The 288,358-nt window shown below is 37.8% G+C and overlaps 10 protein-coding genes and 2 long non-coding RNA genes across 22 annotated transcripts; 5 read left to right on the top strand and 7 right to left on the bottom strand.

Moving 5' to 3' along the window:
- The first annotated feature begins 9,466 nt into the window (after positions 1–9,466).
- Positions 9,467–17,512, top strand: LOC149934836 (uncharacterized). Its single transcript, XM_090153063.1, has 6 exons — positions 9,467–9,554; positions 9,620–9,656; positions 9,741–9,779; positions 9,844–9,882; positions 16,937–17,218; positions 17,330–17,512. Exons 1-6 carry the CDS (start codon positions 9,522–9,524, stop codon positions 17,395–17,397), a joined length of 498 nt encoding a protein of 165 aa, XP_090009189.1. The 5' UTR covers positions 9,467–9,521; the 3' UTR covers positions 17,398–17,512.
- An 11,076-nt stretch (positions 17,513–28,588) lies between these two features.
- LOC149934835 (uncharacterized) lies at positions 28,589–29,089 on the bottom strand. Its single transcript, XR_016482320.1, has 3 exons — positions 29,008–29,089; positions 28,807–28,921; positions 28,589–28,752 (listed from the first exon to the last, which is right to left on the bottom strand). It is a non-coding gene; the product is annotated as an uncharacterized LOC149934835 (long non-coding RNA).
- A 6,702-nt stretch (positions 29,090–35,791) lies between these two features.
- On the top strand, positions 35,792–38,775 carry LOC149934834 (uncharacterized). 2 transcript variants are annotated; one of them, XM_090180958.1, is made up of 5 exons: positions 35,792–35,884; positions 35,948–36,011; positions 36,263–37,249; positions 37,901–38,110; positions 38,680–38,775. In XM_090180958.1, exons 1-4 carry the CDS (start codon positions 35,861–35,863, stop codon positions 38,107–38,109), a joined length of 1,284 nt encoding a protein of 427 aa, XP_090037084.1. In that variant the 5' UTR covers positions 35,792–35,860; the 3' UTR covers position 38,110; positions 38,680–38,775. The 2 variants fall into 2 exon arrangements, with proteins under 2 accessions (XP_090037084.1, XP_090037083.1); XM_090180957.1 differs by having other exon boundaries at positions 38,677–38,775.
- A 5,295-nt stretch (positions 38,776–44,070) lies between these two features.
- Positions 44,071–60,007, top strand: LOC149934833 (uncharacterized). Its single transcript, XM_090181217.1, has 5 exons — positions 44,071–44,187; positions 47,439–47,511; positions 55,636–56,238; positions 58,325–58,500; positions 59,941–60,007. The coding sequence occupies exons 1-4, from the start codon at positions 44,164–44,166 to the stop codon at positions 58,498–58,500; spliced, it is 876 nt and encodes a 291-aa protein (XP_090037343.1). The 5' UTR covers positions 44,071–44,163; the 3' UTR covers positions 59,941–60,007.
- An 18,500-nt stretch (positions 60,008–78,507) lies between these two features.
- On the bottom strand, positions 78,508–79,429 carry LOC149934832 (uncharacterized). The gene is made up of 4 exons (XR_016472337.1): positions 79,294–79,429; positions 78,883–78,987; positions 78,682–78,796; positions 78,508–78,627 (listed from the first exon to the last, which is right to left on the bottom strand). It is a non-coding gene; the product is annotated as an uncharacterized LOC149934832 (long non-coding RNA).
- A 14,651-nt stretch (positions 79,430–94,080) lies between these two features.
- LOC149934831 (uncharacterized) lies at positions 94,081–106,027 on the bottom strand. Of its 2 annotated transcripts, none has more exons than XM_090154758.1 (18): positions 105,928–106,027; positions 104,866–105,350; positions 104,469–104,798; positions 103,994–104,374; positions 103,625–103,919; positions 102,021–103,551; positions 101,575–101,609; positions 101,402–101,510; positions 100,027–101,343; positions 99,720–99,969; positions 99,399–99,462; positions 99,287–99,336; positions 99,130–99,222; positions 98,976–99,079; positions 98,744–98,908; positions 97,063–97,284; positions 96,008–96,147; positions 94,081–94,359 (listed from the first exon to the last, which is right to left on the bottom strand). In XM_090154758.1, exons 2-18 carry the CDS (start codon positions 105,191–105,193, stop codon positions 94,236–94,238), a joined length of 5,538 nt encoding a protein of 1,845 aa, XP_090010884.1. In that variant the 5' UTR covers positions 105,194–105,350; positions 105,928–106,027; the 3' UTR covers positions 94,081–94,235. The 2 variants fall into 2 exon arrangements, with proteins under 2 accessions (XP_090010884.1, XP_090010885.1); XM_090154759.1 differs by lacking the exon at positions 105,928–106,027 and adding an exon at positions 105,566–105,598.
- Positions 106,028–106,291: 264 nt separating this feature from the next.
- On the bottom strand, positions 106,292–244,344 carry LOC149934829 (putative protein kinase C delta type homolog). Of its 7 annotated transcripts, none has more exons than XM_090181146.1 (16): positions 244,156–244,344; positions 181,975–182,162; positions 178,788–178,868; positions 176,907–177,089; positions 176,632–176,826; positions 171,591–171,676; positions 171,383–171,512; positions 112,449–112,550; positions 110,995–111,236; positions 109,779–109,952; positions 109,603–109,694; positions 109,468–109,530; positions 107,837–107,978; positions 107,176–107,364; positions 106,932–107,072; positions 106,292–106,855 (listed from the first exon to the last, which is right to left on the bottom strand). In XM_090181146.1, exons 1-16 carry the CDS (start codon positions 244,200–244,202, stop codon positions 106,709–106,711), a joined length of 2,202 nt encoding a protein of 733 aa, XP_090037272.1. In that variant the 5' UTR covers positions 244,203–244,344; the 3' UTR covers positions 106,292–106,708. The 7 variants fall into 7 exon arrangements, with proteins under 7 accessions (XP_090037272.1, XP_090037276.1, XP_090037274.1 ...); XM_090181150.1 differs by lacking the exon at positions 107,837–107,978 and adding an exon at positions 107,481–107,619; XM_090181148.1 differs by lacking the exon at positions 244,156–244,344 and adding an exon at positions 240,943–241,043.
- On the top strand, positions 204,849–207,198 carry LOC149934830 (uncharacterized). Its single transcript, XM_090180692.1, has 3 exons — positions 204,849–205,393; positions 205,458–206,651; positions 207,113–207,198. The coding sequence occupies exons 1-3, from the start codon at positions 204,997–204,999 to the stop codon at positions 207,196–207,198; spliced, it is 1,677 nt and encodes a 558-aa protein (XP_090036818.1). The 5' UTR covers positions 204,849–204,996.
- LOC149934828 (optic atrophy 3 protein homolog) lies at positions 244,239–245,356 on the top strand. 2 transcript variants are annotated; one of them, XM_090181153.1, is made up of 3 exons: positions 244,239–244,706; positions 244,772–245,137; positions 245,213–245,356. In XM_090181153.1, the coding sequence occupies exons 1-3, from the start codon at positions 244,565–244,567 to the stop codon at positions 245,260–245,262; spliced, it is 558 nt and encodes a 185-aa protein (XP_090037279.1). In that variant the 5' UTR covers positions 244,239–244,564; the 3' UTR covers positions 245,263–245,356. The 2 variants fall into 2 exon arrangements, with proteins under 2 accessions (XP_090037279.1, XP_090037277.1); XM_090181151.1 differs by having other exon boundaries at positions 244,772–245,352.
- Positions 245,357–245,386: 30 nt separating this feature from the next.
- On the bottom strand, positions 245,387–253,947 carry FBXO11 (F-box protein 11). The gene is made up of 14 exons (XM_090181143.1): positions 253,746–253,947; positions 252,855–253,268; positions 252,456–252,739; positions 252,317–252,397; positions 252,120–252,249; positions 251,942–252,048; positions 251,765–251,876; positions 251,224–251,686; positions 251,053–251,138; positions 250,393–250,696; positions 249,882–250,321; positions 249,710–249,818; positions 249,042–249,140; positions 245,387–248,280 (listed from the first exon to the last, which is right to left on the bottom strand). The coding sequence occupies exons 1-14, from the start codon at positions 253,843–253,845 to the stop codon at positions 248,151–248,153; spliced, it is 2,859 nt and encodes a 952-aa protein (XP_090037269.1). The 5' UTR covers positions 253,846–253,947; the 3' UTR covers positions 245,387–248,150.
- Positions 253,948–259,161: 5,214 nt separating this feature from the next.
- Positions 259,162–262,097, bottom strand: LOC149934826 (uncharacterized). 2 transcript variants are annotated; one of them, XM_090152866.1, is made up of 6 exons: positions 262,077–262,097; positions 261,711–261,974; positions 261,489–261,640; positions 261,266–261,424; positions 259,435–261,210; positions 259,162–259,368 (listed from the first exon to the last, which is right to left on the bottom strand). In XM_090152866.1, the coding sequence occupies exons 2-6, from the start codon at positions 261,934–261,936 to the stop codon at positions 259,312–259,314; spliced, it is 2,370 nt and encodes a 789-aa protein (XP_090008992.1). In that variant the 5' UTR covers positions 261,937–261,974; positions 262,077–262,097; the 3' UTR covers positions 259,162–259,311. The 2 variants fall into 2 exon arrangements, with proteins under 2 accessions (XP_090008992.1, XP_090008993.1); XM_090152867.1 differs by lacking the exon at positions 262,077–262,097 and having other exon boundaries at positions 261,711–262,067.
- A 14,586-nt stretch (positions 262,098–276,683) lies between these two features.
- LOC149934825 (uncharacterized) lies at positions 276,684–277,490 on the bottom strand. Its single transcript, XM_090153467.1, has 3 exons — positions 277,286–277,490; positions 277,074–277,221; positions 276,684–277,026 (listed from the first exon to the last, which is right to left on the bottom strand). The coding sequence occupies exons 1-3, from the start codon at positions 277,488–277,490 to the stop codon at positions 276,684–276,686; spliced, it is 696 nt and encodes a 231-aa protein (XP_090009593.1).
- Between the last annotated feature and the right edge of the window lie 10,868 nt (positions 277,491–288,358).

The following is a 288,358-nucleotide window of genomic DNA, read 5'->3' as shown; positions in this document are numbered from 1 at the left end:
AAGAATTTGCCTGTACACCAATTACGTAATCAATAATGATTACAGATGAGTACACATGATTACGATGAGTACAGACCGATTACGATGAGTACAGAATGATTAGGATGAGAACATAATGATTACGATGAGTAAACAGGCAACCCAAATCTTTAAAATTGTTACAGATGAGTAATTAAGTACGGGGTAATTCCAATGAATACGCGTGATTACAGATGAGTACGAAAATTACAAATGATTACGGGATTACAAATGAGTTCAAAAGTGGTTAGCCCCTCGGGTAGTAGTACCCTACTACTGATGGTTGCACCTTTGACGCAAACCACTCAACCCAGCAGAAGGTGCAGCAATGGGTGGACCAATCCTCACTTCGCACACAGCCGTAGGATTAAGAGTGGATGCTATAGCAACTCCAGCCGACACCCTACCTACGTAGGTAAAGAGTCATACCCTTTGGAGAGAGCTCCTAAAGGGGAACGACGGGAACACAGCGGTCCACATAAAACGGGCACAGCTGGCACCGGAGATCCCGGTGCGACTCCAAAAGGCCGAGAAACAGGAACAGAATTATCAAAATTATTTTAAGCACTAGAGGAAGGTTTAGCCTAATAATAAAAATATAATTCAATTATGTAATTGTTAAACGTTGAACGAAAAAGAGGCTTTTACTGTATTCTTCCCCCTTAATCTGTCGTGTGTCCGTGGTTAGCGTTAGTCACTTCTATTTTAAGCGCACGCGCAGAACGCCATTTATTAGTTTCAGTTAAATAGTTTTAGTTAGATAGATATTAATTAGAGACACGTTGAATTGAATTAAGATTATAAAAAAAGGAAATTAAGAGAAGCCGTTGAAGCAGAAAAGAAAGCGACAGCTTAAAAAAAGTTCTTAAGTGTAGGCCTTAAAAAATCCCGCCAAATACTGTTTTAATTAAGTTGTTAAAGCAATAAAGCGTTCATCAGGACTAACAAAGTTTGTTATTCTTTGGTTTAAGAGAATTTGGCTTATATCCTGTCTTTATATGAATATTTTAGAGACGTACCTTTAAGCATATGTAACATAATTGCTCAGTAGTATGCCACTGTACCTTTATTCCATTCAAAAATCTTCACTAACGGTTTGTTTCACCACGAACCAGTAAAAAGGTGGACTACGTTAGATTTTAACCTTTTTATTCATCCTAGTAATTTTGGGAATCACACTATTGGCTACTAACATATTTATTTAAGCCAATGGAAAACCTCTAAATTGAGAAGGAATTTTTTGCGTCGGAATTTTAGTCAGCCCAATGTAGCTTTATTGAAATTTATAAACTCGCTCGGTTTGTGCGGATGAAGTTAAATACTGAGTAGTTTAGAAAAATAAAAGGAAAATGACCAATACGGTTCGGTTCAGAGATCACTTTCCGAAAATGAAATAAGTAGTCGAAGTGGGATATTCCACCAGCGTTATTAAATCCCATACCAAGCCTAGAAGAGTTAGGCCTAGGCTCAAAAGAATCTGCAAAGACTCCAACCTTATAGATGCGCCAGAAAAGATCAACCTGAATTTCAACTATTTTTTCCAATAAACCTGCTTCTTTTATTTGACAATGCAAATTTATTTTAGAACGTGAGTCTCCGAGAACTTAATTAATTGGCAAAATAATTACATTAGCAGAACTTGACACTATATTTTAGCTCCCAAGCCTTGGTTGTTCAAACCGGTTTGTTTACTAAAATAATGGCCGTCGGTTTATCAGACGTAAAGCTATTTGGGCGACGGTATTATCGGCATTTGAGATTCGATGACGTCAAATATGACATAAAATATGATATCAAATATTACGAAGGGTATGTATGACGCAATATCTGTGAAACAAACCGTTAGTGAAGAAATAATGCTAGTGGCATACTTATGAGTAATTATGTTACATATGCTTTTAGGAGTGGTAGCCTGTAGGAGGGACCCTAGGTATTGAAGTACGTTTGGGGTTAAGAATATTTTCATGGTCTAAGTTTCTTTTTAAACCCATGGATTTGAGACTAGTATTTTGCTTATTTACACAAAGTATTGAGAAAGTGATTAAAGGGATTATTTATTGTTATGAAAACGGTAAATTTATAACATGGACATGGTTATGTTTTTTACCGGGGGGGGGGGTAGTTTAATTTAGTCTCAAAATAAAAGGGGCGCCAAAAATCCCCCTTGCCCGGGTGTATAAAATTCTTGAGTCGGCCCTGAAAATATCAAACAATTAAGGGTTAATAAATAAATGAAATAATACATTAACGACTTCGTAGGGATAAATTTATGAGAGCGGGTGGGCGGAAAATGAATTGGAAATCAGATGATACATATATGTTGGGAAAAGATAAACCCCACAATCATCCAATACTGCGTTGCGCTTTTTATAAGGTTAAAAAATTTACTACTAGAACAAATAATTTAAATTAAATTATGAATTTAATTGTGTTTCTGAATTTTAGCCCAATTTAATAATTTAACACTAAATTTAAACGGAATAAAATCTCCAACCCCATCAATTTCCGGGATTCCCGCCACTAATCAACGATTATCAGCCTCGGAAGTGTGAAGAGCCTTCGGAGGCAGTGGACAATATTGTAACCCTTGGAGGGTGACAGAAATACCAGAGGTTATATTTCCTTTAAAATATTGTTTAGTCTTCCATAGATATTGTCCCCTAAACGCCCTATATTGCGGGTTTAAATTTTTCAGATTAGAGTTTTGTTAGACTTTTGTTTTATCTGCAAGTTAGAAATTATTATTCAGTTATAAGTGTACAGCAAATTTTTAAAACCCTACTATAGGTTACGAAACCAGCTAATTTTTTTTGAAACCTTTCCTAGATTCTTTCGCTAAGATCTAAGTAATGAAACTGTCATTGGACTAGTGCCGCGCATCCTTCAAACTCACGCGGCTGTGGGTGTCACGTAATAAAAGGAAAATTATGGCATACTTATTTTGGTCGGAGTATTGGCATGCTCTTGTACTTCAATATGGTTGTACACATCAAATAACTTCTAAGAGCTTGTGAAATTTATCTCATGATCCGAGTTGTCTTATGTTTCTATCTATAAACGAGTCAAGATGAAAAATAAGAATTTTGTACTACTGATTAGACGAAGTAAAGAAACCACCGTTGGACATCATTGAAACCCACGCTGCTGTGGGGGCCGGAGAATGAAAAGGAAATCACGACAAAATTTTCTTGGTTGGAGTAGTGGCGTGCTCCTTAAATCTCAATCAAATAACTTCGAAGAGCTTGCGAAGGTTATTTCACGATCTGAGTTGGGTTATATTTTTATGTTACATAAATAAGTCAAGATGACAAAAGACAAGAAAGAATTTTGTATTGATGACTTTGGATGAAGTAAAGAAACTACATTTTCTTGATTTTAATATTGTTTAGACTTAAAAATGAGTTTTTGTATAAGATCGATAAAGGTGAAACATTTTACAAAGCACTGGTTAACATTACCAAGAACATCTACCAATTAAATATTACATCTTAGGAATGTCAGTATTTGTTTCAGTATTAGACCCCTCCTCGCTCAACTTCTTTTAATTGTTCTAGCAAGAATGTTATTGTAGTAAATTTCTGGTTCAAAAGAATACTCAAACTGTGTAAAATTCAACCAAATGAGAAATTATGTCTGAAATTTAGTGGGCTTGTCACGAGATAAGAGGAAGCATCTACAATTTTATTAAATATGGTAGATTTAGGTTAAAATGTAACAATGGCTAAAAAGCCGGTGTAAATTATCCGTTTATTATCCAACATTAAGTTTAAATATTGAAATGTGTTTATGAACATATTTATAATAAAATAATGTTGTTGTTAAAAATTGTGGAAATTAATCTAAGAATGATCAATTGAAATGTTTTTAACGATAATAACATTTATTTATTGTATTTTGTTTAATCTGTGATTTTTTAAATAATTAAAAATTAAAGTACTTTTATATTTTTAAACCAATGATATTCCGATCATTCATGTATATAAACATGTAGTTGGTATCCATTATAATTTTTGTTCACGGTTTGAAGCGAAATAAGTTATCTCCCCACTGTTTAAAGGGCTTTTCCCGCGAAATCTTCCGTTTCCCTTCTGATAAAGATTAACGGTAACAGTAGGTGTAGGGAGCTGTCGGTTAGCTCGTATGACATGAAAGGCTGACTACCCAACGCCCTATGCTTCGTCACCCGGCCACCGGTAATAATAAGGGCTTATAAGTCGCAAGATGACTTAGGCCTGTGTTGGTGACCTACGTATTAGCTTAGTTGTTGATTATTGTTATGATTAATGAAAAATTATTATTAATAATATGAAATATTATATTTTATACTATAAAATGTTACATTTGTAGTACATTTAAAAATTTAAATTCTTAAAGAATGTACGCTTCTTTTGTTTAGAAGAAGGAACAAATATTATAGGAAAAAGCTCAGCTACGCTGAGTAAAGAAGGTGATATATAGGTATTCCTGTGCCATTCGTTGCGGCCAAGAAGGGACAGGAATTAGAGAAAACGCTCTAACTGGCATCGTACCTAATGATATCTTACTAAGTGGCATAGTACCAAGGGACATCGCCCCAAATAGAATCGTACCTAGTGGAATCGCCCTAAATAGAATCGTACCTAATGGAATCGCCCTAAATAGAATCTACCTAGTGGCATCGCCCTAAATAGAATCGTACCTAGTGGCATCGCCCTAAATAGAATCGTACCTAGTGGCATCGCCCTAAATAGAATCGTACCTAGTGGCATCGCCCTAAATGGCATAGTACCTAGTGACATCGCCCTAAATAGAATCGTACCTAGTGGCATCGCCCTAAATAGAATCGTACCTAGTGACATCGCCCTAAATAGAATCGTACCTAGTGGCATCGCCCTAAATGGCATAGTACCTAGTGACATCGCCCTAAATAGAATCGTACCTAGTGGCATCGCCCTAAATGGCATAGTACCTAGTGACATCGCCCTAAGTGGAATCGTCCCTAATCTGGTACTGAAATCTGGTGTGTATTTGGAGGGGAGTTTTGCTTTTCAGCCTATATATAACGGCCTTTACATACTAAGTAGGCAAACTTTACCCGTATTTAAAAATTTATCTTAAATCATGGGTATAAGACTAAAAAACTAATTTTGAGCCCCTCCCAAATTTACATGTATAAGACCAAATTACTTTTTTAGTCTTATACGCCGTTTGGGTCAGATTTGAAGGTTAATTTAGCGATATTTGGTAAGAGCACGTTGAGACCAATCGAATGATACCAATATCAGGTCATATCAATTTTCAAGGTCACCGGAAGTGACATCACGTGGTTCGTATTTCCGGAAAGCCCCCACTTTGACCCGTAAGACAAAGAGTTCTTTGTTACAAATCACTAACCTAATTTAAAAATATCTTCACCCATCGTGTACCTTATCACATGCTTATTTTGTCATGGGCTCTTGGACTACTAGGTACGATTCTATTTAGGGCGATTCCACTAGGTACGATTCTATTTGGGGTGATGTCCCTTGGTACTATGCCACTTAGTAAGATATCATTAGGTACGATGCCAGTTAGAGCGTTTTCTCTAAATCCGGTCCCTTCTTGGCCGCAACGAATGGCACAGGAATACCTATATATCACCTTCTTTACTCAGCGTAGCTGAGCTTTTTCCTACAATTAACATATAAATACCAAATCTATTCCCTATTTATGATTAGCTATACATTTGCCCTTTACAAATTTCACGATTTTTGCTATCAGACGAATATAAAGTTAGTGAATTATAAAAAATAAAATTTCAGATTAAAAGTTTAAAGGTATTTATTTGCCGCAAGAGAACTTACACTCGATTGGAACAGAGCGGCTCCTAAAATGGAGCTCAGATAATCAGTAATGGCAGCACTTTCAGAAACAAAAACCGAGATTATCTGAACAGGTTAAACAAGAAAAATAAAACTAAGAGGATATAGAATCCATATACAAATGGAATAAATGAAATATAAAATACAAATTATATACAAAAAGTACAAATATAAATGGCACCGAAAATAGGCGAAAGAATTGAGGGGAGCTGAATACTGATATAGGGACCAATTAAGGCAAGTCGCTTCGCCGCCATTCCAGTTTGAGTTTTGGCCAAAGTGTAAGGATGGAGGCGACCAAAATTCCAAGGGGAGCCGGTAAGACCAAGTAGTATTTCTAAAGGGTCGTCACGATGGGCCAAACGCCAGTTGACCTGATTTGTGCCGAGGGAACGCAGAGGGCAGACGAGTAGTACATGGAGAGTGTCCTCCCTAGCTGCTCCACAGAGTTTACACTCGCAATTGTCAGCGTACGCTGGTTAGCAGGGAGCCCGTGCGTGCTGCGAATAGTAACCCACTACTGAAACTGCCGGTATAACAATCCGCCATGGGGAAGTCGTTTGAGGGTATATAAGCCTAAACTACCAGGAATGGCAAAAAAATTGCTTTTTTTAATTTAAAAATCCAGTATTGTTAAAACCAGTTATAACCGGTGGCTTAAACCGGTTAACGCAATTAATAAAAAATGCTCAAATTGCTTATATCTAGCCCTCATTGCTCAAATTGCCCGATTTCAAAATTACGTTTACATTGTGAGGTATAGCAGACTTATTTACCCGCTTTTATACCCTAACATGGCGGCGTATTTTCACGCGCAAAATGAATTTTAAGATCCCCTAATTGCTTCTATCTAGCTTTCATTACTTGCGACAAAAAATTAAGGTTAAGTTTTAGTTTTTTCAATTAATTTCTCAAATATTTTTTAATAAAAAAAGTGGTTTTATTCATGGATTTTATTCGGTGTAAATCCGGATTAAACCAGGGTGGTTTTAGCCAGTCTGGCTGGCTCTTGCCAACCCTGTAAACTACGCTTGTGCCCTACATGACACCGCCAAAACTACATTCAAGGCAACCACAGTGGCGGATTATGTTCCTTTGGGGAATACTTTTGGTTGGGAGAGACTAAATTTACTTAAAGGGAATATAACCTACTAAGCAATCTTTATGGAAGACCCCTTCAATTTTGCAAATTTCCCTGTACAGTGCTGCAAACATTGGTGTTCCACACCAAATACCTGAGATTATATTCCCTTTAAAGGGAATATAACCTGCAAAGCAATCTTTATGGAAGACCCCTTCAATTTTTCAAATTTCGCTGTACAGTGGCGCCAAACATTTTTAAAGCGAAAGGCAAGAGCGGTCAGAGCTGCAAGCGTTGGTGTTCCACACCAAATACCTGAGATTATATTCCCTTTAAGAACCGACTGATAAATTTCCAAGTATTATTTGAAGGTATTAAGTGGAGACGACGAGGTAATTAACATTTAAAACAAAATTTAATACTTTTATTACAGTTATAAATTTAACAACTTGCTCTTATGGAGTGACCGCGATTTGAATTTTGAATGGGATTTCGCTCTTTTTCTGGAGGGGTGACGAAGTTTGGACCTTCTGGGTCCCGCGCCAAAATTGCAATCAGAGATCCTATATAGCGTAGCGAAGTTCAGGTTAATCTTGTATAGTCCCCTCAAGTAGCAATTTAATCCGGCCACCTGAATTAAAGTCATTGAAACTCGCTAGATGATTAGCCATAGGGTGGTGCCTTGTGTATTAGCCTAGCTGAGTATCTCATTGGGAAAACGGGTGAAAATAAGGGCAAAGGGCAATAATCTTTCATCCAATTTCCAATTGGTGGAAATAGCTTAACTCCCCTAGTCCTTACAAGGAGACTAGTCAGACTACCCAAGGTGTAACACACCGATTTTGATCAAACTCGGGGGTTTGGTAGACCTTCATGTAACTTGGAAAACCCTGAAGGGAAATGTCTCCATAGGCAACCGTTTTGCCATGGCAACCAAAAATGTTTTTGACCACACAAAATGGAAATTTTCCCATTGAAAATAACATGGGAATCTGACCAATTTTAAATAAATTTTTTGAAAATGCTAAAAATAAAAATATAAATAAAAAAATAATGAAAAAGTTCGAAATTGATTAAAATTTTTACAGGGGTACCCTTAAAATTGGTCAGCTTCCGATGTTATTTTTAATGGAAATTGTTTTATTTTGTGTGGTCAAAAACATTTTTGGTTGCCATGGCAAAACGGTTGCCTATGGAGACATTTCCCTTCCGGGTTTTTCAAGTTACACGAACTCAGCACGAAGGTCTACCAAACCCCCGGAGTTTGATCAAAATCGGTGTGTTACACCTCGGGTAGTCTCCTTAATAGTGGCGCCATCTTATTGGTGGCTGTTCTTAAGTTTTTAATTTGACAAAAAAAACCCCTCATTTGAGACCATCGAATATTTGTACCAGTCCATGTTCTGTTCTCTTGTGATAGTGGCCTAGGGTAATTCATTCCTTAGTTACGGTACTCATTCAAATGGTTCAGGAGGGCGACATGCCAATAATCCCAGATATTTGCGATATTCTCCGTGATTTTCTGACTTTACTTTTCCCTCCAGTTTTATTTAATTGTTTGGTTTTTTTTTTAGTTTTGTTTTTCGGTGAACTAGCGCTGATTTGTATCCACTTTTGCGTACCCGATTTGTGAGTTTTTGATTTTTCATAAAATAAGCTACGCTTGCTGAACTTGTTCTTATGTAGCTCATTGGTCATGAAATACGTAGAAGCTCAGTTCAGTTTATTCATAAAAACAGGGTGCCTCGTCAAATTTACCCTTATATCCAGGGCTTTTCGTAGAAAAACGTCATCGATACGTCACCCGTGATGCAGTAGTAACATAAAAACGCATATTAGAAGCTTCGATTTCATCGCCAAAAGATTTATTCATTATTTATTTATTTGTAGAGGTTAACGGTAATAGTTAGTGTAGGGAGCTGTTGGCTCGCGTGTTTTGAAGGGCTTGCCACCACCCTCCTACGCATTGTAACCCAGCCACCTGAATTAATGTCTTCAAAAGTCGCTTGATGACTTAGGTCTAAGGTGGTGCCTTGGGTATTAGCAGCTGCATAGCTGATTATTATTCTGTGGCCAATGCGGAAAGAGAGTATGAACTAGATCAAAACATCGTCTGCTAATACGCACTACGACTTGTTTTAAACGTAACTAGCGCCACCATTATAAAGGAAGTTCATACTCGTTTACAAGCCAAAAATATAAAAGTAGATGCTCAAAAACGAACATTGCAAAAACAATAGATTGTTAAATAATTTACGACTGATGGAAATTAGTGAGTGCGCTTAAATTAAAATAAAGAAAAAGATATAAATTAAACAAAATTTCGTCGATTTTCGTTTTAATTAAAACGTGGCTGCCCCGACCATTAAATAGTTCAATCTAAATCTTTAGTTGAAATAATAGAACATTATCTTTTAACTAATAAATTTGTCATTAATTGTATTGTCGTAAACATGAACCGACAGAAGAACAAGACCATAAAAATGAAGTTGAAATGTATTCAAATGAAAAACGAGGCCAATCTCAATTTAATGAGAATTGACGTATGAAATAAAAATCAAACGGTTGGGAAATCCGACACAATGGCCAAACACGAAAACATGTTACTGGTTTTGGTACGTAAAATAACTTTGAACAATGTGACCATATTCACCGTAATTATTTTGTTAATTCTTTTCAGGTATCTTTACTAACATTGGCCGTTTACGAATGCAATGGTAACGAACAAAATACCAATTATTTTTCGTTTTCTCTAAATAAAATTCGAAATATTTGAAAAACAATGTCTAATTTATTTTCAGCGGAATGCAGGGGATTGTCCAAGCAATCTCAACCGCAAAGTAAACGAAATAGATCTTTAATTAGCGTATCCACCGTTTAATTATACTTTTATCTAAATTTAAGATTCGATTTGCAAAATATACAGCTCAAATGCTGAGTTGGGTAAGTAACATAAGTTTATAATACGCTAGTCAATAACATATTATTGATTGAATTTATATTGTGTGAAATTTTTCATAAATAAAGAAAAAGGCTGTTGTGGGCCTCGCCAAAAGACCGCAAACCCTTGAACTAAGTTCATTACTGCCAATCACGCTTGGTAACAAGGGTTACTTGCATGGACCAGTATAATTATTTCCAAAACTTAGCGGGACTGCTACCTGGGAACATTTCCAAAACTGTGGAGAGGGACTGCTCCCTGGGAACATTTCCAAAACTGTGGAGGGGGACGGATCCCTGGGAACATTTCCAAAACTGTGGAGGGGGACGGATCCCTGGGTACATTTCCAAAACTGGTGAGGAGGACTGATCCCTGGGTACATTTCCAAAACTGGTGAGGGGGACTGATCCCTGGGTACATTTCCAAAACTGGTGAGGGGGACTGATCCCTGGGTACATTTCCAAAACTGGTGAGGGGGACTGACCCCTGAGAACATTTCCAAAACTGTGGAGGGGGACGGATCCCTGGGTACATTTCCAAAACTGGTGAGGGGGACTGATCCCTGGGTACATTTCCAAAACTGGTGAGGGGGACTGATCCCTGGGTACATTTCCAAAACTGGTGAGGGGGACTGACCCCTGGGAACATTTCCAAAACTGTGGAGGGGGACGGATCCCTGGGTACATTTCCAAAACTGGTGAGGGGGACTGATCCCTGGGTACATTTCCAAAACTGGTGAGGGGGACTGATCCCTGGGTACATTTCCAAAACTGGTGAGGGGGACTGACCCCTGAGAACATTTCCAAAACTGTGGAGGGGGACGGATCCCTGGGTACATTTCCAAAACTGGTGAGGGGGACTGATCCCTGGGTACATTTCCAAAACTGGTGAGGGGGACTGATCCCTGGGTACATTTCCAAAACTGGTGAGGGGGACTGACCCCTGGGAACATTTCCAAAACTGTGGAGGGGGACTGATCCCTGGGTACATTTCCAAAACTGGTGAGGGGGACTGATCCCTGGGTACATTTCCAAAACTGGTGAGGGGGACTGATCCCTGGGTACATTTCCAAAACTGGTGAGGGGGACTGACCCCTGGGAACATTTCCAAAACTGTGGAGGGGGACGGATCCCTGGGTACATTTCCAAAACTGGTGAGGGGGACTGATCCCTGGGTACATTTCCAAAACTGGTGAGGGGGACTGATCCCTGGGTACATTTCCAAAACTGTGGAGGGGGACTGATCCCTGGGTACATTTCCAAAACTGGTGAGGGGGACTGATCCCTGGGTATATTTCCAAAACTGGTGAGGGGGACTGATCCCTGGGTACATTTCCAAAACTGGTGAGGGGGACTGACCCCTGAGAACATTTCCAAAACTGGTGAGGGGGACTGACCCCTGGGAACATTTCCAAAACTGTGGAGGGGGACTGATCCCTGGGTACATTTCCAAAACTGGTGAGGGGGACTGATCCCTGGGTACATTTCCAAAACTGGTGAGGGGGACTGACCCCTGGGAACATTTCCAAAACTGTGGAGGGGGACGGATCCCTGGGTACATTTCCAAAACTGGTGAGGGGGACTGATCCCTGGGTACATTTCCAAAACTGGTGAGGGGGACTGATCCCTGGGTACATTTCCAAAACTGGTGAGGGGGACTGACCCCTGAGAACATTTCCAAAACTGTGGAGGGGGACGGATCCCTGGGTACATTTCCAAAACTGGTGAGGGGGACTGATCCCTGGGTACATTTCCAAAACTGGTGAGGGGGACTGATCCCTGGGTACATTTCCAAAACTGGTGAGGGGGACTGACCCCTGGGAACATTTCCAAAACTGTGGAGGGGGACGGATCCCTGGGTACATTTCCAAAACTGGTGAGGGGGACTGATCCCTGGGTACATTTCCAAAACTGGTGAGGGGGACTGATCCCTGGGTACATTTCCAAAACTGGTGAGGGGGACTGACCCCTGGGAACATTTCCAAAACTGTGGAGGGGGACGGATCCCTGGGTACATTTCCAAAACTGGTGAGGGGGACTGATCCCTGGGTACATTTCCAAAACTGGTGAGGGGGACTGATCCCTGGGTACATTTCCAAAACTGGTGAGGGGGACTGACCCCTGGGAACATTTCCAAAACTGTGGAGGGGGACTGATCCCTGGGTACATTTCCAAAACTGGTGAGGGGGACTGATCCCTGGGTACATTTCCAAAACTGGTGAGGGGGACTGATCCCTGGGTACATTTCCAAAACTGGTGAGGGGGACTGACCCCTGGGAACATTTCCAAAACTGTGGAGGGGGACTGATCCCTGGGTACATTTCCAAAACTGGTGAGGGGGACTGATCCCTGGGTACATTTCCAAAACTGGTGAGGGGGACTGATCCCTGGGTACATTTCCAAAACTGGTGAGGGGGACTGACCCCTGGGAACATTTCCAAAACTGTGGAGGGGGACGGATCCCTGGGTACATTTCCAAAACTGGTGAGGGGGACTGATCCCTGGGTACATTTCCAAAACTGGTGAGGGGGACTGACCCCTGGGAACATTTCCAAAACTGTGGAGGGGGACTGATCCCTGGGTACATTTCCAAAACTGGTGAGGGGGACTGATCCCTGGGTACATTTCCAAAACTGGTGAGGGGGACTGATCCCTGGGGACATTTCCAAAACTGGTGAGGGGGACTGACCCCTGGGTACATTTCCAAAACTGGGGAGGGGGATTTCTCCCTGGGAACATTTCCAAAACTTATTTTGGTACAATTGTGTGAAAGAAACATCCGAGACAGTCGACATCTTACTTCATGATATTAAAGTAATGGGTTAATTTATTTTGCTTTACCAGGGTGTTGGGGTCCGGCACAATGTTGGATGCGCACTGGGATATGTTACCCTTGACCTTTTGGTCTTATCTCCCCTCCGACGTCTGTCAAATAAAGGCTGATAACTGCGCTTCGGTCCAGGCTAACGGGTGCGGTCCTTTTCACCAGAGAACGCTCCGGGGGTTCTTTGTACGAGGTACTGTTGTCCTTGCCTTCCCACCTTGGGCCAACTTGATGTGTTTCGGCTCCAGCTGTGTGGCCGTTGTACCGCCCTTTGATTCCTTTACTATCTGGCGCTAACTCCCGACCTCTTGTCGACTGGGGGTTTGGTACACGGCTGGTCGCGAAGTGGTTGCTAGTCGTCCTATTGCTGCACCTGTCGGAGGGTTGGATGGCTGGCGCCAATGTTGTGAATGTCAGCAGCGGAGTTCTCCCGCTGCCTACGGCTGTTTGTTACCCGTGGGGGCTATCGCGGGGAATTATGAACCAAAAACTATATATACGCTTCACTTACTAGACAGGCATTTCCAAAAAAAAACCCCCTTTAACACTTTCGTAACACGGGAGAAGCCATTGACCAGCCGTTAGAGGCGCCACTTGTGGCACTACTGAAGGGCGGGAAAATTTTTACCAGCGTCTACTATCGTATGCAAGCTGAGCCGTTGAACACGCCAGCCTAGTTAGCGAAGCGTATATATAGTCTTTGATTATGAACCTACGGGTGATATCAGGTGATTGATATCTCAGGTATACCTGTTTATAAATTCTGACCTAATGTACCACAGTAATAACGTTACTTTTTACGTAATTAGTTTTACCAAAAGCCGTACTCACTTTCATACGCCTGTAATTGGTATACAGATTTATAAGGAATACTTAGCCTTGGCGAACCTTGTTTAGAGCGGGTACAACAACAGTATCTGTTGCAATAGCGATTACTGAAAGGGCTGTCGCAGCGCCATCTTCCAAAAAATAGCTGAACCAATCGGCATAAAAGTGCTTGTAGCTCTTACAGTAGTCACTTCGGAACTAGTTCCATTAGTGATCCCTGGGTACATTTCCAAAACTGGTGAGGGGGACTGATCCCTGGGTACATTTCCAAAACTGGTGAGGGGGACTGATCCCTGGGTACATTTCCAAAACTGGTGAGGGGGACTGACCCCTGAGAACATTTCCAAAACTGTGGAGGGGGACGGATCCCTGGGTACATTTCCAAAACTGGTGAGGGGGACTGATCCCTGGGTACATTTCCAAAACTGGTGAGGGGGACTGATCCCTGGGTACATTTCCAAAACTGGTGAGGGGGACTGACCCCTGGGAACATTTCCAAAACTGTGGAGGGGGACTGATCCCTGGGTACATTTCCAAAACTGGTGAGGGGGACTGATCCCTGGGTACATTTCCAAAACTGGTGAGGGGGACTGATCCCTGGGTACATTTCCAAAACTGGTGAGGGGGACTGACCCCTGGGAACATTTCCAAAACTGTGGAGGGGGACGGATCCCTGGGTACATTTCCAAAACTGGTGAGGGGGACTGATCCCTGGGTACATTTCCAAAACTGGTGAGGGGGACTGATCCCTGGGTACATTTCCAAAACTGGGGAGGGGGACGGATCCCTGGGTACATTTCCAAAACTGGTGAGGGGGACTGATCCCTGGGTACATTTCCAAAACTGGTGAGGGGGACTGATCCCTGGGTACATTTCCAAAACTGGTGAGGGGGACTGACCCCTGAGAACATTTCCAAAACTGTGGAGGGGGACGGATCCCTGGGTACATTTCCAAAACTGGTGAGGGGGACTGATCCCTGGGTACATTTCCAAAACTGGTGAGGGGGACTGATCCCTGGGTACATTTCCAAAACTGGTGAGGGGGACTGACCCCTGGGAACATTTCCAAAACTGTGGAGGGGGACTGATCCCTGGGTACATTTCCAAAACTGGTGAGGGGGACTGATCCCTGGGTACATTTCCAAAACTGGTGAGGGGGACTGATCCCTGGGTACATTTCCAAAACTGGTGAGGGGGACTGACCCCTGGGAACATTTCCAAAACTGTGGAGGGGGACGGATCCCTGGGTACATTTCCAAAACTGGTGAGGGGGACTGATCCCTGGGTACATTTCCAAAACTGGTGAGGGGGACTGATCCCTGGGTATATTTCCAAAACTGGTGAGGTGGACTGACCCCTGGGAACATTTCCAAAACTGTGGAGGGGGACGGATCCCTGGGTACATTTCCAAAACTGGTGAGGGGGACTGATCCCTGGGTACATTTCCAAAACTGGTGAGGGGGACTGATCCCTGGGTACATTTCCAAAACTGGTGAGGGGGACTGACCCCTGGGAACATTTCCAAAACTGTGGAGGGGGACGGATCCCTGGGTACATTTCCAAAACTGGTGAGGGGGACTGATCCCTGGGTACATTTCCAAAACTGGTGAGGGGGACTGATCCCTGGGTACATTTCCAAAACTGGTGAGGGGGACTGACCCCTGGGAACATTTCCAAAACTGTGGAGGGGGACGGATCCCTGGGTACATTTCCAAAACTGGTGAGGGGGACTGATCCCTGGGTACATTTCCAAAACTGGTGAGGGGGACTGATCCCTGGGTACATTTCCAAAACTGGTGAGGGGGACTGACCCCTGGGAACATTTCCAAAACTGTGGAGGGGGACTGATCCCTGGGTACATTTCCAAAACTGGTGAGGGGGACTGACCCCTGGGAACATTTCCAAAACTGGTGAGGGGGACGGATCCCTGGGTACATTTCCAAAACTGGTGAGGGGGACTGATCCCTGGGTACATTTCCAAAACTGGTGAGGGGGACTGATCCCTGGGTACATTTCCAAAACTGGTGAGGGGGACTGACCCCTGGGAACATTTCCAAAACTGTGGAGGGGGACTGATCCCTGGGTACATTTCCAAAACTGGTGAGGGGGACTGATCCCTGGGTACATTTCCAAAACTGGTGAGGGGGACTGATCCCTGGGTACATTTCCAAAACTGGTGAGGGGGACTGACCCCTGGGTACATTTCCAAAACTGGGGAGGGGGATTTCTCCCTGGGAACATTTCCAAAACTTATTTTGGTACAATTGTGTGAAAGAAACATCCGAGACAGTCGACATCTTACTTCATGATATTAAAGTAATGGGTTAATTTATTTTGCTTTACCAGGGTGTTGGGGTCCGGCACAATGTTGGATGCGCACTGGTATATGTTACCCTTGACCTTTTGGTCTTATCTCCCCTCCGACGTCTGTCAAATAAAGGCTGATAACTGCGCTTCGGTCCAGGCTAACGGGTGCGGTCCTTTTCACCAGAGAACGCTCCGGGGGTTCTTTGTACGAGGTACTGTTGTCCTTGCCTTCCCACCTTGGGCCAACTTGATGTGTTTCGGCTCCAGCTGTGTGGCCGTTGTACCGCCCTTTGATTCCTTTACTATCTGGCGCTAACTCCCGACCTCTTGTCGACTGGGGGTTTGGTACACGGCTGGTCGCGAAGTGGTTGCTAGTCGTCCTATTGCTGCACCTGTCGGAGGGTTGGATGGCTGGCGCCAATGTTGTGAATGTCAGCAGCGGAGTTCTCCCGCTGCCTACGGCTGTTTGTTACCCGTGGGGGCTATCGCGGGGAATTATGAACCAAAAACTATATATACGCTTCACTTACTAGACAGGCATTTCCAAAAAAAAACCCCCTTTAACACTTTCGTAACACGGGAGAAGCCATTGACCAGCCGTTAGAGGCGCCACTTGTGGCACTACTGAAGGGCGGGAAAATTTTTACCAGCGTCTACTATCGTATGCAAGCTGAGCCGTTGAACACGCCAGCCTAGTTAGCGAAGCGTATATATAGTCTTTGATTATGAACCTACGGGTGATATCAGGTGATTGATATCTCAGGTATACCTGTTTATAAATTCTGACCTAATGTACCACAGTAATAACGTTACTTTTTACGTAATTAGTTTTACCAAAAGCCGTACTCACTTTCATACGCCTGTAATTGGTATACAGATTTATAAGGAATACTTAGCCTTGGCGAACCTTGTTTAGAGCGGGTACAACAACAGTATCTGTTGCAATAGCGATTACTGAAAGGGCTGTCGCAGCGCCATCTTCCAAAAAATAGCTGAACCAATCGGCATAAAAGTGCTTGTAGCTCTTACAGTAGTCACTTCGGAACTAGTTCCATTAGTGAAACAACGAGTGTTTTTGTGTTGTAAATTCCGGAATAGCTAACCAGGAATTGGGATACAAACCACACTGTGACAAGGATGGTCTCTTTGTACCCAAGCAACAAAGCGTGATCGAAGGAGGCCAGATGATCTACTTTTGCGTCCAGTCCGACTGCGGTGCCAGAGTGTCCAGGGAAACGCCCAACTCGGACATCGATTGCCAGAGACAATACGCCAAAACTCAACCACCTCCGACTGAATCCCCGAACAACGAGATGGTTGGAATGCCCGCGAAACGTTGCAATTTTTTTTGCTACCTTGGAGAAGTTGTCAATTCAGCTGGTTAGTATTTAGAGCGTAATCAAAAGTTCAGTTTGAGGGATCCATATGTGGAATTATGGATTCTTGATGGCGCATATTTATCGCTGAAGCAATTTTTCCGTTTCGTTTCAGTTGAAACAACCAAGCGCGTGGCGGATGCTTGGCAAAAAGGAATAAGTCAGATTTTTACACCTTTCTAGATTATATTGTAACATTTTAAATATATAATGCGCGTTGTCTAGGGGAATTTAGATAATAATATCATAAGCGTATTAAAAAGTGTTACATTGGAATAAAAAATGGTTACATTATAAACGAACGTTTTCTTTAATTAAGATAAAATATGAAGGTAGCAAAATGATATACCATAGACGAAGAACGGGTAAACCCTGGACACGCGACGTACGCCTTCCACAGTAGAGAGAGAGATTTTGAAAATTGTTCGGGCTTACCCGTTCTTCGTGTATGGGCAGAGTAGGCACGTGCCTGGGGCGGCATTTTTCTAGGGGCTTCGTGCGTAGTTTAAATTTTGGTCATAAGTGTCGCCGCCTACCAAGCGAGTTTTAACCTAAATATATGAAAGCTGTCTGCTCAACCGGAAAACCTATAAATTCCAAAGGTGTCTGCTCTTTCTTCACAACAAATATAATATTAATTTTAGTCTCAATTTTATGCAAAATAATCCATATTTTAGTCTCAATTTTATGCAAAATAATCCATATTTTAGTCTCAATTTTATGCAAAATAATCCATATTTTAGTCTCAATTTTATGCAAAATAATCCATATTTTAGTCTCAATTTTATGCAAAATAATCCATATTTTAGTCTCAATTTTATGCAAAATAATCCATATTTTAGTCTCAATTTTTTAGTCTCAACTTAAACTGCAAAACAAATGTATATTGTAGTCTCAACTTAAACTGCAAAACAAATGCATATTGTAGTCTCAACTTAAACTGCAAAAATAATGCATGTTATTCTCAAATTAAACTGTAAAAACAATGCATATTTTAGTCTCAATTAATATTGCAAAAATGAAAGAAAATCAGGCCTTCATTTGAACAGTAATTTAGTTTTAATATCTTTCTAGATATTAGCTTGTCGACAGCTCGAAAGCAATTTTATTTCCTACAAAATTAGATACTCTATTAATATAAATATTATAGTACACTTCAGGCCAACAAGACCCCTTTCTTCAAGCCTTTGATCTTCTTATTTGTCGAGAAAACCAAAGGAAACAATACTAATATTTTGGATTCGAATTCCTAAGTATAAAATAAAAACAATTGGATTTTATATCAAATTGTGTATGGGGCTCCGTTTATATGAATGAACATTCAAATAATATTTTCTTGATATTAATTTGTTTTCTAGGAAGGAGCTAAGTTATTTAGAGCTAACTTATACCAATAAGAAATTAATAAGTCCATTATGAATTTTTTTTTAAAAACCGTTTTGGTCTTACAATTTTTGCATTTAATTAATAAATTATAAATGGTTTCAATTTACCCACAAAATGGTTTACGAAATTGCAATAAACCACTTTCCAAACCGTTATTTTTAACTAAGGATTCGTGGTGGCGTTTGCAAGTGATTTAAAAACAAAATGGGTTATAGTACAGTGCAATTAGGTTTTGATTCGGACAAAATTAGATACAAGCAAGTCTCAACGGAAATGGCATCTACCCATGGTGCTGATCACCGGGAAAAAAAAAGTTGCCTATTGTTGGGGGGGTGGAAGTTCCCCAAAAATGGCCGCCATCTTGGATTTGTGGGTTTTTTGCTGTTTACGGCGAAATGGCTAGGTTTAGAAATAGGAAAGTAATTCGCATTTCGATGCTACTATTCATTGGTCATCTAATAAAAAAGACCGCATCGAAATATTCCAAGCATAACAAAAGTTACAACCCAAAAAGCAAATCGTAATTTTACGTTTTCGACTCCTTTTCGAAAATATTACTTTAAAAAATTATATATGGTTAAGAAATCATGTCAATCTTAAAAACATTTATTTTTCATTGAAGGTTACATTTATTTACACTATTCAATATCTTCGTCATCAGAAATCTTATCTTTTAGGCAAGATATCCCGTTACATTCCGCACACATAGCGGAACATACCATAACAAACTTACGACAAGAACAGGCTTTGGTACAATTGGTAGCTTTGCATTTACAAAATATTAACCTAAGTATACTTTCTGGCGCGGGGGGAATATCGCAATAAATCCAACCCCATTCTTCGGCCTTGAGTGTTTTAAATTTCCATTCTTGGGTCTGAAAGTAAACTCGATAACTGTGTTGTTCTAAAGCAGATTCTGTTGGTGGAAGAGACGCAAGTTCAAAATTTCGGTTTAGTATATGTCTCGAGACCATTATATTGTAAAGCAGGTGCCTTAATCTATTTAGTGTCTCAGTTCTGATATTGGCACCATAAAGTTTAAGGATAATTCGTTCACCAGATTGCAAAAGATTTTTCTAACTTGCATTTTCTTTATTAAAAACCAAAGCGTTGTAAGTTAGGGTTTGTCCGAAAAAGTTTCAAAAATTCCTGTTTTCCTCTATTGTAAACGGCTGAGGTGCTGTCACACCCGGATAGAGCGTGGATGAACGGCAAAATAGTTGCTATGTCACCAAATTTGGTTTTTAATTCAAAGACGTCAGTGACCTTATCCGGATTGCTCGATTTCCCAGGACGTACCATGTACATATTTTTAAAAGTAGTATGGTCAATCAGCAATAACAATACATCGGTGTTCTCGGAAATACCACACAGACTTTTTGGGTTCCCAAAGTGAAAGAGCTGTTGATATAAATACGGCACCCACGTCTGATGGGGCTTGAACAACTTGAATGTGAGACTTCTTGAAATGCTTCGATAAAATTGATATGAACTGTTTCTTGTTTTTCGTGTTTCCAAGAAAATCCGTTTGGCTTTGTGAAACAGCAAGCCTATCCTGTACAATAACATCAACCGCTGATTTGTTTCTTCTAACGTGCTCTTGCGCTTTTGTTGAGGGAACTGATTTGTCGTACCCATCAAATACGACAGTTACCCCGACACCGTAATTAGAGTGTATAAAACTAACAATCTAACATACTGAGTGAAAATATCTCCATAGGTAGATGGACGTTGCCAAACAGCTTTGTGCAGTAAAAACCCTCCGTCGACAACAATAGCCATATTTTCCAATTGCGGTAGAGATTTTCTGGGTTCAACAACTTTATCTAATTCCTTGAGTAGATTTGATTTCGTTGCTTTTCGTAGTTGACCGTCAACGAACAAAGACGGCGGATAAGAAGCGAGTTCGTACTCAAAACAGTGTTCTAGTTCTTCAGCTGTCTTGTTTGTGCAAATTATCCGATTAAAAAGTTGAATAGGATTGATAGGAACGTCTTCGTTGTTTATTCGAATACTTTTCTTGTTGACAAAGGCAAGTGTTTTCACTTTGTCATTACGTTCAAATATTACGTCTTTCATTTTCTTACCAACGGCGTTAATGACTAATGCATTTGGTATTTCTTGAGCTCTCTCACAGTTAATATTTTTATCCTATACTTTTCCATTTACTAGCGAAATAAGATCTCCGATTTCAGTACTAAAGGGAGAATGGTTTTTAAACCAATCACTAAATTTGTCTAAATCTTTCGCATCTCGCGCACGTCTGGAGTCTCGGAGTTCCACGTGCTGTTCACCGCTTACAGTATGAATATTTGTGAAAGTTTCTATTGCGTTAGCAATAGCAGTGCAAATGGCATTGTAGAAACCCACTTTGCCAGAGAACTATCAGTCATCCCCCTTCCGTGTATAAGGCCACCATAGATCTTCATGGCACACATTAGGTCTTGCTCAATTACCATGTCGGCCCAATTACCTGACCAATATTTATCAGTTCGCCGAATCGTAAAGTACCCATTCTGAGTAAAATTGTTAAATTCTTCAGGAGTAATGATTTTCTCAAGTTTTTTCATTTGATTTAAGTATAACAAAGACGATTTTGCGTAATTAAGGTGCCCACTAGCGAAGAAAAATGGTAGCATTTTGTTGTAACAGTGAAGGTGTAGATCCCATAGTCGACATCTTTCGGCGTAAATGAACAACTTGGCTGTTTCAACCATCATCCAGTACATTACCCATAGCTTTTTATTGAGTTGAAAAAAATAATCGTGCAATTTTTCTAGGGGCTTTCTTATCAGATTTGCTTCAGTTGGATCTTTGTAAATCAACTCAATCTCACTAAAATCAACTTGACTCGTATCCATTTCCTTGAAAATTAACGAAGTTAGCGCTTGTTGCGTAAGAAGGTGAGCCCTTAGGGAGCGAGAATAGGCATGGCCATTTATCATATGCGGTACGGAATTCTTAGCGTACACATATGGTCTCCCAAAGTTCTTCGATTCCGCTTCCACTCATAATATAACCGATGGAAGCTAAATAAGACATCAAAGTGTGAAATCCGCCTAATCGGATGGATACTTTGCTAACCGGATCTTTGACACGCAGTGGCGGACTGGGTCTAATAGTTTGGGCTGCCAGAAGACAAAGGGCCCCAGCTTTAACAACTATAACGCTATCATGTTTGATGGGCCCACTTCGTGAAAGGTCCGTGGGGCCCACCTGCCATCGGGCTGGTTCACTCTATGGCCAGTCCGCCACTGTTGACACCAACCGATTCAACCATCTTCAAAAATTAAGGCTGATCAAACGTCACTTCGCAGTGTTGCTGATTATGATTTTCAGAAGTTTTTTTTTGCAAATTGAAGTGCCGTGTAATAATAATAATAATAATAATCAGCTAGGCTAATACCCAAGGCACCACCTTAGGCCTAAGTCATCAAGCGACTTTTGAAGCCATTAATTCAGGTGGCCGGGTTACAATGCGTAGGAGGGTGGTGGCAAGCCCTGCATGCCACGAGATCGAGCCAACAGCTCCCTACACTAACTATTACCGTTAACCTCGACAATTTTTTATGGAAGGGGAAACCGAAGAACTCGGGGGAAAACCCCTTAAACCAGTGGGGAGAGAACTTGCAAACTCAACGCAGAAGGAGTTGTTCCGAGTTTTCACCTAGTACCACAAGCTGGGATCGAACCCGGCTCCTCTTGCTGCGAGGTGAAAGTGCTAACCACTCCGCCACCCCACTATAAATTGTGCTTAGGTTTCCAGGGTCTACGTTTATAAAGGAAACAGCCATAATTTTTCTTTTTACATGATTGTAGTTAGAAACATTAACCGACATATAGCCGTTCCAGGATACGGTCGTAGTATTTGGTGGAAAACGACCGGAAAGCCAAAGGATATTTGAGATACTAATACGTTTTAACAACTCGGAACCCTCTACTCCATAATCAAACGGTTTGAAAATTGATTCCTATCACTTTTTACATGAAAAAAACTAGTTTATACTCTATTGAGAACTTGAATTTACGAAAAATCGATGAAAACGTAAAATTACGATTTGCTTTTTGGGTTGTAACCTTTGTTATGCTTGGTGTATTTCGATGCGGTATTTTTTATTAGATGGCTAATGAATAGTAGCATCGAAATGCTGATTACTCTTTTATTGCTAAAACTAGCCATTTCACCGTAAACAGCCAAAAACCCAAAATTCCAAGATGGCTGCCATTTTTGGGGAACTTCCACCCCCACAACAAGAGGCAACTGTTTTTCCTGTGATCAGCACCATGAGTATATGCCATTTCCGTTGAGACTTGCTTGTCTCTAATTTTGTCCGAAGTTTGCCCTTTTTTATTTTAAATGCACTGTACTATTAGTGATAAAATTACATACTTCAAGAAAGCAATATTTTATATCCATCATCAAATAGCCTAGAACACATTCCGAAAACTTCCTGGAAATTAGTCCCTGGTTGATGATCACGAACCACGTAATAATTATTTTTCAGTTTTTCATATTAATTATATTAATATGAAGTTTAATTAAAACGCTTTTCATAACAAATTATTTAAGATTTATATTTTTGGAACTTACGCGTAACAGTTGCGTAGTCTGAAATCTGCCCAGGAGGGATTCACATTATGGCTACGTTCAGCGGGACTCAGCGGACTCAGCGCTGAGCGTTGATCTTACTGTACGCTTTTTTTAACTTCCGGTTTCTACGTCATGTTGCTCAACGAAGTCAGCGGTCGGAGGAGCAGGTTTTTCCGTTGCTCATCGGTGTCGTGACGTCATTCGACAAAGTTAAAGGAGGGGTAGCAGACGATATTTTGTTCGTTAAGTCAGCGAACTATGAAATCGTACAACAACTTTTAGATTTTTGTGACGTAGCGTTGATTAAAAGAACTCAACGATAACTCAGCGGTTTTTCTCCGTTGATAGTTGTTGAACGCAGCCTAAGTAAAGGTTCAGAGGGGTCGAGAAGGGGGTGAACATGTAAAGTCAAACGAACGCCTAAAGGGGGTTGGAACACGGAAGCCCCCCTTGTCTACGCCACTAGAGCTTAACGGAAATCTTAAGACACAAAATGAAGAACAACTAACAAATTTTGTTGAAAGTGCTAAGAGAAACATTTTGATAAGTTAAATTCATAAATTCAGCGTTAAAGTTAGTTTTATAAACAATGTACTGCCAATCTTATAGAAATCATATTTTTAGGTTTAAATAAGGATATTTTACACTGCATATTGTTATTAAGGCTGTATTTTTAAACCTAATTCAAAACAGTCGTAGTTAATAGCTATTTGAGTCTTATTTGAGTGTTCAATTTATTTTGAAAAATGCTGTCATGTCAATCTTATTTTAAAACTACCTTAAATTTAAAATAAGGATATTTTACACTAAATATTTTAGTTTTCATATAGGGTATTTTGACCTTTTTTAAACCTAATTCAAGACTATTTTTAAGCTTAACTTTTCTGATTTATTTAATACTGAATATACTTTTATGACAATACAGTTTTAAAGGTTATTTAGGACTTGAGTAAAACCTAATGTTTCCTAAAAATCAAGCTTATTTAAGAAAAAAATTGGTCTTATTTGAGCCTCAAATTTTATTATAAATAAGGATAACTTACACTGCACATTTTAGGTTTGATCTAGGGTATTTAGACCTTTTCTTTCAATCGAATTAAGATAGTAGCTGCGCCGTGGGCATATTAGGTAGGCTATAGCTTATTTTCATTTCACAAGGGACCCACAAATCGACTTTAGAAACCCCGAATCCAAAATTTGTAATGATACTTTATTATTATTATTATATGGAATTCAACCTATTTCGGCTGCTCCATCCTCGATCCTAACATTTTCGGTGCTGCTTAGTGGTTGATTGAGGAGTGAATGTCTAAATTCGTTGGGGATTATATTCCCTTTCAAACTTGAAAGGGGCCCTATAACTGCTAAAAATTATTCACCTACTCCTAAAAACATCCTGGCGGCACCACTTATTAAAGTTTTTTTAAACTTAATGTTTCATATATATATTATATTGAATTTACTTTTATAACAAATTTAATTTAAAACTTATTAAGACTATATTTAAACAGAATTTTACTGGAAAAATCAAACAAATATAAGAGTTCAGTGAGTGTTATTTGACCCTCAAATTTAGTGATGACAACTTTGTATAATTGTCAATGCGATTTTCAACCTATTTTATATTTTAAATAATAATATTATACCAAGAATGTATTTATTTATACTCAGGGAGAATGAATATGTCGAGACTATCGATGGACACGTTGAGCCCCTAACCCCGCCACGCTAAGGGGGGGGGGGGAGAGAAAAAGTAGGCGGTCTTATTTTTTGCGTCCTCGCTGCAGCGTTAATTGCGTCGAAAAACGTAATTTTTAAGAACCAATGATATTGCAATATTATTTGATTTTATTAAAGCGGAGGAGCATACCGGGGGGCCCAACGGGTGGAATTAGAGAAACGCTGAAAATAATCTCGACATATTCATTCTCCCTGAGTATAAATAAATACATTCTTGATTATACCAAGAATGTATTTATTTATACTCAGGGATAATGAATATGTCGAGACTATCGACGGACACGTTGAGGCCCTAGCTCCCTCACGCTAGGGGGGGGGAGGGAAAAAGGAGGCGGTCTTATTTTTTGCATCCTCGCAGCAGCGTTAATCGCGTCGAAAAACGTAATTTTTAAGAACCAATGAGATTGCAGTATTATTTGATTTTATTAAAGCGGAGGAGCATACCGGGGGCCCCAACGGGTGGAATTGGAGAAACGCTAAAAATAATCTCGACATATTCATTCTCCCTGAGTATAAATAAATACATTCTTGATTATACCCAGTATTTTTTTTTAGTGGTCAATAAGGCTGCAGTATTAACCTAATTGAAGAGTCTCCATGTTTTTAATTTTAAAGCTGCATTTAACCTTAAAATTACCAAAGAGTATGGAGGAAATAGAGATAAAACAACCGGGAGAGGTCCGCAACGAAACGTTCACCACCGAGGGGGTTGACAATGGGGAAAAACATCTGTAAACCGAGCTTCAAAATAGCGCTGCGGTAGCTATTTATATATATACTAGCTGAGAAGCCCGCCTTACAGGCGGGCCCTCAGCTAGTGGTGTGTTTCGAGGCACCCTTTTCCCCATATTCAAACCACCGCAGTAAGGCCACCTCCCCCTGTTTCCCATGCGAGAATTACCGTGGCACCCTTTACCCCATAGTCGAACCACCGTAGTAAGGCCCCCGACCCTTTTTTCCACGTGATAATTGCCGTGGTATCCTTTACCCCATAGTGCCTCCTCCCCCTTTCCCCTAGGGGATTATTTCCATGGTACTCTTTTCCCCTTAGTAGAACCACCCCAGTAAAGCCCTTCCTCCCCCTTTTCCCATGTGATAATTACCGTAATAACCCCTCCTCCGTTTACCATGTGATGACTACCGTGTGACCCCATGTGATAATTACCTTGGTACTCCCTCCCCCTTTTCCCATGTGATAATAACCGTGGTACCCCCTCCCCCGTTTACCATGTGATGACTACCGTGGGACCCCATTTGATAATTACCTTGGTACTCCCTCCCCCTTTTCCCATGTGATAATAACCGTGGTACCCCCTCCCCCGTTTACCATGTGATGACTACCGTGGGACCCCATGTGATAATTACCTTGGTACCCCCTCCCCCCTTTCCCATGTGATAAAAACCATGGTAACCCCTCCCCCACCTAACCCCTCCCCCGTTTACCATGTGATGACAACCGTGGGACCCCATGTGATAATTACCTTGGTACTCCCTCCCCCTTTTCCCATGTGATAATAACCATGGTACCCTCTCCCCCTTTTCCCATGTGATAACTACCGTGGTATCCCCTACACCCTTTTCCCCATGTTATAAATACCGTGGTACCCCCACCCCCCCTTTCCCATGCGAGAATTACCGTGGCACCCTTTACCCCATAGTCGAACCACCGTAGTAAGGCCCCCGACCCTTTTTTCCACTTGATAATTGCCGTGGTATCCTTTACCCCATAGTGCCTCCTCCCCCTTTCCCCTAGGGGATAATTTCCATGGTACTCTTTTCCCCTTAGTAGAACCACCCCAGTAAAGCCCTTCCTCCCCCTTTTCCCATGTGATAATTACCGTAATAACCCCTCCTCCGTTTACCATGTGATGACTACCGTGTGACCCCATATGATAATTACCTTGGTACTCCCTCTCACTTTTCCCATGTGATAATAACCGTGGTACCCCCTCCTCCGTTTACCATGTGATGACTACCGTGGGACCCCATTTGATAATTACCTTGGTACTCCCTCCCTTTTCCCATGTGATAATAACCGTGGTACCCCCTCCCCCGTTTACCATGTGATGACTACCGTGGGACCCCATGTGATAATTACCTTGGTACCCCCTCCCCCCTTTCCCATGTGATAAAAACCATGGTAACCCCTCCCCCACCTAACCCCTCCCCCGTTTACCATGTGATGACAACCGTGGGACCCCATGTGATAATTACCTTGGTACTCCCTCCCCCTTTTCCCATGTGATAATAACCGTGGTACCCTCTCCCCCTTTTCCCATGTGATAACTACCGTGGTATCCCCTACACCCTTTTCCCCATGTTATAAATACCGTGGTACCCCCACCCCCCCTTTCCCATGCGAGAATTTCCGTGGTACCGTTTTCCCCGCTAAAATAACTCCAAATCTCGCAGGCGTCCCAAATGACTCCTTTAAACCCCCTGTACCGAATGGCTGATTTACTCTCATGACGAACAAATAAAAATACGCTCGTCCTTGAGTCCCGATTTACAGTGCGAAATTTCAGCCAGTGCGAAATCCGATCCGAAAATTCAAAAACAAACTTAATGACCAAAATAGATTTGACCTAGTATTAAGGCGAAGCGCAACGACCGCGGGTGAAACACAGAGAAATTACCTTCGGCGATGTCACGTTAGACCCGATTTCTGAAATATACTCAATGACCTAGTATTAAGGCGAAGCTTTAGGGATACCTTCGGCGTGTACCTTCGGCGTGTACCTCCGGGTACCCGCGGCGATGCCACGTTAGAGTCGCGATTAACAGTCAGAAAGAAACGCGACGAAAGGGGCTTAGAGTTTTATTATATAGATACATAATAATTAGCTAAGCTAATACCACGGCCAACTTTGATTTCGCGCTGCCGCGCTATAGCGGCCATAACAAAATTTTCAAATCCCATGTAAATAAGCGAAAGAAAATTGTCCCGCTAGGGCGCTACGTCTCCTCACAAAATATGTAAATTTTATTACAGGCAAAGGCGGGGGGCTCGAATTAAATCCGGAAAAAACGTTTTCTCTCGTAATAACATAATTTTTTCGGAAAAAACACGTTGGCATAAATGAAATGAAAATAACATGTTTTAGAATTATGTTCGGGTAAAATTGCCAGATAAACTAAACTAATTAAAGGAAATGTGTTTTTTAGTCAAAGAGGGGAGAATTTCATATAGAGACGCGTAATTGATACAAGGCGCCATTTTTGAAAATCGGGCTTAGAAACGTCTCGGTAATTTTTGATTTATTGTTATTAATAATAAAACGTATATAAATATGAAACCATACCGTCTTGTACCTCAAATACAAAAAATATGACAGATTTGTCTTTTCACGAGTTCCCAAGCAATGAAAATCTTCGGTTATTATGGTTAAAAATCATTAAATGAAAAGATTTTCAAATGAGTGAAAATGGTAAAGATGTAGTCTACATTTCAAGGACGACGATTATATTTCAGGTTTGTATCTTTATTTAAAAAAATATTTATCAGTCATGTTGAAAGTGCTAGTGCAAGTTCTTCAGGAAAAAATATTTCTGAGGTGGCTGAAGATGAAATCGAAAAAAAAATTGTAGAAATATAAAAACTCAATAAAAGTCACCATAAATAACTTGCAATCAAAAATTTGGCGTCAACACCTAAAATTACAGGTTAATTAAAGGTTACCAATTTTCAAGGAAAAATGGTTTCCTCAAGCTCCCATCAAAGATGACACTGAAAAATTAATGGTGAAACGGGAGTTACAAAAGCCATCTCCTTGGTGTGATACAAGACCTTCTAAATTGTCCGACAATCAAATTCCTGAAGACTATAAAAATATTTTAGATGCCCTTTTGATCACTCCTGAAACTCAATGTTCTACCTTAAAATTAGCCTGTGAAGCATACTTAGCTGGGTATGTTTTGAGGGAATTACAAAAGAAGGAATTTTGTGGCTGCTGCGTTGTAAACATTTCCCAGCCATGTCACAGCTCTCCACTATTGGATTTGATTAAAAACCAAGATAGAGGAAATCTTAAATATCCAAGTCGTCCATTCATATTAATTGTATCAAGAATAGTCACCTTTGTGCAACATTTGCGGGTCTCAAGGTGTTTACGATGAACTTGAGAAATGCATTTTGCCAAAGCACGAACTCTGTCCACTAATTTATAGTTGTGATCCAGAACCTGCCAAATTAATTGCAGGAATAGTCTGTCAGAAAATAGTCCCTCCGGTTATGGATAACATAACGCGCACAATTTCTGCTAAGCATGAAAAAGTAAAAGAGCTTGTATATAATCCAATATCTAGAAAAGAATACAAACTTCAGTAACATTTACTTTGTTATTCAAAGATTCACTTTACAACTATACTAAAAATATATCTATTTAATATCAAGAATAATTATCAACAACATTATTTTAAAGATGTAGGTAAATAATTACCTAATTTAAAATATTTGAATTATTGGTTTTATAAAAAATACTATTCATAATTACGCATTACCGTGATAAGGTGTTGACCACATCTGGCGGAGCAGAGCCGGAGATACACATTTTTTATTTTTATTGTCGTAGAATATAAATAGAGTATTAAAAATATTTCAAAGCTAAATTATAATTTAAATATAACTAAAATATTAATTTACTCTTTCGTTAATAAAATAAAAATATAAAAACTGGGAAAAAACGACTTTTTCTTTGAAGAATAACAGCTGATTGCACTGGAAGGCGGCAATAAAAAGAGAAAATATGTGAGGAGTTCTAGCGCTACTTCTCCCTGGCGGGAAAAATCTTATTTTGCAAAAACACGGCGATTGTTATGACCGCTATAGCGCGGCAGCGCGAAATCAAAGTTGGCCGTGCTAATACACAAGGCACCCCCTTATTCCCAAGTCATCTAGCGACTTATAATGCCTTTAAGCAGGTGGCCGGCTTACAAGGCGTAGGAGGGTAAGGCAAGCCCTTCATGCCACGCGAGCCAACAGCTCCCTACACTAACTATTACCGTTAGCTTCTACAAGTTTATATGGAAGGGGAAACCGAAGAGCTCGAGGGAAAACCCCTTTAACCAGTGGAGAGATAAACTCTACGCGGAAGGAGCAGTTCCGAGCAAAAGTGACATAATTACCAAAAGTATGACAATCCCTGTACTTTCGTATGCTAAAGGTTTAATGAATGCTCGACTCGAGATCGACCACATAAAAAACTATTTATTGTCGCCTTTCTGGACCTTTTTTTAATCTATGGTATTATATCGTAGGTAGATGGCGATAGTATCTCCACAGAACGAGGAAAAAACAAAAATACACTAACTTTAACCAGTGCTAATTTGTTATTAGTTATTTGTTGGTTTTAACTTCCTTCCCTCCCCAAGGCATACTTCCCTTCTCCCCTCCCAACTTGCATTTCGCTCGTAACATTCATTAAGAAATGGGTCCGATAATCCGATTGACACACTTTTGGTAATTACTTTGGGATTTTGAGTGATTAATATGTATTCGATAGCGCAGATTTTGAAAATGCTAAAATCGTTGATCTACGATTGAGGTGTCTGGGCGGGGTCAAAGGTCAAATTATTTAAAGGCCCAGATTTTAATGAAATTTACGTCACGTAACAACCCTAATATTCATATTAGAGTACGCATTCTCTTCAAAATGAGATATTGTATGTGATTTTACGATAATTACTTAATAAGATATAGGAGAAAACATTTAGGGGGTCAAGGTGTACTTTTGAAAAAACGTGTATGCTGTATCTCGTAAACGGCTCTACCGATCTTTATGAAACTCTCCAAATCGTTTTCTTAGGCCCAAAACACCCTATATGCAAATTTTGGTCGAAATCGAAAGGGGTCAGGTGTTAAAATAAAAAAAAACTAGGCGTTTTGTCATGGAATGACCCCAAGGGAAAAGTTGCAATGGGCTTTAGTTTTCCCATGGCAACCGAAAATGTTTTTGACCTCTCCATTTAAAAATCATGGGAATTTCTCGGTTACCCAAATTTGGTTGAAATTTAACCAAAATAGATCAATTTAGCCAAAATCATTGATCAATTTTACCCAAAATAAGTCAAATTCATCTTTTTGAGTAAGTTTTGAAAATTTACTTTTTTGAAATTTTTTAAGTAAGTATTGGAGATTTTTTCTTTTTTGAGAGGTTAATAACATTTTCGGTTGCCATGGGGAAACTAAAGCCCATTGCAACTTTTCCCTTTGCCAATTTTCATACTACTATAAGGTCTACCTGACCCCCGAGTTTCAACAAAATCGGTGATAACCACCTCGGGTAGTCCCCTTGTGAGTGTGTATTAACCAGATTGTATTTGTTTATACTTGCGGTCCGAATTCGAGAGGGGGGAAGGAAAAACGTCACCAGAGGGTGCTTCAATCGCGTTGGAAGACGTTCAGTTTTAGGGAACTAAACTGATTTCATATGTTTAGGGGGGGGGGCGGAGCTTAGTCTTCCTCCACCAGGGGGATTGGGAGCAACACTAAATCGTCTCAACATTCAGTCATTCTACCCTAAATAGAAATATCTCCAGCTCAAGATTGAAACACCTTGTTTTACGAACTTGAGTTTTTCCAAAATGTTGGCTCGTGTGAACAGGCCTTTCGCTTACAATGAAAGCATGATTCTACACAATTAATTTAGTATGATATCCAGGGAGGTGTAGCGAAATCAATGGCTCGTAAGTTATAACTTTTCAAAATGTAAGTCAATTTTTCGCGCAAGCCCGACTAATAACTTCCTAACATACAATAGTCAATTAAATTTCCAAAGTACGATAAATTTAATGTAAAAAAAGAATGAATAAAGGTTGGCGGGGTGTAGGGGGTGTAGGGGGTGTAGGGGGTGTAGGGGGTGTAGGGGGTGTAGGGGGTGTAGGGGGTGCGGGTGCAGGGAAAAGTCACCCTCCACGTCGCATTTATTGAATGGGTGAAAACTCGGAACAATTACTTCCGTGATGAGTTTGCAAGTTCTCTCTCCACTGGTTTAAGGGGTTTTTCCCCTAGCTCTTCGGTTTCCCCTTCCATAAAAACTTTTTGAGGTTAACGGTAATAGTTAGTGTAGGGAGCTGTTGGCTCGCGTGGCATGAAGGGTTTGCCACCACCCGGCCAGTGTTTGGTGCGCACGCAGTGCCTTTTTATTTCCGCCCCCTCCAAACAACCCCCTTAAAGGGAGAGTGATCTAAAAAAAACAGTTGATCTCATAGAACAATAAAGTAAAAGATTGGAATCGTCTACGCTCGCGTCTACGTGAAAGAGTGAGACCAAAAAATCCAAAGCAGTCGAACTTAGGGCCTGTTGCAAAAGTCTGCTTTGCTAGAATCACACGTGTTAAATTCAATGGGCTAGCACTTTGGCTAGGGCTTTTGCAACAGGCCCTTAAGCTGCAAAGTATGCGACCATGGGGACAGAATCTCCGTCTTGCCATATTCTTAGTACATAAATACATTCTTGCAATAATATGATTTATGCAGTTGTTAATAATCCATATTAAATATCTGCTCTAAGAAAATACCAATTTATTCACCGAGATAATATAAAATTCGAGAATGACATATTATATTAATTTCTGTTCTGTAAAATTACATTCATGGGTATTTTTTTATGAATTTGCCTAAACTACCCAAATGTTTGATTAGTTTGCCTGTCTACTAAGGGTGTATGGGTTTGCCCACCAGAATACGCCGATGTGGAACTAATATTACGGCCTGGGCCGACTTGTTATCTTTTATTTTGTGTTTGGTGTCTAAGGTCTTTGGCCGACAACATGAGTTTGCTCTGATAGTTTTGTTTTATGATTTCAAAGCGCGCACCTAGTGCCTGAAGAAGCGTAACACAGTCTTTCTAAAAATAACTGTTACAAGAATGAAAAATGAATAAAAAAGATGTAGGTCAGGAAGTCTTTGGTAGGGGTAAAGCAAAATATTTGTCCCGTCGCGAGCAGATTGGTACTGTATAGTTATAATATTCTCAATTCAATTGGAATAAACGACCGAATTTGCTTCTCTCCAGATGTCACAAGATTAGCTTTACAGATAATCTAATTGCGGATTTGAGAATGCTCTTAAATTGTCTATCGAAATTGGGTAAAAGAAATGCAAATTTTGGACATTTCTCTATAGCATGGAAGTTTCCACTGCACACTCCAGGCATTGACGATATTGAGATCCCCTTGAAGCAGCTCATAGTGTTCGGAATTGTTTATTCATTATCCACAAATTTTCCGATTTATTTAAAAAACGTTGGTAAAAAGAATATAATTTTAACTTATTTAATTATGTTTTTTACTCAACCAAGCATTTATTTGAATAAAAGTGATATTTATTTAAATAATTGTTTGTTTTATTTAAATAATAGGCTTATTCACTTTCGATTATTTAAACTATAACCAATATATTGGTTATTTAAATAAATGTTATTTAAATATAGCCGAGCTTATTTTATTCATGGATAAAAATTAATTGACTGCCGAACACTAGCAGCTCACAGTCGTGACGCAACAGGATCGCCCGGGAAAAAGCCACGTCGTCGGCAAAGATGTTGAGGGTGGAGACTAAATGGTCGCCAATGTCATTGATGTACATAATGAAGAGGAGTGGCCCAAGAACTGAACCCTAGGGGACCCCAGATGATGCAGGCAGCTAAGTAGAAGTAGGACATCGCAAAATTTCCTGTCTTGAAGGTAAGCCGACAGCCAGTGAAGGGTTTTTCCACGAACCCCGTAGGAGTGAAGCTAATTGGACTTTATAAGTTCGTGTCGAACCGAGTCGAAGGCCTTTCGGAAGTCAAGGAAGATTATGTCCACACGGCGCCCTAACTCCAGCCCTGCAGACCAGTCCTCAATACAGCAGAGGAGTTGAATTTCAGTGCTGAACTCGCTGCGGAAGCCGTGCTGGAACGGCATAAGCACATCATGAGTAGAGAGGTGCGTGGTGATCTGGGAAGCATTGACACGCTCATCTAGCTTGAGGACTTGAAAGAGGAGTGCGATCGGGCGGTACCCAGACGGGTCAGAGGTATCACCTCCCTTCGGAACCGGGGTGACGTTCGCGTTACTCCAGTCAGAGGGGATGGCGCCGGCGTCGTACGATAGTTGGAAGAGGGCAGTCAAGGGAGCAGCAAGAGCATCTGCACACTTCCGAAGGACGGCAGAGTGGATGCCGTCGGGGTCAGAATTGGACGGGGTCCCTAGTTGGGGCCCTCCGGGGCAGGAGAGGAAGCGAGTCGAAGTTATATTCAGGAAACGTTTTTTGGAAGGAACAGCAAGCAGGTTAGCCTTATCGGCGGCAGACGTGTAAAGAATCGAGCCCATCTTTAGATCTGGGACAGAAGACGTCTTGTTTTTCCGAGAGACGAGCTGGAAAAAGCGCTTCCGGTTAGAATCTAGGTCCGAGGCCACCAGATCCAAATGGCGAGTGAGCGCAGCCCGGAGCGCAAACTTTACGATTGCACGGTGCCGCGAGAAGTGCCTCCTGTTAGCGGCACTAGGATGAAGTTTGGTTCGGTTGTAAGATAGTAGTTTCTAGGTAGGAGGAATCCTTCAAAAATCAGCGGTCCAGACGTCCAGAAATTCAGCAAATTAGTCAATCCCCTATTATTCTGAGCCATAGAACGTTACTACACGGAGCGAATAAAGTTAAATAAGCCGCAGTTAGTATCCTTGGGTAAGGCCGAATAAATGACGACACCATACAATAGCATATACCCTAGACTACAGTACTTCGGAACATTAGTTAGTATAGTCCAATCAATATTTCTACTTGATTACGTGCCATATTACTGATTCTGCTACAGCTAAAACTTTCAACTTCAAATGGTGGAAGTGATACTAATATAATAAAGCAAGGTACACGAAAGTAAATAACATAGTTTGGACTGTTTGAGTTAGCTTAATATAATATGTGAATAGGATATATTTAATGATTTTGTTTACTTACTAGGGGCACAATGCTATTTTAAAGGGAGTACAGAGACTTGTTGAGAGGGCCCAGCCCCCTCAGGGCCCCTCGCTGGCTATGTGCCTGGTTATGACGTCATTTTACTCCGATTCTGTGGTGGTGAATAGTTTGAATAGGAGTAAAACGTTAGTGAAAAATGGCTGCCTGTGGCCTTTTTAGCGGATAAATTATGGCTAGCAGCCGACAAAATACGATTTACTCCTTTACACCTCCTTTCCAGAAGGAGTAAAAAGAGTAGCCCTAATACTCCGGAAGAAGCGAATAGTTTATGGGCCGGAGTAATTCTCATCCCCGGAACAGGCAAAAAAACGTTATAGGGTAAAAATAGTACAATTCTAGTCCGAGAACAGGAAAAGAAACCACCCATTAAAAGTAAATAGGGTTTGGAAAAATGGTAAATTGAAACGTAATTCTAAACCTTTGATAGGTTGTGGCACCATCGGTTGATTTCTAAGATCGCTTTCGCGTTCTTTTGGGTTTTTACTTTGTTGGAGTAAAAATGATATAAAATGTAACAACGTATTTGTGAACGAATGAAATAGTGTATCCGCTAGGGTCGTTACTTGGGATCCTATTTTTTAACGTGTACATTTTTGATGTTCCGGCACTTGTACAGCATTCATATATTGAGACGAATCAAGGGCATATACGTGTAGGTGGTTTTGTTCATGTTTTCCGTCGATAGTTTTTATTAAAATTTCGAATAAATTAGGCAATAATGCGACAAGTCAATAAATTTCCGAAGTCGTTGGAAGCTACTTAAATTGAAGGTTTCCACGTATCCCGAATCTATTCAATTTTACGGCTTTGAAAAACAATAGAACGTAAGTAAATAAATATGGCTCACAAAGGACCGCAAGAATATGAGTATAAATAATCGCGTACCACCCGTACATTCAGTGTAGCGAAGAAAAATCCGAGTCTACCATAAATTGTTTTCGAGACTAGAATTGAAAGTGGCTCTACAAAATGGCGCTGCTGGGCTCGCTCGTGGTAAGAGATTTCATTCAAATAAAACAATGACGTGGTTTACAATTGAAAATTATAATTTTTCAGATACCGTTCGTATTTCTGCTCATCATAAGTATTACCGAGACACGAGTAAATGCGCAGTTTGATGGTATACAAATTGAATTTCAAAAAATCCCTTAAAAAATCGGTCAAAATGTATTCGTTTTCCTATAGAAAAAAATATGCACATTTCTAATCTATATACATTTTGTTCATTTTTCTATACACATTGGTAAAGTCACGGAATTTTTAGATATTTTCTGTAAAAATATTTACAAAGCACGCTATACGTTCCTTGACTGAAATTTACTTTATGAAATATATAGCTTTTTGTGGGACAATCTATTTTTATTTTGGTAGATGAACTGATAAAAACGACATCATTGGGACCGTTTTCCAGTGAAGGGAGCCAGGTGATGCGACAACGTTTATTGGAGCTCGTTTTGCTGCTGAAGACGAAAGCGGACGCGAAGCTTAAAATGGATATTACGTTGGAAGTAATTCTCGCAAAGCTCCTCGCGAGGCGACACGAGAACGAAAACGAAAGATTTGAAATGGAAGCAAAAATAAAGCGACAAAGAGAATTAGCGGATAAAACTCGACGTGCCGAAGAGAAAAAGCAACGTGAGGAAAAAGATAAAAATCGACGTGCCAGAGAGAGAAAGCAACGTGAGGATGCACAGAGAAAGCAACGTGATGATGCACGGAAAAAGCAACGTGATGATGCACAGAGAAAGCAACGTGATGATGCACGGAAAAAGCAACGTGATGATGCACGGAAAAAGCAACGTGAGGATGCACAGAGAAAGCAACGTGATGATGCACGGAAAAAGCAACGTGAGGATGCACGGAAAAAGCAACGTGAGGATGCAGAGAGAAAGCAACGTGAGAAGGATGCCAAGAAAAAGCAACGTGAGGATGCCGAGAGAAAGCAACGTGAGGATGCAGAGAGAAAGCAACGTGAGAAGGATGCCGAGAAAAAGCAACGTGAGGATGCCGAGAGAAAGCAACGTGAGGATGCAGAGAGAAAGCAACGTGAGAAGGATGCCGAGAGAAAGCAACGTGAGGATGCCGAGAGAAAGCAACGAGAGGATGCAGAGAGAAAGCAACGTGAGAAGGATGCCGAGAAAAAGCACCGTGAGGATGCCGAGAGAAAGCAACGTGAGGATGCAGAGAGAAAGCAACGTCAGGTGGATGCCGAGAGAAAACAACGTGAGGATGCCGAGAGAAAGCAACGTGAAGATAAAATTGCTGATGAAAAAAGAAAAAAGGAAGAAGAGTTCAAACGGAGGAACCAAATTCCTGTGACGATGCGATGCCATATTAGGAAAGAAGAAAACATTCGTGGTAAGTGTGTACTCTGGTTGACCTATAATTAATTTTCGCTAACCTTTCTTAAACACCGAAACCAACCGAAAGTAAGGCGTAACGTTAGTTACACCAAACACGTGAAAGTTAGTAAACTTGGAGTGTTAAAGAATGACTGTGGTGAACGCGATGATTCCCACAGAAATGGCCGTTTTTCAAAGCTGAGATTTACGCTCTCTGCGTGGTAAGTTAAGTTCGGTAGCCATTCTACTTTAAGCCTTGGCTAGAAAAACCACCAATATTCGTAAATTTATAAAGAACTAGAACAATTTGCAAGTGTTGTATGGATGGTCAGGTACATAAAATAAAAATTAAGCCACTGTTGTACAATAAAAATGGATAGTTCTATTTATTTAGTCCAAGTCAGGTGGATACAAAAGTTACATAGTCCGGATGAAACTTGAATTTTCATAAAAAGGGTAACTTAATATAGAATACAGAACGTGAACATTTTTGGTTCTAACTTCCTGTAACTGTCCCAAAAAAGTTTCTGTATCCGCCTGACTTGGACGCCAGCTTAGGCTGTCGAAATGGCCGTAGCGGTATTAAATAAATGAAATAAACCCGTTTTGTACCAGTATATTATTTACCGTAGTACCCTTTTAGGCTTAATTTGTTTTATCATTTTAGAGTTCGAAGGGAAAGCTAAGGACTTCGGAAATTTTAGGCACGAAGTAAAATGGATTCCCGAGTGTGAAGAAGGCGAAAATAATGTTTACTTCAAACCGAAGCAAATGCAAATTAATGGTGGGAAACAAGAGTTCTGGTGCGTCAGGCCCATCGGTGGCAGCGCTGTCGATCTGAAGACGTACGACAAAGGCAGCGACGCTCCGTGCTAAGGTAACAAGCGGGACCACAAACATGAACATAAATCTCACTTAAATCAGTTCTTTAAATTGAGATTTAATTTAAAATATTGGTTCAAACCACATTTTATACTTCAATCGCATTTTATACTTCAATGTAAATGAACACAAGTACGTTTTGTAGCAATAATAATTCCAAGCAAACGACTTTTTTTAGAGTAGATAGGACAATTTAGTCCACAAACCGCTATGAGATTAATCAGGGGTGAGATACGTGTCCTTGGGGATGGTGATGGGACACCCGTGGCGGAAGTGTGACATCCACCCGTTGGGGAACCGGTGGTCGTCCTCGTAAGGCCGTCCATATTATCTGCCTCCCAAACACTTGGGACTACAGGACTACGCCACTAGCCCCGGCAGCAAACGAAATTACAAGTTGTAATTAAATTTAATTGTGATTAAGTTAAACCTTATTTTACATTACCTCCACACGCAATTTTTTTTATAAAAAAATAGGCATAAAATATTAAAAAATAAATACAAATTATGAAAATGAAAAAATTGAAATCAATTTTTTAATAGTCTTATATCTTTTCTCAGCAGGATCTTCGTGCCGATTAAAACAGGAGCCTTTCAATCCATGAAAAATCTTATTCTGTATCCAAATTTAAATAAAACATTTCAAACCCAGTATGAAAATGGCATTATTGACGATTTGTAGGGACTACAGCGCTTTCCTGAACAGCATTTGTTTAATCAGCATTTTCCAAAACAGCGTTTTTCAAATAAGCGTTTTGTCAAAATAGCGCTTTGTCATAACAGCGTTTCTTTCTACAGCGTTTGACAAAACAACAAATTGTTCAAACGGTGCTTTGTCATAGTGGCGGTTCTCAAAACCTTATTTTGTCGAAACAGCGTTTCCCAAAACGGCGCTGCTATCTATAGCACTAATAATATAGGCCGATTGTAATACATATTTTTCTGGAATTTCGGCAAATTTTATTACCTAATGGTTTCTGCCGATAGTTAGTATTGCAAACTTACCTAACCTAACCTAACCCCTGAATTTCATATGTATGTTATACATTTTCCATCGTCAATTCATATAAATTTTAAGAAACCGCTGTCTTGACCAAAACCGCTGTTTCAAAATCGCTAATTTGAGAAACGCTATATTCAGAAACGCTGTTTATGGAAAAAGCTGTTTTGACAAACCGCTCTACTGAGAAACGCTTAACCAAAAAACGCTGACTAAACAAAACGCTCTTTCGACAAACCGCGGTATTGAGAAACGCTATTTCAACAACCGCTGTTTTAACAAAGCGCCGTTGCAACAAAATGCTGTTTTGAAAACGCTATTTTAACAAATGCTATTTTAGTCAAGCGCTCTATTCCCTACATACCATTTTGGACATAATAAGTAGGCAGTTCTACCTGTAGTACAGTGTTCAAATTTATAATAAACCTACTCGGGGGGGGGGGGGGGTATCTAAATACACATTTTAACATCTTTTTTACGAGCTGTGACCGCAAAACTGACCAAAAATAGTGCGTCGGTTAAGAACAGTTTCCTTTATGTCTTCGACTGCGATTGAAACAATTCCAGCTAGTTGGTAAATCTTGAATTCAGACCGACTAGCAGACGATAGTATTGATATACCCCGTGCACCGCTTAAGCATTACAGGGGTTTAGCATCATTTGTCCCGACCTGCATACGATGTCAGGAATCACTTCCTAAAAAACATACACTATGTAGTATACACTCGTGTACGAACAACACCTACTCACAACTCACTCGTGAGTTCGTCAAAGTTTACAACGACGTCACGCATTACACGTTCCAACTCGTTGATCGTTTCGTTATCCAGATTTAGAAGTCCATCAGCTTGGAGTGGTCTTCTTATCAAGCGGTTCGTTTTGGGATAGTTACGAACATAGTGTCCTGAATCTGCTTCCAGAGCAGCGCATATGCATTTGGCCGATGCTATATGCTCTAAGTTGTACAGGTTAAGTGGGAATTGACAATGTCCACTTAGGATTTGAAAGTAGTTCGTGTTGAAACTACGTTTAACCTTAGGAAAGCACTTCTTAGTAACTTTACCTTTCTCACTTACCTCCCACCTTTGAGTCGTCACCTCATTTAACAACCTTTTAATCACCAACTTAAGACCTTTTCACATGAGCCAACTTTTCAAATCAAAATGCTGAGTCAGCAAAAATGGATCAGTGATCCATTTTTTTTCTCGCGTACTTTTTTGGTGGGTCAACTCATCGAACTTTTATTCAAACGAACCAACTAGTTGACTCATCTAGTTGGTCAAAAAGTTGGCTCGTGTGAAAAGGCATTTAGTTGGCTTCATCTCCTTCTTCTCCGGAAGATGGGTGGCTGACTTTGCGAGAAAGTCAGCCCTTTCATTCCCTACATACTCACTGTGTGACTTTATCCAAGTAAACGTGACTTGTTTCACCATCCGTTTCAAAACCTTACGGATATTATGGCATAAGCCATGATTGTTTTTATGATTGCCTATTGCGTTAATAGGAAAAAGACAATCAGTAAAAACCTTTGCTCCATCACTTTGACGTTGGAACTGCGTCCTTAACCCGCAAATACTCTCATATATTGCTAAAAGCTCTAGAGAAAACGCATCCACCTTTACATTAATGTTATAGACTTCCGCGCTGTTCTTATACACAACGAATGCCACTCCGTCACACCTACTGGACAACGAAACGTCAGTAAACACCTCTACCCCATTACCATTGGGATTTAGTAGTTGCTCCTCGATGTTTATATTGCCCCTGACCGCTGGGTGATCCTCCCATGGGTCACCTGGGCAGAGGTAGTTACCACCTCGTAACTCTACCTCACAGTGCTTGCTGGCCTCTCTGAAACAGAAGGATCTGAACACCGCAGCGTCCTGACTCATCCCCAGGTCTAACGGTTGTATACCAGCAAGGACCCTTCAACTCAACCATTACACTGTTCTGCGTGCTCTTCCACCATGCACCACAAGCGTAAGCAACCACTCTGAAAATGAAACCATTGTAGATAGTCCTTATCGCTTTATGGTAAAGGCCCCACTCAACCTTTGCAAAACAAGCAATGTTTTGCACAAGCTTTGTCACCCGGACACTGACTTCCGCTAGGTGAGGAAGCTTGTTGTCGATGGTGACACCGATTACTTTCAACTTGTCAACGTTAGAAATGTTGACCACTCCCAACTTATAGATTGGGAGTCTTTTCATAACGCTCTTTGCGGTTAAGGTGACTGCGGCCAACTTCTTTATGGAAAATCTCACCTTATAGACTTGGCTACACTCACTCAACTTATCCACGATCACCTTACCCGTGGTTTCTAGAGCACGCCTGGACGTGCCCCAAAAAAAAGCGATTGCAAGTTACCCGCGAAAGCCTGGATTTGATAATCCTCTGGTTAACCAATCTTCAGTGCACTATTCATGACCATATTGAATAGCAGAGTTCCACTGCATGACCCATGATCGCAGCCGCGGGTCAGTACTGTAATTTCCATGGCACCGTCAAACCTGTATATTCCATGGTACCGTCATACCTGTATATTCCATGGTCCTGTCATACCTGCAATTTCCATGTTGCCGTCATACCTGTAATTTATATGTTCCCGTCATACCTGTATATTCCCTGGTCCCGTCATTACTGTATATTCCATGGTCCCGTCATACCTGAAATTTACATGGTCCCGTCATACCTGTAATTTCCATGATCCCGTCAAAACTGTTTATTCCATGGTCCCGTCATACCTGTAATTTATATGTTCTCGTCATATCTGTAATTTATATGTTCTCGTCATATCTGTAATTTATATGTTCACGTCATACTGTATATTCCATGGTCCCGTCATTACTGTATATTCCATGGTCCCATCATACCTGAAATTTCCATGGTCCCATCATACCTGAAATTTCCATGGTCCCGTCATACCTATAATTTTCCTTTAGTTTTACATTAGTTTCAGAACATTTTTTATATTACTTCTAAAGTATTTTTATCCAATTTTTACAATATTAAATGGAGAATAAGAAATAAGCGGAAAATTACACCAATTCGATATTTATTATAAGAAAATTAATGATTATAAAACATTTGAAGTTAAACCGAAAACGTCACGCAGCGTGAATTTTAATTTACCCATCACACCTGAGAAAAGCGACTTATTTTCATCTACACGTGTAAATTGGATGTACTTGAGACCTATTTAAGGTTATGAGTGAAGTCCGTAATAACAATTAGCTAAGCTAAAACCGAACTATTCAATTAGTGACTTGTGATTCGTGAAGCCAATTACCGGTTAAGACGTAGGGGGCTGTTCACGAGATATGGGGAACAAAATTTTCAACCATTGATTCGAGGGTATAGCATTTATATACCGTTGTATCCTTTTAACTAGGGCTTCCTTTAAATAGCCGTAACAGCAACTGCGCAAGTGCGAAGCTACTACCAGGAGCATTCATGTAAAAAATTTTGAAATCTAACTTTTTTTATTAAAAAACTGACGTCGGATTTTTGATTAAAATTATAATAATATTGTAAGGTGTCGTAGTTTTTGAAATTTTTTACACTTCTTGTGGTAGCTTCGCACTGTTATGCCTATTTACAATTACAAGGATGGGAATACGAATAAACGTTTGCTAGGGAAAATGGAGTTGTGTCGAAACTATTTAATTAACTAGCTTCGCGAGACAACATTTTTTAATAGCAGGGAAATTAAGGAAATGTTTCAACACCAACGCTTTGTTTGCAAAGTTTTGAAAAATGGTCGGATCTTGTGACCGAGGCTTAGCTTTAAATATTTAAAACTAATTATTTTGGTACACATCGTTATGATTACACAAAATAAATTATATTATTAATATTAACCACTTTTAGTAATGTAAATTGTCGTATTTTGTTGAAGAAGGGTTAATGTTTTAAAATTTACGAGTCATTTTCTTAATCGGTTAAAACGCGAAATCTACACATATTTTCGTGGAACGAAAATGCGATTGGCCAATTTCAAAATTACTTTTTTGTGCGTTACAGTACCTTTACATTGTGAGGTATAGAGTAGTAGCACTCCGTAGCTTTGGCCATGGCTGCCATTTTGGTCGCAAATTTTTTATCTATAGGAAAGAGCATGGGTGACGTTCTACGACGTCACAGTGCCATTACTCTATAGCAGACTAATACCGTTTTCCATTGGGAACCTCCGAGCACTCCCGGAGTGCTCCAAAATCAAAATCGTTTTCCATTGGGAAAAAAAGGGGCAACTCCGAGAGGGAGGATCGTTTTCCATTAACCAAGGTACGCCCTACCGGAGTGCTCCCGGAGTGCTCCCGGAGTGCTCCCGGAGTGCTCCCAGCTGCCCAAACTCAAGAGTCGGAGTGAAACAAAAGAGTGCTCCGAAAACGTTTCGTATAGAGTAGTGTCAGTGCTACATCACGCCACGTCACCCATGCTTTTTCCTATAGAGAAAAAAACGCGCCTAAAATGGTAGCCAAAGCTACGAGGTGATACTACTCTATTTCATTGGGAGCTACCAGGGTGAATCCTACAGAGAGCAGTGCCGTCATTCAACAAATCCGGATCACACTCGGAGGTTCCCAAAGGAAAACGCTATTAGTTACCTGCTTTTATACCCTAACATGGCGGCGTATTTTCACGCGTAAAATGAATTTTGAGATCCACCAATTGGTTTGGTGAATTCGTGTTGAAATCTGTTTTCACCATCAAAATTGGCCAAAAATGTTGGCTCGTGCGAATAGGCCAGTAAAAAAGGCTCTTAACCACTCGTAAAATTAAAATTAAATATAAAATGACACTGACATAAACTATAGGCTTACAAAGGAATATCGAAGTGAAAAGCGTTAAAATATTGTTCCATTATTTCAACGCAATCATAATTTCTAGAAAAAATGGACCGATAATTCGTATTCAAATAAAGACCTGTTCATTATTTACAATAAAATCAAATTAATTACGTTCCGCGCACTAAGAAAGTAGTAGGGTTTTAATATATTCGCAAAACTCCAGAGAGACCAGACTCGTGGAAGTTTGGCCTTCCAAAATGACTAAACTTTCAATTTTCACAGTAAGTAATACTTTGCAATATTTAACGAAATAGATAATATCAGATATTAAAGCAACTGTGGATCTATCCTTAATGATAAGGCCCTTGAGATGGCAATGAATCCATCCGATTCCTCGAAAAAATTACTTTACTAGAGAGCGTGGTGCCATCTATTAATGTCACAGGAAGCCAAAATGCAAAATAGCGAAACGATAATGTCGTCAGAGCTACATTGTAGAGTAATATAATTAGACAACTTACACTCTATTTAGTGGACTTTAATCTATGTTATATATCCCTTATAAAATATATTGTTAAAAATTACAATAATTTAAGTTATTATCAAACTTACAAACGAGCCAATCAACGCGATAAATACCTTTACGACCCGACTTTTGGGTCAAAATGTAGATTAAGCATCTTGTTTTGATTTCGACGTTAGCGATATCTATTGTAAAAGTGCTAGGACACTTGCTTTGAATTGTATGTATTAAAGCTGTCTGCTCGTTCAAATTCTCTTTGCACAACAGTTTTTTTACAAACCTTGGAGCATAGAAGTTAGAGAGAGGAACGGAAAGTCGGTTGCATTTCCGACTTCAAGTAGATTACGCTTACTCTCTTCCTGTTAACATTTGTGACGTAACACTGTCATTTCTTCTGTTGTCTCCTACAATTTCCCATATATCTAGCTCGGTTAATAAAATTCTAAAGCCCAACAATTTAATTTTAATTGGAAATTATTTATTAATATTTTATTTTAATTTGTCCCAATCGACGATAAATAATTTATCGTTGATTGGGACAAATTAAATGTATAAATAGGATGCTAGAAAAGGTAAATAATTTTTTGCGTCAAACGCTAAGGCCTAAGTTTTAAGATTTGATAAAAGTGTTTTCTGTTTAGATTCCTGGAATGTTTGATTGAGGAGTTATTAATTAACATATTGTAAAAGATATTACCATTAAAGAAACCATTTCTTATAAATAATAATAAATATCTAATAAAATCCAGCGAAATCCTGATTCCCGGTTCAATGATTAGGAAATAAGAATTTTAATCGGCCAATGAGAGTGTAGAAAATGAAATTAATTTCCTTTCTCGATCAGCCAATAGAAAGCCGGAACGCAACCGGAAGTAATGGGTCTACCGCGTAGCTTTGAGACTCGACAAGGCATTAAATAATCGAGGCTACACTTTCCGTTCTTCTCTCTAATTTCTATGCTTGGAGCTAGTACATGTCGACTGTCGAGCCGACACTTGCAAAAAATGGCTCTAGTGTAATATCTGGATGGTACGATAGATGTAGTTTTCGGTAGAGATTTCCAAAGCTTACGAACGGGGAGTCGGGGTAAAAAATTACCAACGTGTTTGAATCAGAGATCCTATATAGCTACGCTAAGGGAGACTACACCGGTATCGTGGCGCTATCTAATGAAATGGAGTAAAACTAACCAGAAGCTTTTGATAATTTTTGGGAAATAAATAATTTTACTCCCTGCCACCTAGGAGCAACAAACACAACACCCCACACAAGGAGAACGCAACCCGTCAAAAGTCGTGGATTTTCTTGTGTACGTTTTTCATTGGCTAGACGCTTTAGCGCCTGCTTCCGTCGGAAGGGGAAAATTCGGAAATTGTCACCCCCCGCCCGTAAAACGTTCATCGTAAAGGCTCTTGACGCTCGTCCAATGAAATTCGTACACAACCTTTCGTTAGCGTGTTTAAAGGCTAGCTGCGTTCTCCTTGTGTTTGTTGCTCCTAGCTGCCACTGAGTCACTGGGCCGCTGGCGTAGCAAAGGGGAAAAAAGGGGGTAGACACTGCACGTGATTTTACCATTGCTCTAGCGTAGTGTTTCATATCTCCCTTGGCGTAGCTATATCATGGACACTGTATCTCTAGACATACAGTGTCCATGGCTATATACACTCTATTTCGCGCATTTCCCCCCTCTCTTATACGCCCCCCGCGCGCTCACCATCACCTACACCCTCGGCGGGGGTCTTTGGATTTTGGTCGGCGGATATAGCGAATGGGGACTAAAGGGGGGAAACTCCAATGGAGGCGCCCACAAAATACCGTAAAAAAGAGTGTATAGGATATCTGGTTTGAAGCGCGAATAACATTAATAGTATAGGCTAGGAAGATGAAGACTACGCATCCTGGAATAGAAAATTGTATTACGGGCTCCCCGATCTCTCTAAGGCGACTCAAAACCTTGGACACACGACTTTTAGCGCCATCCCATGACAGCCAGAGCAATTACTTTTCTTTTGGTTCTAGTTGTTCTAAACTTTGGAATTTTGAATATCTCAGGCAGTAACGGATTTTAGTCGCGAAAAAACTCCGAACGGAAATAAATTCAATATGAGTCTTTAAATAGTTTAAGTAGAATGCGTTTTTATGGGAGTTAAATAATGGAGAAATACTGCTGCTTTGATAATTGCCATAGTGATTATAAGAATATAACTTTTTACCCAGTTCCTAAACCTGGACCCTCGTTGGAATAATAAAAATTCAAGTGTAACCAAAAAATGGCTTGAAATTATTAACCGTGTGACTATTACTGTGCAAATTGCATCATTACGTTTGCAATAGGCGCTTCAATAAAACATCTTCAAGGAAATTGCCAATAAGTAATATATCCGAGAGCCAGGACCTGCAAGTCACTGTTTATATAGTTCTTGTTAAAATAATAGAAACGTTTCACGAGCACAACGCTCAAATTAATAATCCTTTAAAAACAAATAAACATTCCCAGCCCAATTAAAAGAACCGAAGCAAAAAAGTTGTAAAACTTTTACGCTAGATATCAGTTTTTAACTTATGTCCAAGAGCTTAAGGTTGGCATTCATGCTGCACCCCGATTTCCACTCCAGAAGTCCACTTTCATCCTCCTAGGTATAGGGATATGGTTACCTACTACCAAGAATTGATCTATTTATATATAGAGAGAATGTTATATTCCGTCAGTCGCGACGCATCATGAACCAGGGGAATCAATTAAAGGGGGGAGAAAATGGAAAAGGAGCAATTCTTATTTAACTCCTCTCGAAGCGGATATACGTATATTACGTCAATCGCGTCAACAGAACGTAATATTTAGGGAGCCAATAATGCGCCGCCTGGAATTGATGGAATTTTAAGGGGAGGGGCCAGGTTCTTATCCTAGAGCTGCAACGGGAGCGAAGGGAAAATATAAACATTATCTCTATATATAAATAGATCAATTCTTGCTACTACCTAGTAATTATAATATACGTTTGCTTTCAGATTCTGTACGTTTCAATCTGCATCCTAGCCACCCATTTCGAGCTGGGAGCAAAAGCCACCTCACTCAGCGAAGGTAGATCCAATAATTTATAGACCGATGAATAAACGAATTAATTAATTTTATTTATTTATTCAAAAATAAGCTGTACATGAAGCCCTGATTAATTTTAAATCAGGGAGCATGGCTGCATGAAGGAATACATAGTTTGCATCCCTACGTCATCAATGACGCAGTTCCAAGTATAGATATAAGAACCAAGAATAAATATTTAATTTGAGCAAGAATGAACGGTTCTTTGCCGCCCTTTTGAAGGTGTAGATTTCTTAGTAAAACGGGAGGGTTAACAGTTTCAATCGTTTTAATTATTTTCAAATGATTAAGGATTTATTTTCACGTTAAAAATGGTTATATGCCTGGTTAAAAATTGTTCGAGTAGTTATATTACCAAGGGAGAGCGAAAATTGTTTATTTTATTCGATAGTGAAGGTAATTGTAAAAAGGATGACCGCAAAGGCCTAACTTTGATAAGCTTTGTTAACTTCTTTTCGTAGATATTTCTGTCGTAATTTGATATTTTATTTAAATAACCCGGCCTTAGAATCTTATCTGGCTTTGTTTAGGGCCCATTTAAAATTTTAAAGCATAAATCTAATACGTTTTGTAGCTTTGACGAGATTACCAACAAAATGGCTACCTATTTAGTAGCTACGCGCGAAATGGTTTGATCGCCCTCCCAGTTTCCTTGGAGACCATAGGCCCCTCCCTTCGGTGCAAACTATGAATAGTAGAGGAGGGGAAAGAAAAGAAGGCGCTAAATCCGACAGTGCTAGTTCGAGGCGGGAAAAAAAGGGGGAGGGGAAGTCGAGGTAGATTTTTTAAAGAATTCAAACCCTAACCGGTAGATCGCGCCATGATCGCGCTGCCTGTGTTGGAATAGCTAAAAGTCTACCTCGACATACCCCTGTTTCTACATCCCCCTTTACGCGATTTCTGAAGCAGCCTTGGAAATAAGGTATTTTTTTTAACTGGTCCTTATGTCCAGTGAGTCTGTGACCCCTTAGATTATGAATTATTAAACTGGTCATTATGACCAGTGACCCCCTTAAGCTTGTTTTCCACTAGCGCGCGTCATAATGTTATTTTCGTTACGCGCGTAAAAACGTTTGAACGTTTCAAAGCTGAGAAACGCGTCGTTGCGCGCGCCAGTGGAAAACAAGCATAACTTATGAATTATTAAACTGGTCTCATACAAAATGTTCTTATGTCATTTTATAAGCCTAAAAAAACCTATACTACATGTTTAGAAGTTAGATTATGTTGGTAACATTAATTTTAAACGTATTCAAATTAATTAACTTTTATTCATGAGTATCACAAGAATCAGTGGCGTAGCCAGAAATTCGTCAAGGTGGGGGGTCAAAGTATGTGAATGTTAAGAGAGGGTCGAGAAGGAGGTGGAAATTTAGTACGGTCGAAGATTGGCTCAAGGGGGGTCTGGACCCGGAAACCGCCCCCCCCCCCTTGTCTACGCCACTGACAAGAATAGTACAATATAGTACTATCTCATCTAAGACTACTGCCAGAGCCTAGAAGACCCTTGTAATTTACCGTATTCTATCTCTCTACTCTAGGCCCCGGGGCCGTAGCTCCCGAGTCCCCGGTCCGTTACCGCGTAGCCTACCGTATTCGAGGAAAAGCGAGACTAGAGGATTGAGGCTTTGAGGCCAGAGGGGGCTTCGACAGTTCGAGGGATGCGAGCGAGGTACTCTGCATAAAGCCTCGACGTGCGCGGTAATAGATAGTGTAGGGAGCTGTTGGCTCGCGTGGCTTGCAGGGCTTGCCACCACCCTCCTACGCATTGTAACCCGGCCACCTGAATTAAGGGCTTTAAAAGTCGCTCGATGACTTAGGCCTAAGGTGGTGTCTTGGGTATTAGCCTAGCTGATTATTACATAGAAATCCGGTGAATAGGGAAATCAAAATTGATAGAATTAATAAACTGGTCATCTCCTATTATTTGATATTATTTCGAATTATTAAACTGATCACCTTCTGTTTTTTTGTTATTATTTCGAATTAATAAACTGAACACGGTGACCAGTGACCCCCCAAATTTTGAGCAATTAATAAACTGGTCTTTGACCACCTGACCACCGCTATTTCCAAGGCTGTTCTGAAGAGGAACGTCAGTGCTTAGCCCAATCAGAACTATCCATACCACTCCAGGGCTATTCCTCTATGCAGGGAGGAACGGTACTAATTAGAAAAGTTAACGAGTTATAAATTTTTACAAAAAAACATGTTTACATAATTTTATAAAAAAGTATTTACAAAAATTTACAAGAAAGCATTTACAAAAATTTACAAGAAAGCATTTACAAAAATTTACAAGAAAGCATTTACAAAACATTTACAGATAAATTTTCAAAAAAAAAACGAAAACATTTCCAATAATATATTTACAAAACCAATCCTTTTTCACAAAAAGGGACTGCATTAGATTTTTTAATTTTTAAACTTCCCTCTTAGGAGGGACTTTTCTTATACAAATTAAGCAGTACTTGGGTTTTTTCGCGTTTCTACATTCCGTAAAACCAAGTCGCGCTTACCGAGCACTAGTTATTTATAATAGAGACTTAGCACTCCGTAGCCTTGGCCATGGCCGCCATTGTAGTCATATTTTTATCCCCAAGATAAAAACTATTGAAAAAAACTGTGACGTAGCACTGCCAAGTCCCTATTATCAAAAGTAAATAGGGGGAGAAAGTCTATCACTGCCTTCAGATTTTACCTTCCACCATGCTTGACACCCTTTTTGAAGAGCTAGTGATCACGTGATATTTCTAACCAATAAGGATAGCGCATTACGCGCGAAGTAGTGCATTTGTGGTATTCCGGTCCGCGCTCAAGATGAAAATTTTGAATTTTATTCCCTGGCAACCATGTCACCACCTCGCGATTTCAAATAGTCTCTTTGTCAAATGCTGACCATTATTTCCTTCGATAACGAATGATTTTAATTAATAATTACTATATCAATTGTAAAATAAACAAAAAAAGCTCGTTCAGTTAAACTTGCAAATTGTTAGGTCTTAACATCGTAGATTTACCAATTAGTCCCAATCTCTGCTCTTAAATGGCGCCACGCTGTCCACGATTTAAGTAGGGGGAGAAAGTCTGGCACTTGGGTCCAACCGCACGACGTCTTATTTGAGGGGTAAAATTTTTGGGCTTCGGAAATGACTTCCCCATCGCCTCTTTACAGGGACACAAAGGTATCGGTTGTACTCCGCCACGATGAAAAATAGTTCTCTATAAAATACGTGAATATTAAACTTTTGCTTTCGATAATTTGGTTAATTTAGTTCCTAAATAAAGTAAATATATCATAGAAACTAAAATGCGACATTTTAAAAATAATAACATGACTTTTGAAAAGAAATAAACCGTAACTAGAATAACACTCGTTTAAATCGTGGAGAGCGTGGCGCCATCTAAGAGCAGAGATCGGGACTAATTGGTAAATCTACGATGTTAAGGCCTAACAATTGGCAAGTTTAACTGAAATAATAGCTATAGCTAAAACTAAAATGCGACATTTTAAAAATAATAACATGACTTTTGAAAAGAAATAAACCGTAACTAGAATAACACTCGTTTAAATCGTGGAGAGCGTGGCGCCATCTAAGAGCAGAGATCGGGACTAATTGGTAAATCTACGATGTTAAGGCCTAACAATTGGCAAGTTTAACTGAAATAATAGCTATAGCTACGAGCTTTTTTTGTTTATTTTACAATTGATATAGTAATTATTAATTAAAATCAACCGTTTTCGATGGAAATAATGGTCAGCATTTGACAGAGAGACTATTTGAAATCGCGAGGCGGTGACATGGTTGCCAGGGAATAAAATTCAAAATTTTCATCTTGAGCGCTGACCGGAATACCACAAATGCACTACTTCGCGCGTAATGCGCTATCCTTATTGGTTAGAAATATCACGTGATCACTAGCTCTTCAAAAAGGGTGTCAAGCATGGTGGAAGGTAAAATCTGAAGGCAGTGATAGACTTTCTCCCCCTATTTACTTTTGGTCAAACGAAACAGCCGGGCGACCAGGTCTGGTATACTCTTCACTACAACAATCTTCGAAAATTCTAGAAGGTAGTTTACTTTGGACCAATCAGAAAACGATTGAGTGAAATCACTAATCCGAAATAGCCAATTACGTAAATTCCGTATTAACCTAGTAGGCCAGAGCTCTCTTCAAGGGCGACACGGCCAACTGTGATCACGCGCTGTTCGCTCTTTTATTAGCTACGAAGCAAACAGCACGTAATCAAAGTTGGTCGTGTCGGTGAGAAAGAAAGCGTTACGGCAGCGCTCCCCAGTGGCCAAGGGGAACATGATCGTGCAAAAATGGACACATAACCGTCTCTTACAAAGTAAAAGGTCTCAGCTCGGACTCGTAGTAACACACTATATTATATTGGACTCCTTCTGGCTCACAGAAATTTACTAATTTTAATGGTCTCATCTCGAGCTCACACAAATACGCTATATTAAAATGGTCTCATCTCGGGCTCACACAAATACGCTATATTAAAATGGTCTCATCTCGGGCTCACACAAATACGCTATATTAAAATGGTCTCATCTCGGGCTCACACAAATACGCTATATTAAAATGGTCTCATCTTGAGCCCACACAAATACGCTATATTAAAATGATCTCATCTCGGGCTCACACAAATACGCTATATTAAAATGGTCTCATCTCGAGCTCACCCAAATACGCTATATTAAAATGGTCTCATCTCGGGCTCACACAAATACGCTATATTAAAATGGTCTCATCTCGAGCTCACACAAATACGCTATATTAAAATGGTCTCATCTCGAGCTCACACAAATACGCTATATTAAAATGGTCTCATCTCGAGCTCACACAAATACGCTATATTAAAATGGTCTCATCTCGAGCTCACACAAATACGCTATATTAAAATGGTCTCATCTCGAGCTCACACAAATACGCTATATTAAAATGGTCTCATCTCGAGCTCACACAAATACGCTATATTAAAATGGTCTCATCTCGAGCTCACACAAATACGCTATATTAAAATGGTCTCATCTCGAGCTCACACAAATACGCTATATTAAAATGGTCTCATCTCGAGCTCACACAAATACGCTATATTAAAATGGTCTCATCTCGGGCTCACACAAATACGCTATATTAAAATGGTCTCATCTCGGGCTCACACAAATACGCTATATTAAAATGGTCTCATCTCGGGCTCAAATTAAATGACCACAACGTTTTGGTCTCGTATCATTCTCATAATAAAGCCTGGGCTCAGTCTCAAATTGAGCTCGGGCTCTTAGTGTGAGACGAGCCCGTTCAGCTATGGTTGCAATCGCTAGTCTGCTATTATTTGTATCAGGAATTGTACATTTTATTTCGCATAACACATTTAATAAACCTTAGACAATGTTTTCAGCCTATACGTACTAAACTTTAAATACGTATGATTTATGAAGTTATTATTTTTGTAGGCCAAGGCCTATCTATTGAAAACTTGTTTACAGTTTGAACTTATTAATCCAAAGTTTGAAAGCCTATAAACCTTAGGTGATATACATAAATGGCTTACAGTACTTATTTCAAACAATTAACCAGGACGTTCCAGAGCCATTAAGGTACTGACCACGATTAAATATTTCAATTTCAAATGTTATAATAAAACAAACCGTTGCAAAAATATGAAATTCGCCAAAAGCTGACGTGAGATGGCGACGTGTCAAGTAATCTTGTTCCGGATTTGTATCGGTAAAGGGGGTAAATTTGAGGGGACGGCAAAATATCTGGCAGCATCGTTTGAAACAAACCTCTTCAACTCGTAGTATAGTAAAATGTATTAAAGATAACTATCGTTGTAAGTAAATTTAATCCATGGTTCCACGGTACAAACTTTGGGAAACACCTATTCAAATTTACTACCCCAAACTGCTCCCCTCCCCAGGTAGTAAGGCTATGGAGGCCCAACCAATATACGCGCGTCAGATTACTCTTTATATTAAAATTATAGGCAACGAAATATTAAAGTTACCATAAAGTTCGCGAAAACCTGGCTCGAGTTTTTAGTCATTAAACTTTTAAACGCTCACGCGCTTAAACATTTCGTTGTCTTTATTTTTAATATACAGGGTCTTTTTTTTTGCTCGGAAAAGTGTTTTTTTTCAAAAACTATTTATAGTACCGATTTCAAATTTGGAAGGTCAATTCTCTATACCGGGGGACATCGGTTTGAGAAATTTGAGCGTTTTCGGTAATGTTTTTCACCAATTTTGAAAAATTATTTTTCGACCACTAGGTGCGAGATAAAAAATTTCTATTATAAAGTTGTAGGCCGTCATCGAAAACCCTTAAAAATTGTTCACTCGACGAAAAACAACTTATTTATCAGTGAAAATTCGAGCTTGAAAAATTTACAAGTTGGTGAAGCCAAATTACGATTGTTTGAAACGATAATTGAAAAGGGAACAAGTCTAATACAAAAGTAGTAGAGTTTTCACACTTGAAAAAATGTACAAGTTTGGTTTTTAAATGCAGATATTTTATTCACGCTTTCTCTACCATTTCTGGTGTGACGTCTCGGCAAGCACTGATTATTCGTCTAATGAGTTCCTCCCTAGTTTCAATGGGCGTGGCGTATACCTTTGCTTTAACGAATCCCCAGAGAAAATAATCCAGCGGTGTTAGGTCAGGTGACCTTGCTGGCCAATGCACTGGACCATTTCTCCCTATCCACCTTTCAGGAAACTCGTTGTTGAGGTGCTCAGTTACTTGCCGGGAAAAATGCGGAGGGGCGCCATCTTGCTGAAACCACAACTGACGTCTTTCAGCCAATGGAAGGTCGTCGATTGCGTCACTCAGTTCGTTCTGTAGAAAATGTAAATACCTTTGGCCGTTGAGGTTCGTCGGCAGGAAAAAGGGACCAATCAAACGGTTTCCAACAAGTCCAACCCAAACATTGACCCGTTCAAATTGAACCTGGTGATGATATTCAAAACCCCAATGTGGGTTGATGTCAGACCAAAGATGGCTGTTTTGATGATTAAAGGGCCCATCTCTAGAAAATGACGCTTCGTCGGAGAACAAAACATGGCGCAAAAATTGTCTATCTTCTTGGACAGCATTTAGTAACCAGTTGCTAAATTCATAACGTCTTTGATGGTCTCCGTCAATTAGTCCTTGGTGGAGCGTAGCTCTGTATGGGTGATAGCGATTCTTACGAAGAATTTTCCACACACGATTTGCAGAACAACCCAAATCAGCAGCGGCGTTAGCGCAACTGTGACGAGGATATGCCACAAAGTACGCGAGTACATTGTTCTCGAAGTCTAAATCCGGTTGACCCAATCCGCGAAACCTAGGTTGCAAGTTACCAAATTGATTGAAATCGTGAATTGCTCGTCTTACTGTATTTACAGATGGTGCTCCATTTGGATGTCTTTCTGCGAAGATTTCAGTCACTCTTCTAAGGTTTTGCGCTGCTTCTCCATAGTAAATGGCAACTATCTCGGTACGCTCAGCTACTGAATAACGAGGCATTGTTCGAAATATTATCAAACACTGATAATAATCTCCCAAAGTTTTCCTTTAAATACCCAATGCATGTTTAGGATTGACCTATAGCCTCGTGTTTTTTAAATCCGGTCGTTTTTTTAACCAAAGTTTCAACTGGATTAGGTAATTCGATTTCAATTATCGTTTCAAACAATCGTAATTTGGCTTCACCAACTTGTAAATTTTTCAAGCTCGAATTTTCACTGATAAATAAATTGTTTTTCGTCGAGTGAACAATTTTTAAGGGTTTTCGATGACGGCCTACAACTTTATAATAGAAATTTTTTATCTCGCACCTAGTGGTCGAAAAATAATTTTTCAAAATTGGTGAAAAACATTACCGAAAACGCTCAAATTTCTCAAACTGATGTCCCCCGGTATAGAGAATTGACCTTCCAAATTTGAAATCGGTACTATAAATAGTTTTTGAAAAAAAACACTTTTCCGAGCAAAAAAAAAGACCCTGTATAATTCTAATCTTTGTTTCTCCGTAAGCAATTTGCAAATCGTTCTATCTCGATAATTACTTTTATTGTTAATTTATTGTTTTCATTTTTGTAGGCGCTGCCTCTAATCGAGTGAAGAGAGACGTGTATCGTCAGAATCTGGACACGCCGATATTGAAGGAACTAGGCGACTCGTTCGACTTGCTTCGACTAACAAAAGACTACGTCGACACTAGTCTCAAACAAGAAATCGCCATACAGATCGTCCTCAAAATGCTTATTGACTGGCTGGGTCACGACGCGGGAAACGGAACGGGTAGTCAGTCGAGCAAAAATAAAGATCAATTCGAAAGGCTGGTGGCAGAATCTGAGCGTGGACGACAGGGAGAAATTGAACGCAGACGAAAGCCAGAAGATAAGAGCAGACGACAGGGTGAAGATAAGAGCAGACGACAGGGTGAAGATAAGAGCACACGACAGGGAGAATTTGAACGCAGACGACAAGGTGAAGATAACCGCAGACGACAGGGAGAATTTGAACCCAGACGAAAGCCAGAAGCTGAGCGCAGACGACAGGGAGAATTTGAACCCAGACGAAAGCCAGAAGCTGAGCGCAGACGACAGGGAGAAATTGAACCCAGACGAAAGCCAGAAGCTGAGCACAGACGACAGAAAAAACCGGAAGTTAAAAATTGCGAAATTGAAAAGATACGACAAAGTAAAAGTGCTCATCATTCAATTCTATTATTATTTAAATTCCCCGAACTTTGGAACTTCATGAAGCGAGGAATACCTCAGACAACTCAACTCAAACCTCGAGAACAAGGTCGCAAAAGGAGCTTAAATAAATCATCGTCCTAGGAAGTCGCCAAGAAGTAATATTTCCGAGAGCCAGGGCCCGCAAGGTATTGTTTATACAGTGCTTGTGGAAATAATGGAAACTTTTCACCTTTAAAGAGAAAGTCGTGTTTTTTTCAAGCCTTAATATGTCAAAAAAAGGTACATGAGTAAAAGGGAATGCTTGTTGCTGCAGTTAAGGTCTAAAATTTCCATTTTTTTAGCGAGCACTATATAAACAGCTAGGAGCCGCAAACACAGCACCCCACACAAGGAGAACGCAATCCGTCAAAATTCATGGATTTTCTTGCGTACATTTTTCATTGGTTAGACGCTTTAGCGCCTGCTGCCGTCGGAGGGGAAAAATTCGGAAATTGTCTTCCCCTCCGCCTGTAAAACGTTCAGCGTAAAGGTTCGTCCAATGAAATTTGTACACAACACTGAGTTAGCGTGTTTAAAGGCTAGCTGCATTCTCCTTGTGTTTGTTGCTCCTAGATAAACAGTGACTTGCAGTTCCTGGTTCTCGGAAATATTACTTCTTGTCGTTTTCTTGAGAGGACGATTTATTGAAGCGTCTATTGGCCACCCCAGTTTTAACTTATTTTATGAAGATATTTACAAGTCCCGTCGTAGATTGTCAAGAATTCCGTCAAATTAAAGGGAATATAACCTGCAAAGCAATCTTTATGGACGACCCCTTCAATTTTCCAATTTCCTTGTACAGTGGCGCCAAACATTTTTAAAGCCAAAGGCAAGTGCGGTCAGAGCTGCAAACGTTGGTGTTCCACACCAAATACCTGAGGTTATATTCAGTTTAATTTAGTCGAGGGTCCGATCTAATTACAGACTTTGCATAGAAGCCGCGTTCAATAGCTCTTTCTGTAAAATAATATATTCGCATACATGTATAAAAAGTGTTATTTTTTGGAGCGCGCGCTTCCTAATATTTCCGTGTAGAGGGTCTCGTGCGTTTTCGCGCGAGCTCAACAAAAACAAAAATATGCGCGCGCTCTCTAACTTTAACTGCACGATGAATCTAACGTAATCACGTGACCTCTCGTATTTTATATAAAGAGCTATACACTCTTTTATATCCTTATTTGTGAGAGCTGCCATTTTATTACAGGTCTGATATCAAATAGTGCATGCAAGGCCGCTTCACGCGGTCAAATGCACGCGACGTCTCGAGCTGATGAGCACGTGCGGGCGCCCTTGCCTGTACTATTTTAAATTAGGCCTGTAATGAAATGGCCGACTTGGTAAAAGAGTGTATAGTTGAATTTATAAAATAAAAAGCCCAACTTTTTAAAATGTTGCTCTTTCGTCACCATGCAGACACGCTATATTCCTGTGACGACTGCAGACTGTAGCGCGCGCTCGTAAAAGTAAGAGACTGTGACGTAAGAGCCACATTAAAACTTTTAAAAAAGAACTATTTCGAGACTTCAGCTATTGACGGATTTTGAAATGACGTTTTAGCGCGCGACACTACAGGTACATGCCATTGTCTTGGGCACACAGCCTTCTTTGCGTACTTTTTTGACCATAACATGTAGAGGTATTTTCACGCGCAAAATGAATTTTAAAGGCAGTCAATTGGAGATAGCTGTACATTTAAAGGGTGAAGTATATCTCGTTGGTTGCAAATCGGGGCCCCGAGGCTGCACGGCCCCTTGTAATTTGTACCGCATAGTACCGGCTACCCTCCTCTCTTTTCGAGCCTGGTGACACCGGGTGGTAAAAATACAAAATTGGTTGATCCATCATAAATAGGAATCATTAGGAACAATTGTTGTAAACTTGTAGCGCAAATGATACACCCCATTTTATAAAATCCGCACGCATTCAACACATTTAAAACACGCGTCGAGAAAACGGAACGCGTTCCTTGGTCCGTGAAAAGCTTGAAATAATTAATTAAGAGTCCCACTAAATCTATTTTTAAATGCTAATGACGCATTTTTCAGGGAAGAACATGGTTGGAAAGCCATATTGGAATCCGGATTGCGAGGCCGACGGAGTCAGGTTCAAAATTCGCCAACAACAATCGGTGAATGGTCGAGTGGTCTACAAGTGCGTGGATCCCAAAACAGGTTACGACACGGGCGTCGAAAAGGAAGATTCCAACCTTATCTGCGTCTAGGTAACTTCTTGCTACAATCATTGCTTTTTTAGTTGGCCGGAGGGGCTGATCACTACACAGTTTACGTAATCAGGTTGTAGGTGAGAAATAGTTCATGGTTACAGGTAGTACGCCAAAATTAGAAAACGATTAGGTAGAGTACGTCGAGATTGCGCGGTGTACACAAGAAATTACGCGAAGTAGGTAAGATTACGAGATGTACATAGAGATTACGCGAAGTAGGTAAGATTACGAGGTGTACATAGAGATTACGCTAAATACGTAAGATTACAAAGTGTACATAGATTACGCGGACTCGCGGAGTACGTAAGATTACGAGTTGAACATAGAGATTACGCGAAGTAGGTAAGATTACGAGGTGTACATAAAGATTACGCTAAATACGTAATATTACAAAGTGTACATAGATTACGCGGACTCGCGGAGTACGTAAGATTACGAGTTGAACATAGAGAATTACGCGAAGTAGGTAAGATTACGAGGTGTACATAGAGATTACGCTAAATACGTAAGATTACAAAGTGTACATATATTACGCGAAGTAGGTTAGATTACGAGGTGTACGTAGAGATTACGCGAAGTAGGTTAGATTACGAGGTGTACGTAGAGATTATGCGAAGTAGGTAAGATTACGAGGTGTACTTAGAATATTACGTGAAGAGTACGCGAAGTACCGCAGATTAAGAACTTATTCAGGAAGCGTATACCCTGATAACGAATTGTGATCAACCCCTCTCAAAATACATACAATTTAAAGAAATTATCGGCTCGACGTGTATTAGCTCTTTATTCAACAGATGTCGCTAGCGTCGAAACCAAAACAAAATACTTAAGCTACATTTTGACCCAAAAGGCGGGACACAAAAGTACCCCTCGCGCTAATTGGCTAGTTTTTTAATTTGACAACTGAAAATTTAGTGATTTTTAACAATATATTTTAAAGTCCACTAAGTAGAGTATAAGTAGTTTAATTATAATAATTATAAACGGTTCTCGGACCACGTTATTGTTTCGCTATTTTGAATTTTAGGTTTCTTTGTCATTAATAGACGGCACCTAGCTCTCCAGTAAAGTCGTTTTTTCGAAGAATCGGATAGATTCATTGCCATCTCTAATAACAAGGCCTTGTCATTATACAGGTGGCAATGACAGAGCCAACAATTGCTTTAAAACTCGGTCGGTAGGCGGTGATACTTGTGGTGCCTTGCTTAGCTGATTATTGTTATTGTTAGAAAATTTAAACTACGCACGAAGCCTATAACCTACCTTTAAGCTAAGTACTACTACTACTATTGCTGGAAAGGTAATAATAATATTAATATTAAAAATTTAAATGATGGTAGTAGGAGACAATGTTATCATAAATAGTTCTTATTTATTTATCTGCGTATTAGTATTATGTTAATTATGGAGAAACTAATAAACTTATCTATTTCATAGCACGAGTATGCCAGCGTATGAAACCTGATATTGTATTAAGAAAAATAAATAAAACTGTAGAAAATGATTTTTGGAGATTGCCGAATTCGAATTTTAATTTAATTTCTTCTTCTTCTAATAATGAACTCACTAAAGTTCTGCTGAACTAAGAAAACCCTTTATTTTGGGCATGCTTATTGAATTATTACTTTCGACTGCTTGGACCAGTGATGCCAGATCCGAATCTGTCTCTGACGTCATAGATCTCGCCCCGATCAACTAGAGTAAAGCCGCTAATGGAACATTTCATAAACATAATCTCGCGCTTTTCGGTTTTGCTAGTAATTTGAATGTTCGCCATTTTACCAAAAACTTTAAAAGGAACACGGAAAAATTTGCTCTGATATCTCGATCCGTTGATCTGTCGAAATCGACCGATCGGTTTTGGGCTTTATATTCTTTGCTCGGAGCACCCGAGAGCGGGAAATGGAACAGGCAAAACTTGATCGGAGCAGATTAGAGCACGCAAATGGAACATAAAACATTGATCAGAGCGATCTAGAGCGCTCGAGAACAATCAAATGGAAAATGCTATGAGTCGGAGATTCAACAGACTAAAAGCAGCTTGATCTTTGAATTTTACCAGTCATCAGTAACTTCAATACCTTTTTTGCTTATAATTAATTTTATTATTCAGTTCAAGTTTTATCTCTCTTAATTTTTGGCTGATACCAGCAATTTGACAGAGTAAGTTATTAAAATTATATTGTAGCGATTTCTTAAATTTGATATTTCTATATAAAAAGAAAATATTATTGCTTGAGAAAAAAAAAACGTAAACGTTATAATTTCCAAAGTAAAACCAGAGAGTGTAAAGATTATGAGAGGCGTCTCTTCCTATTCCCGTAACGTTAAAATTTCGTACAAGATTTTGAGAGCGCGCGCCCATAGGAGAGGTTACGATACTATCCGACACACGATGTCGCTACTGGATTTTTTTTTAATTTTGTAAACATCCGGAAAGTATTTTTCATGACTGTTAAACATAGTTGAATTATGCTAATTTTAATTTAAAATTAATAAAATTCAATTCCATGAAAAATAAAGAAACGTAAGTACAAGAAAGCGGACTATTTATAATATTTTGATACTAAAAGAATTAATTTGTTTGATTAACCAAGGAAATTCATTGGAAATTTTATGAAATGGCCGAGGCTTAACGAGAACAGAGCAGTATAAAAAATAATACGAGGAAACATTGAAGTTGGTAAAATGAGATTCTGATTAATGTTGTATTTTTAACAGTTTCCTATCTATCTTTTCTGGGTTTTCATGTATTCATGGTTGATATCTTGTTTTTTAAGGGAACTATGTATGCAGAATTCTATGAAAAAAGATATCATGTTTTGGTATGCAGTTGCACATGGAGAATCTTCATTAGCTTTAAAATATTTCTTGTCAATTCTTTGAATGATGAATCTCTCCAAACGTCCTTTAATATTTGTCATGTGCGATAAAAGATTAAAACTGGTGTCAAATACTTCATTTGTCTCCATTACAAATTTGAAGAAACTATCAGTTGGTACGATGAGGCTGCCGAAAGAAGAATTCTTTGCTGTTTTGAAAGCTTTAAAGTAAAAGAGCAGATTTGTTGGGTCAACAATTGGATTGTCTTTTTTGAGTTGACTTATGCAAGAAGAGCATTGAAGGTTTGAGTAGCAGCGGTGAATTAGATATCCTGAAATGTAACTAAGAACATTTTGTTTTAGCAGGTTTGGACTTTCAATAGAATTACAAAATTCTAAGTCTTCATCGGAACATTGCCCCTGGCTTTGCGAGACTACAAGATTTTCAAAATTGGAGAAATCTTCATCCGGTTCTGGAGCTGCAGTTTTAAAAGTGTCAATGTTTAAAATCATCAATGCAATTAGAATCCGGTGGTTTCAAGAGATTATTCACAGAGGTAGCCCGGTATGCAGCTCGAAATTGTTGTGGATTGGGATGATCACGGTTGCCTCCTTTCTGTCTTATAGATCCAAGAAAATTAATTATCTACAAAAGATTGGCTAATCCTGTCCGATAATAAAAACTTAAAACCAAAATTATCCTTTAGATCTTCCTAGAGGAGTAGCAAAGCTTGAATTGAAATTACCATTTTCTGAAATTTCCAATGTTGTAGAGTCTTTAAAACTGAAAATTGTTGGCACAGCGGATGGTGTGAGTCTATTTTTAGTTCTAATATTCATGAAACTGGCATCAATGAAATGATTCGCGCAAATTCTATGGTGAACGTGTTAATATTCCGTAGTTTTATTTGTAAGCCCATCATTATTTACATTTTTCAGCCACAAAATAGAACTAAAATTTATATTAAGTTAATATGCCAATAAGCCTATCTAATGAAAATGCGAATTTACCAGTCTTTTTCCTTTGGAAACTTAAAAAAATATAAACAAGGATTTCTTGTTTTCGATATTTTACAATTTAAAACGGAACAATATGCCCCAGACATACTAAATTATTTAAAAACCTTGTAAAACTAGCATTAAAAATCTGGAAAGTTCTTGCGTCTCTTTTAAACCTAACATCGAAACGCACGCGCTGTGAGAACGGCGCCACTGGTGGCGCCATCGCTCTTACGGTAGTAGTGGACATTATTGAGGAAAAAAAAGTTAGTACGCTTTTTTGAAAGAGAGACGCCTCTCATAATCTTTACACTCTCTGGTAAAACTATTGAATTGGGAAGATGCTTATGAATACTATTTAAATAAAACAAAAAGTGATTTAATTATTTTTTCCTAAAAAAAATTATAACATACAATACATGTATTGTATGTTATGCATTAATACCATAGGGCTGGTGTTAGCGTGTAGAGAGCTGCAACGGAGCGGAAATTATTCCGTTTCCGCGGACTCCGTTCCGTTCCGCGGCGCTGGAACGGAATCGGGGCTAAATTATAAAAAAGTAGAGGAACGGAATGGAATCGGAGCAAATTTCCGAAAAATCGTTGTAACGGAACGGGATCGGAGCAAATTTCCGAAAAAAAACATCGTATATTGAGGCATGGACAGTTTTCATTTATCTCTTGGCTGCTAATTGGGTCTCCCACTTTTCCAGACAGTGAGATCCTAATTCCCCTTTTGTCCATCCCCTTCTTCACCGGGAAACTTAACTGCAACTAAAGCCTTTTTCTCTACGACTACGTTGCGTACATCAATGCGCCGTATCGCAAAAGGTACAAAGGCCGTTTAGCGAAAAGGGGGAATAAATTGGCGGGGTGACCGGCTTGCGGTAAAGTTTTAGTTTTACATTCAATTCAATAGAAATAATAATTGTAAATTTCTGTATTCAGGAAAATAAAATAATTTTTCCTCATTTTTCAAGACTCTTAAACGCGCCTTCCCAATCGACCGCCATTACCTTACAGTCTACGGGGAGGGTGATGAGAAAACCGGTTTTGGGGGGATGAAATTTCTGCGGTTGAGGGCTGGCTCGTTGGTTGTCTGTACGATAATGGCGGCGCCCAGTAAACTTTTCTAAAAAGAGTGTATACTGAGGGAAACCAAAATATAAAACGGGAGCGGAAACTGAGCGTAAATGTTAAGTAATATAGACGCTTAATGAAACTGAGCGGAACACGAACGGAAATAATATCGGAGAAAGAAACGGAGCGGAAACGGACGGAAAATATTGACGATAAATCAAACGGAGCGGAAACGGACCGAAATGATAGGCGACAAACAAAACGGAGCGGAATCGGACGGAAATAATGTGCTAGAAATAAACTGGAGCGGAAACGGAAGGAAATAACGGACGAAAAACAAAGCGGACCGGAAACGGACGAAAATAACAGGCGAGAAACTAAACGGACCGGAAACGGACAGAAACAACGGACGAGAAACAAAGCGGACCGGAAGCGGATATATGTACCATACCGGGAAACAAAACGGAGCGGAAACGGAATGGTATTTTCGCTGCTCTGCAGCTCTCTATTAGCGTGACGGGGTTAGGGCCTCAACGTGTCCGTCGATAGTCTCGACATATTCAATCTCCCTGAGTATAAATAAATACATTCTTGGTTTATACTTCTAATGCAAATTTAAATATAAAAGTTACCTAAAATTGTCAAAGTAAAACTTTCTTGCCTTAAAATATAAGTTAAAATTTTGGTTTGTAAGACTGCATGTATGATTGGGTCATATTTGATAGAAGGGCAAGTAATTTTGAAATATAAAACTAGAACTAGTCATTTTGAAATACAAAACTAGAACTTGTCAAATTGCAAAATGTTTGGCCATAAGTTACAACCAAACTGTTTGGTTTCAAGTTTTATTTTAATAAACTTAGAAGGGCATTTTTAATTATGAAATTTCTCATATTTGATGAATCAATTATCAGACTTAATCACTCTGAAGAGCATATAAACTTTGTGTGTTGACAAATGGATTACCAGGGAAATGGATTTACTCAGTGAGTAAAGGGTTTTATTTCACAAGCAATAATATTTTTATATAGAACTTCCAAATTTAAGAAATCACCACAATATAATTTTAATATCTTACTCTGTCAAATTTCTGACAGATAAAAACACAGCTGCAGACGAAACAGCAGACGACGATAAGTTTGTCTCATAGCATTTTCCATTTGATTGCCCGAGATTCACTCCGAATCTGTCTCTGACGTTATAGATCGACTAGAGTAAAGCCGCAAAGGAACATACTAGCTGGACATGTGTCAGATTTATAGCCCGGTGTACCCGGTAAGATTTAAACCACACCACCGGAGGTCTGTCATCATTATGCCCTACGCCAGCGTCCACAGACCCGGACAGGCGGCAAAACCAGCATGAGTAGCAGTACCCCACTACTGATGGTCGCGCCCTCGACGCAAGCCACTCAACCCAGCAGAAGGTGCAGCAATGGGTCGACCAGCCCCAACTTCGCACACAGCAGTGGGAATAAGAGCGGATGCTCTGGCAACGCCAGCCGACACCCTACCTAGAAAGGTAGAGAGCCAAGCCCGTTGGAAGGAGCGCCTAAAGGGGAACGGCGGGCACACAGCAGCCCGCATAACCCGGCACAGCTGGCACCGGATATCCCGGTGGAACTCCAAAAGGCCAGGAGATGGGTCCGCCGTGCCCTCATACGGAGGCCCGCAGCCCCACAGCAGGCAACTCAATCCGCCGAGACGGCCAGTTTGCCCGGGCCCTCTCCGTTAGCCTGGGCCGAAGCCCAGTTACCAGCCCACACCGGACCGAAGTCGGAGGTGGAGATAGGACCATTTCGACGGAGCTAACATCTCCCAGTGCGCCACCGCCCGTGCTGGGTTACAAGAGAACATACTAGCTAGGAGCAACAAACACAACCCGTCAAAAGTCGTGGATTTTCTTGTGTACCGTTTTCATTGGTTAGACGCTTTAGCGTCTGCTGGCGACACCTATTTCTATTCTAGTATATCGAATACAAACGCTTAGCTGCTCCACCCCTGCATTGTCTCGGGTTTCATCGGCAATTACAGAGTAAAACCCACCGGATTCGATGACCTCTTCGACAATCATTTTCCTTACTAAATTTGCACAAATGTCAATTATTTCATTTTGTACAGTGCTGTGAATATATTTTGCATTATTGGGCATACTCTCGCATTTGGCTTTCAAATCAGGACATTTTCTTTTCAGAAGTTCTAAAATTTCAATAAAATTTCCTGTGTTTCCAATTTTATCGGCAGATGTATTCCCCTGAAGTGCTAAATCTTGTTGAGAACATAAAATTATGACTTCCACGTGTGCAGATAAGATAATACCTCTCTATTTCTAATTACGTCAAGTCTATGGTAGCCATTAACCTGACACGCTATTGATCCACGAGATTTTAATTCAGTGTAGTCTAAATACATTCTATAGGCTAGTTGGTGGGAAGATTTATTCGAAGTGAAATGTTCTTCGAATTTTTTCGCCATATTTTTCCAATCCGAAAATCCGTTCACAAATCCAGTATTTCTACTGCCTAGAAAATGACGGCAACAAAAGCAGTAAACTGCATTTTTTGCAACTGAATACTCAAGCATTCAATATTTATCGTACCAAGAAGAAATGAAACCACGATTTTTACCACCCATTAAAGTTTTAGGAAAAGGATTGAGTTTAGGTTGACCTGGAAGGCAATCTTTATCTAAACTAATATCCAATTCGTGTAAGCGCACTTCTGTTAAATTAGTTAAAACTTGCACATCGGCAGATATAGTAGGGTTTCTAATAATTTCGGCTTCATTACTTAGTGCAATGTCTAAAGCAGAACTGACGTTTGGAAGAACCTCAGAAATATTACCACCTTCGAATTCTAAACCCTCTTTATTTCCCAAGCTTTCCCCGGGAGTATCATTATGACTCTTGCCTGACGATTCCAAAAAACGTTCCATTGCGCCTTTCTGACTACTAACAACACCATCTTTTCTCTTGCGCTTCTGGGCCCCAGATAAAAACTTTCGGGTGCTCATATTTTAAAACTTAATTTAAAACCTATTCTAAACGAAGCTTATAATAGCTTAGTAGTCTCGAAAAGACTGTTTGGATAAAGCAGAGCTATAGTATATGTAAATATAATAGCTAATTAGGTTTCAAAAAGGCAGTGGGAAAATCAGCTATAAATAGCAAATTAGCCTTGAAAAAGGCTGTTTGGAAAATTAAGCTACAATAGCTTATTAGCCTTGAAAAAGGCTGTTTGGAATATTAAGCTACAAATAGCTTATTAGCCTTGAAAAAGGCTGTTTGGAAAATTAAGCTACAAATAGCTTATTAGCCTTGAAAAAGGCTGTTTGGAAAATTAAGCTACAAATAGCTTATTAGCCTTCAAAAAGGCTGTTTGGAAAATTAAGCTACAAATAGCTTATTAGCCTTGAAAAAGGCTGTTTGGAAAATTAAGCTACAATAGCTTATTAGCCTTGAAAAGGGCTGTTTGGGAAATTAAGCTACAATAGCTTATTAGCCTTGAAAAAGGCTGTTTGGAAAATTAAGCTACAAATAGCTTATTAGCCTTCAAAAAGGCTGTTTGGAAAATTAAGCTACAAATAGCTTATTAGCCTTGAAAAAGGCTGTTGAAAAATCAACTATTAAATCTAGTTAAATTCTGGCCAAAAGAGACTCGAAATTGAGAACTATCTTGCTCAGGAGACGAAAACGAAATGACGATTGACGAAACGCGAGGCCCTAATCACTGACGGACCCCGTTCGATGGTCACTGAAATCACGTGACTTCGCAAAAGAGGGAAAAAGGGGAAACCCAAATTCCTCAATATTTGAAAGAATAACCCCTTCCTATCAATAGGCTTGGGCTTTACCTCTGCTGGGACGAGAAAGAGAGAAATCCAGTTTTGGCAATCCCCCCCTCCGGTCCTCTTCACTGACGTCGTCAAATTCCAAGAAACTAAATGTCTTTGTTGTGTGTATTGTAGCTTCTCACTGACACCGAGGCAAAAATACAGGTGTCCCTGCACTTTGCGGCCTAGCATGACGTATTTCCCCCTCCCGGCGTCACCATCTCTTATCAGTCAATTCAAAAGAAAAAGTTTTTTCAAGGGGAAAATCTATAATCACGGACAGCGTTGCCAACCGTACTCTAATTATAGTACATTTCGATAAAATTAACTTTCAAAAATGGAAATATCAAATCTTATTTTACAAACTAGTAACTAAAAATATTGAGGGTTATAATAGGCACCGTTTCAAAAATTTAGAGGCCCCCAACGTAGGCCTACACTTTTTCAACGTAGGCACGTGCCTACTTGTGCCTATTGCTGGCGGGGAGCCTGTCTGCTGCAGTCGGAAGGGGAAAATTCGGAAATTGTCTTCCCCCTTTCCATAAAACGTTCAGCGTAAAGACTCGTCCAATGAAATTTGTACACAACCCTGCCTCTAGGTGTTTAAAGTCTAGCTGCGTTCTCCTTGTGTTTGTTGCTCCTAGATTCCATTATCATATTCCCGCGCTTAGTTGTTTTTCGTCTGCTAGTAATTTGAAGTTTGGCGTCTTGGGGCGCGTCAAAATTCTGAGAAGGAATTCTTATCTTGAGAAGAGTTCTTCGTGAGAATTTTTATCCCCGTGAGAAGTCGCTAAAAAGCGTCAAAAGTAAAATGATTCTTCAAAAGATGGCGGCTTTCGAGAATGCCACGAACGTTGTAAACTAAGCCTTTGACAATAAATAATATTTTTACACGATTTCACGACAATATACGAAGGAAGAAAACATTTTATTTATAATTTTAATGGAAATGTTTCATCGGAAATTAACTAACCGTTCTATATTCCCCTGAAATTCATTTTCGTCCACAAAAATATCATAATGTTTATTTTCTTCAGCATCAAGTAAACTGATTATAATATCCCCCCATAGAGTTAGTAAATAAGTAGAGGCCCAACCAGGGGGATAAAAGAGCTTCTTTCAGTTATGGAAATTTCACCCCCCCCCCCCGTGGCATGCGTTAGGCTTCAAGATAGTTTTTGTAACTTGTAATAGGTTTTATTATCATAAATAACGTGAAATTTTTTTAAGTTTGAAATATTACTTTTTAACATATAATTTTTAATGAATTATAATAATTTAATTTATGTAAATTTAAATAAATCTGAAAATGGTTGAAGCTTGTGTAGTTCTAAATTGTAGATGTTACTACAGAAGTGCTTGAAGATACAATGAATGAAGAGGTTAGCGTTGTTAGTGATAGTTAACTGGAAAAATCCAAAACCAATCACAATCATGTACGTAGTCCAAATTTAAGTACCTAGTGAAGTTCATTTAGTAATGTCACTTTTATAAATTTCAGCCATATTTCATTTACCGGTACAAGTTTGGATATGTATAAGTTAATTTCAAATTTATTTATTATAAATCGTCTCAAACATCAATGCACTGGGCTGCACTCCAAAAGGCTCTCTAAACTGAGATAAACAAAGATTACTATGAAAAGAACTTCGTGTAACCTAGGAGCAACAAACACAAGGAGAACGCAGCTAGCCTTTAAACACGCTAGCGAAGGGTTGTGTACGAATTTCATTGGACGAGCGTCACGATCCTTTACGATGAACGTTTTACGGGCGGGGGGAAGACAATTTCCGAATTTTCCCCTTCCGACGGCAGCAGGTGCTAAAGCGTCTAGCCAATGAAAAACGTACACAAGAAAATCCACGAGTTTTGACTGGTTGCGTTCTCCTTGTGTGGGGTGTTGTGTTTGTTGCTCCTAGGTGTAACTAAGTAAGCGCAGAATGGCAATAAATTAAAGCTTTTATCTCTAAAAAACTCAATTCATGAAATGAGAAAATGAAAGCTTTTATTGGATATAGACGAAAGATTTGGTCCAACTTCAATAGAACTGTTTAAATTTTTACTCCCAACGAAGTTTTTCCATGACGTATATAGTTCATTTTTATTTTCCGAAAGCATACGATTTTGTTTGAAAAAACATTTGTTTACCACATCCCAACCCTCTATGAGAATAGATAAACAAAATCGGTCCTTACTTCCCAGCTGAAAGTTTTAACTACAATAAAAATGAGAGTGACAAATCAGATCATCAACTTTTAAGAAACATACTGAATGGACAGGAAACAAGGGCGGCTCCAGACAAATTTTGGGGGGGGGGGGGGGGGCACCGTCGTAGATTTTTTCAAGACATAGAAAACAGACACTTGTGGATTTGTATACCCATGCACCGTAATACTACTTACAGTATTAGAAAGGTGGTGTAGGGGAAAGAGGAATACTGGGCCTTGATTTAGGTCAAGAGAGTCCACCCATAGCACTGTAGGTATTAGTGCACCATAGGCATTCTATAAAACAATAAAACTCTATAAAGCTTTTTAGACATTTTTAGAATATTTTTATAAGAAAGCACCTGCATTTGATATTCTAAAGTTCCCATAAAACTTATTAATTGTTTGTCCCTTATATATAGGCCTACTAGGTTTAGTTTCGACGAAAATTACGACGCCATCGTTGAACGGTTGCACTACAACTGTAATTTCATAAATAGGTTTACTAAAATAATTTTATCACTAAGATACTTGTGACTTACCATAATCGCATAGCGGCATACGTGCACCAAAAACAAGTTGAAGCAGCGCCAAAAAACGAGGTTTTTGTGTAGTTATAAATTGTAATTATAAATAACAATAAAATTTCCTGAAGTTTAATAAAAAAAAACACAATGTATCGTACATTTTCCATTGGCCTGGCTCGCGCCCTTGCCTCCTCTAGAAGAAGGAATAGAAACGGCCGTCAACGCCTCGCCGTTAAGGCTTTGGGCCCATTCGACCGAAATCCCATTCGTTCGAAAACGATTTAACATTGAGTCCCAATCGATTGAAAATACCCCAATTGTGCGGTTTACAGCCCAATTTTGCACCTTTATATTATTTTTTATAGTACATCGACTAACCTTACCTAACCTAACCTAGCCTATACTCCCTCCAAGTGACATCGTGGAACCCCATGGCAGAAGTAAAAAACAAAATATAAAGTCCCAATGAACCGAATCCGCCTTTTGGGCTATATTTCGGAAACATATTGAATTCGGTCCCCCCCCCCCCCCCCCCACGGAGCCGCCCCTGACAGGAAATGAATTTTCCGGATTCGTTAACTCAAGCCACTGACGAAATTGCAACATCAGCCCTTGTATTTATGGCTGTGGCTATCAACGGCCATTGGAAAGTCCCCATAGATTACTTTTAAATATAAGATTGAGAAAAATCTGCAGATACATGAAGGATAGTGTAAAGAAAGAAGCAGTTCGAAGAAAACTTACCACAATAATCCTTTTCCTATATAGGATAATTTTGGATGCAATGCCAAGTTTTCAAACTTTTTAGAACTTAATATATCAAAATTTAAACTAATTTATTAAAGATAATATTCATAAATATATTCTTACGATTGATAGTTGTATTTAATCTTGAGCATTCTCACTTTTCTCCAGAGAACTCCTGAGAAGAGATGACGTCACTTCCTGTGAGAAGGACCGTCAAACGTTTGAGAAGTGAGAATTCTCACTATTAAGGGAAGAATTCTTAGAAGTTTAACGCGCCCTTGGTCTGCTATTTTGTCAAAAAATCTAAAAGGAACACGCAAACATTTGCTCTGATCTCGATCCGTTGATCGGTCGAAATCGAAAGATTGATTTTGGGCGATCTCGGAGCACCCGAGAGCGGGAAATGGAACACGCGAAACTTGATCGGGGCAGATCCGAGCACGCAAATAGTAAATAAAATATTGATCAGAGTGATCTAGATCGCTCGAGAGTCGAGAGCAGTCAAATGGAAAAAGCTATCACTATTTTGATTTGCCAGCCGTCACATCTTCCGTCTCTTTCTGCCCTCCCGCGGTATCGTTGAGTAAAGTAGGAATACGACAATCTAAGTTGTTTAGATAATACTAAGGCAGAAAAGTTTTAATGAATAGTTTCAGCGGAGATGTAACGATAGACACACTGACGAGCGTGACTCCAAGAGCTGCTTCAGGAAAATCCCCGAGATTGTCTCTCCTCTTCTTTCTGACTTTCTCCATGCTACTAGATAAGTTACAAAAAATTAAGCCCTAGAATTTACAGAAGACAGTCATTGAATTTACCGGAAATACGATGCATGACGCGGGAAATATATTCCAATCTTGTAATTATTTGTAAATTAAAAAATTATTAATAAGAAGTATAGATGGTACTTGTGACCACTTTCCTATTTCATTTTCGTCGCCGTTAAAACAAAACCACGTAACTTGAGTTAAGTGGTTTTGTAAAAATTGACATATTTAGATTCTACACCCCAATTTACGTATATAACATTAAAAACATTAATAGGTTGCAATTGGATTTCTTTTTTTAAATCGAGAAAACATTTAAACGTATCTTTGATATACACAACGCATTTTGCGCAAAAGCACGTATCTTGCTTATTTTCAGCTCCTATTTCACTTCATGACGCGAAACCACGTATCTCTAAAAATTCCCCTTTAGCAAAATATTTTTAAATTAAAATCCTCATAAATTCAATATTGAAACGAAATTAATTAACTATAAAGTTAACTCGCGTGTAAAAACCTAACACGCGATTTCACAAGTCCCTGCAAAATTAAAAATCAATTTTTCTCAAAAAGACCACGTGGTTTTGTTATATTTATTAAAGGGAATATAACCTCAGGTATTTGGTGTGGAACACCAACGTTTGCAGATCTAGCCGCTCTTGCCTTTGGCTTAAAAAATGTTTGGCGCTACTGTACAGCGAAATTTGAAAAATTGAAGGAGTCTTCCTTAAAGATTGCTTTGCAGGTTATATTGCCTTTAAGTAAAAAAGTAGGTTAAATAAATATAAAACTTAATTTACCGATAAGGGAATTAGGGGTCAGGACACTGTTAACTGCCATGGGGGCCCTGGAGACTGTAAGTCCGGCACTGGCTCTACAACTTTCCATTGAAAGATATCGTCAATCACGTAGAGAAAAAATATTAAAAAATTTCTGAAATTTAGAAATTAGGATGTTCCCTACGTCATACGTATACCCAAAAAATTTCAACTTAAAACTATAAAACTAAAAAATATAACACATTAAAATTAAAGTTACATATTATAATTTTTGGACAAAAAATGTATTCAATTATTTATCGGGATAAACAATTTTATACGATCACTTAATTAAGCTTTTAATTGCGTGTTGTAACTTTTAATTTTCGAATCGTATAAAAATACCAGGTTTCCTAGATTTAAAATGTATTCCTTCACACAAAATTTATATTTACGCATACCAGAAGTAAAAATATATCTGAAATGAAATGATTCGCCATTTTGGTAAGCGTTCCAAAACTTTAAGAACAAGTGGATTACCGTAATGTCGCCCGCTGTAGTAACACGGAGAAGTGAAGTTATGTTGAGCGCGAAGTTTTGAGTTTTCTGCAGATGCTCCCTCTGAGGGAGATATTTATAACAAAAACAGATGGCGTGAGTAAGGTTGTCCATTTCGTAACAAATTGGCAGCGATCCGGTATTTGTGTGTCTACAGATTTATGTAGCATTTCGCTGGTTTGCAGGCGGCGACAATGGAGACGAGCTATTTGGGTACTATGAACTCTGGGTAAGGAGAGGTTTGTAATGATGGTTTGGAAAGGATTTTTACGATAGTCCCGCTGTTTTCGTCCTTCCGTTGATGTTGACCAGATTTCTGTATAATGTTTTTTGTATCGTTGCTTACATCTAGGAGCAACAAACACAAGGAGAACGCAGCTAGCCTTTAATCACGCTAACGAAGGGTTGTGTACGAATTTCATTGGACGAGCGTCACGAGCCTTTACGCTGAACGTTTTACGGGCGGGGGGAAGACGATTTCCGAATTTTCCCCTTCCGACGGCAGCAGGCGCTAAAGCGTCCAGCCAATGAAAAACGTACACAAGAAAATCCACGACTTTTGACGGGTTGCGTTCTCCTTGTGTGGGGTGTTGTGTTTGTTGCTCCTAGCTTACATATACGTCTAACCGTCGGAGTCATGTATGGTAACCGGATTGGATGAAAGGCTACGGGAAGCAATTGCATCAACATATTCATTTTCTGGGATCCGGCAATAGGCTGGACACCATACTAAGTGCAAGTCTTTATCAAGGTCATTGGCCTCCATTTTGAATGTGGTCACTAACGGATCAGCAGAGTCGTGTGATTTTAACATGGCGACAGCCAAACTTGAGTCCGTGCAAATTATCACTTTGTCATAGTTGTAGAAATCTAGCTTGGTTACTTCACGAAGAGCAGCGACGATACCAAGGAGTTCTACTCGAGAAATAGCATGATATCAGAAGAAAATAGGGGAAGTACGTATCTGTAGCTTTGAGCCATAGAAGTCGTCGTGTGACCCACGAAAATGCCTTTTTACGCATAATAAACCAAACTGAAAAAGTAGTTCCACTTTTGTTTTGATTCAACTCGGCTATAAACGACGAAAGCAAATACGCCTTAGCTCAATTAGCAGAGAATGAGAAGGACATTATGTTACAATTGTTCTATTTAAGAAAAATTGACTTTTTAAACGATGTATTCATCCGCGATTTCCCGCCAAACCGTTTTGGCGCGAAAATTCGTGAAAAGTGACGCCTTTCCAAAGCTGACTAGAAGCGTACTTCCCTCTATTTTCTTCTGATGATATCGATTAACAACCATAGATTTTTCCCAATGCAGTGCGGGGATGTTCCAGGGCAATTCGCTTTTAGTGAGTCGTCGGTAAAAATTTAAAGCGGTTTTTGGTTGTTTATTAGGTGGTTTTTTTTTCGCCTGTTCTGGGTTTTTTGAGCAGGTTCAAAAGAGTAGCCCTATGACGTCATTTTACTCCAATTCTATCAGGACGAAAAAAACGAGTTGGAGTAAGAAGGGAGTAGTTAGAGGTTAAAGGTTATATATTTGTTTTGTTTTTAAGATGGCGACCGGTGGTGATATCATCAATATAAGACTAATTTTTCTTATTTATTTTATAATAATAATAATCAGCTAGGCTAATACCCAAGACACCACCTTAGGTCTAAGTCATTAAATAGCATTTAACAATTCGATATTAAAAGCTTGCCACATGTGAAGATGTTCAAAACCCGTTATGTTTTCGTGAAACGAAATGTAAGCAGACGAATTTTCTATATAAGCTAGATTACTCCATCTACACCTCCTTTCGAGGAGAAGTAAAAAGTGTAACGTTTGAGCTCTGGAACAAGCGAACAAAATTCGGGACAGGGTAAATCTTACCCCGAGAACAGGCGAATAAAACGTTTTAGGGTAAAAAGTTTACACTTTTTGTCCTGGGACAGGCGAAAAAAAACCACCTAATATTTCATTAAGTTCTGTATAAAACAGTTGTTGAAGCTCGATAGTCATGTAATCAGCTTTCGCTCGTGTAAACCAAGCGTCATGAACTTGAAACGAGGTGGCACGCCACAGTGGAATTACATTGAGGTTCCGTTGACAAAGTGACATCTTTTAGGCGCAATTGTATTGGTGTCTAAATTGTTCTAAGCGAAAGGCTAATGGTTGACGACTTAATGTTTTTAGTTGACGCATGCGGTAGGTTCGAAAAAGACTGCTATCAAATAGAATAGCGGTACATAAGGGAGACACTAGGAGTTCTTGAAATCGATCTGTGATAGGGAGAAGTGCGGCTTCGGCGTGCATAGCGTCAATGTTAGTTGATTTCGGGAGTCCAAGAATTATACGTAAGGCAATATTCTGGATTTTTTGAGGTGGTTTGATGTTGGTAGCACTTGCAGTAGAGTATAATATAGCTCCGTAATCCATTTTGCTTCTACCCACATGTTTGTCCCATGATGACTTTTAAAGGATTGAGTCATTTTCGACATATCGTGGTCAATTGGTCGATATGGTATTTCCAACTGAGTCTGTTATCGAACCACAATCCTAGGTATTTGCACAGCTGTACTACAGTGAGTGGTGTACCGTCAATATAAGAGTTATATCTTATTGGGTTCGCCGCTTGGAGGTGAATATAAGATAGTTACATTTGTCATTCTGTTGGTGTAATTTGTGACTTTCGACGTAGAAAGAAGTAAGGTTGAGTCCGATTTGTAACATTTCCTCCGTTTCTCTGATTGTATTTTGAGTTGTCCAAAGGGCGACATCGTCGGCGAGTTTACCTTTTTGTAGTGATGCCAGAAAATCGTAACCAAGGTCATCAATGGTGGAAAAAAAGAGTCGGATTCCTTGTTGAGTGTGAATGAATCGGACCAAACGTCATTTAAGAGAATACGAACTTTACGGGGAGAGAGGAAGTTATGTATCCAGGAGAGCATGCGACCATGGAATCCTTTACTTAGGAGTTTTTCCAGTAAAATATTTGGCATGATGCTTCCAACGATCACCAAGTAGTATAATATTTGGTAGGGTAATTGTGCTTATCTTACCATGTGGGTCGAAAAAATTAAGTAACGAAAGCTTTTCCCTTACGAAAATGACTTGATCCAATTTTGGACATTGGATCCAATTTGTATCAAGCTATATCCTGAAGGGATCAAATAAGGATCAACTATTTCTTGATCAAATAATCTTTATCAAATTTCGATCAAAAAATATCTTTTAACTAAGAACTGGATCCAAGTTTGAACAAAATTGGTTTGATCCAATAGCATTGGATCCAAATTAATTTGATCAAATAAAATTGTATCAAATTTAGATCCAAAAATCTTTTAAATAAAAATTGAATCCAAGTTTGATACAAATTAATTTTATCAAATAAAACTGAATCAAATTTGGATCCAAAAAATCTTTTAACTAAGAATTGGATCAAAGTTTGATCTAAATTGTTTTGATCAAATAGCATTGGATAAAATTGGGATCCAAATTAATTTGATCAAATAGCATTGGATAAAATTGGGATCCAAATTAATTTGATCAAATTCATTTGTTCAAATAAAATTGTATCAATTTTATATCCAAAAAAATCTTAACTAAGAATTGGATCCAAATAGGATCCAAATTAATTTGTTCAAATAAAATTGTATCAATTTTATATCCAAAAAAATCTTAACTAAGAATTGGATCCAAATAGGATCCAAATTAATTTGATCAAATAAAATTGTATCAAATTTGGATCCAAAAAATCTTTTAACTTAGAATTAGGTCCAAGTTTGATCTAAATTGTTTTGATCAAATAGCATTGGATAAAATTTGGATCAAAATTAATTTGATCAAATTAATTGGTTCAAATAAAATTTTACCAATTGTAGATCCTAAAAATCTTAACTAAGAATTGGATCCAAGTAGGATCCAAAATAATTTGATCAAATAAAATTGTATCAAATTTGGATCCAAAAAATCTTTTAACTAAGAATTGAATCAAAGTTTGATCCAAATTAATTTGATCAAATAAAATTGTATCAAATTTGGATCCAAAAAAATCTTTTAACTAAGAATTGGATCCAAGTTTCATCCAAATTAATTTGATCAAATAAAATTGTATCAAATTTGGATCCAAAAAAATCTTTTAACTAAGAATTGGATCCAAGTTTCATCCAAATTAATTTGATCAAATAAAATTGTATCAAATTTGGAACAATTGATATTTTGCCCAAGGTTAGTAAAAAATGCTATTAAAGGTAGCCTCGTTTGGGTGGTTTTGGTTTACGCGTCATCTTATTTTAAGTCTTTTCCCTGTCTTCTACACTCTAGTCGGTTCTCTAATAGTTATCCCTATCAAAGTTGCAGTGACGTCACTCGGTTCTGGCCAATTACATTTAATCTACCATCTAAGCGGAACCAGGGGTAAAAATAAGGGATTTGGGTGGGGATATAATTCATGGTTTTTGTTAATTTTTATGTTATATTTACCTCAATTATTTTCGTTTACCGCGTTTTGAGCACTTGTAGCACGTGCCGTTTTTTGACCAGTTTCTTTATTTTAGGACAAAGTAGACGACGTTTGGCAGATATCATAGGTTTCCTAGGTTTTTGTCCTAAAAGTTAGCTTTTCATTATAGTACCTTATCGTTTCTTGGCATGATTTGTTATGTATGTAACATATTTTCGCACGGAGTTTGGCGTCGTTCTCATCCTTTTGGCTATAATTAATTGTCATATGTGCTTAACTGTGAGTTATTCTCACGGCTAAGTGACGTGTAGTATCTGCTGTTAATGTTAATTAAATATAATTCATGCCACTAAAATTATCTTTTTCCAAAATATTGATTACCACCTAGATTCTGTACTTACACGGCCAACTTTGATTTCGCGCTGCCGCGCTATAGCGGCCATAACAAAATTTTCAAATCCCATGTAAATAAGCGAAAGAAAATTGTCCCGCTAGGGCGCTACGTCTCCTCACAAAATATGTAAATTTTATTACAGGCAAAGGCGGGGGACTCGAATTAAATCCGGAAAAAACGTTTTCTCTCGTAATAACATAATTTTTTCGGAAAAAAACACGTTGGCATAAATGAAATGAAAATAACATGTTTTAGAATTATGTTCGGGTAAAATTGCCAGATAAACTAAACTAATTAAAGGAAATGTGTTTTTTAGTCAAAGAGGGGAGAATTTCATATAAAGAGACGCGTAATTGATACAAGGCGCCATTTTTGAAAATCGGGCTTAGAAACGTCTCGGTAATTTTTGATTTATTGTTATTAATAATAAAACGTATATAAATATGAAACCATACCATCTTGTACCTCAAATACAAAAAATATGACAGATTTGTCTTTTCACGAGTTCCCAAGCAATGAAAATCTTCGGTTATTATGGTTAAAAATCATTAAATGAAAAGATTTTCAAATGAGTGAAAATGGTAAAGATGTAGTCTACATTTCAAGGACGACGATTATATTTCAGGTTTGTATCTTTATTTAAAAAAATATTTATCAGTCATGTTGAAAGTGCTAGTGCAAGTTCTTCAGGAAAAAATATTTCTGAGGTGGCTGAAGATGAAATCGAAAAAGAAATTGTAGAACTATAAAAACTCAATAAAAGTCACCATAAATAACTGGTAATCAAAAATTTGGCGTCAAAACCTAAAATTACAGGTTAATTAAAGGTTACCAATTTTCAAGGAAAAATGGTTTCCTAAAGCTCCCATCAAAGATGACACTGAAGAGATACGTTGGAAAAATTAATGGTGAAACGGGAGTTACAAAAGCCATCTCCTTGGTGTGATACAAGACCTTCTAAATTGTCCGACAATCAAATTCCTGAAGACTATAAAAATATTTTAGATGCCCTTTTGATCACTCCTGAAACTCAATGTTCTACCTTAAAATTAGCCTGTGAAGCATACTTAGCTGGGTATGTTTTGAGGGAATTACAAAAGAAGGAATTTTGTGGCTGCTGCGTTGTAAACATTTCCCAGCCATGTCACAGCTCTCCACTATTGGATTTGATTAAAAACCAAGATAGAGGAAATCTTAAATATCCAAGTCGTCCATTCATATTAATTGTATCAAGAATAGTCACCTTTGTGCAACATTTGCGGGTCTCAAGGTGTTTACGATGAACTTGAGAAATGCATTTTGCCAAAGCACGAACTCTGTCCACTATTTTATAGTTGTGATCCAGAACCTGCCAAATTAATTGCAGGAAAATAGTCCCTCCGGTTATGGATAACATAACGCGCACAATTTCTGCTAAGCATGAAAAAGTAAAAGAACTTGTATATAAGCCAATATCTAGAAAAGAATACAAACTTCAGTAACATTTACTTTGTTATTCAAAGATTCACTTTACAACTATACTAAAAATATATCTATTTAATATCAAGAATAATTATCAACAACATTATTTTAAAGATGTAGGTAAATAATTACTTAATTTAAAATATTTGAATTATTGGTTTTATAAAAAATACTATTCATAATTACGCATTACCGTGATAAGGTGTTGACCACATCTGGCGGAGCAGAGCCGGAGATACACATTTTTTATTTTTATTGTCGTAGAATATAAATAGAGTATTAAAAATATTTCAAAGCTAAATTATAATTTAAATATAACTAAAATATTAATTTACTCTTTCGTTAATATAAAATATAAAACCTGGGAAAAAACGACTTTTTCTTTGAAGAATAACAGCTGATTGCACTGGAAGGCGGCAATAAAAAGAGAAATTATGTGAGGAGTTCTAGCGCTACTTCTCCCTGGCGGGAAAAATCTTATTTTGCAAAAACACGGCGATTGTTATGGCCGCTATAGCGCGGCAGCGCGAAATCAAAGTTGGCCGTGGTACTTATAATGCTGTTCCTAGTCGGTATCCAAATCTCATTGGATCAAAAGCTGATCCAAATCTCTTTGGATCCCAACTGGATTGAAATCTCATTGGATCCCAACTGGATCCAAATCTCATTGGATTAAGAGCTGGTCCAAATCTAATTGGATCAAGATCGGATCCAAATATAATTGGATCCCGACCGGATAAAAGTCTCTTTGGATCAAAATCTGTTCCAAAACTAATCGGATCCAAATCTCTTTGAATGCCAACTGGATCCAAATCTCATTGGATCAAGACCGGATCCAAATCTTATTGGATCCCAACTGGATCCAATTATCATTGGATTAAGAGCTGATCCAAATCTCATTGGATCCCGACGGGATCCGAATCTCATTGGATCAAGACCCTTGGATCCCAAATAGATAACAGTTGGATCCAAAATTTAATCCAGTGAAGTATGTTATTAAATGCCCGTTTGATCTGTCCAATTTTTGATGAAATTTGGATCAAATTTTGATCCACCATTTTCGTAAGGGTTGTTTGCCCCAAGGAATAGTGATCCTAATGATTTCCACAGCCGTATTACAGAGAGAGATGCTGCAAGCATATAGATTACGAGAGATGTAAAGCGCGACTACACCACCTTTCGGCGAGGTCGTGTTACAAGAAGAACGGTCTCGTCGAAAAGTGTCAAAGTCACGAGGTGGGTAGGAAATTTGATCGGCTGGTTTTAGCCATGTTTCTTGTAAAGCGATGATGGATGATTTGGTTTTCAACATTATGTCGTAAAAGTCAATAGTGTTAGCGCGATAACTTGGAATATTCCATCGCAGAAGTGTGATAGATTTATTCGCCACGGTCCATGTAATCCAAGTATCGGATAGTTGGTGAGGTTCTTAGTCGGAGGTAAGGATTGCTGTATTGTATTGACTTCAATTTCCAGGTAGCTTCACGTTTTGAAATATTCTCACTTTGTTGAATCTTCAATATTTGGTTTTGTTCCTTTCTTATTGGACATCTATGATCTGAGGCCTTGTGGGCTTGTCCGCAATTGATACATTTAAGCTCGCTGGAGCAGGAATCGTCCGTAGGGTGAGTTTGTACGCATCGATCACAAACTTGTGGTTTAATACAGAGATGGACCTCACTCGACGAAATCAAGATCGGGTCCCTGGCTATCTGATCTATAATACATTGCCAAAATGCTTTTAGTGAGTAGTAAGGTCGCCGCTCCGATCCCGGGATCGGGGTCGGGGATCCGGGATTTAAGGGGTGAAATAGGGGTAAAATCGTTGAAAAGTCAATGTATTTATGATATTTCTCGCGACGATATGTTTTTTCTCATATCAACATATGTTTTTCAGGACCGTCTTGTTTTATGTTATCTTTATCTCCGCTTATCTCGAAGAATACACTTATATGGTACTTGAACGTACGGCTTGTTTATCTCGCGTTTTATCGTATGGAATAAGTTGAAATTATGTTATGATACTTGATAACCTGGGTGAGAGATAGCGCACACATCGGATTACCTGGGGCGCGGTTTTAGCGTGCGCGGATTGAGACGCGGTTAATTTGAATTTAAAACATGGATTTGAGTGTTTTGACGTCATGGAATATTCGCTGTTAAAGAAACGTAGAATGAAATTAATTTTAAACTCCATTTAATGTCATTAAGTGTCTATTTTAATCAATAAGATAGAATCGTTAAGTACTTTGCGGGTATAAAAAGAGGGAACTCGTTGAATGTTTAAACCACATTCCAAGAGTTTTTCATTGAAATAGGAGCAACCCCTAGTAAACCTTAAAAAATGTAAGTATAAAATCTGTTCATAATAAAATTATTTGTATCTTAACATATATGTATATTTATTTGATTTTAACTATATACCGGCTATATTATTTAGGAATGGACTAAAATGTTTCCCATATCCCAAGTTAAAGGTATCGCAGTTACACCGGATTGTGAAATCTTTTTTGGAACAATAGATGGGAAAAAGGGGATTAAGCTAACAGAAGAAGATTTACATCAATTATGGATGAAACGGGAAGAGATTTCATCGTTCTTTCAGGCCGAGTCCTCCCAATGCTCTACGTCGTTTTTCGATGGATCAACGACCAGACAAATAGCAGTAGTGGCGCCAGCAATAGGCCGGGGTAGGCCTAGGCCTACTTGAAATTTTGGTAGGGGCCTCCAAAAGTCGTCTTAAGGTCCTTACAACTTTACGAAAATGAATTTACGTAGGTACACTAACAAGTGTAAGTAAAGTAAGTTTAAGAACCATTAATTTGTAAAGATAAAATTAAAGATACAATTTCGATACATGTATAGTAGCGCTCGCGAAAAATTAAAACTAATAAATAAACTACTGTCGCAGAAATGTGACTCGTACCTTTGAAAGGAATAAAAACAGCAGTGTCGTTAAGCAAATAACTCGCATTGAATATGGGAAAATTAATAAATAAATAAATTATTTCGCAAACAAAATACATAATTTTTTTATATTAAATAATTTGGAGGCCCATATATTACATTTTGGAGGAAATTTACCGAAATTTATGATGAACTATTAGTATATTTTAATGAGGTTAAACGAGTTCACAATCTTATTAGTGATAATATCGAAAATCAACTACGTAAATTTATTCGAAACAAGTGTTACGGGTGTGAAATATCGCACGAGTCCCAATTACAACACGACTGTTTAATGATGGAGTGGTATCAAAGAGTTGATTTACACTTTTTAGATGCTGTTAGTAACTTAAACTCTTCAGAAATCAATATGATGTATTCTGGTAAATCATTTGTGGAAAATAATTTCTGCGAACTCATCGTAAGTAAAATTGTTTGTAAGACGAAGAAAATGTTATTATAGACAAATATAATTATTTCAATGTAATTTGTTAAAAATAAATAATTGATATCTAATACCAGCAGAGGAGAGGGAATTTAAGAGAAGGGAGTGTAGGATTGAGTCGAAAGCCTTGGAGAAATCCAGGAAAATTACATCAACAATATAGCCCTCGTCCAACCACTTGGACCATATATTGGTAGCTTGGAGTAAGTTAGTAAGACACGAGCGGTTGGAGCGGAAGCCACGCTGGGAGGGGGGAAAAAATTTAGTGGTGCGCAAAAAATCGGCAATTTGTTTGTTAGCTATGTGCTCACTGAGCTTGGGGACTTGATTTAGGTTACTAATGGGACGATAATTGGCACGGTCGGCCCTGGAGCCCTTTTTGTGGATAGGGGTATTATGGGCTTCTTTCCAGGCAGGTGGGAGTTGAAAAAGGGTAAATGAGCGGGATATGAGCAAGTAAATGGGGAGGGAAAGGAAGATGGCCAGGGAATTAAGAAGGAAGGGATGCAGGCCATCAGGGCCAGGGGATTTAGATACTTTAAGATTCCGTAAAAGGTGCATAATGTCAGGAGGTTCAACAGAGAATTTCGTGAAGAAGGTAGAGCTACCGGAAGAAACAGGGGGAATAGTGGAGGATAATAATGGGTAAGGGGACAAGGAGGGTTAACAGTGGAGGCAAAAAAAAGTATTGAGAACAGAAGCGGCACCAGTCAGACTGGTGGTGATAGTACCATCAGGCTTTTTTAGTTCAGTGATAGGCACTCTGGAGGAACGAAACTTATTGACATGGGCCCAGAAGGATTTAGGATTGTTACTAATTTGAGAGGTAATCCCAGCCTCATATTTGCGGCGGGTATTACGAAGATGGGAAGTAAAAGCATTGCGAGCTGTACGATAATTGTTATGGAGGGAGTCTAAAGTAGGAGAAGGAATGTCACGTCTTTTAGCTTTAACGAGACGTGACCAGGCAGCAGCCTCAAAGTCCCTGCTACGAGTCGTTCGAGGGTCAGGCTTGGGGGCTGAAGGAGGTTTACGTAAGGGAATAAAATTAGCAATACTAGTATTTAATAAAGAGAGAAAAGCCTTCCAGGACTAAGAGAGGTCAGGGGACCCTAGAACGAGTGACCAATCAACAGTGGTGAGGAGGGGGGCAAAGGAATCATAATCTCCTTTGAAAAAATTTGGTCTAGGGGTAAAGAAAGAGTGATTACCAAACAATTGAACTTTAAACAATAGGACACAGTGGTCACTAGTTCCCAGAGCGGCTAACGTCCCAGGGTCGAAGGCAAGGGAATCATCAGTAGAAAAAATTTTAAGCCCCACCTTTTTCTCGACGCGCTTTCGTATCACCGTCCCAATGGAACTTTAGACATTCCAAGTGTATACCTCTATAGTTTCCTGCTACAGTTTGATTTGTGTAACGCCAGACCATTTTGCCTAGGCGGAAGAAACAAATAACACTAACAATACCACACCGAAAGTTTTGCCTAAGCTGTACTTAATAAGACCTAACACTAGTTGTGAAGGCGTTATCTAACTTGATCTGCTCTGAACAGATCAGGTCAGAGGGATAAATTTCAATTGCGATATTTGACTTTGTTCTTTGCTATTAAAGGTAGGGTGCTTTTTAAAAAGCAAATTAAAGCGCTGTATCGACAATTCATTATTTTGTATCCAAATTTAAGATAAGTTTTGCGCATTTTTCTAATTCCAGGTACGCGGATATGCACCTAATGTACGGGCGGGCTCAGGGAAATAGTGTAGAAGCCCAAAGAATGTACCGAGTACAGTTCCCTCGAAGACCGTTGACAGCTGCTTGAGAGAACACGGACCAATTCAACCAGGACAAACTCGTGAAAGAGTGCAAAACGTACCAGAAGACCTAGAGGGACAGGTACTTACACCAATTTGCTTCAACAAGTTTTTGATTAAAACATGTTATTCGATATTATTTGTCTTACGTTTTTGTTAAGTAAACTACTTTATCAAAGTGGATTTAAATAATAATTACTTTAGGTTCTTACCATTGTCGAAAACGATCCTGGAACAAGAACCTGGCAAGTTGAGAGACAATTGGGTGTAAATCATGTTATGGTTTGGCGAATTTTGCATGGTCATCAATTTCACCCTGAACACCTTCAAAAGGTTCAAACTCCGAACAACGCAGACTATCCAAGGCATGTTGACTTTTCTCAGTGGTTTGTTGACAAAGTAGGTCGTGACCATCAGTTCTCGAGTATTCCGTTAACAGACAATGACGCCAATTTTTCCCGTGACGGTATATTCAACTTACACAACACTCACCAGCGGAGTCCGGCTAACCCCACGGGACAAGTGTTAGATCTCATCAAGTGCAGTTTAGCCTAAATATTTGGTGTGGTATTGTTGGTGACCATTTAGTTGGTCCTTTTTTCCTTCAGTCTAAATTAGAAACGAGAAGGTGCATGTGGTTTCTGCACGATGGAGCTCCCCCCATTTTAGCCGCGACGTAAGAGCTCATCATGACGCGACTTTTCCTTTAAGGTGGATAGGTCGTGGTGGACCAGTTGCGTGGCCAGCACGATCTCTCGATTTAAAGCCACTCTGGGTCTATCTTAATAACATAGTTTACAAGACTGAAGTTCGGGACGTTTACGAGCTGCGACAGCGCATAATTGTTGGCTCTAAAACTATTCGCAACACAGTTGGAATCTTTGAAAGAGTTTGAGAACCGTTTGTACGACGAGCTCGTACCTGTATTAGAGACGGAGGTGGCCATTTTGAACAATTTTTGTAAGGTTTTAAATAAAACATAAATTTGCATTTGTAACTTCAATTCTAAGTAATTCACATTTATGTAAATTCTTTAAAAAACTTAAGGACATCAGTTAAGGTCCCATTAGTTTCACCATTAAAAAACAAATGATTACTAAATGGAAGCAATTGTAAACATTCGAAAGTACCATTTCCCGTATTCAACACTAACAAGTACCATTCTTCAACAGGAAAAAACCATTCCGTTTCCTGAACACCGGTATTTCGCTCTTGTGCGCTTTCCAAAATAAGAAGCACTATCCCAGCATCCATCTGGGAAAATACTTTGAATTGGCATTCACCTCGTACAAGTTGCTTATTTGCAAAATTTCTGGCCATCTTGGAAATAATGGAACTTTACATTAATAAAATCATTGTAGGATTTAGCACACTTCTGCTAGTCCAATAATGAACTTTTGGCATTTGCTATTGTGTTTATCGCTTTAACGTTAAACAAGTTGGCAAGCTTGCCAAAATATACCTCTCCTCGGAAGAATTGTTTCTAATGGTATTAATTTCTCGAGATGACACTTAAAGATACAGGGTCTTTTTTTTTGCTCGGAAAAGTGTTTTTTTTTCAAAAACTATTTATAGTACCGATTTCAAATTTGGAAGGTCAATTCTCTATACCGGGGGACATCAGTTTGAGAAATTTGAGCGTTTTCGGTAATGTTTTTCACCAATTTTGAAAAATTATTTTTCGACCACTAGGTGCGAGATAAAAAATTTCTATTATAAAGTTGTAGGCCGTCATCGAAAACCCTTAAAAATTGTTCACTCGACGAAAAACAATTTATTTATCAGTGAAAATTCGAGCTTGAAAAATTTACAAGTTGGTGAAGCCAAATTACGATTGTTTGAAACGATAATTGAAAAGGGAACAAGTCTAATACAAACGTAGTAGAGTTTTCACACTTGAAAAAATGTACACGTTTGGTTTTTAAATGCAGATATTTTATTCACATAAATTCTTACAAAACATTTTCAATAATATCACCATTGGCTGCAACACAGGTTTGTGCGCGGACAATTAAGTTCTCAAACGCTTTCTCTACCATTTCTGGTGTGACGTCTCGGCAAGCACTGATTATTCGTCTAATGAGTTCCTCCCTAGTTTCAATGGGCGTGGCGTATACCTTTGCTTTAACGAATCCCCAGAGAAAATAATCCAGCGGTGTTAGGTCAGGTGACCTTTCTGGCCAATGCACTGGACCATTTCTCCCTATCCACCTTTCAGGAAACTCGTTGTTGAGGTGCTCAGTTACTTGCCGGGGAAAATGCGGAGGGGCGCCATCTTGCTGAAACCACAACTGACGTCTTTCAGCCAATGGAAGGTCGTCGATTGCGTCACTCAGTTCGTTCTGTAGAAAATGTAAATACCTTTGGCCGTTGAGGTTCGTCGGCAGGAAAAAGGGACCAATCAAACGGTTTCCAACAAGTCCAACCCAAACATTGACCCGTGATGATATTCAAAACCCCAATGTGGGTTGATGTCAGACCAAAGATGGCTGTTTTGATGATTAAAGGGCCCATCTCTAGAAAATGACGCTTCGTCGGAGAACAAAACATGGCGCAAAAATTGTCTATCTTCTTGGACAGCATTTAGTAACCAGTTGCTAAATTCATAACGTCTTTGATGGTCTCCGTCAATTAGTCCTTGGTGGAGCGTAGCTCTGTATGGGTGATAGCGATTCTTACGAAGAATTTTCCACACACGATTTGCAGAACAACCCAAATCAGCAGCGGCGTTAGCGCCACTGTGACGAGGATATGCCACAAAGTACGCGAGTACATTGTTCTCGAAGTCTAAATCCGGTTTCAAACAATCGTAATTTGGCTTCACCAACTTGTAAATTTTTCAAGCTCGAATTTTCACTGATAAATAAATTGTTTTTCGTCGAGTGAACAATTTTTAAGGGTTTTCGATGACGGCCTACAACTTTATAATAGAAATTTTTTATCTCGCACCTAGTGGTCGAAAAATAATTTTTCAAAATTGGTGAAAAACATTACCGAAAACGCTAAAATTTCTCAAACTGATGTCCCCCGGTATAGAGAATTGACCTTCCAAATTTGAAATCGGTACTATAAATAGTTTTTGAAAAAAAACACTTTTCCGAGCAAAAAAAAAGACCCTGTATATCTCCGCAATTCAGAGTTATTTACTAAAAACGTAATCCCGGTTCCATCCCGCCCGGTATAAAATTTTAATTAAAATTAAAATAAATGAGACGAAACAACCGATTTTAATTTATTCAAAATATTATAAATTAAGTAGTTACAACAGTGAGTTAGACGTACTAAAACAATGCACAATTGAATTTAACCCTTTTTACAGTACACGTTTATTAGCTGAATATAATACGAAGCAAATTTTAATGAAAGAAATATCTACAGATGGTATTTGTATTTTTCTCGCTTACGAAATACCTGCCGCATCTTTAACGCTCATTTTAGACTTCCAGTTGACGTTGTGACACATACCGCATGAAAAAGACCGATACCGTCCAATTTCCAATATCATATAATGACTCGCACACCCAGGAAATCATTGACTGAGTTAGAAATCGTAGATATCCAAATATCCACACCAAATGTATTTACAAGAAGCAAAAACCTTACCATCAACAAAGCACAGAGAGCCACTTGACTAACCGACAGCTCCTAAAGCAATAAACGTTAAATTATCGCCTTTGCATTAACACAACTATATATAGGTCGATAATAAAACCCGTAAATAAATAACAAAAAACTAACAAAGTGGACCACCCACAGGGTCTACCCTTTAACCCTCTTATCTCGGCTGACTGCGCTAAAACAGATTTGACCTTTAAAATTTCATACGTAAAAAATTTAGACTTTAAAAACCATTAATATACTCTCCCGCTAAGCTGAGTTTATAATTTTCAAAGAAGCGTAACATCTATCGGTGGGTCTGTGGTAGAACATTCGCCTGTCGTGCAGAAGGGCTCGGGTTCGAAACCTGGGCGGCGCTTTCGTTTTTAATCAACAGAGAATACGTTACATTAGAATTACTTCGATGCAATAATTTATATGGAACACGAAATTTCGTTCTATTTAATAAAACCCGAAATTTAATACTCTGTTAATTTGTAATAAACGCTTCCGATAAAGCTGAAGGTTTAATTTTCGATGAAGCGTAATAAGTGTTGGTGGTTCTGTGGTAGAACGTCCGCTTGTCAAACACCACACACCGAACACCCACAACCGCCATATCGGAGAGGTAAAAACAAATGAATATTAAATGGAAACAATTGGGTTGTTTTGGGGCCGTTTTTTTGGGCCTAGAACTATGTAATAAAGCATTTTAGGACCCATGTTCATAGGACATTTTTGACTCGTTAGAACCCAAAGAACACGCCCTAAAATTTATGACATACTTATCTATAACACCCTGTATATCTCTAAATACGGCTGCGACCACTGATCTTTATCAAAGCTTATCTCCCAGATTCCGGACTCCCACAACACGCTCTTGCGGTTTGGTGGCGTAGTGATAATTGTCGACACGAATCTGAAATATTTCCAAAATATTTTCTCACGTGATTTTTCGTACTTAAGGTGAGCTAAAGTATACGACATAAGAGTCATTAATTGGGGGTTGCACAATGGACCTAGGGTCGAAGTGCGTGGCTTCCCACCCCTTTCAATAATAATAATAATAATAATAATAATAATAATACAACATATGTTTTTTTATCTTTAAATAACTTTTGGGGTTAATTGACTTGTTTTCAGCCGTACGATCCAAATTAAAACGCTATACGATAATCCGGTTCTGTGGTCTTCAGATCCATTGGGGGGTAGATGCAATCGGGGGCGGTTTTACAAAAATGTATTTATATAAATGTACCTACCACTTCCTCCACTGTCATACAAAGCATATATAATCGCGCTTGGTCACAATGTACTGCGCTGTAAAATAATGAAGAATTTAGATGTATTGTGCCCAGGTAATATGTTTAACTATAAGCAACATAACAGTACTAAGTATTTCTATTAACAAAACGTATCACCAGAAATACCTGTATTTCTGGTATCACCGAACTGATTTTCAGAGTTATTGCACAATCAAGGTTTAGTTCTCAGCACAGAGCCCCCCTAGTGTCTAAATAAACCTGAAGTAAAAAAAACTACTACGAATGAGTGGCGTAGCCAGAAATCCTTCAAGGGAGGGTTCATTCTATGTATACTTAAGAGGGGTAGAGAAGGGGGTAAAATTTGGGTAATCCAAAGTTACACCGAAACCCTCCCCTAATCTACGCCACTGCTACGAATCACAATAATCTGCTACTCACGATCTTCAGTTTGGTTTCAAGTCCATGTTGGAGCTGGGCGATTGTGTCAGTGTCGAAAAAAGGTTCGGTCAGGAAATTAGCATTAAAACAATAAGAAGTGTCATACTTATGGCTTTTACGTTACTTATGGTTTAATCCATTTCGAAATAAACTTCAAACATTTTGTTTCATAATTTACAACTTTCTTTATTAAAGCTATACTTTTATCAACATTATTTTCGCTACACACGAGTTCTGTGACATTAAAAATAAAGGAATCCCGTTTTTACCAGTTTATCAATTTGGCAATTTTTTGTCATCATTATAATATATTTATGTACAAATCTGCGGGAAGGGTGGCTTGGAAAACTCCTCCTGGGCCAAACCCCTCTGTTATTAATTACAAGGAACGCAAATCTTAAAATCATAATTTTGCCATTATTTTGTCAATAGAAACAAAAAAAAGAAACCATACAAATGTTTGGTTTCTCATAACGCACACATATAGATATATTTATATATATATAGTTATATCTTTTATATTTCTCAGTAATATAGACGATATGTAAAATACAAAAATATTGTCCTCACAAAATAAAATTAACGAACAATTTATAGTTTTGTGAGCAGCGAGGGGCTAAAATCGTGATTTATTTAAAAAATAATAATAAAGTTCAATGAAAGGGTTTTATTTAACTTTTTTCTTCTTATAAGCGCCTCCAAAGTGGGGAGGCTATATACGTTTATAATATACGATTTAGAATTTATAACATCTGCACTTCACCATCAGAAATTATATAACGAAATATAGAATTTACAATTTTTTTCATCAATGTGTTCCGCGTGCCTTTATACCGTAACGTGAATTATCTATGGATGAGCAAAAGTACAGAGCACCGTAACAGGCTTTTTTCTTCTTAAAAATATATACTGGATTATCAGAAACGTTTACCTAACCATTCAGACCACCCGAAGGTACGAGTTATGATGGTTATACAGTGATAATTCGCATTAACTTGACGTAAGAGTTAAAAATATAACTTATACGCCATTTGGTCTGATATAATACTGATTCATTAGTAATTTGGCCCAAAAACCTGAAGATTAACAATTTCATTAGATTTGTTTAAATTCTATTAAGTACCGTACTGCAGACAATACTTTCAATATCCTAAATTCATTTAACGGAAATAATATTATGGATTTAAAACCGATTTTGTGCCTTAACTAACTGATACATTTTTAGGGTTAAAATACCAAAGTGTTAACAATTTGGGAGTATAAATTGTATAGATGTTCAACAGGCATTTATAATTTGAAATATACGACGAAGTAAGGCCTTATGAAAATCACTAATGATTTGAAAATATTTTGAGGGAAAGGGTGGTTTTATTACGTGTCAAAACCAGAGCTGCCATTTTAATTCATTCATAGTGCAATAATGTTCAAAAGATATTATTTGCTCACCGAAAAATGCAGATCTTCAAAATACACATACCGTAATTACTCACTAAATATACTTCGATATTTTGAAAGCCTGCTTAATACCAACTAATTAATCGATATTTTAAAAGTATCTAGTTATAATATCTGTTTTGGGAAATCGTTTTAGTTTTAGATATGTACATCCCTAAATGTTTTGTTCTTGGAAAAAAATCATTATTAATGAATGATGGGTGTTATGCGTGTTGTGTATTGCAAAATCTAAAATCAGTCCACTTTGTTAAAAACACTTAAATGGCGCGTTATATCGGACGGGCAAAAATTTGTGCATTCCATAAAGCAATGGAAAACCAAAATCATTCCACTTATTTTAAAATATAACAATTTAGAATAACGCTTTTTATAATCTACATTTTACTACCTTTAATTGTTATTAATTAACAGGGTTCCAGCTCGGCAAGTTATTTCCAGTTTCTATGTGAGACTATTGTTAATGTTGTAATAGAAATTATTTCCTTTGGGAAAGAAGTTGTGATAACCAGAAAGAAAAAAAATATATATATAATATTGTCACACTTAAGTTCATATTGAATTGCAATTTAAATAACTTGTATAAAATCATAGCCCTAGATGTCTTAAGCATTGATAATTATGATCTATGCCAGTTATTCAAAATATTAAAAATTAAACATTGAATTTTGTTTTCAACTATCACTGAAATAACTTGCGAGACCCTTTGAATATTACGCTTTTAGAACAGATCCAATGAAATTTAATATACAATTGTTTTTATTCTACTTTTTTAAGTTTCTCAGTTTACGTGTAACGGTGTTCGGTATGGCAACAGACAACAATAGCCAATAAAACACCCGTTAATATAACTAGACTCATATCAACAAAGTTACACTTTGACAACTTTCAATATATATATATAAACATGTACAATTTGTTTTGAAATTATTTACATTAGCGCACGATACAATTATCCATGTTTTTTCCTAAAGTTTTGTTTACCCTGAATTGAGCGAAACTATCATTTATGTTTATCTATTTTTCATTATAAAAAATGTGCTTTTTCAAGTTTCAGTTAAAATGCCTACACTTTAACCATTAAAAAATTATAATTCAGAGGTAGTAATAAACTGTTTTCTTCTAAGAGGCTAAAAAACAAACTACAAGAAATAAGCGTGTTTATAATATGGTAATAACTATTACTTTAAATCTGGAGAAAAGGCTTAAAATTAAAAAAAGGCACCAGCTATATTTCACGCTTAAAAACTAAACTAATTACCGAATGATTTTTTTATTATAGGCCTTGTTTGAATTTCCAAAAATTTGTACTTTTTAAAAATTTTCTCAATTAGAACTTTTCCATCTTTCTCAAATTGAACTTTTTTTAGCGTATCACATGTAGAGTTTTACTGTTTATTTCATCACCCCAATCCATCCCTTAGAGCTTGCCTGATTTTTTTAATCATTCTTTGAGATCGTTTTGAGCATTTTTAACTTTTATTTTTTTATAATAAATATTCATTCAGTTTTATCTTTAATGTAAAAGAGAAAACAGAGGGGTAAACTTTCATATCTGTGTGTTCAATAGTATTCACATTTAAGTAAAATTTTGGACTGGAAACTGGTGGATATAAATAATATTCTAATACTGGTATAAAATCAGTCGAAGGGAGTGAGCCCTAAATATTTTTAAATGTTAACATCACCATGATTAACTGGGTTCGAAAATAACTTTATGGAACTATATCAACGTTTTAAACATCTAGGGTTAGGTTTAAAAAAAATGGAGAAACAATATCAAGAACATTATTTATAAAAAAACCTAGTTTCCATCACACTCTAACAACCTATCTAGACAATATCGCAACTCTGACATATTTACATGGATCGTGCAAATACATTTCCTTTGCCATAATAGAGTGATATATAGATATAATATGCATAGCAATATACATACATATCTAAACATCCCAAAACTATAATTTACCCAACCATGATTTTAATTTTCTTTTAAAATAGACTTGTATTTTTTTTTTAAATATATATCTTTATACCATCAAGAAGCTTTACAAACTTCGAGAGAAGAAACTATATATAGTCAGGTGTGAATTTGGAAAAAATTCACGATATAGTTTTATGATGTTAACGTTAACCCCAAGTAACAAATCACTAAATATATGATATATTTTCTCAACATTGAACATTTTAAAGTACTTGCTTTTTTATAATGGTAAATAATGGCACTGTTTTAAACCACAAATGTGAAAACTCTCATCTTGAAGCGGAAAAGTCAAATTGCGCTAATTCTAAATATCTTAAAAGGTCAATATGGGGTGAAGGAGTAGTTTGCAGTCTTACCACGCAGCAAGAGGAAGCAAGTTCAATCCCAGATTGTGGCACTGGGGAAAAAAATGCAAAAGTTTCCAAATTCCCTCCGAAATGGTTAAAGGAGCTTTCGCCTTTCCATAAAATCTTGCTGAGGTTAATGGTAATATCAGGTGGCCTGGTCTGTTGGCTCACATGGCATGAGCCCGGATATTTTGTTATAGCAGCATAGAAGGCCTATGGTGGTGCCTTAGGTATTGGCCCAGCGGATGGAGGTTCACTTTCATATAATGTATTCAAATGAAATTCAAAAATATAAAAAAATCATGATACTGGAAATTTGTCAGTTTCATAGAGAGGTCTAATCTAGCCCTGACTTACAAGAGAGAAAGAGAGAGAGTAGAGAGAAAAAGGAAAAAAATAAAGCTCCGTATTAAGGAGAACAAACTTCACATTCCCAAAATCATGAATTAAATTTTCAAGGACCTCAAAATTCGAGTTTAGGGGCATATTTCTCATTTAAAAGTCATTATTATGATTAGACTTAAGTGGTATTGCTTGTAATAAATTATAGAAACATTTAACTTTTGCCCTACTCTAATGAAATAGGTAAAAAATTAAAAATTTGTAGTGATATTTACACAAAAACCTATATACAGGAGAGGGATTTTCTACCCGCAATATAATTTTTTTCTGGTTTGCAAAAAAACGATATCATAATGCTTTTTCACGAGGGGAAAACAAACAAGCGTCAAATAGGATCGATTTAAAAAATTATAGTTCAACATCAAACTGCTAAAATAGTCTCAATATTTCCCATCAAGACTCTTTCCTAAGAATGACTGTACTACTATGCACTACAAAAGAGATTTGTCATTTTGAAGTCGTATGAGATTGAAATTGGCTGAGTTTGCCACTTGAAAAGCTGATTTTGTCAGCATCAGGTTGACGGTGACTTTTCATGTGAGCACTCCGACTTTTGACTTTCGGGAAAACCCTAACAAAGGAAAACATCCATGACTTATTCATGCTAGATACCACAGAAACTAACCAAGAGGAGTAAACATGTTTAAATATCAGGGTTAAAAAAACCCGTTTTTTTTGGTTTAAACCACACTGTGTTAAACCAGCCAACCCTGTTAAATATAATTGATTAACTTATTTTGTTAGATATCAGGGTTAGAAAAAAATAAAATCACAAACAGGGTTAACTTTGAATTGAAATTTTCAAAATGTCTAATAGATATTTTGAAAATTTCACTTCAAAGTTAACGGAATTACAGTAACAGAAATTGTAATTGCTTTAGCTCAGTCAGGTTCTATTAAAAGGGAACATAACCTCTTAGGTTTCTCTCAAAGGGTTACCATCTCTGGCATTCAATCCAATGGCCTTTAGACATTTTCACCACTGCTAAGTGGTTTGTTGCAGAAGCAATATAACCTTAATGATATCCTAAATACTCCTCCATAAAGCATTGGTATAATGTCTATAATATTGTTCCTCACTGAGCCACAATCAAACTCAATGGTGGAAAACTGCCAACAAGCCTACTATACAATGTGTATTATCAATGGCTCTCACTAAAAACTAATCACATAAGAGTCACACTTATGGAATTACATAACAAACTCATTGTTTCTGATACCGAGAGATTAAACCCATTTTAAATCACCAATCTGTGCTCAACAAGACTATAACATATACCAAAAGTAAATAGGGGGAGAAAGTCTATCACTGCCTTCAGATTTTACCTTCCACCATGCTTGACACCCTTTTTGAAGAGCTAGTGATCACGTGATATTTTTAACCAATAAGGATAGCGCATTACGCGCGAAGTAGTGCATTTGTGGTATTCCGGTCCGCGCTCAAGATGAAATTTTTTAATTTTATTCCCTGGCAACCATGTCACCACCTCGCAATTTCAAATAGTCTCTTTGTCAAATGCTGACCATTATTTCCTTCGATAACGAATGGTTTTAATTAATAATTACTATATCAATTGTAAAATAAACAAAAAAAGCTCGTTCAGTTAAACTTGCAAATTGTTAGGTCTTAACATCGTAGATTTACCAATTAGTCCCAATCTCTGCTCTTAAATGGCGCCACGCTGTCCACGATTTAAGTGAGCGTTATTCTAGTTACAGTTTATTACTTTTCAAAAGTCTTTATTACTTTTCAAAAGTCGTGTTATTATTTTTAAAATGTCGCATTTTAGTTTCTATCATATGTCTACTTTATTTAGGAACTAAATTAACCAAATTATCGAAAGCAAAAGTTTAATATTCACGTATTTTATAGATAACTATTTTTTATCGTGGCGGAGTACACCCGATACCATTGTGTTCATGTAAAGAGGCAAGGGGGAAGTCATTTCCGAAGCCCAAAATTTTTACTCCTCAAATAAGACGTCGTGCGGTTGGACCCAAGTGCCAGACTTTCTCCCCCTATTTACTTTTGCATATACATGGTGCCAAGTTCTGTCAACATCTTGTGACACAATATTTGAAGTACTTCAATGGCCCAGAGAGCAAGCATATACATATAGTACTAAATATAATTTGAATAGTATCGTTTTAATTAAAGTACCAACACATTACCAATAAGTCCACACTCTCCGCACCAGAAATAGTTAAAACCCACTTACTTTCCACATATCTTGCAAGGAAAATGACCAATTACAGTTCCTGTGTTGTCTCCAGTTGTGGAGGCAGGACTAGCGGAACGTCCACTTGGAGATCCAGCAGGACTTGGCAGCATAAATGAGATTTTGGCACTTAGCAAATCCTAGAACGAAGAACTTTTTGTAACCTTCAATTGCAAACAAGTTTCATTTTATAATTCTGAAGTCTTAAAACTGATTCTTAATCTTAGTAAAAGTTTTCACAATAATCAGCTTGAAGCCTAAAGCTAAACATATAACCTCTAATAAATTTTAGTTTTAATAGAGTAATAGCACTCCAAAGTTTTTGCCATAGCCACCATTTTATCTATAGGAAAAAGTGTGACAGACATTCTGAGACAGTGCCATTACTCTTATGGTCAACGTTAACTATTTGCTGCATGTTGGCTGACATCTAATGTAAGACAGCAATAAAAAGTGTGGATGCAAAAACTTATAAAAATTTCATAATACTCTAGTTGTTGGTCAACAAATTATTTTCATGAACTCAATTTTGATTGGTATAATTTTGTAGAGCTTGAACCTTACTGGCCACAATAATCATATAATCATATCAGTAAACCAGTTGTTAGAGCTGCCACCAATTAATTATTTTTAATTTAATAACAGAAACGAATCCCCAGTTTCGTTTTAGATCTAAATAGATTTTTGAATTAATTTTTAAACCACAATTTCTAAAAGCATATATCACAAATAAACCCTTAGGCTAGGTTTCCAAAGCTACGTGAAAAATGCCAGAGCTTAATGACTTTATGAAAATTATTAAAACAATAAGTGTCATCTAAAACTTGTAGAAGAGAGCAGCTCAATTAACGGATTTGTAATATGAAAATTATATTATTTATATTTACAGACGATTATAAAATAATAAGCCATTTTTGGTTTATTTTAAGCCAATAAATTATACAATCATAGTTACAAACCCTTATCATCAAACTTAAACGCTGTTTCAAATAAATTATGCTTAACTATAATATTATATTTATTAATAATCAAATAAAAAATATGCTGTAACTTACATTAACAGCCTCAAACTGCCCATCAATATCAGTAGTGGTGCTGGGCTGGTCCTCTTCATTATTGTTGTTGTTGTTGTTGTTAGACTTTGGACGAAGGTTATAGAAAAGTGATTCCTGCTCTCTTTTCCTCCTTAATGTTCGAACTCTTTTATACTCTTCCGGATGAAGTTTCTTCCAAATGTAATAGAACTGGACACATTCTTTCACGGTCTTTGTACCCAGCTACAATTATCCCGATAAAACATCATTTTAAATGGTATAGTTTGCAAGAGCATATCCGAATATGTTTCTTTGCATTTTGCATGATACATATTTTCTGTCACAAATCTAATATCATTGTTTTTATTGGTTTACACTCGTAACCCTCAGGCTAAAAAAAACGTTATGATCTAGCTTCTGAATTCTGGGGTACGTGGTGCGCCCAATCACTCTTTGGGTCTTTTAAAATGCAAGGTTGTGGCAATAAAATATTATCATTAGTTAGTTAATCGAGAATTTTCTTATTTTTAAAAGCTTTTCCTGAAAATATTTTTCTAATACTGGTTTTAGCCAATATTGGTTTTGTTTAAGCTGATATTGGCCAATACCGATATTAGAAAAATAGGATTAATTTTGATGATTTGATTTGAATGGTAAGTCAGAGTTTACTATATTAGTAAATTGAAACTATTACATATAGAATAAAATTTACTATAATATTGTATAATACGGTTAGTAAGCAATACGTTTTACTTAGCTAAGCCCTCCATTGAAATTAAGTTTAATGAGCTCACAACTTTGTGCAGCAACTAAAAAAATAAGCGCCTTCTTACAGAACTCCACGAAGTAAGTCATATTGTTTTTGATATTCAATGCTTGATGAAAACTAAAAATGTTCGTAATAAAAGGCATTGGTATAATGTATTTGTTTTGTTTTAATTTTCCTTTCAATAAAGAGCTATAGACGTCAAGAGGAGGTTAGTGGCAGTCTGAAGAAAACTAAAGGATTAAAATTAAAAATTATTAATTTTACTTTTAAGATTAGTTATATGTTCTTTAATAAATTTATTTAGAAATGTCTAGTACATTGCTATTTTTAAAATTATGGGGTTTTTTGAACGAAATTTGATAAGCAAATACATCCAATAATTTGGTATTTTTTTCGAAATACTATTTAATATTAGATCAGTTAACTGGCCCCTTTTTTTCATCTGAATTATTCTATCAAACTGTTCGAAATTCTCATTATTCAATTCCCAAAAAATGGTATTTGCACACCTCTAGTGTTGACTGATATCGTAAATTAACAGTTTCCTATACAGATTTTGAGAATTCAGCGATACTAATTACTTAACCGATATTGGAGATTCATTAAATCATGACTGATATCTAACCTCTTTCACAGAGTCATTACATAGTTTACTGGAAGTGTGGGGTAAACATGAATTAAAAGTCAACCTGTGGTAGCCGAATTAAGGAACGGGTTAGTGACGCAATCTGCCTTGTTTTTGAGACAATTAGTTTTAAAATATCGGGAAAAGATGCGACCAGATTAATCGGGAAAATCATGATTTCAGTAAACGATACCAATATCATATCAGTAAACGATACCAATATCATATCAGTAAACGATACCAATATCATATCAGTTTTGGCCAATCACTAGAAAATATAATCAGAGCTTTGTTGGAAAAAACATTACCTCTTTGGATATGCTAAAGAAATCCTTATCGAACTTCATTAACGCTTGATGAAATCCATCAGACTGTTCCGCTAACCATTTATCAGTTTCCAAATACTTGTAAGTTAGGAGCGGATGGTCTTTAGGAAGTTTGGGAATAGGTTCCATAAGTTTTAAAATAGCTTCCTGTAAAATAAACTTTTCTCAAGTTAGACTTGACAAGAAAATTTTAAAATTATAGTAACTTAAATACCTCAATATTTCCACCCGTTAATTGTAGTATATGCAAAGCGTATTCTTTATTTCTACCTCCACCCGCAACAACTGATGTGCAAGCCAATTCTAAATATGATTCAACTAAAAAAAAATTTAGTCTTCACTATGATGAAAGCGAAGTTAGAATTTACCTTCATCATCAGGGACTCCCTTGATAACTGAAGGATGCCACAGACGATCAGCTTTATCACTGCGCAGTTTAAGTTCAATATCACCCTTGCGGTCTTAGAAAAAATAATAATTGAATTATCTTCTTGCTTTCAAACATTCAATGTTATAAATATATACCTCGACAAATTGGTAAATGGGCTTGGAATTGGGAACCAATATTCACATGACTATCAAAAAACAAGTGTTTAATATAACTTATAATTTAAACCAAAATATAACAAAAACATACGGAAGAACGTCGGTTTCAGGAGTGTCTGAGACTTCTTCTTCAATTGGTTCTTCAGATAAGCTTACTATTCGAATAATTAAAGTATTTTTTATCTATTTCAATATTCAGGTTAGCGTTTAAGTCTATAATAATGTTCCATAAGCATGGCTTATTATAAATATTTTACTGAGTTTTTCACTTAATGAAGTCATCGAAGCTCAGTGGAAGTTAAAGAGTAGAGTTCGTCAATCTCAGTAAAAGTTAAGCTTATGAAGAAAGTGTTATACTTATGAGACAATGTTATAGACTAAACGATTAATGTTAAAATAAATAAAAACATACTTTTCTTGCTCAGCAAATTTGGTGTGATAGGAGCTGATTTGGGTGTGACATTCCCTCCGGATGAAGTGGATAAAATGTGCCAAAATAAACCAGGACCATTTCGAACAGGACTTAGCATAGGTGGAGGAGTATAAGGAGGGGGACTCAGAGTTTTTGTCTCAATTGAACATTCCCTCAATCGAGGAGATCGTAAACGGCTAGCAAAGACACCTCCACCACCCGTGTTGACATGAGGCGGGATAAACAATGGCTAAAGAAAAAATTTAATTGAGAGACAATTGATAATATCGCCTATTACCTTGCGTACTTCGGGTCGATGTTTCACTCTTGGTTTGATGGGACTAGTTGGTATGTTCACAGGGCTTAGAAAAACATCATCTTCGGTATCATCAGCTGGATTTGGCCAAACTGTATCATTCGGAACTTCATCCTTAACATTGATCATAAAATCGGGTGGTTTTTCAACGTGCTCTTCTTTCACTTGCAAAGTTGTTAAATTATCAGCAGGATTTTTCGGTAAGTTCCTTTTTGAATGTTCTAAAGGTGTTTCAGTTTCAATTGAGTCGTCTAAGAGAGCGTTAATACTGGGACACAAGGAAGAATAGGAATTTTCTATCAAATCACCCTCTTGAAAGACGGAAGTTGAGGGATTTGCCGAGTTATCGAGTAAATTACTATCATGTTCGTCATCCATGCAACGTTGATCACTTTGATTTTCATAAACAAGAAACTCTGAACCCGTGGGCAATGACGGATTATCCAGGGATGTAAGAACTAAATCCCTGTCTAAGAAAGGAAACTGGGTAGCGCACTGTTGATCAGAGGGTGTCGGGAAGGACGAAAACAAATCAACTTGACGGTAGGTTGGCGTACAGGGAAGTGACTCTGCTTGCACAGTCGTGTTATTTAAATAACTGTCTAAATCAAAATCCGTTCCACTAAATGTGGAGGAGAAAAACTGGTTGAAATCACCACCAGGATCAGAGCCTGTCCGGGTAGTTCTTCTTGCAGCAACTTTTTTTCGCCTCAAAAACGAGGCAACAGCACTGCTAACATGATCTGTACAGGGGCGTTTCATAGAAACGAAATGATCAGAGTCCGAATGCCGCCGATATTTTTCACCAACAGGGCGAGGCACTCTAAACTGGGGTTTGAACTGCGATGCGGGCAGTTTCGTTATGGCACTAATAGGAGAACTATCAGTCGTTTCTAAAGACGGGGGTTCCATCTGCATGATGGAAGAAGAGTTATTGGCTTCGAAAGGATTTTCGTGCAATGGATGATTCTGAAATTCATCACTGTCGTGTTGAGTGGTGACTAAAAGGCAGTCACTTTCTTCGTCTTCCAGACTAGGTGGATCAGGAATGGAAAGAGTATAACTTTCTTCTGATATGAATGGGAGATCACACGTTGAACTAGAGAGATCATTCATCGGCTCCGAAATAGGAGTTTCCGGAACAGACTCAGTCAATTCATTGGCTTTACCAATTCTTTGTTGTCTTTGTATAATTTTTTCTTCAATTAAAGCTCTAACATTAACACTGGCTGTTTGTAATGTAATCCCTGATTGGGAAGACACTGCTGAATTGGAAGATTTTTTATCTACTTTTTTGCCTTCACCCTCCTACCAAAAAAAATGTTTTTAATTTGAGTGATTATGAAACATACTTTACAACTTAAACCTTTTTGAAATATCCTCCGTGAAGTCTCATATGGCCATTAAGAGCTGGAACATTTTTGAATTTCCTCTGGCATAAACTACATTCAACAGCTTTCGGTAAATCACTGGAACTACAAACAAAAAACTTCTTGAAATATTTCTATAATTACACATAATCCTCAATATGAACCCTACCAATAGCTAGAAAGTGAATCTGGTTGGCATGAAACCTGTACAAAAACAAAATTTAATTTCCATACTTTAAATTAGAGATGTTCAAGTACTTTAAAATTGCGAGTACTCAAACGTGGACTAGCAACTGCTATTTTTTTAGGACGAGTACCAGAGTCATTTGCCAAGGTCTAGAAATAACTCGAACTGGACTAGAATTTAGGGACAGTGGTTTCCTTAATGGAGATCAACTGATCGTATTTAAAGTTATAAATTAAATTTAAAAATTTTTTGTTCAACTTATACTTTAGTAATAAGTTAAAAAAATGTGACTGACTTTTTTTATTCAAACAGCTTAGGGATAAATTTAGGACTCAAATAGGAATTGAACCCAATTTTTGTGGACTCGAAACCCAAAAAAACAGGATTCTCACACCCCTACTTTAAATATTAATTTCTCGCAAGCTTACCGCATTCCACTCGTCGTGGTCTTCAATGGCTTCATCATTCCCAGAAAAAGATTGACGAGAATGGTCCAAGATTTCAGATCTAGAATTCTCTTTGCTCTGATTGTTTACTAACGATTGTTGAGGGTCTACGGGTGTCAGAAGTTGTTGAAGCAAAGGAGCTATCATTTCTTTTTCTTCTTCAGCCTCCGTCTTTACAGTTAGGCTATTATCATTTTCACAATCTAAAGATCTTTCGCTGCTTGACAACCTTCTTTCATTATGGTGGGTTAAGTTGGATGAAGAGTTGGCTCGAGTGTAATCGAGAACCGACTGAAGATTAGTTCTTGATGGGGAAGACTGTCTATGATAAGCTTGGAATATCTCATTGGAGGTTACGCACTCGTCTAAGTTTGATTTATCGTGGTCAACCTCGTTTTTCACAATAGCACTATTCAGCGTCATTTTTTTATTAATATTGGAAGACAGCTGTTCTTCTTCCAGCTCTTTGGATCTTTTCAGACTTTCTTCAAACGTTTCATTCATTATCAAGCTTTGAAACGTATTTTGCCAGGAAGCATTAACATTCGCTGCATTATCTTGGCTAATTGTCACTATTTGGGCAGAATTAGTACAAGTAGTAGAGGCTACAGAGGTTAGATCAATAGCTTGAGACGAGTTATTGGGAGAATCATTTTGATTCAGATTTTGGTGCATTTGGTTTTGTTGTTGCAACTGGTTTCGAATTTGAAGCTGGTTTTGTTGTTGCAGTGGGTTGTGTTGTTGAATCTGGTTTGGTTGCTGTTGTTGAAGAATGTTTTGTTGTTGTTGAAGCTGGTTTTGTTGAAGAAGTTCATTCGCGTGAGGATGTTGTTGGTTCTGTTGCTGAAGCGGATTTTGTTGCTCAATTTGGTTTTGTGATTGTTGCAATAGATTCTGTTGTTGAAGCTGATTTTGCTGTTGCTGAAGCTGGTTGTGTTGCTGTTGAAGCTCATTTTGTTGCTGTTGTAGTTGGTTTTGCTGAATCTGATTGGAAGTTGGTAACTGATTTTCCCGATGCATTTGACTTTGTTGAGGCATTTGAGTTTGTTGTTGATGATGATGATTAGGAAGAGAAGTAGGGGGAGGCGGTGGAAGTGTGGGCGTTTGCTGAAATGCTAAAAATTGTAACTGAGTTGCAGCGGATGGTAAAATGGAACCCAATATTTGTGACAAAGTCGAAGTTTCTTGCGATAGAGGTGGGGCGTATCTAATTCTGTTGGAAGTAGAGTTGTCACCTCCGTTGGAAACAACTCGAGGAAGTCCGCTTGAAAAGGCAGATTGCAAAGAGTTTAAATTCAAGTGGGGAATAGTCGGTATGACACAGTTTGATCCCACTTGAACTGGAATTAGGGCGGTTGCGGTTGCACCAGGAAGATTTGGATTTGTGGAAGAATTATTATGATGGTTTTCTTTATGCCTTCTTAATGACCTAGCGTCACAGTAACTCTTGCCACATCCACCTACATCACACTCGTACGGTTTCTTATTTCTGTGAGTCAGCATGTGACCATTTCTGTTTCAAAAAACACGAAAAATGAAAAATACATACAATCACTAATTTTATAAAACTGAAAAATTAATCTTACAAATGATCTTGTCTTTTGAAAGCTTTGGCACATAACTGGCAAACAAATTTCCTTTCATCACTATGAGTTAATTTGTGCTTGGTTAATGCGCTGGAATTGCTAAACACTTTCCCGCAAGTAGGGCAGGGTTGGGTCCCTACTCTTCCACTCGGAGAAATTACTTTTGAAGGTTTAGGTTTCATTCTAAGTTTATCAGAAGATGAAAAATTAGATGCGGATGACCCACTACCGCCGGGTAAAGTGTTGGAAGTGCTAGTAGAAACTTCAGATGAACTTGTCTTATTTCCATCTTGGGCTAATATTCAAAGTAAGATTCCACTTAGGAATTTATATACTTAAAAAACAAATTTAAAGTGTACGCCTGCCTACCGTGTTGATTTGGTATGCTGAGTGGCCCATTGTTTGATATAACGCCAAGCCTGCTTCTTTCTCCAAAAGTATTGGTAGACACAGGCGGATCAAATGTATTTGGGGAAAGCCTAAGTGACACTGAGCTACCAGAGACGTCTAAGTATCCTTCTTGGGAAACTTCTCTATCGAGTAAATCTGGAAGCCTAATGCTGTTTGAATTGGAATTGTTTCCAATGCTACCACTAAGAAGTCCGTCTAAAGAATTAAATCCTGTTGATCCAGGAACTTCAAGACCTCCGTCATTAAGAAGATCCCCCTCACCAGCGTAAACAGCTGAACCCAACATGGCATTAGGCCCATTACCACCTTGGAAATGCAGAACATTTGGCCGAGAAAAACCTACACCAAGATGACCATCATCAACCCATTTATACTAAACCGAAATAATACCCTGAAGTTTAGAAATTGTGTACAGTAATTTTAAATTTTTTACCCGAAGAGACGATGGACGTGGCGATATTTGCTGTTGATGTAATAGTTGAATTTATGGCGCTATTAGAATATCTAGACACGGATGAAATGACTGATTGCGAATTAGGAATCATGATGATGCTTTTGCTTCCACCCGTCGCGGCATCCTCTTGAGCTTGTTGTACAGGTGTGAGGCGTTCTTTGATATATTTTTCTCTTTGAGCCAATTCAATTGCATCTTGAAGTGACACATCTCGCTGTCCTGACAAATGACTGCTAAATTTATTTCCGATATCGGGTAAGAATGGGTTTGGTGCAAACAAAAACATATTTTGCGGATCACCAGCATTACCTATTTAACAAGACAAAAATCAATTTCACAGTGAAAATAATGCCGTAAGAGTGACATTTGATTTTACCATAGTGAGAACCGAAATCACTCTGACCAAATTCAAGATTCGCTTCCAAAACATCGTGAGGAACATTTAGACTACCCATTCTAGTATTAGGCGGGAGCATCACGAAGCTTTGACCCAAAGAGAGCACGGTAGCATTTTGCTGACTCAAATCTTTTAAAGTTCTTTCGGTGGTCTGGTTGATTGGGGACGAAACTACACCGCTTGCGCTGTTTTTCAAGGAAGATGGCGACGAGGAAGGAGGTGGCGTGCAAGACGAGGATGACTGACGTTGATGTTGATGTTGATGATTTTTTGGCTGAGAATGAAGACTGGATTCTAATGATGACATTATAATGGGGTGTACGCTTTTTTATGCCATTCTGGCCAATCACAGTTGAGAGAGTTAGGCCGAGACCTTCTTCCATCCAATGCAAATGTTTGGATACGAACCAATATGGACTGATGATGCAAAGAATTCCAGTTGTATATACCCATTTCATATGGCACTAAAAGAATTTGAGGCTCACATGTAAATATATGCTTTTTTAATATACAAATAGAACTACTAACTCTAAAATATAAAAAAGATTTAAACTTAGTAAATCTACATTTATCAAGAGTAAATATAAAAGAAAGTAGTTAAAAAATGTTCTGGCACAATGAGCAATGGCAGTATGCCTAAGGCTTATGACAATGTTAGAAAAAACTGGTTTATTCGCACCATAAATATTTTCCTCATTTTACAATTACTCCGTTAATAAAGCACAACGTTAATTAAACATAACGCCACATTTTGAGCAATTAAATATTCACGGTCATAATCCTAAATGATAGGCCCTAAAGGATGACTGATTAGAGATTACTCAGTCTAGCAGTCAACCTTGTAGGCGCTAGGAGGTTTCGAGTTTCTCGGAACTCCGTAAACGCTTTTTTCGTTAGAAAAAACCCTAAACCTCGAAATTAGGCTTAACTCAACGGATGCAACCGCGATATATTTCGAACGTTGCACCTTGCAAAAGCATAGAAAAGAGAACTTAATGCAAGAAAGAAAACTTAGACAATAAGAAAAACTGACGCACAGACCTATTTTTGGTTGCAAAAAATTGTCATGGCCAAAATATTAAGCAGTCAAAAGTCGCAGCTTTCGACTTCGGGTTCAGCTCGAAGACATCCTCCATTAGTGTTAGCAAGGTGTTAGCGATAAAAAAAATATTTCACAACTGAACGCAACGTAGAGTAGGCATAGAGCGCCATCTGCTGAATCGGAGAGTAAATATTTCGAGATCCGCATCCTTTTCCATTAGAAAATCGTTTCCCATCCTCTTCCACTCATCAGAATCGCTAAACAAATTTCCTACTTTTTCCAAATCTTTCAAAAACGTTCTTTTCGTTTATCGCGTAACATCTTGTTTATGTAATGTATAGATCAAAAATGAACGAAAACATGTAAAACTTGGGAAAAATTTAATACTTTCTGTACATAAATTACTTATTGACAATGATATCGATGTATGAGGAAGAAAAAGTTTTTTCGACTTAATATTTACATAAACTTGAGAAAGGATGAGCTGGTTGATGCAAAATTACAATAAAAGGGTTTTGCGACCTTTTAAACTTAAGTAAAATAATCGAAGGATAACTTCTATTACAATTAGCAATTATCAGAATAATACTATCAACCTTTAAGTTAAATTGGACTCTTACTGTAAAGTCGAATTCGGCCACAATTCGGCTAAAGCTTCTAAAAAAACAGGCTTCACGCTTGCCGACTTTATATCCCGAAATTCGCGCGTAATTTTCTTTTAAAAACTATACGGATTGAAATATTTGTAAAATAACAACTCTAGGAAAGGGCGCGATTTCGTCAATCGGTCATGTTGGGATTAGTATAGCTGAATCCTTGGAACTGGGTCTGGTCCATCGAGACCAAAATCTGCGAATCTATGGGCGTCAAAACGGCCTTTTCCATGGTGAAATCGCTGTCGAAGTTGCTTACATCGGCTTGCGATTTCTGCGAAGAAGAAAGTCGATATTAGACAAAGCTATAATTCAAAAGAGACGATGAGAGAGATAAGAAGCGTTCTTACGAGTTTTGGTTTGTAAGGAGATTCGATTTCTTTTCTTTCCAATTTCTCCCAGTTGATGGGTCTGAAGAACGCCTGATCGCAGATATCGCCGGCGGGACACCCAGACATGCCTAATCTCTTATCCGGTTTCTTGTCCAGAAGCTAAGCGCGAGGAGAAGGCAAAACGAAAGAACCATTCTTTTCAAATGAAAGTAGCTCTCCAAAAATCACGGAAATAATCCGAAGATGAAAAAGACGTCCTTACGAGAACTAATACTTGTTTCGCCTCCTTGCTAAGGAACCTGGGGTAGAACACGTCCTCGTGACAAATAGACCAGAATAACTCCTCTTCGTCGGTGCCGTTGAACGGCGACTGCCCCACCAACATCTCGTACAACAAGACGCCGAACGACCACCAATCCACCGACTGGTTGTAATGATTTCCCTTTATAATCTGAAACATCGAAGGGGATTCATTTTTGATACATCGAATCGATGGAAAACGGTAAAGCGACTTTCACTGATAAAGAAATCAATAGTTCATTGGGAGTTAGAAGGAATTAGGCCCACCTCTGGAGCGATGTAATCGGGAGTACCGCAAAAAGTGGAGGTTTTGACTTCACCGTGGACTCCACGCTTACACATGCCGAAATCAGCCAATTTGAGATGTCCTTTTTTAGTTAGCAACAGGTTATCCAGTTTCAAATCTCTGTTAATTTCGTGGAAATTGGGAGCAAAGTAAAGAGATACTACTGGTTAATATTAACGTGCACCTAATCTCGTTGTATTCTCTATCATTCGTATTAGTCTAGGTCGATAAATCGAGAACGGGGAGCGTTAGATCTCAAACAAAAGCGCGCAATTCGCCGCGGTTAGTCGTGGTTAGAGCGAAAAGACCACTCGGGTCGTCGTGGTCGTTTACGTACTTCGGGACTCATATACTCGGCGGTGCCGCAAAAATTGCAGGGCAAACACTCTTCCCGATAAATGCGCAGAAGACACATCCCGAAATCAACGAGCCGGATGTGGCCGTCGGAAGCTATCATCATATTATCCAGTTTCAGGTCCCTATCGAAGCACCCCGAGAAAAAGCCACCAATCAAGAGAGAGAGAGAAATAAGAAAACATGGCGAGAGTGTCTCAAAATGGGAGACACGAAAAGTGGCAAGAATCGGAGTTAGGAACGACATTGATGGCAGCGACAAAGCTTAATTTGCAATCATTGTTATTTCGCTCAGATTGGAAGAGGTTTAAAGGGGAACGGTCAAGCTTTAACCATTTAGATAGCCCTATAGCCCTTTAAAAACTAAAATTTGTGGCGAAAACCGCATCAAAAAATATTAAGCGGTTAATTTTTAATAAAATAAAGAAATTTCGGGAAATTGAAAAGCGCGCGTCCGCCGCGACACCTGGTGAGAAATCGGTAAGACACTCCTTGCTTGATTAAAATTGAAAAACAATATAAAAGAGCGCGCTGCTGAAGACGCGAAAGATTTGTTTTGCACGCGCGGCGCGTTTCAGTTAAACGAGACCTAAGCCTAAATTGCGCGATTTCAAAAGTTAGGATAGTTGGCAAATCGCTCGCTAAGGTCGTGCTGGCGCTGGCGATACACCTTAAGATGGCGGCGAAAATTCAAACCCAAATACTGCGTTTCAACTTTTTGGGCCAAAAACTATTTTTTCAAGACAAAATAAAAAACGTCTTATTGATATTTTGATATGCAAATAAGGCGATATTTGGAAAAGCTTGTCCGTTCCCCTTTAATACAGAATATCAGAAGTTTATCATTTATCTCTTACGAGAGAAGTATCCATTGAGGAATTGAAAGGAAACACGCACCTTCTCAGGCTTTAAATTGCGTATGGATATGTACTAATTAATCAATTATTTTCCCTCTGTAATAGCGAGTTTCAACCCGCACTGACAAGGAGACTACCCGAGGTGGCTATCACCGATTTTGTGTTAGGTAGACCTTAAGGTAGTATGAAAATTGCCAAAGGAAAAAGTAGTATGCAATGGGCTTTAGTTTTCATATGGCAACTGAAAATGTTTTTGATCTCTCCATTTAAAAAAGCATGAGATTTTCTCAGTTACCCAAATTTTATTAAAATTTAACCAAAATTGATAACTTTTACCCAAAATCCTTAATCAAATTTACCCATTTAAGTAGGTCAAATTCATCTTTTTGGGTAAGTTTTAAAAATATCATTTTTTCAAATTTTTTAAGTGAAACCGAGAAAAACCCATGCTTTTTTAAATGGAGATTTTTTTGTTTTGAGAGATTAAAAACATTTTCGGTTGCCATCGGAAAACTAAAGCCCATTGCAACTTTTCCCTTTGGCAATTTTCATACTACCATAAGGTTTACCTAACCCCCGAGTTTCAACAAAATCAGTGATAACCACCACGGGTAGTCTCCTCGCGAAGGTAGACGTTTCAAGCGATTAACAATAACAGTATAGGGAGTTGAATACTTCTCACTTATGAGTTATATTATACACTTCTGAAAATACCTAATTGATTAAATAATGAAACGATTAACTAAACAAAGCTTACCTGTAAACAATTCCTTTCCTGTGCAGAAATTTCAACGCGCAGATAATTTCGGCCGCGTAAAACCTGCAACGAATGACGCTAATTAGTTACGAAGCAAAGTGATGGATTTTCGAAATAGTTAGGATCGGGACGTACCTGGCCCTATCTTGATCAAACTTCCCGCTTTGTTGGATATGGTACATTAAGTCACCGCCGCACAAGTACTCCATCACGAAGAACAAGTGACTCTGTTCAAAGGTAAAATTCTATTATCAGAAATGGCTTCGGGCGAGTACCGCGCTCTGAAAAGAGTATTTTGGGAATGTAAGTACTTCGTTCTGGAAGGTGCAGAAGAGCTTGCAAAGGAAGGGATGATGTGTCCCGAGAGCCAGGACTTTCCTCTCGATCATGGTACATTCGACGTCGTCGTCCTCCAACACCACGTCTTTCTTCAGGCACTTGATCGCGAATAATTGTTGCGACGATTTCATCTCGGCTAACATCACCTTTATTCATTAAGAAAAAAAATAGCTATGACGTCCAATTAAAAAATGAAAGGCGCCTAATATAATTCAAAACGAAAGGCGCCAAAGTTAATTAAAAGCGATGGGTAAGAAATTTAGTAATAAACAAAATGACACTAAATTTAATTAAAAATTAAAGGCGACAAAATTAATAATAAACGAAATTCGCTTAATTTAATTAGAAATGAAAGGCGCCAAAATTTATAATAAACGAAAGGCGCTTAATTTAATTAGAAACGAAAGGCGTCAAAGTTAATTAAAAGCGAATGGCAACAAATTTAATAATAAACCAATGACACTAAATTTAATTAAAAATGAAAGGTGACCCAAGTTTATAATAAACGAAATGCGCTTAATTTAATTAGAAATGAAAGGCGCTAAATTTAATTAAAAACGAAGGGCCCAAAGTTAAGAATAAACGAAAGGCGCTTAATTTAATTGGAAATGAAAGGAGTTAAAATTAATTAAAAATGAAAAGCCCAAAGTTAATAATAAACGAAAGGCACTACATTTAATGGAAAATGAAAGGCAACAAAGTTAATTAAAAGCGAGGGGCAACAAATTTAGAAATTAAATGAAGCCGCCAAAGTTATAAATAATAATAAGCTAGGCTAATACCCAAGGCGCCACCTTAGGCCTAAGTCATCATGCGACTTTTGAAGCCTTTAAATCAGGTAACCGGGTTACAATGCGTAGGAGGGTGGTGGCAAACCCTGCATTCCACGCGAGCCAACAGCTCCCTACACTCACTATTACCGTTAACCTCAACAAGTTTTTATGGAAGGGGAAACCGAAGAGCTCGGGGGAAAACCCCTTAAACCATTGGGGAAAGAGCTTGCAAACTCAACGCGGAAGGAGTTGTTCCGAGTTTTCACCCAGTGCCACAAGCTGGGATCGAACCCGGCTCCTCTTGCTGCGAGGCGAAAGTACTAACCACACCGCCACCCCACGCAGTTATTTACAAGCAAAGAGCGCCAAATTAAATAAAATAGCAAACGCGAAAAGATACGTGTTTATAATGCACCTTTCCGAAGCTTCCTTTGCCCAAGACTTTGAGAAAGTTGAAATCGTCGACGGTGTACTTCCGGAACCTGATTTTGACGTCTGTTTTGGGAAGCGCTTGTTCGGTGGGAGCTCGGTTCTCCGGCTTCCAAATCGGATCCAAATTGTCGTCCGAATCCGAACCCAGAGAGCTTTTGCGGCGGATTTGAGTGGTCGGCGGAGGCGACGCTTCCGAAGACTTTTCTGATGGAGACTGAATAATGTCTGCGACGATTCAAACAACCGTTACTGCTGGCGATATTATTAGCGCCCGTAAGCCTCCCTCCCACGTAAATAGCTAGACGCCAAAACAAGAAACTCGCTTCGAAAAACCGATCAAAGCGAAGAGGTCATCCCAAAAACACGACACTTTATTTAACAATTATTGCCTTTAATTTATTTATTGATAATTTACCATATAATACTTAACTAAGGACCCCTTCTTAGTCCGCTCCCATTAAGTAAGGACCCCTTCTTAGTACGCTCCCCTTAAGTAAGGACCCCTTCTTAGTACGCTCCCCTTAAGTAAGGACCCCTTCTAAATTAGCCCGCTCCTCTTAAGTTATGACCTCTTATAGCTTAGCCCGCTCAAATTAAGTAAGGACCTCTTATAGCTTAACCCGCTCAAATTAAGTAAGGACCTCTTATAGCTTAACCCGCTCCCCTTAAGTAAGTACCTCTTATGTCCCCCTAGATTAGCCCGCTCCCCTTAAGTGAGGACCTCTAATGTCCCCCTAGCTTAGCCCGCTCCCATTAAGTGAGGACCTCTAATGTCCCCCTAGCTTAACCCGCTCCCCTTAAGTGAGGACCTCTAATGTCCCCCTAGCTTAGCCCGATCCCCTTAAGTGAGGACCTCTAATGTCCCCCTAGCTTAGCCCGATCCCCTTAAGTGAGGACCTCTAATGTCCCCCTAGCTTAGCTCGCTTTCCTAAGTTTAAGCCTGTTCAGCCTATTGGCAAATCAGTGCTATCGTCAAGTTGATGATTTTTTTCTACTTATTCGAATTGCTTTAAAATATAAACGCCCCTCTTTTCGTCACGGGAGCTGATTAATAGATACAAATCTTCAGCCGTGTTTTGTCAAGCAGTGGGGAAGAAATGTGAATTGGGACTTGTAGGTGGCATCTAGGAGCAACAAACACAAGGAGAACGCAGCTAGCCTTTAAACCCGCTAAGGCAGTGTTGTGTACGAATTTCATTGGACGAACCTTTACGCTGAACGTTTTACGGGCGGAGGGGAAGACAATTTCCGAATTTTCCCCTTCCGACGGCAGCAGGCGCTAATGCGTCTAACCAATGAAAAATGTACACGACTTTTGACGGGTTGCGTTCTCCTTGTGTGGGGTGCTGTGTTTGTTGCTCCTAGGTGGCATTTAAAACGTTCTTAAGAATGGGGGAGAAAAGAAAAGAGTCAGACTGAAAAGAATTCGGAGGATACCTCTTTTGACATTTGCTAGAGCTTCGGAGAGCAGTTTCTGGTTCACTCCGCAGAGATTTGGCACGTGTTTCTCGCATTTCTTGTGGCAGTTCGCGTTGCACTCTGAAATGAGAAAGAAAAAATATTTAAAAAAAAACTTGGGCGGTTAAATTAGCTGGATGATGAAGTAGCCATTAAAAATGGCAGCAAAATCAAGATGGCATCGGAAACCTAAATTACCCTCCTTTTCCAAGCGTTTGACATAATTAGTCCGATAAGTGATGATAGACTCGTAACCAGGTCAAAGTACTTAACATTCTAATTAGAATATGATAATGATTATTAGAGTCAAATATAGACTTTGAGATACCACTGCTTGACAAACAACTATTTCGTTTGTATTGTCAAAGATGTTGGACACATGGGCGTGCGCTGTCTTTTAAGTCAGATTGGTTAACCACATTATATTGCGCCACCTATATTCTTATTGAACAATTATTGGCCAATATAATCGCCCCACACATCAATTTCAGGATTATCACGTTTCTAAATACTTTGAGGATTTTACATTGTGAAGTTAATTATTTTTAAATTTTGAACGATAAATGGCGACTATAGACCGTTACAAGCAGGGTCCTTTCACCAGGGGCATTAGAAGCCAATTTCTAAAATCCCTAAAGTCTTACTAGATGGCGCCAGCCTTCTGAAATGTAGACATTTAATATTACTTCAAAAATATTTTTATAGTTTTTTTTATGACGAATTTTTCCCGAGTTGAGTTTTTGTTTATAGTTCTTATAAAAAAAAACTTTGCTTAAAATAATGTTAGAAGTAGTTTTCGTAATAAATCAGTTAGGTATTTATTTTCTTACCGCCAAAATGATTAAATTGGCTCCATCTAGTGTAAATAAAAACATTAAAATCGAACCTCTCCGGTCTTCCCCGCTAAATGTTTGTTTCCTTACGGAATTGGCGAATCGGTCAATTCTAAATTGATAGGAACGAATTACGGCTACCGGTATTATCGAGTTGAGTTTCGGATTTGTCCGCCGTCTTAGCAATTTCCGGAACTATAGGTTTGACTTCCGGTTTAGGTGGTTCAACTTCGGGCTCCCTCCTTTTTCTGGGTAAGCTCTCGAATCCCGAATCCGTGGACTTCCCAGATCCTCTCCAAGAGGGCGACGAGGGTGGCATCGAGACGCCGTTGTCTTTCAAATTCGGCCTCCTGCGGGCCACCAGCGGACTGGACGACGGCGGAGTGTTCAGTTTCCAGGACAACAGCCTGGACGAGCGGCGGTTGACGGACGGAATATTTTCCCGGAATTTGATGACGTTCCTTCCGCGTCGAATCCCGAAGTCGGCGCTGTTTATCCCGAAGTCGTTGAAGCGATCTTCCAAGGACACTTTTCGGATCGGTCTGTAAGTGGACGAGACGATGGGTCGGTCCCTGAGCACGGCCCGATATTCCGTCGTACTGGAGACCAAGGAACTCTTGTACAAGGAATTGCCGTAGGATAACGGACTCTTCCGGTAGGTAGGAGGAGTCGAATAGGTGGGAGAAGAGTAGCTCGGCGTTACTCCGGAGTAGCTAGAGTAGGTCGGTGACGAGGTGCGATCGAACGAGAGCCCGCCGGAGTAGGTCGGGGATGGTTTTCGGTCCATCGAGAACGGACTGGAGTAAGTCGGGGACGACGTACGATCGAACGAAGAGGACACGGACGATCCTCCGAGGGCGCTTCGCAAAGGCGGCAAACCGGACAAGGGCGAAGTAGCGATGGCCGATTGGTGGGGCCTCGAAGAAGGCGAGCGCCAACTGGAAGAGAACCCTCCGCCCATTGAGAAGTTCAAAGTCGGATCCGAGTGGCGCCAGGAAGATTCTTCCAAACGAGGCGCCACGACGTGCCTTCGAGGCAAAACGGGGGAGATCGACGAGCCAATAGTCCCCAGACGCGTCGAAGATAGTCCGTAATCGTCACCCAAACCATAAGTGGTCATCATGGGCGACATGGACACGGATCCTAAGCCCCCGTAGGAGCTGGATCCGTAGCTATCGTAAGCGGAGGACAATCCGCTCGATCTGTATCCGGGCATTCCGAGAGAGCTTCCTCCTATTCCGTACGACGACGAGGTGGGCCTCTTTCCGTGCATCGTCTTCTCGCGATTGACAAGAAACCGGGAATATTAATCACTCGATAAGAAGGACCGAATTTACATAGCGCGCTTCACTTTTGTCCCGTAATAAAAGTGACAAATCGGCGCGAATTCGTTTCGTGGGCGAGCGAGCGAAACAATGCTACGACTTGGTCCGCGAGTTTCGCGAACTTTTCTGAAGCCTTCAATTTTTGAAGTCGTCCTTTTTGTAGTAAAGACGTTCGCTTTTTCCCTTTCGACGAAGGAGCGGCGACTTCACCCTTCCCCGCGCTTCCCCCGTCGCGGCGACGAATCTGGATGGGACGCATTTTGCTGGTCGCGTGCCAGTGCCTAGCAGCACCATCAGCGACCCCGCGCTACATAGGTGCGCGCCCGAGATACGGACGGGAACTAATTTTAGAGCCTCGCCGTCCTGACGTCTAGCGCCCAGATCTATTATGATAGCTACGGGTAGAAAAGAAAGACGACGCTTGCCCGGCAAATCGTCGTATCTCTAAAAAGGATAATCTTATACTTCGCGAAAACGCTTTCTCTAGCACGTTCGAGAGACTCTAATCACTAACTAGTATTTTACAGACTTTCCAACTACCTGGTTGCGTCTAAAATACAGACAGTGCTGGCGCTAGGATTTTTGGGCCCCAGACGCTCGGCCCCAGATAAGCGTTCTCAGCCCCCCCCCCCCAAATTTGTTTTTTTGGTAAATAGTCAGAAAATTTTAGTTATGGGCTGGGGTACTTTTGCCCCGCTTATCGCCCCTAACGCCGGCCCCGAATGCGGAAGGATTTGTGACCGAAATTTGAAAAGTAGGTAAAAATTTCCTTTATTAAATGTTCACAAAACTGTTGGTCTTCCGCCCATCTCGAAGCCGTAGTACAATTCGATAAAGTTGGTTTCTCACACAACCCATAATATGTCGAAAGATCGGAAACAGTAGACTTTCCGCTCACCCCAAAAAGCCGTCAAAAATCGGATATCGTTCACCTTCAGCCCACCCCAAAACCATAAAATAATCTGAAATAGTTGATATCCACCTCCCCAGTAAGCGTAGAACCGAAATAGTTGGTTCAAATATTTTTCGAGCTTAACATAGCTACAATTAGTCGTAATTATTTTCTTTCCAGATACTATCATTAGACGCGGCTGAAGAAGGACCACGGTCCGAAAGCTCCCGAGGATTTTATTAAAATAAAATCAAGTATACCATGAAGTAACATAACTTTTATTTCAAACCTTTTTTAATCTCTAATTAGTTCAAGGGGAACGGTCAAGCTTTAACCAGTTAGATAGCTTATATAGCCCATTAAAAACTAAAATTTATGGCGAAAACCGCATCAAAAAATATTGAGTGGTTAATTTTTAATAAAATAAAGAAATTTCCGCCGGGACACCTGGTGAGAGAAGTCGGTGAGACAGGAAAACAACGTAAAAGCGCGCGCTGCAGAAGACGCGAAAAATATGCATTGCACGCGCGGTGCGTTCCAGTTATAAGAGACCTAAGCCTAAATTGCGCGATTTTAAAAGTTAGGATAGTTCGCGAATCGCTCATACGGGGTTAGGGGCGCTAGCGGCAGCCCCTAAGATGGCGGCGAAAATTCAAACCCAAACACCTGGCGTTATTTTTCGTTTCAACTTTTTGGACCAAAAGATATTTTTTCAAGACAAAAAGGGTACGTGTTAGTATATTGAACGTCTTGTTAATCTTTTGACACGAAAATAAGGCCATATTTGGAAAAGCTTGGCCGTTCCCCTTTAAAATCAGCCGAACGAACAGGCAAAAAAGGTACACAACCCCGCGAAATAAAAACGCGAAAAATACAGTTAGTACATTTGGTAAGTTGGGGTCGCTGTCGCTTCTCTGTTTCGGGGAAAGACGCGAGCGATTCTCGGTTACCAACATTTCCACCCGATCCGCCAGAAAAGAAGAGCGAAGTTCTTTCTCTATTAATGCCAGCAAATAGGCGACATCATCAAGGAAATAAAAGAGTTAGACCACCGCGTCACAGAAAAGAGCGCGCGGTGTCTGATAACCACGCGAGATCCGCCACCCGTACAGGTAGTCCAGCCTTTGATAAAAAGGGAACAGCGTTGCTTCTCACCCCCGCAAGTGCTTCCCCGCCACACGCAGGAAAAGAAGGCAAACCATCCTGCGTTGAAGCTCCGTAATGAATTCTTAAGGGACTTATGCGGGGTGGAGGATAGTCAACGCCACAGAGGGGAAATTAATATTACATGAGCAGAGTGGGGGAGTATATTCACGGCCATACCGGGGAAGGAATATTTAACGGGCAGGTTGGGGGATTATATTCACGGTCATAGTGGGGAAGGAATAATTAACGGGCAGGTTGGGGGATTATATTCACGGTCATAGCGGGGAAGGAATATTTAACGGGCAGGTTGGGGGATTATATTCACGGTCATAGCGGGGAAGGAATATTTAACGGGCAGGTTGGGGGATTATATTCACGGCAATATTAGGGGAAGGAGTATTCCATGGACAGGGGGGGGATATTATTAGGCCCTGAAAGGGGGAAGTAATATTCAACGGGCAGTTTGGGGGGCTAATATCAGGCCCTGAAAGGGGCAAGCAATATTCAACGTTCAGGTTGGCTTATTATATTCACGGCAAGATTAGGGGAAGGAATATTCCATGGACAGGTGGGGGGGATAATATCAGGCCCTGAAAGGGGGAAGTAATATTCAACGGGCAGTTTGGGGGGCTAATATCAGGCCCTGAAAGGGGCAAGCAATATTCAACGTTCAGGTTGGGGGATCATATCAGGTCCAGAAAAGGGGAAGGAATATTCAACGGGCAGGTTGAGGGGAATAATATCAGGCCCAGAAAGGGGAAGTGATATTCAACGGGCAGGTTGGGGGATTATATTCACTGTCATATTAGGGGAAGGAGTATTCCATGGACAGGTGGGGGGGGGGTCAATATCAGGCCCTGAAAGGGGGAAATAATATTCAATATTAGAAACCAAGACGGGGAAGGAGAATATTAGAAACCAAGACGGGGGAAGGAGAATATTAGAAACCAAGCCGGGGGAAGGAATATTCGACGGGCAGATTGGGGGGTCATTTTTAATGCCCAGATAGGAGGGATGTATATTCCAAAATCAGATGGAGGAGGAGCATATTAGATGCCCAAAGTGAGGGTAATAAGACACGGAGCTTCGCTCGAGCAACGTTTTACCTAAATCTTACGCGTGTGGCGGGGAAGCGTGCGAGCTGGTTTAAGGGGCAACTGCGCACCAGGTATAATAAACGGCGAGGAGTTGAAACGAAACCTCAGAACGAGAGCGAAGAAGCTGGGATGGACAGACGCCAGCCGCGAACCCGAGTTGTTCGGAGATAGAGAGATAAAAATAAAAGTAAACTTCGCGTCGAAAGCGACCATCGTGGGGGGAAGAGTTCACGGTTGAGGACGAGATAGACTGTACCCGGGTCGGCGACTGGTACGGAATTGTCGGCTAACGTTTTGATGACGCTTCCAATAAGGAAACGCATCTGGGAGTGGATCGCGGCTTTATTTCCGAAGAGGGCGGCCGATGTTTTCTTAAGTCGCCGGGGAAAGAGGAGCGAAAATATTCAACACTTCCGATTGAGCTCTTTCCGAGCGCATCCTCCAAGAACGAGCGAAAAGGTCCTCTTTTAAACTAATAAACCGTCGGCGAACGAGGGGAAATCATTAGTTTATTATCTTTTAACAAGAAAAGCGTCACTCGGTTTAGCTAGAATAAGTTTGTAAGAAAGCCTACTTTCAACAGAGCAATCGGGATCTATACAGGGTGTTTTTCCGTATAAGTTGAGCGATAGATCATAGAGCCTTTTCAGTTTCCATAGAGCCACTTTGCCAGGGTTGGACATAAGGCACTAGTCATGGCATTTGACTAATGACAATAACAATAACAATCAGCTAGGCTAATACCCAAGGCACCACCTTAGACTTAAGTCATCAAGCGACAACTAAAATTAATCGAAATCTGAGGGCTCACTAGTCAATTTTACTAGCGAAAAATTTGCCTAATTAAATATTCATAAATAATGGTGAATATGGCGTATCGTAAATTCATCATTCCCATTTTATTTAAAAAAATCTGAGGGATAATTTTAATTCTGACGGGTAAAGCAAAATGTTGAATGTCCTTCTTGTTTTTATACCCCCATTTTACCCCACTAGTCAGTGACTACTAAAATAAATTAAGGTAGGAGGCTCACTAGTCAGACTGACCCTGCACGTAGTGGCCAACCTGAGAACCTCCAAAACTGATGGATTGTCGTCTGCTAAACAGACGCTTTGTGATTTAATCTAAAGCAGGCGAAAATCCAGCGGATTAAGAGCCTCTCGTGTTCACCGCTACGTGGGTCTATGTCATTTGAATAGACTTATAGGCGGGCTCAATTTCGGCGAATTGGTTCCAACGATTCAGCGGAAGTATTTCAGAAATAAAGGAATACTTAACTATTATTTAAAATAACACAATTTCATTAATTAGTCTAGTTTTAATATATCGTGTAGAATTAAATTAAAATTTATGTAATTACTTTTAATTGATAATTGCTTCTTTTTTTAACAAATACTTGAGTGTTTCAATTAAGAATAATAAGATAAGCCTAAGGTGGTGCCTTGGATTAGCCTAAGTCTACAAGCGACTTGTAGTGTGTCCCCCCCCCCTCGAAACAAAATACTGGTTACGCCACTGGTGGAAAGTTATTCATCCCACGCGAGCCGACAGCTCCCTACACTCACCATGGCTATAAGGGTTCCCGGGAGAGTTCTATGGGTTAAAAAGAATCAAACACGTCTACTGGGTATAGGTCTTAAAACAGATACGGATACCAAAAACCTAACCCCACAAACAATTATTATTATTATCAACCAATAAAAATGGTGAAATGTGAAGGACGTAGCCATGACTTAACTTTTAAGAAATTTGTGAACGGTTCCCTTGGAGAAATAAAGCATGACTTCACTACGCTAAAAATTCAATATTTTTACACATTTCGAACGTCTCGTATCCAGAATTCAAAGAATTGGGAACTTATTTGGTGTTCAAAGATAAGCTAACGTCAGGAGCCAAGCTAAGAGATAGTTTTAGTTTTAAAAGCTTTAGTCAAAAGCGAAGACTACAAAAAAGGGGAGTATTTTATTTCCTATCCTATTTCAATTCGAAAATACAAAAGATCACTAATGCTTTTACAAACTAACATAAAATGGAAAAAACCCAACGTAGAGAGATATCTCTTCTAAGTGGATGTAAAAAATACAATTGGACATGAGCTTCCAGTCTTTTTCGGATACAATATTCAGCGGCCCTTTACCGACAGCTCCGATAAGCGCATCATCTCATTTAATATGCGAGAAAAATACGACTCAAAATTCTCCTTTTTTGTTTCGCACGAAAGAAAATATTTATAAAGGCCGATTTCCTGAGCAGCCTAAGAAACTATAAAGTATATCAACCGTGTTTCTAAGGTTCAATCGTGATCTTATTTAGGTTCTTGAGAACCTACGAGTTCATCCGTTTGCAGAGGCATTTGTTTTTCTACCCAGTGGCGCACCTAATTTTAACTGATTACTATTTTAAACTTCAAAATTAACGCGCACGCGCTTGGATGAATAAAAATATGACCACGCGCAGAATGCGGGAGGGGTTTTACTTAGAAAACCGAAAAAGGCTTAGTTTTATCATGATAAACTGTGAAAGGACGTATAGACAGAAAGGTGGGGGTTCAAGAACTTTATTCCCCCCTTTTGAATCAGTAGCAATTTCCTGTTACGCCAGAAACCGTCACTAGAGGGCATCGATATTAGTTCTTTTTATATTTTTTAAGAACCAGACCGTCCCTGTTGTTAATTAGTCCATGGTTTTATGTACCGTTATCCAGGCCATACACCATAAAAGGCGGCGGGAATTTCGAATTTCGCCTATTTTCTGTTGAATTCCTAAAGGTTCCTACGCCATGTTGTATATATAACCTCTGGTTTTAGGTGTGGAACACCAAACTTCGACCATTTCCCACTCCCTCCTATGACTTTAGATATTTTTGGCGCTGTTTAGTGACTTCCCGCCAAAATTGCTTACATGAAAAAGCATAAAAAACGACTTGAGGTTATATTCCCTTTAATCCATTTTAGAATTTCTATTGCGTAAATTTCAAAGTGATCAATAAATATTTTTAAGCTTCATTATAGCGTATATTTAGTATTTAGTATTTTTATGCTCCTAAACAATCATCAAATCGCACATTTATGTACGTGGGGATCTCGGCATTACCCGTTCTATACTTACCCTTGATTGTTTTTAGGCATGCTAGTACTAAAAATAAATTATTACAACTGTTTTTTAAATCCTTATCTATGTTAATTAATTAATGAGTACTTCGAAATATAACGAAATAGACGGTATTTTCCAAAATTGTGTAACGCGCGCGGGAATACTTAGAAATTCCACCGTTAACAGGCCAAATTCGGAAATCCAGCCGCCGATTTACCGGAAATTCGTGCTAGTATCTTTCAGCCAAACGTACCAGATATTTTGCCTTTCTTAACCTGCAATTACGTTATAGCAGATCTGGACAATCATATTCTTGAATTTCCCCAGCCCTAATTCCCGACACAGCGTGGAAAAGTAGTGTAACTCAAAATTTTAATTGGTTGTTTAAATTCATTTTTTTAATTGAAGTTGCACCATCCCAATAAGGATTTGGCACTATGACGTCATGGAACGAAGCTTATGAATTTTCTTATAGATAAATAAATGGTACACCAAAATGGCTACCATGTTATTACCCTATTAAGAATAAAATAGAAGTTTACCTTAGTTAATCATAAGCCTTTTCTCGAAAGGTAATAGGAACTTGTAAAGGTTAACGGTAATAGCTCTTTATATAAAATACGAGAGGTCACGTGATTACTTTAGATTCATCGTGCAGTTAAAGTTAGAGAGCGCGCGCATATTTTTGTTTTTGTTGAGCTCGCGCGAAAACGCAAGAGACCCTCTACACGGAAATATTAGGAAGCGCGCGCTCCAAAAAATAACACTTTTTATACATGTATGCGTATATATTATTTTACAGAAAGAGCTTAAAATTAATTTGGCGCGTGAAAATACGCCGCCATGTTAGGGTATAAAAGCCGGTAAATATGCCTGCCAGAGTTGCCAGAAAACTTTTAAGAATCTCGCCCAAAGTATGTGAAAAACCAGCCCAATTTCCGTCCAAACCAAAATCCGAGATTTTACGAAACCGCCCAATTCCCGCCCGAGGCAAAATAGCATTATGGCCCTTCAGTTCTTAAATTCATGCCGACAAGATAGTTTTTACTCGAATAACAATAAAAAGGGCGAGTCACTGTGCCCTTTCCTAGGTCCCTCTAAGCCGAAAAATAGGCAGAAATCGTCAATTTTTATTTATTTTTTAATTACCCGCATTGCTCCACCATAAGACCTACTATTGATCATCAACTCTCAATTTAAAGAAACAAAATCACTTAGTTCAAGTTAGTTATCAATCAAACAAATTATCAAAGGGAACAAAAGAAAAGATTGAAATGTTTTTTATTAAATATGAATGAATAAAATTTAAAGGAAACAATTTTTAATAGGTTTTAAGAATTAAAATATCGATGATCAGTCACGGGGTTTGATGCAAAAAGTAGTAATAATAAAACATTGACGAAAAATCAAATTTCAAAAAATATCAGCTTCAACTTTTGAAACCCGCCCAAAAACCGGCCTTCCCCGGAACTACCTTCGAAAAGGAGCCCAATTTGGGCGGGAAACCGCCCATCTGACAACTGTGATGCCTGCTATACCTCCCAATGTAAAGGTACTGTCACGCGCTAAAACGTAATTTGGAAATCGGCCAATAGTAAGTGTAGGGATCTGTTGGCTCGCGTGGCATGAAGGGCTTGCCACCACCCTCATACGCATTGTCACCCGGCCACCTGTTTCGAGGCGATAAAAGCCTAGCTGATGATTATTATTTATTTATTTAACTCATTCGACCGATACTGGATGGCGCTCTAGAATTTAAAAAATGGCGTTTGTTTGGGAGGATCTGAGGCAGTAGATCCCGCTAGTGGGCTTGAAAGTAAACACACACGTTTTCAGTAACATAAATGGGTTCTATCTATATAAAAAAATCTCACTCAGGGTGTCAGTACCAGCCGTTCCTCTAAATGCATTTTACGTTACAAGCTGTCCGCAACTTTGAAACGAAACAAGCGTATAGCCTCAAAACACCGGGAAAAACGTTTCGGTAAACGGCTATCGACTTGGTTTTTAGCCCTGACAAAAAACGTGTAGACAGGAATAAAATGGGCTGAGAAGAAAAAAGGTTTAGAGAAATTCGTTCAAGATGGCGGCCATGGTTCAAAGGCGGGTGGTGATGGAGCGAAAACGGAATAACGCGAGACTTTCATTATCGAGGCGATGACGTCAGGTGAAAGCTACATATACCTTTTAGAGGGTTGGATAATGGCTTGTTGTACACTCTGTTTGAAAAGTCTTCGACAGCTGAAATTTTTGCCCTCTTTTTAATTCTGCTAGAAAACTATAATAGATAGTTCGATGAAACCAATTGCAACTTTTATTTATTTTCCAATATCCTTCGTTATTTATTGGTTTCGTCCGCCAAAAATTAATAGTTTGGCGGGAACCGTCAAAACTCATTTTTGACAACTTTTTAAATATTGGTTCTACGGCACTGACTCGCGCGTTTTTGAATTCACAATGGTTGATTCATATTTAGAAAGTGGAAAAATTATCCCTCTACAACCAACGGTTGAGAAGTTATAGCGTTTCCAAACTTTCCTCGAAACTAGAAAACACCTAAAATGCATCAAGCGATTATAAATAACGCAACTTCGACGACAATTTGGAAACGCGATAACTTCTCAACCGTTGGTTGTAGAGGGATAATTTTTCCACTTTCTAAATATGAACCGGCCATTGTGAATTCAAAAACGCGCGAGTCAGTGCCGTAGAACCAATATTTAAATAGTTGTCAAAAATGAGTTTTGACGGTTCCCGCCAAACTATTAATTTTTGGCGGACGAAACCAATAAATAACGAAAGATATTGGAAAATAAATAAAAGTTGCAATTGGTTTCATTGAGCTATCTATGATAGTTTTCTAGCAGAATTAAAAAGAGGGCAAAAATTTCAGCTGTCGAAGACTTTTCAAACAGAGTGTACAACGGCTTCTTGGCAAATGTAACAGTCGCCGAAACAAAAATAAAACTGTTTGTTTTATAAAGGGGCCTTTTATCTCCATTAAGAATCTCACAAAAGAGAAAACCGGGAGGTCGCAGCTCCGACGACGACATTCTTTCGAGTTTTCGACGGCGTACACTTTTGATAATTTACAGAAATAAAACAGATTAACTTCTCGAAAAAGAAATCAATTAGTTATAAAATAGAGAAGTAAATTCTGGTGGCAATGAAAATCGCGACGGACAATTAAGTAAAGAGGGGAATAAATAAAATACTAGTTGATCCGGGAAAATCAAGAAATCGGACGAAAAATCCCGAAATCGGGCGATAAATCGGAAAATCCGACAAAAAATCAAATATTTAAATTTTTACTTTTGATAAAAATCAAGAAATTGGGTGAAAAATCAAAATATCGGCGAAAATCAAGAAATTGGGCGAAAAATAAAAATATCGGCGAAAATCAAGAAATTGGGCGAAAAATCAAAATAGTCGAAAATCAAGAAATGGGGCGAAAAATCAAAATAGTCGAAAATCAAGAAATGGGGCGAAAAATCAAAATAGTCGAAAATCAAGAAATGGGGCGAAAAATCAAAATAGTCGAAAATCAAGAAATGGGGCGAAAAATCAAAATAGTCGAAAATCAAGAAATGGGGCGAAAAATCAAAATAGTCGAAAATCAAGAAATGGGGCGAAAAATCAAAATAGTCGAAAATCAAGAAATGGGGCGAAAAATCAAAATAGTCGAAAATCAAGAAATGGGGCGAAAAATCAAAATAGTCGAAAATCAAGAAATGGGGCGAAAAATCAAAATAGTCGAAAATCAAGAAATGGGGCGAAAAATCAAAATAGTCGAAAATCAAGAAATGGGGCGAAAAATCAAAATAGTCGAAAATCAAGAAATGGGGCGAAAAATCAAAATAGTCGAAAATCAAGAAATGGGGCGAAAAATCAAAATAGTCGAAAATCAAGAAATGGGGCGAAAAATCAAAATAGTCGAAAATCAAGAAATGGGGCGAAAAATCAAAATAGTCGAAAATCAAGAAATGGGGCGAAAAATCAAAATAGTCGAAAATCAAGAAATGGGGCGAAAAATCAAAAGTCGAAAATCAAGAAATGGGGCGAAAAATCAAAATAGTCGAAAATCAAGAAATGGGGCGAAAAATCAAAAGTCGAAAATCAAGAAATAGGGCGAAAAAATTCAAAAAAATTGGGTGATAAAGTAAAAAATCGGGTAAAAATTACAAAAATTAACTGAAAAATAAAACAAATTGGCGAAAAATCAAAATATCTCAGGAAAACTATAAGTTAATCAAAAAAGGCGAGTAATAAAGAAATCAACTAAAAATTCAACCAAATCTGTTGAGCAAATTCAAAATTCGACTGTTAATATATTTCCAACGCAAAATCAATGGATTGCATTATCCACGATTTAGACGCAGTACACTTTCTCGTGAATAGTCGAAGCAAAATTTATAAGTGAAATCGCGATTCGATGATTCTAAAAGGTTAAAAAAGTGGTAGCTCTGCACAAGGACAGTAGATACAGGGACGAGAAAGCAGGGGAAAAAATTTCGATTTTAAACGTCTTCATATTCACGGGGAGTTAGATGTAAACAAACCGCGGCCTTTGTTAAGACGTGGTTCACCATGAACAGTATTATTATAGTTAGTTTTTACCATTTTGATGTTAAATTAGAAATAAAACTACGAGCGTAAAAAAAATAAGCCTCGTCAAGAACCGCCAATACACTTTCTCGTCCCTGTATCTACTTGTCCTTGCTCTGCAGCGTAATAAAACGCGAAGGAAGCATTCCGTTCTATCGCGAAAGGGCCAGCTTGTTTCCTCGACTACGGTTACATGGGGGACCTAAAGGAAGGTCGTCTTTCGCGAACGTCGACGTTCAAAAAAGGGGAGCGGTTACATCCCAAGGTCGTTCGAGAAAATGCTTTAGAAGGTTTTTCCCGAAACGAGTTTTTTTTGGTAGGATAAGAAAGGGGTGTGGGGTTGTGGCCAAGGATGTGGCTTGTGTTTGCTGGTCATTTTGGCAAAAGATAAGTATTTTAAGTTAAAACCGATAGTAGAAAAGTTCAACTTTAATGCACCGTTATAATTTAAATAAAAATAATGTATTAGTTAGTGTTGTAAGTCGGAAAATTACCGAGGCCTTTTTTTCCGGAAAATTTTCCGTATTTTTCCGAAAAATATTAAAAACGTTTTCATTCCATGATTTTTCTAATATATTGTTTGCAAATTTAAATAAAGCGGAATTTTCACCTCATTTTTTCTAATCTAAAAGTAAAACTAAACCTATAGACTAGTTTAAACTGGTTGAAATGTAACACTATTAATGTTTTGTAGGATGTTTACTGATATTAGTCATTTTAAATCGATAAAAAGTTTAAAACATTAAAAACCCTTAAAAAGTAATTTATGTTTAAATTTTTTATTTTTCCGATTTGCGGAAAATTTTCCGCATTTTATTTTTCCGGAAAATTAACAACCCTAGTATTAGTTAAATAACTTTGAAAACTGTGAGTGGTATTGTTAGAGAGGAAAATGGCAAAATTGTATTTATAGGCTCTTTTTTAAAGTTTTAATTTTTAATTTTTTGAGTTGTCTTTAAAGAGTTAGTTGTTTATTTTTTCTTGTTTTCTTGTTAATTGTTATTGTTCTCTTTCCCAGAAGGTTTTTATTTTTTTAGAAAAGAAGTTGTTTTTTAAAATGTATTATTTGGCAAAATATTTTTCTACCACGGATGGCGCTGGTGACGCTAAGTAGCCCCTACAGATATTTGGGGGCTTTACCTGATTACACTGGAGTACCTATGGAAAGGGAACACTATCAAGTTTTCGTGTTGATCGATCTCGGTTCTTTATGATCTATAAATTAGTTAATTGACGCTTTGTTATAAATTCATTAACAAAATTTTTAATATTTGAAAATTGCGAACAATCCAAGCAAACCTAAGCTAATTAAGAGCCAAAATGAAAAACTACGGTCAGTGTTATTCCCTTATTAATTCTAGTACAAATTTTTTATTTCAGTTCAAATAAATATCTGAGAATCTGAAATTTAATGTTCGCTAATTATAAATATTAAAAAAATAAATTCCCTTAAAATTCACACGTGTAAACACGAAACAGAAATTAAATTTCCCGCTATCTCCTATAAATTAGGCTGCACCTCAGTACTTCTATCAAAAGTATTGCTTCTATGCATTGGGGGAACGCCCATAAGTATCTGAAGGGGCTACACAGTGTCGGGCGCGCCATCTATTTGCCACTTTTTCTTTAGCCAAACTCTCCTATGGTAGAATTGCTAAGTGATCGAACCATCTCTCTACAACCCTGGTTAAGTCGGCGTATCTCTCCGAACGTCGACGTTCGTGCGGTTACGTGAGAAAAACAAACGTCGACGTTTCCTTACGTCGACGCTCCGAGCTCCATGTAACCGTAGTTGAAAAGAGGAAGCCCGGGAGTCGCGTTGTTTTCGTCGCTTCCACGATAAATTCTCTTCCATTTCGCCGCCCTTCAGCTTATTCACATTTTTCTCTTCCCCTTCGACGAGACACACATATATTTATCGCTCTTTTAAAACGGACAATTTGCCAAGAAAAGAAAGAATTCCAGTTATTACGAAGACTTGAATAATTGCGGAGAAACGAACTTTGAAGAATGAGGAATTCAATTGATTTCAGCGAATTTCTCAGACGAAGAATTTTCAAATATAAATGCGCGGAGTAGCTCAAAAATAGAACAAAAACGACCAAATTCTTATTGGTGGTGGAAAGTATTTTAATTAATATTTTTAATATTAAAATTGTAATTCTTTTTTTAATCTTAAAGGACCTTAAAGACCTAGGATTTCTTCTGCCTGTTTTCCTTTAAGTTTACTTCCCGCCGCGCAAATATTCGGGTGGTAGGCCAACGTGTTTTGCGGTTTTCCTACCACGAGGATATTTGCGCGGCGGGAAGTAAACTTAAAGGAAAACAGGCAGAAGAAAACCTAGGTCTTTAAGTTAAATTTTGTCAAGCAAAAATTTATTCTATAGCAGGAATCCATACCTCTACTTCGAATGCTTGTCGCGGCAGATTTTCGTCTCGATGTGGCTGACGCGAGGGGTCGGACACTTGCCATTATTTTGTACGGGATTTCGGGATTTCGTAGAGATATTGGCGATTTTATCATTACTTTTTGAAGTGATTTTGGGATTTCAATGTTAATTTACCATAGAGAGAGTTGAAAGATTTTGCGATTTTAGACAAAGTGTACGGGATTTTGGGAAATGTCCGACCCCTCGGGGTGACGGGTTTTTTTACGTCACTAAACAAAAAAACAACGTGAGAGGGGAGTAGGGGATTTTTTATATCGTAGGCGGGGCCAAAGCCGTCAGAGTGATCTTACCATACGCGATACGACAGGATAAGCATTCCAAGTAGAGGTATGGATTCCCGATTCTAGTTAAAGAAAAAATATGTAGTGTTTTACCCCTTACCGAGACTTGTTTAGAATTAACCAAAATTAGGATAAAATTGGGTAAACGCTTCGTTACAATATCGTTCATCGTTAAGCCCTCTGAATTCGAATCTATGGTAGGAGTTCTTAAAGGGGCTCCAAAGTTCGGTAGCAAAATGTGTGTAAAGTCAGTAAAGTGTGAAATTTACGGTTGACTCTGCCCGCCTCTGCCAAGTGAGTGAGGGGTGGGGGGGGGGGGGGGAATGAAAAGCATGCTGAATTTTCTTTTTTTTGCCACCGAACTTTGGAGCCCCTTTAATTATCTTTGATTTAACCTAACTTAACCAAAAAAAACTAGGCCTAGCAATCGATACGCGAAATTCAACGACCATCGAATGACGTAATACGCAGCCAATGAAAATTGGGAACTATTGCTACGTTTAGTCACTTCTGTACGAATATAAATATTTTAGCAGTTCATTTGAGACAAAACTGGTCGAGCATTTCGTATAAAGAGTTAATTTCTTTACGCAGTGTCAGCTGATTCTATAGGGCTGAAATTCCCAACCTCTTCTTTGCTTTGGTTTTCAATTTAGAACTACCCAAATACGACAAAACTACCCGACTGATTTTCGAAAAACAAATATTTTGTCCAGCAAATCGACCAAAAATCAGATCCCACTAAAATAATAGAAAAGTTCGATTCCTGTACTAAAATAGGCCTGGTTACGTAACATTTTCATTTAGATAATTTAGGGCCGACCCCTTTGTAGAGTCTACGCGAAACCAAGTAATGAGGACACTCCGGCCAAACCTTCAACTTCCTTCTTTTGAACTTAAGTCACTGCTGTGACCGCGAATATTCGAGGACACACAAGCGCGAGGAAATGAGGGGTAATTTGGCTGACTACAAAACTTTCTCGTCCCACTCTCCTCGTCACGTTGTCAAACGGCTTAAAATACGAGCTTCGTTTTCTTGTTCGTCTTTTTTAAGAGGACCCTAAAAAAGTGTCTTACGCCAACAGAAAGCCACGTTAAAACGATACGCTTTTGGAGTGAAAATAAGGCTGGCACTTGCTCAATCGAATTTAGCGCGGATATTAATTTGGTTTCGGCGAAGATGGGGGTCCCGCATTTGAAGGCGGCTTTTAACTAATTGGAAAATATATTACCCAAATTCACCGTAGTGGATCTATTCAGGCGGATATGGTTGGGTTGGAACTTAGCGGGTCTCCCTATTCAGGACGGTGATGTCAATCAACCGGCGTAGAAATTAATAATAAATCAAAATAGGATAATTTCAAATTAGAATCTTTCCAATTCCAAAAGACTACCTAAACAAATGTAAGTGCTAATATAAACTTTCAGAAAATTTCGTAAAACGTTTCCGGGAAGTTACGAAATACGTTTCCGGGAAGTTACGAAATACGCTTCCGGAAAGTCACGAAATACCTTTAGGAAAGTCACGAAATATACTTCCGGAAAGTCACGAAATACGCTTCTGGAAAGTCACGAAATACGCTTCTGGAAAGTCACGAAATACGCTTCTGGAAAGTCACGAAATACGCTTCCGGAAAGTCACGAAATACGCTTCCGGAAAGTCACGAAATACGCTTCCGGAAAGTCACGAAATACGCTTCCGGAAAGTCACGAAATACCTTTTGGAAAGTTACGAAATACACTTCCGGAAAGTCACGAAATATACTTCCGGAAAGTCACGAAATACCTTTTGGAAAGTTACGAAATACACTTCCGGAAAGTCACGAAATACGCTTCCGGAAAGTCACGAAATATACTTCCGGAAAGTCACGAAATACGCTTCTGGAAAGTCACGAAATACGCTTCCGGAAAGTCACGAAATATACTTCCGGAAAGTCACGAAATACCTTTTGGAAAGTTACGAAATACACTTCCGGAAAGTCACGAAATACGCTTCCGGAAAGTCACGAAATATACTTCCGGAAAGTCACGAAATACGCTTCTGGAAAGTCACGAAATACGCTTCTGGAAAGTCACGAAATACGCTTCTGGAAAGTCACGAAATACGCTTCCGGAAAGTTACGAAATACGTTTCCGGGAAGTTACGAAATACGCTTCCGGAAAGTCACGAAATACCTTTAGGAAAGTCACGAAATATACTTCCGGAAAGTCACGAAATACCTTTTGGAAAGTTACGAAATACCTTTTGGAAAGTTACGAAATACCTTTTGGAAAGTTACGAAATACACTTCCGGAAAGTCACGAAATACGCTTCCGGAAAGTCACGAAATATACTTCCGGAAAGTCACGAAATATACTTCCGGAAAGTCACGAAATATACTTCCGGAAAGTCACGAAATATACTTCCGGAAAGTCACGAAATATACTTCCGGAAAGTCACGAAATATACTTCCGGAAAGTCACGAAATATACTTCCGGAAAGTCACGAAATATACTTCCGGAAAGTCACGAAATATACTTCCGGAAAGTCACGAAATATACTTCCGGAAAGTCACGAAATATACTTCCGGAAAGTCACGAAATATACTTCCGGAAAGTCACGAAATATACTTCCGGAAAGTCACGAAATATACTTCCGGAAAGTCACGAAATATACTTCCGGAAAGTCACGAAATATACTTCCGGAAAGTCACGAAATATACTTCCGGAAAGTCACGAAATATACTTCCGGAAAGTCACGAAATATACTTCCGGAAAGTCACGAAATATACTTCCGGAAAGTCACGAAATATACTTCCGGAAAGTCACGAAATACGCTTCCGGAAAGTCACGAAATACGCTTCCGGAAAGTTACGAAATACGTTTCCGGGAAGTTACGAAATACGCTTCCGGAAAGTCACGAAATACCTTTAGGAAAGTCACGAAATATACTTCCGGAAAGTCACGAAATACGCTTCTGGAAAGTCACGAAATACGCTTCTGGAAAGTCACGAAATACGCTTCCGGAAAGTTACGAAATACGTTTCCGGGAAGTTACGAAATACGTTTCCGGGAAGTTACGAAATACGTTTCCGGGAAGTTACGAAATACGCTTACGGAAAGTCACGAAATACCTTTAGGAAAGTCACGAAATATACTTCCGGAAAGTCACGAAATACGCTTCTGGAAAGTCACGAAATACGCTTCTGGAAAGTCACGAAATACGCTTCCGGAAAGTTACGAAATACGTTTCCGGGAAGTTACGAAATACGCTTCCGGAAAGTCACGAAATACCTTTAGGAAAGTCACGAAATATACTTCCGGAAAGTCACGAAATATACTTCCGGAAAGTCACGAAATACGCTTCCGGAAAGTCACGAAATATACTTCCGGAAAGTCACGAAATACGCTTCCGGAAAGTTACGAAATACGTTTCCGGGAAGTTACGAAATACGCTTCCGGAAAGTCACGAAATACCTTTAGGAAAGTCACGAAATATACTTCCGGAAAGTCACGAAATACGCTTCTGGAAAGTCACGAAATACGCTTCTGGAAAGTCACGAAATACGCTTCCGGAAAGTCACGAAATACCTTTAGGAAAGTCACGAAATATACTTCCGGAAAGTCACGAAATACGCTTCTGGAAAGTCACGAAATACGCTTCTGGAAAGTCACGAAATACGCTTCTGGAAAGTCACGAAATACGCTTCCGGAAAGTCACGAAATACGCTTCCGGAAAGTCACGAAATACGCTTCCGGAAAGTCACGAAATACGCTTCCGGAAAGTTACGAAATACGTTTCCGGGAAGTTACGAAATACGCTTCCGGAAAGTCACGAAATACCTTTAGGAAAGTCACGAAATACGTTTCCGGAAAGTCACGAAATACGCTTCTGGAAAGTCACGAAATACGCTTCTGGAAAGTCACGAAATACGCTTCCGGAAAGTTACGAAATACTTTTCCGGGAAGTTACGAAATACGCTTCCGGAAAGTCACGAAATACCTTTAGGAAAGTCACGAAATATACTTCCGGAAAGTCACGAAATACGCTTCTGGAAAGTCACGAAATACGCTTCCGGAAAGTTACGAAATACGTTTCCGGGAAGTTACGAAATACGCTTCCGGAAAGTCACGAAATACCTTTCGGAAAGTCACGAAATATACTTCCGGAAAGTCACGAAATACGCTTCTGGAAAGTCACGAAATACGCTTCCGGAAAGTCACGAAATACGCTTCCGGAAAGTCACGAAATACGCTTCCGGAAAGTCACGAAATACGCTTCCGGAAAGTCACGAAATACCTTTAGGAAAGTCACGAAATATACTTCCGGAAAGTCACGAAATACCTTTTGGAAAGTTACGAAATACCTTTTGGAAAGTTACGAAATACCTTTTGGAAAGTTACGAAATACACTTCCGGAAAGTCACGAAATATGCTTCCGGAAAGTCACGAAATATACTTCCGGAAAGTCACGAAATATACTTCCGGAAAGTCACGAAATATACTTCCGGAAAGTCACGAAATATACTTCCGGAAAGTCACGAAATATACTTCCGGAAAGTCACGAAATATACTTCCGGAAAGTCACGAAATATACTTCCGGAAAGTCACGAAATATACTTCCGGAAAGTCACGAAATACGCTTCCGGAAAGTCACGAAATATACTTCCGGAAAGTCACGAAATACGCTTCCGGAAAGTTACGAAATACGCTTCCGGAAAGTTACGAAATACGTTTCCGGAAAGTTACGAAATACGCTTCCGGAAAGTTACGAAATACGCTTCCGGAAAGTTACGAAATACTTTTCTGGAAATCTGGAAATATTTAAGAAATATCGGAAATATTTAAGAAATATCGGAAATATTTAAGAATTATAGGAAATATTTGGAAATTAGAAATCTGGTGTACAATTTTTTACTAAGTGGCTACCCCCTCGGGTCTAATACAGCTGTTGACCGAAAATACTTGGTCCGACGATCCCTACTTGGCTAAGAAGGGGATTTTATTCTCCGCCGAGATCTACTACGAAGTATATCTTTACGTTTAAAAATTTATCACGTTCCTTTAATCTGAAAAGTAAACTTTTCGAAGAAGAGGGGGGGCAAATAAATAAAAAAAAAGTCTTCGAACCATTAATTTGGAAGCCCCTAATTTTTCTCGTCGGCAGGGATTTTTTTCAACGCATTATCATTTGAACGTTTCGATTTGACTTGCAAATAGGGGTATTCCTTTCGGACGCGCAACGAGCGCCGCGGCGTACTCTCGCGGAGGACGGGAGCGGGAGGGCTTACGTCATAAATTCTTTATCTCGGTCGTTTTAAAGAGGCGAAAGAAGGCGCAAATCGGCCGTGACTAATCGAAAATGGAAACATTCCGGCGCCTGTGCCAATTCGCGACCCCGCCAAAGGAACTTGTCATATAAATTGCACGCGCAATTCCTACCAAAGCTGCCAGTCGCGAGTACCTCCTCATTTTAATCATCATCTTCGTTTTGAAGTAGTTATCAGCTTTCGTTTCCATATGCATCATTTAATTTTTAACTTAATGTTAAAATCCTCCCACTTTTGAAATGTAATTTCGGGTTAAAATCCTCCCATTTTTTAAATGTAATTTCCGGTTAAAATTACCCCATTTTTGAAATGTAATTTCGGGTTAGAATCCTCCCACTTTCGAAATGTAATTTCCGGTTAAAATACTTCCACTTTCTAAGTATAATTTCGGGTTAAAATACTTCCACTTTCTAAGTATAATTTCGGGTTAAAATACTTCCACTTTCTAAGTGTAATTTCTGGTTAAAACACTTCCACTTTCTAAGTGTAATTTCTGGTTAAAATACTTCCACTTTCTAAGTGTAATTTCTGGTTAAAACACTTCCACTTTCTAAGTGTAATTTCTGGTTAAAACACTTCCACTTTCTAATTGTAATTTCGGGTTAAAATTATCCCATTTTTGAAATGTAATTTCGGGTTAAAATCCTCCCACTTTTGAAATTTAATTTAAGTTAAATTACTCCATTTTGAAATGTTACTTCAAGTTACAGCCCTCCCGATTTTCAAAGCTTATTTAATATTTATGGTTAAACACCTCTGGATATTCAAATATTTATGGTTAAACACCTCTGGATATTCAAATATTTATGGTTAAACACCTCTGGATATTCAAATATTTATTCTTTTTAATTCCCCTGAATCATTTTCTGTTGTTAGTAAATAATATAAAATTAAGGAATATAAATTTCATCTCGGGATATGTTAGGGCTACTCCATTCCGGTAATGTTATGACTCCTCTTTTGAATTATTGTTAATAGAACGTTTATCACAAAACACGTAATTGCTTTCAAACGTCGAGATAATATTAAAGTGTTTTCTATATTTTGTAGCCAAGGCTTACACATTTTTTCTAAGATCACACATTCGTAAGAACAAAGAAAACGTATATTTATAAGAATAAAAACCACCAAGTGTCTCTAAGGAATGTTACAAATGGCCCCAAATTTTCCCGTAAGATTCCCAACTATTTTAAAAGTTCCTTTTGGTTGTATGTGTGTGTATCTCAGTAGCCACTGGAATGTACGTACTTTCTAAGTTGATATTTAGTCACGCCGAAAATTAAAGATTTTTCGCTCTACCATTGTTTTCAGATTAAGATTTGTTGATTTTCCATGATCTTATTAAAATGAAAATTCGATGATTTGGAAATTTATATTTTACTTGTATACGAAATTAATAAACTTGTTTATAATGAAATATAAAGGCGACTATCCAGGCTAGCAAAAGCTAGGGATGATAAAACAAATGGTTTTAAAAGAATTATGAACTAAATATAAAAAATCGTCTACGACTAATTTTTAATTAGTTGTTATAGATCAAGTTTATAAAATGTTCACGATAAATTTAAATTCCCTGATTTTTTATTAATTCTTAAAGGGTTCCATCACAGAGATGAGGGGTGGAAATGAGGAAAGTGAATTTGCACTACTTTCTTTGGTGAACGTAGAAAAATAAGAAGTTTGTAAAACGGCCGCTATGGTCAAGCACTTAAGACTACCAGCGCCAAATTCCTACGGTGGATTTTTGGAAAAACAAAAAAACCAGGCCGTTTTCTTTCCTACCCCTCATCCCTGTGATGGACCCCTTTAACATTCCTTGGTCATTTCCTGACCTTTTTTTTATACCTATTTTTGTAATTCCCTAGCTTTTCCACTTCTAGCGCGCGTAACGGCTCCACTTTAGGACGTACAAAGGTTTTTAGACGCGTTAAAAAATGGAAACCGATGAGGTAGAATAAATAGAGATCCAAATCCGCCTTCCAGGACCAACCGTTTCGCGGGACAGTATTTGTTGAGTTGGAGAGTTAGGCTTATAGCGTTTTCTATTTGACTGCTCTCGAGCACTCTAGATCGCTCTGATCAACATTTTATGTTCCATTTGCGTGCTCGGATCTGCTCCGACCAAGTTTCTCGTGTTCCATTTGCCGCTCTCTGGGGCTCAGAGATCGCCCAAAATCGATCTGTCGATTTCGACAGATCAACGGATCGAGATCGAGATCGGAGCAAATTTTTGCGTGTTTCTTTTAGATTTTTTTGGCCAAATAGGCAGACCAAGACGCGAAAATTCAAATTACTAGCGGACGAAAAAGAACAAAGCGCGGGAATATTTTAATGGAATGTTCTATTTGCGGTTTTACTCTAGTCGATTGGGGCGAGATCTATGACGTCAGAGACAGATTCGGAGCGAATCTTGAGCAATCAAATGGAAAACGCTATTAGTAAATGAACCTAATCAAATCATGTTGGCGCCATCTATCATGTTATTGGAAAACTAAACCTTAATATATTTTGCAAAAGTGTCTGCTTATAGAAACAGATGGCGCCAACACGAATACACGATTGGATAAAGTTGAAACTTCAGCCTAATTCTCGTACTCGAATGAAACGTGTCCCGCGAATAACAGATTTGTTTGGATCTCTAGTTCATATTCTACCTCATTGATTTAAACTAGGCTTACCTAACAACTAACAACCCTGCTTATAAAGGAAAAGGAACGCGAAATATCAGGGACTATTTTTCCACGCGGAAGAACTCGAGCTTCTTCTTCACTCATAGCGAACGTTAGATCTAGTCGCTGATCAGAGGAGGTGCACGATTTACTGGCAATATATTACGATAAATAACGGAATGAAATAGAAGTATCCGTTGCAGCGATCACGTTTCGGAATAAAATCCGGAGCCGTAAAAACTGACGCGAAAGACGGTCCGAGGCTTAGCTTCGTTCCTCAAAATGCGAGCTTGAATAGGGAAAAAGGACACGCCAGTTTTGTCGCGTTTTCTCGGGACAATAAAGTTCGCATCAAAACGCGATAAACAAAGATAAATAGGAGCCTTCGTTTCTTAGAAGACGATTCCAGAGACTATATTTTCCAAGAAAGAATCTGTTTTTATAAGATGTATCGTATACGCTCTTTTTCCTAAGCCTTTCACCCCTCCATAGAAACATTATCAAATATCATAAATTTATTTCCTAGAAATGATGGCGCATTACACGATAAAAAAAACTGGTGAATACAAATTATACCATATCTTTGAAGAGTTTAGAGAGGTTAAACAAAACACTCAAGACGTTTTAACAACAACGTCCGGAGTAATTTGACGTTCGAATAGAAACATTCTTCAAAGACGGTTAAGCGGGCTTTCAGTTCGCCGGCTAACGCAATCAAGTACGTTTGCAATCGAATTTTAACCTTTCGCTAACCCAGGGTACACGAAGAATTAAAAACGTTGTTTGAACAATACTAAAACAGGCATTATGTATGGGTATGACCGTATGAGTGTTGTCAAAATACAAATATTTGTTTCTTCGTGTGCCCGGGTGTACCGCAAATGTCTCTTTTTGTATTCGCGACCGAAAACTATCACTACGCCCCCTTTGTTTCGCCATTGAAACCCAGATAGGTAGCGGCTGAAGTAGACGCTATTAGAGAAAATTATAAATATCAGTATCAATTTTTTTTTTGAATTATTTCATTTGAATGAAAATTTTAACGTAACAAGAACTATATATCTTTGTACTAGGTCATGAAGAAACCTGAATTTCAAAATTCTATCACTAACCTGAGATATTTAAGCTAACTGTTTACTCTAAAAACAAGTCAATATTACTTTACATTAAGAGCAATGAAGTACAACGGTTTCTGGCTTTTGTCCCATTGGGTCGATTCTCATTCAACCGAATCCCATTCGACCGACATTTTGTTTGCTCACAAGTGAAAGCATGAAACCTAACCTAACCTAACGAAATAAACAGATTTCAATTTTATATCGCTTTCTTTATTGTTTTTTACTTCGATTTGGATAGGTAAAAATATTCTATAAACTTTTTCGAATAAATGGGATTCGACCCAATGGGATTGCAAAATTAGAATTCGATCAATTGGGAAAGTATATTTTTTTATTCTATCCATTGGGAATTCGACCCAATAGGATTCTATCCAACGGGAATATACCAGGTTTCTGAGCCTTTAATAGTGGTACCTGGTTAAGAAAAATTTATTAATTGAATTAATTAAATACTAACGATCTGAATAACTTATTTTTTTATATTTTTATGACCTCCAACAGTTAAAAAAACCTCGAAGAAACGTCAATGAAGCAGCGAGAAAGGCTAGACGTTCCCGTTTAAAACGTACGGCGCTTAACTTCTTTGGGTTGATAATAAATGATGCATTTTCGCGAAAGGCGACTCCGGTAATTTCCGAAGAGCGTTGAGAAACGATTGAAGAACAAGCGACGCTCTATATACTCAAAAGGAGCCCTTCTCGGACTATATAAACACTGTTTATCAACTGCAGGGAAGTCTGCCTCATGCATTGCCCGCGAAAGAAATTGCGGATTTGTCAGACAGCTAGAGAGAGCGCTGCGAAATAAACGAGTATCTAGAAAACACATTTATCAACGCGTGCCGTCAGGAATGTATTTAGGTGACTGAGAACCGTTAAAGGAAGTATGGACTAAATCAAAAATTGTCTGCCAGTTTTTTCACAATCAAATTCCCCGACTTTTCCAGGTTTTTCCCTGACCATCTCCTGAGATTTTCCTTGACTTATTTTGTGCCAAGATTTTGTATTTTTAACCTATATTTTAGAAAACGTTTCCTATTTGTAACCCAAATTAATTCCCTGACATTTCCCTCACTTTTAGACTAATTTTTAAAATTCCCTGACTTCCCTGATTTTATAATAATAATTCAATTCAATTCAAGGCACCACCTTAGGCCTAAGTCATCAAGCGACTTTTAAAGCCATTAACGTAGCGTAGGGAACGTTGGATGCCATTTTAGCAACTCTTTTTTATTCTTGTATATGTTAATGGATTTTTAATAAATTTCTAATTAAATAACAATATTTCGTAATTAATTAACCTTTTAAAAAAATCATACTCATTTTAGAAATGGTTTATTCAAAGCACCTTTTAAGATTCACTAATCCAGATGGGCACCTTTTTTCGCGGTAAAGGTGAATACATTTTATTTTTGCAGTGCGTACAGCGGCGGACAAACTGCCATCCGAGCTCCTAGACTATTTTGTGTGGGCCCTAACCTCGTCTGGGCCCTTCCTACCTATGGGAAAGTCTTGGCCCTAAGCTCAAGCCTACATAGTCTAGTAATCAGCCACTGACAAGGAGACTACCCGAGGTGGTTAAAACCAATTTTGTTGAAACTCGGGGGTTATGTAGGAGGGTGGTGGCAAGCCCTGCATGCCACGCGAGCCAAGAGCTCCCTACACTCACTATTACCGTTAACCTCGACAAGTTTTTATGGAAGGGGAAACCGAAGAGCTCGGGGGAAAACCCCTTAAACCAGTGGGGAGAGAACTTGCAAACTCAGCGCGGAAGGAGTTGTTCCGAGTTTTCAGCCAGTGCCACAAGCTGGGATCGAACCCGGCTCCTCTTGCTGCGAGGCGAAAGTGCTAACCACTCCGCCACCCATAACTTTTCCAGGATTTCCAGGTACCGCGGCAACCCTGTCTAACTAACGTGCTCCGTCAGGAACGTACTTAGGCGACTAAGAACCCTTAAATGGACTAAATGACATAATAATAATCAGCTAGGCTAATACCCAAGGCACCACCTAGCTTAGGCCCAATTCATCTAGCGACCTTTAATGCCTTTAAATCTCGTGGCCGGGTTACAATGCGGAGGATGAACGGTCTTAGGGACCTAAGTACTTTCTTGGTGTCGTTAATTTTCCCTCTTCTCTTTGTATTAAGTAAAACAACACGAGGTTGAAAAGGTGAAAAAACTTCGCTGTCGCTCTGCGTAGTAACGGGACGATCTTTATTTTACAGATTGTTTTTTCCGAAGCGGGATTTCGTCCATGAAAAGATTGGCAACGGGCCTAACGACGCCCGCGAATTTCGATTGCGGACGAAATTGAGCGAGCCACCCGAAAAGATAATATTTACTCGCTGTTCGGAGGACGTCACCGCTGACGGTTGCAATCTGACATCTAGCGGGTGGTACGCGTACCGACAAGACAATGTTCACCGAAGAATGTTACGTTCCAAGGACGCGATTTCTTTTTCTAAAATTGAAACCGGCCGACAAACCGCCCATAACAGTTTGTGACGCTATAGTGATCCAGCTATTTATTCGAGCAAAACCAAGCTTCGGTGGGCCAAGGTTTAAAGAACGACCGGTTTCGGGATGTCACGGACATTTAAGTACACACAATCCCCCCGATTTATAAACTATATTTTAAATACATTAACTTAAAGGGAATTTAACCCGCAAAGCCCCTTACATTTTTCAAATTACCCTGTACAGTGGCGCTAAACATTTTTAAAGCCAAAGGCTGCCAACGTTGGTGTTCCACACCAAATACCCGAGGTTATATTCCCTTTAATGCAGATAGCCTAAATTTTAGTTAAAATAGTAACTGAAAAATTTAGCAAAATGTCACAAAAAATATAGCAAAACGTAACTAAAAATAAACAGTTCGTTAGAGTAAAAATCATAGCAGTTAACAAAAGTAACTTTCCTAACACAAATCTAAGATTGAAGCGAATGGTCCTTGATGGGGAAATGACCGAAGTTAATAAATTAACTTGGAACCTATGAGTTACCACATTTGTGCGAGTTCAAATAACAAATTATGATAAAATATTAATTTTTCCTTTGAAATTTAACTTTAAACAAATAGTAAGTTTTATTAACCCAATTAGACAAATAGTAACGTTTAATAACGAAATTAGACAAATATTAACGTTTAGTTACGAAATTAGACAAATAGTAACGTTTAGTTACCAAATTAGACAAATATTAACTTTTATCCAATTTGACAAATAGTAACTTTTACCCAATTAGACAAATAGAAAACTTTTAGCAACCCAATTAGATAAATATTTGGTAACTTTTACCCTATTAGACCAATAGTAACTTCTAATAAACCAAGTAACTTTTAGTTACCCAAGTAACTTTTAGTTACCCAAGTAACTTTTAGTTACCCAAGTAACTTTTAGTTACCCAAGTAACTTTTAGTTACCCAAGTAACTTTTAGTTACCCAAGTAACTTTTAGTTACCCAAGTAACTTTTAGTTACCCAAGTAACTTTTAGTTACCCAAGTAACTTTTAGTTACCCAAGTAACTTTTAGTTACCCAAGTAACTTTTAGTTACCCAAGTAACTTTTAGTTACCCAAGTAACTTTTAGTTACCCAAGTAACTTTTAGTTACCCAAGTAACTTTTAGTTACCCAAGTAACTTTTAGTTACCCAAGTAACTTTTAGTTACCCAAGTAACTTTTAGTTACCCAAGTAACTTTTAGTTACCCAAGTAACTTTTAGTTACCCAAGTAACTTTTAGTTACCCAAGTAACTTTTAGTTACCCAAGTAACTTTTAGTTACCCAAGTAACTTTTAGTTACCCAAGTAACTTTTAGTTACCCAAGTAACTTTTAGTTACCCAAGTAACTTTTAGTTACCCAAGTAACTTTTAGTTACCCAAGTAACTTTTAGTTACCCAAGTAACTTTTAGTTACCCAAGTGACTTTTGGTAAGCCAAGTAACTTTTGGTAACCCAATTAGACAAATAGTAACTTTTAATAACCAATTTAAAAAATCTTTTAGTTAAAAAGGTGGAAATATGGAAGGTACAGTCCCGATCAAAAGTTTCTGGCCGTTTTCTCTTGGTAGCCATTTTGTTTCTATTTTAGGTAGAGAGCCGAATGAGGACTTCTATGAAAGAATACCCCTACGAAAATAATATGCAGTGAGAATTAGGGCACGAGCAAAGCCGGAAATAGCCAAAGCCCTCCAAAATGACGTCATGAAAAAATAAATATAATTTGTCGACGAAAAACATGAAAATTAACCCTAATTTAATTTTTAAGTGCTTCGCCCGTGCCCTAATTGCGGTAAGGCATTAATTGTCACTGCATATTAATTTCGGGAGGGTATTCTTTCTTAGAAGCCCTCATTCGGCTCTCTACCTAAAATAGAAACAAAATGGCTGCCAAGAGAAAACGGCCAAAAACTTTTGATCGGGACTGTGCACTGAGAGAAAAAACTGTAGAATTTACCGAAATATTTTACAGCACCCGTTCTGTATTTTTTTTAATACAGTACTGTACTGTTTAAATAACTATATTCAAGAAATATTTACAGTATAAATTACAGGACGTTTTTAGGTATTTAAAATGCAGGGGCTTCATGTAGTATTTATCGTTGAATTATAATATATACATACATTTTCAGTACATATTACTATTTGTTTATAGTAAAAATTAGAGGTTTGTTTCAGATATTTGTAATAAAGGACAGTCATGTAGTTTCTATGATAGAAATGTTATATATGTACATATTTGCTCAATACATATTACTATGTATTTACAGTAAAAAATGAAGACGTTTTAAGGTATTTAAAATACAGGTAGTTCCTGTAGTTATTGTGGTCGAAGTTGAATTGCTACCAAACAGTAATAATCCATAAAAATTAATTATTTGTTGTAAATCGACTAATATGAAGAAAAGATTTTTAGTGACATCTCGTAAAAGCACCAGTGGAGTCATTTTTTTATTACCCATCAAATGAAAACAAATTAATGTTTATACATTTAAATGCAAATTCATCGCGTTAGTGTTTGTGGTTTGAACTAAGTTTAATAGGTGTCTGGATTCCGAGCCAAGGGTTGCATTACTATGTTGTGCACGTGTTTATGTCTCTTGCTTTGGACTCTAGTTCTGCTGGAGCTTATTGGTATATATTTAGCAAATGTGTTGAATATTTTTTACAATTACAGTACCTTATTGGTTAAAAATTAATTACGGAAATGTTAAGTGTACATAAAATTATTTTAAAAAAGGGTAGTAAGAACAAATCAAATATATAATATTTCCTGGCTATATTCACGCAGTTTTTAAATGTAAATTCCGTAAAATTTACAGGCGTGTTAGAAATTTTAATTATTATTTCAGTTGTATACAATACAATGATTCTGGTTGAAAATTTTACTACGAGATATTTGTATAAATTACAGGAATCTCAAGTAAAAGATATTTACGAAACTTTCTGTAACAAATACAGAACATTCCTGGCTACTGTGCGTCCAGGAGTTCCATGTAATTTCTACCCAATATTTTTCTCTCAGAATGAAGAGTAATTTTCATCGAAAAGTGCAGCAAATTTTTGGGCCCGGGCAAATGTTAGTTCCGCGAACACCGGTGCATAGTTTGATGGTGATAAACAAGAGTTATTTTCTTCCGTTGGCTTTCATTGACTCGCGATAATTCGCGGCGCGAAAGTGCATCTCGCGAAGGAGGCGAATAACGAAGATTTGTGGGATGGCAAATCTTTCCCGAAAACAAAGGATGATATTAGTTTTGTCTCGCAGGTTCAAAAACCTCCGACGACGGCCAACTCAATTATTACTCGCCTCCTCTATTTTTAAAATACGTTGTGTCATAAGTAAAGCGATAAACGTAAGTTTCACTTTTGTAGCCTCGTATCGGGATACTTTTAGATTTATTCAACAACAAGGACAAATTACTAGAAGGATTAGCAAATCCCAGTTAAACATTTAGATTCTTTATAGGAAAAACAGGATTATATTTGTCAATTTATAGGATTACAAGATAATATAGGACTAATGTTTTTCAAAAAAGGATCTGTCTATTTATAGGATTATACGGGACACAATTTGATTATATAGGATAATAGAACTAACATTTTTCAAATATAGGATCTGTCTATACATAGGATTATGCGGGACATAATTTGATTATATAGGATAATATAGAACTAACGTTTTTCAAATATAGGATTATACGGTAAACAAAAATTTATAATACAAGATAATATAGGACTAACATTTTTCAAATATAGGATTTTTGTCAAATTTCAGTTTATAACGCTTAACGAATATTAAGAAATGAATATTTAATTTTTAAATTGAATTACCTAACAATTTTGTTCATTTGTTTATAATATTTCTCACAAACGGCGCCAATATTAAATTCTCGACGACAGTCGGCAACCGAAAGAGGGCGTAGTGATAGTTTTCGGTCGCGAAATATAAAATTCAAAAACTAACTCGAACTTATATGACATTTCAAGAAATTACAGGAAAATATAGAATGGGTTTTAAAATATAGGATTTTATAGGAATTGTAGGACTGCTGGGTTTCCTCAAATACAAAATACTCCAAAAATCATAGACTCCGCTAGAGTCGGAAGCGAGTGTTTCATAATAAATTTTACGTTTCGATTTAATAATTCATCCTTATTTTGCCAAAGTAAGCATTAGTTTACATTTAGAACGTGTTTTAAATTTCGCTAGGCCTCGGTCTGGAATTATTCACAAACCAGCCGCGGTGTCGATTACGTTACTTATGGTTATATATTTTAATTATTTTTTCTTCTAAGAGATGAAGCCTAGATATAAATAAGTGACAAGGTTATTCGCAGCCTCTCATTTAGCCTGAAAGCAAATACCACGTAACTACATTTGAAAAATAACATTTTGGAAACAAGTTGAAATGAAAAAATTCTACTCTTATAGTAAAAAGCTAGTTTATAAATAGCTCAGGGCCCCCACTAAAATCTTAAATTTTTTATAGGAAAAATAGGATTATGTTTATAAAAAATTTACAAAATTATAGGATTTTATAGGACAATCTATGCTATTTAATTTACTAACTTTATGCATTTAAAAATAAAATCTATATTTAGAGAAATAAATCTTGGATTTTCACTTAAAATAGAAACTATTTAACCATTTTTTCACAAACCATGTGAACAATAACAAAAGTATAGACTAGAATGACTTGGTATATAGGAATTTATCCTAAAGCGAAATCTAGCAATTTCACCGAGTGGCGGGATTTGAAATGGGCCAAATATCAAAATTATAGGATTTTATAGGACTTTTGGGGGATTTTGCTAAAAATATAGGATGTTATAGAAAATTTTTGAAAATATAGGATTTAATAGGGGCTAGTAGGCCACACTTTGAAGCTCTCTCATCGTATAGGAAATATTTCTCAACTCACCCCTTACAACTTCTTAAAAATTTTGCATAACCTTTTGAAACACCCTGTATAATATGTATTTCACTCATATTCGAAACTTAACTGGTGGCATATTTCGTTAGGAAATATCTAAAAATATCCAAAAAAACGAAATTGGTTAATATTTACTGTGCCAAGCATTTGCGTCACTGAATTGCGTCACGCACGCCACTACTCTTTACTTCTCAAAATTTAATTGGGCTCAGCCGCTGAAATGTTTCGAAAAGGTAAACTTAGAAGGGACCCCGCGATGACATCGACAGGAGTGAGCCCCAAAAAATCAAACTAAGGCCCGGCCGGGGGGGGGGGGGGGGGGGACGAGATCCGTTCGACAATTAATCTTTTTTGTACGACGGCAGCCCGCGAGGTGCGGAGTTATAAATAGGGTTACATCCTGGAGCCCCCGATGAACGCCTGCGGCGGTTAAGCAGATCAAGATCTTGTCGGCTGCCAGCGAAAGCGGAAAATGAATAATTAATTTCTGGGATTCCCGTCAGATGGGGCGTTAAAAGCATTTGGCATTTCGCTCTAATTGAAGCAGACAGCGGAACAAGCGGGCCGCGCAAAATCGAGCGATAAAAATCAAAGTTAGAGGACCAAACTTCTTACAAATACGACTGTGACTAAAAGTAGCAACTGTTCCTCATTTTTATTGCTCGAAAATTCTCACACATTCCGAAGTAATCTTTGCAAGCGCCTTTGCATTATCTAGGAGCAACAAACACAGTACCCCACACAAGGAGAACGCAACCCGTCAAAAGTCGTTAATTTTCTTGCGTACATTTTTCATTGGTTAGACGCTTTAGCGCCTGCTGCCGTCGGAAGGGGGAAATTCGGAAATTGTCTTCCCCCGCTCGTAAAACATTCAGCGTAAAGGCTCGTCCAATGAAAGTTGTACACAACACGGCCTTAAGGCCCATTTTCATGCTCGCTGGTAGCGGATAAAAATCGTCAAAACTCGCATCCGCCACTCGCAAGCGTGAAAATAAAGCTAAAATATCTGTTTGAAACAGATCGACGCGGAAAGTGAAAAAGTGTGTAGCGGAAGCGGATTTTGTCGATTTTTACCCGCTACCAGCGAGCATGAAAATGGGGCTTTAGCGTGTTTAAAGGCTAGCTGCGTTCTCCTTGTGTTTGTTGCTCCTAGGTATTATAGTATCTTAATTTAACCAAAGATAATAAAGACCTGGTAGCCTAGATTAGAAATAATTGCCTCGCGCTTAGTCGATAGCGTTTACCCACTTCCTGCCGGAACTCCGAAAAATAACCTTCGTAGTCACCATGGTAACCAACTATAGATAGCGATCGATGGAGGCTGACTTTTCGGAGGTCACGTGCCGTAAGTGGGTAATCGCTTCGTTACAATATCGTTCATCGTTAAAGGCCTAGGATTTCCTCGGCCAGTTTCCCTTAAAGTTTTCTTCCCGCCGCGCAAATATCCTGGTGGTAAGCCAACGTGTTCTGCGGTTGGCCTACCACCAGGATATTTGCGCGGCGGGAAGAAAACTTTAAGGGAAAACTGGCAGAAGAAATCCTAGGCCTTTAAGCTCTCTGAATTCGAATCTAGGGTACGGAGTTCCTTATTATCGTTAATTTAACCTAACCTAAACAACATAAGGCAAAAATACTAGGCCTAGCAATCGATTCGCGAAATTCAACGACCATCGTATGACGTAATACGCAGTCAATGAATATTGGGAACTATTGCTACGTTTTGTCACTTCTGTACGAATATAAATAGTTTAGCAGTTCATTTGAGAGAAAAATGGTCGAGCGTTTCGGATAAACAGTTCATTTCTTTACGCAGCGTCAGCTGATTGTATAGGGCTGAAATTTCCAACCTCTACTTCGCTTTTGTTGGCTGCAATGCCCGATTTTTATATCACTAGTTTGTATTGGGGCTGGAAAAATCCCAGAATAAGAACGTCGGGATTTGCATATCACGCGATGAGGAGGAGCAATTTGATTTTACAAACGCCGGTGCGGTCCTTTAAAAACAAAATTGTTGCCAAACGATCGTTTATAATAGAGAGGGTTAAACTACAAATTGAAGACGTGAACGGGGAAACTTGTAGCTGAGTGTAGACGTAGCATCATTGTGTACAATTGAATCTCCTACCACTGCCCCCGTTCACGTTTCCAAGAAGGTGGCTTAACCTGGCTAATGACCTATTCGTGACATTTTGGTCGAATCTAAAATGGTATTCGTTGATAACTATAAAAAAATTCTAATATTTATTAATTAATTAAAGATATATTCCTTTTTTTTCGAATTTAAAATGGTATTCGTTGATAATTGTAAAATATTTTTAATCTTAAAGACATTTATATTTCTCGAATTTTAAATGGTATTCGTTGATAACTATAAAATATTTTTTAATATTAATTTAAAGATATTTCTATTTTTAGAATTTAAAATGATAATCGGGGATAACTGTAAAATATTTTTAATCTTAAAGACATTTATATTTTTCGAATTTTAAATGGTATTCGTTGATAACTATATAATATTTTTTAATATTAATTTAAAGACATTTCTATTTTTAGAATTTAAAATGTTATTCGTTGATAACGGTAAAATATTTTTAATATTAATTAATTAATTAAAGACAAAAATTAGGTAATTGTAAGAATCTGCACTTAATAATAATAATAATTATAATAATAATCAGATAGGCCTAACTTATACCTTTATATTTGCTACACCCCCTTCGAAATATCACCCGACCATTAGGAATAATTGTGTTAAAAGTCGCTAATTAACTTGGGACTATTATAGTGCCTAGCTTATTATTAATAATTATTATATTATATTTAAAACCTAGATTTATGTATTTTGTCAACTAGTGACTGGTAAGAAACGTATAGTAGTTCTTTAAAAGCACTGCCAATATTGTCCTAGACAGAATTAAAGGTATATTACAGGTAAATACCTTAAAGCCGACCGATTACGATGACACCCTTAAATTCTGTCAAAAAGATAAAGTCCCGAGGCTCAGTTTGGGAGGAAAGGTAAGTGGGATAACAGAAAAATATTGAGACTCTAAATAGGCTTCGGGAACGGTGCCTTATTAAAATCTATGTCGAGGTGAGGCCGAGCCCTAATTTTAAGAAATTTTCGATGTCTAAAATACCTAGGCGAATAACGAAATTCAAAGTGGAACTAGAAGACACTCTCTGGACAAGTTCCAATTGCCGCGGTGGCGTGGGCGATCATCCGCTTTTAAGAAACCAAATTCCTTTTGTTCGACAATGAGAGCGCGCGCGCGCGTGTGTGCGTAAAAAGTGCACCCGATGGGCTATTTTAGAAAATAAGGGGTTGAAAAGAAATTTTTTTCGTTACGTCAAAACATCTCCTCTCCTCCAGTTTCTCTATCTTTAACACTCAAAAGCAATTCCGAGCGCGCTGTATTAAAAATAACGGATTCCCTCTCAGTGTCCGGCTATTTTTAGAAGCGAAAATTCTAAAAAACCCCTTGATCGATGCCGACCCGCCAATCTCGGGAGTGAAGCGTGTGCAACACTTCTACAGGCGTTCGCTCTATTTTTGGTCTACCGGTTTTAAAACGAAAACCAAATGATTGAGAAATATTTTCAACAAATTGCTTTTCTCAAATATTCACGTTATATTGTATTTTAGGATAAAAATTAATTTCGTTGATACGGTATTCGTTGTAGCTTTAGAAGTATTTATGCTTGCTATTTGGATTGAAACCGGTTTCCTTTGATTTTTGGGAGGAAAGAAATATAATGCGGGTGCAATCAGCCTTTACAATTTGCACAGAGTCACCTAGCGGCCAACGCGAAAAGTTGGATTTTCGTTTGCTAAGCAGACGCTTTAGGAATTACCGTCTGCTTAACAGGCGAAAATCGAACTGTTTATGAGATTCTCAGGTTGGCCGATACGTGGCTCTATGCAAACTGAAAAGGCTAATTTCGTCATTACAATGGTTAAATAAAACTGCAGTACTACTCACAAGGAGACGACCCGAGGTGATAATCACCGATTTGGTTCAAACTCGGGTATAGTGTACACCTCCATGTACCTTAAAAAATCTGCAAGGGAAAAGTTGCGACGGGCTTTCGTTTTGCCATGGCAACCGAAAACGTTTTTGACAACATGATTTGGGATTTTTCAATTGAAAATAAAAAATTTTGAAAATTTCAAAACCGTTAAAAATACATTTAAATTGATTAAAAAAATTAAATTTAATCAAGTTTAAATGCAATTTGGTCAATTGGGGGAACCTTAAAATCCTTCAGATTCCCATGTTATTTTCAATGGAAATAATTTAATTTCCAAATCATGTTGTCAAAAACGTTTTCGGTTGCCATAGCAAAACGAAAGCCCGTCGCAACTTTTCCCTCGCAGGTTTTTCAAGTTACATGGAGGTGTACATTATACCCGACTTTGAACAAAATCAGTGATTATTATTTTTTTCGATAAAATTACGTAATTCTGGCCAATTTTAAATGGGTGCTTCTCCTTGCAATCCACTATAAGTTCGAGAGTTCCGTATACAGGGTTCATACAACTATTGGCAAACCAATTTCCCTGATATTTCCATTATTTCCCACTGGTCTGTCCCTGATTTTCCCAGGTGCAAGATAACCTCAATTAAAATTGAGAGGTACAGAGTTACTCAATCCTAGATTAGCCCTTAAACTAAATTGGTTCCATATTATAATATATAAAAGAAGCAATAAAGTAAAATCTTTCATAATTTACTTATTGTAAATTTTGAATCTTATTGATGTAAATTTTGAATCTTATTGATGTAAATTTTGAATCTTATTGATGTAAATTTTGAATCTTATTGATGTAAATTTGGAACTCGTTGATGTAAATTTGAATCTTATTGATGTAAATTGGAAACTTATTGATGTAAATTTGAAACTTATTGATTTAAATTGGAAACTTGTTGATGCAAATTTGAAACTTGTTGATGCAAATTTGAAACTTGTTGATGCAAATTTGAAACTTGTTGATGCAAATTTGAAACTTGTTGATGCAAATTTGAAACTTGTTGATGCAAATTTGAAACTTGTTGATGCAAATTTGAAACTTGTTGATGCAAATTTGAAACTTGTTGATGCAAATTTGAAACTTGATTTAAATTTGAAACTTGTTGATGCAAATTTGAAACTTATTGTTGTAAATTTGAATGTTATTGATTTAAATTTGAAACTTGTTGATGCAAATTTGAAACTTATTAATGTAAATTTGTAACTTATTAATGTAAATTTGTACTCTTAAAGGCAAACTTTCTGAACCCTAATAAATTTCCCTGATTTTTACTGCAAATTGGATTGTCCCTGACTTTTCGGTCAATAATCTAATTCCCTGATATTACTAGGTTTTCCAGATCTGTATGAACCCTGGAATAGCAGACGAAAATGCAATTTTCGTAATGACGATAATTTTCCGGAAACGAAATCCTCTCTCATTAGGCTGCTCAGGACGCACTGATGCAACCTTTCGATTTCACTTTCCCAACTCGCTTCGTACATAAAGATTAGCCATCTGGAGACACGGCGCTATTAAGGACGCGAAACGGGTTTGGACGCGGAATTTTATCCTCTCTGTCATCTTTAAAAGTTGCACCGTTTTTCCCATCTAACCTAATGTACAGTGTCTTAATGTAAATAATAGGGCTTTAAGGGCAAATGTAATTGTCCCATTGCGAAAACTTTCGTAACTTCTTCCTAATCTTCAACGAACTTTAAAGTTGGACTAATTCATCACGAGTATATTTCCTAATTGCGAATCCACCGAAAGAGGACTACTTTCGGTACTCAAAGCGATTAATTCATACGTGCGGAGGATTATTTCGGCTGCTTTTAGTTCCAAATCTTTATTGTAATGAACTAGTTTTGGATAAATAAACCAAAGGTAACGAACGCGTTTACCAAAGGCCAATTCGCCAGACTACAAATGTTTCTATTAACTATTCATACGAGGCAATTTTTGTGTCCAATACTGTTGGTGTACACAGTTTTATATTATTGTTGACCCCTAGGAGCAACAAACACAGCACCCCACACAAGGAGAACGCAACCCTTCAAAAGTCATGCATTTTCATGTGTACACTTTTCATTGGTTAGACGCTTTAGCGCCTGCTGCCGTCGGAAGGGAAATATTCCTTAAAATGCTCAGCGTAAAGGCTCGTCCAATTTAATTTGTACACAACACTGCGTTAGCTTGTTTACAGGCTAGCTGCGTTCTCCTTGTGTTTGTTGCTCCACATTATGTTGTCGATTTACTTAGCCAACTAATGCGATAGTACGCACATCACACTCAAGTAATCACTCATAAGTGTGCAATGAAAGCATTTTCTTAAATGAAACCTTGTTTACGGGATATGACGTAAAATACGCCACATGAAAAACGCGTCATCAACTTTACACATGGAAAACGGAAGTCAGTGAAGCGGATTTTGATTTCCAACTTTAACCATATTCGTAGCTTGCTCGAGGGTGTTGCCTGTGTTCGTTGCCATGTTAACGCGTTTAGTTCAGCCATGACATTAAGACGACCACGGTGTTTGTATTTTGCCTCGTGATCTGTCACGTGAGATAATGTCATGGCGGCCGTTTCAAGGCGGGGCTTAGTTACGACGCTACGAGCAGGCACCCAATATAGTTTATCTCGTGCCTCAATAGCGCAAGGTCCATTTATTGTATGTTCCGTGTAAAACAAGGTGAACCGGCCTTAAAGTAACTGTCGGCTCTATCATTGCCACCTGTACTATGAAAAGGCCCCTGTTATTAGAGATGGCCATGAATCTATCCGATTCTTAAAAAAAAGCGACTTTGGTGTAGAGTGTGGTGCCATCTATTAATGGCAAAGGAAGCTAAAATTGAAAATAGCGAAATGGTAACGTCGTCAGAGAGCCATTGTAGATAATTATAATTCGACCACTTACGATCTTTTTAGTGGACTTTAACCTAAATTATATATCCCGGGTAAAAAATATTGTTTAAAATTACTGTAATTTATGTTATTGAGCAATTTACAAATGATTCAATCAACGCGAGGGGTACTTATAAGTATCCGCCCTTTGGGTCAAAATGCACCTTAACCGTCTTGTTTTTATTACGACGATAGCGACATCTGTTGGGAACAAAAGCTACTTGATGTCGAGCCGACACTTGCTTTAAAAATAAATACGCGTAAAGTTGTTTCCACGACCTACAGATGGCGCGAAGGGCGTTGAACCCTCTCTTCAAAGTGCGGGTTTAAATCAAAGATAATCTAGACTACGTACCGTTTAAACCTACTGATGAAGCAGAGTTTCCCTCACCTTTCGCTACATTCTTGTAAGCTTTATTTCTCCAAAAACCACAGGATGTCACGGACATTTAAGTACATACAATCCCCCCAATGTATTAAATATATTTTAAATATTAAATTTAAATTTGATTTTTTTTCAATCATCTTGTACATTAACTTAAAAAATCCAAGAGGAATCTTATCGAAAATGAATTTTTCGAGTTTTGCGAACTCGTTAATTTACATTAATTTTTAGACGAACCAACTTTTTCAAGTTACATGGTTTTGTAAATAAGTTAACGAAACGCAAAGGTTTTTGAAGTTAGATGGCGCTAATATCATAATAGTGCGTACGTGGGTTATGAGGTCCCGCGAATTGGCCAGAAATCACACTCAAAATTGAAATGTCTTAATGCAACTGAAAACGTAGTTCAGAAATGATCAGTACCAACTAAAAATATAATTTTCAACCAAGTCCGTCTTATTTCAAAAAAGTGTGTAGATTTAAAGACGAATATCGCCGTATAGCACAAAAATGGGCAAATGACCATGCTTGTGGGCCCCGGATCTCCATAACTCATAACGGGCTACCAAGGGCATGACATTTCCCTTCGATTGTGATATCCCTGACTCTTCTAAGCCTAATTCTTGGAGAGTTATGTGAAATACGGTGGTATAGGCAGCGGCGGCGGCATCGGCTACACTGTACGTGGTCCCAGTACACACAAATTCTTTAGCAATTGTGTGTAAAAAACGGGTGACGTTGTGGTGAAAAATAAAGAAAGAATTAGTTGAAAAGATGATTGAAATCAAAGTTCGAAAAAGCGAACTTCGGTATTCGTCGAAGCTTTCTTTCTAGAATTGTCGGGTAACCCAGGAAACGGATCCCGCGTCCCACTTGGACAACACGCAAGATGAAGAAACCGGGAATAAACAAAAAAGACCTCGAATCACCGCTTATGGAACTACTCTCCTTCGTGCGCTCTGCTATTCATCAATTGTCAAGCCGAAGAGATAGAGAGATGGGGGACCGTTCGCAAAGACTCATAGGCGCTTCAATAAATGACGCTCTCTTTTAGTGAGTGTAGGGAGCTGTTGGCTCGCGTGGCTTGCGGGGCTTGCCACCACCCTCCTACGCGTTGTAACCAGGCTTGGAAATAAGGTTTATTTCTAAACTGGTCTATTTGGCCAGTGACTCCCAACTCTTAAATTATTTAAGTGGTCACGTAGACCAGTTGGTTAATAATACGGTAGATAATTTTGAATTAATAAACTGGACACTGGACCAGTAAACCCCTAGCTTTTGAATAAAAAAACTGGTCCGAGAAATTAATAAACTGGTCTTTGACCCAGTGACCACCGCTTATTTCCAAGCCTGGTTGTAACTAGAGGTCGGCGTTTGAATAAGAAATTATACGATTGTTTATATTTATCCATAACCGAGAATTATTCAGAAATATTCGAAAAAATTATTAATTTTGCATGTTAAATCGTTGTTTAATCGTATAATTTATTCGTATAAATCAAATAATACTTATTTTAATGATTAATTGAAATTTTTTCGGTTAATTTATTTGTTCCGCCGACCTCTAGTTGTAACCCGGCCTCCTGGCGATGCCCCGGGGCAGAAATGTCTCTACACGGCTCTGTTTACACCAGTTCCCGTTAGCATACCTAAGCTAACCCATTTCATTTTTGTTTCGCAATGATGTACGTTCTTCTCACTGAAGCTCGTGAGCAAAAAAAGTTAATTTCTACTGAAAACTTTGAAGTTTTCGGTTCAATTTTGCAGTCGTTGTTAAATAGATATACTGACTTTATTATTGAACCGAAAAAGCTAGATTTGTCTAAGTAAAATAACAGTTTTTATCATGTCTATTGTTAAGTCATTGTTTAACGAGATGAAAATAATGAGCAGACATTAATTAGTATTTATTATTTATTTATTTCTACTTATGTTGAAACGATGTGCGGGCATTATGGACGAATTAATCTCAGGAACGAGAGGGGGGGAGGAAAACAGTCACCAACTTGTGCTTCAATCACGTCAGAAGACGTCACTTTTAGGGAACCAATGAGATACCAGGCTTATTTGCAAGGTTGTTCAAAATGCATTTTGAGTTAGAAAAAGTATTTTGCATTTTTCATTTGGCATTTTGTAGGTTTTTTTACGTGGAAAACATTTTCAAAATGTTTTTACTCTTGTAGAGAAAGTTCGTCTGCTATTTACTCCCAAGTAATCATAGATGGCGATACTAACAAAGTGTCAGTAAGTGACTCACTTACTCAGAAGCAAACGAATATTCGTACAGTGCCACCGCTTTATTTTCCACGCTGGCTGCTAGGAGGGTTTTCAAATCTCTACGTAATTATTATTAATTACTAATTAACAATAATAATTAATTAGTAATAATTAGAATATAAATATTACTAATTAATATTACTAATTAAGTAGTAATAATTAGAATATAAATATTACTAATTAATATTACTGATTAATTAGTAATAATTAAAATATAAATATTACCAATTAATATTACTAATTAATTAGTAATAATTAAAATATAAATATTACTAATTATTAATAAAAATAAAAATAATTAAAAGTAAACAGTGTATTTGTAAACACATTTTGAATTTTGAAAAACCATTTTCAAAATGCATTTTCTATTTTTATTTTGAGCTGCAAAAACATTTTGCATTTAGAAAAACCAATTTTGATTTTGCGTTTGGTATTTTGCATTTTGAGTTATGGAGAAATTATTTCGCATTTGGTATTTTGAAAAAAAAAAAGCATTTTGAACAACCTTGCTCATTTGAAGGAGTTTACTGTGTGGATTGGAAGCAACACTAAAAATCGTCTCAACAGAGTCATTATCCCGAAGTAAAAAACGTGTAGGGCGAACTTGTAGGATGATAGATTGTTTACAATAAAGCTACGTTTACATTCCTACAAGTTCCCCGTTCACTTAACCTCCTTAACGTTACGACTTAAGCCCTAGTCTACTAAAATATATATTTATCGGAAATAACCAAGTTTTCTTTGGAAACGCGAGATACATTTTTAAAGTCTCGCGAAAGATACTCCTGTTCTATATTTTCTACTCTAACAAGTACAACACTTCCTTTTGGTGCACGTTTATTACGTAATTTGCGAACGGTCCCTGCAATATCTGTAGGAGATCCGAGAAGAAAGCGTATCTAGAACCGCCTTAAAAAAGCGTGGCACGGTACCGAATTTCTTCTTTTACGGCGCGTCCGATTTCGGCACGCAACGAGCGCCATCCAAGTGCTAATTCTTCGTTTATCGACGGCCTACTGACTATAAAAATAACCCCGTTGTCTCCGGTAAATAAATATTTGGCTGACGGAGATAGTTTTATACGAGGCTATAGCCGCGGATGGAGAGTGCCCTCCCTGCTGGACGCTCCAAATCGGACTCGGGCTCACCTCATTGTTATGGGCTCGGGCTCACCTCGTGGTTTAGGGCTCGGGCTCACCTCGTGGTTTTCGGCTCGAGCTTACCTCGTTGTTATGGGCTCGAGCTTACCTCATTGTTTTGGGATCGAGCTTACCTCATTGTTATGGGCTCGGGCTCACCTCATTGTTATGGGCTCGGGCTCACCTCATTGTTATGGGCTCGGGCTCACCTCATTGTTATGGGCTCGGGCTCACCTCATTGTTTTGGGCTCTGGCTTACCTCATTGTTATGGGCTCGGGATCACCACGTGGTTTTGGGCTCGAGCTTACCTCGTTGTTATGGGCTCGAGCTTACCTCATTGCTATGGGCTCGAGCTTACCTCATTGTTTTGGGCTCGGGCTCACCTCATTGTTTTGGGCTCGGGCTTACCTCATTGTTATGGGCTCGGGATCACCACGTGGTTTTGGGCTCGGGCTCACCTCGTAATTGTTTTGGGCTCGGGCTCACCCCATTGTTATGGGCTCGGGGTTACCTCGTGATTTTGGGCTCGGGCTCACCTCGTAATTGTTTTAAGCTCGGGCTCACCTCGTTGTTTTGGGCTGAGGCTCCCCCCATTGTTATGGGCTCGGGCTCACCCCATTGTTATGGGCTCGGGCTCACCCCATTGTTATGGGCTCGGGCTCACCTCGTTGTTTTGGGCTCGGGCTCATTTTCGCAAAGAAAAATTTAAGGATTCGTCTCACTCTTAGATATCACACACAGATAAAATTAAAAGGACTCTTCTGTCTCTGAAACCTTCCTTTGTCTCGTTACAGAAATTTAACGATTCAATAATATCATACGCATCATCAAAGTTTTTTTCAGATTAAAATTTTCTAACTTTTCCAAGTTTTTCCATTGCCATTTCCAGAGATTTTTATAGCACGAATTGTCAATTTCCAATGAATATTTTAGTAAAAGTTTCTTATTTGCAATCAAAATTGAATTCCCAGATATTTACCGGACTTTTATTTGTGTTGAAACGGATTTAGCTTCTCCGAGGTTGTGCCTATGATCTAGCGTCTGCTACAGTCAAATTGAAAAGTCATAAGAACGTTTTTTCTTAAATAAACTTATCAAAATATAAGCAAACGATGCAAAAATTATATTAAAATGGCCGTATCATTATTTATAAAGTCAAATTTACGAATCACGATGAAGAAATACTAATAGCGTCTGCTTTAGCCGCTACCTATCAAGGTTTCAATGGCGAACCAAAGGGGGCGTTGCGATAGTTTTCGGTCGTGAATAATAATTTTAAAATTGAAAACCATAGATATATGAAATAGTATAGATATCACAATTCTACGACGGACTGATACGGAAGTGACAGCTAGCGGACAACGAGTATTTCCGGATGCGCTACGTTATAGCGCCATCTTTCCACTAAAAGAAAAAACATGACACGTGACTTCCACTCCAGTTTTCATTGGTTAGACGCTTTAGCAGCTGCTGCCGTCGGAAGGGGAAAATTCTAAATTGTCTCCCCCCCCCCCCCTTTCCGTAAAACGTTCAGCGTAAAGGCTCGTCCAATGAAATTTGTACACAGCACTTCTTAAAGGCTAGCTGCGTTCTCGTAGTGTTTGTTGCTCCCAGATGGTACCTAGGAGCAACAAATATATAATTTTTTTTTTCCGAATTGCGGGAAATTTTCCGGACATTGTTCCGCATTTCATTTATCCGGAAAATTAACAACTTTAAATCGTTGGGCTCATCTATAACTAGAGTATTGCGCGTTTGACCTAGTCTCAGTTTCGTCTCAATGTAGCTCAATATCATCGAAAGGCGTATTTTAACTTTTTAAGGTTCAAATCCCTCCGAAATTGAGCAAGTTGGGGTGAAAAATGTTACATTTTTGGGTCTCGGGGGTGCAAATCTTAAACCCCACCCGAAATTAAATCCTTGATACGCTTCTGATGTCGTGATTTAATAAAATATCACACGGGTCTCGTCTAGGACGACTCGGTCTCAAAACCAGCGTTTCGTCTCGAATTTGAGAGGATAGCGCGCAGCCTTTGATGCAGTTTGCAGATCGTCTTTCGAGGAAACAAAAGGGCTTCAATAGGAGGGTGAATTAGTCAGATCGAGATACAGTCGTCGCTCCGCATCAAGGGGATCGGAAATCGAAACAAACGGCATCCGGAATGGGCCCTAAAATCATCGACGGATCTCGCGGATAGAGCAGTTATTCCGACGATACAAACAGGCGGCACAATTAAAGGGACAATGGATCTAAATTAGCACGTACTTATATCGCGTTATTCACTAAACACTAGAATAAAGCTCACGCCGAAGTATGAAAAATAATTAGGGACTTTGCACGGTAATAATAGTTCTTTTTATAAAATAACCTTGGCCATCTTGTTGAAATGTTGCCTCCCCGCTTCAGCTGTGGATACGTTTTCTCTCCCACTAAAGAGTTTATGAACTCATTCTTAGGCATTGGCTGAACTATTCCAGGCCAACATTTCAACTAGTTGGGCAAGCGTAAAGACATTTTATAAAATCAACTATTGAGTACATTAAGAACGATCTGGTGGGATGGCGAAGTGGTAAGCACGTTCGCCTCGCAGCAAGAGGAGCCGGGTTTGATACCAGTTTTAGGCACTGGGTGAAAACTCGGAACAACTCCTTTCTTTCTCCATGCGTTGAGTTTGCAAGTTCTCTCCCCACTGGTTTAAGGAGTTTTCCCTCGAGCTCTTCGGTTTCCCCTTCCATAAAAACTTGTCGAGGTTAACGGTAATAGTTAGTGTAGAGAGCTGTTGGCTCGCGTAGCATGCAGGGCTTGCCACCACCCCCCTACGCATTGTAACCCGGCCACCTGAATTAATGGCTTCAAAAGTCGCTTGATGACTTAGGCCTATGTTGGTGCCTAATGATTATTATTTGTGACCAAATAGGGGCCAATGTAAAATAAAATGAGAAAATTTAATAGTTTTTTTTTTTAATTTTGCGGAAAAATAAAATGCGGAAAATTTTCCAGAAATCGGAAAAATAACTTTTTTTAATGTTTTTACCTTTTTATCGATATGAAATGTCTAATATCAGTAAACATACTATAAAACATTGATAATCAGTTTAAACTAATCTAGAGTTTTAGATTCGAAAAAATGAGGCGAAAATGCCGATTTATTTAAATTTGCAAACAATATATTAGACTAATCATGGAATGAAAACATTTTTTATTTTATTTTCGAAAAAATACGGAAAATTTTCCGGAAAAAAGGCCTCGGTCATTTGAAAATAAGTAACTATCCCTCGGTAGTTAAATAATAGACCAGCGGTAATAAACACAATTACCTGTGTGTCGATTTTGATTCCTTCTCTCTTTACTAATGTAATCTAATTAATTTTCTATTTAACTTTGTAACGCTTTGCCTGAGTTTTCGTCAAAAAGTAACATATGAGTTAGCTATTATTATTAGTTATAATTATTATAATTATAATTATTTATTATTATTATTATTATTATACTATAACAGAAGTATGGTGCTTTTTCCTAGATTTTAGGGACCAAAAACTGGATTTTAGTGTGGTATAAGGACCTTAAAATAAATGGGGTCTTTTTGTTATTCTTGATATTGGCTGAAAAATATTCGAACGGTTGTTATCTTACGTTTAATTTTAGAAAACTGAAAATGACGTAAAGAGATTTCCCGCAAAAAAACTTAAATTCGGAAAACCTAGCGATTTCATCACGATTTGACGGTCGGATAGTCACAATTTACTTTTTATCTGTCATCAGTCAAACGAGATGAGTTTATTTTTAAAAGATTTTGATGACCAAAAATAAAAATATCCCGGATGACGGTACTTCCGTACAAAGAACTCTTTTTCGATACTCTTGTTTACTCCAGGAAATAATCTTCCGACGAAACTGACTTATTACCATAGCCAAGTTTAGTTTCATGCCAAAATTTCCTCATTTTCCTCTAATGCCTTTCTGATGGCAGTTAAAGTCCTTTAAAAAACCAAAAGGTTCATAAACGACAATGTCATTAAGAGTGCGTTAACATTACTGGGAAATTTAATTCTAATTTTTTCATTATTTTTTTAAGTTCTTTTAATTAAAACAAATTAGGCATACCGAAGCGAATCGTATTTTTTTCTCAAGAGCCTCAAAATCACCCCTAAAAAAGTGCACGAATGCTTCTATAAAAAACATTTCTAATTACGTTAATTACATCACCAAATAATCATCGTAATACTTTCAGTCAATCATAAAATAGTATTTATCGACCGTAGTACCGTGTTAATAAAGATTTACCTCCAATTTATTAGCTTTTTATTTCGATTATCTGGGTTCGGTTTAAAATAGCAAGAAGGTATTTTTTCTATAATAAATCAGCAAGTATTTATTCAGCGAAATAGTTGAAATTTGCGCCATCTAGTGTTAAATAAGAGCATAAAAAATTCGCGCTAAATATCTGTTTGCCTTTTTAACATTTTGCAAATAGAGTAGTGTCGCTCTGAAGCTTTGGGCTATGGCCGCCATTTTGAGGATAGTTTTTTATCTATAGGAAAAATCATGGGTGACGTCGACATACTTCACGCCGATATTACTCTATATAGGTCAATTCCAAATCAGGGGGGGGGGTTAAAGTTTATTTTGCCCCACCTTGTGAAAATTCACTTCCTCTACGTCATAACGTCGTTTGTTCCATCGCCTCCCTTAAACTCGGAATAAATGAAGGTAATTTACAGCCACTGACTTTCGGAATCGATCTTATCGTTTAAAAGCGTTTTAACCTTTCAAGCCCATTTATGTTCTGTGTGAAACACGGTCTCATTGGATTTTTCTATAAAGATGCTATACAGCTCTTAGGCATACTTATGAGTGATTATTTGACATTTTGTCTTTGTAATGAAAGTGGTGAACTTATATTTGTAAGGAAATTGTTAAAGAGATATTTGTAAGGAAAATGTTAAATTGATATTTGCCATGAAAATGTTAAACAGATAATTGCAATGAAAATGGTGAACTGATATTTACCATGAAAATGTGAAACTGATATTTGCCAGGAAAATTTTGAACTAATATTTGCAAGAAAAATTTGAACTGATATTTGCAAGGGAAATTTTGAACTGATATTTGCAAGGAAAATGGTGAACTCATATTAGAATGGAAAATTTTAAACTTATATTTACAAGGAAAATGGATGAAAATGGTAAACTCAAATTTGTCAGGAAAATGACAACTCATGTTTGTGAGGAAGCTCGACCAAGAAAATTATAACAATGTTTAATGTGCCGATATAGAAAGGGAGACAGACATCAAGCGAGCAAAACGAGCGGGATAAGAGAATAAAATATTCTCGACTCCCGCAAATCCTCATCGCAATCCCGCCCGATGGCCATCTTCATCCTTTCTCATAAAGATTCCCCATCCTCATCCCCATCCAGGCCTGGCCCATCTCAATCTCCATCTATCTAGCTAGCGGGCCATCCCAGTCATCTCCACCTCCCTCATCTTTAGAGAAAGGATGCCAACCTAAATAGTCAAAAATGAAGAGAGAATCGACTCTTTCGAAGGCTTTCAAAAGTTAAAAGGGAAATCATTTCCTCCCTGGTTTCGTCATAAGTCCATAATTATTTTCCGTAAGTGCGTCAGTTTATCGAAAGCTAGGTGACGTAAGATTGACGTCATATCCGAAAAATCCCCTCGAAATTTAACCTTACGGTTAAATTTCGCACCGCTCTCGATCCATTTCGATTGTTTTTCACTTCCCAAATACCTCCCGTTAAATACGCAAGCTCCCCTAGCGATAAAAATACGCAACATAAAAACATTTTTCAGGCGTTGGTCCTACTCCTCGGCACGGCTGCCTGCTCACCATGACGATGAGGCAGGGAGCGATTATTCGGCCAAAGGACTTACTCCCAAGTCCACCAAAAATGTGTGGTCATTTTAGAAATAAGAATCAGCTAGGCTAATACCCAGCTAGGCTAATAACCAAGGCACCCCCTTAGGCTTAAGTCATCGAGCGAACTTTGAAGCCTTTAATTCAGGTGGCCGGGTGGTGGCAAGCCCTCATGCCACGCGAGCCAACAGCTCCCTACTCTAATTATTACCGTTAACCTCAACAAGTTTTTTATGGAAGGGGAAACTGAAGAGCTCGGGGGAAAACCCCTTCAAATAGTGGGGAAAGAACTTGCAAACTCAACGCGGAAGGAGTTGTTCCGAGTTTTCACCCAGTGCCACAAGCTGGGATCGAACCCGGCTCCTCTTGCTGCGAGGCGAAAGTGCTGACCACTACGCCACCCCACAATGTGACTAACAAGGAGACTACCCGAGGTGTTACACACCGATTTGGTTCTAAATCGGGGGTTTGGTAGACCTTCATGTAACTGGAAAAACCTAAACGGAAATATCTCCATAGACAACCGTTTTGCCATGGCAACCAAAATTTGTTTTGACAACACAAAATGGAAATTTTCCCATTGAAAATAACATGGGAATCTGACCAATTTTAAGGGTACCCCCCCCCCCCCTGTAAAAATGTTAATTAATTTCGAACTTTTTCATTATTTTTTATTTATATTTTCTATATTTACCATTTTCAAAAATTTTAACTTTTTACCTTAAAATTGGTCAGATTCCCATGTTATTTTCAATGGGAAAATTTCCATTTTGTGTGGTCAAAAACATTTTTGGTTTCCAATTCAAAACGGTTGCCTATGGAGATATTTCCCTTTAGGGTGTTTCCAGTTACACGAAGGTCTTCCAAATCCCGAGTTTGAGTGACGTATCCTTGTACGCGGAAGATAGATAACGAATACACTTACGTTAAACATGTTTATAAGCTTATGGTGGCACCTATCGCGGAGTTTTGGATAGGGCCTTAGAAGAGAAATGAACTAGAACATACCAAGGCTTAAGGTCTGATAAGTTCTTAGATAAGTTTTTTTGGGGGGCCCTAGAAAGATGAATCAGGGAGGATCAAGAGAAAATCAAGCGAGATTCATTTCTTTACTCTTCCCGGAACTTTTTCTCCCTCATTACATTTATACTTTTTTTAGCGGAACTTCTTTGTGTAAGGGTTCATACATTGGACCATAGCTGAAGGATATGCCTGAAAAAAGGAAGTTATATACATATACACTCGGAATGTCTTAAGGCTCCACTGCCAACGTGCCGCGAATTCACCTGGAGAACAGCTCGTGCTTAAACTACGACGCCTCTAAGACGCAAAACTTATTTTCAAATTCACTGGCTGGTCGACTTCACGTAGAAGCCACGGCCACGACGCAAAAAAACTAAAGACGTTTGCTCTGGGAATATGGATTTAAGAAGCGCAATTCCTTCTCATACTGAAGTTCTTAGAGTGTTTATAATGTTTTTCACTAAACTGACCTAGTTACTAATAAACTCTACTATTTAGATGATTAGAACATGGGCCAAATAATGATAAATCCAGGACATGACTCTGGTACCTTCATGCGTACTAAATCGGCCGTCCACTAAAAGACACAGGCGGCTATTTTAGTAGGGGGGAAAAGGAGGAAAAATAATAAAAAATTGGGGGCAAAATCAAGCAAGTTTCCGGTTTCCCGAACGCCATCTAGTGATTACTGAGTCGGAATTCGGAAATAAGTGGCGGTTGTAATTCGAAAATCCTGCCATATTTCGCCCCTCATTTTTTGATAAATTTTAACGATTCTAGGAAAGTATATGTTTAATATTATATAATTATATATATTATACTAATTATGAACTTAGTACGTATAAAAATAAGTACTTACTTTAATAACCACACTATATATGATAACTGTGAATAAATATTCCAGGATATTTACTACGACGACCACGTGTATTATTTTTGAAAACTGTCCCTGAAAAATTTGCCCCCAAAATGACGTAGGTCCGCTATCGCGCGTTTTTCCCAATAGGGGGCAATAGTGATCGGGTGTTAGCGCTGTTGGACGGGTTTTTCGCATAGAGTCATGTCCTGGATTTATCATTATCATTATTTGGCCCATGATTAGAAAGAGCAAATGGGGTAAGTGAACCGAGCCGAGGCTTAAAGTTGAATCGGTGCCGACTCCAGCTTATCGAAAATCTCAAAAGTAAACGACACGCATTTCGATGGGAATCATGAGCCTTCCTTGGACATTCCAAGTGTGTACATAAATCATTTCCGGCTGCAACACAACCCAATAATAAGGATAGACGTGTTATTTATATACAATTGGCAGACCGGAATTTACGGCCACCTCTCTGTCCCCGTGAGCGTAGTATTACAAATAAAATTCGAAAAACGGCAAGTTTTTCTCACGTGGGAATCAGAATGGCACAGCGGGTCCGAGCCATTGCATTGTAACGATTTTTTTAAATAAGTTAAATAAAACTTTTTTAGTTGAACAGAATTCTTGAGAAACTTCAAAGCGGCTGGTGTACCTCAGCAAGAATTTCCAATTTTAGCCACGCCTACCGTGTCAAAATATAAAAAAATAATAACCACCTCAGGCCTAAGTCATCGAGCGACTTTTGAAGCCATTAAATCAGGTGGCCGGGTTACAATGCGTAGGAGGGTGGTGGCAACATTGAGTTGGGAATATTAATCTAGAGATCCAATGCCGTCTGCTCTAAAATGACGATCAAACGTTATCATATGACCCGTGGCGCCATCCATTATTTTGAAGAAAAAAAATCTTTTTGCTTGAAAACGCGTCTTATTTGAAGGAACCATTGAGTGATAGACGGCGCCACGGGTAGAATGATAACGTTTTCTCGTTATTTGGGACGCCGATGGGAGCAGACGACAGTATTCTTATTTTTAAAAACTTGTTTCGCGAAATACTGAAATCCGACGTTTTGATTGGACCTCTAGATTAATATTCCCAACTCAATGGGTGGCAAGCCCTGCATGCCACGCGTTCGAGCCAACAGCTCCCTACACTTACTATTACCGTTAACCTCAACAAGTTTTTAATATCGGGAACAGTGAGTCCCCTTAGATTCTTGGTCCATGAGAGAGCTTACAAACTCAACTCGGAAGGAGTGGTTCCGAGTTTTCACCCAAGAATCATTTCCCCCAAGACATTCTAGGTGTAATAATTGCTTTAGGCCTAGGGTGGTGCCTTGGGTATTAGCCTAGCTGATTATTATTATTATTATTCGTTAAAAACAAGTTGCAGCATACGATTTTTCGATCTTAGTACATATTTCTTTAAAGTTTTAATTAATTTAAAAATAATACCCGAAGTTTCAGTAGTGAATAAGGGCTCGAACCTGCTTTAATCTTATTCCAACGTAAATTGTTTTATTTAAATTTGTAATACTAGACACATAGAGGCAGATGGCGCTAGTGTTGCAGAAGGAAATCCCTCCCTGCCGATTTTTATATAGAGTTGCCTATCCTTATGACATATTGAGTTTCAGACGCGCCTTTCACGAGGGGCTGATCACTCCGCGTAATCGGTGTACAGAGCCGTACCTTTGACTGTACTAATGGGACTACGCGTAATCTTTGAAGTCCCTGCCTTTGACAGTGGTAATCTAAGCGTAGTCCGGTGTACAGACTTTCTAAGAGTGGTTAGCCCCTCGGCCTTTCATCAGTGGCGTAGCTAAGACCCGCGAGGCCCCCCCCCCCGCAAAACAATATTCGGAATTTTATCCGGTATCTAGTATATACTTTGATATGAAATTAGGGGGCCCCTAAAGCTCCGGGGCCCCCCCGCACTGCGGGGTCTGCGGGGGCCTTATCTACGCCACTGCCTTTCATCAGTATTTTGAAGCGAGTAATCGCCAACGCGAGCAGCGGCATTTCTTTGGCTTTTAAACAGACTGCGTTTTTCCAGGAAATTAAAGGAGGTATCGCCATCTATAAGCGAAGTACGAAAATAGAAAAAGCGGAGTTACGAAAAACATCGCCCCAGAAAAAATGGGAAAAATATTTCTTTGGAAAACGTTCCGAAGGAAATGTAATAAACGAAATAAAAGCCAGGGTGGGTTTTCTCCTTCATGCTTTAGAAACAAACACAGAAATGCAATAAAAATTCAACTAGCCGGAAGATTTTGAAAAACGAAAAGAAAAACTAACAAAAGTTGGAAAGTTTCTTAAATGTTTACGCGTCAAAGATTGCGCCTTTCCATTTTGAAGAACCGAACTTATTCATTTCGTATCATCCAAAAATAAGGGCTTATGCCATTGCTTAAAAATTGGGGAAAACCATAAAAGGGCACTTATGATTTTAGAGCGAATGAAGCGGAAATAGCAGCCAATGGTCAACGGACTCGACGTTGACTAATGGTGGAATTCGTTTAATGTTGGAGTGATTTTTCTGGTTTCTGTTTTGCTCAATGAAGTTCTTCTTTGATCAACGGTATAGTACAAAAGAGAAGAATTAATTAATTGTACGGTTTTAATATAAAATTGCCAAATAATTCAAATACAACAATAAAATAAATCAAAATTATTTGTTAACTTTTGGCGTTTTGATAAGAGATATTCTAGAGTTATAAGCCGGAAAAATTTCAGTGGAAACTTTTCTGCTCTGAAAAGTACCGAGGCCTTTTTTCTGGAAAATTTTCCGTATTTTTTCGAAAAAAAATAAAAAGTTTTCATTCCATGATTAGTCTAATATTGTTTGCAAATTTCAATAACTCGGTATTTTCACTTCATTTTTTCGAATCTAAAAGTACAACTAAGTTTCTAGACTAGTCTAAGCTGATTAACAATGTAACACTATTAAAAGGAATATAACCTCAGGTTTTTTGGTGTGGAACACCAACACTTCGACCATTTCCCGCTCCCTCCTATGGCTTCAGATATTTTTGGCGCTGGTTAGTGATTTCCCGCCCAAATTGTTAACATAAAAAACCAAAAAACCTTAAAAAAGACTTGAGGTTATATTCCCTTTAATGTTTTGTAGTATGTTTACTGTTATTAGACATTTTATATCGATAAAAAGTTAAAAACATTAAAAACCCTTAAAAAGTAATTTATGTTTCAATTTTTTATTTTTCCAATTCGGAAAGTTTTCCTGAAACTTTTCTGTAATTTTTATGCATTTATATTTCCGGAACATTAACAACTCTAAAATTTTCAGTTCATTTCATTTTTATCCATATCCGAAAATTATCCGAATAAAAACTTATTTGTTGCATATTAAATCGTATAATAGTCGCGAATAATATCCATAAATAAACAGTTCATCGAATTTTTTATGATTAATTGAAATTTTGGCGGTTTATTTACCCGATTCCCCGAGCTCTACTTTTGGTGAGAATTATAGTTAAAAGTTTGGGATATGCGTTATTTTATAAGAATAACAAGGTCAGAAAATATTTTCAAAAGGATTACGTAATTTTGGGCAATGGCCTCAACGAAATTGTTTTTAAAAAAAAGGTTCTTATCCGTTGAATCAAAGCGATTTCCCTGATAATTCCAGATCTATGTAGTTTTAATTGACTACGTCGTTTCGACTAATTGGTATTACTGCATTTCAGTAACGACTATTTACCATTTAAACTTTCGATCACGCGTTAGAAGTGAATCAATTTACGTTACATCCCTTGAACGAAGATTCAGTCAGGAAAATTCAAATTCATATTTATTTGTTAGATAAAAAAATGTTTGGTATCATGAATCTATTTAAATTGATTCATAGATTCATGTTGGTATACAATTCCTTTATTAGATGTGACTATACTAATTAGTGTTGACGGGTGTTTTTTCAAAAAAAAAGGTTCTTTTCCGTTGAATCATAGATGAATTTATTTATAATTGAAAATAAAATAAAAATGTATGTTGAAACTAATTTTAGCGTTGCTCCCAATTCGACACATGGATGCTCCTTCCCTTAAAAGTCATCAAACCTTCCCATAATCTCATTGGCTCCTTAAAACTGACGCCTACCGACGCGATAGACGCTAGACCATTTCTTTTCGCCTGTTCTCGAACAAAAAGTATATTCATTTTACCCTGAAACGTTTTATTCGCTTGTTCCGGGGATGAGTAATAGGGTGTAAAGGAGTAAATCGGATTTTGTCGTCTGCTAGCCAGAATTTATCCGCTCAAAAGGCCACAGGCAGTCATTTTGGAAAAACGTTTTTACACCGACTCAAACTATACGCCACCACAGAATCGGAGTGAAATGACGTCATAGCCTTACTCTTCTTACCCTACTCCGAAATCCCGGAACAAGCAAAAAGAAACCACCTAAAGTTATTCTCCCTTTAGAACAAATAAATACATTCTTGTCTTTTCTTGATTGAGTCTTACCAAGAATGTTTTATTTCCACATCATGGTCCATTTTTCCCACGGCGCGAGTGTGTGTGGGGGGGGGGGGGGGGGTCGGAAAAACGTCACCGGCGTGTGTTTCAAGCGCGTCAGCTCTAGCCTTTTGGGGAACCAACGGGATAACGTACGGTTTTGATTTGTTGTAGCGGGATGGAGCTTCCTTTTCCATTGGGAGCAAAGATAGTAAAAATAAATAAAATACATTTTACTGTATGCAGCCTAGTGACGCCCGTGCTAGGGGATAACAAACTGTTTTCTTTACTCGTTTTCTAGGGCGGCCTTTACCCGTATTTTCGTTTACTCCCAGGGCAATTTTTCAAGTTATTCGCTTGGTATTTTTACTATAGGTACATACTTAAATGTAGGAGCAACAAACACAAGGAAAACGCAGCTAGCCTTTAAACACGATAACGCAATGTTGGGTACAAATTTCATTGGACGAGCCTTTACGCTGAACGTTTTACGGGGGGAAGGCAATTTCCGAATTTGCCCCTTCCGACGGCAGCGGGCGCTAAAGCGTCTAGCCAATGAAAATTGTACGCAAGAAAATCCATGAATTTTGACGGATTGCGTTCTCCTTGTGTGGGGTGTTGTGTTTGTTGCTCCTAGCTGTTTTTATAGTGATTGATAAAATAATGGGAATTTTTCACCTTAGCTGCAGCAATAAGCGTTCCCTTTAAACCATGATGTACCTTTTTTTGACATATTAAGGTGCTGTAACTTTAGAACCTCTTCACATGAGGCAAGTTTTTTATAACTAACCTTTTTCTGCTGTGTTTGTTGCTCATAGATTAACGTACTTAACTAAAAAAATTATTTCATTTTCCCGTGGCGTCATCTATTAATTAAAAAATCGCAACGCCTTCGGAAAACCCAAACGCGTATAAATAAACGCGCTTTTAAATTGACTTTCGGGTCGAAATGGAATGTCAATTGTGTAAATGACTTCTCATTGGAAAACGAAGCCGCGACCTTGCCGCCCGCCGCATTTATTTTTCACGTTCGGGTGTTATTGGAAACTCGGGCGCTATATTTTACTCCCAAACTAGAAGTGGCAACCAAACGGAGCTGCCAGGTTAGAGTGAACGAGCGCCAACTGGTTCGAATCAATTTCCTCATTGTGACACCCGAGACGGGGCAAAGCGAGCCCGGAAATCTGTTACTTAATTAATAGCGACTCGAGTCTTAAGCCTTAATCTTAAAACCCACGTTTTAAACGAGGCACATAGACGATACATTGTCTTTCCGAGTGAGCTTTCAAGTAAGTGTCGACGAGAGGCTTATTCTAATGACGTCACGGGCGAGAATCCCTTCTGACGTCACGCGACTAGTAATAAATCCCGAGTCATTAATTTTCGTTCGCGACCCGTTTTCATCCATTAACCTTAGCAGCGTTTTTAACGATTATAGGCCGAAAATTATACAACAACGAAAATCAGGTTTCATCCTACGAATAACGTCCCACCTAGGAGCAACAAACACAAGGAGAACGCAGCCTGCCTTTGAACACGCTAAGGCAGTCTTGCGTACAAATTTCATCGGACGAGCCTTTACGCTGAGCATTTTAAGGAAAGGGGGAAGACAATTTCCGAATTTTCCCCTTGCAACGGCAGCAGGCGCTAAGGCGTCTAACCAATGAAAAATGTACGCAAGAAAATGGACGACTTTTGACGGGCTGCGTTCTCCTTGTGTGGGGTGTTGTGTTTGTTGCTCCTAGGTTCCACCAAACTTGAAAACAATACAGGCGGGCGTAGACATTATCTTTCTGGTGGCCCCTCTTTGTCCTGCTTCAAAATTACGTTCCCGGCTATCCCCAAAGTTTTACTGGCGGACGTACAAGATACTCAGTTGCGGGTTAAGAAAGGCCAAATATCTAATACAATTGGCGGAAAGATACTAGGACGAATTTCTGGTAAATATATCCCCGCACGCGTTATATAATTTTGGAAAATACGGTCTATTGCGTTATATTTGAAAGTGATCATTAATTATATAACAGAGATAATATTTAAGAACAGTTATAATTTATTATTGGTACTACAAGGGATGCATACCTTAAAAATTTCTGTTTGGCGAGTCCAGGGTAAGTATGGAACTTGTAATGCCGAGAATACCACGTTCATGCACATAAACGCGCGATTTGATGGTTGTTTAGGACCATAATACTAAAATTACGCTATAATAAAGTTTAAAAATAATTATTTTCATTAAATGTTTATTGATTACTTTGAAATTTACACATTTCTAAAATGGAACCTTTAGGAATTCAACAGAAAAAAAAGTCGAAATTCGAAATTTCCGCCGCCGATTTACCGGAAATTCATGATAGTATCTTTCCGCCAAATGTACTAGATATTTTAAATTTCTTAACCTGCAACTGAGTAAAGTTTCTTTTGGCCTGTTTTTTACTAAAGTGTACTCTTTTTACCCTAAAACGTTTTATCTGCCTGTTCCAGGGATGATACTTACTCTACCTCTAACTATTCGCTCTTTTGGAGAACTAGGGCTACTCTCGCTACTCCTCTTCGAAAGCGAGAGAAAGGCTCGGAGTAAGGAGAGTAAACTGCTAAAATCGTCCGTTTATCCAGAATTTATCTGGTAAATTAGCCATAGGCAGCCATTTTTCGAAATTTTCCCCGACTCAAACTATTCGCCACCGCAGAATCGGAGTAAAATGACGTCATAGGGTTACTCTTCTTAAGTTCTTACCCTACCCCGAAATCCCAAATCACGCGAGATGAACCACCTTTTAATTTAATGATTCATAGGAGCCAAATTTTTTGTAAAACATTGTGGGGGCAGCACGAGCTGCTCCGTGAGAATGGAGAAAATATTTCCACAATGTGTTGGCCAAGTTTTGAAGAACGGACGGCTTTTGTGGCAGATTCTTCGCTCCAAATATTTAAATCTAATCATTTTGACACACATCCTTTTCATTATACACGACTAAACGATAATATTAATAAAAATACATTTATTAATATAAATTGTCATATTTTATAAAAGAGGTAATTTATTTATTTTCTTCGCGATAACTTTTCGTGGAACGTGAGGATGGAACGCTGCAACGCAACGTGCTTTGCGAACCAAAGTCTAAAACTAGGCTCACCAAAGTTGAGTAAAAATGTTCCCTTTTTCGAATAGGCCTCTAATAATAAAATCTAACCGGTGATACTAGAAATATCGAATGTTTGAAATGTGAGGAATCCGTTTGTGGAAAGAATTTCCCTGAGAGCAGTAATATCTTCGCTAAATCACTAGGAAAAATGTAGGATAAAACGTTGTATATTTTGACGTATTATTCAATTGGTATTTATTTTAAATACGATTTTAGATCGTACGCGGGTTGTACTCTCTCGCGATTTGTCTAAAACTCTGCTTTATAATTAAAATTTCTTTATTAAGTGCGAAATTGAGGAGTGCCAATTAATAATATATTTTTAAATTTAATTAAAGCGATGTTTGTAGATTTCAAGTCGAAAATTGGTGAAAAATCACAAAAAAATTAATTTGGGCCCTTTATAATTTTACCACAAACGGTTCGACAATAATCGCAAGAACGAAGACGGCAGCGGCGGCAGCGGCAGCGGTGGCGCCGTCGCCTACACAATACGTGAAACTATTACGCACCCCATTGGGATTGCGTGTAAAAAAGGAAAAAAATGTCAACTTACGTTCGCATTTGAGACCTTGTCTGAAGAGGCCGTAGAGCAGGGAGCCACAGTGGTCGCAGAATGTGGGACTCATGTAGTTGTGAACGCGGAACCGATGAGGCACGTTGATTTTGAAGCGTTCTCGCAAATACTGGAGCAATTATTAGGAAAAAATTATCGTCAATAAATAGCCCATACTATTTGGTTACTAATGAAATGACGCCCTTACAATTGTAGCTTGAGATTCTTTGCCTATGCCTGGACATCGACCCAGTACTTTATCGTGGCATTTGCGATGTACCGTGATTTGACATTCTACGCGCAAATAAAAGCGGATATTTTATCAGAACTTTCCATGGAAACTTCGCGCTTTTTATCTTTGGTCATAACATCCGAAAACAAACCCTTTTCTAAACCAAATTTTATAAGGGGGTGCCTCCTCAAAGAACTGCCTTTCAAATATATCTCCCTTAAGGACTTTTGCGAAAATAAACAATGTTTTAAATAGCTTTTGAAGAGCTCGGCGACTGCCTCGAAAATAACTATTCAGTGTATCAGCAAGTTTCGTTAAACATTTCTACTGTAGCGTTCATTTTCCCCAAAAAATGGTACCACGTTTCCCATATTTTATAATATTTCCTATATTTCGATCCTATAACTTCCTATAATTGGTCAATTTTCCTAATTTTCGTACTTTGCGCTTTGCTTTCAATATAGTGTTAAAGTTTGATAGTAAGGGCCCAAAATCAGCCTATTACTAAAGCACTAATTTAATTCGCTTTTACGGCTGGCCGCTGTTTTAAAATTAAAATGTAATATTATCTTAATACATATATCTAGTCATAAAGTCTGTGATGTTTTCATATTAAATGGAATATTATTATTGAACCAAATTTGCTTTAAAAGCATTTGTTTTATCTTTATTAAAATTATTCCTATAAATTCCTATAAAATGACCATGAATTTCCTATAACATGACCATGAATTTCCTATAAAATGACCGTGAATTTCCTATAAAATGACCGTGAATTTCCTATAAAATGACCGTGAATTTCCTATAAAATGACCGTGAATTTCCTATAAAATTTCCGTGAATTTCCTATAAAATGACCGTGAATTTCCTATAAAATTTCCGTGAATTTCCTATAAAATGACCGTGAATTTCCTATAAAATGACCGTGAATTTCCTATAAAATGACCATGAATTTCCTATAAAATAACCGTGAATTTCCTATAAAATGACCGTGAATTTCCTATAAAATGACCGTGAATTTCCTATAAAATGACCGTGAATTTCCTATAAAATGACCGTGAATTTCCTATAAAATGACCGTGAATTTCCTATATATAGTGTTATATATACGGCATATGCAAACACTTGAAAAATCCTAAAGGGAATTTATTCAATGGGCAACGGTTTTGCCATGGCAACGAAAAATGTTTTTGACAATATAAAATGGAAATTTCCCCATTGAAAATAATAACATGGGATTTGGACCATTTCCTGAGAAAAATTTAAAAAACTTTTTGGGGGGGGGTAAGCGGGGCAAAATTACCCGGTTAGTTAGGCTTCAAAAGTCGGTGGATGACTTAGGCCTAAGGTAAAATTTTCTGTCTATTGCAAAAAAAACTAATTTTGGAGTAAAAAATTGGGGGCGGGGCAGGGCCCTGAGAACGCTTACCTGGGGCCCGAAAATCGTAGCGCCGGCCCTCCTAAGTTGGTGGAGGCCTAGTATAAGGAAAACATAAAAACGCAAAACTCGCGTGTCCAGAAGCTGAGCTGATGTCACGAGAATAATGATTTTTCCAATAATAAAGCAACAAGCCTGATCTGGTTTTCTCTTAAACCAAATCAGTGAAAAATCCATTGATTTCATCAGTGGTGGGGGCCTCTTGTTGGTGGGGTCCCCTTGTTGGTGGGGGCCCATAGGCCTGTGCCTAGTAGGCCGGGGTAGTAGCATTTGTCCGAATACTCATTTGTCCGAACTCGAAAACCGAAATTGTTCCATTTGTACGAATTTAATGACCTTGAGTGTCATTTGTCTGAACGAGTAGTAGCATTTGTTCGAATTTCCATCGCTAAGCACGGCCCTGAGGTTAGGTTAAATATGTAAGGTTAGGTTAGGTGTCTGTTTTCATTGGAATTTAGGTTAGATTGAAGTTCCACAATTATTCATGTTAAGATAAAAAAACCGCACGTTTGGGACTCTATTTTTTACGGATTCGGTTAAATGTGATTCTTTCGAATTTGACTAAAGCCAATGTATCACGTTGGGACAAATGACATTTCGGACATTTGACAAAAAGATAGAACAGTTAAATTGCCAACAAATTATACAAAATAATTTTCGGACAAATGAAACCGTAATTCGGCCATCTGAGCCATATTTTTACAGTTCGGACAAATGAGTATTCGGTCAAATGCGCCTCGATTCGGACAAATGTTACCAAATCAGTAGGCCTAGTCCTTAATCCGGTATTGGTTAAAACAACCTACCGTCTCTACTGTGTACCTTTTCATTTTTTTTACTTATTTTTAATGTATCAAGTCGGAAAAGTTTCCGGAAAATGACCGATGCCTTTTTCCGGAAAATTTTTCGTATTTTTCCGAAAAAAATTTCATTTCATGATTAGTCTAATATTGTTTAAATTAAATATTTAAATTTAAATTAAGCGGCATCTTCGCCTCATTTTTTCGAATCTGAAAGTAAAACTAAACCTCTAGACTAGCTTTAAACTGATTAACAATGTCTCACTATTAATGTTTTGTAGTATGTTTACTGTTATTAAACATTTTATATCGATGAAAAGTTAAAAAAATTAAAAACCCTTAAAAAGTAATTTATGTTTCAATTTTTATTTTCCCGATTTGCGGGAGAATTTTGGCGAAAACTTTCTGGAAATTTTTCCGGAAAATTAACATCACTACTTATTTTTGTCCAATCGAAAAAACGTTTATTTTAATTTACGATTAAAATTGGACGCTGATCCTAAGTCCCAAGACAGTGAACGGGTTAAATTCGAGAGGCTTGGATTTGAATAGCATCGACTCCGCGTGACCCGTTGCAAATATACGCTAGTTATTTAGTCCCCGTTCGTAAGCTTTGTTAATCCCAACCAATCCCACCTAATACGCTAGGCTGAAGGATCTGCCGAAAACGACATCTATCGAACCATTCAGGTATTGACACTAAAGCAAGTGGAGGATCTAAAGGGATGCTAAACCTTGGTGGACAGGATGGGCATGCAATTCACTGGTGATTTTGTTAGTGGTCCTTGGCCAACCAAAAGAGGGCAGTTAAATACCGGTTTTTCACTCACAAGTCAGTTGCAGGTTAAGAAAGGCAAAATATCTAGTACATTTGTCGGAAAGATACTAGCATGAATTTCCGGTAAATCGGCCGCGGGAATTTAGAATCTCGCCTATTTTCTGTTGAATTCCTAAGGGTTTCTACGCGTGTTATACCAGGGGGAAATAACTCGCTGAAAATGTGTACACCAGATTACATATTTCAAGTGATTACTTAAAAAAATTACAGATTACCAAAAGTTACGCGGGATTACTTATTTTGAGTAATCCAAATAATATTATTAGAAATTATTATGAGATTACTTGAGATTATTATAGAATTACAGATATTACTTGAGGTAACTATTATCTCCTGGGATTACCTAACGAGTGTACACCAGATTACTCAAGTTATTTCCCCCTCGGTATTATATTAATCCATTTTAGAAATGTCTATTAAGTAAATTTCAAAGTGATCAATAAATATTTAATGTATATTATTATTTTTAAGCTTCATTATAGAGTATTTTTAGAATTGTGCTCCTAAACAATCATCAAATCGCGCGTTTATGTACGTCAACGTGGTAATCTAGGCATTACCCGTTCTATACTTACCCTGGACTCGACAAACGGAATCTTTTAGCTATGCCTCACTTGTAGTACTAAAACTAAATCAATACAAATGTTTTAAAATCTTATCTATGTTATTTACTTAATGATCACTTTCAAATATAACGTAATAGACAGTATTTTCTAAAATTTATAGAACGCGCGCGGGTATACTTAGAATTTCCACCGTAAACAAGCCAAATTCAAAATTCCCGCCGCCGATTTACGGGAAATTCGTACTAGGATCTTAACACCAAATGTACTAGATATTTTGCCGTTCTTAACCTGCAAATGAGTATAATCACAAAAATATCCTGTTTTGTACTGTCCATCGAAGTTGCATATAGCGGCACTTAGGCTATAAAAATGAATCGAGTAAAATCCCAGGCCCGACCCGAATTCTAATAGGTCTCAATTTCCCGACAAACTGCGAATGTATACACGGCATAGTTACTTATTTATATTGTTGAAAGGTATAGCTAACCCTATGCATTAAAATACAGAACGAAAATAAAAACCACATTTGCATAGTAAAAATTAAATAACATTTATTAAAATGCTAGTCACGACTAGTTTCGCTACCGTTCGGTAGCATCATCAGGTGTGTGAATGAGAGCGAAACTTACGTTAAACTTAATCTCAGAGAATCCTTAGAAATTTTAGACCATAAAAAAACAAAAGTAATCTTTAATCGTGACGAAGGTCCAAATAATTTTTTTGGCAACCATTTGGAAATTGTAACCGGGTTTCGCTCTCATTCACACACCTGATGATGCTACCGAACGGTAGCGAAACTAGTCGTGACTAGCATTTTAATAAATGTTATTTAATTTTTACTATGCAAATGTGGTTTTTATTTTCGTTCTGTACTTATTTATAAACTATATTTCCCGAAGTAATATCTTTAGTTTTTTTCACCCTGCATTATTTTTTCTCCTAACTTCTGTCTAAGAGACGAATACTTCTGTCTAAGAGACGAATACTTCTGTCTAATAGACGAATACTTCTGTCTAAGAGACGAATACTTTTGTCTAAGAGACGAATACTTTTGTCTAAGAGACGAATACTTCTGTCTAAGAGACGAATACTTCTGTCTAAGAGACGAATACTTTTGTCTAAGAGACGAAAACTTTTGTCTAAGAGACGAATACTTTTGTCTAAGAGACGAATACTTTTGTCTAAGAGACGAAAACTTTTGTCTAAGAGACGAAAACTTTTGTCTAAGAGACGAAAACTTTTGTCTAAGAGACGAAAACTTTTGTCTAAGAGACGAATACTCCCCTCTCCAAGAGACGAATACTCCCCTCTCCAAGAGACGAATACTCCCCTCTATGATATGTGTAGTATACTTCTGCAGTGAAATCCGTCCTACCTTGGCATTGATAGCCTTGCTTTCCGAAGCCCCAGAGAAAGTCCTTGCAGAAGGCGCAGAAAGTTGGCTGCCGGAAGAACTTGGCGATGAATTTGTGACCTTTGACCTCGTGGACTTTCAAGTGTTTAATAGCGCCCCTCCTTTTCGTGATTCCACCCGGCGTCGGTTTGTACAAGTCGCCGTCGCCGAATTGGGCTGCGAAAAACACCGTTATCTCGAACTCAATTATACATTCTTCAAATTGGCGAGGGGGGCTTTTGTTAAATTTTTCATACCTTCATCTTCCTTGAAGTACCTCATTTGAATGTTGATTCTGCCGCTGGGCCGTAGTTTCAACCAATCATTGACGACGTCGTCTTCGGCGACTTGGCACTTGTCGGCCAACGATTGGCTGCTAATCAGAAGGTCCGCCAAGTGGATATTGGGTCGCTCCATGATGAAAAAATGCACGAACGATCCTATAGACATAAATACCATTCGTAACTCTATTCGTTTTTGAGTAAACTAGTAAGCCGAAAACATGGCGCCATCCCTAGAGTCATTGCTTAACTAATTAGTTAAGAAAGTCTAAAAAATGTCGTCTGCTAAATGGTGGTTCAGCCCAGCGTTGGACATAAGGCACTAGTCACGGCATTTGACTACTAAAATAAATGCTCTGTCTACTAAAATTAATCGAAATATGGGGGCTCACTAGTCAATTTGACTAGTGAAAAATTTACCTAAATATTCATAAATAATGGCGAATATGGCGTATCATAAATTCATCATTTATCAATCCCTTTTTATTTAAAAAAATCACATCATGTAACTCAAGTGATACTAAACTCCTATTTTAATTCTGACGGGTAAAGCAAAAAGTTGGCTGTCCTTCTTGATTTTATACCCGCATTTTACCCCCACTAGTCAGTGACTATTAAAATAAATTAAGAGACGAGGCTCGCTAGTTACGCTGACTACTAAAAAAAATATCCTTATGTCCAACCCTGGTTCAGCCACTAATCTAGAGATGGCGATAATGTGCTGAACCAGGGTTATTCAATTTTAGGAGGTCTTTTACCAGGGTTGCCACAAAATTTCCATGACCATTTTAAGAGGTTTTCCATGACTTTTTAAGGCCAAATGTTTTATTTTATACTTTACTTTTATCAAAAGTTAATAAATTTAAATGGACTTATATTTCAGTAAAAAGGTTATTGCAATGTTGAAAAAATTAGCCAAACTTTCAAGGAAATTAAAGATAATCATAGAATTTATCATAGATCCAGAGTAAAATTACCTTAAAAAAATGTCAAGAGAAAATTGAATTATCTGACTTCTTACAAATTCTTAAAATTACCTGACCTTTCCCTGAATTTATGATAGCGCCGATAAGGCAGGCATTTTTCCTCCAAATCCCCCTTCGTTTATCGTTATTGCGTTATTATTCTTAATTTTGTTAATTACATTAAGGCTATAATTTTAAATTAATATTTACTGAAAATATTTTTTTAAGTTATAAAAGTAAGTAAATTTTTTTAAATTACTTTAACAAGCTTCTATTCATTTTAAATAGAGGGCACTGTTGACAGCCGTTTATTACTATTATAGTGTCGTAATCCAACCTCCTAAACGTTGAATAACCCAGGTTGAACTAATTAGAAAAGATTTCTGAATTCTAGAAACTGTAGTCTGCTAAATGGTAGTTCAGCAACAAATGTAGATGGCGGTAAAAATTTTGTCCGCTATAACAGACATTTGTAGTTGAGTCTCTAGTATATTTTACCATACTAGTCAATGTGATCGCCTTATTAATCTCACGGCGTTGAGTAAACAGTACGTTAAATGTTAATTGAAATAAAAAATAGCCAAGTCAGATAAATCTAGTGGTCAACCCCAGAAGTTTCCTTAACTGCTGAATTTATGTCTGCTAAGCAATCGCAGCGTATGGTGGGTGGGGGTTAACTAAAAAAAGAATGCTGCATTTATCACTGACGCTATGGAAAAAAGATCTATGACAAACAAAGAGATCAACAACAAAATAAGGAGAATTTCATTTCAAATGCCAGCCACCTGAACAAACGGCTTTAAAAGTCGCTTGATGACTTAGGCCTAAGGTGGTGCCTTGGGTAATTCAAAGGTTCCCAAGGTCTCAAGGAAAGGTTGCTGCGCAAACTTACCTCTAAACAAAGGTACGTCGAAACAGGAATTCCACTCGGGGAAAATGGTCTTCCTCTTCTGAATTAGCTGGATTCCTTTGCCTTTAACCAAATAATAAATAATATCATTTAGAAAATTTTCATTAGCAAAGGCCTATCGAATAAACGGCTATTTTGTACAATAAACCATATGGAAGAAAATTTTGTACAATAAACCGTATGGAGGCTTACAATAAGCTACAAGGAAGGAGATTTGGTACAATAAACCCAAGGGAAAGGTATTTGTCGTATTTTGTACAATAAAGCAAAGGAAGGCTATTTTGTACAATATACCAAAGGGAAATGTGTTTACCGTATTTGGTACAATAAAGCAACTTTAGGAATGCTATTTTGTACAATATACCAAAGGGAAATGTAGTTACCGTATTTTGTACAATATACCAAAGGTAAATGTATTTACCGTATTTTGTACAATATACCAAAGGTAAATGTATTTACCGTATTTTGTACAATATACCAAAGGTAAATGTATTTACCGTATTTTGTACAATATACCAAAGGGAAATGTGTTTACCGTATTTGGTACAATAAAGCAACTTTAGGAATGTTATTTTGTACAATATACCAAAGGGAAATGTATTTATCGTATTTTATACAATATACCAAAGGGAAATGTAGTTACCGTATTTTGTACAATATACCAAAGGTAAATGTATTTACCGTATTTTGTACAATAAAACAAAGGTAAATGTATTTACCGTATTTTGTACAATATACCAAAGGTAAATGTATTTACCGTATTTTGTACAATATAACAAAGGAAGGCTATTTTGTACAATATAACAAAGGAAGGCTATTTTGTACAATATAACAAAGGAAGGCTATTTTGTACAATATAACAAAGGAAGGCTATATTGTACAATATACTAAAGGAAGGCTATTTTGTACAATATAACAAAGGAAGGCTATTTTGTACAATATAACAAAGGAAGGCTATTTTGTACAATATAACAAAGGAAGGCTATTTTGTACAATATAACAAAGGAAGGCTATATTGTACAATATACTAAAGGAAGGCTATTTTGTACAATATAACAAAGGAAGGCTATTTTGTACAATATAACAAAGGGAATGCTATTTTGTACAATATAACAAAGTGAAAGGTATTTACCGTATTTTTTACAATAAAGCAAAGGGAATGCTAATTTGTACAATATACCAAAGTGAAAGGTATTTACCGTATTTTGTACAATATACCAAAGGGAAATGTATTTACCGTATTTTGTAGAATAAAGTAAAGGGAATACAATTTTGTACAGTAAAGCAAAGGGAATGCTATTTTGTACAATGTACCAAAGGGAATGCTATTTTGACCACTAAACTAAAACAATAAAACAAAGGGAGAGTTATTTTGTACGATAAATCTTCCTAAAGGAAGGTTATTTTGAAAACTAAAACCAAAAGACGGGATATTTTGTATAACATAGAAACAGCGTGTGAACGTTTTTGCAAAGTGAAACGTAAAATATCTCCCGCTGATAAGAAGATAATTAAATTTCAACGGCAAATAATGATCCAATTTAATTCTTCGTCCTCCGCTGAATTTCCTCACCGACAGAAAGCGATCCCGATGGAAAATGAAAGTACTCCTAGAAAGCCGCCATAAAAGTCGGCGCCAATAAGAGCGAGCTCAACGAAAACGGAGCGTTCGGCAGACGTCAAGAGGCGAGGTCCAAAAAAGCGGCCAACTCCCCACGGTTCCAGCGCCAATTATAAGAAACACAATTACGCTAAAACGCATTTGCATCATCTCATCATCGGGATGCGTTTCTTTTTACGTCCCGGTCGCCGGCAAAAGGACAGAGAGGGACCTTCGGGTTGGCGGACATAACCCTCACGAATACGGACCGAACTCTGACCACTTTAATTTCTTAATTACGATTAATTATTTTAATTATTTACAAAAATATTCTTTCTTCGAAATCTTATAAATAGAAGTCTATAGAAGCTCTAAGGTTTTTTATATTATATAGATTGGAATCTTGCCTATCATTTAATTCTGATGAATTATTATTATAATTATTCCTTACAAATATTTCTATAGACTTTCTATGAAATCATGTAGAAAGGTCTAAGATTTGCTATATTATATAGATTGGAATCTTGCCTATCATTTAATACTGATGAATTACTATTATTATTATTCTATTTGATTTCATAGAAAGTCTATAAAAATATTTGTAAGGAATAATAACAATTATGATAATTAAATGATAGGCAAGATTCCAAGCTATATAATATAGAAAATCTTAGACCTTTCTATATGATTTCAAAGGTTTTCTATATTATATAGCTAAATTGTTTAAAAATCTGATCCCCAGTGAGGATTTACTTAACAAAATCAACTTTATTGTCCCTAACTATTATATAAGACATTCCCAACTATTCAAAACCTCTATAAGTATTCTAAACCCAATTAACAGAATTTTAAAAACCGCAAACAATTATTCAAATGTTGTTGATATATTTAACTGTAATTTCTGTAAAATATCTGATCTGAAAACTTTATCAGCCCTTAACATATAAGCCATTCACTGTAATAACATTTCTCTATTCTTGTATCATTACCTAATATTATATAATTTATACCTATTTTCATGTGCATCGACTAGCTGATACTGTAACAGGTGTTGTTTCCTTGCACAATAAACAGATTTTTCATTTAATTTCATTATTATTATTATTATTATTCCTTACAAATATTTTTATATATTTTCTATGAAATGATATAGAAAGGTTTAAGATTTTCTATATTATATAGATTGGAATCTTGCCTATCATTTAATACTGATGAATTATTATTATTATTCATTACAAATATTTACTATAGACTTTCTACGAAATCATATTGAAAGTCCAAGGTCTTCGATGTACTATAGAATGTCTAAAAATATTTCTATAAAACAATTCTCTAAGTTCTAGATTTTGATTTCTAATGGCTAAAATAATTTAGCTAAATTTCTATAAAATAATATAGATCTGCTATTAAAATTTTATAACAATTCTATAAGAAATTTTGTAAGGAATGGTAAAAGATCGAGTGGGGCAGAAAATAGAGCCCGCTTTGATGATGGGGAATAAGTGTCCTTGGATGAACGTCCACGTAACCGGAGTTATTGATAGATTTGGAATTGGAAGGCGCACGTACCATTGGGATCGCTGGTTTCCTTGAAGCTGATGGCGCAAAAGGGGTCTTGGTGGCGGGGTGGGGTCTCGTCGGCAGCCGCGGATTCCTCTTCGTCCAATTCGACCACTTGCAGCACTTTGACGCGCACGAACCCCTTGGAATTCGTCATCTGATCAATCTCCGGGTAGAATTTGGACGTCGGCTCCGAGCTGAAGGAAAAAAACACCAATTCCACGACAACAATTAGTCAATGCCCAACGAGATTCGATTAATTACAAGCAAGACACTAAACGCGTCGCGCGATAACGAACGCCTGGTTTATTGGAATACGCGACTATTTGAATATTCCTTTCTAGTTCTATTTGAATCGAATATTCGATTTGGTATTCGATCGAATAGACGCTTAAATATAACCTGTTCGGCGATTTGCCTAGAAGTAGCCAGGACATACTTGTAAAAGCGTGATATTTTAAAGCGATTGCTGCCATCTAGGAGCAACAAACGCCGCACCCCACACAAGGAGAACGCAACCCGTCAAAAGTCGAGCATTTTCTTGAGTACATTTTTCAGTGGTTAGATGCTTTAGCCGTCGAAAGGGGAAAATTAGGAAATTGCCTTCCCCTCACCCGTAAAACACTCAGCGTAAAGGCTCGTCAAAATGAAATTTGTACACTACGTTAGCGTGTTTAAAGGCTAACTGCGTTCTCCTTGTATTTGTTGTTCCTAGCTGCTATCAACATAAACGCGCAACTATTTTATTCAGTGACTCGCGCATGCGCATAGGGGAGGAAATAAAAGAGAGTGCAATTTATTGAAACGCCTATTAAGATAATTTCAAAAAATATTATTTTACAAATATTTGCTAAATATATTCAATCAAATTTTATATAGAATTCTGTATAAGTTCTATAGACATTTGGAACATTTTTCTAGAAAAGAAACGGTCGAGGTTTGTTCGATAGAAATATTTATTAAGTTCTCTTTAGGTTATAGAAAACCTTAAACATTCTACGCGCATGATTTTATTACGAATATATCGGTTTAAAACTCCCATCATAAACTAACTAAGATCATTTTTAAGAAATTTCATTCATTACAAAAATTGCCAAACAAATTTTATAGAACTGTAATTAGAACTCTGTATAGTTTCTATCGAAATTTAGATAAATTTTCTAGTCACCGAGAAATATTACAAATTTTCAGGGTTTTTTCAATATAAATATTTAAAGAACGCAATTGCAAGATTTAAAAATCTTTAAACTTTCTTATAGGTGTTTCCATAACGGTAATAGTTAGTAGTTAGTGTAGGGAGCTGTTGACTCACGTGGCATGAAGGGCTTGCCACCACCCTCCTACGCATTGTAACCCGGCCACTTGTTTAAAGGCATAATAAGTCGCTAAATGACTTGGGCCTAAGGTGGTGCCTTGGGTATTAGCCTAGCTGATTATTATTATTATAAAATAAAACAATAAAAAATTTAAAGTTTAAAATGCTTTTAATGCTTTTCTCCGCGTCACGAGCTTAAGCTTTTTAGTATTAGCACGCGGACTTCAAATTTTAAAATCTTTATCGACAGATCGCGTGTTCCCTACCTTCTGTATAGCTTTAGTTAGTGACGTTGAAAAAACATTTACACGTAACTTCTCGTATTTTATATCGTTGATTAAAAACTCATCAACCGCAATTAGTACCATTTTAAAGATATTTAACCCCTTACAAAAATTAAAGAAATCCTATAGAGCTCTAATCGGAATTTACCCCTTACAAAAATTAAAGAAATTCTATAGAGCTCTAATCGGAATTTAGCCCTTACAAAAATTAAAGAAATCCTATAGAGCTCTAATCGGAATTTACCCCTTACAAAAATTAAAGAAATTCTATAGAGCTCTAATCGGAATTTAACCCCTTACAAAAATTAAAGAAATTCTATAGAGCTTTAATCGGAATTTAACCCCTTACAAAAATTAAAGAAATTCTATAGAGCTTTAATCGGAATTTAACCCCTTACAAAAATTAAAGAAATTCTATAGAGCTTTAATCGGAATTTACCCCTTACAAAAATTAAAGAAATTCTATAGAGCTTTAATCGGAATTTACCCCTTACAAAAATTAAAGAAATTCTATAGAGCTCTAATCGGAATTTAACCCCTTACAAAAATTAAAGAAATTCTATAGAGCTCTAATCGGAATTTACCCCTTACAAAAATTAAAGAAATTCTATAGAGCTTTAATCGGAATTTACCCCTTACAAAAATTAAAGAAATTGTATAGAGCTCTAATCGGAATTTACCCCTTACAAAAATTAAAGAAATTCTATAGAGCTTTAATCGGAATTTACCCCTTACAAAAATTAAAGAAATTCTATAGAGCTCTAATCGGAATTTAACCCCTTACAAAAATTAAAGAAATTCTATAGAGCTCTAATCGGAATTTACCCCTTACAAAAATTAAAGAAATTCTATAGAGCTCTAATCGGAATTTACCCCTTACAAAAATTAAAGAAATTCTATAGAGCTTTAATCGGAATTTACCCCTTACAAAAATTAAAGAAATTCTATAGAGCTCTAATCGGAATTTACCCCTTACAAAAATTAAAGAAATTCTATAGAACTCTAATCGGAATTTAACCCCTTACAAAAATTAAAGAAATTCTATAGAGCTCTAATCGGAATTTGATAAATTTCTATAGACATTTGGGTAATATTTATAGGATAATGTATGGGAAATAGAAAACCTTAGTCCTTCTGGATGTATACACGTCTATAAGATTTCCTTTAAAGTTTATCTTTGAAAGGAACACGTTTTTTCGTATTCGTGTAATGTCTGAAATTATTCTGAGATTCCTCAGTAACAGAAAAAAGTGACAACGACCCGAACACTCTCAAAACTGAAAAGAACGAAAGTTGACGGGACACTTTAAAACGCCATCTCTCGTTACAATCGCGAACAATCGACAAATAATCCCCCCCGCCCCTACGGGGTTTTCAATTGAAGAATTTGGGGGGGGGCTTACTTGTGAAGATCGCCGTACCCGGGTTGGGCGCACAGTTTGAAAGGGTAGAAGAACAATTTCCAAACGCTGCAAACACACTGACCGATGATAACGGTCATCTTTGTCCCGATAGAACACACCGAGTGACACTTTTGAGCGATGCCGAATTTCCCGTCGCTTATTTTGAATCGAGCGAGGTACCGTTGGCCGACCACTCGCTTGTGACATTTTGCGAAGGACCCCAGTTTGCGAAGGGTGCTCCTCCCGGCCCCTCTCCTGCCCCCCCCCCCCTCCAGGCCATGCAGACGCTCTTTGACGAAAAGCCAAGAGACTTGATTTCCTGCTTATGATTGCTTCAACGCGCGCACCTTCGCTGCTAAGTTTTGACGGCATCCAACAGTCAGCGTTTACTGACGTTTTGCCGCCGTTCTGACGAAAATTGGAAAAATAACTCGCTTATCTCCACGACGGTAGCGCGCCAGAAGCGTATCCCATTTACATATATCAGAGCGGGGCCCGCTATTATTCGACGGGGAAGTAGGGCCTTCATTTACCTCGGAGTCGTAGCGCGGTTGCATTTCCTCTGACAATTACGAATTAATTTGGCCGAGCATTCCATAATGCAAAGACCAAAAAAATTTATTTTCTTTAAATTTTGCTCTTTTATATAATGATAATATATTTTTGTAGTTTTTGAGCGCCATACATATAAAATAAGTATGACACTTCCTTTTTTAATGCTAATTTTATAACAGAACCTTTGTTTTAACGCTGATACTCGCAGCTCCGACTTGGACTTGCGAGTGAATTATATTATCATCCTTAGTAGGAATATATTTTGACATTAGGGGCTCTGTGTGCTGAGCTAAACTTTGATTGCGCCAAAACTCCGAAAATCAGTTCAGTGATAATTTTTGCTAATTGTCATACTTATTTTTATTAAGATACTTACAAGATTGGGAACGGTACAGAAAAAACAACACAAAAGTTATTAGAAAGAATTTTCACTCTAAATGCTAAAAATTCTGATTGAGATTCAGATAATACCAAGAATGTATTGAAGTGACTAAGAATATTGGACTACAGGATTCTGATTCCCATCCTCCCAGCCTTTGTAGCTTAAATTCGTCCGCTTTCCCATTCAAGTTTGCTACATGGTATGACCTTGAATGCGCCTTAAATGCAGACGAACTTTCTCCACAAAAGCTGCGAGGATGGTACCAGGGGTTAATGCTATCCTGAAATATTCTTAGTAACTTCAATGAATTCTTGATGGTACTGAAGCCATTCGCTTGGTCAAAGAAAAAATTTATCCTTCGTGTTTTGACGCACCCCAGACGTGCCAAGCCACCCCAAACACTAGACTGAAATCAGGGAGTTCTGAAATCGAAGGTCAATGATTAGTTTGGAAAAAAATCTAAGCTAGCTGCTATAGAAACCCCGAGGAAAACGCGACCAGAATCGTCAACTAGATTACGCCATCGTCATGGCGACAAGATTATTTTCCAACTTCGACATCTACCGTAACTAAAAATAACAAGCGAATATTGACGTGAGATTCTCGCTTCCGCCAAACAACGAGTCTTCTATAGCCGAGTAACGAATAAAACTATTTCTTAGGGTAATACGGAACTAGAAGTAAATAACTAAATAAGGGATATTTTGTTTGGCCGTCTGAGCATCGCATTACGGAGATGGTCCGAATCAAAAGGAATATTTTGCACGCCAGTCATAACGGGCATTCCCATTACATCACTTCCATATTATCCGCTAATGGACGCTGAGGAATAAAAGGAAGAGCAGCCCCTAACGAAGATGGCAGTTTCCAGAAAGTGGGCTCTCGGGGAGGGCTCCGGAGCGCGGCACTCGGAACACTTTTACAGGCGCCAGTAGGCCGAAAATAGACCAATTTGTTCGGCGTCTTTTTAGAAAGCGAGCCCGGATGAAAGGCGGAGGGGATTAAGTAAAGCCTCGGCCGGCTCTATCAAAATTCCGTTAAGAACACGCGTGTTCGAGGCCGAATAAATTTACATATTTCACGCCGAAAATATTGCCGCGTCTCTCCGTATATTCAAAAAGCATCAAATTATTCTCAAGGTGCGAAGAGAGAGACTTTTGAATTCTTAGTGTATACTTAAAAGACGTAACTTGGATATATTTCATATCGCATTCATAAACGCGGCGAAATATTATCATTGGAAATAAAAAATTATTTGGATCCTTTTTATAATTATTAAGTGAATTTAGACAGTTATTTGTTTACGTCTAATTTTTAATTTCGTTATAACTAATTCATTATTAGAGTTTAAAAACTATTTTGAGCAGCGTGTATTGATTTCGCAAGTCTCAATTTGAAAATTAAAGCTTGGTAAGTATGGAAAGGATTCCACCATAGAACCGGTACTAAACTAAACTTGAGAACCATAAATCATGTACTAAACTAAACTTGAGAACCATAAAACATGTACTAAACTAAATTTGAGAACCATAAAACATGTACTAAACTAAACTTGAGAACCATAAAACATGTACCAAACTAAATTTGAGAACCATAAGACATGTACTAAACTAAATTTGAGCACCATAAAACATGTACCAAACTAAATTTGAGCACCATAAAACATGTACCAAACTAAATTTGAGAAAAATAAAACATGTACCAAACTAAATTTGAGAACCATAAAACATGTACCAAACTAAATTTGAGAACCATAAAACATGTACCAAACTAAATTTGAGAACCATAAAACATGTACTAAACTAAATTTGAGAACAATAAAACATGTACTAAACTAAATTTGAGAACAATAAAACATGTACTAAACTAAATTTTTGAACAATAAAACATGTACTAAACTAAATTTGAGAACAATAAAACATGTACTAAACTAAATTTGAGAACAATAAAACATGTACTAAACTAAATTTGAGAACAATAAAACATGTACTAAACTAAATTTGAGAACAATAAAACATGTACTAAACTAAACGCAGATTCCATTGGCCGCGAATTTTTGCAAAATCGCGGCTCAAGATTTACCGAGCCTACTATTAGAAATAGTGTGTACAGTATTTCGAATCTGACGGTTATGTCATAAATTTGAATCTATTTGAGAGTTCCAACTTTTAGGTTGATTCCGGCAATTTTTTATCTAATTTCGAAATGTTAGAGCTGATTTTCGCGCAAAATCCCAGATTTATCGATTTTCAAATTGATTTTTAGATTTTTAATTTATTTCTTCAGTGTACGGGATTTTGACGAATGTCGGATTCTGGTTCCCTAGTCCGTTGTCGACGTCGTCATAGACATAAATGACCAATGCCGATTTAATTTAATTCACTAACATTATCGAACATTTATTTCGCTAGTATTTTAAGATTGTAAATCCAATACATACACTTATAATTAAATGTATTTGTAATTAAATGTATTTGTAATTAAATTTATTTGTAATTAAATTTATTTATAATTAAATTTATTTATAATTAAATTTATTTATAATTAAATTTATTTATAGTTAAATTTATTTATAATTAAATGTATTTGTAATTAAATTTATTTATAATTAAATTTATTTATAGTTAAATTTATTTATAATTAAATGTATTTGTATTTAAATGTATTTTTAATTAAATTTATTTATAATTAAATTTATTTATAGTTAAATTTATTTATAATTAAATGTATTTTTAATTAAATTTATTTATAATTAAATTTATTCACGAGGTATGGAAAAGGAGGAACTATAAAATTTTAAAGCAGATTTTTCAGACGCCGGTGTGTCCCTTTAAGCTACAGTTACAATATGCCTTAAAACGTAGGTTAAATCGGTTTCAGTGCCAGTTAATTCTGGTTTCAAGTGTGGATTTGTGAACTAAAATACCCTGTCCCCTGGCCACCAGGCGGCATCTCAGGGTTGGCACGATTTTGCCAAGGGTGGAAAAATCTAGTTTTTTTCCGCGGTTTTTTCCACATATTGTTTCCCTGTTAAAAACCGTGTGGAAAATCGTACTTCCATGGTTTTTTCCACCTCTAGTGGCAAAATTCAATAAAAACTAAATAATAAAAGCAGTATATTCTTCTATTCTATTCACTCTTCTTCTGGGCCCTTTTTCATCTCTCCTATTTGCAATGACCAAATTAGTCACTCAATAGATATATCAATGATTAATTTAGGTCCCGGAAAAAACCTATTTTTTCCGGGTTCTTGCCAACCCTATTTTGTAAATCAGAAACTAATTTCTATCAGAGATAAAACAAAACAGTCTTATGCAATGCAAAAAGATTTTTATTTAAATACAGATGGCATTACAAGCTCATATACGGTGCCCCTGGATAAAGAAGGCATAAACTTAAAAAAGGTCAACCGAGTAAACTTGAACTTTGTCTTGAGATGTTAGACTGTTAAACATACTTTAGTTAATGAATCCGAGCGTGGTTTGATGGATGACACGATAACAAAGAATGAAAATTTCGTTACTGTAATTACTGGTAGAGTTGTTAATTTTCCGAAAAAAATTGAAACATATTACTTTTTAAGGGTTTTTATTCTAGACGAGGGGCAGATCACTAAGCTTTAGAGTGGCCTAATAATCACGATTAAACCATTTTAATCTTGATTTAATAATTTTAATCTTGATTTAATAATTTTAATCTTGATTTAATAATTTTAATCTTGATTTAATAATTTTAATCTGGATTTAATAATTTTAATCTGGATTTAATAATTTTAATCTGGATTTAATAATTTTAATCTGGATTTAATCATTTTAATCTGGATTTAATAATTTTAATCTGGATTTAATAATTTTAATCTGGATTTAATAATTTTAATCTGGATTTATTAATTTTAATCTGGATTTAATAATTTTAATCTGGATTTAATAATTTTAATCTGGATTTAATAATTTTAATCTGGATTTAATAATTTTAATCTGGATTTAATCATTTTAATCTGGATTTAATCATTTTAATCTGGATTTAATCATTTTAATCTGGATTTAATCATTTTAATCTGGATTTAATCATTTTAATCTGGATTTAATCATTTTAATCTGGATTTAATCATTTTAATCTGGATTTAATCATTTTAATCTGGATTTAATCATTTTAATCTAGATTTAATCATTTTAATCTAGATTTAATCATTTTAATCTAGATTTAATCATTTTAATCTAGATTTAATCATTTTAATCTAGATTTAATCATTTTAATCTAGATTTAATCATTTTAATCTAGATTTAATCATTTTAATCTAGATTTAATCATTTTAATCTAGATTTAATCATTTTAATCTAGATTTAATCATTTTAATCTAGATTTAATCATTTTAATCTAGATTTAATCATTTTAATCTAGATTTAATCATTTTAATCTAGACTTAATCATTTTAATCTGGATTTAATCATTTTAATCTGGATTTAATCATTTTCATCTGGATTTAATCATTCTAATCGAGATTTATTCCGATGTAATCATTTTAATCACGGTTAAATCCGATGTAATCATTTGAAGGTGACCTAATAATTATGCTAGACTAGTCTATAGTTTTAGTTTTACTTTTGAATTCGAAAAAATGAGACGAAAATTCCGTGAAATTTAAATTGGCGAACAATACTAGGCTTAGAGGTCGTCGGCGGAACTGATAAATAAACCGGCAAAATTTCGATTATTCATGAACAGAAATGTGACACGTATATAAACCAACACTTTTCTATTTGTCCGAAAGGAATTTCCAAGAGGTTTCTACTGCCAATAAACTCAAAGGAAATACCGTAACATCGGTACGAAAAAAAGGGTATCTTTTTATGGGTTTAACGGTCTCAGAAAACTGGAGAACATTCGAGAGTAGAAAGCCCGTAAAGAATATAGAGACCCTATAAAGGGAACACGCCAGAGTCGTATACCGTTTTCCCCCGCTCTGCAGCCGCTTCAATTTCGAAGAGTTTGAACTTCTCCGAGAAGAACTTTCCTTCTATATACTAACTAAAGGCTGCTTCTTACTAGAACCAAAACGACGCGAACACATTCTATAGTATACATAGTTTGCATCCCTACGTCATCAATGACGCAGTTCCAAGTATAGATATAAGAACCAAGAATAAATATTTAATTTGAGCAAGAATGAACGATTCTTTGCCGCCATTTTGAAGGTGTAGATTTCTTAGTAAAACGGGAGGGTTAACAGTTTCAATCATCTGTTTGCGGATTTTAATTATTTTCAAATGATTAAGGAATTATTTTCACGTTAAAAATGGTTATCTGCCTGGTTAAAAATTGTTCGAGTAGTTCAATTACCAAGGGAGAGCGAAAATTGTTTATTTTATTCGATAGTGAAGGTAATTGTAAAAAGGATGACCGCAAAGGCCCAACTTTGATAAGCTTTGTTAACTTCTTTTCGTAGATATTTCTGTCGTAATTTGATATTTTATTTAAATAACCCGGCCTTGGAATCTTATCTGGCTTTGCTTAGGGCCCATTTAAAATTTTAAAGCATAAATCTAATACGTTTTGTAGCTTTGACGAGATTACCAACAAAATGGCTACCTATTTAGTAGCTACGCGCGAAATGGTTTGAATTTTTGATCGCCCTCCCAGTTTCCTTGGAGACCATAGGCCCCTCCCTTCGGTGCAAACTATGAATACCTAAACGGAAGTAGAGTTACCAGAAGACCTTTATTTTCAGCGGAAAGAATTGGAAAATATGGCAATAGTGAATAATAAAGGAATATTACGTGTAAACATCTAAAAACACATATGTGCAAGTATAAATGTGCCATCTAATATATAAAGATGAATGTTTGTTTGTTTGTATCGAGGGGCAGGTCACTTCCATTTTGGGTGCGTCTTAATCATAGTAAAATTATTAAATCAGGGTAATCGTGATTAAATCAGGGTAATCAAGATTTAAAAATTAATCAAGATTAGAAAATCTAATCGCGATTTAAACGAGATTTAATAATTCTAATCATGATCTAATCTTTTTAATCAGGATTAATCATTTAAACAGATTTAATCATTTTAATTAGATTTAATCATTTTAATCACGATTTAATCAATATAATCGGTCGAATCGATAATTTATCATTAAAATCAAAACTAAAGAACGATTTAATCATACTAATCACGATATAATTTTTTTAATCGGTATTTAATCATTTTAATCATTTAATCATGATTAAACGTGATTTAATCAACCTAATCGTGATTAAATTGAATTTAATCAATATAATCACGATTAAATCGGATTTAATCGTTTGAGGGGTGCGTCGTTAATCAAGGAAGTGATCTGCCCCTCGGTTTGTATATATATATATATATGTATATATATATATATATATATATATATATATATATATATATATATATATATTTATATGTTTGTATATATTTGTTTGTCCGCTATAGGAATCTACAGTTTTCAACTTAGGTCGACCACATTTGGTATACTATCTCATGGTACCCTGACTGTGGTTTTCGACCGTTACGGTCGGCGACGGAAAAACAACTTTAATTAATTGAATTAATTTAATCATTAGTACATACAAATTGGCATATTTCGCCGGGAAAAACCGGGTTCCCCATCTAGATACACTTTGACCTTAGCCAAAAGACTGAGTTTCCTAGTTCTTTAGGCATATACAGAAAAAAAGCTTAAATTATTGCAACTTTTTAAAATACTTTAGGTCGTATAATAAAAGGCAAATTATTATTTAGTCAACGTAAAATTGGTTATATAACCAGTTGGTTATATTCGGTATGGTGCCACGCGTGGAGACAGGTATTGCAGCGTTCTATTTTCGATTTCAATGTGTCGAAGTTTCGCCACTAGGACTTTTCCCTTGGTTATACAAAGAGGCATAGTTCTCCGGGAAATACCAGGTACCCGAGCTAGCTAGTATAATTATATTATCAATAATTTCATTTTAAGCAATTATACCTGTGTATGATAATATTTTCGTAGTTTTTTTTCTTTTTCATACATATATTTTACGCAAGAAAAACGCTGTAATAATAAATAATACACTATTTATTTTAGAGTAGTAACATTACATTTTAATTTGGCATAATACCGCTAAAAATTGTCCAGGTCTGGAAAATCCATTATTTTCCATATTATTTGCCACCTGAAATTTTTCACCTCGCAACACCGATCATAAGTAACATAATTGATTAGTATGACACTTTATCCTACGCAATGTACCCTGGCCACCTGTTTAAGGCAATAAAAGTCGCTAGATGACTTCGGCCTAAGGTGGTTCCTTGGGTATTAGCCTAGCTGATTATAATTATTAATTCCTTTTAAATAAGAGTAGTCTGTTTCGCCAATGACCATATAAATAACAACGAAACTAAGAACTAGTTACTCTCAGAAAATCTCAGCCAACAACATAGTTGAAGGGTTAGCCAACCAGTGTTCCCAAGTTACCACTTTTTTTTTAATATTGCGAATACCACTCATAGAGTGGAAGGCTAACAGCGAAACTTGATAACACTTTTCGAACGCAAAGTCTTGCTTTCGAGGCGTGAAATAAACAAGTTGGCCTACTGTTAAAGGGGAACGGCCAAGCTTTTCCAAATATGGCCTTATTTTCAGATTCAAATTCCCTGACTATTCCTTGTTTTCCCTGACCATTTTAAGAGATTTTCCCTGACTTATTAAGGCCAAAATTTTTCTTTTATATTTTACTTTTATCAAAAGTTAATAAATTTAGATGGACTTATATTTCAGTAAAAAGGTTATTGCAATGTTGAAAAAATTAGCCAAACATTCAAGGAAATAAATGATAATCGTGGAATTTGTCATAGATCTAGAGTTAAATTACCTTCAAAAAGTGCCCAGATAAGATTGAATTGAATTCCCTGATATTTCCCTACCTTTTTAGTCCCATTTTTAAATTCCCTGTTTTCCCTGACGTGTAGCAACCCTGGGGGATTTTTAGCGTCGAAGTTGGTCGTCGCGGCGTTTTGGCCCTAGTGAAAACCCAACCGATGAAAACGCAATTTCTTTTCCAGAAACGAAAGAAAGTTCGTAGCGTAAAAAGGTGAAATTTTCTTCTCCGGTATCGATTTCAGTTCTTACTCGCGGATATTTGATCCGATTGACAAACACTAGAACGGTTTTACAAGATGTCTCGAGATCGCGAAGTTCAATTTCAAACAAAAATTAAGAGCCCAGTCTTTACGCGAAGCGTCTCGTTTTACTATTGACAAATGTTTCGTATCCTGATTTCCTTAAATCAAGAACTACTAGGAAACTCTATAAAGTCCACCAGGTAATTGTCGCGGCTATATTTAGAGCGTAACCCTTTAAGTCACTAAGTCTTTATTTGACAACACTAAATTCGGCATCCGGGCGAGCTAAGTAACGGCGCAAACACGACCTATGTCGTATTTGTTCCCGCGTTGAAACGGCGCAAACTGCGAAGGCTTTCGACGGAAAGTTTCGGAGAGCATTAGTTTAAAAGGGGGAGCTATCTAAGCCTTGGCTTACTAAAAATGATAATAAATTTTATCCCTAGTAAATTCTAATTAGCAAAATGGACTTTCTAAGCCCCGATGTGAACAATATTTGCCTTTTAAGGGTGCGAACACGTGCATGACATATGAAGGGAATTTTGTTGTCATTATCCAAATTATCTTCAAACTACATCCAAATATTAGCGAAATAATACAAATGCTGTTTTTGTAATTTTTTAAAAAAGCATATTATCTAAAAAGGTGTATAGGTACAAAAATGTTTTACAAAAAGGTCATTATATTTTTCGTATTTTAAATTAAAATTTGCCCTTAATTAAATTGTGGCCTAAAGTAGAATGTGGCCCTAAAGAAAAATGTCACCTAACGAAAAATGTCACCTAAAGAAAAATGTCGCCTAAAGAAAAATTTCGAATAAAGAAAAATGTCGCCTAAAGTAAAATGTCGCCTAAAGTAAAATGTCGCCTAAAGTAAAATGTGGCCCTAAAGAAAAATGTCGCCTAAAGAAAAATGTCGCCTAAAGAAAAATATCACCTTAAGTAAAATGTCGCCTAAAGAAAAATTTGGCCTAACGAAAAATGTCGCCTAACGAAAAATATCACCTAAAGTAAAATGTCGCCTAAAGTAAAATGTGGCCTAAAGAAAAATGTCGCCTAAATTTTAAATTATTAGTTTATACTTAACAGAGTTGGTTAAATTTGAATTGTAATTTTCAAATAAGGTATTTTCGCTATTTTCATACCGATTTTACTGGTTTTAAATCGAACGTATAGCTAAAAATATTCGAAAATCCGGCGTATGAGGCTTTTTAAAAGCGATTCGCCGCAAGTTCTTCGAGTTATGAATTTTTAAAAACGCATTTTGATTGACCCCCGAGAGGTTCATTTTTGAAATCTGTTTAAAAAATGAAGCCACAGCCCGCTCGCATCGAAAATTAAGTGGCCTCAGAAGTAAATGAACCGAAGTTATAGGAGAGGGCCAAAATTTTAAAAAGCATTTTCCTTAACGTGGTGATATGAAAATCCATCGGAGTTCCATCCCCTTTAGTTCCCACCAAAAATTGCACTAGGGAATTGTGGGTATCCACATTCGATTTACATGTCATCACCAACTAGTCGATAGATGGCGATAGTGGAGCTATGAAGGCGTAATGAAATCAGTACTAACTAAAAATGTAATATTTAAACAAGTCAGTCTTAATTTAAAAAAGTGTGTAGATTTAAAGTCGAATACCGCCATATAGCAAAAAAATGGGCAAATGACCAGCATGTGGACCTCCCATCTCCAAAATCCACAGTGGGCTACCGAGGGCCCTTCTAAGTCTAATTCTTGGAGAGTTATGTGGAATACGGCGGCATAGGCAGCGGCGGCGGCATCGGCTACACTGTGCGTGGTCCCAGTACCTACAAATCCTCTATTAATTGTGTGTAAAAAGCGTTAACTTCAAAACATCCCGAGTTTCGTGAGGTACCCTATACCTAAAAAGGTGTAAAACGAGGTATATACATTGTAACGCTTTTCGTTGGCCAAAACAAAACAAGAACCTTGGGTAAGGAGTGTAGCAGTCAGATTACGATGTAGTTAAAGGGTGGGCTTCCGGAGATGGTACGGTTTGCTATAGCTATTCATTTGTACCCGTACTGCTTTCTCTCTCTCACTTGACATAAAAGTAAACGGCCCCTTCTAAACCCATCGCTGCAGAATAAACAAAGTCGGCGGCGGATTTTCAAGACGAGTTTACGAACGAACCGAAAAAAAAAGTTAGTCACGATTATAAAGCCGCAGATTCTCTACAAAAACCATCAGACTAGGGTTGTTGATTTATTTCATTTCAATCGGATTCTTTTGATTTTATTCGTTTGTTTTAATTAATATTTTCACATTTTACGCTACTTTTTTATTGGCAAATTGATAATTTCCATGAATTTTTAATGTAAGCCAAAAATTGAAATTTAACTAATACTTGTAAATATTTCGGTAAAACAACCCGTTTTTACACACAATCCTAAGGATTTGTGTGTATTAGTCTCACGTACAGTGTAGCCGTTGCCGCCGATGCCGCCGATGGCGCCGTGTCACGCATACCTCTTCAACGGTTAGGGCTAGACGTGTCAATGATATCTCGTTCGGATGTACAGACATTACCATTGATAGCCTTTCATAAAGGTTTCAAATCGGAGCCCAAGAAGTTGGGAATTTGCCCAATTTACTATTTTCGGTGATTTACTTTATGTGGTAGATATTTTGTTTAAAATTAAGTCCGATAACGTTAAAAAAAATATTATTGGATAGGTTAGGATTCAGCGGACCTACAACTTCGGTTATATCAGTAAATATTAAATTTAAGTATAGTTTTCAGGGTAATTTACGGGACCCCAATTTTGGTGGTTTAATATTTTCGCCTAAAAATCTACATATTTAAGTCCAATTTTAATGAAAGTTATATTTTTGAATAGCTGTGGTTTACACTTAACGTAGAATTGCAAATACGTTCCTTAAATTTAATTCTAAGTAAGGTTTTTTGGGCAGCGTATACGGACCGCCGCAATTTCCAACATTGTAAATCCGGGTGTTTATAGTGGTCTACGCGCCCGTTTCCCTCTGGCGTTTTTCAAGGCCGTTCAGAGTGTGCCGCGCTTTCAACGTATGAGCAGAAGTAACAATTAAGTATGACACTGATCGGCCTAGTCTTCGGCGTATGACCAGAAGTAACAAATAAGTGTGATCAAAAGTAACTAATAAATGTGATCAGAAGTAACTAATAAGTTACTAGAAAAAATAAGTGTGATCAGAAGTAACTAATAAGTTACTAGAAGAAATAAGTGTGACACTCAACGGCTGACTAGTAGTAACAAATAAGTGTGATCAGAAGTAAAAAATAAAAGTGACACTGATCGAAGAAATTTTCGATGCTTTCAAAGTATGACTAGAAGTAACAAATAAGTGTAAATATGTTTATATGTGTGACCGTGAATATATTTTGGTTGCGATACCGGCGTTGCAGGTTGCTGTGAATAGCTCAAACAAACTTAACATATCAGGAGGATTGTGTGTATTCCGACCGTCGTACGTCTTGTTCATAAATATATCGACGTATCAGAGGTGATTTAAACAGGAAACCATACCTCTACTTGGAATGCTTATCCTACCGTATCGCGTATGGTAAGGTCACTCTGACGGCTACGAGATAAAAAATCCCCTCTGCGCGCGCTCCCCTCTCACGTTGTTGTTTGTTAAAGGGGAACGGCCAAGCTTTTCCAAATATCGCTTTATTTGCATATCAAAAGATCAACAAGACGTTCAATATACTTACACGTACCTTTTTTGTCTTGAAAAAATAGTTTTTGGCCTAAAAAGGTGAAACGCAAAATAACGCCAAGTATTTGGGTTTGAATTTTCGCCGCCATCTTAAGGTGTATCGTCAGCGCCAGCAGCCCCTTAGTGAGCGATTTGCGAACTATCCTAACTTTTAAAATCGTGCAATTAGGCTTAGGCATTAGGTCCCGTATAACTGGAACGCGCCGCGCGTGCAAAACAAATCTTTCGCGTCTTCAGCTTTTACGTTGTTTTTCTGTCTGAACGATTTCTCACCAGATGTCGCGGCGGACGCGCGCTTTTCAATTTCCCGAAATTTCTTTATTTTATTAAAAATTAACCACTTAATATTTTTGATGCGGTTTTCGCCATAAATTTTAGTTTTTAACGGGCTATAGAGCTATCTAACTGGTTTAAGCTTGACCGTTCCCCTTTAAGTTAACATAGTGACGTCGAAAAAACCGTCAGCCACATCGAGACGAAAATCTGCCGCGATAAGCATTCCAAGTAGAGGTATGGACCCCCGATTGAAATATTAAACATCGCGCGCTTTCAAATATAACGCTTTTATCTCCTATCTCTCTGTATTACTACTTCCAAGGTAAATCACTAAACAGGTTTATTTAAACGTCTATTCGATCGAAAACCAAATCGAATATTCGATTCGAATAGAACTAGAAAAGGAATATTCTAATAGTTGCATATTCCAATAATTGAGGGTAGATTGTGTTTGGTTTTTTAAAAAGGTTCTCAAATGGTTTATTGAAATAAGATCTCTGAAAATCATTTGATTTAAATCGCACTGTATACACTCTTCTAGTGTTCGGACTTCGGAATTGTTTATTCATTATCCACAAATTTTCCGATTTATTTAAAAAAAACGTTGGTAAAACGAATATCATTTTAACTTATTTAATTATGTTTTTTACGCAACCAAGCATTAATTTGAATAAAAGTGGTATTTATTTAAATAATTGTTTGTTTTATTTAAATAATAGGCTTATTCACTTTCGATTATTTAAACATTTTACAATTTTTATTCAACTATTGGTTATTTAAATAAATATTATTTAAATATAGCCGAGCTTATTTTATTCATGGATAAAAATTAATCGACTGCCGAACACTACACTCTTTTATATCTTTATTTGTGAGAGCTGCAGGTCTGATTTCAAATAGTGCGTGCGAGGCCGCTTCACGCGGTCAAGTGCACGCGACGTCTCGAGCTGATGAGCACGTGCAGGCGCCCTCGCCCGTACTATTTTAAATTAGGCCCGTAATGAAATGGCCGACTTCGTAAAAGAGTGTATACCACTAAGAAACTAAGATTTCGTGGTCGGGCAACATTTCGGAGCTTTTAACCTTTGAAAGGATTGGATTTACAAAAGCGCAAAAGAAAGTCAAGATATCTTCCAAATTGACGTCAGAGGGTAGCCTAAGTACTACGACGAAGAAAGCTCTCGCGGGATTGATTCCTATAGAGACACAAGCTGGCTAATCTCGACGCGAACCAACTCCCTAGTACTCGCCACCACAGCTACCTCAACCAGACATTCCGAGGTGAAATATTGCAGTTAGGGTTTAAAACGGCGGCGAATCCCGGAGGTCTAAGAAGGAATCCACTTTCTCCGTTTCTTCCCTGACGAAGGCCTGCCTTGGAATTGGCTCCTCTATAAGTCCCTTCTTGGTCGGCCACTATCGAACGCGACTCTCGAACTACAATATCGGTCAGTCTCTCCTTTGGTCAAGCGGACCAAATTCCATTCTCTCTTCTTTGCCGGGCTCCCCGGGACTGTAGATCTCTCTGGTCGCCACGATTATTCGGTTAATGCCTAATTTGGTTTGAGGGTCGTCTCGCCCGGGGACCAGGGGCGGGGGAGAGGAGTGGACCAGATGGGGGGGAGAGGAGTGGACCAGATGGGGGGGAGAGGAGTGGACCAGATGGGGGGGGAGAGGCTGACCTCCGAAAAAGGGATCTCGCGTCGGCTCTTAACGCGTCTCCGGAGTCGAGCGTGAATGATGGTCCGGATTAAAAAGATTTAGACGAGACAAAACACCTTCGAACGGAGATACGCGTCGCCCAAAATTCAACGCGGGCTTTACCCCCTTCATCGCCCTTGACTCCGCCGTCAACTGATCCCTTACAGGCTCCATTTTAGAAAGGGCTTTACTCTAGCTTAGAACCGCGGCGTGTCGTCTATATAGAAAAATCCTTTCCTAGAATTATACGATTAGGATTATTATACTTTGTTTTCCCTTTCTGTAGCAAAACGTTGGCGAAAAGGTCAATTCGACTTGACCTTTGATAATAATTTAAGGAGTGAAATCGATGGATCGGAAGCCTATCGAAGGGCGTGCTGCGGAATGTCAAGTTTCTTTTTCCATTATCATCCGGCCGTTAATGAATTGCGATTGAATTTCGTTTCGCGTCCTTCGCGCGAAGGGGATTAACTCAAAGAGAGATCAATTAAAATTGACCGATTGTGGCGTTCTTTCAACCTTCGCCACTTCGATCAATTAAAACTGGAACAAGGCCGTCGGTCGGACACCCAGCAACGCCGCCTTATGGGAAGCAAAGCTATATTATTATGGGGGTGTCGTTTTCTGCGAGGAGCTAAGCTTTAGAGTAGCCTAATAAGCATGCTTAAATGATAATAAATTTAATCACGATTAAATCATTTTAATCACGATTTAATCAATATAATCACAATTTAATCAATATAATCACAATTTAATCAATATAATCACAATTTAATCAATTTCATCACGAATTCATATTTTAAATAATTAGTAGTCTAATTAATATCAAGACGAGTAGTGTTTTTCTAAGGGTTTAATAATAGTTTTTCAGGTAAGTATCGAGTAAATATACAATTAATGACAAATTTTGTACCGACAAAATAATATCAATGAACTTAATAAAATAACTCTATAATACTATATCGAGTATATATACCATAATTTTAATCACGATTTAATCATTTTTAATCACGATTTAATCACTTTAATCACCATTTAATCTTGATATAATCATTATAATCATTTTAATCGAGATTTAATCCTTTCATTGACTTTCAATCATGATTTAATCTAATTTAATTTGAGGGTGACCTAATAATCATGATAATGATCTGCCCCTCGGATTTTTGTCCTAAAACCAAGTAAATATAACAAAGAACTTATTTAAGTTACTAGAACGTACGATTCTTGTTTCCAGCCCCGCTTGCGTGATCCACAATTGGGTGCTTGCTCGTAGCGTCGTAAGCATACGTCATAGATAGACATTAGTTTCACGTCACAGGTCACGAGGTTAAACGCCACACGATATTGCGAAATAATCACGTGACCACCATTGGCGTCTTAATGTCATGGCCGACCTATACGCGTTACCATGGCAACGAACACAAGCTACGAATACCCGTGTTACTTTTGTCAAAGGGGAAAACCATCCACTTTCATAATTGACGGTAAAATAAATTCCAACGGCTTCCCAGCCTCTGAAGGGTTTTTGAATTTGGGGGTAGGAAAAAAGGGGAAACGTTTCGTGACAGCATGGCTGCCAGCCTCCCCACTTCGCGACTTTAATTGTCACTGAAGTCATTTCAATCGTTTTTCTCGTCTATTACGATTGATCTCAGTTAATAATTTGTATTTTTATTTAAAGAATTCAAGTTATAGGTAAATTTACAGTTAAACAACCATTTGGTCTAGCTTTTATTCCCGAAATATAATGGTCAGTTTACTTAGATGGCGCCACGTGCTCTACGAAGAATCATGATTTAGATATTTGTTACTCGGCGACAGTTAAAAATTGGTCTCTGCGCATTCTCCAATACCAACCAATCCGGTGTTCCCTCCCTGGCTAGTGTCCAGTTTTTAAGTGGCAATGACGGTTTAAAATTCCACCCCCATTTATTTTACCGTCTATTGAATATGTAATAAAGTTTTGCTTTTATATATCACGGCCAACTTTGATCTCGCGCTATAGCGGCCAACCCATTCGGCGAAATTCCGTGAGCAAGGCTATAAAGAGCTTGGCGCTGCATTCATACAGTTTTTTATATTGGCTTCAATGCAAAAACTATTCTAAAAATAATATTCCGCTAGGTGCGCTCAAACCATACAGATATCCTTTGCTCGTAGGTTAACATAGAAACTTCAGCGAATGGGTTGGCCGCTATAGCGCGAGATCACAGTTGTCCGTGGATATATTAGAGATAAGTGGGTCTATCTACCGATAAGGGGGCACCTGCGGGCGGGGGAAACGGGGGTGAAACGGGCCCCTATAGGGGCCCCCTTTTGCGGCAATATTCGGCGGGGTCAAAAGGTTAGCTGATTTACGAGGTCAATAGGTTATCTGCCCCTATGGACACGATGCAAACAGCCGTTAAATAGGTGTGAAACGGACCCCCTATAGGGGCCCCATTTTGCGTACATTTTCGGCGGGGTCAAAAGGTTAGGTCAATAGGTTAGATGATTTACGATAGGTTATCTGCCCCTATTCCGCAGGTGGTGTGGACTGACACGATGTTATGCAAACAGCCGGCCAGTCATAGTTAATAGCTGGAGGCACCCCATTTTAGGTCAAAAGGTTAGCTGATTTACGATGTTAGGTCAATAGGTTATCTGCCCCTATGGACACGATGCAAACAGCCGTTAAATAGGTGTGAAATGGACCCCCTATAGGGGCCCCATTTTGCGTACATTTTCGGCAGGTCAATAGGTTAGGTCAATAGGTTAGATGATTTACGATAGGTTATCTGCCCCTATTCCGCAGGTGGTGTGGACTGACACGATGTTATGCAAACAGCCGGCCAGTCATAGTTAATAGCTGGAGGCACCCCATTTTAGGTCAAAAGGTTAGCTGATTTACGATGTTATAACCCATAAAACCCAAGGTGTTAACCCATTTTAGGTCAATAGGTTATCTGCCCCTATGGCGGTGACACGATGTTATGCAAACAGCCTACCCGTCATAGTGAATGTCGAGTTGGTTGGTTTTCGCCGACAAACACTTTCGGCCCCCTAAGCGTACCGTAAAATAGCGGGCGGTCATCGGTAAAAGTGTTTTGGAAAAAAAGAGCAGAGTGTATACAAATTATAAGGTTTTATTTATACATTCAAAGTTACAGTACATTAAGCGGATGAAAACGTTTAAAGATAAAACAATTTATTTTTAATATATTTATGGTTGGTAGATACCATATTAAACAAATTGTAAAAGTTAAATACACAAAACATATTTTGGTTGGCCACTGTTTCTTTAAAATCGTCAATAATTTTAAATGCTGTTACGTAATTGGACGCGTAGCGGACAACGGTATCATACCTTTCATGTTCATCCGATAGAAATAAATTGTTGGGTGCACATGGTTCTTTATACAATATTTCGTAAATTTTACGATAATTATCGGTTATAACGTAACCCATTAATTCAAAGAGTTTTTGGTTCACTTTAAGGAGTTGAATGTGCGAATTAATGAAATATTTGAGTCGGTCCAATTCTCGAGTTTCCGGCGCTTTGATTACGACCGACGCTTCGGATATCGTACTTTGCAAGGTTAATTCTTTTTGGTCAGACATGGCGGCGGTCACTAGCGCATCAGATAGCGGGAACGGTGATCGAAAGGGCAACCGTTGGGGATCATTTATTTGTTCCCAGTGGCCGTATAAATCATCCCAGGCGCGCGAAGACATTTCAAAGACCTGGTGTGTGATTTTATTGCATAGAGCTACAGATATATCGAGCTCAGACGTAAAACCCGTAGTAACGAAAAGCTCGGATGAAAGTGAATACCGAGGGTTAACTTTCCGCTGAGTCGGATCAAATTTAGACATTTTAGTGGGCCCAGGAACGTTATCTACACAGCTTCGTTTAGACATGATGCTCGAGAAACGGTTTGTAGTGTACTGCCGATGGATGACGGGGATGAATCCCTTATATAGCGATAATAATTTGATGACGTAATCAGGATGATGTAATGGGTTGACTCAATGACTCACGCGATTAGTCAAATTTTGCGGTGTTATGTGTATAGCGACGCCCATATTGGTAAACCAAAGAGATAGAAATTCCACAAGTCCCATTAAAAGTAAAATCAACGCGATTAGTAATGCGTTTTTAGGATTGTTCGCGATAAGCCGACTAACGGGAGAGGCGGGGATAGAACCTTCCATACCGGAAGTTATCGTTAAACTAAATTTATCAATAAACCAAAAAACGGATTTAAACTTTATATATTTTATAAAAACGCAAATGACATACAAAGTATTAAAATAAACAAAAAACTAAAATAAACAAATGACTAAAATATACAAAAAGAAATATTGACAAAAAACTAAAATATAGAAAGGAATTATTTACAAATGAAAAAATATACCAACAAATGAAAAAAATATATACAATAATTAAGAGGATCTATTCCACATAGTTTATGGGGCTCCATAAAATTCTACGAGCAACAACATTCATTTATAACCATTTTTCGACAAAACGTTTGTCCCCAAAAAATATCTAACACTTTGAAACGTCTTTTTTAAAAAGTGTTTGAGCATATAACTCTTTCACCATGACCATCCTTCGACGCTTAAAAACAGCTGTGAAAACAATCGCTTTTTATAAACATTTCGGTGCACACTATTTTAACAATACCCGATTTGACGCGTCATGTTAAATTCAGGAGTCAAACTTAATTTGCATCGTAAAAAAGGTTAGGGTTGACACAAAAAAAGAGCCCCTAAACAATTTTCCCTTCAAAGAAAAAGACCGTAGGGGCCTACATTGTTCAATTAAGACTCGAGCGGCGTGGCCCCCAAAGGATTCCACCCTAAGGGTTTGGTGTCTAATAAAACAGCGGCTCGTAAAAAAATTGGCCGCTCGGAGAACAAGAAGGACACAGTCAAAAAGTTTTTTTCGTATATTCATCCAGCTTTGTCAAAATAGTCAAAAGAGTTTTCTGCGGCTCTTTTGAAAAACAACCTTTGTCAGCGATAAAAGGATGAACCGCCACCATATTTATGGGGCTATCATTAAAGTAGTCATTGATCCACCCTTAAATTTAATAGGCTTAAAAAACATTGGGGTCCATCTTTTAGAAAACAATCGAGTTTTATATAATAGAGTTTCGACTTAACGACGTGATATTATTTTTATACAGCCTCAAAAGATACGTATAAATAGAGCCCTATCGGCCAAAGAAACTTCACTAATCAGCGGAATTCTCAAGTTGGAAGTCGTTTTCTTATCGCCTAGAAAAAATGGATAGCGAAAGCTTATGTTGGTTTCTAGACGATTTGGAGGTAAATAGACCCTGGTCCGTACCGCAACTACTGCAATTTTATTACGGAATATGTTTATTTTTAAATTTAGACCCGGGGTTTGCACCAAATAAGTTACCCGCAATCTTTAGCCGTCTGAGTTTTAAATTAATTTTGACGGTTATTGAAATTTTTGAAACTGTTCAAGCTATCCCCCACGTTCCAGAAGCGTGCCAAACGGTAGCCGAACTCCGATTATTTAATCAAGCATTACCGCCTCGGTTAGGCGAAATTATTGAAGCGAGATATAATAAGCGGGAAAAAGAATTACTCGAACTCGAGTGGGATGCTATGTTGGGTGCCGAATATGACGAACCTGTGTTGGACTACCTGAAGAGTAAGTTTTTTTTCTCGTACCGAAAAATATCTAAGAAATTAAAATATATATTTATTTTTTATAGACGCCCCTGAAATTGTCACGGTCGATGATGCTGAACCGCGTGAATCCGCCGAAATGGTGGACGACTATTTCAACGACCTACTTAACCAAAGCGGTTACGGGGAGGCGGAGGGAGATTTCCCAATTGTGGGGTATATTGAATTTGAGGACCCGAATTGCGTAATTTTGGGTCAGAATGAAAAACAGTTCCCGAACTTCAATATGACGGGAATTGAATTGGAAGCTGAAATATCTAATAATATAGCGGAAGGGCTTGCCAGGGTCACTGAACGGGTATTACGCGATGTAAACCCCGCTGACATGGTACAACTAGTAATCCGTAGTTCGGCGCTGGGTGCGGCGCATCCCGATATAACCATTTCATTTAGGAGACGTGACCAAATTGATATCGAGGCCCTTCTCGACGAGGTATCCGAATCTATATATTCAGATGAGGAAGAAGCGTTTTTCCTGGCACCCGTTAATTTAACTTTTTCCATTGTCCGTCTCCCCCAAGGCGGTGGCTGTACGAAACGGAAACGACTAGAGACCTTTGCCATGTTTTCTAGGAATAGACAATCAATTGTCCGTATTGCGAACAGCGACTCAATCTGTCTCGCTAGAGCTCTTTGCGTCGGTGTGGCACTGTGTAAATATCAGAATGAACCCGAAAACAAAAGACTAAAAACGGTCTATGAAACTTTGTCGCATACCAAAGAAAACAATGTGGCCCAGCGAGCCGAGGCGCTCCTCCTATGCTCCAAATCGGGTGTCCGACCTAATAAAGAATGCGCGTCGCCCGAGTCGATTAGAAAATTTAGAACGTATCTCAAAGAATACGATATTTTAATCTATCAAATTAAAAACAGCTGGCCGACCTTGGTGTACGATTCTAGAGTACGGGGAGGTATGGACAGAAAACGTATTGTACTTTTAAACGAGGGGGCGCATTTCAATCTAGTTAAAAATCTGGCACCCTTATTCGGGAAAGCAAAATTTTGTTCAAAGTGTCTCGAGGGGTACAGACAAGATAGCACCCACGCGTGTTCAGACTATTGTTTCGCGTGTTGCAGGGCCATAAAATGTACCGGAGATATAATAAAATGTCCCGACTGTTTACGTAAGTTTACGGGTGTCGATTGCTACGCTCATCATAAAATAAAATTAACCGGCGATAAATTATCATTATGTCAAAATTTATTTCATTGCACGGAATGTTCAAATCGATTAGAATCGAACATTCCGTGCAATGAAATAAATTTTGACATAATGATAATTTATCGCCGGTTAATTTTATTTTATGATGAGCGTAGCAATCGACACCCGTAAACTTACGTAAACAGTCGGGACATTTTATTATATCTCCGGTACATTTTATGGCCCTGCAACACGCGAAACAATAGTCTGAACACGCGTGGGTGCTATCTTGTCTGTACCCCTCGAGACACTTTGAACAAAATTTTGCTTTCCCGAATAAGGGTGCCAGATTTTTAACTAGATTGAAATGCGCCCCCTCGTTTAAAAGTACAATACGTTTTCTGTCCATACCTCCCCGTACTCTAGAATCGTACACCAAGGTCGGCCAGCTGTTTTTAATTTGATAGATTAAAATATCGTATTCTTTGAGATACGTTCTAAATTTTCTAATCGACTCGGGCGACGCGCATTCTTTATTAGGTCGGACACCCGATTTGGAGCATAGGAGGAGCGCCTCGGCTCGCTGGGCCACATTGTTTTCTTTGGTATGCGACAAAGTTTCATAGACCGTTTTTAGTCTTTTGTTTTCGGGTTCATTCTGATATTTACACAGTGCCACACCGACGCAAAGAGCTCTAGCGAGACAGATTGAGTCGCTGTTCGCAATACGGACAATTGATTGTCTATTCCTAGAAAACATGGCAAAGGTCTCTAGTCGTTTCCGTTTCGTACAGCCACCGCCTTGGGGGAGACGGACAATGGAAAAAGTTAAATTAACGGGTGCCAGGAAAAACGCTTCTTCCTCATCTGAATATATAGATTCGGATACCTCGTCGAGAAGGGCCTCGATATCAATTTGGTCACGTCTCCTAAATGAAATGGTTATATCGGGATGCGCCGCACCCAGCGCCGAACTACGGATTACTAGTTGTACCATGTCAGCGGGGTTTACATCGCGTAATACCCGTTCAGTGACCCTGGCAAGCCCTTCCGCTATATTATTAGATATTTCAGCTTCCAATTCAATTCCCGTCATATTGAAGTTCGGGAACTGTTTTTCATTCTGACCCAAAATTACGCAATTCGGGTCCTCAAATTCAATATACCCCACAATTGGGAAATCTCCCTCCGCCTCCCCGTAACCGCTTTGGTTAAGTAGGTCGTTGAAATAGTCGTCCACCATTTCGGCGGATTCACGCGGTTCAGCATCATCGACCGTGACAATTTCAGGGGCGTCTATAAAAAATAAATATATATTTTAATTTCTTAGATATTTTTCGGTACGAGAAAAAAAACTTACTCTTCAGGTAGTCCAACACAGGTTCGTCATATTCGGCACCCAACATAGCATCCCACTCGAGTTCGAGTAATTCTTTTTCCCGCTTATTATATCTCGCTTCAATAATTTCGCCTAACCGAGGCGGTAATGCTTGATTAAATAATCGGAGTTCGGCTACCGTTTGGCACGCTTCTGGAACGTGGGGGATAGCTTGAACAGTTTCAAAAATTTCAATAACCGTCAAAATTAATTTAAAACTCAGACGGCTAAAGATTGCGGGTAACTTATTTGGTGCAAACCCCGGGTCTAAATTTAAAAATAAACATATTCCGTAATAAAATTGCAGTAGTTGCGGTACGGACCAGGGTCTATTTACCTCCAAATCGTCTAGAAACCAACATAAGCTTTCGCTATCCATTTTTTCTAGGCGATAAGAAAACGACTTCCAACTTGAGAATTCCGCTGATTAGTGAAGTTTCTTTGGCCGATAGGGCTCTATTTATACGTATCTTTTGAGGCTGTATAAAAATAATATCACGTCGTTAAGTCGAAACTCTATTATATAAAACTCGATTGTTTTCTAAAAGATGGACCCCAATGTTTTTTAAGCCTATTAAATTTAAGGGTGGATCAATGACTACTTTAATGATAGCCCCATAAATATGGTGGCGGTTCATCCTTTTATCGCTGACAAAGGTTGTTTTTCAAAAGAGCCGCAGAAAACTCTTTTGACTATTTTGACAAAGCTGGATGAATATACGAAAAAAACTTTTTGACTGTGTCCTTCTTGTTCTCCGAGCGGCCAATTTTTTTACGAGCCGCTGTTTTATTAGACACCAAACCCTTAGGGTGGAATCCTTTGGGGGCCACGCCGCTCGAGTCTTAATTGAACAATGTAGGCCCCTACGGTCTTTTTCTTTGAAGGGAAAATTGTTTAGGGGCTCTTTTTTTGTGTCAACCCTAACCTTTTTTACGATGCAAATTAAGTTTGACTCCTGAATTTAACATGACGCGTCAAATCGGGTATTGTTAAAATAGTGTGCACCGAAATGTTTATAAAAAGCGATTGTTTTCACAGCTGTTTTTAAGCGTCGAAGGATGGTCATGGTGAAAGAGTTATATGCTCAAACACTTTTTAAAAAAGACGTTTCAAAGTGTTAGATATTTTTTGGGGACAAACGTTTTGTCGAAAAATGGTTATAAATGAATGTTGTTGCTCGTAGAATTTTATGGAGCCCCATAAACTATGTGGAATAGATCCTCTTAATTATTGTATATATTTTTTTCATTTGTTGGTATATTTTTTCATTTGTAAATAATTCCTTTCTATATTTTAGTTTTTTGTCAATATTTCTTTTTGTATATTTTAGTCATTTGTTTATTTTAGTTTTTTGTTTATTTTAATACTTTGTATGTCATTTGCGTTTTTATAAAATATATAAAGTTTAAATCCGTTTTTTGGTTTATTGATAAATTTAGTTTAACGATAACTTCCGGTATGGAAGGTTCTATCCCCGCCTCTCCCGTTAGTCGGCTTATCGCGAACAATCCTAAAAACGCATTACTAATCGCGTTGATTTTACTTTTAATGGGACTTGTGGAATTTCTATCTCTTTGGTTTACCAATATGGGCGTCGCTATACACATAACACCGCAAAATTTGACTAATCGCGTGAGTCATTGAGTCAACCCATTACATCATCCTGATTACGTCATCAAATTATTATCGCTATATAAGGGATTCATCCCCGTCATCCATCGGCAGTACACTACAAACCGTTTCTCGAGCATCATGTCTAAACGAAGCTGTGTAGATAACGTTCCTGGGCCCACTAAAATGTCTAAATTTGATCCGACTCAGCGGAAAGTTAACCCTCGGTATTCACTTTCATCCGAGCTTTTCGTTACTACGGGTTTTACGTCTGAGCTCGATATATCTGTAGCTCTATGCAATAAAATCACACACCAGGTCTTTGAAATGTCTTCGCGCGCCTGGGATGATTTATACGGCCACTGGGAACAAATAAATGATCCCCAACGGTTGCCCTTTCGATCACCGTTCCCGCTATCTGATGCGCTAGTGACCGCCGCCATGTCTGACCAAAAAGAATTAACCTTGCAAAGTACGATATCCGAAGCGTCGGTCGTAATCAAAGCGCCGGAAACTCGAGAATTGGACCGACTCAAATATTTCATTAATTCGCACATTCAACTCCTTAAAGTGAACCAAAAACTCTTTGAATTAATGGGTTACGTTATAACCGATAATTATCGTAAAATTTACGAAATATTGTATAAAGAACCATGTGCACCCAACAATTTATTTCTATCGGATGAACATGAAAGGTATGATACCGTTGTCCGCTACGCGTCCAATTACGTAACAGCATTTAAAATTATTGACGATTTTAAAGAAACAGTGGCCAACCAAAATATGTTTTGTGTATTTAACTTTTACAATTTGTTTAATATGGTATCTACCAACCATAAATATATTAAAAATAAATTGTTTTATCTTTAAACGTTTTCATCCGCTTAATGTACTGTAACTTTGAATGTATAAATAAAACCTTATAATTTGTATACACTCTGCTCTTTTTTTCCAAAACACTTTTACCGATGACCGCCCGCTATTTTACGGTACGCTTAGGGGGCCGAAAGTGTTTGTCGGCGAAAACCAACCAACTCGACATTCACTATGACGGGTAGGCTGTTTGCATAACATCGTGTCACCGCCATAGGGGCAGATAACCTATTGACCTAAAATGGGTTAACACCTTGGGTTTTATGGGTTATAACATCGTAAATCAGCTAACCTTTTGACCTAAAATGGGGTGCCTCCAGCTATTAACTATGACTGGCCGGCTGTTTGCATAACATCGTGTCAGTCCACACCACCTGCGGAATAGGGGCAGATAACCTATCGTAAATCATCTAACCTATTGACCTAACCTTTTGACCCCGCCGAAAATGTACGCAAAATGGGGCCCCTATAGGGGGTCCGTTTCACACCTATTTAACGGCTGTTTGCATCGTGTCCATAGGGGCAGATAACCTATTGACCTCGTAAATCAGCTAACCTTTTGACCCCGCCGAATATTGCCGCAAAAGGGGGCCCCTATAGGGGCCCGTTTCACCCCCGTTTCCCCCGCCCGCAGGTGCCCCCTTATCGGTAGATAGACCCACTTATCTCTTATATTGATAAAAGATAATAATATGATAATAATAATCAGCTAGGCTAATACCCAAGGCACCACCTTAGGCTTAAGTCATTTAGCGACTTGTAATACCTTAAAACAGGTCGCCGGGTGACAATGCATAGGAGGGTGGTGGCAAGCCCTTCATGCCACGCGAGCCAACAGCTCCCTACACTCACTATTACCAAAAGTAAATATGGGGAGAAAGTCTATCAATGCCTTCAGATTTTACCTTCCACCATGCTGGACACCCTTTTTGAAGAGCTAGTGATCACGTGATATTTCTAACCAATAAGGATAGCGCATTACGCGCGAAGTAGTGCATTTGTGGTATTCCGGTCCGCGCTCAAGATGAAAATTTTGAATTTTATTCCCTGGCAACCATGTCACCGCCTCGCGATTTCAAATAGTCTCTCTGTCAAATGCTGACCATTATTTCCATCGAAAACGGTTGATTTTAATTAATAATTACTATATCAATTGTAAAATAAACAAAAAAAGCTCGTAGCTATAGCTATTATTTCAGTTAAACTTGCCAATTGTTAGGCCTTAACATCGTAGATTTACCAATTAGTCCCGATCTCCGCTCTTAGATGGCGCCACGCTCTCCACGATTTAAACGAGTGTTATTCTAGTTACGGTTTATTTCTTTTCAAAAGTCACGTTATTATTTTTAAAATGTCGCATTTTAGTTTCTATGATATATTTACTTTATTTAGGAACTAAATTAACCAAATTATCGAAAGCAAAAGTTTAATATTCACGTATTTTATAGAGAACTATTTTTCATCGTGGCGGAGTACAACCGATACCTTTGTGTCCTTGTAAAGAGGCGAGGGGGAAGTCATTGCCGAAGCCCAAAAATTTTACCCCGCAAATAAGACGTCGTGCGGTTGGACCCAAGTGCCAGACTTTCTCCCCCTATTTACTTTTGCTATTACCGTTAATCTCAACCAGCTTTTACGGAAAGGGGAAACTGAAGAACTTTGGGTAAAACCTCTTAAACCAGTGGGAAGAGAACTTGCAAACTCAACGCGGAAGGAGTTGTTCCAAGTTTTCACCCAGTGCCACAAGCTGGGATCGAAACTGGATCCTCTAGCTGCGAGGCGAAAGTGCTAACAACTCCGCCACCCCACATTTAACGATTTAATTCTACATATTTAAAAAATAATTTATAAAATGTAAAGAAACGTATTTTAAAATAAATACTGTTTCAATTTCAATCGCGAGTTTCAGTCAGGCCATAGAGTAAACCACTCAAATAGAAACCTTTCAACACGTTTCGTACGCAACGTCTTGTTTTCGAGGCGTGAAATAAACAAGTTGGCCTAAAGATAATGTACAATATCGGGATAAAAAAAATTAGTTTTTACTCTAAAAATGTAAAAATAACACCATCGCTCTTCGGGCTATATTTATTCACGGCTCGAAAACAAGTTGACCCGTGAGTTTGAATGTTTCACGCGCTTCCATAGGGCCTTCCACTCTATGCGAGTGGGTTACTCTATGGTAGCACTTCTTTCTTCCGTAAACGGGTCGACTGGTACGTTCTTGATATAACTCGCTCATATATGAGAAAGCGATTTCCCTGATATTTCCAGATGTAGTTTTAATTTACTACGTCGTTTCGACCAATTGGTATTACTGCATTTCAGTAACCTCTATCAGGGTTGCCACAGTTTTTTCACAATCAAATTCCCTGACTTTTCCATGTTTTCCCTGACCATCTCCGGAGATTTTCCCTGACTTATTTTGGGCCAAGATTTTGTTTTTTTTAACCTATATTTTATTAAAAGTTTTCTATTCGCAACCGAAATTAAATTCCCTGACATTTCCCTGATTTTAGACTAATTTTTGAAAATCCCTGACTTTTCCCTGATTTTTATACCCATATTTAAATTCCCTGACTTTTCCAGGAATTCCAGGTTTTCCAGGGCAACCCTGTCTATTCTATATCAATTTACATTACATCCCTTGAACAAAGATTCAGTCAGGAAAATTAAATTCAATTTTATTTGTTAGATAAAAAATGTTTGGTAAACAATTCCTTTATTAGATGTGACTATACTAATTAGTGTTGACGGGTGTTTTTCCAATAACGGTTCTTCTCCTGTTGAGTCAAAGACAAATTTATAATTGAAAATAAAATAAAAATGTATGTTGAAACTAATTTTAGCGTTGCTCCCAATTCGACACATGGATGCTCCTTCCCTTAAAAGTCACCAAACCTTCCCATTCTCTCATTGGTTCCTTAAAACTGCCGCGATTGAAGCTAGACCATGTCCCCCGAGTCATTCTCTTTAGAATAAATAAATACATTCTTAAATGGATTATCGGTGTATTTTTAAGTTGAAATCTTCGAACGGAAATCCAGTCTGTTTCCACGAAATGAACCCATTTTATATATTTTTAACGTCAAAAACAAAGCAAAATAATGATTCGTCGCGTACTTTGTTTCCAATTTTATGTCGTTTTACAAAGTTTTATCTCTAAAAGAAGAAATCTTTGAAACAACGTTAATTTTTTTACTACAAAAATCGTTTCACGAGTATTATTTTACTTTGTGCCAAGTTCTAGAAAAGAGGTTAAGGTAGACGTTTCAACGGAAACTTCACACTGGTTTGACGTCATGAGACCTCTGCGAAACAACGAGGGAGCCTTGACGTTTCTGTCAAATGCTTAATCTCTCTCTCTCTCTCTATTGCGAAACGAAACTGGAAACCCGTCACAGCTGTTTAGTGTCAGTAGGCCTAGAAAACTGATTTAAATGCCATTTGAGTGATCTCAAAATTAAATGTTATTTACGCGCTTTTAAGGAATAACTTGTAGGGATAACAGGGTTATTCAGCTTTACGAGGTTTCGTTACGGAAGCTTTCGGGTGGCGCCCATAAATCAGGCTTGCTTTCCCCAAACAAATCCCGCTTTTATCGAGTGTCATTTAGGTTAATTACATTGAATAAAGATTGTCAAAAATTTAAATAAATATATACTGAAAATATTTCAAGTTATTTAAGTAAATAAATTTTAATAAATTATGTTCATAATTAATCGACCCCACTATGGTTTTATTAATTTTTCGCGAGCTTCTATTTATACGCGGTAGAGGACGCTGTTGACCAATCAACATAAAATCACCTTCCAGGAGGGAATGAAGTTTGACTTACTATTGGACAAGAGTTTCTTATACGTAATCCAACCTCCTAAAAGTTGAATAGCCCTGGTGGTACTTTCATCACGCAAATTGAATTTGGAAATCGTTCGATAAGCCGATCCGAATCTGTCATGGCGATTAGCGCGAGGTAGTCGATAATAATAATAATAATAATAATAATCAGCTAGGCTAATACCCAAGGCACCACCTTAGGCCTCTCCAGATTCATTGCTAAAATAATTAATTAGCTATCGGGACTGTAGAGTTTGTCGTCTGCTAAATAATAAATAATGGTTTAGCAACGAATCTATAGATGGCGATGAGATAATTATAAGATTTCGACTGCTATCATGATATTAATTTACAGTAAGACGTCAGCTAGGCTAGGCTAATACCCTTAAGGCACCACCTTAGGCCTAAGTCATCATGCGACTTATAAAGCCATTAATTCAAGTGACCGGGTTACAATGCGTAGGAGGGTGATGGCAAACCCTTCATGCCACGCGAGCCAACAGCTCCCTAGACTATTACCGTTAACCTCTACAAGTTTTTAATGAAAGGGGAATCCGAAGAGCTCGGTTGAAAACCCCCTTAAACCAGTGGGGAGAGAACTTCCAAACTCCACGCGGAAGGAGTTGTTCCGAGTTTTCAGCCAGTGCCACAAGCTGGGATCGAAAAGGGCTCCTCTCGCTGCGAGGCGAAAGTGCTAACCACTCCGCCACCCCAATAACTAAGCGGAATCTTTAGTATGTAGCATCGAAGTGCGAAGATTGAATGAGTGGAAAATTCTAAAACATATAGATCTAGGCAGATAGATCTAGATAGATTACCTGATCGCCGTTCACAGGGCAGCTTATGAATTGTCTACGGCATGTAAGAGCGGGCTTAGCGGAAATTAGTTTCGTATACATCACGGCTCATAAATTTTTCAAATAACTAAAGTTCAGACTGCAATTTTATCGGTTGTTGATTTTATTGATTTTTTTAAATGGTACATCCAAAAATAGGCCGATAAAAATATTATCCTACGAGGAGACTTCCCATCAGTACTTCCCTCGCGTAAACCTGCGAAAAAGAGGATTTCTCTGATTGGTCGGAATTTACGGCCAACTTCGACGATTTATTTTGCAGTCTAACGTAACGAATTCGCAATTCGCGAATCGGCAGGTTTGAAGCGATGAATTCTCCAAAGAAAAGGTTTGTTAATGTTTTTGATAAATGTAAATTAAATAGCATTTAAATAAAACAGCAAACAGATCCCCCAATTCCAATTAGACGATTCATTTTATGTTTTTAACTTTTAATTTACGTGTTAATCATAAGAAACGTTCGCGTAAGGCCACGATTCTTGCTAAGGCTTATGTTTCCCACCAAAATACTGCAGCAGAGTAAATTGGTTTTTAACGTTTTTTATAGTTTTTATATCTGTACATAGATGAACATACGTCACCGACTTACTTTCCCTTCCTGCCCCCTGTCCCAAATTCTTCTAGTAGTTAGGGAAAGATAACAACTTAGGCGAAATATTTTTATCGGCCTATTGGTCACCTCAGGGAGTCTGGGTTGGCACTTGGTTGATTTTTTAATAAAATCAAATCAATTGATTTTTATTTAAATCGGATTTTTTTGATTTTATTGATTTTGGTACAATTAATGGCTCTTTTCCTGTATAATTAACGGATATTTTACTTTTATCAGTTAGCTAATCTTGAGTTAGGGTCAATGGAGGTGTGATCAAAATATTTTTTGGGGGAGTTTACTTGAAATTACTCCTAAACTAAAAATAGCACAATCTTAAGAATTGGTGCCATTAATACGGCCACTTTATCCTACACAACTACGCAATCAAATTTAATATCAACTAAATAGTTATTTAAATATGAATTACTGAATTTAATTCTGTGACTGATCACGCTTACCCCAAAATGCGGGGCAAGTGTGATAGGGGGGGGGGGGTAATTGTTATAACGTGAAATCCTTGACCAATCACAATGAAATTACATACAGAGGTTAAATATGGTGTGTCCCAATAAAACTATATTTTTTCGTAGCTCTAAAATAATATATTTTTAAACTTAAGTACCCAGATGCTTATATAGCTAGCTAAAGCTTAACCTTTCCTTTTTTAGTAAGTTTAGATCAAGAAAATTATAAAAAAATTGTCTTACAAACCATAAGTTATTTTACCAAAATTTTACATTGATTAACTGATCACACTTACCCCACACTGCAAATTTAGAAAGAGTTTTTCTAGATTAAATTTTGAAAACCTCAAATTATTACCAAAAATGAAAACAAAATCCGAGCAGGTCAAAAGATAAGCAGACTACAAAATACCAAAATAAGAAAACGGTTTGCCAGTTAGGAAAAAAGTTACAGAACGTTTCTTTTGCGCATAAAATCTCTAAACACAAGTAGAAGAGAATAAAGTTTTTTCAACTAAAAGTTTTAAACACAAAATGTTTATTTAAATTAATATTGAAAATATACAAAATGTGTATAATTAAGTATATTTCAATATCCATTCAACAAATATTTTATAAACATAATAGGGGGTGATCACACTTACCCCCTGATCACACTTACATACATTGACCATACATGAAAACTCAATTAAATTTAATTATTATTTTAGTTTGATAAGATTTTCTACGTATATTAATTTTTTTAATAACCTATTTTTTCCATTTTTTATTCCTCCATCGAAAGACATTGTGTGATTTAAATCAACAATTTTATTTTAAATCACTTCAGCCAACCCTGGGTCACATCCCCCCAAAAAGAGTACCAACAGTTGCTGTTCACACGCGGCTATTTTATTATTAATTAGTTGGACAAATTCGATTGTCCACTAAAAGTTGTATAGTCTGAGCGCCCCTTTTTATACAACTTAAATTAAATAAATTAATTATATCATTCAGGGTTGGCAAAAACAGTGTTTTGCCGGGACATGTAGGAAAAACTGGTAATAACCGAAAAAAAAATGGAAAAAGTGGGCAAAACTCTTTTCAGGCTAAATTAATCATTGATATATCTATTAAGTGACTAATTTGGTCATTGCAAATAGGAGAGATGAAAAAGGGCCAGAAGAAGAGTGAATAGAATAAAGAATATACTGCTTTTATTATTTAGTTTTTATTGAATTTTGCCACTATAGGTGGAAAAACCATGGAAGTACGATTTTCCACACGGTTTTCAACAGGAAAACAATAGGTGGAAAAAACTATTTTTTTCCACCCTTGGCAAAATAGTTGATTTTATAAAATGTCTTTACGCTTGCCCAACTTGTTGAAATGTTGCCATGGAATAGTACAGCGTTTGAATAGGAAATTATACGATTGTTTATATTTATCCATAACCGAGAATTATTCAGAAATATTCGAAAAAAATTATTAATTTTGCATGTTAAATCGTTGTTTAATCGTATAAATCAAATAATGCTAATTCTTGCGGTTAATTTATTTGTACCGCCGACCTCTAGTTCAGCCAATGCCTAAGAATGAGTTCATAAACTCTTTAGTGTGAGAGAAAACGGATCCACAGCTGAAACGGGGAGGCAACATTTCAACAAGATGGCCAAGGTTATTTTATAAAAAGAACTATTGAGCCAACCCCGATTATCATTGGTAAAATAATGATTAAAATCAAAGAGATTTTACCTAGAGAAAGAGTTGAACGTAAATCTAGTCAACGGTTGGAAACGCGATCTTCCAAAGTACTTAATGGTAAGGCATTCTTCTAACGAGCTGGGAGCGGAGCACGGTGGCGCGGGTTTAATTAAAAACTGGTTTTGTTTGAAGTGCAGACACGTGCCAGGAGCGCTTTGCCTCTCAACAAGCCCAATTACCAATTACCGGCGGAAACTATAAAGAGTAAAGCGCCACTAGTTCCAGCTTCCTATTCCCAGGTAATCTAATCTCCCGAAAACTCTCGACAGTCTACGCTATATTTCACTCTCAATTTACTCCGCTAGTATTACCAGAACTTCTATGACAGTCATGTTTGTTTTAGGCCTAAGGTGGTGCCTTGGGTATTAGCCTAGCTGATTATTATTTATTTATTATTATTTATTACAACGAAATTTAATAAAAGTTAATTTAAGGGGAATTGTCACCACCCTAAAATTGGTTTAAAACCATTTAAATGGATAGAGGACGTCCGAAAATGGTTATTCAAAAAATTTCATGTTAATATTTCCAGTATTTGATTTATTATTAGCAACGAAATTTCGTGTTTTATTCCCCCCCCCCCCCCGACTCGATAATCTCAGAACCGCTTGGTTGGACCTACCCGCAGCGCCATCTCGTGAACGAAATATTATTTTCCCCGGTGTTATCGTTTTTTGGTCGGAACTGTCGTCTGCTACGACAATCTTCTTGGCTTTTTAACCGAGTTATATTCGTAGATTGTAGTTTGTCGTGTTTTTAAAATGCCTTACACGCCGCTATTTCTCAAATTTTTTCCGCTTCATTCTCTTGGCGCTGCACGTAGGTTCAACCGCGATTTCTGAAATTTTTGGAGCCGTTTGATGTAGGTTGCGGAAAAAGTAGCGTTACTTTTTAAATACTTTTCCAATAAATATAAAATTTCAGGGACATAATCATTAATATATTTTCTATCTTTCTGTAAAAAAACCTCGTAAGCTTTGGTTTTGGTGACAATTCCCCTTTAAGGGATTATAAATCGAAAACTACTAGATCTAATGGATAAAAATTGTCGTGACACTCTAAACTGAGTGGGGAAGTTTGAAATTTGTAACATTAGTTCAAGGTCATTCAAAATTTATCTCGAGAACCATTAGGATTAGGAGAATGGTTCCAATTAAGAAAATTCCCGCCAAGGTTTTTTCAGTCAAATTACATTTTACCCGAGGTAAATAAACCAATAAAACATCAAAATAAACGTTAATTAATTGATTTAAGACGTACCAAGTATTTTTAATACCTTTTTTTAGTTAAAATGTTTTAAATGTCACCAAAACCTCGTAAACTTTAGTTTTGGTGACAATTCCCCTTTAAAATCGTCGAAGGTACGATTGGAATTTTCAAGAATGTATTTATTAACTCTGTGGAAAAGTACTAGGATCCGCGAGCATCGTGGTCGAATTTCGGCCTGAACTAACTTCGGGGGAATGGGATGGAAAATGTCACCGAAATGCACTTCATTCGAGTCGGAAGCCTTCACCCATAGAGTCACCCACCCACTCACATAGAGACATGAAACATTAATCCTAACGGGCTAACTTGTTTTCGATACGTGAATAAATATAGTCCGAAGAGCGATGGTGTTGTTTTTACATTTTTTAGAGAATAAACTTTATTTTTTTTATCCAAATAATGTACATTCACTTTAGGCCAACTTGTTTATCTCACGCCTCGAAAACAAAACGTTGCGTACGAAAAGTGTTAAAAAGTTTCACTGATAGCCTTCCACCCTACGTTGTTCACATATTTCCACCAAACAATGCGATTCTTTGGAATGTGTTGTGGGTCGCTATAGCACGACAATTGTCCACACGAGGGCTAATCATTTGCATAGTTGTTCAAAATGCATTTTGAGTGAGAAAAAGTACTTTGCATTTCACATTTTGTGGGTTGATCAGTAGCGGCGCCAGGATTTTTGGGGAGGTAGGCCAACCATTTGGAGGCCCCTCCCAAAGTATGGAGCCCCCCCCCCAACACATTTTTTTTCAAATCCGTCCATGTGGATTATTTTTTTTTGAAGCAAGTGGTGAAATTTTTGGGTAAAATGGGTACGTGACGAAAAAAGTTGAGTTAATTATAAATTTAAACATTACTAAAAACTGAGTGTGTGTTGATCCTTTTTTGTGTACCGATAACACTTAAACAAATGAGTGGTTATTTACTTAATTCAACCACTGAATTCCAGTCTATCAATTTACATTCATTCCTTCGGTACTTCGCATGTACATCCCTTACATTAGAACTTACTTTACGAAAATGAATGTACGTAGGTACATTAAGTAAAGTAAGTTTAAGAACCATTAACTTGTAAAGATAAAATTAAAGATACAATTTCGATATAGTAGCGCTTGCGAAAAATTAAAACTAAAAAATAAACTACTGTCAAAGAAAAGTTACTCGTACCTTTGAAAGGAATTAAAACAGCAGTGTCGTTAAGCGAATCACTCGCATTGAATATTGGAAAATTAATAAATAAATAAATTATTTCGCAAACAAATTACAGAATTTTTTTATATTAAATAATTTGGAGGCCCATATATTAAATTTTGGAGGCCCCTACCAAAATTTCAAGTAGGCCCAGGCCTACCCCGGCCTATTGCTGGCGCCGCTACTGGGTTTGATTTGTGAAAAAAACATTTTAAAAATGCTTTTTAATTTTTTTTTACTCTGGTCTGCTATTTACTCCCAAGTAATCATAGATGGCGATACTCAGTGACTCACTTACTCAGAAGCTTTATTTCCCACTACTAATTAATAATAATAATTAATTAGTAATTTAATCGTTGTTCTCCGCGTGTACAATAAATGCACGCGACTAATAAAAAGTAAATAGAGTGCATTTGTAAAAACATTTTGCATTTTGAAAAACCATTTTCAAAACGCAATTCGTATTTTTATTTTGAGCTGCAATAACCATTTTAGATTTTACATTTTGCATTTTAAGTTATGGAGAAAGTATTTTGCAATTTAAATTAGGAGTTATGGAGAAAGTATTTTCAATTTTGCAATTTAAATTAGGAGTTATTGAGAAAGTATTTTGCAATTTAAATTAGGAGTTATGGAGAAAGTATTTTGCAATTTAAATTAGGAGTTATGGAGAAAGTATTTTCAATTTTGCAATTTAAATTAGGAGTTATGGAGAAAGTATTTTGCAATTTAAATTAGGAGTTATGGAGAAAGTATTTTCAATTTTGCAATTTAAATTAGGAGTTATGGATAAAGTATTTTGCAATTTAAATTAGGAGTTATGGATAAAGTATTTTGCAATTTAAATTAGGAGTTATGGATAAAGTATTTTGCAATTTAAATTAGGAGCTATGGATAAAGTATTTTGCAATTTAAATTAGGAGTTACGGATAAAGTATTTTGCAATTTAAATTAGGAGCTATGGATAAAGTATTTTGCAATTTAAATTAGTAGTTATGGATAAAGTATTTTGCAATTTAAATTAGGAGCTATGGATAAAGTATTTTGCAATTTAAACTAGGAGTTACGGATAAAGTATTTTGCAATTTAAATTAGGAGTTACGGATAAAGTATTTTGCAATTTAAATTAGGAGCTATGGATAAAGTATTTTGCAATTTAAATTAGGAGTTACGGATAAAGTATTTTGCAATTTAAATTAGAAGTTACGGATAAAGTATTTTGCAATTTAAATTAGGAGCTATGGATAAAGTATTTTGCAATTTAAATTAGGAGTTACGGATAAAGTATTTTGCAATTTAAATTAGGAGCTATGGATAAAGTATTTTGCAATTTAAATTAGGAGCTATGGATAAAGTATTTTGCAATTTAAATTAGGAGCTATGGATAAAGTATTTTGCAATTTAAACTAGGAGTTACGGATAAAGTATTTTGCAATTTAAATTAGGAGCTATGGATAAAGTATTTTGCAATTTAAATTAGGAGCTATGGATAAAGTATTTTGCAATTTAAATTAGGAGTTACGGATAAAGTATTTTGCAATTTAAATTAGAAGTTACGGATAAAGTATTTTGCAATTTAAATTAGGAGCTATGGATAAAGTATTTTGCAATTTAAATTAGGAGCTATGGATAAAGTATTTTGCAATTTAAATTAGGAGTTATGGATAAAGTATTTTCAATTTTGCAATTTAAATTAGGAGTTATGGAGAAAGTATTTTGCAATTTAAATTAGGAGTTATGGAGAAAGTATTTTCAATTTTGCAATTTAAATTAGGAGTTATGGATAAAGTATTTTGCAATTTAAATTAGGAGTTATGGATAAAGTATTTTGCAATTTAAATTAGGAGTTATGGATAAAGTATTTTGCAATTTAAATTAGGAGCTATGGATAAAGTATTTTGCAATTTAAATTAGGAGTTACGGATAAAGTATTTTGCAATTTAAATTAGGAGCTATGGATAAAGTATTTTGCAATTTAAATTAGTAGTTATGGATAAAGTATTTTGCAATTTAAATTAGGAGCTATGGATAAAGTATTTTGCAATTTAAACTAGGAGTTACGGATAAAGTATTTTGCAATTTAAATTAGGAGTTACGGATAAAGTATTTTGCAATTTAAATTAGGAGCTATGGATAAAGTATTTTGCAATTTAAATTAGGAGTTACGGATAAAGTATTTTGCAATTTAAATTAGAAGTTACGGATAAAGTATTTTGCAATTTAAATTAGGAGCTATGGATAAAGTATTTTGCAATTTAAATTAGGAGTTACGGATAAAGTATTTTGCAATTTAAATTAGAAGTTACGGATAAAGTATTTTGCAATTTAAATTAGGAGCTATGGATAAAGTATTTTGCAATTTAAATTAGGAGTTATGGATAAAGTATTTTGCAATTTAAATTAGGAGCTATGGATAAAGTATTTTGCAATTTAAACTAGGAGTTACGGATAAAGTATTTTGCAATTTAAATTAGGAGCTATGGATAAAGTATTTTGCAATTTAAATTAGGAGTTACGGATAAAGTATTTTGCAATTTAAATTAGAAGTTACGGATAAAGTATTTTGCAATTTAAATTAGGAGCTATGGATAAAGTATTTTGCAATTTAAATTAGGAGTTACGGATAAAGTATTTTGCAATTTAAATTAGAAGTTACGGATAAAGTATTTTGCAATTTAAATTAGGAGCTATGGATAAAGTATTTTGCAATTTAAATTAGGAGTTATGGATAAAGTATTTTGCAATTTAAATTAGGAGTTATGGATAAAGTATTTTCAATTTTGCAATTTAAATTAGGAGTTATGGAGAAAGTATTTTGCAATTTAAATTAGGAGTTATGGAGAAAGTATTTTCAATTTTGCAATTTAAATTAGGAGTTATGGATAAAGTATTTTGCAATTTAAATTAGGAGTTATGGATAAAGTATTTTGCAATTTAAATTAGGAGTTATGGATAAAGTATTTTGCAATTTAAATTAGGAGCTATGGATAAAGTATTTTGCAATTTAAATTAGGAGTTACGGATAAAGTATTTTGCAATTTAAATTAGGAGCTATGGATAAAGTATTTTGCAATTTAAATTAGTAGTTATGGATAAAGTATTTTGCAATTTAAATTAGGAGCTATGGATAAAGTATTTTGCAATTTAAACTAGGAGTTACGGATAAAGTATTTTGCAATTTAAATTAGGAGTTACGGATAAAGTATTTTGCAATTTAAATTAGGAGCTATGGATAAAGTATTTTGCAATTTAAATTAGGAGTTACGGATAAAGTATTTTGCAATTTAAATTAGAAGTTACGGATAAAGTATTTTGCAATTTAAATTAGGAGCTATGGATAAAGTATTTTGCAATTTAAATTAGGAGTTACGGATAAAGTATTTTGCAATTTAAATTAGAAGTTACGGATAAAGTATTTTGCAATTTAAATTAGGAGCTATGGATAAAGTATTTTGCAATTTAAATTAGGAGTTATGGATAAAGTATTTTGCAATTTAAATTAGGAGCTATGGATAAAGTATTTTGCAATTTAAACTAGGAGTTACGGATAAAGTATTTTGCAATTTAAATTAGGAGCTATGGATAAAGTATTTTGCAATTTAAATTAGGAGTTACGGATAAAGTATTTTGCAATTTAAATTAGAAGTTACGGATAAAGTATTTTGCAATTTAAATTAGGAGCTATGGATAAAGTATTTTGCAATTTAAATTAGGAGTTACGGATAAAGTATTTTGCAATTTAAATTAGGAGCTATGGATAAAGTATTTTGCAATTTAAATTAGGAGCTATGGATAAAGTATTTTGCAATTTAAATTAGGAGCTATGGATAAAGTATTTTGCAATTTAAATTAGGAGCAATGGATAAAGTATTTTGCAATTTAAATTAGGAGTTATGGATAAAGTATTTTGCAATTTAAATTAGGAGCTATGGATAAAGTATTTTGCAATTTAAATTAGGAGCTATGGATAAAGTATTTTGCAATTTAAATTAGGAGCTACGGATAAAGTATTTTGCAATTTAAATTAGGAGTTACGGATAAAGTATTTTGCAATTTAAATTAGGAGTTACGGATAAAGTATTTTGCAATTTAAATTAGGAGCTATGGATAAAGTATTTTGCAATTTAAATTAGGAGCTATGGATAAAGTATTTTGCAATTTAAATTAGGAGCTATCGATAAAGTATTTTGCAATTTAAATTAGGAGTTATGGATAAAGTATTTTGCATTTTAAATTAGGAGCTATGGATAAAGTATTTTGCAATTTAAATTAGTAGTTATGGATAAAGTATTTTGCAATTTAAATTAGGAGCTATGGATAAAGTATTTTGCAATTTAAACTAGGAGTTACGGATAAAGTATTTTGCAATTTAAATTAGGAGTTACGGATAAAGTATTTTGCAATTTAAATTAGGAGCTATGGATAAAGTATTTTGCAATTTAAATTAGGAGCTATGGATAAAGTATTTTGCAATTTAAATTAGGAGTTATGGATAAAGTATTTTGCAATTTAAATTAGGAGCTATGGATAAAGTATTTTGCAATTTAAATTAGGAGCTATGGATAAAGTATTTTGCAATTTAAATTAGGAGTTATGGATAAAGTATTTTGCAATTTAAATTAGGAGTTATGGATAAAGTATTTTGCAATTTAAATTAGGAGTTATGGATAAAGTATTTTGCATTTTGAAAAAAAAAGCATTTTGAACAATACTGACCATTTGGCATTCTACATGAAATTTGAAATTAGGTTTAGCCTGTCTGCTATATCGATAACAGCAATATTAGATAGTAAGCAGACGCAGGGTAAAAAGTTTCAAAGTTCCCGCGTCACGAAATAGCTTAATTTCATTGGTTTAATTTCAAAATATTGTACATTTCAAACAAATTGTACACCCAACCGAAAAAGTTGACTGTTGGTCTACCAAAACGTGTACCAACTTTTGATTTTCACGCTGTTTAATTCACTGCCAATTAGTTGGACAGGTTTGGTGGTCAAACTAATTGGCCTTTAAAAATAGTAAAGTCTGAATTTTGAAAACAAATTACGTTTACCACAAATTTTGGTGTAAATAAATATAGAGGTAGTATTTTAGTTTAAGTTATTTTTGGAGTATCAATAGATTCTATGCAGGGTGGCCACAATATTCTCAGATTCAAATTCCCTGACTATTTTCTGTTTTCCTTGACCATTGTAAGTTATTTTCCCGGACTTTTTTAAACCCAAATTAGACAGTTTTTAACTTCTACATTTATCAGAAGTTAATAAATTAAATCAACTTATATTTCAGTACAAAACTTATTTCAACCCTAAAATACCTTTAAAAGTTCTAAATGATAATAACAGAATTTGCCATAGATCTAGAGTAAAATTACCTTAAAAAAGTGTCAATATTAAACTAAATTCTCTGACTTTTTACAAATTCTTAAAATTACCTGACTTTTTACAAATTCTTAAAATTCCCCGACTTTATACCAATTCTTAAAATTCCCTGACTTTTTACCAATTCTTAAAATTCCCCGATTTCCCTAACGTGTGGCAACCCTGTTATGTAAATAAGGTTGAATTAGGTAGGCTTTATCCTATTCAGGCCCTTCTCCGAACATAATTTATATATATTGAAAACTCACAGTTTGTTGCTCGAATCCCTTTTGGTAATCCATTCGAACGACATTGTCAGACCCTGGGCGAAAGTTTATAAAAACCAACAACGACACACTATGGTAAACTACGGCCACTAAATTTAGAGACTCGTAAGAATAATTTCACCGATAAACGATATAATTTATCGCCGTATCGCACCAGCTACATATACGGAATAGGTTTGTCCCCGAGCGCCACACAATAAAGGAAGTTGAAGAATGTTTCTCGATTGCGATAATCTTATCAAGACGGCTAAAATTTTATCGCTGTAAATTTCAAACCGTTTTGAAAACATAAAAATCCCGAGTCTTATCCGCGCATAGAAAAATGACTCCGTTATCAATACAATAGTGTGTCATAGCACCGAGCTGTCAAATACCAAATCGAATATCAAATATATTTTCTAAACACTTCAAATACCAAATCGAATATCAAATATATTTTCTAAACACTTCAAATACCCAATCGAATATCAAATATATTTTCTAAACACTTCAAATACCAAATCGAATATCAAATATATTTTCTAAACACTTCAAATACCAAATTGAATATCAAATATTTTCGAAACACTTCAAATACCAAATCGAATATCAAATATATTTTTAAACACTTCAAATACCAAATCGAATATCAAATATATTTTCTAAACACTTCAAATACCAAATCGAATATCAAATATATTTTCTAAACACTTCAAATACCAAATCGAATATCAAATATTTTCGAAACACTTCAAATACCAAATCGAACATCAAATATATTTTCTAAACATTTCAAACACCAAATCGAATATCAAAAACTGACGAATAATTTTCGGGGATAAATCCGAGCCAAATACCAAATAGTAATTCGAATATCGAATAATGAAAATATTTTATTGTGGCGCCATCTACGGCAGTTTTTTGAAAGCAGATACTATTTAAGTGTGTAGAAACAGTAGAAAAGGAGAGTAGGTGGCGCGTCAGTCACTACGCTTGCTTAGACCGTATTTCTGTAATGGTGTGTTTATCAAATTAATTAAAAATTAACACGTTATTCCATATGATTTTAGTTTATTTATATCTAAGTTGAGTTCTTATTTCAATAAACCATTTAAGAACAATTTTAAAAAACAACACAATCTACCCTCATGTATTGGAATGTACAACTATTAGAATATTTTTTTTCAAGTTCTATTCGAATCGCGTATTCGATTTGGTATTCGATCGAATAGAAGTTTAAATAAAACCCGTTCAGCGATTTGCTACAAGTAGTAATACAGAGAGCCAGGACATCTTTGTAAAAGCATGATATTTTAAAGCACGCGATGCTTAATATTTCAATATCGAAGGGCTCGTTCCATTTCTCAGGCGCTTCGTGAAAGAAAACAAGATGTCACGGACATTTAAGTACACACAATCCCCCCGATGTATTAACTATATTCAGGGTTCGTACGAAGTTTTCGGATTTCCAATCCCTGACTTATCCAGGCTATCCCGGGCCAATCTGTGTCAATATCCCTGATCTTTGTAGTAATATGCCTGGTAATTTTCATGTTTTCAAGAAAGCATTTTTTTTTAAATATCACCAACTTAATTATATTTTATAACCGCATACTGAGAAAAAGGTGCCAACTATATTGGGGAATATTCTCCGTGATGCAAAGTTCATTGTCTGATAAAATACCTGACTAATACGGTAATACCTGATTTTTTACGCTATTATTTAAATCCCTGACTTATCCCTGACTTTTTCCCCAATTTAGAAATCCCTGACTTATCCAGGTTATCAAGGTTTCGTACGAACCATAGATAAAATAACTTCGTATATAGATAGGAAACTTCAATGGGGCAAACTGACTCTCACGAGATTGCCCTGACATCTAGTGACTGCGCCAGTTGGCTGTGTTCTCAAGAGCGTAGAACGTATTGAGGAATTTGAGGTCGGAGTTTTGTGAATAAACGTATTTTACAAGGTAAATGTCTTCAAATATACAAGAATGCTATTTCTTTAGGGCTATTTTTTATATTTGCTCCCAGTTCAAGAAAAAAGTACTTTTAATACATATAGCTCGCTTAAGCCTTTGTAATTGGGATTGCGTTACACCAAGGTTCTAGTAAGGACTTCGAGTAGTGCGAACTTCACCAAATAATATTATTCGGGTGCCGCGACCAGATGTCGGCCAAAACTCTGGTGTCACTTCTACAACATGAAGTTTCCTATCTATATACGAAGTTATTTTATCTATGGTACGAACCCTATTTTAAATATTAAATTTAAATGTGAACAAATTTCCAATCACCTTGTACATTAACTTACTAAACACAAGAGGAATTTTACCGAAAATGAATTTTTCGAGTTACCTGGTTTTGCAAAAAAATGGCCAGAAATCTCATTTAAAATTACATTTTTTTAATATAACCGAAAACGTAGTTCAGAAATGATCAGTACTAACTAAAAATATAGTTAATTTTAAAAAAGGGGGTTTAGAATATCGCCATATAGCACTAAAATGGGCCAATGACAAACTTGTGGGCCCCTGAACTCCAAAATAGTAGGCTACCGAGGGCCTGATATTTTCTCTCGATTGTGATATCCCTGACTCTTCTAAGCCAAATTCTTGGAGAGTTATGTGGAATACGGTTGCATCGGCTACGCTGCACATTTGCCCATTATATCGGCCGATATTAACAAAGTTATCAATCATAACAGTAGTGTATAAGATAAACTCATTCTAAAAGACGGTTCAGTACACTGTCCTACCATTTTATTCTAATTTGCAAGAGCATATCCGAATATGTTTCTTTTCATTTTACGTGTTACATATTTTCTATCACAAATCGAATAGTTGGTTAATCGAGAATTTTCTTATTTTTAAGTTTTTCTTGAAAATATTTTTCTTATACCGGTATCGGGCAATATCGGCTTCGTTTAAGCCGATATTGCCCGATACCGATAATAGAAAAATAACGCATCCCTAGGAAATATAATACATTGTTCGTGGATATAACGCCACTAAAGGTTTCGTTCGCATTACCCGATTTTTGTTTTATTATGTATTTATAATGTCATAAGTAACATAATATTTGTAGTATGACACTACCAACGCCAATTTTTATAATGACATTCTGTATCTAAGGATACGTGAGTTGTTACTAGTCCTTGAAACTGTCTAAAATATCTTGATGAGCTTAATGGTAATAGTTAGTGTTGGGAGCTGTTGGCTCGCGTGGCATGAAGGGCTTGCCACCACCTCCTACGCATTGTCATCCGGCGACCTGAACTAATGGCTTTAAAAGTCGCTTGATGACTTAGGCTTAATGTGGTGCCTTGGGTATTAGTCTAGCTGATTATTATTATTATCTCCATCCACAGTTTTTTGCCAACGAAGAAAATAGGCCTTAGTGAGTTACAAGTTTCTTGTCCTAAAAATCGTTCTATGGAATTCTATCATTATCTATCTGAACTTAAGTTATACTAATAGATTTTGCATTACTTATGATAGTGTGTGAAGGGCTTGCCACCACCCTCCTACGCATTGTAACCCGGCCACCTAAATTAAAGGCTTCAAAAGTCGCTTGATGACTTAGGCCTAAGGTGTGCCTTTGGTATTAGCCTAGCTGATTATTATTATTATTATTATTATTAAAGGCGTGGATTAGTTGGTCATTTTTTACGTTGCAACTTTGAAATATTTATCGCGGTAAAAGAAGCAATTTATCTTTCGTTGAATTCGCTGACTGATTGATCAATTTCATGATATTTTCATCTAGTTAATAATCTTAAGACTGACGTAGAAATATTTTTTTCGAATAAATCCTATCGGAAGTAAAGTATGCAATTTCCGAATGAAAAATTGCGCTTCCAAAATTACTCGATAGATATCGCGTATTTTAACTCAGATTATTAAGAATAACATAAGCCTATCAACCCTAAGTTTGAATCGAAAGGCAGTGTTGGTTCAAGCAAACGACTGTCGAAAGTACAGCGCTAAATCCACCCGGTGGCGGAAAAGAGAAACGTAACGCGTCCCGCAATGCATGATGCCAGCTGCTTTGGTAAGAGAGAGGTGCGTAGAGAGAGAGTAAGGGGGAAGAAAGAAGCTTCAATTTATCTCTACCAGGTGCCGATACTATCGCCTGATTTCTTCTTTTTCGCCCGTCCAGTGGTGGTACAAAGGGCGCCATGTGCGTTTCAAACTTAAAGGTTATAGGCTTATGATAATAATCATCTAGGCTAATACCCTTGCCACCACCTTAGGCCCAAGTCATCTAACGACTTATAATGCCCTTAAACGGGTTATCCTAGCTAAGGATAATAATTATGGAGCACATATACAATTGGCTTATGGATATCAAAGCCATTATCGGGGCCAAGTTTGTAAGCTCTTTTAAATGTCGCAATTTTCAATGCTGCACGCAAAAACCACGCACTGTGAATTGGTTTTAATGCATCAGGTGGAAAAAAGATGGCTCTGTTTAAGTTCTTTTAAATATAGATGATTAGTATTCCGTAGTTTTGACCGTCGATATCATTTTGGGGGCATATTATATCTTTAGGAAACAGTACGGGAGTGCCATTACTCTATAACGGGGTTGCCAAAAAATTTCAGTTTCAAATTCCCGTTTTTCCCTGACGACGTTTACAAATTTTCCCTGACCTTTTTTAAGGCCAAAATTTATAATTTTGGAACTTTATATTTTACTTTTACCAGATTATAATCTTTTTACTTCCGGTTATAGTTTTAATGACCTGAATTTTCTCAAATTCTTAAAATTCCTGATAATATTTCCCTGACTATTGTAGGTGTACTTTTAAATTCCCGGATATTTCCCTGACTATTGCAGACCTACTTTTAAATTATCTGATTTTTGTAGGCCTACTTTAAAATTCGCTAAATGACTTGGGCCTAAGGTAGTGCCTTGGGTATTAGCCTTGCTTATTATTATTATGATTATTATCTCCAACCACTTTCAAATTACCGTTAATTTCAATGACTATTGCAGGCCTACTTTTAAATTCCCGGAAATTTCCCTGACTATTGTAGGCTTACTTTTAAATTCGCTGATTTTTGTAGGCCTACTTTAAAATTCCCTGACAATTGCAGGCCTACTTTTAAATTACCGGATATTTCCCTGACTATTGAAGGCTTACTTTAAAATTCTCTGATATTTCCCTGATTTTTGCAGACCTACTTTTAAATTCCCGGATATTTCCCTGACTATTGTAGGCCTACTTTTAAATTCCCGGAGTTTTCCCTATTTTCTCCGACCTGTGTCCGCCATTTTGTTAACTTTATGTTCTCTAAAGAAGGGGTGACGTCGTGTCCACGCGTGGCCGAAATCACTCGAAAGCGCTTGGCGGTTGAACTGACTTTCAGGGGTGTACAGGTTTTGTTCGCGTACATGTTTAGCATTTGAATGCGTTTCCAATGATCGTAAAAAAGAAAAAGTAAATTTTTGAGTCTGAAGGGATGTTCTTTGTGCGATATATTTCCCAACCTCTGCCTTCCGATATCTGCTTTCATAAAGCATTGCCTTTCATTATTTATCTCTCTTTCTCTCTACCCTATTTTCTTCGACATCAATAAAGAAGTATATTTTTCCCGAGTCTTTAGGGGGGGGGGGGGAGGGGGTCCCACGTGGACGACGTCACTCTTAGTTTGGCACTTGGAAACCAATTCCGGCACCGAATGGCATTAATTAAGAAAGCTACCTTTTAAATACCAAGATGAAATAAAGATTCCAAATTGAGAACACAGTCATTTAAAATAAAACACACTGCCGGATTTGTTTATTTTTCCCTGATTTTTTATCGATTTGATAAGGTTTTTTTCTCATGGATCTTGTTCTGTACTTGTATTATTATTTAAGAACTATGCGTTTTTAATTTTGAAAAGATTTCAAGTTTGAATCTAGGATTGACCATTTTTCCCCTGGGATTTTGTGAATTTTGGTCTGATTTTGTATATTATTATTTAAGGTTTATGGATTACCCGTTTTTAATTTTGAAAAGATTTCAAGTTTGAATCTAGGATTGACCATTTTTCCCCTGGGATTTTGTGAATTTTGGTCTGATTTTGTATATTATTATTTAAGGTTTATGGATTACCCGTTTTTAATTTTGAAAAGATTTCAAATTCGAATCTAGGATTGACCATTTTTCCCCTGGGATTTTGTGAATTTTGGTCTGATTTTGTATATTATTATTTAAGGTTTATGGATTACCCGTTTTTAATTTTGAAAAGATTTCAAGTTTGAATCTAGGATTGACCATTTTTCCCCTGGGATTTTGTGAATTTTGGTCTGATTTTGTATATTATTATTTAAGGTTTATGGATTACCCGTTTTTAATTTTGAAAAGATTTCAAGTTTGAATCTAGGATTGACCATTTTTCCCCTGCGAATTTGTGTATTTTGGTCTGATTTTGTATATAATTATTTAAGGATCGTGCCTAAATACAAATAAATACATCCTACAGGGTGACCACTGGAAAGTAAAACCCTCCAGTTTATTATGGGGAAAATATGAAATTCATTGTCATTTTATAGGAGTAATTTTTAGGTAAATATGGGAAATTGTAGAAGTAATTGTTGGTTAAATATAGGAAATTATAGGAGTAATTGTTGGTTAAATATAGGAAATTATAGGAGTAATTTTCAGGTAAATATAGGAAATTATAGGAGTAATTGTTGGTTAAATATAGGAAATTGTAGGAGTAATTTTTAGGTAATTATAGGAAATTGTAGGAGTAATGTTTAGGTAAATATAGGAAAATATAGGAGTAATTTTTAGGTATATATAGGAAAATATAAGAGTAATTTTTAGGTAATTATAGGAAATTATAAGAGTAATTTTTAGGTAAATATATGAAAATATAAGAGTAATTTTTAGGTAATTATAGGAAATTGTTGGAGTAATTTTTAGGTAAATATAGGAAAATATAGGGGTCATTTTTAGGTATATATAGGAAAATATAAGAGTAATTTTTAGGTAATTATAGGAAATTATAAGAGTAATTTTTAGGTAAATATATGAAAATATAAGAGTAATTTTTAGGTAATTATAGGAAATTGTAGGAGTAATTTTTAGGTAAATATAGGAGTCATTTTTAGGTAGATATAGGAAAATATAAGAGTAATTTTTAGGTAATTATAGGAAATTGTAGGAGTAATTTTTAGGTAAATATAGGAAATTATAGGGGTAATTTTTAGGTAAATATAGGAAATTATGGGAGTAATTTTTAGGTAAATATAGGAAATTATAGGCGTAATGTTTTAGGTAATTATAGGAAATTATAGGAACGTTCAGTGATTTTATAGGAAATTATGGGAGTAATTTTAAGTTAAATATAGGAAATTATAGGCGTAATTTTTTAGGTAATTATAGGAAATTATAGGAACGTTCAGTGATTTTATAGGGAATTATAGATAAAACAAATGCTTTTAAAGCTACCTTGGTTTAATAGAGAGATTGCATTTAATATGAAAACATCACAGACTTTGAGACTCGATAATGTATTAAGGTAATATTACATTTTCATTTTAAACCAGCAGTCAGCCGTAAAAGCCAATGAATTTAGTGCTTTAGTAAAACATATCGAAAAATAGGAAAATATAGGAAAATTGACAAATTATAGGAAGACAATCGAAGTATAGGAAAAATTATAATTTATAGGAAGTGTGGTCACCCTGATCCTAGTTTATATTTTGAGTAAAACGGGCTAACATCCCGTCATTTGATTAAAGCGAAAAGTGGTGATGGACTTCGAACGAAGGTTGCCACGATCAGTTAACCGTCTTTTCATTAACATCCATTCAGAAGCCACCATCAATTAGATTTTCTTAATAACGGCTGCCTTCCAAGGTTAATTGTCGCTTTTAATCACGCGTCCTCTTCAACGCCCTTATTGGACTCGACCCTTCCTGCCGAACCATCCAAAGATAACAAGATGTCACGGACATGTAAATACGCACAATCCCCCGTTGTATTAAAGGGAATATAACCTCAAGTTGTTTTTTTTATGTTTTTTATGCTTTTTTATGTAAGCAATTATGGCGGGAAGTCACTAAACAGCGCCAAAAATATCTAAAGTCATAGGAGGGAGCGGAAAATGGTCGAAGTTTGGTCTTCCACGCCTAAAACCTGAGGTTATATTCCCTTTAAATATATTTTAAATATTTAATTTTTATTTGAACCAATTTTCAATCATATTGTACTTAATAAACCCAAGAGGAATTTTATCAAAATTGAATTTTTTGAGTTACCTGAGTTACCTGGTTTTAGAAATAAGGCAGCGAAACGCGAATATCGTAATTTAAATTAATTTTAGATAAGTTGAATTTTTCTGAATATAATCCAGAAATGATCAGTAATAACTAAAAATATCATTTTCAACCCAGTCGGTCTTCGGGGGAATATAAAATAATAATAATAATAATCAGCTAGGCTAATACCCAAGACACCACCTTAGGCCCAAGTCATCTAGCGATCTAGCAATCTTTATGGAAGACCCCTTCAATTTTCCAATTTCCCTGTACAGTGGCGCCAAACATTGTTAAAGCCAAAGGCAAGAGCGGCTAGAGCTGCAAACGTTGGTGTTCCACACCAAATACTTGAGTTATAATATTCCCTTTAATTTAAAAAGTATGTATATTTAAAGTCGAAACCCGCGAAAAACCACTTAAATGGAAAAATAATAAACTTTTAGGGCACCGATTGCAAACATTTATAGCGGGTTACCGAGGGCATAATATTTCCTTTCGATTAATATATTCCTGGCCCTTCTAAGCCTAATTTTTGGAGAGTTATGTGGAATACGGCGGCATCGGCTACACTGTACGTGGTCCCAGTACGTACAAATCCCTAAGGATTGCGTGTAAAAACGTAAGGGAAGTTATACACCCTTTAACCTTTGCCCCCGATTCGAAGGTGGGTCACGGGTGCTATCCATTATGAATGCGGGTCAGTCGAACAAATTGCTAATAATCCGCTATTAAACTATCAATATATATATTAGAAAACATTTCCGTGATAAAATATTTCGACTCGGGATTACTTTGACGCTCGGTTGGAGATAGGCGAGAATAAAGCGTTCCGCGTGATACGGGGAATGTCACGTTTGACAACGCACGGGATGTCAAGCTACTTGCAAGGGAGAAAGTGTGTGTCATCACTTTATATAAAGCATTCTATACACTCAATTTATGAAACGTTTGTAATTTGTTACGCACTGTGTGTTTGCGATTAAATAAGCTGCCACCACAGACCACCTACCCCAAGAGGGACACGTATCGCTGGTAGTAATTTAAAGCGAGTGTGGGTATTTAAAGTGAGTGTCGGCTCAACGTATATTAACTGTTTTTTCAAAAGATGTCGCTAGTGTCGAAATCAATTTGACCCAAAATCCGGGACACAAAAGTACCCCTCGCGTTGATTGGCTCGTTTTTAAATTTGACAATAACTTAAATTATAGTAATTTTATATGGGATATATTAGGTTAAAGTTCACTAAGTAGAGTATAAGTCTAATTATAATACTCTACAATGGTTCTCTGACGCCGTTATGGTTTCGCAATTTTAAATTTAGGCTTCCTGTGCCATTAATAGATGGCACCACTCTCTCCAGTAAAGTGGTTTTTACCGAAGAATCGCGTAGATTCATTGCCATCTCTAATAAAAAGGGCCTTATCACTATACAGGTGGCAATGATAGAGCCGACAATTGCTTAAAATGTGAAGCGGCTTTTATAAGAACGCGCCATCTTACGGCAAGTAGAGGCAGTTTTTAAGGTACAAAGATGCTCGAGCACGCGTGATTATAAAAAATGTAACTGGCTCGCGCACAACTTTTATATTTTCATTTCGTAAAATAAAGGTTTTTACGAGCTACCTTTATTCGAGGTTGATGCAAGTTCTTCTTGGTACAGGTGGTCAGTGTTTTTACGAAGGCTAGGACGACAGGTTTATAAGGCATGTGCGAGCCTTGATTTTGGGGTTTAGAGCCGAGCTTCGAGTATGAAAAATTTCCCTTTTCAAGTATCGAGCCGAGCTTTAAAATTTTATCGAGCTTTTAGGCTTAGCTTAAAAAGGGGGTTTCAAGTACTCGAATAATTAGGCTTAACTGTATTTCCTCAGAACTTGTAAACTAGAATCTTCACTTTCATAACTAGGTTCTACTATTTCTTCATTAAAATAATTTTTACTGGCAAGGCTTTTACGTTTATTTGAAGCCATAGTTGTGAAGCCTAAATTAATAACTGGCCATACAAGGGATTACAACAAGAAAAGAGTGGACTGATGAACCGCCAAACAACTGACAATACACAACTAGGGCACTCTACGTTATGTAACTTATAGTGTTGGTTTCGTTTCATACACTTAAAATCAGTGACCAATCAGAAACAACTAGGACTTGTACCTCATCCAATAAGAGATCTTAAGGCGGGACCAAAGGGAATTTTTTTTTGTAGCTTTTCCCGCCATTTTTAAAAGCTCGCGACTAGTGCCTTGGTAAAAATAATAGTTTCGAGTACTCGAAAGTTAAGCCTAGCTCGAACCATTTTCCAGCTTTTCAACTAAGGCTTTTCGAAGCTCGATCGAGTACTCGAACGAACAAGCGAATAGTTTAATTTAGTGTAAAACAAGCGAAAAGAATCCACTGACTGTTTCTTGCCCTAATATGATAATTTGAATAGCCAGAATTTTCACGACGTGGGGGGTAGTTCACAATTGAAAACAAAGTTGAACATACAACCATATACCTTTCGGGGGGCGCGTACCCCCTTTACCCCCTAGCTATGGCACTGTAAGGACTCCCAATTTTTGAACCAATAATCAAGTAATTAATAAAGTGTCTTTTGGAGCTTTTTCCAAAACTGGCCAGGGCGAGGGGTCTGACATTTGCACACTGATTTCTAGTTTTTTAGGCTGATTTCGAGGTTTTGGAACTGATTTTCCCCCAAATTTCGGGATTTTCAAGTTGATTTTGAAATTTCTATAATAATTTCTCTTGAGTGTACGGGATTTATACGAATTTCGGACCTCTCGGGCCAAGGGGACAAAATCCTAACGAGCCACGATCAAATCTCCCTTGGGCGCGGTCGCTATATGGGTCTAGGCCCGCCGTCTCGATTAGGGCCCTTAAGTTCAAGTTGTCTTTTTTTCGAAGGGGACCTTCTACCAAAATCAATCTGGCCAACTATAAAAATAAATGAAATGACGATACCGGGTTACCACGATATTCTCAGACTCAAATTCCCTGACTATTCCCCGACCATTTTATTTTATTTAATTTAATTTTTACATTTATCAGAAGTTAATAAATTTAATCCACTTATATTTCAGTAAAAAAAATTATTTCAACGTTAAAAAACCTTTCAAAGATCTAAATAATAATAGCAGAATTTGCCATAGATCTAGAGTAAAATTACCTTAAAAAAGTAAAAAAAGATTCGACTTTTTACAAATTCTTAAAATTCCCTAAACCTTTTAGGCCCATTGTTAAATTCCCTGACTTTTTAGGCCCATTTTTAAATTCCCTGACCTTTCCCTGACATTTTAGGCCCATTGTTAAATTGACTGACCTTTCCCGACTTTTTAAGCTTATTTTTAAATACCCTGACCTTTCCCTGACTTTTTAGGCCCATTTTTAAATTCCCTGACCTTTCCCTGACTTTATAGGCCCATTTTTAAATTCGCTGACCTCTCCTGACTTTTTAGGCCCATTTTTAAATTCACTGACCTTTCCCTGACTTTTTAGGCCCATTTTTAAATTCGCTGACCTTTCCCTGACTTTTTAGGCCCATTTTTAAATTCGCTGACCTTTCCCTGACTTTTTAGGCCCATTTTTAAATTCGCTGACCTTTCCCTGACTTTTTAGGCCCATTTTTAAATTCGCTGACCTCTCCTGACTTTTTAGGCCCATTTTTAAATTCACTGACCTTTCCCTGACTTTTTAGGCCCATTTTTAAATTCGCTGACCTTTCCCTGACTTTTTAGGCCCATTTTTAAATTCGCTGACCTTTCCCTGACTTTTTAGGCCCATTTTTAAATTCGCTGACCTTTCCCTGACTTTTTAGGCCCATTTTTAAATTCGCTGACCTTTCCCTGACTTTTTAGGCCCATTTTTAAATTCGCTGACCTTTCCCTGACTTTTTAGGCCCATTTTTAAATTCGCTGACCTCTCCTGACTTTTTAGGCCCATTTTTAAATTCACTGACCTTTCCCTGACTTTTTAGGCCCATTTTTAAATTCGCTGACCTTTCCCTGACTTTTTAGGTCCATTTTTAAATTCGCTGACCTTTCCCTGACTTTATAGGCCCATTTTTAAATTCGCTGACCTTTCCTGACTTTTTAGGCCCATTTTTAAATTCGCTGACCTTTCCCTGACTTTTTAGGCGCATTTTTAAATTTGCTGACCTTTCCCTGACTTTTTAGGACCATTTTTAAATTCCCTGACCTTTCCCTGACTTTATAGGCCCATTTTTAAATTCGCTGACCTTTCCCTGACTTTTTAGGACCATTTTTAAATTCCCTGACCTTTCCCTGACTTTTTAGGCCCATTTTTAAATTCGCTGACCTTTCCCTGACTTTTTAGGCCCATTTTTAAATTCGCTGACCTTTCCCTGACTTTATAGGCCCATTTTTAAATTCGCTGACCTTTCCCTGACTTTTTAGGCCCATTTTTAAATTCGCTGACCTCTCCTGACTTTTTAGGCCCATTTTTAAATTCACTGACCTTTCCCTGACTTTTTAGGCCCATTTTTAAATTCGCTGACCTTTCCCTGACTTTTTAGGTCCATTTTTAAATTCGCTGACCTTTCCCTGACTTTATAGGCCCATTTTTAAATTCGCTGACCTTTCCTGACTTTTTAGGCCCATTTTTAAATTCGCTGACCTTTCCCTGACTTTTTAGGCGCATTTTTAAATTTGCTGACCTTTCCCTGACTTTTTAGGACCATTTTTAAATTCCCTGACCTTTCCCTGATTTTTAGGCCCATTTTTTAATTCCCTAATTTTTTAGGCTATTTTTAAATTTCCTGACTTTTCCCTGTTTTCCCTGACGTGTGGCAACCCTGCGATCCCATTTAAAAGGCGATTTCCGAAAACATTGGTAGCTACGGTCGTTAAGTACAAAACTATATTTAAAGTCAAAAACGATTGTTTTAACTTTTGAATATAAATTCTCACGAAAATAGATTATAGTTTTATAAAAAATTTAGCATAATAAAACTTGAGGAAAAGTAATAAACAAAAACATGTGGATATTGGTTTTTCATTTCAGAAGCGAGAAGTGACAACTGGCGTCAATGATTGGGGAACTCCAACACTTGGTGGGAATATTAGCAACTTAATGAAACAAACATTATTCAACAAGCCTTCTCTTTTTAATTGCAAAATTGATATTAATTTTTTTTGGCAAATAACAAATATTAAAAACTATTCGTTATTTTATGAGATCGTTAAAAGTTAAAAGAGAGGTCGCAATTGAACAAACTTTTAACAAAAAATAATAATAATAATCAGCTTGGCTAATACCCAAGGCACCACCTTAGGCCCAAGTCTTCTAGCGACTTACACCGTTGTATCAATTAATTAAATTAATCTCCAAATCGCAATTTGGGGGCACTGGGACAGTGATTTCAATAGTGCTTGAATGCAGGACGTCCACGGAAATGTTAAGAAATACTTAGGGGAAAAATGAACTTTTCATGATAGAAATAGATGAAAGTACGAACCAAGGTTTTGAAAAAAAAAAGGAATGTGGATCAATGTAAAACTATTCCAAAAACTGATTTAGTTTCTAATTATAGTTAGTTAGTTTTTAATTCTCTTATGGCAAACATTTAGTTAATTTTTACTTATCACATCCCAACCACTTATTTAATTTTTAACTATCTCATCCCGAAAAACTGGGTTATATTTTAACTATCTCATCCCAACAACTTGTTTAATTTTAACTATATCATCCCAACAACTTGTTTAATTTTTAATTGTCGGCTCCCAAAAACCTATCTAATTTTTAATTATCGGCTCCCGAAACACTTATTTAATTTTTAACTATCTCATCCCCAAACCTCATTTAATTTTTAATTATCGGCTCCCAAAACACTTATTTCATTTTTAATTATCGGCTCCCAAAAACTGATTTAGTTTCTAATTATAGTTAGTTAGTTTTTAATTCTCTTATGGCAAACATTTAGTTAATTTTTACTTATCACATCCCAACCACTTATTTAACTTTTAATTATCGGCACCCAAAACACTTATTTAATTTTAAATTATCGGCACCCAAAACACTTATTTCATTTTTAATTATCGGCGCCCAAAACACTTATTTTATTTTAAGAAACGAACTTGGTTTTTAAAGAGAAGTCAACTGCCCTTGAACAGAAGCATTAAAATAAGTAAGGGGACTTTAATGACCTTGAAAAAGAAAGGGACTTTTTGCGTATTCTAGGGACACGGTGGGAGCCCTGGGAGAGGCAAAGAGACAAGGGCGGGGTTGGAAGATTCTCAAACTTTTGCTGATTCCCGTTAAATTAAAATTAAATCAGGTATCGCAAAGTTTGATTTGTTTCGCTTCTTTAATCGAATCCGCTACATCCAAAAACCATTCACTATCGCAGAAGTAAATGAACCGAAGTTATCGAAATACCGCTCAAAATCGGAGGGCGTTTTCCTTATGAAAATGATGATAAAATCGAGTCAAATAAAAGCTAATTATCCATCCCCATCTTTTGACGCGATAAATTGCACTTGGGAATTGTGGGTATAGCTATTTCTATGTATAAAAATAGTTTCGAAAAAACAAAAACTTTTTTTAGCAGTCTGATAACTTCGGTTCATTTACTTCTGACTATAGTTAATAACCCATAATTACTTAGTTTGAAACTAAAAAAGTGTACCAAAAAAAGGAAAAACTCACCTTCAACAATATAAAACACGATAAAGTACGGTTAAATCCGCAAAAACAAATGACAAAACACGTGTCGACAAAGTGTACTAATATCTCAACCGCCGAACTAACCGAACTCGGATTGTAATATCATTCGCGGGGAGCAAATAGGACCACACAATGGGTGAGCGACTTAAAAATTGGTATCACGGAGCGGCGAATAAATGGTTCGTAGGAAACGCGCGCGTGTCGAAGTAGCGAGTGCGGACTGAGAGCGAAAAATGAGCAACCTTCTCCGTTTCATTCGCCGGAGAGAAGGCGTCGAGTCCGTCGGGGGAAGTTCCTTCCGTCAGGAAATACGCTGATGCCACCATCTCCCCAAATCGCCTACGGCCAATACAAGAGGGCCTCGCCAGGGGTCGCGCGCGACAGAAAGACACTTTCTTACGGGTTTTGACCCGGCCGGGAAATGACGAAAAGAGAAATGGATAATTTGCCATTCCCGCGAAAATTTCCCCATATTGAAAAAATTCCTTTCTCTCAGCAGTCTCTGGAAGATATGCAGGTATTGTCGGGGGAAGGTAAGAGAGATGTGTCAAAATTGTTCACTCTTATTGGGTGGGGGTGGGTGGAATGTCCGTACGTCATTTATACTGAGTCACCTAACGGATAACAAATTGGCGGACTTATTATAAAATTTCCCCTTTTACAACTGTACCATTTAAGTCTCCGTGGCCAAATCTTATGATGTAAGACTTAAAGTCGTCGTGGTTGAATCGAACATTTTTAGAACAAATATTCGCGTTTTTACCGAAATTATTTGATATTCGAAATTCTATTGGGTATTTAAAGGGTCAAAGAATCGTTTGAATTTCGGAAATTCGGTTTGAAAAATGCCAAATTATCAATGGTCGGATCTGCTATAACCAGAGACGGAATGGGAGCTACCTAAATTGTTTTATGATTTTGCACAGGCCCTTTAATCAGTTATGTTAACCGGTACATATATTTTCCCATTAAAAAATATTCGATTTAGTATTCGACATCCCTAAAAAATATTTGATAATCGATTATATAACCAAACAAATACCAATTTTTGGGTATAGAATCGATTATCAAATATTTTTAAGTACGTATGTCGAATAATTTAATTGTAATAAATATGAAAAAATCCGTATCGGTAATTTATCGTTAGATATCTATAATAATCGGTTAGATATCTATAATAATCGTTTAGATATCGATAATAATCGTTTAGATATCGATAATAATCGTTTAGATATCGATAATAATCGTTTAGATATCGATAATAATCGTTTAGATATCGATAATAATCGTTTAGATATCGGTATCGGTAATAATCGGTATCGATAATAATCGGTTTGATATCGGTATCGGTAGTCATCGGTATCGATAATAATCGGTTATATATCGGTATCGATAATAATCTGTTAGATATCGGTATCGGTAATAATCGGTTTGATATCGTTATAGGTAATAATCGGTTTGATATCGTTATAGGTAATAATCGGTTTGATATCGTTATAGGTAATAATCGGTTTGATATCGTTATAGGTAATAATCGGTTTGATATCGTTATAGGTAATAATCGGTTTGATATCGGTATCGGTAATAATCGGTATCGATAATAATCGGTTAAATATCGGTATTGGTAATAATCGGTTTGATATCGGTATCGGTAATAATCGGTATCGATAATAATCGGTTAGATATCGGTATCGGTAATAATCGGTTAAATATTGGTATTGGTAATAATCGGTTAGATGTCGGTATCGGTAATAATCGGTAAAATATCGGTATCGGTAAAAATCGGTTAGATATCGGTACCGGTAATAATTGGTTAGATATCGGTATCGGTAATAATTGGTTAGATATCGGTATCGGTAATAATTGGTTAGATATCGGTATCGGTAATAATCGGTATCGATAATAAACGGTTAGATATCGGTATCGGTAATAATCGGTATCGATAATAAACGGTTAGATATCGGTATCGGTAACGATTTCCCAAATTTCCACTATCGGTTAAATAATCGGTATCGGTTAAATTACGATATCGGCTAGCACTAGTATTTTTCCATCTCTAAATATTTCAAAATTTCTAAAAGGAAAATGTTATATGAACTCAAAGGACGCTTTTCCCGCATTTCAGAGAGGCATGAGTTATTGATTACTTACGATCGTTTACGTGTTTTTATATCTATTTTATATCTAACTAAATAGCAGATGTAGTGAGTGAAATACTTACGACGAAATTTTTGTATTGTAAGAATGTAAGAAATAAAATGTGACGAAACGCAAATAAGAAAATTTCAATATACGCCTACTGTTTTCGTAACGATGCGACTCGACGTAGAAAAAAATGGAACGATGTTTCAACGATTTCACCTTTTCCAGATAAAACTTTAAATCGAAAAACGAAATAAAGTACGCAACAATTCATTATTTCGTTTTCTTTTTGACGCAAAAAAATATAAAATGGGTTAACTTCGTGGAAAAGAGGGAGGGGGAAAACAGACTGGATGTCTCGCATCTGAATTTCCGTTTCAAGATTTTAACTTAAAAATACACCGCTAATAATAATAATGACGTAAGCGAAATCGCAATGTCCTTGTACTTAATCCATGACGCATCATATTTAAACTTCACGCAATGAGCTATACAAACAGGGGGACGGAATACTATCTGAATAAAGGAACTCTTATCCCAGAGTCCCTTATAATAAATCAAAGATTTAGCCATGTTAAAAATGGCCCTAAAATTACATATTTAACAAATAAAAATGACCTGACAATAAACAGTTTTTGCACCCACGAAAATTTAATAATTTTGGAATCTAGGAGTATGAATTGATATAGCAGACGACGTTAACCTTAAATATTTTCTCTAGTCATTTTCCAGCAGAGGAATATGCATAGCCATTTGTAATTTTTTTATTATCAAAATTGTAGAATCTTTCAAGCTTTGACCATTTTAAATTTTCGTGTATGTCAACACTGTCTAATATTTTCGTTTTACTTTACCCCAAAAACCAATAGACAGGTTAAAACTGCTATATAAAACGCCTAGGGATACCCGTAGAATTGTAGACGTAGGTTTATTGTGCACAAACTGTTTACCCTACACGTTTTCCGGTCTAGTACCCAGCATGAACCAACGAAATAATTTTTCAGCGGAGTATTGTGAAAAACATGAAAATTAATATAAACAATCTCCACTTACTGCATTTTAGGTGACTTTGCGCCATTTCTTGAGCGTATTTTCAACATAGGGATCGAAATTTAATGCCGTGACAAATGCCTTTAATTTGGGTTTAAGCTTAAGTTAAAATACTCTCAAGAAGTATATTAATGGAAGAAATTGACAAGGATCAGTGACCTCCCCATCCCGCCTCAAAACTGAAAATTTCTAGTGTGGTCAACTACGATACACCAGCCCGAGTACCAAAGCCTGGATAAAATTTGGCCTTATACTATGAAACATTTAACATCGCTGTCGCCACCTCGCGGTGATTATTGGCCATGAATTTATTCATCCAAAAATGGCTTCTTCCAAGATAAACTAATATCATGGGTTTTAATTTGGGTAAAAGTTGATTATTATCATAAAAATATTAATCTAGAACTTCAAAATGGTAGTTGGTGCGTTTCCTATAGTAAAATTGGGAGCTTTAGCAATAAAACAGCTAAGTAAACCATTAGCAAATTACTTAAAAAACAGGGCAAAAAATAGCCATTTCTTTCGAACTTATATTTGTATGCCGCCAGCTCAAAGTAAATATACTATATAGGAAACGATAATTGTTGTGCATAATAAATAAGATAAATCGTTATTTCAGTTTATCATTGGATGGAAGTCAACGTTAAGATGAGAATGTTAAATCTTGGAAAACCTTCAGAGGTTCCAAAGTTAAACGAAAATATGGCAATTGACTTAGGAGCAGAGTTATTAGGAGAATCAATTATATTTTTAACTGCTGCTGGAACAATAACAGCGGAATACATCCGATCTTCAAACAAGGAGAAAGAAAAAGAAGCAGCTAGAGAGGCGAGATTTACCGAACTAGAAGATATAGTCAGTGAACTAAGGTACACAGTTATACTGCAAGATGCAGAAATACGGCATTTTGAACGGGTGCTTCACAATAAGAAAGATATTAAATTGAAAAGACCTTTCGAGAATGTTGGGGCTGATAAAACCAATAGTAAGTTAACACAAGAGAAGGATATGTGTATATTATGCGAAGAACCCACTAATTCTAATCCGGTGATTTTTGAAGCTTTAGAAGAGGCCAAGAATGCTATTTTAGGTACGAAACCAAAACAATAAAGCATAATGAAATTGTAGTGTAAAATAAAATAGGTGTAAAAAATTGTACAATCATAGCACACACTCAGTATTTATGGATTGTTTAAATAAAATTACTGTTTTTGTTTTTAAATGATTTTCATTATTCAAATATTAAAGTCACTTCACATAAAAACCAATTTACTAAAAAAATCAGCTACAGTCTAAAAAATTACCCTAAATAATGGAAAATGATTGTGTTACAAAAAAAACTACAAAACGCTTCTGCAGGATTACCATTCAAAATGATTTGTTATTTATAGATTACAGACACTTTACAGTATTTTTAACCACATGCCCTATTTAATCATTCTTTCCGAGTTACCACAAAAATCATATTTTTAAATTACAAATCTTTTCCTTTTTTCTTTTAAATTGTAATTGTGCAATGGTACCCAAGTGAAGTTGCTTTACCGGTATTAACCTTCATTGTTTTTTTACCTAAGCTATCAAAAAGAGGCACGTGGATTTGGTGGAAATGAAAAACTGTAGGTGTTAGGGTTTTAAGACAGATTTCGGACCCATCAAAGTTTCCAACCTCTTATTTAATTTTAAAAAGGGGAAAAACAAAAACTAATGTTCCATGAATGAGATCTAAATCTGACTAAACATATATGTTTTTAACTTGATGCGAGGAATTTTATAAAGTCAGAAATGTCGGAAGCACTTTCGAACATAGTGTATTTCTAATCTAAAATTACATTGAACAAAAATAATTGAGTCATATCTCTTTAAATAGTATAATTGGAAGTGGTACAATTGACATTAAAAAATATAAGAGGGAGCAGGGAAAAACCTAAGTTAATAAAAATTTAAGAGCGACTGATAAATTTTCCCCCATAGAACAAAATTTGTAAAATAAATCAAAATATAACAAAAACACCCTGCGTAATAGAGTTGTCAAAAAATTATAGTTAAAATTTCTATAGATACAATACAAAATTTTGCATTCCAATTACAATTTGACACAATTTCAAATAGTGGGCCAAAATCGACTTTCTCTTAAAAACAACCACGTAATTTCTATTTGCAGTTTTCACTAGGTAATTTAAAAGAGCTAAATACCGAAATGTGCAGTTCTATGAATTGATCTTATGGTAAATATTTAGCTTTAAACTGACATAGTTTTTATAGATATAAGTATATAAACACAATTTTATTTTTCCGTATTTAAGAGACATAGTTTTTCTACCGTGAAACTATAACTATCAAAGCCGAATAGCCTAGAATGCATCGTTATAATCACAATATTTTTTGCAGTCAATTTCGGAATACACCGGTTTTATATTATTTTTTTGTCATTTACCGAAATTGCTTTTTTTTTTGTAAAAATGGTACTTTGTTTACAGTGTTCGGAGAATAATATAGTGCAAATTGTTTGATTGGCTTTCTCAGCAAAAAGAGCTTTTTTTATACCTCTCATAATGGCCCAGCGTTATAAAAAACCAAATAATTTCCTCAAAAACGAAAGGTAAAAATTGAAAATTTTAAGGACACTTTGAGAGAATTATTCATAGGGAGATAATACAAATCAATATTTGAAGCTTTTTGGAATTATAATGGATAAAAAAATTCTAACCCAGCTGTTTTTTTTTTCACAAGAAAGTCTAACATTCAAAAAGTCAAAATGCAATATTTCAAAAAAAAAGTTTAAAAAACTAACATTGCTTAAACCTAATTCAACTGGAGAAAAAGGTTTTCTTAAAACGAGTATTGTAGTAAGATTGAGTGCCAACGGGGTATAATGTTCATTTCGAAACTAGAAAATTGCCCACATTGTTACACACAATTTTTTTCCTTACTGCCATTCACAAATTGTTATGTACACTAAATTCCGTTTATTATTCTTTATATATACCTCACAGTCTATATTTTCTCGTAGCAAAATGCAGTTCTAAAAACTCAAAAAGGGTTGGCGATTCTATTTACATGTACAATATTATTTTTAAACTAACAAACGCAATATCTGCATTTTTGTTTCTGGTAACTCACCAAAAACAAAAAAAAACACCAGACTTTCATATTTTAGGTGGTTGATATATAATATTTATATTTTTAAGGAATATGTATGGAAATCAATTAGTTTTCACAACTTAAAACAACAATTACGCACAATCGTTGTTATTAGAGTCTCTGGCACATTAGAGAAATTAGTGAGAGTATGATGTGTGAAATGTTAAGTTTTTGCGCGTGACGGGGAGGGGGGGCAATGCTTGAACGTACCACGTTTCGTAATATGTGTTAAAAACAAAAAAGTAAACAGATTTTTTGGAATGAATGAATCAAGAGAACTGATTTTAAAAAGATTGTTTGACTAGAAATAGGAAACAATAATCAAATATATCGCAAGGTTGCGTCGCGATGTACAATGGGCTACTGAGTGAGAGATTTTCTCTGAGGTTATATGTGGCTCATTTTTAAAGAGAAAAGAGGTAGAAAAATCGCATCGTAGTCACGGTTTTGAACAATGGCACTGCGTTTCACTGTTTCAACCGCAATAATAATGCAAAATGAGAAATCACTGAAACATTCGGAATATTGCATTTTGGAGAACTTGTAGTTTCCAGGGGGATTGAATGTGGTATATTAGCGTAATATGCGGTGATTTCCCGTTACTGTGAACTTTTTTTGACACTCAAGTTTTGCGTGTGATTGTTTTTAAAAAATTTAACTTTACAAGTCCTCTAATTAAGAGTTTAAAATGAAAGATAAATTAGGAGCTTGGTTATTAACTGCGAATATTTAGGAGCGCGCACATTGTCTATGGTACACACCACAAGAAGCAGCCTTGACATTTGAAAAAAATATTTAGGGATTAAGAGTGTTTACTTTAGACTATATAGGAGGGTAATTAGGGTAGATTCAAACGGTCAGTTGACCATTAGCGTGTGAGATTCAATCGGTGCTGCTGAATCGTAGAGAGTGTCAGTGTCTTGGGTTGGCTCCCCCTGGAGCTGGCATTGGTTACTTAGAGTACCAGCTCCACAATCGCAAAAGAACCTGCCGCAAGTATATTATTTTATAGTTTTCCAATTTTGAATACCGCAGTTTTGGTTGTCTCTATTGACCCAATGCTGAAGCAAAGAAAGCTGTTCAGTAACCTGGGGCACTATATATGTAAATCCCAAATTGAATTTAATGCTATTATTCAAGGATCGAACAAGGGTCCAAAAACTCCCTAGGGCCGAGGCTGAGGCTAAGGGTTTAAAAATGTTTGGCTCAGCCGAGGCCAAAGCTCAGTTTGATTGTGGGCACTAACAGGAATGGACAAGGGTCCAAAAACTCCCTCAGGTTGTGGCTCAGGCTGACAGTTTGAAAGTGCTCGGCTTGGCACCGAGGCCAACGGGTCTTCTAAATGGCAGAGCCTAGGTCGAGGCCAAGGCTCAGTTTGATCCTTGCTGTTATACTAATGATTTTTTATTTTAAGTTAATTCTTTTTTTTTAACTTTGTGCTAGGTGTATTCCCACAAAGAAAGGCATTGAACGAGAGGAATACTTAATGTATGTTGTGCAAAACTCAAAGATGCCATTATTTCTGTATTTCTGAAGTGCCAGATGGTTAATATTTTGTAGACATACATTGCGAGTTTTGTACTCAAATATCACAGGTCACAATTTAGTATAGCACAATGCCTAGTGAGAATTCATTAAAATTTCCTATGCATACTGTGGCAACAAACATGTTAATCAGTTACAAAAAACACCGCTCACTTTGCTTCAATCAATTGGACCCTCATACAAAAATTAAAACAAAAACTTACCTATCATGACGAATGAATTCCACTTCATGGCCAGAGTGACATGTCTTTATGCAATTAACACAGATGGCGTTCCTATCAGTCGTATTGCAAGTTCGACATCTACATAGAAAACAATAAATTGGATATTTACGAACTAAGAATAACAAGTGTTTTAAAACAAAAAAAATCAAACGGATTTTTGAAAGAGTTAAAGGAAAAGTCCAGGTTGCGTAAAACTTGGGTCTATTTGAAAGATCATGTTTAAATATACAAAAAAATATCAGTCGTAAAATTGTATCTTTTTTAATGACGAGAAATTAATTTTTAAACGAGTGAAATTTACCACCATGCGACCTGCCATTTTCTTTCGCCTTCCCTCCGCAGACCGTACGCGGAGCAAGCGCGCGGGCAACAGAGCGCTGTTAAAGTCTGTTATAGCGCTAACAGCGCGTGATTAAAGTCCTAAAACGTCACCCCGAAATAAAAAATGGCAGATCACTTGGCGGTAAATTTAGCTCGTTTAAAAATTAATTTCTCGTCATTAAAAAAAGATACAATTTTACGACTGATATTTTTGAGCTTATTTAAACATGATCTTTCAAAAAGACCCAAGTTTTACCAAACCTGGACTTTTCCTTTAAAATTTAAATTTATGGCACTATAAACCTCATCAAGATGGACAATTTTACCTGTAAAAATCGTGCATTGGGAAGCTAGTATAGCTAGAAATCTTGTATAAGCACTGCCCACTGGTCACAGCTTTCTCAACTGCATTATGATTGTCAAAGATTTTATTTCCTATTTCAAATTAAACAAGTTAATGCTATATTTGTGAAAAATCTGCGGAGAGATAAATTTTACCTTTTAGTATAGGTTGAACACCGCTAGCTAAACAAAGACCTCCGAAGCGATTGTTGAAAATCTGATTGAACTCTAAAGTGGCAGTAGCGTTATTCGTTATTTCTACTCCAGCAGCCAAGCCATCGAATATTCTGTTCCGCCTTAATACAGGATGACTTTGGGTGCTGATTAACACTCCAGCTTGGGCATTTCGAAAGATATCATTCTCTTCTAACACACCTTTACCGCCATTAAAGATGCAAACGCCTCCATCACGACCGTCGTAAATTTTATTTTGTCTCAAAGTTGGATTACTATCCGTTTTGATCCAAACACCAGCCATAGCATTATCAAAAATTTCATTATGCTCTAAGACTCCCAATCCGCCATTGTAGACTAAAACCCCTCCATTTTGTCCTCCCCAAATCTTGTTCTTACGTATTACAGGGTTGCTACCCGTTCTAAAAAAGAAGATTAAATTGGTAAAATATGGCCATTTCCTCCAATAAAAAATTTTCTTAATTTAGCAAACCTAATTTGGACTCCGGAATAAAGATGATTGAAAATGTCATTTTCTTCCAATCTTCCATGGCCATTATCATAGAAATATACACCAACTTGTTTGCCGCTATGGATACGATTACGCCTTAATACAGGCATAGAGCCAGTCGTGATCCATACTCCAGCTAAGGTGTTAGCGTAAACTTCATTTTCCTCTATTAAGCCTTGGCCTTTCTCGTGCACATAAATTCCACCATGTTGCCCATGATGAATTTTATTATAGCGTACAATTGGGTCACTATTAGTCCTAATTTGAATACCAGCAAGTGCATTTCCTACAAAATGAATGTAAATTTTGATACACTTTGCAATTTCAAAAGTTTAAAATAACTTCAGGTTGAATGTTGGTCTAAATGTTTCATTGAAAGTTACCACTACATATTAAAAGAATAATTTAATGAAAATTTTAAGGCAGAGAAATTAAGGAAATAAAAATTAAAGTTGGTTATTAATATTTAAACTATAATTTTATGGTAATTGAAAAGCTTCTAGTGAGCTTAGACCAAGTTATGAAAAATACTTAGTGATTTCCCTAATTTCATAAAAAATCATTACATTGTGTCCAGCATTAGCGTCCTTAAAATTCCTCCCTTAACCAGTAACAAATCCGTATTTTACCAGTAATTCTTACCATATATATTGTTGTGCTCAATGAGGCCTCTCCCGTCTCCAAATATATACACACCTCCTTGATGACCATTATATATTTCATTGCGCCTGCGAAATATCATGAAACAAACTTTAACTAAACTATATTTTCAAAATTTTGTCTGTAATTTACAAAGAATTAATGATAGCATACCTAATAGTTGGATTACTATGGGACGTGATCCATACACCGGCAAAATTATTTGAATGGATTTTGTTCTCGATAAACTGTCCTCGTCCATTTTCATGAACGTATATTCCACCAGTTTGGCCATGATGAATTTCACAATGTACCACAGTTGGATTGGCTCCGGCCTTAACTTCAAAGCCCGCGATGCGATTATTATGAATATCATTAGCTTCAAAGTAGCCAAGTCCATTGTCAAAAGTAAAGACACCGACATCACGACCGTGGTGAATATGATTACGTCTCATTATTGGATTAGCGTGATTCTTAACCCAAACACCCGCTAAGGCATTACGACTAATCTCATTTTCTTCATAAATTCCTTGGGCATAGTCTGTTATGTACACTCCCACATTCTCACAGTCACTCACGTCACAATGACGTATAACGGGTTCTGCTCCCACACCGGTGACGCAAACAGCAGCTCCAACTATAAGGGTCAAAGAAACATTATTTAGATTCAAAGACTAAGATTGTTTAAAATAGGGCCTATTAGAATGAAACTTACCAACTGAAGTACTTCTAAGAATACAATGGCATATAGTAGGTGAACAATTCTCCGTTATCTCTAAGCAGTAGTGTTTATGATGAGGCGTTGATGACGTAATATCCGGAGTGAACTTTAAAGTATTCTTATGTAACACTTGTGAATAAGAATATTTAAAAGCTAATAATCTTATCTTACTTTTAATGTTACGTAACCTAAATAAGCCTCCTTTGCACCATCAACAAATGTTATGGTAGATTCGCTTTCGCGTTCCAAAATAACATTTTCAGCCACATTTCCAGACGCTAATAACAAAAAATAATATATTTATTTCATTAGGCTCTTGTGGCATTTGTCATAAAAAAAAAGTGCTTACCAGCTCCAATCATGGACATATTAGTATCTACAATCAAAAATTCCCCTTTGTATGTTCCTCCGTGAATAAATATCAGTGGATTCTCTAACTCTTCAGAATAATTAAAAGCAGCCTCTATAGTATCAAAGTACTGATAAAAAGAGATAAAGATTATTTAAGGCAAAACTAGTAAAACAATTTTTAAGAGAGTGGATTACCATTATATTTCTTCCCTTGTAGCGTTCAGCATATTTATCATGCATTTCTTGGTGTCCAGGCCTTACATGTAGCCCTCGGTACTAAAATTGCAATGTATTTAATATTTAATGAAAATTATTATAAAAAAAAAAATAATACCAGTTGCTTGAAACTCTCTTTCCAAGGGTTATCAGAATCTGTCTCTTCTGGCTGGGCAAATTCAAACTTGCAAGTACCGAGATGGAAGAGAGGGAGGTCGTATTCAAAGACACTTTGGTATAGAGTTTTCCATAACTCAGTATCTCCGCTAATCGCGTGGAAGCGCTTGCAGACTTGAGCTACACGACACAAGTCTTGTTCCAGTAGGTACGAAAACATAGTTAGCAGTATTTCATCGGGAAGTTCATAAAGAAGGTAGTGAGCTGCACTAGTGATTCCTCCACCTATAATGAGTGTACATATTATTTTAAAGTGAAACTTTGATTGAGAATATATTATAATTTTAATATGCAGCATAATTACCAAAAAAGGAATATCATTAAAAAAAAGTTCAATTACCTTCTGTTGAGTTCTGTGAGGTGGAATTGGTCCTTTTCTGTCTCTTCCGAGGAATAATTCCTCCATTATGGCACATTGAAGATAGAGAAGAACTAGAGGATGTAGGCGATACCCAACCAGCATTCCCTCCAGTACCGCCTACATTAGAACAAGATGCGGCTGAAGAAGAGGCTGCATTGGATACCAAGTTACCAGATGCTAAAACATTCCCAGAGCTGTCTAGCATTGATAACTTTCGCCGTAAATCATAAGGAGGTTGGTGGGCTACGGAAGCCGAGCACGTGCCACCAGCAGCACCATTCCCGCTTCCACTGCTACTGCTATTACTGCTGCCACTGCTACTACCACTACAGTTAGCCAGACCAGAAGCTGATGCTTCTGGTGGAGGGAAGAAATCTATTTCCTCTGCAGCTTCTAAATGTTTACAGATAAATTATGTTGATTTTAAAAAATTTATTGATTTTAAAGAAAAACTATCAGATCTCTGATGCATGATATTTCACTTAACACTGATTACTGCAATTCCTAAACTGCAGAAATGGTTTTACTACAGAAGCACTCCTAACAATAGTGCGAAAATGTAAAAAAAAACGTGAAAAAATCTATTGATAATAGTTAAGCCTATGAAATCTTGTAAATGTCCTTTATGCCAAAATTAGGGGCACCATTCCATTAAAAATTATGCCTAATTTCTAAAATTTCATTTATTTTTAGTACGTATTTATGCAGTAAAGTATTCATCAATAATGCAAGTGAAATAGTGTATTTATGGATTACAAGAAACATATAAAAAAATGTTTCGGATTCTTGGTTCAATAAGTTAAAACCCATAAATCATTGAACACAATCAAGCTAGGCCGAGGCTTATAATCATTGTACTAAAATAGTTACCTTCATTAATGACTCGAGTAGAGAGAAGAGCTTTCTTCGCACTTTTCTTTCTTGTTCTTCTAACGTTGTGTCTACTATATTTCACTGATATTGTAGACATTTTCTTTTAAAATACCACGTTATTCACTAAGAGCATTAATATTAAAAGTTAACAAAGGAAATAAAACCGAACTTGAATACTACAAAGACTGCTATTCGCCATTTTTCTCCAATCTCGATTTCTGGACTTTTATTTTTTGTGGGAATATTTTTTTATACAGGGGGCTAGACATAATAATTTCGCATTAGAATATGGATTTCAATTTAAAAAAATTAGGAACGCAATGCAATGACGTTTGACATTTCATATAAAACAGTATTGCAAGCTGCCCAACTTTCGCACAATATTTCTGAACGTGTGCTCTTCCTCGAAAGGCTTCTAACATGTGCAACACCATCCCTACAATGCCATAGAGTTTTCCTTATGCTGCTCTAAAGCGCTCTAGGATCACCTACATCAATCTTTAGTGTTCCTTTTTGCTTACCGAAAACTGCTCAGAGCCATTTTTTTAAGTGTAGCGTAAGTGTGTTTGTGTTTATTGTGTACTTTTGAACTTACAGACTGATCAGGTCACTCAGATCTGCCAGTACCAACCTAGAACAGTACATTGTATCATGGAGGAAGCGCTCTTCTTCCTCCATGATTGCATATTAGCCTAATGGAATTAAAAAGGGAGAACATTTACACTCTAGCAAAGAGGTTATTCTACGTAGAAAAATTCCCGATATTTCAAACATTTGACCTTTCAACATTTCCAGTTATTCCTGGTTAATTTTATTATAAAAATCATCAAATAAAAAGAGATCATATAATTCCTACTTCCACACTTAAAGGGTCACAGAATTCAATTTCGTAAATATGGCTTAAAAATGCCTAATTATTATTCGTTGGATCTGTCATCGAAGTGGAGGGGCTACCTGAAATTCAGGTGGAATTTTTCAAATTATTATTGTGAAAACAAAAATAAGATTTTTTCCTTATTTTACCCAAAAATTGTTACAATTTTAACCGAAAAATGTTCCAATTTACCCAAACTTGATGAAATTAACCTAAATGTAATCCAAATTACCCATTTCGTGATTTTAATTTTTTTCTTAAATTTTCGTAGCAAGGACCCTGTGAAACCGAGAAAATCCCATGCTTTTTTAAAGGGATATTTTTTTGTTTTAAGTGGTCAAAAACATTTTCGGTTGCCATGGCAAATCGAATGGGTAGTGCAACGTCTCCTTTTGGGAAATTTCATATCTCATATAGGTCTAGAGCAGTAAAATGGAAAACGATAATAAATATTTTATGGATTTATGATGTTGTCATAAGTAACACAATGCAAGCTGTAATTAGAATTAGCTGATTAGTGATTGCTTATTGGAAGTTAATTAATTGCCACTCTTGGCCTCCTCACTAGTTTCTTTGCACTATCATTGCCAGGATAATTTGATGGAAATAAATACCATCTAAGACTAAAAGGCGTTTAGGTTTTAAAATGGAAAATGATCAGCTTCGGAAGAGATGTGAGTGTATATATAATTCAATCATTGGTTCCTATTTCATAATTAATCATTATTCTGCCAAATAAGCAGAATAGAGTGCTTTCAATTTGAAACTCAGGACGTCACCAATGTTATTCGCCTATTGAGAAAAACCGGTGAACACTACAGCTGTGACGTCTTAAAATTATCTGTAGGCCTTGGCTTCTACCCGCCACATTGCCACCAAACAGTCGACACCGGCCGAGAATTTGGCATCTGACACCTCACGTCGTTTCAATCAGCACCCTGGACATCACAACGCCCAAGTCGACCGTCGAGATGATCAAGTCCTCCGTGGGACTGCAAAACTCCAATCTGCCAGAGCGGATTGTCCTCGTGATCTGGAACACGGGTGGCAGGAAGTCACCAGGAAAAAGGCTAGACGTCCGAAGCAACCTACGGCTATTCCCCCGTCAAACTTCGCAAAATCACGGAGACAGCCAATTCAGGGCACCGCCCCTCCATCTGAAGCCACGGCTATTCAGGCTTCTGCCTCAACTACCAGCATCTACGTCTCCCGTCTTCACCCGGACTTGTCTTCAGCGGCCCTAAAGGAGTTCCTTGACAGCCAAGGGATCACTCCAATTGGGCTGCGCCTTCATACCCTCTACAGACAGGATTTCCAGACCTGCTTCTTTGATGTCAGTGAAGCACACATGATCAAGGTTCTGGACCCGGCGACGTGGCCTGAAGGAGTCGCCTTCTACAGAAGTGAGAAAGACATCATTAGAAGGTCTCCAGCCCAATGGGGTACCAACACACCGGCTGCTGTCGACTCCGGGCTAGCGGCCAAGACTACAAAAGCTCTCCGCGTCTCCCAGGTACCTCTGTTACGGCGGCTCAGATTGAGGGCCACCTCGTCGACATGGGTCCTAATCCCATTTCTGTCCTGACTGAAACTCAAGCTGATCCGCGGAACTATTCTTCGTTCATCGTTTCCCTTTGCGTCCATGACACGCTCGCTCTCTGATATCCACCACCCCGATGCCACTTCTATTGAAGAGACGTGGAGCACTTTCACCTCGGCCGTCAGGCAAGCTGTGACGGATCATGTTCACACTAAGCATCTATCCTCCAGGCATAATCTCCCGTGGGTAGGCTCTTCCCTCAGACGTCTGATACGCATAACAAAGCGTAGGTACAACCGCTCCCGGAAGTACCCTTCTGCTGCCAATGTACAAGCCTTCAGTCGGCATCCAGCTATGGTCAAATTTGCACTCCGAGCGGCACGCACCCATCATGTTGAGGTCAGCGGGAGTTCCCGATCTCTCCAGCTCTGGAACGACGTTCACCACAGCAGTAGACAAAGCCAATCTCCTGTCGTCTACCTTCCAGCGTATGATGTAGCCGTTGTTCCACTCTTGACACCTCTTACGTCACCCATGCCGGACATCATACTCTCAGTCAAAGGAATACACCAGCTGTTGACCAAAGTCAAACCGCATAAAGCTCCTGGCCCTGACGGCATCCAGTCAATTGTATTGCGCCAGTGAGCCTATGCATTAGCGGCTCCGCTTACGACCATCTTCCAGCTGTCTTATGACGCCGGTGCTATTCCGTGTGATTGGAGTCGGGCTAACGTCACGCCAATACCCAAGGGTGGAGATAAATCCGATCCTACTGAGAACCGACCAATTACTCTCCTGTCCCTAGTTCTGAAAGCCGATGAACATGTCTGTGTGTCTGCCATTTCTACGCATTTCATCCAGCACAATCTGATGAACCCGTTCCAGCACGGCTTCAGGAGTGGCTTCAGCACCGAAACCCAGCTCCTTTGCTGCGTCGAGGATTGGACCTCTGGCCTTGAGCGGCCGTGTTGACATCATCTTCCTTGACTTCCCCAAAACATTTGATTCGGTCCCCCACGAGCTTCTCAGGGCCAAGCTCCACTCTTATGGGTCCGGGGTCGCACGCTAAAATGGCTCTCTGCTTACCTTGAAAATAGGGAGTTTCGGGCTGTTCTGCCCGGTGCCACTTCCGATTGGCTCCCCGCATCGTCTGGGGTCTCACAGGGCTCGGTCCTGGGACCTTTCCTCTGCATCATCTGCATCAATGACATTGGAGACAACGATGTATGTCTTTGCGGATGATCTTCTCGTCGCAGGTCTGTAACACTCTATAATCTGACCTAGATACTATTAGCAAGTGGAGTGACCAGTGGCTTCTCCCGCTTAACACAGCCAAACGCTCTGTCCTTTCCCTTCGCAGGGTGGGCAGCTAGCGCATGACGCTAAATATACTCTTCAAGATGTCGACCTCGGTTTGGTCATATCCCAAAAGTTTCTTGGAGTGACCCTCACTGATACCCTCGAGTGCACTACGCACATCACCCGGGTCGTCACCCAGGCTGCGAGAGCGCTTGGGTTCATTCGATGGCACTTTTCCCACTGCTCTTTTGCCACGAGGTCACTCGGTGTCAAAACCTATGTATTCCCGATCCTGGAATACTGCTCAGCTGTTTGGTCTCCTTCGGCAACGAGTGGAGTCCATGTAGTAGAAAAAATCCAGCGCCGTGCCCTCCGCTTCGCTGCCAGCGTTGGCTTCGCGTGGAGTACTTCCATGACGAGGGTTCTTCATAACTATAAGTGGAACACCATGACTGCGCGCCGCCGTCTGAATAGGCTTGTCATTGTCAACAGTGTCGTGCATCGCGCTTCTGGTGCCCTTGCTCCACTTTCGACGGTCATTTCCGGTTGGCATCGCCTCCCCGAGGGAATCGTGTAGAATCCATGGTCCTCCTGGGTTTCCGTCTCGCCGTTCGGAAACATTCGTTTCTCCCCTCCTCCGTCCTGGAATTCCCTTCCGGAACACCTGAAGGACATTCCAAGTCGCGTGCAATTCCGGAAGGCGCTTTCCTCGTTCATGGACCTTTACGACTAATGCTTCCCTGTCTCGACGTGATGGGTTTTTAACCCTTTGTTGAGCAAAAACCGAACTCAAGAACGTAAAAATAAGCCAAGGGCTGAGATTTTTAGGTCATCATTGAAATTCCCTGGCCGATCCAAAGGCTAATAACAAGTCTGATAAGACTTCATCAGACTTTTGCTGGTGAAGACTTGTCAGTCGTTAGCAGTACCGGATTTGGCACCGATGGCGTAACTTTCCTTGCCAAACGAAAAGCCTGGGCCAAAGGCAGGGTTTTTTAAAAGTTCTAATCGGACCCCACGACCAAATTTCAAAAATCGTTCTAGTTTGTTATCCGATTTCTATGAGCCTGATAAGTTTTTCTCTTAAGCCGAATCAGTGAAAAATCAAAATTTTTCATCAGTGGTTCAGGCTTTCTGTTGGTGGGGCCCCATAGTTCTGTGCCTAGTAGGCCTAGTCTTCAATCCAGCACTGGTCGTTAGCAATAGCTCTATACATGTATAAAAAGAGTTATTTTTTGGTGCGCGCGCTTCCTAATATATCCGTGTAGAGGGTCTCGTGCGATTTAGCGCGAGCTCAACAAAAACAAAAATTTGCGCGCGCTGACGCGCTCGATGAATCTAACGTAATCACGTGACCACTCGTATTTTATGTAATTAGCTATTTGATGATTTATGTTGTTATTGGCTAAAGATAACATAATTAACAATCTAGTGTTGGGTTTTATTGGGAGATCATGGTGTCATACTAATATATTAATGCTAATTTTCTGACCAAACCATTTTTCGACACTGACACTCCCGCCCAGTATATTTTCGTCCTTGGTTGTAATAAATTTTGAAATATTTAGTTACTAGTCGAACAGTGATTGCACAATAACCTTGAAAATCAGTTTGGTTTTATTAAGTCGTACTTATTCTCAATGTTACTTATGGTATTATGTATTAACAAAATTTAGTTTTATCGTTATTATAATAACTGATTAAAATAATTAAATACTTTATTTTTTATTAAATTTGAGAAATAAATGGTAAAAACCAACTGAACACCCTCAAAAGAGATCAATAATTGTGGTTTATTTCAAACAAAACTTTTAAATCTCTATAAAAATACACAAAAAAAAACACTAGCTTCAATTATCAGCTACTTCATTGATCAGTTCTTCACTTAGATCTTCATCAATTGTGACCTGTAAAATTAAGATAAAAATTAATAATTATAATTATAATGAACTAGGCAAATCTAAATCCATTACCATTAGTCTTTTACACGCACGAGCTTTGGGTTGAATTCCACTGGGTTTTTCCAAATTTTTACTAAATTTTCCTTTTCTTTTGCCTTTTTTAGGTGATTTTGTTGGAGAAGATTTTTTGGGGCTACTCTCATTGCAACTACTTTTGTTTTTTTTTGTAGCAGATTTTTTTAAGATGCCCGTGCTCTTTTTTAGGTATTCACCGAGTTCTTCTAAGGCTGCTGAAGATTCACATTCGTAGGACATGTCAATCATAGCCTGTAAAGATTTTCTTAAACGTTCCTGTCGTTTCTTAATCTCTTTCGGAGTCAACTCTTTAGTTTCCTTTTTTAAATTTTTCTTTGTACTAGTGTCCGCATTTTCCGTAACACTGACACCATTTTCTTCCGGTTTCACATTAATTTTCTCTATTTCAGGTTCTTCTATATTCCCTACTGACTCTGCCAATTCAGAAGAAATTTCGTTTTCAGTAAGCAAAGGAAGTTGATTATCAATTGGAGTTTCAATGTTAATCATGGGATTTTCTTTATAGTCTTTTGGTAACTTATCAAAAGACCAACCGGGAATGTACATGAAAATTGCGGCAAAATGCTTGCATGGATATTTCCATTTCTCAAAATCTTGACAAGAACAAGAGGGAGTTTCAAAATTCACTGTATAAGTTTGTCCCCCTTCTGAAGTTTGATTATAAACTTGGAACACGCCCCTTTGGGGACATAGAACATATACACTTTCGCGTTGTAGCTCAGCCTTCGCAGCGTTAATTCTAGTTAAAACATGCCGAATGAACTTGTGCGGGCGATTATGGAGGTATTCCGGGATTTCAGAATTATATTCTCGACACTCCGAACTTAACTTTGCATTCCTTTTTCTATACGTTATGTGCATACTGGGCAAATATTTGGTGATCACTTCTTTTAGCATGCCTGCCAGGCTTTTTTCAGCAGCGTATTTAAGGCCTATATGTTTAAGTTCCCTATTTTTGGCTTCTACACCGCAGCAGCGATGAGTTTTGGAATTGGAGAAAACTAGTTGAATCGCGTTGATTTCATTTTCATTCTGATCCGTCATCCAGGATGCTGGGTTCCAAGATTCATTCCAGGAAAGTAAAATGCGAAGACCTTCTGCGATACTTTCAGCATTTTCTTGCTGAATTACGATAGTTCCAACAACTTGATATCCCATGTTCGTTTTGCATTCCACAAAATAAAAAGGCAGAGCACTCTTAGTAACTTTATAAATGGCGTCCAAAGAACAGGTTCCATCTCCGTATTTCAACAGAAGTTCCTTCTGATAGTCAGCTTGATGACAAAAGAGGAGGGTTTCTTTGACTTGATCTCCTTCGGGCTGATAAGGTCTAAAATAAAAAGTTCCAAAGTGATGTTTACCCCAATCTTCAATTGAAGCAACCAAGGCATCTTGATCAATCACATCTCGTTTTTGAAGGAACATTGCTTGATGCATGTGAGCGTATATCACGGAATCGGAGGGGTAAAATGCTGAATTCAACACATCAGGTTTGGTATGTATTGTTTTGAACATGTCGGCTACATGCTGGTGCAAGTGAGGCCTCAGCTCCCGAACTGATGTAAATCCATTTTGAACTAGTTCTTTAATTTTTTTAACCAAATCAGGATGAATTCTCAACAAAGTCTGTGTTGAACCATTGTCATTGCTGTGATTGTGGATATTTTCTTTCGAAATTAGGATCAAGTAACGATGAATTCTAGTTGGAATCATTTCATCAACTTCAAGTTGTTTTCTCAATGCATCTAACATCTATAAAAACATTCTTTAAGATTATGTAATATTAAAAATAAACTTTTTGTAGAACCTTTTTCTTTTGTCTCCAATTTACAATTTTTCCCTTAAATTCTGGAAAGAGCTCAATCTCCTTAACTAACATTTTTGCTAAACAACCTCGTTTCTTTGTTGGTTGAATATGGAAACGTTTCTTTTTTGCTGGAAGCGGTGGCATTCCCGCAGGAATATCCTTTAAATAAAAATATATTTTTACCATAAAAAAGTAACACATAAAAAATAATAATTTCACTAACTTCTGCAGAGACATCATTTTTAGATTTATTACAACGATATTTCCCTCCAAACACACATTCGAAAGTGGTGTCTTTCACAATTTGAAATGGAGATTCATAATGTATGTTAACCCGTTCATTTTCGAACACACAGCTAAAAAGAAATCTTGTCTCTGAAAACAAATAATATGGTGAAAATGTATACAAATTTTGTAATAATATTTGGGTCCATCGTGTCTGTACTTTTTCCAGATCCTTTTTTTCCACCAGAGTTTCGTACTGAAAAACCATAACCTAATGTCTTCATCTCAGCCAGGAAACGGTCAAAGTTGTCCTTTTCGTCAATATGACCAGAATAAAAATCTTCCCCATCACGCAACTCTTTTAAGTGTCTTTTGATAACCCCATCAAACATAGAAGGTGGTCTAGTTGGATTGACCTTTGCTGCAGCAGCAACTGTAGCTTCCATGACTTCATTTGATAAAAGCCCCTCGAAATTAGATAGCTCTAGAATTTTCCGATAATTCGCGATATTTTTAATTGCACAATAATTACTTAACAATAATTTATATTATAAAATAACTTATCAAAAAGCTAACAAACATAAACCATTCGTTCTCAAAATACGGCCATCTTGGTAAAAGCATCCCTAAAACCACGGCCAACTTTGATTTATCGCGCATCTCTCGCGCTACAGCGGCCATCTCATTCGTTGACGTTTCTGTGTGTGTGTGTTTTTTTTTTGAGATACACACACATCGGTGTCGACCCGAAGCCTTAGACACCAGCACACACACAATAACTGATTAATCAGGGCGAGATATGTGTAAAGGCCACGCCAACGGGGGGATACGTGGGGACACCCTTGGCGGAAGTATTCCGACCACCCGTTAGGGGATTGGTGGTCGTCCTCACACGGCCATTCACAAACTCTGCCTCCCGGACGCCTGGGATTACAGGAGTGAGCCACTATTCCCGGCGACGTTTCTGTGTTAACCTATGAGCAAAAGATGTGTATGACGTCAGCGCCCCTAGCGGATTATTATTTTTAGTATAGTTTTTACATTGGGGACAATATAACCACCGAGCGTGGCGCTGAACTCCTACACATTATAGTACAATTTATGGGAGAGTTTCGTTTGGCCGACTTCTCATTTGGCCGACCACAAAATACACGTTACGCCGACTGTCCATTTGGCCGACTGCACATTTGTCCGACTGAGAAGTCGGTCATATGGACAGTCGGCCAAATGGGCTGCTCATTTGACCGACTGAACATTTGTCCGACTGTCCATTTGGCCGACTGAGAATTCGGCCAAATGGGCAGTCGGCCAAATGGACAGTGCATTAGACCGACTGCTCATTTTTCCGACTACTCATTTAGCCGACTGCTCGTTTGGCCGACTGCTCGTTTGGCCGACTACTCGTTTGGCCGACTACTCATTTGGCCGACTACTCATTTCGCCGACTGCTCATATGTCATTTAGACGATACTAGGTGCGTTTGGCTAGGTACTGTCCTCTAGTTCGCGTTTTAGAAGGCCCAGCTTGGTTATAAAGAACGGGGCTGGGGGGGCGCCGGTCCGGCCCCCCAGCGCTCGAGCGAAGTGAGTGCGCGGCGCCGTCAGGCGCCAATACTTAGAATACATTGCCGGTTCTATAAGTCAACCTAACACTAAAGACATAGATAAGGACAGGCTATAGTATAAGAGTCAGTGAAATGAGCAGTCGGTCAAATGAGCAGTCGGCCAAATGAGCAGTCGGTCAAATGAGTAGTCGGCCAAACGAGCAGTCGGCCAAACGAGCAGTCGGTCAAACGAGCAGTTGGCCAAACGAGCAGTCGGTCAAATGAGTAGTCGGACAAATGAGCAGTCGGTCAAACGGGCTGCTCATTTGGCCGACCAGAATTTCAGCTAAAAGAGTAGTCGGCCAAATGAGTAGTCGGCCTAATGAGTAGTCGGCCATATGGTCTGCTCATTTGGCCGACCGAAAAGTCGACCAAATGCGCTGTCGGCCAAATGGGCATTCGGACATATGAGCAGTCGGCCAAATGAAAAGTCGGTTAATGAGGAGTCGGCCAAATGCGGAGTCGGCAAAATGCACCCCACCCCAATTTATAGGGGGAAAATCCTTGCTCGCGGAATTTCGACGAATGTGTTGGCCGTAGTAGCGCGAACAGCGCGTGATCAAAGTTGGCCGTGCTAAAACATAGAGATAGAAAATAAGTAGAGGCCCAGACAGGGGCAAAAAAGAGCTACTTTCTGTTATGGAAATTTCATCTCCCCCCCCCCCCGTGGCATGCGTTATAGGGAAGAAGCACGTAGCGCCACCACACCGTTCTGGAGGAACTAGAAATCGTCGCCATAAAGCAAAATCCACGTAACTATATACGCAAGTCTTAAGAAGTTACGTGGATTTTGCAATGACGTCGTAAAGCCCAGCCGCTGCGCAGCGGCCCAGCTGGTTGCCACAAAGGGAGTTTAGTTTCTTAGATGACCGTTTGTGGCGCCACGTATTTCTTCCCTATAACGCATAGCTCCTGAAGGGGGATAGCAGCGCGGAACAAACCCTCAGATTTCATTGGGCTTCTACTTATTTTCTATCTCTATGCCCTAAAATGCATAGGTTGCATAGTTGGCATAGTTCCGGCATAGGTCAATTTCCTACCGTAAACGTTGCTACTATAGCAAGTAAACCAAGGAGCGGAATCACTATTTATAAGGCATTGTTGTGTTGTATCCATAGAGATAGAAAAGAAATAGAGGGAAGATTACCGCGTTAAGGCACCCCTGTTTTTGACCGGGAAAATTCATCCCCCCCCACGCATGGATGAAAGCGGAGATGGGCAGAATTTGCAACGCCATCTATCCTTCTTTTGTTTACATCAAATGACAGTTGATTTTCCAAAAGGCATAATGTATTTCATTTCCCCACGCGTCGATGGCGCCACGTTATCTGCCCATCTCATGGCTTCCTACATTGGTCAACTTCGCCAGATTCAATAGTGCCTCTATTTCTTTTCTATCTCTATGGTTGTATCAGGAATAGCTGTTTTTGTAGGTCTGACACTTTATAGCTACCGAAAATAGGCAGCAAAACGATATTGTTAATTAAATAAATTATAAATATATAAATATAAAATATATAAAGTTATATATATATTTTTATATATAGTTTTCATATTCCCTGGCATAAAGCGAGACGACCATTTTATAAGATAAAAAGTTGATAATTAAAATCGGCAGCAAAAATATATTGTTAATTAAATTAATTATAAATATATAAATATAAAATATATAAAGCTATATGTATATATATATATATATACATATATATAAATAAAGTTTTTATATTCTCTGGCATAGGTCTCTATTTGGCATAGGTTTTTCATTTTCTGGCATAGTTTTCTATTTAGCATAGGTTTTAGTTTTAATTATAAATATAAATATATAATAATAAAATATATAAAACTATACATATATGTATAAATACGTATATATATAAATAAAGTTCTCATATTATCTGGCATAGGTCCCTATTTGGCATAGATTTTTCATTTTCTGGCATAGTTTTCTATTTGGCATAGGTTTTCGTTTTACTTATAAATATATATATATGTATACATGTAAATACGTATTTCATTAAATCAAAATTGCGTTTTTGTTAATTCGTGAGTTTTTTTAACTACATTATTATTTCATTAAAATGGTTTGATTTTAAAACATATTTAAATCCTATTCGCGAGTCCTCATCAACCCGCGAACGCACCATTGTGAAACTTGAATTTAGTACAAATCGATATTAAGAAAAAAGCGCCATCTTTCTCCAAATATGATATCTTCAACCTGTAATTCTGTAGCGAGGAGTTTGTTTCATCGATTTTATTTCATTTGCTGTACAATATCAAATGTGAAAGCTTATTTTAGCTCTAGACGCTATAGACTAATTTCCTTGCTTACTCCGCCCAGCTACTTGGAGCGCGTTTTTAAGGTGGTCTTTTACTATACAGAGTGATGCCTAACCTATGTTGGTTACTTTCGGAGCACATTGTTCGCATGGAGTTTATCATACCGGGCAGTGGCGTAGCCAGGATTTTGTTTCGGGGGGGGGGGGGGGCACACCATTGAAAAAAAGTAAAAAAATAAAAATATTTGTACGTACGACCATACGTTTCGGGGGGGGGCATGTGCTCCCTGTGCCCCCCCTGGCTGCGCCACTGATACCGGGTGTTGACTATTCTACGTTTAGTAGGCTCAGAGCCATAGATATAGGAAACGTATATAAAGGTCCAGATAAAATATTTCAAAGGGAGTGAATACGGAGGTGACAGCTAGCAGAAACGCGCAATTTCTGCAGGCTATACCTATAAGGCGCTATCTATCGGTAAGAAAGCTCATGCTATCGTCGCGAGAGCCATTCGCTACCGGAATTCCAAACCCGCATAAGTCGATTTGTGTGTTATTTTTTTTATTCGATTTTTCGAAAGCACTATCAAACCTTTATACCTGGGGTTAATTTTAAAAAAAGTTATCGGAAAAATAAAAAGTTATTCAACTTTTCCAAAACCGCATAAATAATATGAAAAAAAGTATTTGAGTTCCAAACCCGGGTAATCAGACTTATGCCTTTTTGCACCATGCAGCGATGCGGCTTCTTAATTTTTATTTCTGGTCTCTGGTAGTCGCGCCGTAGGTTGCTGCTGACTAGTTTATGCTTGACTGTCCGCTAGCCGATTGTAATAAATTTCTGCAATACAGGTTGCTGATCCCTTTAAGATTTTCTCGGAAATTGCATAATTTAAGGACCTCTAAATTCAAATATGCAACGTAGGTTGCGAGAGATAATAACGAATCTTGAGCGAAGGGAAAACACTAATTACGTCCGTACGGGAACCCAAAACGTAAATGTTAAAAATTATATTTAAAACTTTTCAGTGACACTCCTTACAAGGGAGTACAAATTTAATAATTTTTTTAATATCTGTGGCCTCGTCGGTTACCGAAACCAGATAGCCGTAGGTCAGATAAAAAAGCGTACAGGGAGCCAGAGAAATCAGGTTGTTTATCGGAAATATATCTGATATGAGAAATAGTAATCAGTTTGCCCAGTACCGTAAATAGACATTGGCGGGGTTGGCCCTCGCTAAGGGCGCGTGAGAGTAAGGGAAGCCGTTTGGGGTTCAAAAAGCTTAAACCAAAAGTGACATATTTACCAAATGTGTGACAATTCGTATGCTAAAGGTTTAATAAATGCCACTGTGAACCAGTGGCGTAGCTACGGGTGAGCCGAGCCCGCGATGCAGGCGGGCCCACGGGCCTAGGGGGGCCCATTCAAAATTATGACCATACTTTTCTAAACGGTAAATTCCAAAAAAAGGTCCATGGAGTCTAGTTGTTGGCGGGCCCAAAATCTGAAACTACGTCCCTACTGAGAACATTACATTTTTTAACCTCGTTTCCGGGTCCTGTGCGGCCTTACCGGTGGCACATGGCTAGTTACGATAATGGCTCTAGGCGCGGGTCCTCCAGAAACGCGCATTTGCTACTTCTACTATATGGCTAATCCGGCACTGCAAATATTAAGACTCAACTTTGTTCAACGGTCGCGATGGGAAACTGGAAATTTTTATGGAATGGATTTAAAGGAACGTTCACAAGAAATACAGGAACCAATTTGTGTGCCAATAAGAAATACAGCAACCAATTGGTGTGTCAATAAGAAATACACAAACCAATTTGGGTGTCAGTAAAAATATACGAACCAATTTGTGTGTCAATAAGAAATACACAAACCAATTTGTGTGTCAAGAAAAATACACAATTTGTGTGCAAGGGTAAAATACACAATTTGTGTGCAAGGGTAAAATACACAAATTGTGTGTCAATAAGAAATACACAAACCAATTTGTGTGTCAATAAGAAATACACAAACCAATTTGTGTGTCAATAAGAAATACACAAACCAATTTGTGTGTCAAGAAAAATACACAATTTGTGTGCAAAGGTAAAATACACAATTTGTGTGCAAGGGTAAAATACACAAATTGTGTGTCAATAAGAAATACACAAACCGATTGGTGTGTCAATAAGAAATGTTACTAAGATAAATAATTAAAATAGTACGTATTAAATATTTAATTAAAATACAACGACTAGCCTCTCATCAGGTCTAGAGCTGGCGTCTAATTGAAATCTTAGACGCATAATTAAAGGGCAATGCAAGCTCGGTCAGCTCACTTGCGTTGCCCTTTAATACATAAATCCATTAGTTTTTTACTACGAAAATATGAATTAATCATTATTTAAAGTACTGTGTGTCAATAGTTTCTTCCCTAATGACACACAATGTCGTAGTAGTCAAGTGACTACTGACCCAAAAAGTGTATCAATAGCTAAGAGACTATTGCCACACTTCGAGTGTGTGTCAATAGTCAATCCGCTATGGCCACAGCCTTCCCTATGTCCGCGATTCACGCGGGAAACTGACGAATTTCAAACGCCGGTTGGGCCCTTTAGGTTAAACAACATTAAAGTTTTCCTCAAAAATGCCATAATGTTTACTCTTTTTTAAATACTTAATATATATTCCATGTTCAATTATAGTCTTTATAAAACGAATGTATTTTATATTCTATTAAAATATTTTTGTGTTCTGACTTTAAAAATAGTTAATTTAACATAAATATATTAGAAAATAAGGTTTAAATCAATATATTACACTTTGGAAATGAAAGAACGATAGTGTTACCATATCTCAAAATCAAATAAACAGATTTATGTGGTTTTGGAACTAAATATTTCAGTGCCAAAAACAAATAAATCATTTTTTTTACTCAACTTAAGAAATAAAAAGAAAATAAATTCACCATTAAAAACACACCTAGAAAATGTGTAAAATAAACTAATATATTTGAAAAATATTGAGGAGAAGGTTTGAAAACTACAAAAAGTCGTTTTTCTAAAATTGAACTTTTTTAGATATCTGGTTTTGGAACTCAGGTAACGATTGTCTCCTGCTAAAAAATTATACTAAAAGTCACCAACAGATGGTATCTAAAAACTCCGGCCTGCGGAAAGGTCAAGCACTTAGTACTAAAATGCTAAGAGAGCTCGCGCTCTTGGTCACGTGCCTTCCTCGGTGTCTGCTAGGTGTCAACATAGAAATGGATAACAAACTAGAACGCTTAATCGAATGGCTGACAAGGCACCGATTAGATTCTTGGCTAAAACGACAGTAACGCCATCCGCGCTGCCTAAAGAGGCGCGCTCGCGCGTAACTTGGTTAAAAGTTTTCCCCCACCACATTGAAATTAATGTAAAGTTGGCGATAATTAAACGTTAATTAACCTACCAAATGATATAAGAAATATTCCACTGACAATTTTTCCCGTTTATATGACCTTAAATGTAATATAAAATCGTCTTGAAAAATCGTTTATCGCTTTATAACATTCAAAAATAATATTTTTCCCGCACCATGTAGATAACCGAGCATCTGCTCGTCTAGGTAAAGTTTGTGTTGTCAACGCGCGTATTAGAAAGAAAAATGAGATTTTAGAAAGTAGGTTGTAATTCGGAACGATATTAATACTTTTCACGAATTTTGTCATCGGTGAATTATAAATATGACTTGAAATAAGTTTCAAGGTTTATTTAAAAGCTAGTTTCATAACTTTTCATCCATTGGTTCGTTCAGAATGTATCTTTAAAGTAGACGAAAATTTTAACGGGAAAATTTCCATTTTGTGTTTTCAAAAACATTTTTGGTTGCCATGGCAAAACGGTTGTCTATGGAGACATTTCCCTTTAGGGTTTTTCAAGTAACATGAAGGTCTACCAAACCCCCGAGTTTGATCAAAATCGGTGTGTTACACCTCGGGTCGCCTCCTTGTGAGTCTAAGCGGACGAATTTTCGTGAAAATTGTTTTTTCTCCCTAATGCTTTTCCTACATTTGTTTTCCTAACTGTGTTGCAATTCGGAGACTTTTTAATAATTTTAGTGTTTGTACTCAACTTTGAATTTTTCATATGATTTTTAGTAAGTTTCCAGGTTTTATTTAAGACTACTTTCATAATTTTCCCTTAATTATTTCGCTTGTAATCTACTTTTAAAATCGACGAAAATTTTAAGGTGAGGAAATGAATTCCCCGCCTTTGGGACCTATATTTTTGCTAGGCCTCGGCTTTAATGTTTGGAATTTAAAAATCATTGCGCAATTCCAGTCAACGAATGCTGAAAAAAAGGTATAGAGGGAAATGTTGGGAACACAATTTTTGACTTGGTAACTTTGTTTGGACTAGTTAGGAGGTGAACATATCAAAAGTCCCTGCCCGTAGCCCTTGAGCCGGGGGGAGGAGGGGGTTTGAAGGTCCCACTTTTCGGTTTGTCGCTTATATCTCGGAAACTATGCGTCCTAACGACATGGTCACTCTATACACAATGAAAGCTGATTAAAGTTTCTACAGGTCTTACGCAGTCACGGTTTTTGATATCTTGCATAGTTTTCGAGATATCCGCTCTTGAAAGTCTGTAATTCTGGAAAAAAAAATTTTGCCTCGCATATTTTGCTCTTTTTGACACCTTTAATTCCGCCCATAGGGTTGTGGAGCATTAAATGCACTTCAATAATATACATTACTTTACTATTTTATCTATTTTCCTTCCAATGTTAAAGCAATTTCAGTGTTGAGCGTGAAATCTGAAGTTTTGCGACAACTGCCGACTAATGAATCTTTCAATTTCTCACCATTCCCAGTCAACGTATTGGCCAAAATATGCACCATTATGTACACATAGTGAGTACTGGACGTCTAAATAGCACAGATACTCATTTTAGAATATATACTAGTGGGGCCGCTGACCAGGCGACCAGCATCCTCACACTTAATTAAAGAAGACCTAGACCATTTTAATGGGAAAATATGTTGCTATGACCAACGTTGTGCATATATGAGTGTCTATAAGGCATTGGAATAGTGACGAGAAGTGAAGTCACATTGGCTAGTTGGCTGATTTTGCCATCACCCCTCTCTTTACTGGCTTTTTAAAGGGAAACTATCCCTTTTTCACCCACTTTAGAAACATCAGGACTCGATGCAGTCACTTCCTCATCACATACAAAACACTTGCTGGTCATTTTGACGACACAACACTCATGACATCGTTAAATGTGACACCAAAACATCCCACTGAAACAAACAAAACAAACTATGACAAAAACAAACACTCTTAGAAATCGCAGTTCCGAAACAGTTCTATTGGAAACTGACCAGTTTTAAATAGAACAATTTATGTTCTATCTTGGCAAACACTGTTCCCGTGGTCGAAAATAGTTCTACAAAGAACTTGGGACTCATTGACAACTGTACTATGTTCTAAGAAGATCACGTTGATGTTCCGTACATCATTTTTACCTCTCCAACTCCCCGAGTGTAATTGGTTCCCTAGGAGAGGTTTTACAATTACCGTGTCTATATAGCCGCGTTTACACCTACCCTCTGAAACGTTGCAAGTGCTCCCGCAACGTTTGGATGGCGTCGTGTGAACAGTGACCGTTGCGCGTCCCAGCGTTGCAGATCGCTTCGGCTGAACCGCTTCGTCGACCAGTTTGGCAGCGATTCGTGAACCAATAGTCTTTCCACTTTTGGTCTATTTGTTTAAAAAATATATAAATGTCTTCTGTGTGGGTGTATTTTTAATTTTTAAAACGTTACTCAAATGCGTGAGCAGACGAAATTATAATTATATTTCTAGACTACGCATGCTCAATTTTCATCAAAACTCACTGGAAATCAAACGTGTGAACAAAAAGATTTCCAAACGCTAAGAACAGCAGCGAGATCGAAACGAGGCAAAACGTGTGAACGCGGCTTATGACTGGGCTGCGAACGCGTTTCGGGGCAAAGCGTAATAACTGTGTGCGCAGTTTTTGGAAATTAAGGAAATTATTTTTCCAAAAGTCCTTTTTTCATTGGGTGTAGTATTAATTGGTTTTTGACGTAAAGTGACGAATTTTGCAGTGTTTTTTGCGCAGTCATTAACTGTCAGGACGAACCGCACGCTGAGCGTCTTAAAAACCAAATGGCAGGGCTTCCAATGCTTTCTCTTCGTTAATTTTAAATTAATTAATTAATTGAACCCCGGGCCCTCCTGCATGGCAGGCGAGTGTCCTACCACAGAACTACCGACACTTGCAATTTGCAATTCAGTTTAATCGAAAGCGTAGATTAATGGTGTTTTATGGTTCGCTTCTTATTTAAAAAAGACTGAAAAAACGAAATAAATTACAAAAAACTAACGGGTTCTACCCTTTAACCATCTTATCTGCTGACTGCGCTAAAACAAGATTTGACCTTTAAATTTTCATACGTAAAACATTTATCAAACATTTAGACTTTAAAAAGTTCACAAAAATTAAAAAACAAAGTTCAATAAACAATATCTGTAATAAACAATATCCACAGATATTGTATTCATCCGTTTAGTAAAAAATCCCGCCGTATCATAATGGTTCCTTTACTTAAATATTTTCCCTAAGGAAGTCAGTGGCTCGGCGGTGAACTATCCGCATGGTCACAATGCGTCCCGAGTTCAATTCCTGATCACGATCAAATTATACATTAAAATACTTAAATATTTAATTAAATATAAGATTAATATAGTTAATAAATATTTAATTAAATATAAGATTAATATAGTTAATAAATATTTAATTAAATATAAGATTAATATAGTTAATAAATATTTAATTAAATATAAGATTAATATAGTTAATAAATATTTAATTAAATATAAGATTAATATAGTTAATAAATATTTAATTAAATATAAGATTAATATAGTTAATAAATATTTAATTAAATATAAGATTAATATAGGTAATAAATATTTAATTAAATATAAGATTAATATAGTTAATAAATATTTAATTAAATATAAGATTAATATAGGTAATAAATATTTAATTAAATATAAGATTAATATAGTTAATAAATATTTAATTAAATATAAGATTAATATAGTTAATAAATATTTAATTAAATATAAGATTAATATAGTTAATAAATATTTAATTAAATTCAAGATTAAAACAATTAATAAATATTTAATTAAATTCAAGATTAATATAATTAATAAATATTTAATTAAATATAAGATTAATATAATTTATAAATATTTAATTAAATATAAGATTAATATAATTAATAAATATTTCATTAAATATAAGATTAATACAATTTATAAATATTTCATTAAATATAAGATTAGTATAATTTATAAATATTTAATGTAGATTTAATTAACAAGCGTCGGTGGCTCGGTGGTTAGAATAAATCTCTTACACGCAGTAGACCCGGCCAATAAATCGACGAACAATTGGTGGAAACCCTGCCATTGGACGTTGAGAGGTTGCCATAACACTCAGCACTCGGTCCAGGGCCGGATTAACCAATAGGCCGAATAGGCCTGGGCCTAGGGCACCAAGCCTACAAGGGGCACCAAGAGGGTTCGAAAAAAATAAAAGTACAAAATTTTAATCATTTGCTTTTCACAAAATATTTTCCGGAGTAATTTTAGTAAATGCGTCCACCCCTATGAACCAAAAACGTTTGATTGTCACATTCTCTGACGGACTGCCGTCTAGCCCCTGACGACAAACTAAATCTGGCAGCAAAATGAATTTTCCTTCCATGTCTCAATTATAAATTGAGGAAGCGCAAGACGTTTATATATAATATACAACGTTTCATGATAAAACAAAATCTGGTCAGTTCAATATGGCTTTCGATTATGAATCTGCCAAAAAAGGGTTTTCGCAGAAGTGTTGTATTCTTAATAAGAGAATTAGGTCTAAATAGTTTAATAATCAATCTAAAAAAATATCTGTATATATAAGCTGAATATAAGGGTGGGGTACGAAGAATTAAATGCTGTCTAGTGCTCACTGCTCAGACGTGACGTCAATGAACACCTAGACCTACAAAGTACAAAGCCGGTTTTTACTAGAGTTCGGCGAAACGCCAATATTTCAATTAATCATAAAAATGGCGGTTAACTGTTTATTTAGTGATATCCACGGATAAAAACGATAGATAATGGGAAAAAGCCAACAAATAATGGATTTTTCAGTAAATTTTAAGTTTTGGATATTAAACAAATAAACGGTTATTTTTATCCAAACGCCGACCTTAATTTTTAAGAAAGACTGTACAAATTAGACACGGGGAAAGTCGAGTATGTCGAACTTTGTATCTTCAAAAACCTTTGACACCCCCTCCTTTTCAAGTGATAGGTGATGAATTTAATAGCTCGGTATTTTTTATTTCCTTTTTTTAAGTGGCCGTTTTTTACGGATATATTGAATATTGAAATTTAGCAGTGTTTAGTGTTGTGATTTTTATTTCAAGTACCTGAACATGCCACCACATGACACTTTGTAAAACTATTCACCCCTTCGTGTCCCTATAATTTTAAAAATACCCTGCTTTCGTTCAATCACCCGCCACCAGGTCGGCACTAGCGGCGAGAGTAGAGGTCGATATAGAAAACTAAACTAAAATCTGCTTTAGAATTGGAACATTTGTTGTGGGGTCATCTACAAAATATATCAAAACCGTTAATCAATATCGCTAGAACATTACGAAAGGCTTCTGATGCCATGGATATTGAACCAGAAGACAGATTTGAAGGTAATCACCAAAGGCGAATCCTAGATTTAATTTCTGGGGCGGGGTTATTATTAACTATCATAAACTGCCAATGTAATGTAGTGTAATTTCCAGGTTATAGGCACTTTATAAAATGTTTATCTTTTTTTTAATTCCGTGATCACGGTCGCGCTTTGGGCGACCTCTGGAAAAAATTAAAAAAATTAAAACTAAATGAAAGCGCGTGATCACTGAAGAGAAGGATATATATTATATTGAAGTGGTTATTGCATTTGCTCGAGTCTGGCTCCTTGACTAAAATTGTTTTTATACATGGGTTTATCATATTAAGATTGTGAAGCTCTTGTATCATTCCTCTTATTGCCAATCGCTTTGAAGGACAACCACAAGTTATTGTACGCTATTCAAGATGTAAGCATGCCTCAAAAATATTTTAAATATTTTTCGTAATTTAATGTAATTATTTATTGGTTTTTGAATCGAAGAACGTTTTGTCAACGAACGTCACTGTGACGTTCGAAAATCAAGACTTTTTTGCACGAATTCAAAACGAGTGATTATTTGTATGTTTAGCGCATATTACGCTTTTCATCTTCAATATCCCCTCAAATTAAATAAATCTATGGAATATGAACAAAAAATTATTTTCGGACTTGAGCCCAAAAAGTATCAATTTCTGTAACAAGTTTTGTCAACAGGATTGCTTAAATAAATTGTCATTTATTAATTTTCAAATGGTTTTTACGAACAAAGTATAGTGTAGTACGGGAATTGTATACAAATTTGAATAAAACAGTATGAAGTTCCTTACGAGAACGTCATTTCATTCCAAATGGAACGGTATAATGTTCCTCCTAAGAACGTCATTTCATTCCCAATAAAACGGTGTAAGTTCCAAATAGAACCGTATGAAGTTCCGCCGTATAACATTATTTAACTCCAAATGGAACAGTTTGAAGTTCCTCCTAAGAACGTCATTTCATTCCAAATGGAACGGTAGAATGTTCCGCCAGAGAACGTTATTTCATTCGAAATAGAACCGTATAAAAATCCGCCCGAGAACGTCATTTCATCCCAAATAGAACGATATAAAGTTCTGACCGAGAACTTTGTTTCGATCTAAATGGAACAATATAAAGTGCCGACCGAGAACTTTGTTTCGATCCAAATGGAACCGTATAAGGTTCCGCCTGAGAACGCCATTTCATTTTAAGTTAAACTTAGTATAGTTTAGCTCGAGAACAGTATTGCAATCTGTTTTGAACGGCATAAAGTTAAGACCGAGAACGCCATTTAACTCCAAATAGAACGATATAAAGTTCCGCCCGAAAACTGGGTTTCGTTTCAAATGGAACAATATAAAGTTCTTCCGCAGAACGTTATTTCATTTTAAGTAAAACATAGTATAGTAAAACCAGAGAATAGTTTCAAATTCACAATGGAACAGTATAAAATTCTGGCCAAGAGCGTTATTAAGTTCTAAGTAAAACATAGTATAGTTTAGTTCGAGAACGCCATTAAATTCTAGTTTGATTAGTATGTAGTTCGGTCGGGGAATACTATTTAGTTTCAGATAGAACCGCACTTCGCTACTTTTAAGAACATAATTTTTTTCCAGAGATAATAATATATCCTTCTTTATTGAATTATAAAGCTTTGAAATGAGAACGACAAGCGGTTCAATATAGAATAAGCCTAAGATCTATTCTAAAAACGATATTAAGTTCTAATTCGAACAGAGCCTTGCTGTTCTAAGTGGAACAGCGAGAGTTATGTTTCGAAAAGAACAAATTTTTGTACCACATACGGGACAAGCACTTAGAACAACATTTTGTTCTAAGTCCACTTTAATTTTCTAAGAGTGTAGCGCTTAAAACAAATCGTTTAGTTTTCTTCGCATTCTTTAGGTACTCTATTAATTTGCGCAAAGAAACGGACAGAGTATCCGCATTTTTATTCCAATTAATACCTAAAATTTTTAATTCGTTCCCTTGATCCTGCGAGGGAAATAATTTTATTTTCGCGGTTTTATCATACTCTCGCCACATTTCTTCTAAATTGGGGGAGTTTGATTCCCATTTTCTTAGACGCATGTTGGCGCGTACCATTACCTCGGATATTTCTTTTGTTATTTGAAACGCTTCGCTGTCAGTTTTCGCCCCGTTCGCGAGATCGTCTACATAAAGGGTCTCATTTAAGGCCTCTCTTACTTTAGGGTTCACTATCTCGGTATTCTCTAAATGATGTTTCACGGTTGCCGCTAACAAGAAGGGGGACGAAGTTACACCGAAAGGGACGCGTGCCATTCTAAATACTTTAAATTTATCCTCCCTAATTTTTCCATTCTCCTCAACTATCCAATAAAATCGCACGCTATCACGGTCCTTTTCCGATAAAGCAACCATTAGAAAAGCCTTCTCTAGACAATTTTGTACAATCTAAATTTCAATAGTAATTTTAACAAATCCGGGTTCAAATTTGGCCCAGGGTGCAAACAATCGTTCAAAGAGGGTACCGATTTTTCGTGCGAAGACGCATCTTTAACTATTCTAAGCTTGGTAGTAGAGTTGGTGGGGCAAGTAATACACCCCTGCTTTTCTATTCTCGATTTCGTTTAAAGGGACTTCTTCCACAATTCCGAGTTCTAATTGTTCGTCTATTATAGTTTTGTAGTCCGAGTAGAGGGATAAATCACGTGTGAATCTCTTAGCTAGTCCTTGCATTCTTTTCAAGGCTATTTGTCTATTGTCGGCCAATGTTTCTCTTTTCCCGACCTTCCACGGAAGCTCCACGTGGTACCTTCCTTCTTTAAATTCTATCGTGTTTTTGAAGTTTTCAAGAGCTTCGCTATCACTATGGTCATAGGGTTTTTCCCCATCGCTAAGACCTAAACTTTCAATATCAAAAAATTGTTTTAGGGTTTCACATTTCGGTTGAACCTATGAAATTTTTCGGAGTCCACCTCCCAGTAATAATCCCCCCCTATTAGCACGTCAATTTCGGAGTTGACTGCGCTTTCCGCTTCCGCGGGGTTGTCCGCTAAAGGAAAGTCATTGGCTTCCATGAAGGCCTGAATTTCGGGGCATTCTAATTTAGATAAAAGGTACTTCTACAGCTATGACTTGAATATTTTCTTTTGGGTTTACCCTACTCTGCAAAGTTAGCTTGACTCTTTTTCTTAGAATCCTTACTGGGTTTTCATTCCCAAAACTACCCACTTGGACTATTTCTTCCCCTTCGCACGGGAGGTTTAAACTTTTAGACAGGCTTTCAGTAATAAAGGTGGCTTGGCTCCCCCCGTCTAAAAGGACCTTCACACTTTGACGTGTCGTCGGTTGGGCGGAGTTTAAAGCCATGGTTTTGGCTGTTTGATGTAATACTATCTGATCTCTCTTTTCTACGGGTGCAACTGCTGACGTAATGCTTTGGGTTTATACCCCCTTCTTAGGCTTATTTGCGTCATTGCTCTCGCAAACTGCCATGTTGTGACCCTTTCTGCACAATTTGCAGCTTCGGAATCTAGACCTACATTGCCTAGCTGCGTGATTTAGTTTTAGACAAATAAAACATCTACGATTTTCCAAAATCTTTTTTCTCTTGTCTTCTACGCTAAACTCTCTGCAATTGTTTGTTTTGTGAGTATTTAGGTTGCAAAAAATACAATAACTAGTTTCGCTCGAATTTTCGACTTGCGTGGTTAGAGCATTGGCTGAAAAGGTTTGTTTACTTTCTAGTTTAGGAATTTGTTTGTATTTGTTTTTGTCTCTAGTAAAATCAGTTTTTTCTTGCCTTAAACCCGCGCCCAAAAGTTCTGACATTTCTCTATATTCTATTTGTTCCCTAAAAAACACAACTAATTCGTCGGCGTCCCAGTTAGCCTTGCCCTTAGTTTTCTGGCAAAACAAAACCCTCATATCGCTAGGTAGGCATCTTAATAGCGTGGGACATAGAAGAGAGGCGTTATCGGAAGTGGATACCCCAACTAATTTTAAATTTCTCAAACTTATCTCAACCGTGTCCAGAAGGCGACGTAGATATTTTAAATCATTTGAATCACGCGGAGGCTTAAGTTCTAATAATTTAGTCATATGACAATGAATTATCATATCTGGTCTCCCGAACCTATTTGCTAAAATTTGAATAGCCACATCGTAAGAGGCTTCAGATTCAAACAACCCTTCCACGGCTTCTCCCTCTAAATAAGATATAAGGTAATTAAACTTGTCTACCTTGTTCAAGTTCACGTTTTCTTGTACCGCAGAGCGAAACCTATTCCAAAATAAAGTCCATTTCGTGACGTCACCGTTAAAAGTTTGCATGGTGAGACGAGGGAGTTTCACTTCTACTCTTCCGTTCGTTGTTCCTCCAAGCGACGATCCTGACCAATTGTTTTGCTGGTTCAGCGGGTTTTGTTGTACGGTAACCGGCTGGATTGGTGCTCCGGCGTTCTGCGGGGTGAAATTCGGCGGAATCGATTGACCGGCGATCGGCTGGATGGGGTTCGGCGGAATCGATTGACCGGCGATCGGCTGGATGGGGTTCGGCGGAATCGATTGACCGGCGATCGGCTGGATGGGGTTCGGCGGAATCGATTGACCGGCGATCGGCTGGATGGGGTTCGGCGGAATCGATTGACCGGCGATCGGCTGGATGGGGTTCGGCGGAATCGATTGACCGGCGATCGGCTGGATGGGGTTCGGCGGAATCGATTGACCGGCGATCGGCTGGATGGGGTTCGGCGGAATCGATTGACCGGCGATCGGCTGGATGGGGTTCGGCGGAATCGATTGACCGGCGATCGGCTGGATGGGGTTCGGCGGAATCGATTGACCGGCGATCGGCTGGATGGGGTTCGGCGGAATCGATTGACCGGCGATCGGCTGGATGGGGTTCGGCGGAATCGATTGACCGGCGATCGGCTGGATGGGGTTCGGCGGAATCGATTGACCGGCGATCGGCTGGATGGGGTTCGGCGGAATCGATTGACCGGCGATCGGCTGGATGGGGTTCGGCGGAATCGATTGACCGGCGATCGGCAGGATGGGGTTCGGCGGAATCGATTGACCGGCGATCGGCTGGATGGGGTTCGGCGGAATCGATTGACCGGCGATCGGCTGGATGGGGTTCGGCGGAATCGATTGACCGGCGATCGGCTGGATGGGGTTCGGCGGAATCGATTGACCGGCGATCGGCTGGATGGGGTTCGGCGGAATCGATTGACCGGCGATCGGCTGGATGGGGTTCGGCGGAATCGATTGACCGGCGATCGGCTGGATGGGGTTCGGCGGAATCGATTGACCGGCGATCGGCTGGATGGGGTTCGGCGGAATCGATTGACCGGCGATCGGCTGGATGGGGTTCGGCGGAATCGATTGACCGGCGATCGGCTGGATGGGGTTCGGCGGAATCGATTGACCGGCGATCGGCTGGATGGGGTTCGGCGGAATCGATTGACCGGCGATCGGCTGGATGGGGTTCGGCGGAATCGATTGACCGGCGATCGGCAGGATGGGGTTCGGCGGAATCGATTGACCGGCGATCGGCTGGATGGGGTTCGGCGGAATCGATTGACCGGCGATCGGCTGGATGGGGTTCGGCGGAATCGATTGACCGGCGATCGGCTGGATGGGGTTCGGCGGAATCGATTGACCGGCGATCGGCTGGATGGGGTTCGGCGGAATCGATTGACCGGCGATCGGCTGGATGGGGTTCGGCGGAATCGATTGACCGGCGATCGGCTGGATGGGGTTCGGCGGAATCGATTGACCGGCGATCGGCTGGATGGGGTTCGGCGGAATCGATTGACCGGCGATCGGCTGGATGGGGTTCGGCGGAATCGATTGACCGGCGATCGGCAGGATGGGGTTCGGCGGAATCGATTGACCGGCGATCGGCTGGATGGGGTTCGGCGGAATCGATTGACCGGCGATCGGCTGGATGGGGTTCGGCGGAATCGATTGACCGGCGATCGGCTGGATGGGGTTCGGCGGAATCGATTGACCGGCGATCGGCTGGATGGGGTTCGGCGGAATCGATTGACCGGCGATCGGCTGGATGGGGTTCGGCGGAATCGATTGACCGGCGATCGGCTGGATGGGGTTCGGCGGAATCGATTGACCGGCGATCGGCTGGATGGGGTTCGGCGGAATCGATTGACCGGCGATCGGCTGGATGGGGTTCGGCGGAATCGATTGACCGGCGATCGGCTGGATGGGGTTCGGCGGAATCGATTGACCGGCGATCGGCTGGATGGGGTTCGGCGGAATCGATTGACCGGCGATCGGCTGGATGGGGTTCGGCGGAATCGATTGACCGGCGATCGGCTGGATGGGGTTCGGCGGAATCGATTGACCGGCGATCGGCTGGATGGGGTTCGGCGGAATCGATTGACCGGCGATCGGCAGGATGGGGTTCGGCGGAATCGATTGACCGGCGATCGGCTGGATGGGGTTCGGCGGAATCGATTGACCGGCGATCGGCTGGATGGGGTTCGGCGGAATCGATTGACCGGCGATCGGCTGGATGGGGTTCGGCGGAATCGATTGACCGGCGATCGGCAGGATGGGGTTCGGCGGAATCGATTGACCGGCGATCGGCTGGATGGGGTTCGGCGGAATCGATTGACCGGCGATCGGCTGGATGGGGTTCGGCGGAATCGATTGACCGGCGATCGGCTGGATGGGGTTCGGCGGAATCGATTGACCGGCGATCGGCTGGATGGGGTTCGGCGGAATCGATTGACCGGCGATCGGCTGGATGGGGTTCGGCGGAATCGATTGACCGGCGATCGGCTGGATGGGGTTCGGCGGAATCGATTGACCGGCGATCGGCAGGATGGGGTTCGGCGGAATCGATTGACCGGCGATCGGCTGGATGGGGTTCGGCGGAATCGATTGACCGGCGATCGGCAGGATGGGGTTCGGCGGAATCGATTGACCGGCGATCGGCTGGATGGGGTTCGGCGGAATCGATTGACCGGCGATCGGCAGGATGGGGTTCGGCGGAATCGATTGACCGGCGATCGGCTGGATGGGGTTCGGCGGAATCGATTGACCGGCGATCGGCTGGATGGGGTTCGGCGGAATCGATTGACCGGCGATCGGCTGGATGGGGTTCGGCGGAATCGATTGACCGGCGATCGGCTGGATGGGGTTCGGCGGAATCGATTGACCGGCGATCGGCTGGATGGGGTTCGGCGGAATCGATTGACCGGCGATCGGCTGGATGGGGTTCGGCGGAATCGATTGACCGGCGATCGGCTGGATGGGGTTCGGCGGAATCGATTGACCGGCGATCGGCTGGATGGGGTTCGGCGGAATCGATTGACCGGCGATCGGCTGGATGGGGTTCGGCGGAATCGATTGACCGGCGATCGGCTGGATGGGGTTCGGCGGAATCGATTGACCGGCGATCGGCTGGATGGGGTTCGGCGGAATCGATTGACCGGCGATCGGCTGGATGGGGTTCGGCGGAATCGATTGACCGGCGATCGGCTGGATGGGGTTCGGCGGAATCGATTGACCGGCGATCGGCTGGATGGGGTTCGGCGGAATCGATTGACCGGCGATCGGCTGGATGGGGTTCGGCGGAATCGATTGACCGGCGATCGGCTGGATGGGGTTCGGCGGAATCGATTGACCGGCGATCGGCAGGATGGGGTTCGGCGGAATCGATTGACCGGCGATCGGCTGGATGGGGTTCGGCGGAATCGATTGACCGGCGATCGGCTGGATGGGGTTCGGCGGAATCGATTGACCGGCGATCGGCTGGATGGGGTTCGGCGGAATCGATTGACCGGCGATCGGCTGGATGGGGTTCGGCGGAATCGATTGACCGGCGATCGGCTGGATGGGGTTCGGCGGAATCGATTGACCGGCGATCGGCTGGATGGGGTTCGGCGGAATCGATTGACCGGCGATCGGCAGGATGGGGTTCGGCGGAATCGATTGACCGGCGATCGGCTGGATGGGGTTCGGCGGAATCGATTGACCGGCGATCGGCAGGATGGGGTTCGGCGGAATCGATTGACCGGCGATCGGCTGGATGGGGTTCGGCGGAATCGATTGACCGGCGATCGGCAGGATGGGGTTCGGCGGAATCGATTGACCGGCGATCGGCTGGATGGGGTTCGGCGGAATCGATTGACCGGCGATCGGCTGGATGGGGTTCGGCGGAATCGATTGACCGGCGATCGGCTGGATGGGGTTCGGCGGAATCGATTGACCGGCGATCGGCTGGATGGGGTTCGGCGGAATCGATTGACCGGCGATCGGCTGGATGGGGTTCGGCGGAATCGATTGACCGGCGATCGGCTGGATGGGGTTCGGCGGAATCGATTGACCGGCGATCGGCTGGATGGGGTTCGGCGGAATCGATTGACCGGCGATCGGCTGGATGGGGTTCGGCGGAATCGATTGACCGGCGATCGGCTGGATGGGGTTCGGCGGAATCGATTGACCGGCGATCGGCTGGATGGGGTTCGGCGGAATCGATTGACCGGCGATCGGCTGGATGGGGTTCGGCGGAATCGATTGACCGGCGATCGGCTGGATGGGGTTCGGCGGAATCGATTGACCGGCGATCGGCTGGATGGGGTTCGGCGGAATCGATTGACCGGCGATCGGCTGGATGGGGTTCGGCGGAATCGATTGACCGGCGATCGGCTGGATGGGGTTCGGTGGACCGGCGTTCGTCGGAATGGGATTCGATGGATTCAATTGAGCGACGATCGGCGGGTTGAGATTCGGCGAAAAATAGTGATTCCGCTCCTTGGTTTACTTGCTATAGTAGCAACGTTTACAGTAGGAAATCGACCTATGCCGGAACTATGCCAACTATGCGCCAGAGATTTGCCAAATAATTTTTAATTATCTCGCACAATCTCCGTAAGAAAGCAGCGCAAATTATCGCCCAAAACAAACTTCTATGTCGATGCAGCACAATTTTCCGCCCAAAAAAATCTGTTTTTGACGTCACTTTACCCTACACGAACCTAAACAGTATACCTCTAAAGTTTACACGTAGCTATTTGACATCGTACAGTGTCTTGTACAAGCATAACAAGTTGGCAAGCCAAAATATACCTCTCCTCGGAAGAATCGTCCCTAGTGGTATTAATTTACCCTTAAAGATATATCTCCGCAATTCAGAGTTCTTTAGTAAAACGTAATCCCGGTTCAATCCCACCCGGTATAAAATTTTAATTATAATTAAAATAATTGAGACGAAACAACCGAGTTTAATCTATTCAGAATATTATAAATTAAGTAGTTACAACAGTGAGTTAGATGTACTAAAACAATGCACAATTGAAGTTATTTTCCCCTACTTACAGTACAAATTTATCAGTTAAATATAATACGAAGTAAATTTTAATGAAAGAAATATCTACAGAGGGTATTTGTATTTTTCTCGCTTACGAAATACCTGCCGCATCTTTAACGCTCATTTTATTTCAACATTCGCCCTTGATATAGATACCATAGAATAGCAATATTCGACATCTGGTAGTGGACGACTGTTAGACTTCCTGTTGACGTTGTGACACATACCGCATTAAAAAGACCAATGCCGTCCAATTTCCAATATCATATAATAACTCGCACACCCAGGAAATCAATGACTGCATTAGAAATCGTGGATATCCAAATATCCATACCAAATGTATTAACAAGAAGCAAAAACCTTACCATTAACAAAGTACCGAACAGTGGCGTAGCGTGGGCCATTGTCGCCCGGGGCGGAATCATAATTCCAAGGAGGATAGGAAGAGAGGCGAAGTAGAAGGGATGAACGCGCCAAAATCATCCTTGTAAAAGGGGTCAATTTTGCCGCCCTCCTAATAGTGGCGCCTGGGGCGGTCCGCCCCTCCGCCCCCCTCGATACGCCACTGGCACCGAAAGCCACTTGACTAAACGACAGCTCGTATATCAATAAACGTTAAACCAACGCCACCGCATTAATACAACTATATCTAAGTTGATAAGAAAACCCGTAAATAAATTACGAAAAACTAACTAAGTGGACCACCCACGGGATCTACTCTTTAACCAGTGGGGTGGCGGAGTGGTTAGAGCTTTCGCCTCGCAGCAAGAGAAGCCGGTTTCGATCCCAACTTGTGGCACTGGGTGAACACTCGGAACTACTCCTTCCGCGTTGAGTTTTCCAGTTCTCTCCCCACTGGTTTAAGGGGTTTTCCCCCGAGTTCTTCGGTTTCCCCTTCCCTAAAAAATTGTAGAGGTTAACGGTAATAGTTAATGTAGGGAGCTATTGGCTCGCGTGACATGTAGGGCTTGCTACCATCCTCCTACGCATTGTAACCCAGCCACCTGTTTATAGGCAAAATAAGTCGCTAGATAACTTGGGCCTAAGGTGGTGCCTTGGGTATTAGTCTAGCTGATTATTTTAACCATCTTATCTCTGCTGACTGCGCTAAAACAAGATTTGACCTTGACTTTAAAAACTATTATTATAATCTTCCGCTAAGCTGAGTTTATAATTTTCAATGAATCGTAACATGTAACGGTGGTTCGGTGGTAGAACACTCGGCTGTCAGGCAGGAGGGCTCGGCTTCAATTCACGCCCGATACTATCGCAATTTGATAATAAGACCATATGTAACATAATTACTCAGAAGTATGCTACTAGCTCTATTTCTTCACCAACGGTTTGTTTCACAGATATTGCGTCATCCGTACCCTACGTAATATTTGACGTAATATTTGACGTCAACGAATCTCAAATGCCGATTATGCCGTCGCACAATTAGCTCTACGTCTGATAAACCGCCGGCCATTATTTAAGTAAACAAACCGGTTTGAACAACCAAGGCTTAGGAGCTAAAATGAACTACAGTTGGGTTAATGTAATTAATTTGCAAATTAATGAAGTTCTCGGATACTCACGTTCTAAAATAAATTTTCATTGTCAAATAAAAGAAGCAAGTTTATTGGAAAAAATAGTTGAAATTCAGGTTGGGCTTTCTGGCGCAACTACAAGGTTGGAGCTTGGTTGGAGTTTTTGTAAATTCTTTTGAGCCTAGGCCTAACTCTTCTAGGCTTGATATGGGTTTTAATAACGCTGGTGGAATATCCCACTTCGACTACTTGTTCCATTTTCGGAAAGCGATCACTTAATGGTCATTTTCCCCAACCTTTTATTTTTCTAAACTCTTCATTATTTAATTTCATCCACATAAACCGAGCGAGTTTATAAATTTCAATAAAGCTACATTGGGCTGACTAAAATTCCGACACCAAAAATTCCTTCTCAATTTAGAGGTTTTCCATTGTCTTAAATAAATATGTTAGTAGCCAATAGTGTGACTCCCAAAATTACTAGGATGAATAAAAAGGTTAAAATCTAACGTAGTCCATCTTTTTACTGGTTCTTGGTGAAACAAACCGTTAGTGAAGATTTTTGAATGGAATAAAGGTACAGTGGCATACTTATGAGTAATTATGTTACATATGATAAGACGTATACCGTTAAAATTTGGTGTAAACCCTGCCATTTGGACGTCGGGACGTTTACTGTAACTCTGAGCACTCGGTCCGTCTCATATGTGAAAGATTCTTCACATACAATCGCAATTCGCTAAAGAAAATTACACTACACCCAATAACAAAAAGTGGGCTCTTTTGGAAAAACCTTTTCCCTAATCCAAGAAACTGTGAACGCCGCGATTTCAAGAAACTGCGTACGCAGCGATTACACTTTGCTCCGAAAATGCGAACGCGTTCGCAGCCGGGCAGACACACACACACACACACACACCCACAGACAGACACACACACACCCACAGACAGACAAACACACACCGACAGACACGGTGATTGTAACTATGTCCCCTCGGAGAGGTAAAAATCATATACATTGCTGTTATCTAATTTACAACTATTTTCCAAATATAGTACGGATATTTATTTATCATAATAATAATAATAATCAGCTAGGCTAATACCCAAGGCACCACCTTAGGCCTAAGTCATCAAGCGACTTTTGAAGCCATTAATTCAGGTGGCCGGGTTACAATGCGTAGGAGGGTGGTGGCAAGCCCTGCATGCCACGAGATCGAGCCAACAGCTCCCTACACTAACTATTACCGTTAACCTCGACAAGTTTTTATGGAAGGGGAAACCGAAGAACTCGGGGGAAGACCCCTTAAACCTATCATCGTAGATAGTTGAATTAAAAGACTTCAATAATTCTTTGGGGGGTATGAATTGTGAAGAAGCTATAGACTCTTAAACGCGCCTCCCCGATCGAACGCCATTACCTTACAGTCTACGGGGAGGGTGATGAAAAAACCGGTTTTGTGGGGATGAAATTTCTGCGGTCGAGCGCTTGCTTGTCGGTTGCCTGTACGATAATGGCGGCGCCCAGTAAATTTTTCTAAAAAGAGTGTATAAAAATTTGGGTTCTTTAGCCATTGCAAGTTAAATCTCTTCTTATATTAACATGACCGACCGCTTCGTTCGTGAAAAAATCAAAAACCTATAGATACCGTAAAAAGATTCCGATTTTAAAAGCGACTCACTATCTCTTTTTCCCCCTTTCAGTGTATTTTTTATTAGTAATTGGTATGGGCTCAAAAAGGGGAAAAAGTAGAATATAATAGTAACATTAATGTATTCATTTCAAACATGAATATCGAACTATATCATTGCCTTTCTGCGTTTTATGTAATCACTGGCGCCAATCAGGAGACAGACATTTGTCATTGAGTCGATCCGCAAAACGTTTCCGGGTTTGCGCGATTTAACCGGCGAAGAAAATGACTAGTGATTCTTAGAAAAATACCTGTACTACTACAAAATCAATTGATAATCAGAAATAAAGGAATTTGTTATTCATATTCTTACCTATTTCCGTTCAATCAAAAAGATGTGTATTAAAATTAAACGTTAAGCCTTGGCACTGAAAGCTAGTCAAGTTTCAAAACGTTGCCCTTCAATACAATTTGTGAGCGGCGGCGCGTGACCGACGTCATGATAGCTAAGCCACTCCCATCCCAGCGACTGAGGTCAGACTACCTAATGCAGTTCGATATTCATGGTTGAAATGAATACATTCATGATAGTAGGAATAAGTCTAATTCTACGAAATTGGACAAGTTGTTTACATTTTTTGGCTTTTTTTTTCGTTGAAATAGACATTGTCTCATGAAATGTTTTTTTCTAAATTTCGCGGTTTTTAAACGCTTCTCCACTTCCACTCATTGACGACCAATTAGAGCGACTCCAAGGAAATAGATTCTTCACGAGTTTGGACCTGGCTTCAAGTTAGTACCAGATACCTATGGTGAAGGACTCGCAAGAGAAAACAGCGTTTGTAACGCCAGATGGGCACTATGAATTTACAAGCCTACCATTTGGATTGGCCAATTTTCCCGCTGTCTTTCAGCGCTTAATGAACGCAGTGTTAGGTCCATTAAGATACGCATTTGGGGAGTCGCGAGTTATTTCCGCCGTTTTGTGAAGGGGTTCGCAGTCATAGCAGATCCACTCTCACGACTTATGCGAAAAGATTCTGAATGGAAATGGACGGAGGAACAGCAAAAAGCTTTCGAAAGCTTGAAATCTCACTTAACGCAACGACCAGTGTTGAGGCTCTACGATCCAGCAGCAGTCACGGAAGTCCACACAGATGCCAGTCAGGTAGGCATCGCTGGCATTCTTATGCAGCAGGATTCTGACAAGAGAATGCACTCAGTAATTTACGCTAGCAGAAAGACAACGAAGGAAGAAGCTAGGTACCACTCCAGCGAATTAGAAACACTCGCCGTGGTGTGGACCCTGGAGAAATTTAGAGCCTACCTAATCGGGTTAGAGTTTACCGTTGTTACGAACTGTACGATCAACTTTAGCAAAGAAACACATCGTACCAAGAGTTGGTAGATGGTGGTTAAAGCTGCAGGAATTTAACTTCCAAGTCATCCATCGACCAGGCACAACCATGGATCACGTAGACGCCCTGAGTCGAGCACCAGCAAACGAACCGGAAGAAATGGGTATAGTCAATGGAATTCTTGTACTACACACCCTGGTGTTCACAGCGATCCAAAATTAAGAGCGATTAAAGAGCAACTAACGAAAAGTGGAAAGCTAATTAAAGAGCAACTAACAAAAAGTGGAAAGCTAACTAAAGACGAAAAACAAGTTCGGAAAGAATATGGTTACAAAGCTGGTCGCATTTTCCGTAAAGTTACCCAGAAAAACAACGA

This window comes from Leiobunum rupestre, chromosome 7 (assembly GCF_980474605.1).
Source record: "Leiobunum rupestre chromosome 7, qqLeiRupe1.1.hap1, whole genome shotgun sequence".
Taxonomy (NCBI): domain Eukaryota; kingdom Metazoa; phylum Arthropoda; class Arachnida; order Opiliones; family Sclerosomatidae; genus Leiobunum; species Leiobunum rupestre.
The sequence above is the reverse complement of the archived record's forward strand: the minus strand, read 5'-3'. Positions and strand labels throughout refer to the sequence as shown.

What these genes read in the sequence shown, in the direction of transcription:
- LOC149934826 (XM_090152866.1), bottom strand. Translation starts at nt 261,936, where the DNA reads ATGGAAGCTACAGTTGCTGCTGCAGCAAAGGTCAATCCAACTAGACCA. An exon ending in AAAATGATGTCTCTGCAGAA is followed by an intron (nt 261,425 to 261,488) that starts GTTAGTGAAATT and finishes TTTTATTTAAAG; the next exon opens with GATATTCCTGCGGGAATGCC. An exon ending in GTGCGTGTAAAAGACTAATG is followed by an intron (nt 259,369 to 259,434) that starts GTAATGGATTTA and finishes TTAATTTTACAG; the next exon opens with GTCACAATTGATGAAGATCT.
- LOC149934825 (XM_090153467.1), bottom strand. Translation starts at nt 277,490, where the DNA reads ATGGCTTTAAACTCCGCCCAACCGACGACACGTCAAAGTGTGAAGGTC. An exon ending in AGTCAAGCTAACTTTGCAGA is followed by an intron (nt 277,222 to 277,285) that starts GTAGGGTAAACC and finishes TATCTAAATTAG; the next exon opens with AATGCCCCGAAATTCAGGCC. An exon ending in GACTCCGAAAAATTTCATAG is followed by an intron (nt 277,027 to 277,073) that starts GTTCAACCGAAA and finishes TGATATTGAAAG; the next exon opens with TTTAGGTCTTAGCGATGGGG.
- LOC149934828 (XM_090181151.1), top strand. Translation starts at nt 244,565, where the DNA reads ATGGTAGTTGGTGCGTTTCCTATAGTAAAATTGGGAGCTTTAGCAATA. An exon ending in TTGTATGCCGCCAGCTCAAA is followed by an intron (nt 244,707 to 244,771) that starts GTAAATATACTA and finishes TCGTTATTTCAG; the next exon opens with TTTATCATTGGATGGAAGTC.
- LOC149934833 (XM_090181217.1), top strand. Translation starts at nt 44,164, where the DNA reads ATGACTAAACTTTCAATTTTCACA. An exon ending in AGCCACCTCACTCAGCGAAG is followed by an intron (nt 47,512 to 55,635) that starts GTAGATCCAATA and finishes TCATTTTTGTAG; the next exon opens with GCGCTGCCTCTAATCGAGTG. An exon ending in AATTGAAAAGATACGACAAA is followed by an intron (nt 56,239 to 58,324) that starts GTAAAAGTGCTC and finishes CGCATTTTTCAG; the next exon opens with GGAAGAACATGGTTGGAAAG.
- LOC149934831 (XM_090154758.1), bottom strand. Translation starts at nt 105,193, where the DNA reads ATGTCATCATTAGAATCCAGTCTTCATTCTCAGCCAAAAAATCATCAA. An exon ending in TGATTTCGGTTCTCACTATG is followed by an intron (nt 104,799 to 104,865) that starts GTAAAATCAAAT and finishes CTTGTTAAATAG; the next exon opens with GTAATGCTGGTGATCCGCAA. An exon ending in AAATTTGCTGAGCAAGAAAA is followed by an intron (nt 99,463 to 99,719) that starts GTATGTTTTTAT and finishes TTATTCGAATAG; the next exon opens with TAAGCTTATCTGAAGAACCA.
- LOC149934829 (XM_090181144.1), bottom strand. Translation starts at nt 114,575, where the DNA reads ATGCACGGAAAGAGGCCCACCTCGTCGTCGTACGGAATAGGAGGAAGC. An exon ending in CCGAGTATATGAGTCCCGAA is followed by an intron (nt 107,365 to 107,836) that starts GTACGTAAACGA and finishes TCGATGTTTCAG; the next exon opens with ATTATAAAGGGAAATCATTA. An exon ending in CGAAACAAGTATTAGTTCTC is followed by an intron (nt 107,073 to 107,175) that starts GTAAGGACGTCT and finishes CCTCGCGCTTAG; the next exon opens with CTTCTGGACAAGAAACCGGA.
- LOC149934834 (XM_090180958.1), top strand. Translation starts at nt 35,861, where the DNA reads ATGGCGCTGCTGGGCTCGCTCGTG. An exon ending in CGCTGCTGGGCTCGCTCGTG is followed by an intron (nt 35,885 to 35,947) that starts GTAAGAGATTTC and finishes ATAATTTTTCAG; the next exon opens with ATACCGTTCGTATTTCTGCT. An exon ending in AGTAAATGCGCAGTTTGATG is followed by an intron (nt 36,012 to 36,262) that starts GTATACAAATTG and finishes TTATTTTGGTAG; the next exon opens with ATGAACTGATAAAAACGACA.
- LOC149934830 (XM_090180692.1), top strand. Translation starts at nt 204,997, where the DNA reads ATGGATAGCGAAAGCTTATGTTGGTTTCTAGACGATTTGGAGGTAAAT. An exon ending in TGTGTTGGACTACCTGAAGA is followed by an intron (nt 205,394 to 205,457) that starts GTAAGTTTTTTT and finishes TATTTTTTATAG; the next exon opens with ACGCCCCTGAAATTGTCACG. An exon ending in TTTATTTCATTGCACGGAAT is followed by an intron (nt 206,652 to 207,112) that starts GTTCAAATCGAT and finishes ATTCTTTATTAG; the next exon opens with GTCGGACACCCGATTTGGAG.
- LOC149934836 (XM_090153063.1), top strand. Translation starts at nt 9,522, where the DNA reads ATGGCCAAACACGAAAACATGTTACTGGTTTTG. An exon ending in CAGCTCAAATGCTGAGTTGG is followed by an intron (nt 9,883 to 16,936) that starts GTAAGTAACATA and finishes ATTCCGGAATAG; the next exon opens with CTAACCAGGAATTGGGATAC. An exon ending in AGAAGTTGTCAATTCAGCTG is followed by an intron (nt 17,219 to 17,329) that starts GTTAGTATTTAG and finishes GTTTCGTTTCAG; the next exon opens with TTGAAACAACCAAGCGCGTG.
- FBXO11 (XM_090181143.1), bottom strand. Translation starts at nt 253,845, where the DNA reads ATGTCTACAATATCAGTGAAATATAGTAGACACAACGTTAGAAGAACA. An exon ending in AAGAGAGTTTCAAGCAACTG is followed by an intron (nt 252,398 to 252,455) that starts GTATTATTTTTT and finishes TTGCAATTTTAG; the next exon opens with TACCGAGGGCTACATGTAAG. An exon ending in CCAATGCACGATTTTTACAG is followed by an intron (nt 249,141 to 249,709) that starts GTAAAATTGTCC and finishes TTTTCTATGTAG; the next exon opens with ATGTCGAACTTGCAATACGA.